The sequence below is a fragment of the Crotalus tigris genome, unplaced genomic scaffold, assembly GCF_016545835.1.
Source record: "Crotalus tigris isolate CLP2741 ecotype Arizona unplaced genomic scaffold, ASM1654583v1 scf7180000023637.1517150, whole genome shotgun sequence".
Lineage (NCBI taxonomy): Eukaryota > Metazoa > Chordata > Lepidosauria > Squamata > Viperidae > Crotalus > Crotalus tigris.
The window spans coordinates 457,475-709,543 of NW_024100094.1; the positions used below are offsets into that span (position 1 = coordinate 457,475).

At 40.9% G+C, this 252,069-nt stretch overlaps 6 protein-coding genes and 1 non-coding gene across 14 annotated transcripts; 5 read left to right on the plus strand and 2 right to left on the minus strand.

The window, feature by feature from the left end:
- The first annotated feature begins 6,649 nt into the window (after positions 1–6,649).
- LOC120297577 (nudix hydrolase 20, chloroplastic-like) lies at positions 6,650–13,772 on the plus strand. Of its 2 annotated transcripts, none has more exons than XM_039320359.1 (8): positions 6,650–6,732; positions 8,882–9,135; positions 9,530–9,593; positions 11,067–11,194; positions 12,017–12,135; positions 12,628–12,763; positions 13,164–13,260; positions 13,402–13,772. In XM_039320359.1, the coding sequence occupies exons 1-8, from the start codon at positions 6,663–6,665 to the stop codon at positions 13,446–13,448; spliced, it is 915 nt and encodes a 304-aa protein (XP_039176293.1). In that variant the 5' UTR covers positions 6,650–6,662; the 3' UTR covers positions 13,449–13,772. The 2 variants fall into 2 exon arrangements, with proteins under 2 accessions (XP_039176293.1, XP_039176294.1); XM_039320360.1 differs by having other exon boundaries at positions 6,653–6,906.
- Positions 13,721–39,076, minus strand: RBM10 (RNA binding motif protein 10). Its single transcript, XM_039320358.1, has 24 exons — positions 38,923–39,076; positions 34,466–34,584; positions 33,518–33,704; positions 30,922–31,113; positions 30,556–30,625; positions 28,300–28,373; positions 26,281–26,367; positions 25,320–25,380; positions 25,056–25,229; positions 21,344–21,504; positions 20,551–20,648; positions 20,339–20,426; positions 19,726–19,930; positions 19,467–19,624; positions 19,224–19,365; positions 18,984–19,075; positions 18,641–18,817; positions 18,006–18,155; positions 17,143–17,208; positions 16,634–16,819; positions 14,912–14,986; positions 14,706–14,809; positions 14,429–14,558; positions 13,721–13,974 (listed from the first exon to the last, which is right to left on the minus strand). Exons 2-24 carry the CDS (start codon positions 34,480–34,482, stop codon positions 13,849–13,851), a joined length of 2,820 nt encoding a protein of 939 aa, XP_039176292.1. The 5' UTR covers positions 34,483–34,584; positions 38,923–39,076; the 3' UTR covers positions 13,721–13,848.
- A 1,177-nt stretch (positions 39,077–40,253) lies between these two features.
- Positions 40,254–147,586, plus strand: LOC120297580 (caM kinase-like vesicle-associated protein). 3 transcript variants are annotated; one of them, XM_039320367.1, is made up of 12 exons: positions 40,254–40,476; positions 82,446–82,576; positions 130,632–130,727; positions 133,195–133,326; positions 138,752–138,826; positions 139,869–140,007; positions 140,197–140,317; positions 140,649–140,724; positions 143,207–143,343; positions 143,729–143,807; positions 145,596–145,683; positions 146,399–147,586. In XM_039320367.1, exons 1-12 carry the CDS (start codon positions 40,297–40,299, stop codon positions 146,600–146,602), a joined length of 1,458 nt encoding a protein of 485 aa, XP_039176301.1. In that variant the 5' UTR covers positions 40,254–40,296; the 3' UTR covers positions 146,603–147,586. The 3 variants fall into 3 exon arrangements, with proteins under 3 accessions (XP_039176301.1, XP_039176302.1, XP_039176303.1); XM_039320368.1 differs by lacking the exons at positions 40,254–40,476; positions 82,446–82,576 and adding an exon at positions 109,719–109,862; XM_039320369.1 differs by lacking the exons at positions 40,254–40,476; positions 82,446–82,576 and adding an exon at positions 117,760–117,936.
- Positions 147,587–149,283: 1,697 nt separating this feature from the next.
- Positions 149,284–195,457, plus strand: UBA1 (ubiquitin like modifier activating enzyme 1). 2 transcript variants are annotated; one of them, XM_039320444.1, is made up of 26 exons: positions 149,284–149,397; positions 181,203–181,319; positions 181,695–181,753; positions 181,961–182,129; positions 182,496–182,630; positions 183,531–183,637; positions 183,864–183,954; positions 184,069–184,201; positions 184,849–184,946; positions 185,167–185,313; positions 185,735–185,911; positions 186,115–186,222; positions 186,670–186,750; positions 186,833–186,988; positions 187,268–187,433; positions 187,752–187,948; positions 188,309–188,373; positions 188,605–188,800; positions 188,910–188,984; positions 191,557–191,746; positions 192,162–192,250; positions 192,491–192,583; positions 192,842–193,033; positions 193,609–193,710; positions 193,837–193,937; positions 194,033–195,457. In XM_039320444.1, the coding sequence occupies exons 2-26, from the start codon at positions 181,203–181,205 to the stop codon at positions 194,166–194,168; spliced, it is 3,180 nt and encodes a 1,059-aa protein (XP_039176378.1). In that variant the 5' UTR covers positions 149,284–149,397; the 3' UTR covers positions 194,169–195,457. The 2 variants fall into 2 exon arrangements, with proteins under 2 accessions (XP_039176378.1, XP_039176380.1); XM_039320446.1 differs by lacking the exon at positions 149,284–149,397 and adding an exon at positions 172,160–172,317 and having other exon boundaries at positions 194,033–194,176.
- A 2,188-nt stretch (positions 195,458–197,645) lies between these two features.
- Positions 197,646–218,076, plus strand: LOC120297613 (transforming protein RhoA-like). 4 transcript variants are annotated; one of them, XM_039320449.1, is made up of 5 exons: positions 197,646–197,900; positions 214,675–214,832; positions 215,366–215,486; positions 216,356–216,486; positions 216,738–218,076. In XM_039320449.1, the coding sequence occupies exons 2-5, from the start codon at positions 214,677–214,679 to the stop codon at positions 216,909–216,911; spliced, it is 582 nt and encodes a 193-aa protein (XP_039176383.1). In that variant the 5' UTR covers positions 197,646–197,900; positions 214,675–214,676; the 3' UTR covers positions 216,912–218,076. The 4 variants fall into 4 exon arrangements, with proteins under 4 accessions (XP_039176383.1, XP_039176381.1, XP_039176382.1 ...); XM_039320447.1 differs by having other exon boundaries at positions 197,649–197,900; positions 214,672–214,832; XM_039320448.1 differs by lacking the exon at positions 197,646–197,900 and adding an exon at positions 198,187–198,487 and having other exon boundaries at positions 214,672–214,832.
- Positions 218,077–219,372: 1,296 nt separating this feature from the next.
- On the minus strand, positions 219,373–250,399 carry LOC120297610. The gene is made up of 21 exons (XM_039320442.1): positions 250,338–250,399; positions 241,596–241,654; positions 240,601–240,693; positions 239,386–239,513; positions 238,537–238,683; positions 235,548–235,631; positions 235,263–235,430; positions 234,794–234,890; positions 234,435–234,658; positions 233,607–233,760; positions 231,559–231,770; positions 230,439–230,556; positions 229,656–229,861; positions 227,930–228,047; positions 226,019–226,188; positions 225,522–225,595; positions 224,965–225,092; positions 223,652–223,841; positions 222,993–223,131; positions 222,536–222,632; positions 219,373–221,049 (listed from the first exon to the last, which is right to left on the minus strand). Exons 1-21 carry the CDS (start codon positions 250,397–250,399, stop codon positions 220,967–220,969), a joined length of 2,751 nt encoding a protein of 916 aa, XP_039176376.1. The 3' UTR covers positions 219,373–220,966.
- On the plus strand, positions 243,361–243,432 carry TRNAE-UUC. Its single transcript has one exon. It is a non-coding gene; the product is annotated as a tRNA-Glu (tRNA).
- Positions 250,400–252,069: the final 1,670 nt, after the last annotated feature.

Consider the following 252,069-nt stretch of genomic DNA (forward strand, 5'->3'; position numbering starts at 1 on the left):
CACCCTGCCGTGCCTCACCCCCTCAGGACGAGCCTCCTTCCCACCACCCCACCTGCCAGAGACTCTCTGGATCTCCCCCAACCCTGCCCGGCCCCCACAGGCATTCCTCCCCACGAGCAACATCGAGGTGACCACGCCCACCTTGGCCACACCCACCCAGTCTGCCATGACCACTGCAACCACGCCCACCCAGTGGGCCACACCCACCTGGCACCCGGCGAATAAATAGGTGGGTTTTGGGTTGCCATTTGGGCACTCGGTCTCTAAAAGATTCGTCATCACTGTTCTAGTTCTTTCATGATACAGTGGAATTTATAGGGAAAAGAAATGGAGGAAGAAAAAAGAGTTCAGTTATAAAGACAATCATCTGGATTCTTTTGTGAATCATCTGGTTTGATTGATATATGAAAACGTGAGCGAGAGAAAAACCTGATATTTAAAACATGCCATTCATTGTGTTCTGAGTATACACCTGCAATATTCAATCCAGAAACTGGCAAGCTTTGAAGAAAAGGGGCAACCAGGCGTAGATACTTTTGCCTCTAGGCCAGACCCTTTTGTGGGGGTGGAAGCACTTTTATCATGGTACAATATTGAGAAGATGTATCACTTCTCTAGAAGTGATGGGACATGTTGGAAAGTGAGCCTGGAGACTATGCTTCCAAATGGAGAGCTAAGGGAGCAAGGAGATCACATAAGGAAAGGGTGCATGACTTTTGACCTACCAACCTAAAGCCATCATATTAGCAGGGTCTGGCAGCTTCCAAAAAGTTTTATCAAAATACCAATCCATACTTTTGTACAATCCAAACAGGCAGAAGAATCTTGGTATCTTCAGTGAATTGCTAAGCAACGCCAGTCAATTGGGTGTATATTGGAGACTGGGATAACAAGTAGAACAAACTAGATTTAACAGGATATACTACTGAGATGAAACAACCAAGACTGAGTGTCTTTTAAAATATTTTTCCCGCATCGCTTTTTTTGGGAAATGATTTTCTAAATCACTTGCTAGAGTATAAATTTCACAGAAAAAAACAATAATTTCCCTCAAATTCCTAGGTTTTATTCCCAACTGGAAAGATGAAGCAACAGTTCCAACTTCCCAGTTCCATTATACTCCCAAAGAGGTTTTGCTATTTGGTGGGTCATAACAGAAGCCAATCAAGTATAAATTAAAATTAAGCAGACTGGAGAAAACTTATTTACTACAAACCTCTATACAGGGTTTATGATTGAGCCTCGCATTCCCAATTGTTTAATTCAAAGCAGGGCACTTGCACAGCCATTGATGCTAATTGCTCTGTACATAATAAACTGTGAGTCCCTTTGTGATATGCTCTGAACCCATTGCTTCCTCACCCCCATACTGTAAAGTGTCTCCACTCTGCACTGTTCCACGATTCTCTTCTGATCTTTATGGGAAGCGCTAAAGAGCGCCTTTGTTTTTAAGAGTTTGGTTATTTTTCTACTGGCCATTGTGATAAAAAAATCTTAAAAGATCAGACACTTTAGGGAAAAAAATAGAAAGAAAAATGTAAAAATATTCAAAGCATAATATCAATAATTATAAAAATAAAGAAGATTGTTTCCCTAACTCAATATGACTTATGTTTGATTCTTTTGAACTGGAATTAAAATTGATGGCTGAATGAAGCCCGCCTTTATTGGAGCAGCACATTTCTGTTACTGGATTCTGAACTAAACAATAATGAAAACCTATTTTCACACATTGACTGTTTTCATACAATATGCTTCACCAAGTTTAGTAAGACATCATGTAGCTGCAAGCTTATTTTTAATCTTGGAGAAGGGCTTTTTTTCAAAATTTTCCTTGGCCTAATTAGTTGATTTCTGGTTTGAGGTACTGTAAAAACCGAAGACATGACTTCATCCAATATACAGTGGTATCTCGGCACTCATCATTAATTGGTTCCGGGAGGTGCAATGAGTACTAAAAACACTGAGTACCAAACAAATTTTTCCCACAAGGAATAATGTAGTGAGCCACATGGCAGCCGACACCAACAAGTTCTAGCTTGTGTATTGAGTACCAAACAATGAGAATTTTTGTGTCAAAATGTACTGGTAAGTTTCAAAGCAGGTGAGTACCAAGATACCACTATATAAGTTAAGTGTGTCCTACATACATAGTTTTGGGGAGCTTTTAGGAAGTATGTGTTTGGCCGGTGATGGAAAGAAAGTCCCAGTAAAAACTAGGTAATATTTCTGTTAAATTCAATAATTTATCAATGCAACAGACGGTCCCGAGATCAAATCTTGAGCAGGTTCTCAGGAGGCAAGAGGTTCTTTGGGTAACCTGGTCTTGCAAAGTTGAGTGCTTTAAAGTTCAAAGCCAGCACTACATAGAAGCCAAACAGAGGTAGCCAGTGTAATTAGAACAGAGTTGTTATTATCTGCTCTGCTTTCTCCATAATGCTCTAAGTAGCTAAAGTAAGCACTGTATGAATTATATCACTGCAGGCTAACAGCTACATTAGATTTAAATCAAGGACACAGCAAATGAGCTTTCACACCCTTGCACATTATTTTTGATAAAGGTAAAAGTTTCCCCTGTCCAGTCATGTCCAACTCTAGAGGATGGTGCTCATTACCGTTTCTTAGCCGAAGGAGCCAGCATTTCTGAAGGTATTTCCATCGTCAGGTGGCCAGCATGACTATACATCCAGGCACATGGAACACCGTTAGCTTCCCACCAAAGGTTATTTTTGATATTTTAATTAATTCTATTAGATATGAATCTGTTGTTATTTGGCATTATTTTCTTTTCTAAAGAAATACATTTCTACATCTTTTATATAAACATGTAAGTCATATCCCTAGACTGGCAGAAAGAGTTGGATCTATCTGGCCTCAATTTGGAAGTCAGGATAATAAATTTACCTGAATCAAATGGTGAAGTTTTTCCTGGCTGTGTCATTTACACACTGTACAGTTCGGTTGTAAGGTTCAGTGTTTCCCGAAAATTCAATTCTCTGACCAGAAAGAACAGAAACCGAACCATCCTTATAGTCATTCCTTTAGGCGTAGAAGGCTCATTAGAATTTTGGAAAGCACTTACAAAATCTTTGCTCTTTTTTCCAGACAGTGTGAGGTAGTGTTCATCCATCATTTTTATTTTCTACAAAATCAAATGCCTCTCTTGTAAATACAAAGTGGTTTGCTGATTTACTTATCACCTTTCCACGTAATTAAGTATTCAAAAATTAAAATGGGTTAAGGTAGGGAGTCTAATGGGTATGAGGGCAATGGCCATGTCAACAATATGCATATATGTATATATATTTCACACTTCTTTTTTAAAAAAAATATATTTTATTGGTTTTTTAATTTTAACAAAAAATACTTAAAACACACTGTGGTGTTTGGGTAAACAAACATTCCAAAATACAAGTATAAATAAACAGCTCAACTTAGTACATTCACTGTCATCTCTCTATCTCCTTCAAATAACATAGTACATTTCATATATTCCATTTCTAAATTAAATTTCTATTACTACTAAACCTGTTTTACAACTTTGTCAGTTTACAATTACCATAATCAGATATAGTTTTACATCAACAAATTGTCACTTCAAATATCTTTTCCAGATACATTCAAACTCTTAATCAACTTAGTTAAAAAAAATGTTAAACCTTAATTATCAATTCATTACACACACTTCAACCTTCATCCAATTAGTTATCATACCTTATCAAATCTATACTAATATAGAAGAAAAACAACTAATTAGTTTAAAAACTTCAAAGTCCCACTCTAAAAAAGAGAAAAGAAAAAAAAACTCAACATTTTTTCAATTCCAATACAGGATTTCCATCAAAGTCAATCTATTATTCCAAAAAATGCATTCTTAGTCTAATTAAACATATATGTCAGTTTAAAATTACCATAATCAAGTATAGTTTTACATCAACAAATTGTCACTTCGAATATCTTTTCCAGATACATTCAACCTCTTAATCAACTTGGTTAAAAAAAACAATGTTAAACCTTAATTATCAATTCATTACATCAACTTCCACCTTATCAAGTCTATACTCATATACAAAAAAATCATCTAATTAATTTAAACACTTCAAAATCCCACTCTAAAAATAAAAAACTCAACATTTTTTCGATTCCAGTACATGATTTCCATCAAAGTCAATTATTATTCCAAAAAATGCATTCTTAATCTAATTAAACATATATCGTTACTCTTCGATTTTTAACGTTATTATATATATATGTGTGTGTGTGTGCAACGTTTCGACGAAGTCCTATTCGTCATCTTCAGGCTGGTGTTTTCAGCTTCGTGTTTCGAGGAGCAATGTGTGGTCTTAGCTGTTTCTTCCTTTTAACTGCCAGTGGGGGTATGAACTGATTGGGTGGGAGCTTGGCTGTGTTGATTGGGTGGAGGTGTGTTCTGATTGGTTAGGGGCTTGGCTGTGCTCTGGATGGGGGGTTGGCTGTGCTCTGATTGGATGGGGGGTTGGCTGTGCTCTGATTGGATGGGGGAGTGTTCTGTTTGGGTGGGGGCTTTGTTGTGCTCAGATTAGTCTGAGTTGCATGGGAGTTTAAGATGGGGGGCTGCCTTGCTATTTTTTGGCTTCGCGTTCGTGGTCGTGCCTCATCTTCATGGTGGGTGTCCGTTTGCTTCATGTATGGATTGGAGGGGTTTAAAGTGGCTAATGATGCAGATGTGGTCTGGCTTCTGGTTTGTGGTCGTGCCTCATCATCGGTGTGGCTTTGGGTTTGCTTTTTGCGTGGATGTGTGGTGGTGACATCCTGTGTGGTTTTTGTGAGTGTGGGTCTGGTGTCATTCTTTGTGTTAGGGAGTCGTTTGTCAATAAGGGCGGATTTCCAAATGGCTGGTAGGTGGGAGGTATCATCTCGTTTGTTCATGCTGTGTGGGCGTTTTTCTATCTCGATGGCTTCTCTGATTATTCTGTTATTAAAATGTTCAGTTTTGGCGATAGTTCTGGTATTTTTAAAGTCAATTTCATGTCCTGTGGCTTTAAGGTGTTGGACCAGGGAAGATGTTGATTCCTCTTTTTTGATTGAGTTCTTATGTTCTTCAATGCGTGCACTTATTCTTCTGTTGGTTTGTCCGATGTATGTGTTGGGGGGGGCAACCAGGGAGATAGGGAGGTTGCCCCACCCATCCTAGAATCCAAGGAAAAGAAGGCAAATGAGGACATACATGTAGATAAGGGGTGCAGGAAGAAACGGATCACTGGAGTACAATCTATCCAATTAGGTCCGATAACGAGATCAAGGAGCCGGGCGCAGACTCTGGCTTGCTTATAAGAGACTCTCACACTCTCTGGCGTTTTAACGGCGAAAGCTTGGCGTTTTTAAATTAAACTTTTATAGTTTTAACTACCTTGGTGCTCATTTTATTTTAAACATGAATATACCCAGGGTTCATATTTTTAATATATATATATAATTGCATTTTTCTTATTTCTAACTCTGAATCGTGATCCTTAAAACAATCCATAAAAACCAACATTGCCTTTAAATCTATTACACAATTTTAAATTTCTTTTTGAATCTAATTCTGGCTTTTTTTCTATGCCAAACAGGTTTCCATAAAGATGCTTCACTTTCACAATTCTTAACCACCCATCTCCCTCACAATAGTATTGCTTTCAGCTAGATTTAATTATTTTTTCTTAGCTTATGATTTCAATTTTCTTTGCCAATAACAATAATATTGGAAGGGACGTTTGAGATCTTCTTTCTAATCCAACCCCATGCTCAGGCAAGAAACTCTATAACGTTTCAGAGAAATGATTGTCCAGTCTCTTCCAGTGTTGGAGCATTCACAACTTCTGGAGGCAAGTTGTTACACTGATTAATTGCTCTGTCAGGAAATTTCTCCTTAGCTCTAGATTGCTTCTCTCTTTGATTAGTTTTCATCCATTGCTTCTTGTCCTGCCCTCGGGTACTTTGGAGAATAGCTTGACTCCCTCTTCTTTGTGGCATCCCCTGAGATATTGGAACACTGCTATCATGCCCCCCTCATCCTTCTCTTCATTAAACTAGACATACCCAGTTCCAGCAACCGTTCTTTGTATGCTTTAGCCTCCAGTCCCCTCCAGTCTTCTATTTCTCTTTTGTCTACTTCGGATAAAGTGGCATTCTCTGAGAACAGTATGATGGGTACCTATGTCTGCATTATTAAACCACGAAGAGTTGGATACCCTTGCTATCTAGTGTATTGTATTACTATACTCCAGAGATCTTCCAGTGAATGCAGACCCACATCCTTATCACTCCCGATGTATTGCAATAGCTGGTCGCTTTCCAAGTTCTGTACTGGAAACTTTTCCAAAAATATCCTTTGATTCTTTTTTGGAACCGAGACATACCCTTCCCTTAAGCCATAATTCTCTCCCTGCAAGGGTTGTTGTTTTTTTAAATGTATTTCTCACTTCCAGACACCAACACTTGAAATCCTCGACCGTATTAGAGGCAAAGCGAAGCGCTATTAAGTTTTTTTTTCCTCTGAGCTCTCCGCCGGTTTCCGATGGAATTCGAAGGATGAAGGCGAATCAGGAATCAGAACGACTGGCCGAGCCAATGAGATGTATGCTTTAAATGGGTCCGGCGTGATGAGCAGGGGTGGGGGCGGGCTTTACACAAAAGGCACTATGGCAGCCGAAGGGTGGTCCGAGCGGGCGCGGAAGCTGCTGAAGCAGATGAATTCCTTTCACGGAGCAGGTACGACCGCGGGCTTTCCCTGTGAGCAGATTTCTACAGGATTTAGCCACCGGAGCGCATATAGACACGCCCAAGCAGATTTAAAACCAGCGTTTAGACTCCTTTCCGTCTTAAACGTCCCGGAACAGGATTGAAATTCAACCGCTAGAAACGCAGAAAGCTTCAGCCCAAAAGGTAAGCCTAGGCGAGCTTGCCCTCGTAAGGGCCATGTTTCATTATCTGCAGCTCTACTATGGGGAGAGACCCAAATAACGGGAACGTATAAAAAGGTAACTTCCACTTCCTTTAAAAGCGCGGAAGAAATCAATGAGAAACGGAGTTTATTCCTTTTTTTTTTTTTTTTGCTTAGCTTCACCTCGTTGTGCAAATCGCACCACAAATCGCACCACAAGCTGTTTGAAGGTGCTTCATGATTGGAGGTTTTTAAGAAGAGACTGGACAAGTCATTTGTCTGAAATGGTAGGGTCTCCTGCTTGGGCAGGAGGGGGTTGGACTAGAAGACCTCGAAGGGTCCTTCCAGCTCTATTCTGTTTGTATTGTATGGCTTGCGGCTGTCAGTTCTTCAAAGACCTCTATGCAAACAGCAAGAAAAATTAGCATTCTCTTATGATTTAATTATTTCCAGTACAGAAAGCCGAGAGTAGGAATAAATGGACAGTTTTTGCAAACATTGGGATTGATGCTTTTCAGCGCCTTCCTAAAAGATCTGGAATGAAGGCACACTCGGAAATGGATCCGTTTGCTGGTATCTTAAGATTGTTGTTGTTTTTTTAAGAAAATGACAATGAAAAGTTCTTTGCAAACAGGGAAACGGACATCAAATGGCAAACATGATTTAAGATAAGTCATGTAAAAGCAATGGGGCAAAAGGCTTAATTTTATGTGTTCTGATTGAAACTGAGATGATGTTCAGGAAAGAAAATGGGAATATAGTGAATTGGGTGGATGAAGATGCCAACTGAATTGTGGCAGTTGCTCTGAAAAGGCAAGTTCTATATAACTTGGATAAGTAGGAAATGAATTTAAAAAATCAGATACTGTAATGACTTTTCACAAATTTGTACAGTGATGTCGCATAATATCCTTATTCAGGTTTTGATCACTTCACCTTAACAAGTTGTAGGTTTTGGAAAAGTATAGAAAAGAAAATGAATTGCTTGAAAAATTGGATAAATCCATCAGTAAAGTTATCTGTGACAACTAATCGTGTAGGTACAGTGGGGCAAAAAAGTATTTAGTCAGCCACCAATTGTGCAAGTTCTCCCACTTAAAAAGATGAGAGAGGCCTGTAATTGTCATCATAGGTAGACCTCAACTATGAGAGACAAAATGAGAGAACAAATCCAGACAATCACATTGTTTGATTTGGAAAGAATTTATTTGCAAATTATGGTGGAAAATAAGTATGTGGTCACCTATAAACAAGCAAGATTTCTGGCTCTCACAGACCTGTAACTTCTTCTTTAAGAGGCTCCTCTGTCCTCCACTCATTACCTGTATTAATGGCACTTGTTTGAACTTGTTATCAGTATAAAAGACACCTGTCCACAACCTCAAACAGTCACACTCCAAACTCCACTTTGGTGAAGACCAAAGAGTTGTCGAAGGACACCAGAAACAAAATTGTAGACCTGCACCAGGCTGGGAAGATCTTTTTAAGTGGGAGAACTTGCACAATTGGTGGCTGAGTAAATACTTTTTTGCCCCACTGTAAATATTAATAATAAAGGGCTTTTCAGTACTGGTTGTTTGCATGCTGCTTGTGACCGTCACATGGTCACCTATTTACCTCTAAAAGAAGAAAACATTGGTCTGGGTTTTTTTCCCTCAGGCTGTATGACTCTTATTAATCCTTTCCTCATAACGATTTTGCTGTAAGTTTTGTTACAACAAAAGCTACTTTCTCTACAACATCTTTGGGTTTGTACAAGTAGTCCTTGGCTCACGAGCACAATTGAGTCCAAAATTTCTGTTGCTAAACAAGACATTTGTTAAAGTAATCTCTCCCCCATTTTATAATCTTTCTTGCCAGTGAATCACTGCAGTTGTTAGGTGATCGTTTTCCAAGGAAGCATTTTGGCAGATTTGACTTATTTGTAGAAACTAGTTCTTAACTGCAATAGATTGATTTGGGTTGATTTCTTTGCAGATTCTTCCAAGGTACTGTGTTTGCCATTTATGGTTGCTGGACAACAAGTAGGGTATGTCCCACCGGCTGTAGCCAAATGTCTCCATCAGCACCCAACTGTTTTCTCAGTATCTCAAGAAGATAAAGCCCCTCCACGAGTGGAACTTAACAAACAACTGACTTCTTGTGACCAGAGGACAGCTGCTGTACAAAGGGTGCTCAAGGAGCTGGAAGCACAGCAAACTTTCCCTTGTTTAAAAGGATGGAGAGATGAGGTAAGAGGATTTGGCACAACCAAGCAAAAGAAAGGGGACTCTCTTCCATTTCTGACTATAGAGGAGATGTGGGCAAGAAATATCCAGTTTTTCCCTTCTGAATAACAGCTTAGAACAGTGGTTCTCAACCTGTGGGTCGGGACCCCATTTGGGGTCGAACGACCATTTCACAGGGGTCGCCAAACAAGTCTGTCCACCATTTTCCCCTCCTTTTCTTTGACCATGCCCCTGGCACTCGGTGATGTATAAGTGGTTGGGGGTCACCACAACATGGGGAACTGTATTATGGGGTCGCTGCATTAGAAAGGTTGAGAACCACTGGCTTAGAAGGACAACGGTGCAGTGGGGTGCAAAACCAGAGCTATTCACTAATAAAAACATGCCTCTGTTTCAGATGTACAATGTAATGCCCTATTTTTGTGACACACCTTTCTTCAGCATGGAACGTGCTGCAACACGTGAGTTTGAAATTTAAAAATCTTGGCACTGCTTTGCTATATAGGCAAGACCTGACTTGTGCAAAAGCAAATAATAATGCCAATGAGTGTGATTTTTAAAATTATCTTAGAAAAGAGAGCCAGAGTGGTGTGTTAGTTAATGTGTTGTACTAGGGGCAGAGAGGCCAAGATTCTAGTTCACCCACAGTGATGGAAATTCATTAGGTAACTTTGGGCTAATCATTTTTTGTTTATCCTACCTTACTGGGCTGTTATTATGAGGAAAACTAGAATGGTGCACTACATATGCCGCTCTGAACTCCTGTACAAAATATGGGATTTAAATCTAGCAAAACTGTTTTAAGCTGCAGAGACATGGAATTAAGCCTCAGCCAAAGAACTTATGGCATTCCTGTATTTCAGTAAAGTAATTTAGATAATACCTTAGTGAAGAAACAGTGAGGAAATGTGGCTTCCTTGCTGATATTCTTTTAAATGTGCGCATTGACAGTTGTTTAAATACTGTAAATACTCCATTTGTTTCAGAAACCATTTCATTATTAAGGTGTCCCATGATCAGGTATATAAAATAAATCTCTTGAGTTTATTTATCACCAATTCTAAAGGAAAAATGATATTTTCTTCCTGTTTCCCAACCCCAAAATAGGAATGAACATTCTACGAATCCTGCAATTACATTTTGCTCCAATATTGCTTCCTGAATAACCAGTATATAATTTTATAGGCCTTTGAAGCCAAATTTTATAATTTTATTTTAAAACAGATGGCATAGTTTGGACATAAAGGGTAGATCAGTATCCCTTTAAATTGTTAGGATGGTTACAATAAAGCATGTCAAAATCACTGCACACCAAAAAAAAAAAAAAAAAAAAAAGACCTAAGCTGACACTAATTTTCCTTTTCTGTGAAAAATCAGATTTCTTCTTCACCAATAGTATGCTATGAAAAAAAACTGCTTGTGCCAAGCATTCCTCTTCCATAAAATGCAACAATTAAAAGTGTCAAGCTTCCATCAGTGTATAGGAAGCTAAACACAGGCAAATCACTTCAGAAGAGATTATAGTAATTCATTTTCTGCATTGGAGTTAACCACAATATAGTCTCTTCAATGCAAAATTCTGATTATTGAAAGTTTGGGACTGGTTTTAAGGTATTTTTAATGGACCGCCAATCCTGATCAACTTTAGCAGCTCTAGAGAAATAAATAAGAGTTTGAACGCGTAAGAATTCTTCAAATATTGCACTGTGAATCTTTACAGAATTGTGCTTATGAATCATCCTTGCTGTTCATTTAATATCCTATTTTCTTGTCAATATTCCCCAACGTATGGTATTTTAAAACAATAGTGTTATGAAGGCTTAAGCAGATGAAATTACCCAAAATCAGAACATGTGGTGCAAAGGTAGGTGTTTGGTTTAAGGCAGCAAGAAGTGTTGCCTAAATTCATTTCTGATTTATTTCTCTTGATCCAGCATTATTGGGAGTGAAGTGCTATGGTGCCCACCTGAATGGCTATACTTGGCGAAAAGGTGAAATGCACATGTGGCTGGCCCGTAGGGCCTTGAACAAACCCACATATCCTGGCTTATTGGATAATTTGGTAAGAGACAAAATAGGATGACAAATAGAATATCTCATCTGAAAGTAGGATTAGCTAACAGCTATCTAATACTCTTATCGGTCCAATACAATCAGAGAAATAACTTAATGAGCTTGGGCAGGCCACAGTATTGGGCTGAATGCCCAAAATACAAAAAAGTCTTTATTATTTATACAAAATTATAATTTCAGCGTGAACCATTTTTCTTAGCAATGTGAATAGGGAAATTCTTCTTGCCAACATTGTTACAGGTTAAAAGCATATGTGCTAGTCCTCGATCTACAATAAGGACCAGAATTCCCATTGCTAAGCAAGGCAATTAAGAGAGTTGCACCCAATTTTATGACCTTTTTTTGCCATGATAAGCCAACAACTGCAGTTAAATACACAGTAATTAAGGAAATCTGGATTCCCCCATTGACTTTGCTTGTCAGAAGCCAGTTGGGAAGGTCGCAAATGGTGATCACATGACCCCAGGACACTGCAACTGTTATAAATTCATGCCGATTATCAAGCACCCAACTTTAGATCATGTGACTTTGGGCATGCTGCAATAGTTATAAGTGAAAGGACCAATCATAAATCACTTTTTTCAGTGCCATTGTAACTTTGAATGGTTACTAAATAAATGGTTGTTAAGTCAGGAACTGTGTGTAAAAGCTCCAAAGAAGTCTTGAAGCCATCTAGTTTGCCAACTCCAAAATTATTCGTGTTTCATGGACAGAAAAGATCCTTCTTAAATACCCAAAATAGTTAATGTTGGCTGCTTCCCTTATGGTAAACCACAATTTAGGTTTTTGGGTTTTGTTGTTTTTTGGCTAGGCTGCAGGTGGCATTTCATCAGAGCTGGGTGTCAGAGAGACACTAATAAAAGAGTGCCAAGAAGAGGCTTGCATTCCTGCTTCACTTGCTACATTATCCAAATCCGTTGGAACTGTCAGGTAATGCAGAAAGTTCTAAAATCCAAGATACATTGTAGTGCAGCAGTATTTATGTTTATGTTGTGTGTATATTTACATATCTATGTCCCTTGAAGTTGACATCAAGGGAACACAACTGTATTTATAGCCAGTAATTTCTCGTTCTATATATATTTGATATATTCTATATCAATTTTCTTTCTTGCTATATATTCCAGCTGAATCGTGAAAACAAATATGTCAAATATGGAAGCAGTATTAATATGTAGAATTTCCAGACCAGATTGCCTTAATGTAGCACACAGCATTTATCTATTAAGCATATATGGACCTTTAAATGTGACTCCTAATTTCATAGGAATCCAGGAAGTAGTATATAAAGATGAGCTCTTCTGGAAGAGATCACTTCCTCTGTAACTCTAGTCAGTGTTACTCCACATGAGAACATACCCGAACATTCTCTACACAAGTCACTGGTGCTATTGAATTATTCTCCCTCTTCTCCTGTCCCAGCTACACATATGAAGGGTCAGATGGAGGCATCTATCCTGAATGCCAATTTGTATTTGACCTGGAGCTGCCTGAAGAATTTGTGCCCCAAGTGGGAGATGGAGAAGTGCAAGAATTCTATCTTTGGTCACTTGATAAGGTTCGTGGGTGCTACGTTGCTTACCAATAAAGGTTGCCCTTTTTGAACAATAAAAGATAGCACTGACGAGGCCCACCCCGCAAGCAATTTTCTTTGTTGTTCCCATTTGTAATGATGAGTCTCTCTCTCTCTCTTTGGAAAGCCCAATGAGAACTGATTACACATTACAGAGCCTATACCATTTGGTGGCATATTTCAAACCAGAGATGGTAGGGCTGCAGCTCTCCTGTGGTTTCCTAGCTTGTTATTATAGTGTTTAACTTTATTTGGAATGATAGAGGAAACGTTATTAGCACGCATTCTCATTAATTCTGTGCTATGGTAGTCCGTCTAGGCACGACATTAGGAATACTAACTGCCATTTCTACTTTATATGTTCCTTGTAAATCTTCTTATGCAGGTGAGAGAGGCCATTGGATCTTCAGATTTCAAGCCCAACTGTGCAATGGTAGCACTGGATTTTCTGATAAGACATAGTTACATTCAACCTGATCAAGGTAGGCGTCAGCAATGTAGAGTCAAAGTAAACAAATGAACTAGGGGGAGAAAATGACAAAGAGAGGCTTCTTTGTAGAAACACATTTGAAGGACAGTGAGTACCATGCATACAGAGTTTTCCTCTGCTTCTCTCTTTTCAGAACCCCATTATGTAGAATTGGTGGAAGGGCTTCACCAGAGCCTTTGAAAAGCCAAGGGCTGCCTGTTGAAATGATATAGGGGTTTTTCCTGTGTTTTCTTTTTGCTAAGCCAAGACCGGCACCTCAAATGGAAAGCTCAAGGACAGAGACTACAAGATCCTGGTCAGCGCTACAATTATTGCCTCTTTGTACCTATTTGTGGAAAGCTTGTAAACTCAAGGGTTTACTGTACCACATTTATGCATAATGAACGTTGGAAATGCTTAATGGTCACAAGAGCACCAAGTATATTATTCATTTTCCACATGCTTCAGCCGTGTAAAATCCTCTTTTGTCCATTTGAACGTTTAATAAAAAGTCAACCAAAAGAACATTCCGAAAGTTGGATGGCGGGGAGTAAGGGGAGACAGCAGCAAAATACTGTACAATAGGTGCTTCTTACAAAGTTCAGTCTGACTCATTGAAACGAGTGAGCATTGTTTTGTGCAATGTTTCCCGGTACGACTCTGAGGCTACAGCGCCGTAAGAGCTGCCACGCGCACCAAGGCCAGACCCTCGTACCCGAGTTGGGGCCTAAGAGAGAAGGAAAAATAAAATCACATTGAGCCACCCAAATAAGACAATGCATTGTAACAGAAGGGGGGAAAAAACTACATCACAAATCTACTCTTTGCCCTATTTTGTAAGATGCCATATTTTCTCTAGACCATCATCACAACCACACCATCAACTCCTTGTGGAAACAATTCAGTTCTTGCTCCCAATTTCTATTTTTTAACTATTACATTTCCCAGCTATAAACAGAAATTTTCTTTTTTACAGACAGTGTAATATATGGGACAGAAGAATCCCACGGCAATTATGCATATAAATTGATGTAACAAAACTCTAATGCTATGCAATAAAACTCAAGAGACTCCCTTTATGCAAAGCCAGTATATAATAAGAGAAAGTATCTGGAGAAGCTGAACGCCCTTCCAGAATACAAAATTTATTTTTTTACATATAGATCAATCTGAAAAATTACCTCAATAGGGGTTACAATACCCTGTTTCTTGCGACCCAAACCGCTGCCCTCTTTCCAACCCATGGCCTGTAGCATGCGGCTGCCAATGTTGTCGCTTCCGAGTCCGTCTCGTGTTGGTTGTTCAAAATCCCTGTTGCAAATGGGGGAGGGGAGGAAGTAAAGAATTAAGACAATCCTGCTCTCTTCTGCCAATCGAGACCAAAGAAAACAGCCCAAAGGACACTTTGTTAAGAAAAGCGGCTTCTTCTAAAAATGTAACACGTAGCGTAAAACTTACACTGTGGCTGGGGTCACAGCTGAATACTTTCTTTTCTTGGGTTCTGGTGGCTCAGGAACCCCATATTTTTCCCTTCGCTCAGCTGCACGATCTCGATACTTCATCTGGTAACAGTGATGAAGGGACAGTGTTAGCTGATGAGATGCTTCCTATATAACGTTCCCTTGTATTGCCCCCCCCCCAATTATCTGTTCCATCTGTTGTACCTCCATGTCATTCTTTTCAAGAGCCTCAAGCTCTTGCTCTGACAAATGTGCCCGTCGGTGAATCTCCAAATTTTGCTGCAGGAGAGAAAAAGAACAAGGATGAAGGGTTGAAAGTAGAATCGAAACATGCTCTGGAAAGCCATGTTGCTCCTAAGATATATAATCATTTCTGTGTCTGCAGTATTATGTTTATATTTCAGCTTAATACTTTATAACTGAAGCACCAAAGGCAATAAGCATCTTGCAAATTAATGACAGCAAATTAAAAATGTATAGATATAAAAAACTATATAGGTGAAACTGGAACAAACATTTTCAGATTGCATCTAAACCTTACTAAAGGAACCAAAAACTCAACAAAGAATGCTTTCTGGGCATCTTTGAAACTATTTCAGAATACGGTTAGAATTAGGCTGAATCTTTGGAGCTTAATTAAGATTCTGCTGCAAAATTCTGAAGCAAACCTTTTGGGAACTTTGTTGGCCAATCTCACCTTGTCTAGATAGATTTGTCTGTACTCTTAACAAGACAGAGTAACAATGATTTGACTTTTCTTGCTGCTTTTGGCCAGGATAAAACTGAAGCAGAGGATTTGGGGTTTAGATAGTCAACTTCAAACCAATGCTTCCCCTCTTTCCTACCTAAGATCTAGATTTTAGATCTTCTTCATTAGAGACTTTGGCACAAACCGAAATAATACCTACTGGGCCAACAATTGGCTAAGTAACTAGTTGAAAACAATAGTTGCCTTTATTCAGATATAAAGGTTGAATCTATATCACATGTTATTACAATTCCCTGTTATATAGCTAACAGGAATCAGAACTCCTATTTCCCATTGTCAGTAATTTCGCTTGCTCTTAACAATTACAAGATTATACCCAGTGCTTTTTTTGTAAGAAAAAAGGTGCCAGAACTCACATGTTGTTAATCTTTTATTTACCTTTCTCATGTAGTCAATCACTGTACACATACCCACATGTCAGTTGGGTAACAAAACATAACGGTCATCGCCCGCAGTTGGCACTCAGCGCATGACCACATGACCAATCACAAGCCGAGCAGTGCCCCAAGCCAAGGAGCCAGACAAAGTATGCATGCATTGGACTTGACACACAAGCAGCCCACATGCACCATTTTAATGATTTTGCCACCGACCTGCTACGCTCAACAGGGCGATTCAAGTCCATGTGGACCAAACATCAAATTTTCAAAAGTTACTTTTAAAATTTGGAAAATCTGTAAAAAAAAAAAAAAAAAGTGCCGGAACTCTATTCCGGTGAGTTCTATGACAAAAAAAAGCACTGATTATATCTCTCCTATGTGATCAATTCTCAGAAACATTTATGAAAATTGCAATATTCTTATTGATAGTCTCTTTCACAATATTAATTGTTCAGGTTTTTAATGTAATTATTATTATTATGTTTGCATTTGTTGCAATTTGCTTTTTAGAATTGGTCTTCGATGACAAATAATACAATTAAATAATTCAGAACAATAACAGTCTGTTCAACATGTTGACAAGAACAAAGTTGTTTTCTAACAATTGATAGTCTGGGAACAGTGAGGTTTTGGTGGAACCGGCATGGTCCAAGTATTAAAGCTCTGCCTACAAAGAACTAGAATCATCAAAAAATTCCATGGCCTCTAATCCAAATAGTCCAATTAGCTGCTATTGTCGATTGTACTGAAAATGATAGGCTGCTGTCAGCTGCATACCTTATGTAAGCCCGAGAGCTGCTGGTGACGAATAAGTGCCTCCTTGCTGGGAAACTGTCTGCGACAAAGCAGACAAGCCAGTTTGTGCCAATCAGTTAATTTCTCCTCCCGATCAGCTGCTTTCTCTTGCTCCTCTTCACTGTCGCTTTCACCACTGTATGCAGCCACTAAGCCTCGTGGTGGACTCTGCAAGGGGGAGGGGGGAAGGGTTACATGCCATACTCAGAACTATTACCATAATCCATTGCAACCTTTTTCAATGTAGTGTTCCCTGAGTGAGTTAATTCCCATAATCCCCACTGTTCTGGATCATCTCAGAAATAGCTTTTGACACTGAGAGTTCTTGTGTTCAAGACTTCCCGTGATACATACATAATAGTATTTCTTATACCTCAATGTATTAGACATCAGCAAGATTTATACGATCGCTACACTTTCATCCGTTCTGGTCGCTCAGAGCGCAACCCAGAAAGTTTAAATTTCAGAGAAAGTCGAGAGAAGAGGCTTACCAGCCTGTCATCGCCCGTAAGCTTGGACAAATCCATGGTAGTGTGTTGCCTCTCAGCCAGTGCTCCCTAAGAACACACAAAGGAAAGCAGGGAAGTATTTAATCATTTTTCTTAATGAAAATACATTTTTTTTCTACTCGGCAGTCAAAACGGTCTCTCATACTACACAAGGAAGTCATTCGGGATGTTGCAGAATGATGAACGTTAACTCAAGTATAACTCCTCCTCCTCCATCTCTGCACAATTGTATTTTTTTAAAAGCATACAAAATACCACATTGCAACAGCAATTGTATAATATATATTTACTTTAACGCTGAAATAATAACCAATATAGTTCTTTATTAGTTAACGAGGGCTGATGAATCTGTGTTCATACCTTTATTAACTACAGGTAGTCCTCGACTTACAAACAGTTCATTTAGTGACCATTCGAAATTACAATGGCATTGAAAAAAGTGACTTGTGATTGTTTTTCACAACCACTGCAGCATCCCCATGATCACGTGATCAACCTTCAGATGCTTGGCAACCGACTCAGATTTATGACGTTTGCCGTGTCCCTGGGTCATGCAACCACCTTTACGGCCTTCTGACAAGCGAGAGCAACGGGGAAGCCGGATTCACTTAACAACCATATTACTAACTTAATAACTGCAGTGATTTGCTTAACAAATTGTGCAAGAAAAGTCGTAAAAATGTGGCAAAACTCATTTAACGATGGTTTCGCTTAGCAACAATAATCTGGGGTTCAATTGTGGTTGTAAGTCGAGGACTATCTGTATCAGATTGTTTTGTTTAAATTGTCAAAAATGAGCTACAGGTATATTCCTGATTTAATGGTGCGCTCCCCACAAATTGTACCTTTTTCTCAAGAATAGCATAGCCAGCGTCAGCTGTGGCTGATTCCCGCCTTTCATCCTCTCGTATGGAGGAGATTGGCTGAAAGCTGTTTTTGAAGTTCTCCTTCTGTTTATTGAGGCTGCGGGCCCAGCGTTCCATGTCCTTTGCAATCTGGAGGACAGTCCATAAAAAGGAAGAAAAAGTATAGGGGGGAAAAGGAAAAAAAAACAAGGAGAAATGAGCTCTCGTTTCACACTGAGAAGATACACTGTCCTCGAAAGAGCAGGAACGTTAAGAAGACTGAAAAAGCAACGCTAAATTTCTGTCAAAAGGGCTCCAGAGAGAACTGCCTTTCCCCTCTCCCTCCCCATGGGAGGGAAATGCTCTTCCATTATGGGATGCCTTGCTGCTATTTCCAGTATTGTGGGATATATTTTCCTGCTTTGAAAAAAATTTAAAATTCTTCCCTGTGCAGCAGTTCCTCAGTCTGGAGAGAAATACCCTCTGAGGAAAGCAGAGCCCCCTAACTAGTCCCAGACAGAATTATAACTATGCCGGCTTGTCAGAACATTCTAAAGGGTCTTCAGAGGTGAAACACTTAGAATTCAAAGGCAGGGGAAGAGAGACAGCTTGAGGAAAAAGGGTGGTCAGCTCACCTGCTGGGCTGTTTTTGTCTTATGCTTCTCCTTTTTCTCTTTTCCCTCTTTGCCGCTGCCACCTCCTGAACCGCTACCATCCTTGTGGCTGTCAGCCGCTTGGTCTGAGGCTGGGATGTAAGTGCATCTCTCGCTTTCCCAGTACAGATACTGCTGCGTCTGAGCATTGTAGTAATACTGGCAAGAAACATTGACATAGCACATCTTTGGATAACTGCAGCACACTGTGCACTTGGAGAGCTATCGTAGTGCTACAAGATGAGTCAAACTGTCAGCTCATTGTTCTTATCTCTTTGCCCTATGCAGAAAGTAACAAAGTCTGCCCCAAAGACAGACAACTCACCTGGGAATTAGGATCATAGTAAAGCCCAGTGAGAGGATCGTAATAGTAGCCAGAACTTTCATCATACTGATACGTGGAGACATCTGGGACAGCTAGGGGCCAGAAAAAGAGAAAGCAATGAGGAAAAAGCAGCCACACAGCCTAAGAGTTGGCAATCTACTCTGTTCTCCACTCCTAATGGGCTCCCTGTTCCCAAGAAGATTGGAATGTATATCAATCCTCCCTCCCTCCATCACTCACGGTACTGTGTGTAAGGTTCCTGTCCAGCAGAGCCGGCTGACAAACTGGAAGTGCTGGTGGACATGCCAGGAGTTGTACTGGAGAGCTGGGCAGCATTAGGCACATCAGGCTTCAATACAGCTGGTGAGACTATAGTGTACGACTGAAAACGGGAGAGAGAGAGAGAGAGAGAGAGAGAAAATCAGTAGGTGTGTAGATTATGAAATCTTCTTTAATACATGCATTTAACCACTCCAATTATACCTGAGCAACAGCATTTCCTTGGGCTGGACTTGCCCCTTCAGAGCCCCCGCTGGCCTGGTACCCGGCTGGTCCAGCTGCGTTCTGGGTGGTACGAGGGAAAGTTGGTAGGGCAGGCATTGGATCAATACCTGGCACACCGGGTTCCTGTGATGCCTCAGCTATTTTGCAAGGAAAGAGGCAGGGAGGCAAAGTAGCCAGTCAGTCAGGAGGTACAAAGCATCCTACAGGTCAGAAAGGAGTATGAGGCAGAGGAGCTTACCTGCTACTGACCCCTCCCCCTGGGTCTTGTCTGCCTTCCCAGCAGCTGCTGTCCCAGAGGTGCCAGACTGGGATCCTTTCAGGTATCCCCCCTGGGAGTACGCTGTGCCTTCCTGAGCACCGTAAGGTTCGTCATGCTGGTAATAACCATAATCTACAGACTGCTCGTCCTGGGCAGCCCAGGAGGCCTCTCGGCCCTGCGATGCCTATTTGGAAGACCAATCAAGAGGAAATCTGTTACTAAGGCAGGGCAGTAATTATACTTCTTTCCCACACAGCAATAAAAAAAGAAAGATTCAAATTGTTAAACATTAAGAGGTTTTCTTCTTTTTAAAAGATAATTATTTTACAGACAGCGCTATGCTTTTAATGTAAAATTATATATTTTTAGCTTGTTCCCCCATAATTGGCGGCAGCAATTCACTGTGTATCACTGCATTTCTGCTGCTGTATGGGATATACCTATATGTTCCCCCTCTTGCCCAGAAGTGCTCTAAGAAGTCAGAATATTTTCCAGAGTATGTTTGAGAAGAGAAGAAAAAAAATCCCCCCCCCCTCCTCTGTGTCCAAAACCTGTTCAATCTTCTTTCCCTTCTCTTCCTTCAATCAGTTACCTGTGAGATAGCCCACTGCGCAGCTGCAATGGCAGTGCTGGCTACCGAAGCAGCGCTAATGCGGTTTCCATCTGATGAACTTAGGTCCCTGCAAAGGGATGAAGAATTTTTAAATGTTATTGTATTCAACTTGTACCCACCCAAACTCAATGACTCGAGCATTCCTGCACAAACAGAAGACTCAGTTCTTAGGCAAATGACTTTTTACAAACCGTTTGGAGCCTTTTGCAAATTCCACATTAATTGTCTTGCCATCAATGTTTAGTGGTGGATGGAGGGCCTGAAGGATCTGCAGCAACTGAGCTGCCTCCTGAGAGACAAAAGGAGAAGAAATTAAAAAAACCCTAAAAAATAAACATACAATTTGCTTAATATGATGTTAAATGTGCTATAGTGACGAATTGGGAATACGCAAATTCAACTTTCCACTCGACTACATAGTATCCCTGGGTATCTCTGATCCCTCGGTCTCAAGCCAACCTATTTTACAGCACTGTTTTCCATCTGCCTAAAGAAACATGAATCCTACTGGCATTTAGTCTTAGCAATTTCTTTAAGTGTCCTTGAGGCTGCAACTCAGAGGACAACAAAATGTTATTAATCCCGACCTCCATTCTCCATCCCGCACTACAGATAATTCTATAGCAAAAACAGTACTCAATGCACAAAAGATTTTGGATTGTGCTCCAAGGTTGTGTTTTGTTCTTCAATATTTAAGTATTAGTATGCTTACTTTTCCATAAACTGCAAAACCTGACACTGACATAATTTAGTCTATATTAGTTTTCTGTCTTTTTCTGTTTTTAACCCAGTAGAAGGGAGGGAAATAATGCCTTGAGCCCATAAGATCTTCCACATAGCTTCCCCTTGGCTTTCCTCAGACTAAAAGTTCAATTAAGCTCTGTTTTCTAAGATATTAGATTACTTTCTTAAAGCCCATCATTCTCATGATTTCAACCTCTAAAGCAAAACTGAATTGCTATGTGTGCTATTTGTTGCACTCACCACAATAGTAGAGAGCTGAATGAAAGCAAAACCACGATTGAGCTGTGTCTGCTTGTCTTTAATGACCCGGACATTTGATGAGGAGAGAACTGCATATGGCGCCAAGGCACTTAAGATGGAGTCCATTGTGCTATGTGGATTCAGGTTTCGCAAGATAATGGCTGGCAAATAAGACACAGCATGGTAGTTGGAAGTGTAAACTTGCGAGCACATGTGAATTTTCATCTGAAGGAATTTAAAACGCTGCACAAAAGCCAATTTTAAAATTTTGGCTTCCTTTTTTAATGATGATAATAAATAAAATATATATACTGCCCGACTTCTAGGACTCTGGCCCTCATGGCTATAAATGAAACTTTACTCTCATTTTATCTGTTAAAACTCAATATGAAGACAAAGCAAATCCAAATTTAAAAGCTTAAACAACACTCTCCTGGCTTTTGTTTACATGTGGCAGTGGCAGATTCACAGTTTAAATTCTGATATACGCTGCCATTGCTGTCTGGCTGTTTCGTTTTGATAACAGCTTCTGATGGACAACAAACAATTATTCAAGTCAGGAGGACACCTTTTTTCATTTCAGATACTTGACTATGACTGGTTCCCTTTCTCAGCAATAGCAATGAAACAGTAGCAGAGCAGAATAGTATTCAATTGTAGACAATTTTTCCCCCTTCTCAGTTTTTACTGCTATTGCAACTATCTTCTTTTTCTCTTGGAGGGAAAAAAAATCTCTCTTATCAAATAACAAGCTGTGGTATATTTTCCCTTAATAGAAGGAAAGGGGACTTCCGGTTTTGCATCGCAGTGAGATGGACGCAGGAAGGCAGAGCTCTGCCTTCCGTGCCCAATTTCGCCTTGCTGGGAGCCCTAAAAAGAGCCTAAAGTTGCCCTGAAGAGATGATGAAGAAGGAGGGGTGTCTCGTCGATCACAGAAAGATGGTAGGCTTTCCGTTCGATCTGAGAAAAACTCTCCAAACCAGCAGGGAAAAGACTGGCTACATTCCTATAGCCACCAATAGCTGCTGACAATCGAAGAAAAGCACCAATTAACACATCGTAAACAGCATGTATGGAACTGGATGAGAGTATTGATCCTTTCTTTACTATTTTACAACTGAATTTCTTGGGAAAGGCTCCCAAGAAGCTAAAAACCTCCGAATGTGAATGGAAACAGCATTTTAATTTCTATGGGGAACAGAAATACACAGTATTGAAGTAACATAAAGCTACAGTTTTGAAATTTGAGAACTGAGATAATTGTTAAGATTTTCTGTTTGGAAAAAACATTGAGGTGAAATATAAGAAATCAATCCTTTGTCTTAAGAGTAGAAAATGGATTTTGAATGTCATGTAGTGGTGGCTGGCTTTGAGTACAGCACTATAACTAGCTTCCTTGATGCTTGGTGACTCCTAGCTTAAGGGAGAACAGCTGGCAATAAAGGAAAATATTTTGGCATACTTATCACCCTGACCTTTTTGGACTATAAACACCTACTGAGCTTGGACTTTAAATCTCAAGAGCTAGTGGGAGAGAAAGAAAAATTTGACCTTTGATTACGTCTAGCTGGGAAGACTTTTGAGCTGTTTTCAGGGAGGTTGAATACTTTGAACATTTTGAACATTGTGGATTATAACCTTGCCTGACTGACAATTTTTGGATGCCTGAGATAAAGGTTCACTTTAAAATATTGCTTTTGGGACTGGACCTATATTCTGGAATTTATTGGATTATAAAGGCTACATATAAATCCAGAAAGCTAGAGGAAACTTTGTTCTACTCTTACTGAGACTGGTGAGATTAGAGGATCTCCAGGAATGATGCCTCAAGAAAAAACAAACTTTTCAGAAGGCCATATACTCTACACTACAACTAATTCACCAAGCAATTGTTGCATTCAAAGAGGACATTAAAAAAACTGTAATGAAGCTAAAAATAATTTAGATAATATAAATGAGCAAATCTCCAAATTGAATCTACAACTAGAAAGTTCCCAGACAACGACTACAAAGTATGAACAAATAAACCAGAAATCGGAAGATGAAGCAGAGGAAATGGATCTAGAAAAGATGAAAGAAGGGAAATATAAACTACCATACACAAATAAAACACTGCAAGATTTACCCATAACAATGAAAATGCAAAAGACTCTTTACCCTTTAAGTCTGCAAGATGCACTTGATGACAAGGAAGAAGATTTTGGTGAATGGAACACAGAGCTGTCAGGGGAAATGTTACAATTTGGGAGACAAAAAAATGAGGGAGAAGGAAAGTAAGAGTTGCTTAAGGAACATAAATGGGCGGAATTTTCCCCAAAAATACCCTACTTAAATTGTTTTTTTCATGCCAAGCAACTTTCATAAAAATAGAAAGAAAATTCCTGGGCAATCTGATTGTCTTGGCTTGGAAAACTACTTGGCAACGAAAGAAAGTGAGAGTTAGAGTTAAAAAAATAGAAGATTTGACCTATTAGAGGAGCATTATGTTTAAATAATTGTTTGAATAGGATTAAAAGAATGGATGACCCTTAGATAGAATTAGACTTTTATAATGAAAAATATGGTTTAGAATTAAAATAGTATTTTTTTCTTTTCTTTTGATATGGGAAATATGAAAATAAGAGGATTGGTATGAATAGAATTTTTAGCTATATAAATGTAATTAATATTGAGAAAATCATAACTGACAGAGATACTTTAAATATTGATGGGAAATCAAACTTTAACAAGAGCACGAAAAACAAGATACTGATTTATGAATTGATATTATTTGTATAATATTAATAAAATATGAAGATGTTTATATCTAACTTTGTATACATCAATAGTATCAAGTATTGTAATTGTATGAGGGGGAAGAAAGGAGGATCAGAGGGAAAATACTGGATTTTTATATTTTTATAAATCTATTTTTATAATAGATTTATATTGAAGAAATTAATGTTACATATGTGAATCCAGACATGTTGTTTACTAAGCTTTAAAGATTGTAATTCTTAAAAATTAATAAAACTTTTTTTAAAGAAAAAAAGAGAGAAGGAAAGAAGATAACAGTAATAAAATAGCTGACCAATAGCTATAGCATGTGCAGGTTTGTGTGTGTGTTTTCAGCTCCCTGCAGTAACATATTTCTCCATTATTTTCATAAACCATCTTCATTTTGCAAAGAATGTTTTTCTGTTTTTCTATATTTCCTGTTTCCACTTTATAAATTCTCAATTATCCATTTCAAATCAATGATAACACCATGTCCTGCTATCAGATTACTTTCAAAAAGAGTTGACATAATTCATTCCAACTGCAGGATCTACTTTTGCAGGGACTTTCTTTAGTATAAGATTTCAACACCTACTATAAAACATCTACACATTAGCACATTTCCCCCTATTTGCCAATCAAGCTTACCAATCTGGGCTCACTTTCTAGAGCTAGGAGTTACATTTAAAACTACACCAATTAAACCAGCCAATTTATATTTTATAGCCAAGCGGGGCCTGCCACCTGACTTCTAAGCCTGCCCACAAAAATTCAACTATGTAAAATGTTATGGAGCCTTCTTCAGAAGCTTTGATGTTTTTCAATCAATCAATCAGTGAGTAAACCTAATTAATAAATCTCAACCCTCTCATCTATAACAATTAACAGTTTCATGTGAGAACACCATCAAAATTGAATGACGTTATTGTTGTTATATATCAAATTCTATACTCACTGTCGTTAGCATTCTCTGTACATGGTTCAGACAGGGGGGCCACAGGCTGAGTGGAAAGAGTTGCTGACACCTGGTATGGCTGTGGGAGAGGCAGAAGGCCTTGGCTGAGTTCACGCCCTGATAATGCCACTAGTTGATCTAAGCGACCGCCAGGGGGTAGTTTCTGCTCAGCTTCTGTTGCAAAACGAAGGGTGATAAAATGGGGAATAAGAGTAGTTTTTACAAGCACAAACAGAGCTAAAAGAACTGAGTTATTAATCTTACCAGATCTGGGAATGCCACACTTGAAACACTTCTCTCTGCGCTTGAAATTCTGAACTCCACACTGTTGGGGGGGGGGGGAGATAAGACTTCATCTTTATTTTCAAATAAATGTCACCCACTGAACACTCTTCTATAAAAATGTTTTCCTATCAGGATATGTTCCTTATTGCAAAATCACAAATACAAGTGGCTCTCCTTATCCAAGGACTTGATATCTGTGGTTTCATATAATTACAGTTGGAAAATACACAACCTGACCTTGGTGTCCATAATGTTCTATCTCTCACATCCCAGTTTTTTTTTCCATGATTTTGTGTTATTTCATGCTTACAAAGACAAGTTTCTGCAAGTCTAAAGTAGTTCTTTGTTATCAACAGATAATCTATTGGAATGAAATCTCTGTGAATGAAAGCCACTGTACCTGCTAGTACTATCCCTTAATGTGTGATTTAATTTTTTGTCCTGGTGGTTGTGATGGAAAAGCTTTGAAAAATATTCAATATAACCTTGGAAAATAATCCCTTTGTCCTATTTATGCATCAGTCTTTGCTCATAAAGTCAAGATTCCTAAACTTCTCTGAACCTTTTATTTTCTTGTTGGTGGTGCAATCTTTGACAAAAACATTTGCAATCCTTCTTTTAGAAAAATATTGAGGAAAAAACACTTTAATCCTTATTTTAGAAGCAAAAACTATTCAAGATAAGCAAGAGGGCTGAACTTATCCTGAGCCTTCATTATAGAAACAGGGAGGTGTTGCTTCTGCCTTTGATTAATATTCAACATTTACCCCTTGCAACTGGAAAAAGTCATAGCCATTGTTCTAAGTACACCAGGCCACGGCTGAGCTCACCAGTCTTGTTCCTCTAGCAGGACCACATCCTTCACACGGCAGTCCTGACCCACCACTCTCAGTACCACATCACAGAATACTTCTACATACTGATTCAAAAAAGCAGATACCTTGCTGCAGAGCCAATCCTCGTTGATCTTGGGTTTAGGGTCACTGTAGTGCATGGAGACCTTCTGACCAAGGATGGTGAGTGAATGCTGCAGGGAGAGAAACACCCCAATGAGACTCTGAAGTGGAAGGAGGGAGAAGGTGCCCATCACTGCCGCAGCAGAAAGAAGGAGAGGTTCAAACCCTTCAGCTGAATGGATGAGGGTGAGGGAGGGAAGGGAGCATAGGCTGAGAGAGTTTTGGAACTTGTCTATTTGGCTAGTGCACACCTAATCTGGCCGACACCTGTTTCTACCCAAGGCACTGGGACGTCCGGTTGTTGTGATGGAGGGAGAGTGTGTTGGAGAGAGAAAGAGAGAAAGATGAAGAAAAGGAGAAACAGACAGGAGAAATGCAGCCGTGCTGTGAGATACCACTATACAACACCTCTAGACCACTAGAATAACCTTTGTTGACCTTCTGGCCCCCAGCTAGCAACATTTCCCTTTACTTCTCTTCTCCCAACCCAGTGCCATTACGCCCCCACAATGGGCATCTTTCCCTACCCGCTCCCTCATTCAGTATAAATCTCTGCTGCAGTAGTGTCACGTTCCAGTTTAAGGGCATGCTTGGAGGAAAACTCAATCTCCTTTGAAAATGAAAACTTTTGGGAGAGCTTAAATAAGATTTTAAATTATGCACACATCCCTAGATGTTCAATGCTAGACTTCTATTCTGCTCTACCGTACACCACACCCCAATTTCACTGTCTGCTGTCACTCTATATTTCCTAAACTCAACTTTTGGTGAAGTCGTCAAAACATTCTATGGGCATATAATCCAGGAGGACCAGAACGCTAAGCCAGACCACTTTCCAAAACCAACTTCTAAAAGGCCTAATTGACTAGAACCTCTTTCTGGTAAATGCAAGAACCTTGCCTATCTCTTGCCCACTGCCAACCTTCAGACAGAAACACTGCCACACACAGTTTACAGTCTGTGCTTAAAAGGAAACCCTCACGGTTGTCTCTCATCCCAATTTTTCCGCATCCCTCCCACATCCAGAGCAACATGTATCATCTCAGCCATGCTTGGGGCTACACATCAGCTCCCACTGGGGATGCACACATGTGGCCCAACTATATTGTCAACGCAAGAAAACAGGAAGAAAAGGAAATGGCAAAGGTTTCTACCATAGCTGCATAAACCCCGGGAAACCCAGTCAGGGCTAGGATTGCATTTTCATCCACATTATGGTCGCTTGGAAATAAGAGTAGTTTTAAACTAGTCAGAACAGACAGTTTGGGTCTTAAAAACCTGGCATGTCACATCATCTCTACTGTAAACCTACAGTGCTAAAGAGAACATAGGGTCTTAGACAGAGGGGCTGTCAAGAGACAGCTGCTGTGATAAAGAAGAAAAAAAAACCTTCCTAGGGAAGTTTCCATTTTAAACTTGCACTCCTATCATAATATCTGACAGATTATGGAGAAAAAGACATCCACTGACAGGTGGCCAGCTTCAATTATCTACTGTTCAGCTACAGCTATAAACTGCCAGAGTCACACTGAGCATGCATATTTCCAGAGCAGGAGAACACAGACAGGACTCATGATTTCCCAAGCCCCTATTTCTTACTGCTAGGAATTCCCACAATCCCCTTAATGTGGATCACCATCTAGGTTCCCCTGCTCAACCTGTCAGATCCCGCTGTCATCCCCATGGTGGAAATTAAATCCAGGTCTGACTTGCTGCCTGAATTTTTTTTAATGTCACTTCAAAACCCTGTTTTCTTGAACCCCCTTTTTTTTTCAGGTCACGAGTAGACCTCAGAAGTCAAACACCCAGTTCCCAATACTCTGTTTGATTCCTGGAATTGTAAACAAGGCAAGATAGCTGACTTTCAGTTCTAGCTGCTCTTCCTAATCCCAGTTCAGTGATTTCCTAAGGGGAAAGCATTTAGGATTTGTCACATGAACCAGGTGTTCAGATTGGTCATTAACAGTAGCAGTACTTGTGGGTTTCAAGTGCAGCAAAGCAACCTGATTGGCTTCCATCCATCGTGTAGCGTCCTGCAAGTGATTAAACTCGACGAAGGCGAAGCCCCGGCTCTGACCTGGAGGACAGCATTCAGATACAGACGCAGTGTGTTAGTCAACAGATCCAGCCAACATCACGCACCCCTGTTGCTGTACCAAATGGGGCAAGGGCAGGGCGCAGGGGAGAAAATAAGGTAGAGTGGGAAGGCACAGAAAAGGCACCCTAGTTGCAAAATGGAGTGCTGCAGACTCAAATGCTGGCCACCAGCATCTCATGATCATTCCAGTAAGGTATTTTTGATGGACAGATGCTATTCACTGCTACTCAAACCATAGAATTGTTTATTTTTCCCAGAACTGAGAAGAGAATTGTGATGTCCCACTTCCAGGTCAAGGCTTATCTAGCCTGTATTTCCAAAAGGATAAGGACAAGAGAGAGAATATTGTTGAAGAGATCTAGTTCTAGCACTAATAGAGTCAATTATCTAAAAGAATCTATGCAGGAGGATACATATGGCACTTGTCCTATTGACTTTGCTGTTTAGCTTTAGGAAATGTTTAAAAAAAAAACCCCACATAACAGGACAGGACCAAGATAAAATGCTGCAGTCTGCTGAACTTGGTTCTGAAAGAATTGATTTTAATTCCAGCTTAACATTCATTTGATGACTCTGTCAGTCACTCTTTCAATCTTATTGGTCCATCTGTCCAACAGAAACAAGAATAGTCCCTTTCTAGTGCAATAAAGAATGATAAATGTTGCTTGCATAAATGTAACAAATTCACGTGCCTACATTGAGAGAAGTTTATTAAAATTCCAAAGAGGCATCGTTTTCCACTTTTTTTCCTTAGCAGCACTAGAATTAAGATAAAACATTTAAAGGGAAACCAAACTGACATAGGTAAGACCAGTCGACTAAATGGGAACGTTCAAGAGACTACATTTTTTGCAGGGGGGGGGGGCGTTCTTTCTCAAAGTCTGCAATTCCAGTCTTTGTGAAAATGTAAAATTCATTTTGCATTGTAATTTTCTCCTCTTAGCCTCTAGTTGCCCATAGAAGCAGGGTGCCTTTCTGTACCCTCCGTCTTGCTGTATCTGCCAGTCCACTTCAGGCCTTGAACAATAAGGGCAGATATGGAGGGCTATAATCAAAAACATAAACCTTGCTTTAAAATAAAAGGGGGGGGGGTGAGAAAAGAAAGATACACAGCCCTATCTCAGGGCCTGCAACTGTGTGTGATAGGTAGGGAATAACCTTGGCAAGAAGAAGTGTACTTACCTGCTTGATTAAACAACTTACTTTATTCCCAGAACAGCCCTACATCATTTTGTTTTGGAGCAAACTAAAGAGATCTCTTTTTATACTTGCTTATACCGTACCCATCCAACTTGTGGGCAACCTGTCTTCCTTAATGTAGGCTGGTGCTATTTATGGTCTATTAAACTTAGCAAGTTCACTAATCAAGTACTGTATTCACACGGGTGCTTGACAATCTCCTATCCCATCACAAAAAAAGGCAGAAAAAAAGCCAGTTTTCTTACATCCTTGGTGAATCACAAGTGCCTGGAGAATTATAATTAACTTGGGGAGGGTCAAAAGTTGGAAACATGCCCAGGTATATGTTTCATCGGTATCAATCTTAAAATGAAGTCTAATTCAGGCTGCAGAGATCTAAAAAGGCACATCGACATATCTGACAAAATATGGTCAAATAGAAAGTGCAATATATAATCAAAAGTTTGTCTTCATCCCTTGCCATGTATTTGGGTCCCTTATCTCAAAGAAAGAGGCCAAGTAAGAAAGATAGAGGCCAAGTAAGAATTCATCTTAATACAAAAAGCAATACTGAACCACTAAACCTCCAAAGAGTCACACTTAATGCAGAGTATACAGTGAAACTTGGAAATGACAGGCCACATCTTCTGCTACTTTTTCAGGCCAATCTCACAGCAGAAGAACCACTGAGGCCCCCATTTGTAAGATTTTGATAACAGACAATAGCGCTTAAAGGACTTACTTCTGAATCAACTTGCTAACATCTGGAAGACTGGCTTATCCTTATCGCTGATCTGGCAGATTCTAAATACGCTACAGCAGAAGCTACAATTGAATACTTAATGCCACAGGGCAAAACTGCTCCACAAGCACACATGCATAGCATACCACACTCTTAGTTTGCCATGTGTCAAATGCTACTTGAATTCTTGCAACCGTATCAAAAGAAAGGAGTAGAAAAAAACTGTGAACAGAAGCTCACCTGAGGCTTTATTTCGCATCAGTCGCACCTCACGGGGCTGGAATCCGTGTGCCTGCAGCTGAGCCCGGATCTACAGATGCAAAGAATCTGTTAACGATGCCAGTAACAGGAGGCTTTAATATAGCAATCACTGAAAAAAGTAATGCAGGGCTGTTAAACTTTCGGCATGATGTATCCGGCCCGTGGAGCGCCGGATACATCATGCCGAAACCGCACCCACCTCAGCACCGGCAATGGGGAAAAAGTTGCGATATGTCGTGACACATCACGTCACGTGGTGAGTTTGACACCCTTGAAGTAGTGAGCGTTGGCCTCCAAGTAGTGGCCTCCAAGTAGTGAGCATTGGCCTCCAAGAAACCAACTTACATCACTCTCAGTGGCAGATTGAGGTAACATCCTCAGCATAATGATACTGCTAGCCTTTTGTTCTTCTTCTTCCTGTTCAGTCCGATAATCTTGGTCCCGGTAATCGCCATCACCGGGAAATCCCAAATGCTCATTTGGGCTATCTCGCTTTCTGTGTTGTGTCTCTGATCCAGAGGAGGCCTCATAAGAATCCTAAGAAACAACAGCACAGAAGACAACACTTTAGCAGAGTGGAAGGCCAAGACTGACCTAGACAAAGAAGCCCTTAGGCTTGCAGGCAAAGGCCTGGCATTGTACAACCATGCTGCCCTCCGAGCATTCTGCCAAACAGATACCATGTTTTATGAACAAACATCTGCAAACCCAGTTCCAGTATCTCAATTCTTTTGCATGTAGTCCTACACAATTTCTTCGTATAGCCAGCAGGAGGAAAACTAGGGATGAATCCAACCAGATATGACTTCTATCGGCTAAGGTCTACCTTGCAGTGATAAGGGAGGCAAAGCACTATTATTTCTCCACTCTTGTTGCATCTGCAGACTGTTGCTTGGCAGCCCTGTTCAGGATCACCCGGTCTCTCCTGGGACAGGAGAGCTCACGTGATCATCTCCAGGGCCATACAGGGGAATCTGTTGAAGTCATTTGGATTCACTCTCAGCTGGAACAAGGTGCCAGGTCCACAAGAAATGCCTGGGGAAAGATCTTAACCAATCCTGTGGGACCTGAGGAAATGGACAGGGTCCTTGATGCTCTCTGTACAGTGCAGTGATCCTGTCAATTAGATTTCTGTACCTCCTGTTTGGTGAAAGCCTCTAGGATGGTGACTGCCAGGTGGGTTCAGGCAGTGATAAATTCTTCATTGCAGTAGGGGACATTTCCAGGACTTTTTAAGGAGGCCCTAGTTCGCCCTCTCCTTAAAAAAAACCCATCTCTTGATCCCACTTGTCTGGACAATTTTCATCCAGTCTCCCACTTTCCCTTTATAGGGAAAATGGTAAAAAAAGTAGTGGCTTGACAGCTTCAGAGGATTATGAATAAAATGGATTATCTTGAACCCTTCCAATCAGGATTCAGGCTGTTTTGGGGACAGGAAAAGCACTGGTGGCACAGTAGTTAAAATGTAGTATTACAGGCAAACTCCTCCCACTATCTGGAGTTTAATCTTGATGGGGCTCAAGATTGACTCAGCCTTCCATCCTTCTGAGGTCAGTAAAGATGAGAACCCAGATTGTTGGGGGCAATATGCAAATAATGCTTACATTGTAAACCATCTGAAAAGAGTGCTGTAAAAGAGGCGGCATATACGCCTAAATGCTACTGGCATTGTGGACGATCTTTGGTCAGAGTGCTATAGGGTTAGTGCCTCCGTCCTTGCTCTCCTTGACCTCTCCGCGGTCTTTGATAGCATTAACCATGGTATCCTTTTGGACTGGTTGCAGGGCTCGGGGCTGGGTGGCACAGTCTTGCCCTGGTTTGTCTCCTTTCTCCAACACAGGTCCAAATTGGTGTTGACAGGGAATGAAAATTCCAGTTCATGGCTGTCCCTTTGTGGCGTGTGGCAAGGCTCAGTATTCTACTCCTTTTTGCATAAAGCCACTGGGTGACATCATCCGCCACCAGGGCATGAGGTACAATCAGTATGCTAATGATACTCAACATTACCTATCCATTCCCAGTGATCTAAGTGCTGCTGTCGCTGCTCTCTTGCAGTGCCTGGAGGCTGTGGAGATCTGGATGGGGGAATGACAGGTTTTGGCTGAACTCTGGTAAGACCAAATGGCTTTGGGTGCACAGAGCTTCAGGATCCAGAATTTTTAACATTTTTACTTCTGGAGGGCTTGTACTACCCCAGACAGATTTGGTGCACAACCTGGAGGTTCTCCTGGACTCATGACTCCTGCTTGAAGGGCAAGTGACAGTCATGGCTAGCAGATCCTTTGCACAACTTTGTGTTGTGTGCCAGTTGCCATGGCTCCTGCCCTTTGGAACATTGTGCCCCCCCCCCCAGGGAGATCAGCACCCACCCTTCTGGTCTTCTGAAAGGGCTTGGAGACCTGACTCTGCCAACTGGCCTGGGGCCCCAATGGGATAAGATCATTCTGGAAACGGTTAACAGACTAGATAAGTTTCCCCCCGTGCTTTTGCTTTCTTTCTTACTATCTTTACCAATTTCAAATTAATTTGAGGTTGCTATTTATTGTTTTAACATTTTTATTAGTTTTTAATTATTATTAAGCTGCGTAGAGCTGCCTCGAGGAGAGATGGGTGGCATATAAATTGAAGAAATAAATAGTAAATAAATTTGACCTCCCCAATCAGCTGCACTTCGAATGGTATGAAATTTCCTTAGGGATTCTAAAGTATGAAAGAAGTTCTGAAGCATAAGTCAAAGGAATCCTAACCTATGAGGTAGCAGTTATTCAAAGGCTCCAAGTTATTTAATTGCTCAGAAAAGCCATTACTTTATTGTTGCTGAGAAAAACTACATGAATGTGACCATTAAATAAATAGAAGACAAGATTTACTGGAAAGAGATTTTACCCTCCTTCCAGTAAATCTTGTCTCCTATTTATTTAATTTATTTATTTCAACTTACCTCCACACTATGTTCTTCGGAGGAATCATCGTAGTCATTAGCAGGTTCCTGGCTGTTGAAATCTCTCATGTAGGATCGATAATCCATATCTCTGTAATCATGGTCCCTCTGATTCCGGCCTTCTGAGTTTTCATCTTGAATCTGTTCAACAGCACCATATCGACCTGTCCGATCCCCACGGCCCCCTCTAAAATGTATAAAAAGAAGAAATGTTAAAAAAGAATTGTAAAGTGCCAGCACCACTACTGACAAAGAGGAGAGCATATGTTCTACTTAAACTTTCCATTACAGCTTCTTAATACCACAACTGAAACAGGAAAAAGTGATAAAATATTTAAAGAAGTCAGAGCTTCCAAGGAGTATTATTTCCCTTACACTTGTTTACAAGAAGTGTGTTTATATATTTATATTTATCCATGTATCCGCCCATTTCACAATCAAGTCATTCTGGGCAACAAACAACAAAACACTGTGTGTGTGTGTGTGTGTGTGTGTGTGTGTGTGTGTGGTGTGTGTGGTGTGTGTATGTGTATCAAAACAACATGTGCTGAGAGCTTGTGGCTTCTAGACAGTATTGAAGTTATGCCCTATCAAGATCATATCCTGGAAACTGACTAGCTTTCTTCTTCTTTAGCTTAAGTTGAAGTAGTTCATGGTTTGTTCCATAGTCAGCACCTGGTCATGCCTTTGATATTATAATTGACTTCCTCCTATTATTAGTAATAATATAGTTGTTATGATTTCTATATATTACATCTGGTCATGTCCATCTATAGAGGCACCATTTTGGTTGTATGAAGTTTTAACAGAGCAGATCCTAAAATTACTGATTTCTTTTCACAACTCCTTTGCTTAACAGCATTGCTTATCTAACCTTAGCAATCCTAAAGACAAAGAGAAACAATATATTTCTTCCTAGGTTGTAAAGTAATTGAAAGAATACTTTACCTTCTCTCATAGTCCATTGCTATCTGTGAAGTGCAAATGCCTCAGGAATCTCCCAACACGAACCCTTCAGTGGGTAACTGCCATCCCAGAAGGTCATAAGAAGTGGATTATAAAGATTTCTGTAGGGAAAATAGAACACCATGTGTTTATTCAAATGCTCATGCAGCTTAGAATCTCAGCAGCAGTAACTTCTAAAGCAATTTCTAAAATCAAAATGTTTCCGGCTTCATGTGTAAAGGCTGCATAATTTTTAAATTAATTGAATTTAATGTTTTGAAAGAAGATAAGTGAAAAGAATATAAGTAAGAAAATACAGAACATGTAAATCCAAGAAATAAGATAAAGATAATTATCCTGACTGAACTCTGAATTGAACATACTTGGTTAATGCAGTACTAATCACTGACAAAACTATGAACAGTAAGCAAGGCATTAGATCAATACTAAAATTTAAAGATCTGATTAAGATATAATTCTGTAAATAAGAAAAAGAAAATTCTGGATATGGCACAAATCCATGTATTACATTATAATACAAGAATGGTTACAGGTTCTCAGACCTGCAATTCCCCACAGTGGTAACCCAAAATTTCACAAAAACTCCAACTATTATCTTCAACTTTGCAAAAATATATGTTAACTTAAATATAAATCTAACATCTCATTGCTGGAATCAGCTATGTATGTAACTAAGGTCAAATCTGTATCACTGGTTATTATTAAATAATGTGGAGAGTTCTTCCATAAATTGTTCATAGGGAAAATGTTATGGTTTCAGAAAACATAGGCAGGTAAGGACAGATCACAACTTTTCCCACTATATACTTCAGATCCCTCCCCTTTTCCTGAACTCCAGAAAGAAGCTAAATTCTAATATGTCTTTCATGTATTCATACTAGTTAAAACTTTACAATGCAGTCTTAGCTTTTTAATCGACTGGCTATCTGACCTTGAGTATATAATTCCTGTGTTTTATCAGTCAGATAATCTTCTGCATTTTTGAAGTTCGAAACAGATTTAGAAAGATTTAGGAGTCTAAAGCACTTTGAGTCTCAGTAGACAAAGCTCCCTCTAACAACAAAAAAAAAAATCCTTTCAGAAACATTCTCTGTTATTCTCTTGTAGAATTCCGGAATTAATTATATTTCTTAGTGCAGTTGCTTATGAAAACTAAATTCCATAAATTTTCAACATGGAGAAGAACAAACACAGGCAAGACAACAGAAAATTGTGAATTCTTATGAGCTCCATAACAAATATACAGGTTATCCTCACATTACAATAGTAATTGAGATGGGAATTGCCATTGCTAATTGACACAGAAGTAAAATGCAACATCACTTAGCAACGTGTCACTTAACAACAATTCCAGTAATCCCAGGTGCCATCATTAAGCAGGGACCACATGTGACTAAGACTTCCAACCTCTCCATAGACTTTGCTTGTGGGAACCCAGGAAGAACATTGGAAATCACAGTCACATGACCAGGAGACACACTGTGATGGCTGGAACGCCAAGGGCCAGTTATAAACCCCCCTTGTTCGGTGGAATCACCGAGTCTGAATGGTTGCTGAATAGATGGCCATATCCCAAGGACCACTTGTACTTTGCTACCATTATTCATATACTCACTGTAATGGTTCCTATGAAAATCTGGAATTAATCTTTTAAGACATAAAGATTTTTTTATCCTTGCCAGGTTAAATCTAATGGTCTTTGTAGGATCTATGCTTGGCTTACTAGTTCCCATTCATCTAATATTAAACTAAAGGCAAGGTACAATTAAATCATCACAAAACTACAGCTTTTGTTGTAGTAGTGCAGTGGTTAGAATGCAGTATTGCAGGCTAACACTTCTGCCCACAGTCTGAAGTTCAATCCTGATGGGCTCAAGGTTGACTCTATCTTCCATCCTTACGAGAGTGGTAAAATGAGGACCCAGATTGTTGCTGACATTGCAAACCGCTCAGAGAGTGCTGTAAAGCACTATGGAGCAGTATATAAGTCTAAGTGCTATTGCTAATGGAATTTAAGACATACAAAGAATATAAATATCGCCAATTTCTTTGTGCATGCTGACTATTCTATGAACTATTTTCTTATTCACTCCAACAAGATACACTAATTTTTATCACCCTTCTTAGAGTTGAAATCCAACCCAAAATGTAATAACTAAACTTAATAACTTAATTAAAGCCTCTTACAAGTAACAAAAACTCTTCCCAGATATGATTCTAATTAAAACTGATCAAGAAAGACAAATTCCCAGTGGCCAAATCAGTCACGATATCACTTATATCCCATTAATACCTTCTCATCTGATGTTTAATTTAAATTTACTTAAAGTTAACCAATAATGCCATTCAGAAATGTGTCTCTAGTCAAAAATATTTTAACATTTAAACTCTGCCTTCCTTCCCAAGCAGGTCAGATGAAATATACATTTGTAGACGAGCGTGCGGAGATTCAGTGGCTGTGAATTTTTTATTTTTTTATGTTTGAAAATGCATGTTCAGCTTCATCAGTTTATCTCATAGGTTAAGCATAACACAGTTTGTCTCTTGCTTAGCAAGTTCTAAAATCTAATTCCAAAAATGTGATTTCAGAACCAAGATTTATATCTTATTGCTGAGATCAGCATCACCTTTCAGGTATCACTGCAGTGTATTAAATATGTCACATTTAAAAAAAAAACTCCAAAATCCCACATCTCTCAAGTTTTGCAAGATTTGTTCATTTTCCAAAATTTTGATTACTTTGTCTTCATTTTGATCTTCTGAACTTACTTTGATGAGAACAGCCACATTGTCAATTACTGGCTTGATATCTAATATAAAACAAGCATTTTTTTTAATAAAGCCATTCTGTCAACACTTCAAGTCTGGACCAAAATCAAAACCATGAATACCAATATACTCTTGTTGTAAAGCTAGTAACAGAATCTTGCAAATCTGAAAGCATTTCTCCACTGCCCTGCTTTTACTTTTCAGAAAATTAAGGGGGTGGGTGTCTTTTGAAACATTTTCCATGCCCCTATTATTTCCACAGACTGGGATATCTCTTGTCTAACTATTGTCTAAGCTGCAGCACTTCCTCTCGTCTCCCAAGATCATTCTCACAGCCCCATTATATATTCTATAGCACAATGTTTATTAAACAGTATTGTATAATGCACACATACAATATATAACCATATATGTACATCTGTGGATAAGACGACCCTCAAATTTTTAACCAAAATATCATGAAAAATGTGCCACTACCTGATAAGCCATACCTCAAAATTTTTGTATTTTTTAAAATTTTCACAATTGGCTTATCTGAAGGTGATACATATCATTTTGGTTAAAAATTCAAGGGGCTGCTTAGATGCAGATGTGCTTATCTATGAGTATGTACAGGATACAAGGGTTCTGAGGGGAAAACCTACTATATATATATAACCAATGTTTTGCAAAGTGCAGAAAAGGAGTAAAATAATAAGCCTAAGTAACAGAAGGCCACCTGAAGAGACTAGAAACACTTGAAATGTGGATTTACAGGCAGCTGTTACCTATAAACTGGGTTGACAAGATCAGAAATGAGGAGGTGATAAGCCGCCTGGGAAAACCAAGGGAAATCATCAAAACAATTAAAAAACGAAAATTAGAATATTCCAGACATGTGATGCGACACCCAGAAAAATACGGCATACTCCATTTAATCCTCCAGATAAAGATTAAAGGCAAACGAGGTCCAGGCAGAAGAAGAACATCGTGGCTTCAAAATCTAAGGGATTGGTTTGGATAAAACTCAGCAGCACTTTTTCGTGCGGCTGCTGATAAAAACAGGATCGCCAACATGATCGCCAACGTCCGATAATAGATATGGCACAAGAAGAAGTAATGAAGGCATCAGGTACAAAGAAAACAAAATATAGCTAAATCTAATTTATATCAAACCATTCACTACATCACTCCATATCCTTCAGAAGGTGTGGGCGATTCATCAGTGGAGGGAGGTCTTTAAGAAGGGACTGGTCTGGAACGGTATAGAATCTCCTGCTTAAGCAGGGGGCTGGACTAGAAAACCTCTAAGATCCCTTCCAGCTCTATTCTGATTGATTGATGTACACATAGGACCTAGGAGGCGAGCCCAAGGCTCTTTCAATAGGAGCTTTTCCCTCCCGCTTCCCCCACCCCCCTTCCACTACTGAGCAGGTTTCCCCTTCCTCTTTTGTGTTCGGATACGGGGGCGAAATGAGAGAGTATTTCAAGCGCGGAAAACACAAAAGCGGCCTTTGGATCAGTTTCCGCCAGGCTCCAAAGCTAGGCGGTTTTCTTCTCGACCAGGAGGGAGGAACGATGCTTTCTCCCGGATTGCCAAGGCCCCTGCCTGTCGCGCCTATACCGCCCCGTCCAGGACATCAAGCCCCACCTTCCTCGGCGCGCCCGGCCTCTCCCGCCGCCTTACTCACCTGGCGAACCCTTCCCAGGCTCCCGACCGCTGGAGAGACCACCGAGCCACCCGTCTCGCCTTGCAAAATGGCGGCGCTTCTCCAAGCCACCTTCCCCCCGCCTCTTCCCAAGACTCTCTTCGTCACGGTCGTCGTCGGTGACACCGGAGCGTCCGACCGCCTCCCTCATTTCCCCTTGCGCGCAAGAAAGCCCATCCGCGTGCACCTATTGGTTCGCACTGTGGTAGTGACCGCCCACTCTGGTTTACGATTGGTACAAGACTCCGTCGCTTCAGCTCTGGTTCGTCGTTCGCTATTCTCGCGCCAGCTCGCTGAGCTGGTCCTCCGAGCTACTCGGAGAGTTTGCTTTGATTTCGTTTTGTTTCTTTGTTGACAGATGCGAATATTTTTTGTTAGTTGGAGTCTAGAAAGATCGGCTCCTTGTTTGCAAAAGCCTCTGCAAAAGTAGGGATACCCAACCGTGCGCAACCTATAGTAACCATCAATTCATGTATTAATTGCCTGCGCATCATATTGAACAGTATATTTTGAACTCTTAACTGCACCAGCTAGGTTTACACTACTCACTTCAGTCCACTACGTTGTATAAACCTAAGCGTAAATGGAAATCTTTATTAATCGTTGCATCACTCCTTTTATGCTATACAACCTTCCAAAGAGGCTTAGAAGCAGGTAAATCATTGTACATTAAAATATTAAATAATATTTAGCGTCACTGGCCTTGAGGAAAGAATACAGCTGGAGCAGGCGTCAAGGTAATATTTTTACCTGTCGCTTCCTAAGTTGCTTTTTCTATTGTGAAGTCAGGAGGGTGTTGTACTTGAAAAAATCTTCCCCCCATGAATTCATGAGATGTTTTATACATAGTATAATAATAAAAAATAGGACAGCACTATTAACAGCTGCAATAAGGAAAACTGACAAACAATTGAGCTGAAGTATACTTTTAAAAATAAAGTTACGGGCAGAAACATTCTTTTTCAGAATAAAAGGTAGCTGGAGCTGATCTATTACTCACCTTGCAAGCCTGCTAGCTTTGCAATACAAAATACAGGCAATAGAGTAGGGACCATTTGAAGAGAAAATCCTAAGAGAGAGATTTATTTATACAAATAAGCAATCTTTGGAGTTCAATACCATTAACAATCAAAGTCATACACCGTCACAGAGGCTTTTTCAACTTCTCTATCGGGGTTTTTATTTAAAAGAAAAAGAAAAAAGGCATCTCTCTAGAATTCCGAAATATCGATCGGATCTTCTCCACCGTTACTATATCCAAACAAAACAAAACAAAAAGCGTGAAACTTTTGCTTCCCCTTCCCAGCGCAACTTCCGGAGATACTGGTTCCACTTCCGGTTAGATTGTTGTTGACCATGGCGGCGTTGCGGAGGTTGGCTGGCTCGCAGAGGTTGCTGGGGTTACCGATTCGTGCGGTCTCCTCCGGCCAAACAACGAATCCCACGGTTTCTACCCGGATCCCGCCGGCCTCTCGCCCTCTGGACGTGGTTGAATGGCACCCAGTGGAGACGAAAGAGAAGAGCATTTTCACCAAGGTGAGAACTATCAGGAGACAGCTAAGGGGGGCAGGGGATCATAGGGGCAAGCTGTGTAGGAGTTTTGTTCCATTTCTGTTGAAAAGGAAGTGCAGTTTATTTGGAAAGGTGCTTCATTTTCTCTAAGAACAGCTTTCTGTGATATGGTGCCCTCTGGATAGATCCGACTACAATTTATAGGATTCACAGCCAGAGACTTGTAGTAACGGAAAATTTGGACAACGATCTTGCCAGCACGAGTGGAGATTTCTGAAATGTAGTTGTCTGTCTTGGAATTATGAATATTTGATGGTCCCAGTTTGTAGCTGCAAAATAATATCTTTAATGCTAACCCTATGCCCCAAGAATGCAACTACAGATAGCCCTCGACTTACAACAGTTCATTTAGTGTCTGTTCAAAGTTACAATGGCACTAAAAAAAGTGACTTATGACCATTTTTCACCCTTATGACCATTGCAGCATCCCCATAGTTATATGATTTACATTTGGATGCTTGACAACTGACTTACATTTATGATGGTTGCAGTATCCCGGGGTCAAGTGAACCCCTTTTGAGACCTTATGACAAGCAAAATGAATGGGGAAACCAGATTCACTTAACAACCATATTACTAATTTAAGAACTGCAGTCACTCACTTAACAAATGTGGCAAGAAAAGTGGTAAAATGGGGCAAAACTCACTTAACAAATTTCTCACTTAGCAACTTAAATTTTGGGCTCAACTGTAATTGTAAGTTGAGGATTAGCTGTTCTGGAATAAGTATAGGGTAATAAGAGTGTTTGAAGGATTCTGCCCAAGAGTGGATCATTTATGCTTCTTTCACTCAGGATTTGTGTTGTATGGAGAGATGGGAAAACTAGTGTTGTATAAGTTTTCTTCACTTTGTTTAGTGAAAATGTTAGTATGTCCAATTTCAGCTTTTCAGAGTCCTGAATTACTGATAATGTTCACTAGAGAGAGTCATTGAGTTTAGGCTATAGTTTTGAAATAGTTCTTTCTTTTTTCTTTCTATTTTAGAGAGCCATTATGTCATAGAATTATCATTGGAAAGAATCTTGAATCTTGAAAATCATCTCCAAACCTTACTCAGTGCAGTATACAACCTCAACATCAGTGGGAGATAGAAGGCTCTTGATTTTTACAAATATTAATCAGATTGCTGTCACAACATAAAAGAATAATGAATGAAGACAAATGAGTCTGATTTTTCACTCTAGTGTATTGTTTAAATTGAAGCCTAAGATAGCACTGCAATATCTAATATCCACTTGCTGATTAGCCTTATGCCATGGTTTAATCGCTACATTAAACTGGGTCTCATAAATGCTGTAGCTGGTTGCAATTGATATAATAAGGCAAGAGAGAATTAAAATCAAGTACAAACGAAAATTCAGTATGTATAATAAATAATGGTTTGTTTAACTGTACACCTTGCATAACATACTAAATTATCTGATAAAGGTAGACATGAGGTTTGTGAGCACTGTATAAACATCTATTCATTAATCAGCTGATTAACACATTTCCTTTTCATAATCTTAATATGTAATTTAGTGATTGGCTTTTCATTTTACGCTAATTCTAATAGTTTGTTTAAAGTAACATGTTGTATGAGCATAGATAATTATACTTTATTCAAAAATTCTGTCATAAAACAAGCCAGTGTGAACCTGTCTATACGATTCTCTACTCAGAAATAAAACTTAGTTGAATGCGGCACATATTGGGAGCAGCCCAGAGTTGGTTGGAAGATGGGCAGCTATATAAATGTTTTAAAATCAATCAAAATTGAATAGCAGATGTTTTTACATGAATAAAATGTAAACTGATCTTTATATATATATTTTCTTTTCCCCCAAATCGAGCCAGAACTTCAAAAAGTATAACTTTTTATTAAAAGGGTGATTTTACCAAGTTTGTAAAATTTATTAAAATCGGCTGTTTTAAAGAAATTAAGAATTGTATTTTATATCTGTATGGATACCTTTTATCTGATTACAATTATTCAATTGTATGTTTTGAAATGAAAAATTCCAAAAGGAATTCACACAATAAAATATGAAGCAAGGAATTGTGAGCAATCCAACTTTTGGGCGGTTGTTATAAAGCCAACTACTATTATTGCTAGATTTTTCTCTTCTTGCTGGATCAATGCATATATTCCAAATCAGAACACCCACTCCACTCTTAAGTAATTATTAAGGTAATCTTCTCCAACCCCTTTTGTGGGAGAGAGAAAAAAAAATATTCAGACTTATTAGAATTAAGTAGATGATACATCATCATTATTTTAGCCATTGTCTATCCACTGTAGGATGAAGACCTCTCCCTCATGTTTCCAACCCATATGGTCTTGAGCTTTCTTTTGCCAATTGGGCCCACCGATGTTGCTGATCCATCTTGTTTTTGGTCTCTTTTGTGGACACTTTTTATCAAGTGGGATCCATTCTATGACTGCCTTGGTCCACCTGCCATCAGTTCTTCTTGCTAGGTGACCAGCCCATTTCCATTTTGATTCTTTTACTCCATGGCTATTTATGCCACTCGTAGTTTTTATATCGATTGTTAGTGTCCATGTTTCACCTGCATATGTTACACACTGATCAAAAACTTTTCAGGCACAGGGGGAGATTATTCTTGAAAATTATGCTTAGCTTGCCGAATGCCTGCCAACTACATATAACATGCTGTTCAATTTCCTTTATCCTATCACCTTCCACTGAGATCCTTTGGCCAGGGTATATGTGGTGTAGTACTATATCTAGTACTACTACTGGATGTAATACTACTACATCTAGTTCTTCTCCAGATATAATTTTTTTTCTTTCTTTGGTGAATTTATTAAACATAATCTGGCTCTTTTTTGGGTTTATTTTTAAGCCAAACAGTTCTCCTGGCTTTGTGCAGCTCTTATATGTCCCTTTGTAGCTCTTCTGGGTCTTGTGAGAAGAAAACAACATCATCTGCAAATCTGAAGTGATTTAAATAATGGTTAGTTAGTGATTAGATTAACCCATTATGTTAAGATGTAATTTGCTTTTATCACCATTTGTTGAAAAAAAGCCACAGTGGTTTAATGCGATGCATGAGCTCAGCCAGTATGGGGTTTCTTTTACTCTTCTGTAACATCGAATGTCTGTGCTGATTTTGGTTGTTCTTTATAGCTAACAACTGAGCCTCTCTACAGAGAAGCACCAGGACTTTTTTTCCTTGCAGAAAACAGAAACAAGGAATGTGGAAGCTTTACTGTCTACTCAGGCATGGAGTTCTGACACTGGTCACCAAGTTGTTGTGGTAGAACAGGGGTCTTCAAACTTGGCCCTTTTATGATTTGTGGACTTCAACTCCCGGAATTCCTCAGCCAGGCATACTAGCTGAGGAATTCTGGGAGTTGAAGTCCACAAGTCATAAAAGGGCCAAGTTTGAAGACTCCTGTGGTAGAATCATCCCTTTCAATTTTGTTCCCCTGTGGGAAATAATTTTTAGGCTTTAACCTCAACAAGAGTTTTTTCTTTCTTTTAGTGGAAGAAAAGGATAGGTGGTTTGTTTTCTGCCCTGCAGGCAGGGCCAGAAAGAGTCCTGTAGTCTTTCTCCATGCATTTGGAAGGCCCTGGGGTTAAAGAAAGCTGTTTTCAAAAAGATTCACAGAAAAATTAAAAATTCGGTTTTGCCCTTAGCACATTGACTTGATGTGTTTTGTTTGCGGATTTAAAGCTTTAAAGTTCTGTGTAGGTTTACTAACAACAATTAATGAATTTAATATAATCACTGTTAATATATTATGTGTATCCGCTTATGCTTTCTGATCAACAGAGATTAGATTTTTCCTAGTGGAAGCAATATCTTCCCATAAGACTATAACATTACTGGGAGTGACTTACTAAAAGAGAGTAATGGAAAATTATTGTGATGGGGAAAGCTGTACTTTTTGGTGGGGCTACTTTATTTTAGGGATAAAATATATTCCTGGATATTTGTAGTGATGGGAATAGCTGTTTTTATTCATCAAGTGTCTTGTGGTTTGATATTGTTCTTTTAGTTGATATTTTGCATTTTATATTTGAGTTTTAAAGCACTGTTTTCTAATGCCATAATAATTTATTGTTAAAAGTGGTTGTGTACGCCATCCTTTTATGAAGGACTATCAGTCTGCGTCCTCTCAGAACGGTACGGTTTCTTGTACAAGGCTGCCAATACTAATTTTACTTAATTCAGCCTTATGCTAGAGATAGAAAAAAAAAACCATCATTTAAAAATAAAGGTAAGAGTTACTGGACTAGAAAAGAGTAGCGTTTTCTCCTTTCAAAAAGGGAAGAGAAGCAAAGGATCTTTGCTTCTGGAAGTTTTTATTTCTGTAGAAATAAATAACAGATTTTAGCTAGGAATTTGTGTTAGGTTATTGATTTATGTTTCTCTCTAGTTCAAGTCTCATTGTGTCATATTCATAGTTCCTGAACTTAGAATATTGTGGTTTATATCATTCTTGAATCAGTACCATAATTTCTCTTTATAGTTCCCTTATGACCTATGATTTTATTTGGAATCCAACACATTTTTCTTTGGTTCCTGTGGTAGGAATCACCCCATTTGTAGCAGATCCATGCCATCTTATGGTCTGACTGAAACATTTCATTCCTTTTGTATTTTTCTTGTTTAATATTGAACACAGATTTCAGTATCCTTTGAATCTCGAGGTTATAGCTCCAAGAGTAAAAGAACTAGGAACTTTTTAAAGGGCTAAGTGGATACTGTATATTTAAATGAGTGCTATTAAAATAACCTTCAGATGTCATTGGGAGATTAAGTCTGCTTTCCAATGGCTAACACTCTTATATAACTTGTTACTACAGTCATATTCTTTCATAGTCCTTGGCCATTTCAGAGATGAGTGTTCTTGAGCCAGTATTTGTTTCCAGTTTTGTAGACTTTTAGGATAATAAATATTCATTGTTATAGGAGAATATCTATGGTTCAGGATTGAACTGTGGAGTCCTTGGTGCTCTCTGAACTTGGCTGTTTTCCTGTAGATGTTTCATTACCAAACTAGGTAACATGATCAGTGCCAGAAAGAAGTGGCGTTTCCTCTCTGTTTATATACAGATAGTCCTTGACTTACGACCACAGTTGAGCCCAAAATTTCTGTGGCTAAATAAGACTGTTGGTGAGTTTTGCCCCATTTTGCTATCTGTCTTGCCACCTTTGTTAAGTGAAACACTGCAGTTGTTAAGTTAGTAATACGGTTGTTAAGTGAATCTGGCTTCCCCGTTGACTTTGTCAGAAAGTCACAAAAGGGGATCAGAAGGGGACACTGCAACCTTCATAGATATGAGCCAATTGCCAAACGTCTGAATTTTGATTGTGTGACCGTGGGGATGCTGCAGTGGTGAAAAATGGCCATAAGTCACTTTTTTCAGTGCCATTGTAATTTTGAATGGTCACTAAATGAATGGTTTTAAATCGAGTAGCTTGCCCTGTCGTAGTTGGTGGCATACTGTTTTTTTCCTTTATAGTTCCTTGATTAGGCCGATTGATTAAGCAACAGCCTAACTTTGAATCACCTTGATTAAACAATCAAATGCCAATCATGGTATCCAGCAAATCAAAAACCTACCAAGGGGAAAACAAAACATCCATCCTGGATTTATTGCCCTGCAATAAACAGAAGATTTTCCTGCTTGTCAGTGCTAGGTAAGAGTTTCCAGGATTCTTTATAATGTTGAGTCTCTTTGTTAAATTTCATGACTTGAAGACCAACTGGAACTCTTGGCTTTTCAGCTACATCCACTGATCTTGGAATAGCCGTTACATCTGGCCTCATGGTGGTGCTGTGACTCCATATATGCCATTATAACTAGGGTTTAGTTTTGTTTTTTTAATTGCTATATGTGTGATTGTTGATCCTGATTGTTGATGTAGCTTTGGTGCCTCAAGGAGATTTTAAGCAGCAGGGCAAGAGAGCAAGCAGTTCATATTTACCATTACCTTTATTGAAATGTTCAATTCAGAGTCATTTCACTGTCTGGTTAAGTGAGACAAAAGCTAAAAGGATATCATAATATCCATTGTGTTTAGAGAGAATTGTGGCTTTTGCTACTAGACAGGAAAATGTATTATTGGAGGAGTTGGATGTTGCTTAGTTCAGAGGTCCCCAACCTTTTGGGCACCAAGGACTGGTTCTGTGGAGAGAGGTTTTTCCGCGGATCGGAGGGTGTGTGGTTTTGTGCGCTGCCTGCATCTTGTTTGTGTGGCCCAGTTGCTGGCATGCCGCGGCCTGGTACTGGTCCAGAGACCTGGGTTGGGGACCCCTGGCTTAGTTCTTTCTTATCCATATATGTTTTTTCCCATTGCTATAACTTCAGCATCTTCTCCCAGTTTCAGTTAATTCAAATAATTGTCTTTGTTCCTGTTTCTCTAATCTCTCTCTCTCTCTCTCTCTCTCTCTCTCTCTCTCTCTCTCTCTCTCTCTCTCTCCCTCTCTCTCTCTCTCTCTCTCTCTCTCTCTCTCTCTCTCTCTCTCTCTCTGGTATTGATTGTTATCTGAACTCTGATAAAAGGAAACTTTACAGGAAAGCATGATGGCTTACTTAGAGTAGGTGCTTGAGAGCCAATGAATACAGATTGTTACCTATTCAGGCATTTTAGTGGAATTTTCTCCCTAGTTTCTGTACTGAGAAGCTATGTCAACATTTGCAAAGAGCACATCTCTACTTGACAGGATGCAGGAAAATGAAAACCTCCAATGCATTAAAGATTTTGATGTCTAGCTGAGAGTGAGGTTGAAAAATCCATGTTTTGTCTCTTGAATGAACAGCTAAATATGTATGCTTTTCTCTTTTGATTCAGGGAGCTGGAAACCATCTGTGCTTGTTTCTTGATTTGCATGACCCAAAGCTACCGAGTACAGAATAACAGGGGTGGTAGAATTTAAGACTATGCTAGGGATCTTGGAATGTTCTTTGACTAGCAGTTATTTTTCTGTATCCTGCATCTTACAAGCAACAATATTTTTTTTAATGTACTGGTATCTCTAGGATACTGATACTCCTTTGTATGAGCTGAGTTTTCCATTCAATTGGAGCTGAATTCCAAACCGGCTACTGATGAAGTACAGATTCAGCAGCAGTTTCCTGTAAAATAAGTGACGTTATTTGCATTAGCCAATACACACTACTCACAGCTGCACAATTTTCTATTTATCATTCTATATATTTAAGCAAATATCATTTCTGCCATTTATAGAAGGGTAGGAGTACGCGGATTGGTGGGTTTTTTCCATTAGTAGTATGTACCCAATGCTATGAATGTTTCTGTTGAGTACTATATAATATCCTACTGTGAACATAAAATTGTGTTATGTAATTTCTCAAACAGTACATCTGGAAGTAGTTTTTCTGATTTTTGTCTTTGTGGGAATATATAAATTCAGCCGTAGTGATTTGTAAACCATAGCACTTAGTTTAACGCGTTTCTAACTATTTTAAAAGCCTTAGAGAATAAACATATCCTTTTCTACATCTGAAAACAATAATAAAGCAGGCATCAGACGTATTTGCTAAGAAAGGCATTCTGGAAATAGAAGGTCAGAGCTGAAAAGGAAGAATGTCATTTGAATTAACCTCCCCTACAATTTAGTCAGATGTTTCTTCCACAAAATATCGACACTGTTATGTGCACAAAGGTGGAAAGATTTGACTGTCCCCACAATGGAGGAATGGACAGTGCAGATGACAGAACCTCGTGAAATGTCCAACTTGACTGCTTTAATTAGAGAAAGGACATTGTGTAAATTTAATGGTTGGAAATCGCTTATTGATTTTTTGTGGGAAACAAAAGAAGGCATAATGTATGGTTTTGAGGATTAGATTAAAAAATCATAAATTATGGAGAAAATGTAAATGCTGTATTTATTTGTTTAAATTTAAATTTGCTTATCACTCGTCACACCACAAGTCAACTCTATAACCATAAAGGGATTGTTTTATATTTGTACTTATAACTGCTGCTAGAGAAAATTGGAAGTCACTTCTTTACAGGTCCTTTTCTTTTCTTTGACGGCTGCACCTTTGTCTTTGCTCTTTGGTTTTTTTTCTTCTGTGTTTTCTTTTTTTTCCATTTTAAATATTCTGATTCATTTTTATTCTGCTTTTAAAAAGAAGTTTCTTCCACAAAATGGTCCCCTTGTCTGTTATTCTTTTTTCTGAATAGGTTTTTGATTTCCTTTCTCGGTGGCTTTATTGTTATGATAACCACAGACCTTCCTATACCGTAGTACTGAAGTTGATGTCTAGTAGGTAGGCGAAGAGCATTTTCTCCAGTACTGGAGATGGAGAATCCACCAATGGGTTTTCTCTGTCTGCCTTCTCTTGAGACCAAGTAGCCAAAACTTGACACGTCCCCTCTTACAGAGGACCCATTCTTAACTTGGTCTCAGCTCTTGAAGACTCGTTTTGGCGTGGCTCTCAGCTTTTCAGGTTAGACAAAGCAACCCATTGGTGGATTCTTCTTAAATTATTGGCTATCCCCTTTTAAAGAATTTCACCCTTGCTTGCAAATTCCCCACAGGCTCTGAGATCATCCCTGATCTCACATTTAATAAGAGGTGGGGTGTGGGGGGGGGAATTTCCCTACAAATTCCCATCCTTTTCCCAGGGCTCTGGGTGGGGGGGAGGGGGGAAGAAGGCATCAGCAGAGACTACTTGCTGAGCCTTTCTCCCCAGCCTCCCAGGGGGTTTTTCCTCCCCAATTTGGAGGAAAATAACAAGCTCCAGACCGGATTCAAAACTTGAATCCGGATCGTCGGAGCTTGCCCCAGCAGCCCAGGGCAACTGCGGGCGCCATTTTAGTTGCCAGCATTTTCTTTTCCAAAGTTATGCAGTCAAGAATTATCTCCCTTGTGCTTCTGTGACCCTCTGTTTCCATCATTATGGTGACAGTGAAGCCATTATGATGCTGTGCTGTCCTGAGTTTAAAGGGGCAATGTCCTTGAAAATTAGGTTACTGCCACCGGAATAATCTATGAATTTGACCAAAGATGGGATGAAATTAGGGTCTTCCTATAGAGGGATGAAAAATAGTATCTTTACACATAGGTTTTCTTTTCCTGCTATTTCTCATAATGCCTCAGAGGTAATACTATTTCTGATGATGGCGGAGTTTAGGAAATTTCTAGAGAAATAATGTGACTTTTGAGTTCTTCAGAGAAAACTCATCTTTGTGCTGTTCTTGATTGAATTCGTTATCGAGGTAATAATCATGGTCCTTTAACGCCATCAATAGAGACTGACAAATAATTTTAAATTATGCTGAAAAGGGGAGCTTTTCTGTGTGGGCTGGAATGTTGATGCAGTTCTGTCATTGACTGCCCCCCATTAACAAATGGACTGTTGTATCATGTATTCATACCACTCTTGAACAACCATCAGGGCTGCTCTGTTCTTATCATAATAAACAAATGCTGGGTTTGTTAAAGATCATGCGAAACACTAAGTGATCATGTATTTTGTTTGATTTTGACTTGTTGCTCAAATGTAACTAATTGCAGTAAGTAAAAGTAATAGAAACCATGACTGCAGTCAAGCAAGAAAGAATGAGGATGAAAGAAAAAAAGGTTCAATTGCCATTATAATTTCAGGAAAGAGTGGAAAGTAAATTGCAGGAAAAGAAGATTATTTGTAATTGAGTTCTGAAATCCCATCTGCCCCCAATTCTTTTGGGAACAAGGTTTTCAAGATTAATTGAAACTGTACAGTGTTATCATTGTGTCTCCTGCTTCATTTATAATTACACTTCCTTTCCCATCCTTCATCCCTCAAATCTGGCACATACCAACTGCATCTTGACACCTTTGATCTAGTTTCCTTTTTCAGATCTCATTTCTAATCCTTGCATGGTATTATGTGGGTCAGAGGAAACATAGCAATGCAGGTATAAGATTTAGAGAATACACAAGGGAAACTTTTACTGTTAGCCGGAATTTGCAGCTTCTTGTTTCTCAGAAATGCTTGGTAGTTATATTGGGATAGAGAATTGTCCATATCTTAAGATGTCACAGAGGTTCTGTGCTTGCTATGTTTGCTGAAATGGGGACACTAATTTTCTCTACGAACCCTTTTTAATACTTTCCTACTTGGCCTATGGTTGTGGCTGGGATGATGAGAATCCCAGTTCCTAGTGTTAAGGAGCAGCCATGGCTTTACAGCATATGGCAATTCTTGGTGCTCTGATGGATTGGGTTCAGAGCCAGCATATCTACTGGATGGACATCTGGGATCCAGGCTTCTTGGAAGCACTGAACAGCTGGCTGATTGCTTCCGTTCAGGAGGGGCATTCCTACTGGAGCATCTGCCTACTTACTACACTTGTACTGCTTTTCCCTAGTAGCCACCGAAAGCAGCAGTATCCCTTTACTCTTCTTCTAGCTGTTCCATTTAAGTTCCATTGAAAGAAAAAGCTGGGTCAGATCCAGAGTAAAATTTTACAGCTAAGAGGACAAAATATAAATGGTGCTGTTCTCCCACCGATCGAAACAGGAGCGCCTGTTGTTGCACAGCTTTCATTCAGTCCCCTAGTACTTGCACAGGAGAATGGTGGAAACGTGAGCTTTGAATGGTGAAAATGTCATCTCCTAACACTGATCGCAAGAAGCGATGTCCTTAGAGGTGCTGACTGTGTGATTGCTTCTTGTTGAATGAACAAGGACATTTGGAGCAGCACGCTCCAGGGAACTACCTCACTAAGTGAGACAAGAGGAGTGGAGAAGCCCCTAAAGTAGTTTTCCTGTAAGTTGAGAGCTGGTATTTGGTTAATCTGACAGCCGACCAAGAGAGCAGGAAGCATTAAAAGTCTTTCTACTCGTTGTGCCCCAATAAGCAAAAATGAAGTTGAATGAGTAAAAGTCAACAACTGTGATTTGTGACCGGTTGCTTAGCGACCATTTTAAATTAAGACAGATCCAAAAACAGTTACTTGCAACCCAGTTCCAGTGGCCACATCCACATGCTCCCATTTTGGGCGCTCAGCAGTTGGCCTGCATTTTTGCAGCCGTTTGCAGCATCCCTCAGTCATGTGACTGTGATTTACATTGGCCAGCATGACTTAAGACCTTAATTCCAGGCTCAATGACTATTGTAAATTGAGGATCAACTATATACTAAATAAGCTGACATATGTGGTAAATGCTGGCTTGTACATTTCCTTGAAGAAATAGGCAAAGGATTAGAGCACTTTAGCAGTTGAGAAAAGATGGATTTATTCATTGTACAGGGAGACTATACAACAGAAGCTGATAGTAAAAGCAGTTTCAGTTCAGGAAGACAACCAAAATAGAGGATTAACACCAATAGCTGAGAGTAACAGTTAGAAAGATAAGAATTGGATGATATTCTGTACTGTGGGAACTGAGAAACCATTTTTAGAAATGAAACATGTTCTGAGCATTTAATAGGAAGGAAAAAAACATGATAGAAAATTTATAAAGGCCAGAGATGTACCCTGTAAGAAGGCTAAGAGAAAAGCAGTGACTGGCTACAGGAAGGAATCCAAACAAATAAAATGATAAAATAAAAAGTAGCAACAAAATGCTAAAAAGGAAACCAAAACAGAACACCTCCTCACCAGCAATCAACACCCAGATAAGCAGGGTGAACACCAGGAGAACAATCAAGCAGTAAATAATACCCTAATCAAGGAACTACCAACTCAAACACTCAAATAGTAAACAACAGCCTAATCAAGGAACTACCAAGGAGAAAACAAAACAACCCCATCAACACTGGCAAGGCAAGCTGCTGTATATAAACAGAGAGCAATTCCCCCCCCCCCACACACACACACACTTCGAGCACTGAAAATTGAATGGGTTGTACTTCCACTTTACGCCAATGAGCAATTGGGGGTCTTCTTGGAATCATAGCTCCTGCTTCAGGTGACAGCTATGGCTAAGAAGGCCCTTGCACAATTTTGTCTATTTTTCCCCTTTTTACTGTGTTGTTATAAATCTTGATACATTGCATTATTTCATGATGTTTATATAATTAAAGGTTATTGACATTCCATTATTATAGCTTATAGCTTAAAGAACTGAAAATAGAGAAAAGGAAAAAAAATATTCTACATATCACCCACAATTTCAGATATCAATGTCACAAACATAAAATAATTTGACTTTTTTATTCAAAATTGAATATTATATTGCAAAAAGAACTGCTGTGACTCACATCAGAGTTATGCGTTATGTGATAAAGATTTTAATCTTAAACAAATTGCTTAATATTAAATATTAATACTACTAAACTAAATATTAATTACATAATATTCAGTATTGTTGTAAATCATTCGGAGTTGTCATATATGAATTGCGTGGCCATATAAATGTGTTAAATAGATAAATAGTCTCAATTGTTTTGTTACTAGATGTGTGTTATGTGAGGGAGGGGTAGAGTGAGGGAGGGAGCGAAGAAAAAAGGAAATAAAAAAAACTATTAGAGTTTTGATTTCCTCCTTTTTATAGTTCTGCTAATTTGCAATAACTATAGGCATTTAGGCCCCATTAGAAGCTATATTATATTTGCCCTGCTGTGTAATGTCTTGAATGTATGATTTTTGGCTTAATTTTGGGCTTAAATTAAATATACACTTATATTATGTATACAGTATATACTATTAGTTTTGTCATTGCTGCATATCCCCCAAATTTTGTTTCAAATCAGATATTGTTGGAACTGTGTCATTTGTCCATGCTGAGCAAAATTTATTCTTGTTGCTATAAACATGCATCTCATTAAATTATGATGTTGATTTTCTGAGAGTATACCTAGTAAGAAAAGTTGTAGTTTCATTTCATATTTAAATTCCAAGAATTTCTTTATTATACAAGGTATGTTTTCCATATAGCAAAAGGTTCCTTTGGTTTCATGACATTTTCAACATTTATTACTGTATAATTAGTGCACCCATTGTGCCCATAGCTAGACTGGGAAGACAGTCACTTTATTCATCTTATATTTGGACTGTTGCAATGTGATCTATATGGGCCTGTCGATTAAATCCACTCAGAAGCTGCAGCTAATCCAGAACACAATGGCATAGGCAATTAAGAACATGCTATAGCATACCTTATAAGAACATTGTTTCATGAGCTTTATTGGTTACTAGTAGGTTTTCAGGAACAATTTAGGATGCTAGTTATCACATATAAAACCCTTCGGGGCATAAGGTCTAATCATTTATGGGACCAACTATATTCCATAGCTTCCATACATCCTATATAATCAATGTGTTTTGGCTCTCATTGATTAGACAGTGTAACTTGATGGAATCTAGGTAATGTGCCTTGTCTGTCACTCACAGCACCCCCCATCTGGAATGATCTCCCCCCAGAGATTGTATACCTCTCACCCTAACCCAATTTAAACAAAACCCTTAAAATCTGGTTCTTTCCCCAGGCCTCGAGTTAGTGGTTGGTGGATGTATTGGTGGTGTTTATTTTAATAGTGTTAGTGTGCTTTTTCTGGGTGTTTGTTTTGTAGAATATTTGTATTATTATGTTTGTCTTATCTTGTACTGCATGCTACTTTAGAATTGGAATAGAGTTGGAAAGCCCATATATTGAATAAATAAATAAATTTAATAAATAAGCAGTTATGTGATTTGTTGAAGAAAAGGTAAATGCACGGTTGATTTGTACCAAGAGAAGTATACTTTACATTTCAAACGATGGAAAGTATTGTGATGGTTCTACTTTATTCTGCTTTGGTCACACCCCACTTTGTCCTGTTTTGGGTATCTCACTGTAAGATGGATTCAGATTCAGAGAATGACAGTGACAATGATCAGGAGACTAGATATTCATCCATATGAAGAGAGACTGAAGGAGCTGACTATGTTTTGCCTGGAGAAAAGATGACTGAGTGGGGATAGGATACTATTCTTGAAATATCTGAAATGATATCACACAGAAGAAAGCAAAACCTGCGCCCTTGTATTTCAGTCTGCTGGATACGTAAGAATGGATTTAAGTTTTTGAAAGACATATTTTTCGTAACTGTTAGAAGAGGTATATTCAGGATATGGTTAAAGAAAAAAAAGTTAAGATGGTAGCCACAAGGGGGTGATTGAAGCTGTACCTGTTTTTTTTATTGGGTCATGTATACAATGCACATAAAAATACTTTTACAGCCACCATATTGACTTTTTTTTAAAACCATACTCTGTGGGAACTATCAGTAATATTTTCTGCCTTCCTCACCACTCTCTGCACCGCCTTCCTGTCCAAAGAAGTAATGCTTCCAAACCAGACAGTAATGTAATATGACAGGATGCTCTTGATTATCAATTGAGAGGGGACTCTGTCTCATGTAGAGGATCTAGATTGGTAGCAGCAATGAAGCCAATGCCATTTGTATTTAAATTGCATCCATACATTCCATTGTAGAATGAATTGAGTCAAGGTCGTTAGTACAACCTTGGAAATACAATTTTGTCACTATATCTTTACGTAGCATGGTGGCCATTCATAGTTTAATGTTTGCTTTGTGTACACTTAATAAAAGAAATAGCAAGAGGTATGCAGCTTAGGTAGCGGTAAAAGGAAAGAGACTGTAGAATGTCTATAATCTGATCTGGTTGGATTATTAATCCTGTTAACAGTATTTCCTGGGTTGCTTCCTTCCACATTTATCAGACTGCAGTTTCATCAATTCTCAGTCAATGATCATGGCCAGAAAAGATTATGATGTGCATGATCCGTGTCATTAGGAAGATAGCAAGATGGAGAAGCCTGAATTAGAGGATAGAGCTAAAATTATTAAGTACATTATTTGCTATCAAATGAGACAGTTTGGCATCTTCTATTCTGCCAATTGTATGCAATGTGTTCAAAGACCACATATTTTCAATTAAACTATGGTAAATTAAACTACAATCTGTTAAATGAGTCATAACTCACTACAATCGTTTCCTTCTGTGAGCTAAAATCTAACTAAGTACCTTAAGGTTATTATTTTGTGAACAATTATTATATTGTGAACTCAGCCATTGTCTTGTAGGCTGCATACACTTCTCAGCATTTCATTGGTATTACTAGTACTCGTCTCAAGTTACAGTGAATGTTAATAAGTTACTTTTCAATGCCACCTCTTTTGTCATAGGAAACAATACATAGACAGCTTCTCCAGCATGAGGATGGATAATCCACGGATTGGGTTTCCTGAAGTCCCTTCTACCCAATAAACTAAGTCTGAGAGTTAGCCATGTCTCCCGCTGGGCCATGCTGTCCCAGTTCCGACTTAGTCTTATACCCAGCAGGATGCGTTGGTTCCCTCTCAGATTGTATCAGGTTATATTTCTGTGTATTATCCTTCCTCCTTCTGTAGAATTTATAGTTTTGTCCTATTTCCTTTGCTTCCCCTTTGTCTTCTGGGCTATCTAAGCCCACGAGGCTTTCCTTTTCACACAGCCAGCCGAGCCACGGCTCCGCCGATCGCTCCATCTGATCAGTGGACCTTTTGCGGAGGCGCCAAGCAACCGCTGATCAGCTAGTCTTCGGCACGACAATCACCGGCCCGCCGCACAACCAGTGGCCGCCATTTTGGCGATCCACCTTAAGGCTGTTTTGAGCAAGGGGAATTCTCTCTATTTTGTAAACGACTTCTCCTGATCGCATTTCTCAGCAATTTGCAGGGCAATTTCACTTTCGGTTCCTAAATTGCCTACTAATCAGCGCGGCGTCAACCAGGAGATTAACGGGCTCCTGGCCAGTGACTGCCATTTTGAATGACCTAATGGCGGTTTAATCCTATAAAATCATCAACAATTCCTCCCCCAGGTTCCAATTACAGCAAATGGGGGGAGAGTAAGTGGGGGGATTTCAGTTATATCACTTGCTCATCATAAGACCTTATCAGAGAATTGCATTTCACGTGCCTTCAGACAGCCTTAAAATCGTCCTGCACGTGGACGGCCGCCATTTTGAGTAGCCCATTTTTTGTGGTTTTGGTGCCTTGTGGCCTTTGCAACACTACTCCTGGCACATCCACTTGACATTGCCTCTGGCAATATACTGTGGCACTTGGGAATTTCACACTACTCCTTCTTGGAATCCTTATCCTGTAATAGCTACTCCACCAATTGCTGGCCTCCCACAATATACTGTGACTACAGTGGTCTTATCAGGAGCTCACACTGGTTTTACCAGTTTTCATCAGTCATCGAATCAGGCCTCAGTTCCTATTCCCAGGAGCTCACACTGGTTTTACCAGTTTACATCAGTTATCACATCAGGCCTCAGTTCTTTTCCTCACTGAGACCCATTCTCAGCCTTATGCTGAAGGATCTCCAACATAATGGTGGAAGATAAACAGCCCCAGGTTGTACTGTCACCTACCAGCCCCCCAAGTAAAAGGAGGCACAAATCCTTCAAATTGGAGGCAGCAGGAAAGCTGAAAGCAAAAGCCAAGGCATTGTCTAACAAGGCTCCATCCAAAGTGGCCGAAAAGGAAGCCGCCAGGAGACATTTGGCTTTGGAGAGGCAGATTTCAAAGGACCAAAAGGTGATTCCGAGAGAGATTCCTCCAGCTTCCTCTATTACCTCTGAGGGCTACCTATTTGGGCCCCAATTAACAACAATGGCTCAGGTCCACAGAACGTTGTCCCCTGATATTGTGTCCCTGCAGAGGTCCATCAGCCCTATGGTTCCAGATCCAAATCTTAATTGGGTGGCCCCCCCCACCCAATCCTCAACTAGGACCCTCAGCCACGTTCACCCCAACTGCCGCTGGTCTCCGGCCGAGGTTCCTCAAGCAATTGGGCCAGAGCAGCTTCAATCTATGCTTACTCAGGTTTTGGAGAGTATTGCTTCATTACAGAGGCCCAAACCTTCGTCCTCTGCTCAGTTCCACTCTGAACCCTTGGAATATGCCTGCTCCATTGCCTCTGATCACTCATCTCATGACAGGAAGTCATATTCGGATGTTGAGGAAACGCTGGATTCGCCATTGTCAGAGGATGAGGAATCACATCAGGAACCCTCTCCCTTTGTGGGGTTGTTTGATCCCATGTTGTTCAGATCTATTCTGTCTAAGGCCACCGCTGCATCTAAGATTGCGCCTGAGCAAGAACCGCAACCCACCCCTTCCACCAGTCAAACACCAGACCCATTGTTCTCTGAACCCACCGTGACCCAAAAACACATACTGTGTTCTCCTTTCTTTATCAATACCCTAAAGAAACAATGGGCTAGTCTTAGCACTTCCCCTGCTCCTGGGGCCACTGATAAGAAGCTCTTTAATGTGGCTCCTTCCTTAACAAACCTACTAGAACTTCCGGCTGTAGACACATCCTTAACTCCCATTTTTTCCCCTTCCACCATTCCTGATGATATGGCGGAAGCCTTAAAGCCAGAGGAAAGAAATCAGAGTTTTTTATCCATAGGTCACATCAGGTATCTGGTTGGGCAGTGAAGGCTTCCACGTCAGCTTCCTTCTTTTCCAGATCTTCCATCATTTGGCTTCGGGAGCTTCAGGCCATGATTCCCCAGGACCAGGTACGTGCCCACCAGACCTTGGGTAAGTTGATGGCGATGACTGAATACACGGCTGATGCTACGCTCCACGCTGCCAGATTTTCAGCCAGGTCAATTGCCGCTAATGTTTCCACTCAATGGTTGCTCTGGCTGAAACAATGGCGAGCGGATTTAAAGTCCAAATGGCGTCTGGCTACCACTCCTTATTCCGGTGGTCAGTTGTTTGGGGAAGCCTTTGACCCCTACTTGGTGGAGAACAAGGATGATAAGAAGGTGTTAGTCCACCAGGCCAGGCGAGTGGACAGGAAAGCTTCCCCATTTTATCGTAAGCAATCCTTTCGTAACACTTCCGGACCGGAATGGACCCAACCAACTCATTCCTTCCCTCCCAGGACTGATTATCAATCGGACCGCTTTGGACCCAAACCCAGACAACAAGTACAGTCAAAACGGCCCTTTCGAGGCAAGGGGGGCCGTCACTTTAGGAGGAATAAGTGACTCCAGGGAGGGACCCCCAGAGGTGGCAGACTTTTCTCTATTCACCCACAGCTGGGAAAACACCACCACCGATGTTTGGGTTCTGTCCACCATAGAAAATGATCTGGCTCTGGAGTTTATCTCGAGACCACCGGATCGGTTCATCCCATGCCCAACCCTTCAAACCCATTCAAAAGAAACCTCATGAAAGAGGCTATACATCACCTTTTGGAGATAAGGGCCGTGGAACCAGTCCCAGCCGATCAGAGAGGGAAAGGCTTTTATTCCATACTCTTTGTAGTGCTGAAGGCCTTGGGAGGATGGAGGGCCATTCTTGATCTAAAAAGAATAAACACCTACCTGATTTACAAAAAATTCAAGATGCAGACTCTGCAATCCATTTTGGCCAGTATCAGGAGGAACGACTTCCTGATGTCAATCGACCTCATGGAGGCGTACCTACATATTCCAATCCTTCTCGAGCATCGCAAATTTCTCAGATTCTGCTACAAATCTTGTCATTATCAATACAGAGCTCTTCCATTTGGCCTGTCATCTGCCCCAAGGGTGTTGACAAAGATCCTGTCGGTCCTAGCCGCCCACCTAAGACTGGTCCTAATACGGGTCCGTGTCAGTTCAGACAGTGAGGTTGGACGTGGCCCTCACCATCGAGGTACTTCAGAACCACGGATTCTCTGTGAACTTCCTAAAGAGCCAGTTAGTTCCCTCTATGCGTCTTCTTCACTTAGGAGCAGTAATAGATACGGAATGGTGCATGGTCTACTTTTCACCAGACCGCCAAATCAGTATCCGGGCCCTGATACATCTAGTCCAACACACCCGTGTCATTCCTCTAATTACTCTCTCCCAACTCTTAGGGAAGATGATCTCGTGCATCTCCATAGTGCCTTGGGCCAGGTTGCACTCAAGAGTCCTGCAGTGGTTTCTCCTTTCCTTTCAAAGGTGGAAGCTTACTTCCTCCAACAGGTCAGTGAGAGTGACGCTTCTAGTGTTGAAGTCTCTCCGATGGTGGACCTCCCATACTGTAGCCAGGGGTTCCAACTTCAAGGAACCGTCACAAATTATTCTCACCACCGCCAGCCTGTTTGGCTGGGGAGCTCATCTCCAATCCCAGTTGGCTCAGGGTGGCTGGTCTCGACGGGACCTGGAGCACAATATAAACTGGCTGGAGCTCAGAGCCATACACCTGGCATTGCTACACTTCAAACACAAGGTGGGGGTCAGCACGTTCTTGTCCTCACGGACAACATAGCGGCCAAAGCTCACATGAACCGTCAGGGAGGCACCCGGTCCAAGTCACTCATGACTGAGGCCAGGCTACTATGCTCCTGGGCAGAGCACAACCTCTCCTCCATCAAGACGGACCATATTTCGGGGGTGACAAACAAACAGGCGGATGCACTGAGAAGGGCAACAGTAGACCACTTCGAGTGGCGTCTGAATCCAACACTGTTCGTGGAGATAGCAGGCAGGTTTGGGCAACCAGCACTGGATCTGTTTGCATCATCGGCAAATTTGCAGCTCCCGAGATTCTTCTCCCGTTTTCCATCTCCGGGGATGTAAGGAGTGGACGCTCTACGCAGTCCATGGCCCCGGGTCCTACTGTACACGTTTCTCCCTCTTCCTCTAATGCCTGCGGTTATTTGCAAGATCTTACGGGAAAGGGCAGAGGTCATTTTTGTTGCTCCACATTGGCCGAGACGTCCGTGGTTTGCCGACCTTGTGAGCCTTTCCATCTCTGCGCCATGGAGGATGCCTCCGGATCGCATAGCGCTCAGTCAGGGAGCACTTCAACACCCTGACCCACAATGGCTTCAGCTAACCGCCTGGCACATGAGCGGCAACGTCTGACTCAAGAGTCTTATCCAGTGAGGGTTATTAACATGATCCAGGCTTCAAGGCATCAGTCTACCAATAGAATTTATGACTCCACCTGGAAGGACTTCTTCAATTGGTATTCCAGGAATCAAATTGATATGTCATCATTTACTGTGCCTAGAATTTTAGAATATTTGATGGATGGGATCGACAAAGGCCTCTCTCCGTATACCATCAAAAGGCAGGTAGCGGCCCTAGCCACGGTGCTCTCATGCAACGATTCTTCTTCTCTGGCTCATCACCCAATGGTTCGTTCCTTCATTAAGGGGGTGATCAACACAAGACCACCCACAGTCCATAGGTATCCCTCTTGGGATCTTTCATGTGTACTACAAGCTCTTACCAGGTCACCATTCGAGCCACTTAAGTCTTGTGAATTGAGACTTTTGTCAATGAAAGTAGCCTTTCTGGTGACAGTGACTTCAGCCAGACGCATATCCGAGCTGGCAGCGCTCTCTATCAGGGAGATCTATGTGTCTATCATATGGATTGTGTGACCCTTTGACTGGATCCATCGTTTATTCCTAAGGTGAACACCTTATTCCATCGTTCACAGGAGCTCACTCTGCCGAGATTTTGTCCTCAGCCGTCTCACGATCTGGAATGCCAGTGGCATACCTTGGATGTTCGCAGAGCATTACGCCTTTACATAAAGCGGACTTCTGTCTTCTTTAAATCGGAAGCACTTTTCATTTCTTTCCAGCCTTCTTCCATGGGGCAGAAGGTCTCATCGTCCACCATTGGAAGGTGGATCAAAGCCTGTATCGCCAAGGCATACCAATCTCAGTCCTTATCCATCCCTAACCATATCACTGCTCATTCTACCCGTAGTGCTGCGACTTTAGCGGCCTGGGCAACTCAAGCGCCAATTGAGATTTGTCGAGCAGCGACCTGCGTCGCCCTCCCCGTTTATACGACATTACAAACTTGATAAATTGGCTTCTGCTGACGCTTCCTTTGGCCGCAGGGTGTTACAAAGAGTGGTGTCATCTGGAGGACCACATGCCCTGATTGTTTCCCCCCCATAGGGACAGGGCAGGCTTTGATATGTCCCAATCCATGGATTATCCATCCTCATGCTGGAGAAGGGGCGTTGTCTTACCTGAACGTCTTTTCTCAGCATGATGATGGATAATCCACTCCCGCCCTTTAGTGACTGTCAGGTCCTGGGTCAGGGGTCAGGGAACCAACGCGTCGGACTTAGTCTGCTGCTTCGCCTTCGTCGGAACTGGGACAGCACGGCCCAGCAGGAGGCATGGCTAACTCTCAGACTTAGTCTATTGGGTAGAAGGGACTTCAGGAAACCCAATCTGTGGATTATCCATCATTATGCTGAGAAAAGGCGTCAGGTAAGACAACGCCCCTTCTGTTTCAATGTTCTGCTTGACCTCTCAGATTTTCCTTAGTGTTGAGTGTTTCCTCCTTGATGATTGGGAAAACATTGCTCTTTATTGGCACTTTTCCTTACTACAAGCATTTTAGAGCATGTATAAATGCACAACTATATGTCAATAAATTTAGCAATATTTATAATCATGAAAAATGGAAGTATTCACGAAATAGATAGGTAAGGTAGAAAGATAAATCAAAAAGAAGCATACAGAGGAATTGTGGTTTCAAAAACCACTGATAGAAAGACTACTCTAAACATATTTGCAATATACGGTACCCATCTTCTCCAGTTCATTTACCATATTATAAAATAAAAGGTTTTTGATGGGGAAGTAACTTACTCCCTTTTTTTTTCAATGCCATATTTTTATCAGGCTTATAATGTATCCTTTCAAATTATTTTTTTCTTTCATTTCCTGATACCATATGTATCTATGAATATGCCTAAACCAGCTGCATTTATGATAGATGTTTTGTTATTATATATTTGGTTATCCACGTTAGACAGCGACCATCATAATATAATTTAGATTTAGGAAATGGAAGACCACCTCTTTCTTTTTAATCTTGCAAAATTCTAAATTTTTCTGTTGTTTTTCTCCACTCCATATAAATCTGTTTTACCATTCTTATCAAGCCTGTACTTTTGATTATCTGCTTGTAGGATGGTCTTATAGAAAACAGCTGGTCCATCTAACTCAGGGGTGTCAAACTGCCGGCTCATGGGCCGGTTGCATCATACGGAGGCCACACCCACCCCAGCTCTGGCAATGCAAAAAAAGTCATGATACGTCGCGACACATCACGTGACATGACGAGTTTGACACCTGTGATCTAACTCAATCTTGTCTACACTGATTGGTAGTAGCTTGCCAGGTTTTTAGTCAGCGGCTTTCTTAAAACTAGAGCAGAAGTTCCCAGGATTTGAACCTAAGATTTTATACTTGCAAAGCATCAGCCATGCAGCTGAGCGTCAGCCTTTCATATTACACTTTATGGAACCTCACATACATATAAGCAATTTACGTCCTGCCTTAAGGGATTTAAATAAAAGTTAGATGTTAATGTCACTATATGTCAAGAAAAGTTAGGAAAAAAATAATTAAAATTGAATCATTGCTAGTCCTTCCCATGTTAGGCCATAGCTGATCACTTAACCTCTGTATTGTGACATGTATCTGTTCGGTGAAATTATTAATCAAAGGTGATGGTATGCATTTGTAGTGAGATGCTGTGTGGTATTTTATAGGATGTAAGCATTTTTTAGTGACTTTGGGAATTAGCTTGCACAATCTGCAAATCCACTTTTAATTGTACTTTCCAGCTTGGCACTAAGTCTGGCCTTGGAGATGTATTTCTGTTCTTACAATTATGGTTCAGTACTAGGCAACTGATGTCTGCCTTGAAGAGGATTGTGGTGGCTAATTTTTTCTAAGTAGCATGATGTCTACTTTTTGCTAGGACAGCACCAGACTGTATCAGGAATATTAGAGTTTCAATCCACTTCAGTTCCCAATAAGTGAATAGTTAAGAAGCCCCTGCTGTAGAGAAATTAGATTTTCCCAGACTGGAATGCCGTTGTCATAAATCTCCTGCCAAGTTCATTTTAGCAGACCTTCTCTCTGCAAACCTCAAAACTGACATTACCCAGAAGCCAGAACGGACTTATACCTTTCATGCTGGATGGAAATGTAAGGAAACGTCTAAGCATCTTGGGAGCAATTTTGAACCTGGCTCCATAATTAGCCCTCAGTGCTGGGTGGGCTGGAAGAAGGAGGTAGGGGGACTGCCAAAGTCTATACATGATACATCGACTGCTGTATCTTTAGTAAGGAGTTGGTTTTGTAGCTTTAGGCAATGTTTTATATAGGATCCATGTATGTCAGTACTGCAAGGAAGAGGCAGCAACTATGGAGCCCTGGGGGTAGGCATTTATTAGGCCCAGGGGAAATTAATTGTAATGCCTGCTGTATTTCTGAAGGCTCAGGAGAGAAAGAGGAGAATAAATTTCTGCCTGAGAAATTTTCCACTAAGGAGAACGTGGCTCATGAAATACTAAAATGTCGCCATCCTTTCAATCGGTGAGTTGGGCTTTATGGTGAAGAACTATAAACTACCAAACCATATTCTGCAAGAGTGAACCCTGTATGTTATGTTATATTAAGTGCTGTCATTTTAGTCTGAGCAACTCACAGATATCACCCAGAGAAATAAATAAATCCTCAAAAAATGAATAAACTCATCTATAAAATATACCAAATATAGTATCAAAATTTTAAAATATAGAAAAATATGCATCCTCCAAATTAAATTTTTCAAACATAGCATGCCCTCCTCCTGTACAGGGTGGAATAACGGAGTCTTAACTGTTATCCTGAATTCCAGAAGGGAAAGAACAGGCTGAATCTCCATGGAGAAGGAATTCTAGAATATAAGAACAGCAATTAAAAATGTCTCTTCCAAGGCCTGATCAAATGATTTGTTCCTGAGCAAGACTGGAGGGAGTGAGCCCTATTCAACTTGATCAGATGGACAGATGAATATGGGAGAAGACAGTCCTCGGATAGCCCAGTTCTAGAGCAAGGATAGCCCAGTTCTAGAGCCAGTCAGTTTTTTTAAAAATTAAAAGTTTTAAAGATTTTATACAATATATATCCCAAATCCCTCCCCCTCTCCCCCCTCCCCAACTTCCCAGAGCTGATTACAGGGTTACAAATAAACAATCATAATCTAACTAACATTACCTAACTATACAAACAGTCAAATCCATAACATGCTTTAACTCCTTTTCAAAGTAAACATTAACAAGAGCCAGTCAATTTTGAGACAATCAATACCTTGAATTTCACCCAGAAGCAATTGACACCATGCAGCTCCCAAAATAGTGGATTCATCCTATCCAGGCTGCCATGTTTTGTACCAGATGCAATTTCTGAATATTTTCCAAGGGCAACTCCATGTAATATGGATTACAATAATCCAAGCAGGGGGTGATTATGAGCATGGCCTCCTGATCTAGGAATGGCCACAGTTGGCACATAATATTGTACAGAAGTCCTTCTGAGCACAGTTGCCACCTTCTAATTAAACAGAAGTTGTGAGACAGGAGGACCTCCAAATTGTGAATCATCTCTGTGATTGGAGGCATACAACTCTGTTAAAAGTTTGTAATTCTGTGGAATTGTTTGGTCCACTAACCCAAAGTCATTCTGTCTTAGAGGGATATGTTCTGAGACTATTTCTCCCCATCCAGACTCCAACAGCTTCCAGGTGCTAAATCAGCATTTCTGTTGTATTACCTGTTTGACCCAGGCTCAAGATGTATAACTAGATACTTGTAGAAGGCGGAGGGAATAACCTTGAGGAAGTGGAGGAAGAACTGCTGCCAAAACAGTGGTCACATTAAACAAAAAAAAACCAAAAAACATGGTCCAGAGCAGAACAGTAATGTACACAAACACCTCAACCAAGCCACATCCTAGTTTGCATGATGATAGAGAGAGAGGGAGGGGGAGTTGCATTTAGACTGGCAAGATTCTGCTGTTAAAACTTTACAGTGAAAACAATATTGGCTATATTACTTGGGTTTCCTAATCTAATCTGCTTTGAAAGGCTGACAATATAATCAGCATATATTGCTATCAGGCCATTTTATAGCATGTGACTTCTCCCAGCAGTTTTATGTAGATATTAAAAAGATGTGAAGGGAACAGGAAGGTCTGAGGCATTCCACAGAGTAGACATCCATGATCAGATATCTCCTACCCTCCTATCACTGACTGAAGCCATCATCCTCTTAGAAAGGAGAACCATGACAAAACAATGTCCTCACTCCAATCCATTTAGGCAGTCCAAAAGGACACTATGGCCAATGGAATGGAAAGCCACTGAGACATCAAGAAAGTCCAAAAAACCTGAAACGTGATTGCCCAGTGTCCAAATAATCCACTTGGCCTAGGGTGTTCTGAAGTTGTAGGGCCATCATTTTGTCTACAGTGTTCTCTGAAAAGGGAAGGTTGGAGACAAGTCCAGAGATGGGTGGCTATAGAAATCAAACAAACAAATAAACAACCAATAGTTATGCCAAACAAAGGCTTCTTCAGTGGGGGGGAATACTACAGCCCCTTTCAGCAGTTATGGGAGCAATCCTCCACACAAAGAAGTCTAGATTATCACTTGCATCCAACCTCCTGCCACCTCATAAGCAACCATGGTAACCAACGGAAAGATGGCAGAGTTGATATTTCAAGGTGCCCTATACACTTCCTATAAATATTTTAAAGTGTTAATTCAGTGTAAATTAATTCAAAATTTGGTTGTCCTGGCCCCGCCATTATTTTTATTTTGGGGGAATGCAGCCCCCTGCTTTCCATTCAGAGTCTATTAATTGAAAATTAGTTTGAGAGGGATGCAGAGGAGGATAGGCCTGATTGAAGGGAGGGTAAACGGAGGGGGGGTAGCAAAGACTAAAGTTCAGAAGATGACAGCCAATTTTCTGTCAGAGCTGGGTGGCTGCTGTCAAACTCTTCCATTCCTCTTCTGGCCCAGTAACCTCCTTCAAATTAAAAGGGTTAGCTCTGTATTTCTGTATGGAAAGTACTCTTGATTGTTTCATTGAAACCAGGGGACTCACTTCTTCTCGCCTGGTTATGAATTTTTTTCCGGGAAGGTTCAATTTCTGCATACGTTTTTCTTTTCCTCCACCAACGGTAGAAAGCTTAAACAAAAGATAACAAAACTGTAACAGTAGAATCAAACAGCAGAACGTAAACTAATAATACAAGATCAGCAGTAAAATTACTAAAATAAATCGAGAAGGACTTAAATTACAAGGAATATAACTTGAGATTATATAGAGGAGGAAGAGGCAGCAAATAATCAGGACCCAGAGTATGATAAAACAGAATATTTTTCAACCAGGTAATGAAATGCCAATGGAAGGATAAGTAAGCTTATTGGGAAAGGGAATTTCCCAGTCAGTTTATCATTGCAAATGTGTTGTCCTATACGTGTACTAGTTGTACTGCCAATGGTGCCGTGATAGGGAGCTTTCCCTCAAAGACCTAAGTAAGAAAGAAAAATCATGCTGAAGAAGGCCATGCTTTAAGTATCATTGTGCCAGTCATTTGGTCTAGTACAGGGGCAGGCAACCTTGGCTCTTTTATGACTCGTGGACTTCAACTCCCAGAATTCCTGAGCCAGCCATGCTGAGGGGAAAGGGAGAGTTTCCAAACTGAGCCATGCTGGCTCAGGAATTCTGGAAGTTGAAGTCCACGAGTCATAAAAGAGCCAAGGTTGCCTACCCCTGGTCTAGTGGTTAGGGCATCAACCATAGAAATTAAAGGGACTTTGAATTCTAGTCCCATCTTAAGCACAAAGCCAGCTAGAGAACCTTGGGCAGTCATTCTCTCTCAGCCCTAGGAACGAGGCAAGGGCAAACCACTTCCAAAATTTTGCCAAGAAAATCTGTAGGGATTAGGACAGGCAGTTTGCCCGGAGTCAACACTGATTCAAAGATGCATTTAAAAAAGTTATTTAAATTGCTTGACAACTAGTGGTATTGTATCTGTGTTTTTATATGCATGGACAAATTGTGTGGGCCAGATAAGACATTCTCCATGAAGTACAGTTTCTAAACACTTTACAAAGTCAAGCCCCATAAATGCAAAAATTTGTGTTTCCTTAATGTGTTGTGGGAACTGTAAAGCATACAGATTTGCATGTTTACAAACTGTAATTTATAAACAGATTGGAAAACATAATTATTTATTATTCTGTAGAACCCAATTACGAAATATATTGATACAAATATGTGACTAAGATGTATTACAGCGAGTTGATCTGCTGATTAAGCAGTTGTAAGAATAACTTTTTTAATCTTTATCTTTATCAGCCTTTAACATATCCACCCTGAGTTCAGCTGGACTGCTAAAGAAACACCTATAAACTTTGCAACTAAATAGCTGCTGCAGTGTTCATTCCAATAACCTGGGAATTTTTCATGCTACAGGTTAAGATATAAACAGAAGCTGCTTCCCAAGGCCATCAAAGAAGTAAAATAAATCAAAAGTATGCCACATTAGTAAGGCTTTCAATCAATTTAAAATAGAAATAATTGATTGACTGAAATTTTTTTAGACTGGTAGTTGTGAACGTATAATTATGGATATTTATAGAAGCACCTAAAATGTTCTAGACACACAATGAAAAATGAAGTATAGCAGAGCCCCTATCCTCATGCCAAAAAAAGGGGGGGGGGAACCAAGGAGAAAAACTGGCAAGTTCAGTTGTTTTTAAATTTATGACAAGTTATCTCATTATTCTTGGGATGAAAGCTGAGGAAGGTTTGGAGAGTGGAGGAGTAAATGACAGGCTGTCCTGGCCAAAACAAAGAGATAGTGCCACTCATCTCCCTCAAACATAGATCATGGGTGTTTGGCCTTAATTGGACTCTCTAGTGATTTCGTTGCATTACGTACAACATAGAATAGAATCTGCTTGTCATTGTTAATGATATGGTCTGTTTCAGATTTGTCCAAAACCAGTACTGAGTCAGTCTAATTTGGAAAGATTCAAAAGGTGTTTTAATTTAATTGCTTCTTTGAATTAGGCCAGTGGTGGCGAACCTATGACATGCGTGCCAGAAGCGGCACTCAGAGTTCTCTCTGTGGGCACACATGCCGTTGCCACAACAGAGTTCGCCAGAGCGGCGAGCACGTGGCGTTTGGAAGCAACAGGGCAGGAAGCGAGCGAGCAAGCAGCGTTAGCCCCCCGGGGATGCCCTGGAGATGGCAAGGGACTGGCCCCAGCCATGCTCACCCAGTCTGCCTTGACCACTGCAGCCATGCCCACCCAGTGGGCCACGCTCTCCTTACCACCACCACCCCGAGGGCACCGCAATGCTGATGCAGCCCTGGCACTTTGCGATAAATAAGTGGGTTTTGGGTTGCAGTTTGGGCACTCGGTCTCAAAAAGGTTCGCCATCACTGAATTAGACTCTTCTGATAATTCAGATGACATATAGGCATGCGGTCACTGATTTCACACAACCATAGCATAGCTTGGTTTGATTTACCATGTAATAAAAATCCTGCCGTGGTGCCTGGTAAATTGTAGCCTATAACTTAGCACGATGTGAGATCTCGGTAATATTGTGGATTATTCAACTAATTAATTAAACATCATAGCTTTAACACAATGTGTGAAGCAGGTCAGGGTGACTTTGAAAATGGATATATTTCTCCCCAAGGAAAAGAAATAGAAAAAGCCTATTGTGGGAATGGAGATAAGGACAGAGTTTTTTAAGTGATCTCTCTAACCTCTATCTGAGGAGCCATCTCTCCCCAATGAGACAAACCTGCCCCACTCATGCCAGCAGAAGAAGCCCGCTACGGATCCCATCTGCTAAGAAATTGAAGCAGGCAGGGTCAAGGAGAAGAGCCTTTTCTGCTGTGGCCCCTTCCCTGTGGAACACTATATCACTTGAGGTGAGAACTGCCCCCCCCTTTTGACTTCCCTGAAGGGCATCAAAACTTGGTTTTGCTGGCTGGCCTGGGGCTCCAAGGGAGGCGTTCACCCCTCAAGGTGGCTGAAGGGGTAAGAAGACCTCATTGCATCGCTATCCCATCTGTCTCTTAGCTCTCTTAATCTTTAATAATATTTTAATCTGTGTATTTCTAATGTTTTAATATTTTAATTATTTTTTGCTTGTTTTATAACTTGTAAGCCGCCCAGAGTCACCTTGTAGGGGAGATGGGTAGCATAAACATGTAATAAATGAGACAAATAAACTATTAATTGCAGTCTGTTGTTTTACCAGGTCTTTGTGGAAGTAAAATAATTTATTGTACTTCCAATATTTGGTATTCTTTTTAGTTCTGTCTGCCATGTATAATAATAATGTTACCAGTTTTGCTTTGTTTTTGAATCAGCAGGATGGTAGCATTGGGTGCTTAGACATTGGTTACAAATAGAAAAACTGTAATTATATTTTGTTTCTTAGGTATCATCTGGGATTATTATAATCTGTGGCATTTGTGGTTTTGTCTGAACTTTGGATTCAGACCTCAAATTGAATTGGGCAGCTTCTGAATAGGTCTGAGGCACATCAAGTTATTTTCTGAGTTGCTTTATCAGAATCTAAATGAAAGTTTGTGGTCAGTTGGTACAGATTATTAAGTGAAGTCCTGTATCAGCTCCATTAGGCAGACTGGAGCAGAAAATCCACTGAAAGGCTAAAACTACATTTCAGCTGTAATATCAGAATCTTGCAAGGCAAATTGTGTTGTAACCTTTCTTATACTCCAGTGGATTAGAGAGGCATTTACCTGAGCCACTTCCAGGTGTTATTTCATTCTTTAAAAATACATTTTGCCAATGGTTCCTGAATGTCTCCTTCAAAGCCATCTTCCTTACTCTTTATGCTTTGTACTAATTCTTCTCTTGTTTTTCTTTTTGAACATCTCATGTGAGCCAAAAGGCTAATAGATGTGTGAGAGAATCTGACAGAGACTCCACACACACAAGAGTGTGAATGATAAGGCTGTCCATGACAATTTTGGACAGCCAGCAATAAAAACAATATAAAAAACATAAACGAAGGGAGAAAAACACACGATGTCCAGAAGAACAAAATCATCCAGCTCAACATTTTTCACAATTCTCAATCTTAGTATTAAATTATCCCATTTCACTTAATGAGAGCGGGTTGTTAATATAGGTCTAAACTTGCAGCTTTTGCTTTTCACTACTTGATGAATACTAATTTAGCGTTGGCTGGTGATACATGAAAGAAGGAATTTTATGATTTTACTGTGCCACCTGTCTTTTGGTGAATCACTGCAAGATTGTTTGAGCATTCATAAAATTTGAGCATTCATAAAAATACAATTATGCCTGAGAATGTAAAGAGTGGGGAGAATAGAATAATATTCTTTACATTTGCGGTATTGCAGCATGGGTGCAACGGCTTTGAGGTCTCCTAGAACAGGGCTTTTCAACCTTTTCACCCATTGTACCACTTTTAGGATATGGCAACATCCGAGTGTCACCAGTCGCCTAGCAAGGTGTTAAAAACTTGATGACTAAAAAAAAAAAAAAAGGAAAAAAGTGATAAAGTACAGGTAGTCCTCGACTTACAACAGTTCGCTTAGTGACTGTTCAAAGTTACAATGGCACTGAAAAAAGTGCCCCCCAAGCCACAGCAGAGCAAGACACCTGCCTGCCTGCCTGGCGGCGCTCTTCCTCCTGTCCGAGGTTTTCATTGTTGTGAGCATTTCTGCTGAGGATTGGCAGCGGGGGTGGGGTGGGGGTGTTTGGTTTTTATTCCCCCCCCCCGTCTGCTGGGTGGTTGCAGCAGGTTTTGGTCACTTCACATGACCCTGGGACACTGTGACTGTCATAAATATGAATCAGTTGCCAAGCATCTGAATGTAAATCACAAGACCCTGGAGATGCTGCAACATTCCAACTGATCGGCACTTCTTCTGGGCTCAGCAGAAGCACCAGGATCAGCGCCAAACTCCAGCTGGAGCCTGGCACTGATCCTGGTGCTTCCGCTGAGCCCTGACAGCCCTGCAGCTCCACCCATCTCTCGCTCAGGTTTGTGCAGTGCTGCCACCGGTTCAGCTCATTCCCAACCCCTGCTATCACTTTTTTAGGATGGTCGCATACCACCTGCCAGGTGCCAATATACCACAGGTGGTACCCGTACCACTGGTTGAAAAGCCTTGTCCTAGAAGAAATCTATAGATTTCCTATCTTGGAATGCCAGTGATTGCCTATGAAAGAACACATCATAGTTTTGTCCTGCAACGGGAAGCCAAATTCTAAGCTGTCTCTTCCTTCTGCCTTCTCCAATAGCTGGAATTGACTTTCTTCTTTAAAGAAAAGGGCATGCTTGCTTCCACCTTCCTCTTCTCTATTTTGGTAGCCTCATACTTCAGATTGCCTTTGGGAGAGAGGAAAACCAGTCCCAAGAGGCTCTTCCATCTCTATTAAATAAATGAATTGGTGAATAAAGGATGGGAACTCTGGGGAAGTGCAGGTTTAAAAGTACAAATAAGTGTATTTGTACTTTTTTTTAATTAAGGTATATTTCATGAGCAAAACAGAGAACCAGGTTATCTGCCCTTTGTTACCAAAGGAAAAAAAGAAAGAAAGAATGGACTGATTCTACTCTTGAGAAAATTGAAACTACATATTTAAATGCTGCTGAAATTGAGAACCAAAGGAGTCCAGATACACTAGGTTTGGTTGATTCAAGTTACAGCAGGATGCTATTGCTGGGTGTTTCAACCTTCTTGAGAATAATGTACGTCACAATAAAGGGCTAAATGGAAACTGCTCCTCCTGCTCAAACTTCTGTCTGCAGGGTAAAAGGGGCTTACGCTCACTTTGCAAACTTAATAACAGCCTGGCTTTGCAGGGCCACAGTGGGAAACATTGATTGAGCCCACAGAAGCATCACTAATGTGACCGTTGCTGCATGTAAGTGCAATTATTGTCCAGTAAAATGATGATTTGTAGACAGGCATGCGAATGAGCAGTGAGGTATGTGCAATTTTGCGTGCTGCTTTGAGTTCTAAGAAACATGTTTTCCTTGCTTTTATGCGACTTACTTACTTTTTAGAAGGGACATTGAAAACTTGTCTTCTGGCACTTTGAGAGTTTAGGGAGTAACACTTCCTTGCTTGGGCAGGAATGACAACTACTTCTCCCTTGAGATCCGCTCCTCAGCCGTATTCTTCTACTTATATGTACCCCTTGCCTGTTTTTCGCATCTTTTGATTCTGCTACACTGTTCCACCCATATCTGTTCACGGCGCTGAATATGCACGATGCGTTTATATGGCATTTCATTGCAAGCCTGTTTGCATGTTTTGAGTTTTTCTTATTGTGGAAATATTTGGCGATGATAGACAGCTTTATACTTGAGATACCCCCCTCCTCCTCCTCCTCTCTCTATTGTCTGTTACGCTATAAATAAAAATATGAGGTATGGCGGTTTTAAAATTTGACCACTGATGTTGCAAAATGCATCAATTTCCAAGACAGACTGACTGAATAATTGCTATACAAAGATTGCCTGAAAAGGTGGAGGTCATGGAAGTATCCAAGAGATGTCTGTCTGCCTCACAGAGGCCCATGTAAAAGTATTGTGTTGTTTCCAGCAGAGTATTTGACAACAACCACAATACATAATTAGGTCTGGCAACCAGCAATGTTAATGGAAGGGAAACAGACATGAAGTTCAAGAGGTCTATATCAACATGGCAACTCTGACTTGTCATTCCAAATGACCTCTCCCCCACCCCATAAATAACTAAACCTCTTCTGATGCCTGGTATCAGAAGAGATTCCCTCAAAAATGGAAGAATTACATGTGATGCCCCAGGAATTAAGAGGAAGGGTAATGTAGGAGGAATTAGGACTGTCTACTTCGAGATGTTTAGTAAAGCAGCTGCTTCAATACAATCATTTCGATTTTATTAAAGATTTGTATTATTGAAACAGCAGTACTTTTCTGAGATATGTGAGAACTTAAAATATACTAAATATATTTTACTGTAGGCAACACGTCTTTGGGGGGCATTTTCTTTTCCATTTCGTATGAGCGCATCTCAAGTCAAAATAATTTCAAAAAAAATCTGGGGGGTGGGGGCTTCAGCTGTTACACTGAGGCCAAAAATTCCACTGAATTATTCCAGGGTGGACAGTAGGTAGAGTAGATGAGTATGGTGAATATTTTCTCTTTCTTTGGGTCTGATTGATACATATCATTGAGCCATAATGTGATTTGGTTTTTTGGCATAGCATGATATAGGAAAGTGATTTGTGCAATAACCTATAGCTAAATCATCCTGACTTAATCAAATCAAATCAAATCAACCTTTATTGTCAAAGTACAACATGTGTACAATGAAATTAGCTGAGCCTCCCTTCGTGCACCCCCCAACACAACTCACAGTGACAAGAAACACACAATCTTATTGCACCATGTGAACTTATTGCACAACACGTCGACCCCGCAAGTCTACCATACATGGAGTTATTTTCCATTCAGGAGTCTGACAGCCCATGGGTAGAAACTGTTCTTCAGTCGTTGGTGCGGCAGGGAGCCGGGTCGGTCTCCGCATGTCGGCCCGGCTCCTGGGAGTCAGCTGGGAGTCGGCCCAGCTCCCTGCCAGCAGCTGGGGGTCGGCATGGCCGCCGGACACCACGGGTGCCTCCCTCCGAGAAACCAGACGCCGGAAGCGTTCCCACTGCCGGCTGGACAAGCAAGTCGGACGAGGGGGGGGATTATCCCTCACCTTGGATTCCTCTCCCTCCCACGGGGCGCAGGGGGAAGGAGGCAGAGTGCTGCCTGGTTGCCTGAGAGAACAGCAGAGGCTACGTGGGTGTGTCTGGAGGGGGGGAATGCGGACATTGAACTGTGCCTTTTATCCATAGGGACCGGATGCTGGCTTGCTGATTAGGGTGGGGTTGGTGGGTGGGGCACGTCTATGTAAAGCACTGGGAGTTCACTCCCAGTGCTGACTTTTTCTTTGCATTAAAGTTTGCTGGTCACCTGTTCCTTCTGTGTTTGGAGTTTGTCGGCAGCTAGCAGAGGACACCTGACACTATGCTTCTATATCTCCTACCCGATGGTAGGAGAGTAAGGAAGTGCTGATCAGGGTGGGAGTCCTCCCTGAGGATTTTCCTCACTCTTCTAAGGCAGCAGGCCCTAGCAATGTCGTCTAGTGGTATCAGGGGACAGCCCACGATGTCTTGTGCTGTGCTTACCACCCTCTGTAGTGTCTTTCTATCCGCGGCGGTCAAGCCAGCATAACACACCATAATGCAATGTGAGAGGACGCTTTCTATGGTGGACTGGTAAAAGAAGGTCATCAGTCGTTGTTCCACTTGGTTCTTTCGCAAGACCCTAAGGAAGTGGAATCTCTGTTGGCCACCTCGGTTGTGTTGATTTTCCAGGTGAGATCTTCGCTGAGGTAGACTCCCAGGAATTTAAAGAAGGACACTCTCTCCACACAGCCCCCCCCCGATGTAAAGTGGGGCGGGTTCCTCTCTTTTCTTCCGGAAGTCTAACACCATCTCCTTTGTCTTGCCAATGTTCAGGTGCAAGTTGTTTTCTAGGCACCATGAGGATAGTTTTTGAACCTCCCCCCTGTAACGCTGTTTTGTCTCCACCTGTAATAAGACCCAATACGGTGGTATCATCTGCGAACTTAATGATCGCATTGGATGGGTCAGATGATACACAATCATGTGTGTACAGTAAATACAGGTAGGGACTGAGCACACAGCCCAGTGCAAAGCTTCAGGCAGGTGGATGTGACAGACCCGACCCTCACTATTTGTGGCCGGTTCCTCAGAAAGTCTTTGATCCAGTTGCAGATGGAGGGGGGGGGGAAATCCAAGTCAGTCAGCTTTTCAGTAAGGATGCTCGGCAGGATAGTATTGAAAGCTGAGCTATAGTCAATGAAAAGCATCCTGACATAGTTTCCGGGTTTCTCCAGTTATGGCTCGGTACAGAATGTAAGGCAGTAGCTATGGCATCGTCTGTCGACCTATTCCCCCTGTAGGCAAACTGATGTTTGTCAAAGTCCGGTGGGAGGCATGTCCTAAGGTGTTGGAGAACCAGTCTTTTGAAGCATTTCATTACTACAGACGTTAATGCGATAGGTCTGTAGTCATTTAGGCATTTAATTGCTGTTTTCTTCGGGACTGGGACAATAGTGGCTGCTTTCAAGCATGATGGAACACAGGCCGTTTGCAGGGAGATGTTAAAGATTCTTGTCAGGATCCCTGCTAATTGATCGGCACAATTCTTTACCATATCCCCAGCACCCCAACTGGGTCTGCAGCTTTGCTGGGATTCACAGCCTTCAATACAGCTTTCACTTGATGATCGTATAGGATGAATAGCTGGGAATCAGCAGTCTGGCAGGCAGAGGCTACGGAGTCTGGTCTTTTCAACTCGTAGCGAGCCAAGAAGATGTTCAACTCCTCTACCAACAAGGCATTGGCATTGACCGTGTTCCTCGTGTTGCCCTTATGGTTAGTTAGGTGCTGCAGTCCCTGCCACACTTGCTTCGGGGTTATTATCTGCTAGGTGGTTCTCCACCTTATGTTTGTATTGTTGTTTTGTCATCTTAATGCCTCTTCTAAGAATCCCGGGCTCTCAGACGTGTCCGTACCTCTGCAGTCATCCAGGGTTTACAATTCCCGTAGACTCTGATGCACTTTTCCGTTGTCACACAGTATGCACAAATGCAGTACTCTATATGTAGATGGATGAACAGGTAGGTTTTGCTCTGAAGTTTGTTACCCACCGGGAGCTTAGTCTACTGGCAGCTATTTCTTGGAGACGGGCCAACAAAAAATGAGTATGAATTGGAGGAAATCTCCAGCGTTATTGAACAATGCAGTTGGGATTCATTCAGCAGACTAATTACTATGTATTACATGCACTGAAAAATCACTTTGGTTTTTCTATTTGGTTAGACAGTGCCCGATTTCCTCCATTTTTAATATGATTAAAACTATCTTTCACAGACTGTCAAAGCTGCATTAAGAAGCATTCACAAGGCTGTCGGCTATGTCTGTTAATCTCGCCCATCTGCCTTGTCCCATCTAAAAAGACTTAAAATATGGTCAGATGAGAAGAGATGCAGACAGAGAATGTGAGACAGCTATTAGGACCTGAATAGTAGCCTTAGGGGGAAAAAATATACCTGACCGGGCTCTGTTGTAAAAGCCATGCTGACTACTCATTAGAAGCCTTGTTATACTCTAAAATACCCCTGTATATTTCCCAGCATTCCCTTGCAGCAATGAGTTTAGCACCGTGCTGTTTCTTTAAGCAACTGGAGCCTGGGTTTCTAGAGCTGAAGGGTGTGTTATTTATAAAAGGAAGTGGCTGTTGGGCAGCTTCAGCCTTTGATACCCCCACAGTAACACTCAACCTCCAGATAAAGTCAGTGTCTTATTAATACACTTGCACATATCACCCAAAAAGGAATGGATAGAATTTGAATAAAACCTGTTTCAGACAGTTCTAAGGCTGGGGCTTGTTACCGTTTGTTGTAAGACAGCTGCATCCTTTTTTCTTTCCACTGCAGTACTGTAGAGATTTCTTGGTTGTTGATTTTTCCTGGAGGATTGATTTCAACAACAACACATCTTCAAAGTATCTCAGGGCGGAAGCATTGAGCTGCTGGCCCAACTTGGACTTCAAGCGCCAAACATAGCGTTTTCTGTTGGGTGGTAGGTAGAACGTGCTTGCTCTGAGCGGGATGTAGGTGGGAAGGTCAGGTATCACAACAGACTTGCCAATAAAGAAATAATAAGATTTTACTGACAGTTTGTCACGGCAGACACCTCCACTTATGAATCTGCCAGGTTGATGCATGATACAAAGCTGGGCTTGGGAGGAGGGAAGCAAAATTCTGTAATTTTAAACCTCCCCCCCCCCCCAAAAAAAAATCTCAATTTCTGTGATACCAGAACTGATGCAAAAGAAACCCTAATGATTTGAGATAGATGGTGCTTATGTCTCTGGAGGTAGCATCCCAGGATAAGGATGTGGCATTAAAGAGCATTGGGAGCCTGGTGATACCAAGGGCTCTTTTAAAATGTAGTTACTTTTTCCACACAAGCACAAGTTAATGTCTGAATGTGGGTGTCTTAACAAATATGTAATGTTGATTTCCTTTAAAGAAGGCTCAAGCTGTTGCCAGGGGGAGGTGTGAAGCTAACTCTTTCGTATTCATGATTGGAGGGGGCAGAGTGGCATAAAAGAATGTTGCTATGTCATCATTGTGGAATTAAGACAATTATGGGCTGTTTAGAAAACGGAATATTGAACCAACCTTTATAATTAATCCACCTTTTTTTAAAAAAAAAGCACCTATGAAAAGCTGAACCCTAGTCAAACCATAGTTTAGGGTTTTGTTTTAGTTCTTGGGTTTGTATTTTGCCCATCCCGCAAAGGTTATGGCAAACACATGTATTATTTTGCGGGTTGCTTGTAAGCAACCCTGTATGAAAGGTTAAGTTGTGAGAAGTATTTCCCCTAGAATAAATGTGTGTGCATTCCCCAGGTAGTCTGTGCCAGGTCTACACAGCTTCGGCTTTACCATGTCAGGAACAGCATGCCAAGCCTGTCCTGTCCTTCTTTGCAAACCTAGGAAGAAAGCAGTTGTAGCAATTTAATGAGCCCTTGTCTTCCTTATATAGTAGTTGATGAACTGCCTTCATCAGCATACTTGATGAACTGCTCAGCATATCGCTATGGGGGTCTGGCTTAAGAGATGGTGGGGGATTTGGAAGTCAGTGGTCTCTATACCAATTTCAAAAGCATTATCCAGATGGAATTTTGTCTCTCCTGGTCAAAAGCTGTATGTAATTGAGCCAGAAGGGCTCTCTGATCTTTAGAGACCAGCGTTGTTGAAGCCTGTCTTGGGAGCCTGAAATGATCAAGAGGCAGAAGCTACGGCCAGAAAGAAAGAAAAAAAACATGTTTGTAGATCCCTCCTTCTCCCATCCTCTTACTTAGTCTTGGAGCATACATAGCACCTGCTAATTCTCTCTCTCTCTCTCTCTCTCTCTCTCTCTCTCTCTCTCTCTCTCTCTCTCTCTCTCTCTCTCTCTCTCTCTCTCTCTCTCTCTCTCTCTCTTTCTCTGTGTGTGTGTCTGTCTGTCTGTCTGCCTGCCTGCCTGCATGCATGCATACATGTCTGCGTACACATTCATGGAATTGCCTCTCCCCTTTGCAAACTCTCTTTAATTATTTAAGAGGTGGTAAAGCCGCCCGTGCTTTTTAAATAAATCATTAGGACCTAAAATTGCTGCCTTGCCTGAGGGAATGCTGCAAAGCAGCATGTATGAGGTTGAGATAAATAAGGAAGTGCAGGGGGAAAAAAGGCATTGGGTCAAGATTGGGAGGATCTCGTTGAAATAACCCTCTTATCCCCACTTGCTTTTCATTTGCTCTCTTACCTTTAAATCCAGCTAACTTATATCATTTAATGACCCATACTCTTTCGCTGTCTCCCCCGACCACCAAAAGGATATGGCTCCATCAACTACATTTCTATAACTTTTCAGTATTGAACTGTGGATCACTCCTTGGATACTATAATTAGATAAGGCATTGACTCTTTCTGTGTTACATTTGCTTTCTTCACCACTGAAGGAACAAGCTCACTGTAATCAGACTGGGTACCTGTGAGATTTGAGAGCATGGCTTCTGGGTACAACTTCTAGGTTTAAGCTCTTAAAGAATGAAATAATTCCTGTTGGCTGTGGCCTTGCCACGTATGTTGCCATATTTGAGGGTAGGAGAAGAAAACCAGAAGGTTTATGGGTCAGCTAAAAATGTATATGTGAAGCATTTTGATAAAAAAAAAACTTGTAATTGTGTCTTCCCAAAAGAAAATATTGGCTTTGTAATATTTCTTTCGGTCAGGGTGGCAACGTGTTTTGACGCAAAGCATCGGGGTCATATCCGAAAAAGGAAACTAAAAAAATATTACAGAACTTTATGTATTACTTTGGATGTGGGGCATAATGAGCAGAAAGCAATCTTCAGCACTTTTGTATCATAAGATTATAGTGCCCTTCTTTCTATTTATCGTAATTTACCATCAGAGTTGGGCAGAGGTTTCAGGGTTAGCGACTGCACTTTGACTAAGTGGTCAGGAACAAGCAGTTCTAAGCAGTTTTTATAAAATTGCCATGTCAGGTTTCTCTCCCTTCCCTTCCCCTCCCCTCCCCAAATTGAATTATCCCAGCTCAGCTAGGAAAAAGGGAGGAGGGGAAAGTCTATTCAAAGGGAAGTCTGTACTGGGAAGCTTGCTGTGACTCAGCCTCAACCAGTTAAGTAGGCGAAGGAATAAGGAATCCCTGCTGTGTGTGGCATAGCAGTGGGGGTGGAGAGTATGGGTGGTGGCACAGCCTAACTCCATAGTCAGGACTGGTTCTCTAACCAGCTAGTTATCTCATCCCCACCATGCCCAGACAGAATTCTTGAAGGTTAGTTCAGCATTCTCATGAATCTTGGCTTTTGTGCATACCTATTGGCTTCCGAAGGAATAAGGAATCCCTGCTGTGTGTGGCATAGCAGTGGGGGTGGAGAGTATGGGTGGTGGCACAGCCTAACTCCATAATCAGGACTGGCTCTCTAACCAGCTAGTTATCTCATCCCCACCATGCCTGGACAGAATTCTTGAAGGTTAGTTCAGTATTCTCACGAATCTTGGCTTTTGTGCATACCTATTGGCTTCCCTGTGATTCCAAGGCAGCAGAGAAAACAAAGAGTGTGTCCCAAGTGAAGGCAGGTGGGGCTGCTGCAAGAGAATTTTATTCATTTTCAAAGCTGCTGTTCTGCCCCTCCCAGCACCCAAACTCTTAGATTTGTCCTTCACAACCCTGGGCGCTTAGAACTGGGCAAAAGGGGGTATCCAAGCAACAGCTGAATGAGATTGCAGCTCTACAGGTTTTTTTTTTATTAGCCTTCTGAAATTCCTTTTATTTCCCCTTTTGGTGCTGTGTGATGGCCATAAGAGAAAATAAAACCCCAAATGTCGACGGGTAAATAGACAGTGGGCAGTAAACAGGCAGTGATAAACTCAGAAGTACAGGCTCCTGCTCCTGCGTTTGAGAAATGAGTGGACTGCCCACCTCAAAGGTGTCCTGGTTTCTGCAAGGTTGAATGCTAGGAGGTATATACCATCTTTCAATTTACCATCAGAGAAATAGGCTGCTTCTAGTTCAAAGCCCTCGTCTCATGCTTTCTTGCTTTAAATCTCCTCTCAGTCATGTAGCTCTGACTAGCCCATTTGTTCTTGCAGTGAGTAGATTATATTGCTGTGCTACAGTCACAGCAAAAATATATATGAAAATTTCTATAAATGAACGCATATATTTTATTTATTGCCTCATGTTACAGTGCTGCACTGAGAAAGGATATTTGGATGACTGAAGCAAAATTTGAAATACTAATAGCATTGCTTTGGCTCTAAAATCTTGCTTACATTTTAATAATCTAGGCTGCATGCTATATAATCTTTTACTGTTTTTCAAACTATAGCCCTTCGGGTCAGTACCATAGACTTTCAAGGAGTTGAGTATGATTCCCTTCCCCCTTTTGTTCCAGCTTACAATTCAAATTGTGCTAGTCACTACAAATGTTATTGTTATTTTCTACCTAGTTTGAGCTGGACTTCTTTTGCTTTAGCACCTGCAATTTCAAGGAAAAAGTGTTTCTCAGAGCATTTCTTTCCACAGTGTCCCTGCAGTTGGCTTCCTCGTACCTGTGGTTGCTCTGGGGGTGTGTTTCTTTAAGCCTTTGCATCTGCCTTTTTAAGAAAATAAAAATGAAACCCCAGAAGTGGCTGCTGATTTCCACAGTTGACAAACCGTGGTAGCTTGCATCATTGGCTATCCTCACCTTTTTGAATAGGGCATTGTGTTGCTTCATTCAGTATGTGTATATTTGTGTGTGTGTGTGTTTCTTTAGTGACCAGTCTGCCTCTGGGCAAAGATATAAGCTCTTTTTCTTTTGTTGCTGAAGCAACAGCTGGGGGGACATAAGGCATCTCCAAAAGCATCCTCTGTGCTTCTGTTCAAGTTCATGATGCCAGGGCAGAAGAGGTTCTTTTATGAAGAAAAGGGCAGGTTGGACACCAGCAGAGTCTGATACTTAGAACGGCTGTACACAATTCTAGGAAGACAAGGAGGACAAGAAGTTTGGAAGCAATTGTGTCATAAACATCATGTGCACTGATGTCCTTTTTCCTGGGACATTTTTATAAAAAAAGAATCTAGGTGCACACGAACGCACCTGTCTAGTCCAGAAAATGCTCGAAGTTCATAATTGACTCTCCCTCCCTACTTACAGTTGGTCTCCACTAGTGTATATTTTAGTCATTTTCACCTTTTCCTTTTTGCACAGCTGGGGTAAGATTTTTGGCAGCCTTCGTTTTGTTCCCCTTTTCCCCTTCTGGCTTCTACTCTTAGCAAAGTGGCTTCAGGTTTGTTGAATACTATATTAAGAAAAAAGTGATGCGTAATGGAACTGAGGTCTCTGCTGAGCCCGGAGGTCAGATCCATAGCCTTCTAGTTTAGAACTGTTATTTTTTTTCCCCAAAAACATTTCATTTTTGTGCCTTAGCAAAATGTTTAATGGAATCAGTTTGCAAAGTTATTGGTGTGAAATAGCACACATAAACATCACATACATACCACCTTAGTTGAATCTTTGTTGAAGTAAGCAGGTGAGAGAAAGATTTTGAAGACAGGTGATAACTGAGAAAATTATTTTCCGTGTCTCCCATTGCTTCACATGTGGATTTTGAATTTTTAAGACTGTTCTCTTTTTGAAATTCCTATCTTTATAAATGTGAGAAGATGACCCTCAACTTTTGTTGATGCAGATAGAACCTTACTTAAGGATAGAAACCTCCATGGCTTTGTCATTAGAATGGCTGCTAGCCCTAAAATAAAAGAAGATGCCATTTTCATTATTAGTGTTGGATTAGCAGTGCTATTTTACTTTTGATGGGGAGGTTTAGGGTATACATGAAAGTGAACTTTAAGGGAAAATATCAAAGGGGATATGTTGAATACACTTTGGGCAGCTGTAAACTAACTGCATTTTGTGTTTTTTACATTTCAGAATCCAGACTTTCATGGCTTCAGTGAAGATCCTGCTGTTGATGTGCTGAATATGCGTGCTGCCTTCTTCTTTGGAGTATCTATTTGCCTTGTACTGGGCACTACCTACCTGTATTATCTGCCTGATCATAAGTAAGATTCATAAGCTAAACTCTGTTTTCATTTGTGCATTGCCTTGTAGGGCTTTTGTATGTTTTGTCTTGATGTTTTCAAACCCCGAAACCAGTAGGTCTTCACTTCCAAGTTTTCCATCATTCCATTTATTTCTTGCTCCTTCTGTCTTCCCTATTAAGTGATGTATCCCTGCCTCCATGCTGGCAAAGGTCACTAGATTTTTAGTCCCATATTTGCCCTATATTATTCTTTCCTAGTAACACACTATCTTTAAAAAAAGCAGGGCCATTACAAAGAGGAATGGGATAAAAATAACCTTGTGAGAATCCTCTTTAAGGATCACCTAAGGATATCCCGGAACGTGAGATGAGAGGGTACCAGCATTCCAGGGACTAGGGAATAGTTCTGTTTTATCTTATGTCACCTGTATAAAAGGAAAGTCATCACAGATGCTTTTAAACCTACAGTATGCTACAATTTACCAAATGTACATTTTAGCTGTACTAGTGAGCTAAAATATAAATGCTGACCTTCTTCTCTTATAGGTGTAAACTCAATATTCTGAGAGGTGTATTAACTAGTGAATATATGAAAGTACTCTACCATCTAGCTTTACAGTGTAGATTCTTTTCATAAGCTTGGCACACCAGCAAAATATTAAACATGCACACACAGATGTACAATTTCAGTAGGTTAGTAGAGAAGTGCATAGCTTGAACCCTGAGAATTGCATGTGACTTCCCCCCCCGAAACTTTCAAAATTCTAGTCCTAATTTTCAATATGAGAAAGTGGAAAATTATTACCTAGAGGAATAATATGAGTTATATTTTAGGTACGTGTGTATCTAAATGTACTTGTAAATGAATTGAAATTGTGTTTACCTTTTGTCTGGTCCCTTCCATTAATTCTTGAATATATTCCAGCACAGCATTTAAAAGTACACTCCATGATCCATAAAATGTTATGTCCCTCTATGTTAGGAGTTTTCTAGCTCTTTATGAGAAATGTTGAATAGATAAGTGTTGTTATTGTTAGTTGCGCAGTCGTGTCCGACCCATTGCAACCCCATGGACAACATTCCTCCAGGCCTTCCAGTCCTCTACCATCTTAGATAAGTGTGTGAGTATCTATACTGTATGAAGGTTGTTATCTGCTTTTTTTAATCACTATTTTTCCAAAGCGACATTTGCATGAGTTTGAATGTGGGGAAGGTTGTATATATAAGAATAGTAACAGACTCTAGCAGCCTAACCCTTGCCCAGCTTGATACCTTCCAGATATGTAAGAACTGTGAGAATTTTTTTTCTCCCACCTCACAAACACCCATATGCGCGCACGCGCACACACACGTGCACACACACACCCAAAGATACATGCAGAGAAAGAGAGGGAGGGGGGGGAAGAGAGAGAGATTGATTTCCATCATGTTTGGAAGTTTTCACTGCCTTTTGTGTGTTTTTATGGCAAGATAGGGAACTTGTGTGGAGGAGATCAGAGAGAAAGATTTAGCAGAGATGGAGGTAAATTACAGAGAAAAAAAAATCAAAGGTCTTGAATCTGCAACTTGTGGTAGGTCTGAGTCTCCTTAGGGATATCAGTGGATTTGATGGACAGAAAGCTATCGAAGCAGATTCCCTCCCACTCCGCAAGAAGCAGACATCATACTTTGATTTGAAACTAAGACTGCTGCATTTGATACATGCATCCGATGTCAAAGAGGATTCTGTGTTCAGCGCTCTGCCTATAACTTTGCTGTTGTTCCACCCCTGACATGGCTCCAGGTGAACCCATCCCTGTGAAATATTGTGGCATGGAATTGTATCTTTCACAGGCAGGGCCTTAGTTTGGTGCCAGTTTTCACAGGTACTGAAGAAGACAATGGCTACCATAAGCTTTGAGGGCAACTGGGACATAATGACCTTTCTTGATCACGGTACCTTGTACATTTGCAAAGGCTTGATCAAGGCATTAGCAACATGAGGTCCCAGAGTTTTATATGGCCCACCCCAAATCCTTCTAGGCTGTTCCTAACACCCCCCCCCCTTTTACAATTGCCTAAAATGAATGAGATTGTTTCTCATTGTCTTGATTTGGCAGGCACTATCATTGCCTCACCCACTGCCATCCTGCCATCCTACTTTGGAAGTTGCTCTACCCTGGTTTAACCAATCAATATTCAAGCAATGTCTCAGTTAACTTCCCCAGTACAATTTCCATTTCTACCCTCAGCAGAATGAAAACAGGGAAGTTTTTATTTGTTTCTGTTCCATGCCACACAATGGTGACTTGTTCTTGGATAAGGAAAGCCAAAAAAAAAACCACCCATTAGGAATTGGGATACTTCCCTTATTAGTTTTGGTTTGGGGATGGCAAAAGTTTGGAACCATGGAAAGCTACATTTTGAACAGAATTTGGAAAATCCAGTTTGGAGGCATTCTTTTCTTTCCTCCAGAGACTTTGAGCAGAAAAAGAAAAGGAACAATGCGTCTTGGCAGATGGAAAGTACTAAAAACAAACAAGAATGTCTGTTAACAACAAATCATAGAGAAAATGATATGAATGATGTAGTTTGGACCAAACAGAAATAAAATGTGACAGATTATATTGCTTTTTCTACTTTTTACTTTTTTGAAATACACCGATTGCAAGAACCAAGATCCTTCCTTCCTTCCTTCCTTCCTTCCTTCCTTCCTTCCTTCCTTCCTTCCTTCCTTCCTTCCTTCCTTCCTTCCTTCCTTCCTTCCTTCCTTTTTGTCATTTACAATTAAATCAGTAAATCTAGGATTACTCACACAAAGACTAGAAACTGATGAACAGTACTTACAATTAAATTAGAAAATCTAGGATTACTCACACAAAGACTAGAAATTGGATAGATTAAGGTGAACAGTACCTCATTTGCATCATGAAGATTAACCATTCAAGTAAGATAAAACCTTTTCATCAATCAGACCAACTGCCTGGCTCTTTTGCCTATTGATTACAATCATGACTGGAAATTCTGGGACTTCTATTCCTAATGCATCTGAAAAGCAGCAAATTAAGGAAGGATGTTGTAGGTTTGTATTTTTAATTTACTTCCACCACTACCTTTTTCCAAGATCCAGAAGTCTTAAAAGAGACCATTGTAACCTGGAGCATGGACTATAGAAAAGAGAGGCATCCCTGTTAAATAGCTGCATGTTCTGAAGATACTAAAACAGAAACAGAGTCCCTGGCAGCAATTCTGTCCATGTCCATTTTTATGTAGAGGTAAACAAGATTCATGTGACCTTAGAATTAGCCCTCTGTGCCAAGGAGTAAGGATTGCTCTTGGTGTCTGAGATAAACTGGCACATCTGAATGTTATAGATGGATTGTAAAGAATTTTTATAGAAACCAGTCTGATAAGGAGGAAATATAAGAGTGTTAAATAGTAGGATTATCTTGCTATGGAAACTCATATAACAGAGGAGAATAAGCCATCATGAAAAACTGTATCCAGTGCAATAGAAGACAGAAAGCCTAATTCCATTAGAACCAAGAGGTAGAAAGCATCTATTGAATGCAAATGGGTTCAAGGCTAGGTTTAGTCCCTAGTAAGTTCTGGAAAGACCCTGCTTTGAAATATCAGTGCTGTCCTCCCAATCTGAGCTAACTTGCTCAAGGGCCTGAAATTTGTCCTTGTCTGACTTAGAGGAATCAATGGGAAAGGGGTATAGAAGCATCAGACGAAGATTGCACCCTGTCTCTAGGAAGCAACTCTTCTTGTATATTTAATCAAATAGCCATCATTTTTTTTATCCTACTTGTGAATCAAATAGGATTCAGCATCTGACAAGGGATAATTCACATAATACTTTGGAGCTAAAGTATTTCCCTTTGCAGAAAGAATTTCAATCTTTGGTGTTTTTTTCATTTAGTGAAAAGACAAGTCGAGAGGGATGTAATTGAGTTACGTGTAATTATGCGCAGCCTAATATGTCTTTCAGTCTTCTGAGAAAGGCTGAAAGGACAAGAAATCCATGGTGGCTTCTGATCTTTCAACCGCAGCTTAAGTGAATGAAAAGTAAGCTACAGGACTGAGCATTGCTCTCTTTGACGCAAGTTGTTCCTGGCCAACTAAACTGTAGTTAGACGGTATATGGTATTGTGGCATGATGTGTGAAGTCAATATTTTCTAGTCTTAATGCTATCCTGCATTATTTCTCAAACAAGATGACTGAGTGGGAAACTGGTTAAATGTGAAATTGGAATGGCTGTCATATCTATCTTTGGCAATAGAAAGAGAAAGTACACAGCCTTCCGGTCTTCTTCAATTTGCTTTAACATGGTTAAAACATTACAAGAGTTATGTCTCCCCCAGCTCTCCTTACCTGTCTAAATAAAACCGCATCTAGAAGACCTTGGCCCTCTTATAAGATGCTTAGAAACCTGTAATTTTTACCATTCTTCTGCCTCTTGTTCAACTCTTAAGAAAGGGAAGCCGTAGAATGGTATTCCTCAACCTTGACCATTTGAAGATGTGTGAACTTCAACTTCCAGAATTCCCAGCATGGCTGGCTGGAGAATTCTGGGAGCTGAAATCCACACATCTTCCACACATACATTGACATAGAAAGTGGGGTTCAAAGGTAGACTTGTGGAAGGCAGAAAGCAACCAACTCCACACACACACACACACACACACACACCTTAAAGCAAGGCTTTTCAACCAGTGGCACGGGTACCACCTGTAGTACATTGGCACCTGGCAGGTGGTATGCGACCATCCTAGAAAAGTGGGAGCAGGGGAGAGGAATGAGCTGAACCGGTGGCAGCACCGCACAAGCCTGAGCGAGAGACGGCTGGAACTGCAGGGCTGTCAGGGCTGAGCGGACAGGAGAAAGAGAACCGCCGGATGGGCAGGCAGGTGTCTTGCTCCGCTGTGGCTTGGGGGGCACTTTTTTCAGTGCCATTGTAACTTCAAACAGTCACTAAGCGAACTGTTGTAAGTTGAGGACTACCTGTACTTCATCACTTTTTTCCTTTTTTTTTTTGTCATCAAGTTTTTGACACCTTGCTAGGCGACTGGTGGTACTCGGATATTGCCATATCCTAAAAGTGTACAATGGGTGAAAAGGTTGAAAAGCCCGGACTTAAAGAACTGTCCATCCTTTACCAAACACTGCACACACAATCGCAAATTATTTTTCTACAACCCACGAAGGCTGTAAATTTGGAAATATGTACAGACAGGAACTAGAAGATGTACTTTGGCTTAGGGCATAACTTTGGGGTTCAGCATCAATGACCAGCCTCGCCCCTCCAGTCTCTGAAACCCATTGTGATGCTCTGTGTAAAAGCATCCCTCCCAAGCATATGTCAGTTCTTCCTTCCCACATCGGAATCTTTTCAGTGTCTTTTCCGGTTTTGTGTCCTGCCTAGCTGGATGAAAGAATTTGTTTTCAGGCAAGATAACCTATTTAGAAAGGGAGGTTGTGGCAATTCACTGGCACTCACAGGAGTTATTTTGGGGGTGCACCAGCTGGTGCTAGGTATATATAGCCTATGGGATATAGATAGGCCAGCACCCAGAACTGGGAAGTATGTTGTTTTGGCTGGCAGGGAGGGGCCGGCTATAGCCCAGCTTCATTGCTGACACACGCAGAACCTTCTGATCAGAAGCAGCTTGCATAGTTCCTGTTCCCATGCGATAGAGCCTGAAGAGGAACTTCATTAACAAGCTTTGCTCCCACCTTTTGCACTGAGGAAGGAATTCGGGAGCCTTGGTGGCTGTTTCTCCCATCTTCTTAGCGCGTGTTCCTTTGGGAGCAGTACAAAGCCCATTTACTCAATTCTCTCTTCCTTACCTCTTTTGCTTCCAAATCTTGTTCAGGGTTTAGGTTCAGCTTGAAAGGAAGGAGATGCAGATTATCAGAGAGTTCAGAGAGGTTAGGGTTGCAGCTTGCTATGTTGCAGGCAATATTCAAAGGTGCTTCCAGGTTTGGAGAAAGCGTCTCCCCTTTGTAATGAGGAAATTGGTGCTGATTAAGTCAACATAAGAGTTGTGCTTAATTTTGGTCTGGCGTGTTGTGTTTTTTCTGGCAGGCAATAGGTCTCAGTTAAACAAAACGTAATATCAGATCACAGGGTGCATTTGATTACTCCTTAGCTTCAGCTAAAAGGCACATATGCACAGCACCAGCTTTACAAATCAATCTTCTTCAGCTTTACTACTTCCAAATGTAATGCAAGTACACTATCCGTGATTCTCCCAGCCCGGCCTAAGCAGGTCTGCTTTGAAGAATTTGCAGTATCGATCCCATCTGAACACGCTCTATCTGCCATCTTGACGCAAAATTCCAGCTAAATATACTGTATATCAGAGAAGTGCATTTGGGTTTGCTTTTTTTTTTTAAAAAAAAAAACATTGGTACTAGGTGTGCAGTCTTATTCACACGGCTGTGACCTGTGCTGCGCTATTTTTCTGACTGCAGATACACAATGTTAAGCCAGCAGCAAAGGCTTCAGGGTTGATTCTTCTGAAGCTTTCATCTTCTCCAATTGATGGAGACTCTTTCTCTCTTCTTTTTCCACCATCATCCCCATTCCACCTTTTCATCTTTTCTTGCTGCCTCTCTGCAGCAAGCATATTTGTGCTTTTTTCTACATTTTTCATTGTTCTGGCTTTGGCTTTGCTTTCATAGGTTTGTTTTTCTCTTCTGCTGTTCTTTCCTGGACTGTTCCAGTTTTTTGCCTTCCCTCTTTTTTTCCTACTGCCATCCATTTCTCTGTGCTCTTATCCTTGTGGTTAATTCCTGGCCATTCCTGTTTCAAATCACTGCCTGCCTTCTTTGTACACCTTTTTAATCACTAAAGCAAATCATTAAGAGAAGCAAACTCTATTTCATACCCAGTTGTTTCCTGTAATTTATGCCTTATATCTTCATCATACATAGATACATACATATTTCCTCATCACCATCACCATCACCATCCAAATAACTTCTCCTAGCTGGGGATTAAGAGATGTGCTTATTAAACCAAGTTTTTTTTTTTTAAAAAAAAGCAGCTGACAGAGGGGTTAGTCAGTTCCAAAGGAATTGCCTTTATTCTCTTTTTCTGTGAACCATCATACAGTGCTCTGCCATCACTGCTAACCACGGAGAGTCGTATTCATCGGCTTGAAGTCAGAACTCCAAAAGCAATAATAAGGAATGGCAGAAGCTAGTAGATTCACCAAGCCTAGGCAACAGGTTTTTACGAATGCTGGGTAACGCTGAGCAAATTGCATGTGAGGTCATCAAATTTTGGCTCAGTGGTGCAGAGTGCTAGGTGTTCTGTTCTAATTGTGAAATGAATACAACAAAAGGAAAGACAAATGAGCTTTTGAGCAGACCGAGGGTCCCCAGGCCCAAATGAGTTTTAACGATTGCAAAGGAAAGTTGGGTGGTGAGCCAAACGCATTTGTGCTTCTGAGCGAAAATGCTACTCTATCTTTCCTGCACCAGAGAAGGCTAGGAACCCGATAGGGCAGTGGTGGCGAACCTATGGCACGCGTGCCAGAGGCGGCACTCAGAGCCCTCTCTGTGGGCACGCGTGCTGTGCCCCGGAGATAGTGAGGGACTGGCCCCCACCACCCTGGCCCCGCTCACCCAGTCTGCCATGACCACCGCAGCCACGCCCACCCGGCACCCGGTGATAAATAAGTGGGCTTTGGGTTGCAGTTTGGGAACTGGGTCTCTAAAAGGTTCGCCCTCACTGCAATAGGGAAACAATTCAGAGCCAGGGTTGCTTGGAAATGAGGTAGCCTAGAATATTTGCTGCAGTAACTTGCACTTGTTTTTACACATGAATAATCCTTCCCTGTGACTGCTGCTTGCTGTGAAAAAAAATACTAAAGGGCAGCAGGAAATCTTTTTTGCCTACTTATGGCAGCCACAGCTCTGCGACTCTGCTGTGTGTCTCTTCTTCAGGATCTCAGTCTCCCCCTCCTCCCCCCTCCCTGACAGGTAACCTTCTGAATTATGCAGGTGTCTGATTCAGATGATGAGAAGAATGCTGGGTCTGTAGTCTGACCTTTACCCCAACTGTCCCCTGATCCAGGCACACACATAAACGGGGAGGAAGCTTGGCAAAAGGCTGGAGGACATCTCTTTGTCTGGAGTGCTTTGGTTATCAGTGAGGAGGAAAGTTGGCTCCTTTCTGTATTCCAGGGAGGCATCTGATTGTGAGACGTAACTTATCTCTAATTGATGGGGGTCTCATTAGTGAGGCCCTTGGGGAGCCAGTAATGAACACCACCGCTGCAGTGAGCATCTTTGACTGCCTGGTTTTGGAGGTAGGGGAGAGGGACCACAGGGAATCGGGCTGCCAGCTTTTGGAGAGGATAGGTTAAGGAAGAAAAAGATACAGACAAACCCATGCTGGTATGAGAAGTTCTGCTCTTCTGATACAATTACCTGGAATCACAGGATCCTCCGAGTTAGCTTATGATGGGGGGGGGGAACTCTTCGTTTTACAGATGGCAAACTGAGTCACGAGGTCTTGATCGGATTCTGCTGCTGGCAGAGGGCCGCTGTGGCCCCTGGTCTTGCATGCCTTTGCCTATCAACCCCCCCAATCCTTGGGCCATGGTGGAGCTCTACTCCGTGTGTGCCGTGTCTCATTTTACTTCTGCACTTTCCGCATGCTTCCTGAGCGTGAGGTAACACGCTTCGTCAGTCCTTGGTACATATTTAATATGAGATTTCAGGGCTCGTAAGGGGCATCAAATATTGCACTGATTGGCAGGGGAGGGGAGTAAGTAATCTGATCTTTTTAGTCTGCCCTTTGGAACTTCCCCCTGGCTGGCTTCTGTTTTCCTTTCCTTTTGAAGGCTGTTGCTGATGAATGATGCTCTCCTCTCTACTTTCCTTCCTTCTTAACATCCTTCTTCCCATAGAAGTGTTTTCCCTGCCACAGAAATGTCTTTCTGCCACCGTTCCTGATTCAGCTGCTCATTGGTCCGGCACCTTTTTTATCTCTGGAATTACTGCAGTCCCATTTGTCTACTGGAGGGGCTCAGATAACAGCCCGCAACCCAGCCTTTAATATTTGGCTTAATGAGCTGACGAGGCAGATCTTCTGTCACTGCCGAATGAGGAATAATAATTAAAGTTGCTGGAGGCCAGGGTTTGACATTGCTGTTCTGGAGTGCAGAACATCAAGTCCTGTAATTGGAAGAGCAGACTCCCTGGCCTCTTACGCCTCTTTCCAGCAAATTCAGGTGGTAGAGCAGACTGATTTGTCCTGAGAAAGCGCGTATCCTTTAGAAGCAGTGCAGCATAGGTGGTAGTTACATATTAACCTATATTGTGTAACTCAGGGGTCCCCAATCCCCAGTCTGTGGACCAACACCAGTCCACGGCATGCCAGCAACCGGGCCGCGCAAACAATCAAAGCCCATCTGCGGGATGCGGGCAGTATGCAAAAGCACACCCCCTCTGGTCCACGGAAAACCCTTTCTCCACAGCATCGGTTCCTAGTGCCCCAAAATTTAGGGGCCTCTGGTGTCACCGATCAGCACAATGCAAAATGCTGGTGCTCTAATGATGCCCTTCTTTTGCATCTGTCTTCTACTGTAAAATACCCAAAATGTTTTCTACACTGCCCTCTGCTGGGAGTGGAGGGTTTATTCTTTCCCCACATTTGATCTGGGTTATGTCTGGCTGTCTATCCATCTTTCTCAACCCGGCAGCCTCCAGCCACGTTGGACCGCAAGTTCCCTGATTTTTGTATAATGGGGGGGTATAATGGGAGTTGAAATCAAACACATCTGGGGAAAACAGGTTGGGGAGGGCTGGTTTGCACTAGCTTTTGCTTGGAGGGAGAGAGTCCTGATTGCTTGAGGGCAGGAAGAAGGATATAAAAGTAACATGGTTTATAATTATGTTGTTGACTGAAATTCACATTTCAGTCCTACTATTCTGAGGTTTCAGTTTAAGGCGAAAAGTATTAGTAGAAACCAACTATCTAGTACTATTCAAGATTACAGTAAAAAACAGTTTAACCATAAACTTACCCATCCACCCCCAAAGTGGCAAGAAAATAGAAGAGGCTTCAAACAGGGCACCCCATGCTTAAGAAGTGGAGGAGGCTTTAGACCCATGGTGGCGAACTTATGGCACACGTGCTACAGGTGGCACACAGAGCCCTCTCTGTGGGCATGCACGCCATCGCCCCAGTCCTAGACCTTCAGCTGGGTTTTATAAAACCTTTTTGCTTTAGGCCTCCACTGCCCTGTGCAAAAAAAAAAAAAAAAAGGTTCAATCAATCAATTTCAGCTTCTCGCTGGGAAAAAAAAAGATCTCGCAAAGTTGGAATTGATTGATTGAACTTTTTAGTCCCACCCAGTCTGTTGTTACCACCGCAGCTACGCCCACTCAATTGGTCACACCCACACAATGGGCCACGCCCACCAGGCACCCAAGTCAGTTTTGGGTAGCAGTCTCTAAAAGGTTCGCCATCACTGGTTTAGACCTTCCTGTCTCTGAACTTCCCGATTGTTTTATTAAACAGAATAGAATTATTTATTGGCCAAGTGTGATTGGACACACAAGGAATTTGTTTCCGGTGCATAAGCTCTCAGTGTACATACAAGCCACAAGTGATAAATCGTGATCATAATCATCGTAAAATACATTCATCAGAAATCATAAGATACAAACACTTAGTGATTGTCAAAGGATACTGAATAAGCAATCAACATAAATTACACTAGAATTCTAAATAAAACAATTAATATAAATCATAAGATACAAGCAACAAAGTTATACCATAAGAGGGTAAGTAAATAGGTAATAGGAAAGAAAAGAAGTAGTTTGACGGTGTTGTGGGAATTAGTTGTTTAGCAGAGTGATGGCATGGGGGGGGGAACTGTTCTTGTGCCTGGTTGTTTTGGTATGCAATGCTCTATAGCGTGTCGTCATGAGGGAAGAGGTTTAAACAGTTTACGTCAAGGAGGTGACATAAACTGGCTTGTGCAGTATACAGGTCCTCAGTAGAAGGCAGGCTGGTAGCAATTGTTTTTTCTGCTAATTATCCATTGAAGTCTGTATCTGTCTTGTTTGGTTGCGTTGCCAAACCAGACAGTTATAGAGGTGCAAATGGCAGACTCAATAATTCCTTTGTAGAACTTTGTATGTTTTTTAATGCTCAAATTAAAAAAAAAAAAGTAGAAATGCCAATATTGGCAACATGGTGGTTGGTGAGTTAATTAGAAAAAAAATTAAGTATACTGTACCTCCTTTGGGGTAGGGAGTCAGGGGGCAGTGGGAAATGACTTTGAAGCAAATATTGAGAAATATTTTGTTATGTAAACGAAGAAGACTTCCTTAAGTCCTGGGAAGGGAGAGAATATTAAGAAGAGAGTCCAGTTGGCGCCTCCCTGACTCCCTGGAATGTAAGAGGGAGGGGAGAAAAAGCCCCCCCAGACTTGCAAAATTCTGTTATTATAGCCGACTTTAATAAAGTGGAGTTCTGGTCTTCCTGTGATGTGTGTTTCTGCCTTCGAAGGGTTAATATTTGATATTTGAAGATATTGCCCTTACGAAATCCCATGCAACTCCATGGAGATCCTTTCAAACACAGGGTCCTCAACTTACAACCACTCGTTTAGTGACCATTTGAAGTTATAACGGCACTAAAAAAAGTGACTCGTGGCCATTTCTCACATTTACGACCATAGCAGTGTCCCCATGGTCACGCGATCAGAATGTGGATGCTTAGCGACTGGTTCATATTTACGACGGTTGCAGTGTCCAGGGGGGTCACCTGATCACCTTTTGCGACCTTCTGACAAGCGAAATCAATGGGGGAAGCCAGCTTCATGTAGCATCCGTATTACTACCTTAATAACTGCAGCGATGCACTTAACAACTGTAGCAAGAACGGTTGTAAAATGGGACAAAACTCACTTAACAACAGAAATTTGGGTGTCACTTGTGGTCCTAAGTCAAGGACTATCTGAATTTCAGAGGTACGGCTGCTAAGGTAAATAATACAGTTATCTGTCATTTTAAAGCATATAACATAAAAATAGTAGTGCAGGCCCTTAAAGAAGCTTCAGGTAGTTAAAAAGGAGTAGCAACCACTCCTTCTCCAAAATGATTTTAAAATGAGCATTTCAGCCTATTTTGCATCATTGTCCCATCTATTGTTGCTTTTAAATGCCCTCCCCCCTCCATGTTAATTTCCTGCCACTAAAAGTTTGGTCATCCTTATGATTTGTCAGCAGATCAAGGTTAAAACATCCATGGTTTATTTTAATCTTGCTTTGTTGACAGATCATAACATTCTGGTAATGCTGAATTACAAAGTATGGTTTACAAGCCAGAGCACTTGAAAGCCGGCTGGGTAACTCTGGGCCAGTCGTTCTAAACAAGCCCAACCCATCTCACAAGATTGTGGTGAGAAAAATAGGGGGAGAAATAAATATTAGATATATTCGCCACCTTGAGCATTTGTAAAAAGAGAGAGGAGGGGGAGGTAAATAAATAAATAAATAGCCCACAAAACATGTTATCTACTCTTTTCATAATGACAACTGTTGCCCAATCCTTCCTGTTAAACTAGGGCTCTCAAAGGAACAATACTTTTCCAGCTTTATTGGCCACTGGGCATATTTAGCTTGCTGAGAGCAAGTTGGGGCAAGATACAAGATGGAAGAGAACAGAAGAACACAGTTGGAAGGGACCTTGGAGATCTTCTAGTCCAACCCCCCACTCAAGCAGTAAACCCTATACCGACCCTATACAGGTCGGCAACCTGCGGCTCCGGAACCGCATGCGGCTCTTTGAGCCTTCCCCTATGGCTCCCAGAGACAGAGAGAGGCAATTCCCTGCTTCTCTCTCTGTCTCTTTCTTTCTCTGTGTGTGTGTGTCTGTGTGTGTAAAAGAGAGTGCACTCACAGTGTTCTCCGAGGAGCTGAAAAGCTTATTGGGCGGAGCTCCTCCCTTTGCTGCGTCTGTGCAGGAAGCAGGAAGGGCAGGAGAGAGCTAGCTAGCCCAGCTATGCTGACTCAGGAATTCTGGGAGTTGAAGTCCATGAGTCATAAAAGAGCCGAGGTTGCCTACCCCTGAGCTTGTTGGAGAACAGCTTGAAGCCAGCTTGCCAGGTGAGCAGAAGATCAGAGAGAGGGAGAGGGGGGGAGAAAGAGAGAGAAAGAGAGAAAGAGGGAAGGAGAGAGAGAGAGAGAGAGAGAGAGAGAGAGAGAGAGAAAGAGAGTGGGGGAAGAGGACTGGCAGACCAAGGGCAGATAGAGAGAGAGAGGGAGGGAGGGAGGGGGAGAGAGAGAGAGAGAGAGACCCTTTTGACATCTAAAATGAAGATAATACTGCATATTTTTTTTTACCTGTGTATATACATACACACACAAATACAGACACACACACACACCTATAATAAAGGTAAAAAAGGATATATGCAGTGTTATCTTCATTTTAGATATCAAAAGGGTTTTGCAGCTCCCAGGGTTTTGTTTTTGGTGGAAAATGGGTCCAAGTGGCTCTTTGAGTGTTTTGGGTTGCCTACCCCTGCCCTATACATTCCAAAAAAGTGGCTGTCCAGTCCCTCCTTAAAGACCTCCACTGATGAATCGCCCACACCTTCTGAAGACAAGCTGTTCCACTGGTTAATTGTCCTCACTGTTAGGAAGTTTCTCCTTAATTCCAGGCTGCTTCTCTCCTTGATTAGTTTCCATCCATGGTTTCTTGACCTGCCCTCTGGTGCTTTGGAAAATAGGTTGATCCCCTCTTCTTTATGGCAGCCTCCCAAATATTGGAATGCTGCTATCATGTCCCCCTTGGTCCTTCTTTTTCACTCCCAACTACAACTTAAAAATTAAAACTTAAGTTCAACTTCTCTTCAAATGGGCCAACGTGCCTGTAGAGCAGTATGTTCTACACCAGTAAGAGATTTCTGCCAGCTGCTTAATATCTACGCTCAACTTGCTGGGGAACCCAAGCAGGTCAAGCTGGGGAATCCCCTGAAAAAAGCAATTTAGCAAAGTTGGGTAGGAAATGAAGCTCTAGGGCAGAAGAGGATTTTACTGCAGAAAGACGATGTGTTAAAGTTGGAGGGACAGACAGAGGTAGAAGGTAGAAAGGTAGCAGAAGCAGGTAGGGGTCCTTTGCCTTTATGACGTGAATCCCATTGTCTATTTGCTGGCTGCCTGAGAAGAAGGGGAGCCTGCAACGAGTGGAAATAGACATTTCTCCCATGACAGGGTTTAGAGTCATGTTCCAGTTGGACAAACCAGTTAATTCTTCGTAGACTGAATTAACTGTGAATTATGCGTAGGATGTGTGTATTTGCATGCTCAAGAAGAGTTCTTTATTGGGTTGGGGAGATGAAACGTGTTGAGAAGAAAAGTGGATAGACCCTGGCTTAGAGTTGGCTTTGTTGTACTAGAATAGCGTGATATCCAAGACGGAAGAATGTAAAGCATCCTCTCTCCTTCTCTCTGTTGGATTTGCTTGACTTCCTGCTTTTCCACTTGAAGGAGAGAAGGAAGCAGCAGGCGTTTATAAACTAGGCCAGGCCCCATTATTGCTTTCTAATTCATGAAAGCAGATGGCTGGCTCTTTAGATTTTAGATTTATGTAATATATACATACAAATCGTGTGGCTCAAATTAGCCACTTGGGCATCTCATGTCAGACTTGCTCTTTCTGGTTGAACTGATTAAGTTCAAGTAGAAAACTCAAGGACCAAGTAATCTGGAATGGTCCAAACATGGAGTAGAAAATGCTGGGACAGATGGAATTAAGGAAAAATCCAACCTGAGATCTCCCTTCCACTTGTTATTTTGATCTTTCTGTGGGTGGCACTTCCCCAAATCCCGTGAACTGGAACAGAACTGTGTAAAAAAAAAAAAGGAGATTGTGTCTTCGCTCCACCAGCTAAGCAGCAGGTTGATGCCTTCTTGACGAAGCACTAATTAAGGCAAGCAGCTTTGCGCTTCATCTCAGCACAGTGTAATTAATGCTATGGCTTTGATTGAGCTCATACTCTTAACTTCGTCTGCCGATGGCATGTCAAAGATGCTATGGACAAAACAGCTGGGAGTGCTGCTTAAAAGCACTGCTAGAGCCTGCTGTGTAAGAGAGAGCACTGAAGAAAACAGTCCTTGGTAAGTGGTGGGACTTGGATTGGTCAGTATGCATGCTACGTGGCCTTTCTGTTCCTTTTAAGAGTCTTTATATCTTTTTGATCCGAAGATATGAGCACACTTAGCTTCAGTCTAGTCAAGCTAAATTCTACGTCTCGGGCAATTTTAGTTGAATCAAATTTCTTCAAGTCCTCAGAGTCATAAAAAGTTTCCACTTTGAGGAATGGATTTTTGCCCGTGGCTTTCCAATTCCATTCTTTCTGGGAATTTCGAAGGTAGCTTATCCACTATTCCATTTTTTCCTTCTTCCAAAGAAACACAAATTCTGTCATTTCTTCTTGTCTTATCTATAGCAACAAAAACACTGATTCCAGTTAAAGCACACAGCTTGAACAAATGATGTAATAGGCACATTTGCATCAGTATGAAATAAAGAACATTTCTGTAATGCAGGATCTAATTTTTTTTTTTTTTAGAAATGTTCTAGCTTATTCCATGCGTATTACCCAATATACATCCTGTTTCTCTGCTCACCAAGGCAAATTAACACCTAGCAGTTCTTGTGGCCGTTTTTTCCCTGGAGCAGGATCAAAGGCCCACTTGAATGCAACATCTACATAACCGCTTCTGGATGGTGATACTTCTTCATAATTCACTCAGAACTTCTTTCTTTTTTCCCCTGTAGGCAGTATCTTTGGGCTCGCCAGGAAGCTGAACGAAGAATTAAGCAGCAAACTGAGCAAGGACTGCCCATCATTTCCTCTTATTACTATGACCCTAGCAAGATTGTGCTGCCTCCTGAGGAAGAGGAATGATCACTGTAACGATTACTTGTATATTGAGAATAAACCTCTAAGATATCTCTCCTGGCTGCCAAGCATTCTGTTATTTCTCTTCTCTGTGGAGATTGAGCGAAAGAGATTTAACTACTTGGTCTTCTTACTGTATGGAACAAGACAGGTGTTGCTTTGCCCACGTGTACCTACTTTTAGTACTAGGTATCAATATCCTACCTGCAGCGCTGGGGCAAGAACTGCATACATGAGGCCTTCCAGGGTGAGAAAAGAAATTGAGCTAGAAGGCAGAATATTTCCAACAGATTCCGGACCTGACAAAGGGTGTAAACATCAGAGTTGAGAATTCTAGCTATGTTTTCTTTGGGGAGAGAGGCATAATGGAGGGATTCTTGCCAGCCTTCTCCTTAAAGCTATTGAGAATCTAGTCGAATTTGGCTGCACCATCCAATCCCTGGCATAATTGTACCCTGAGCAGATGGCGCTGCCCGGTGCCTTGCAGTGGAGGGCTATATATCTATATCGCTGCCCATTTTTGCCGTAGCTCAACTTGCTCCTTCTGCCTACGGTGCTTACCTCGTAGCCAGACAATCCAGCATGATCATATTACTGGCAACAAGCCTGGAATCTAGTTCTCAGGAGTCCTGGCATTGTACCTTTTGCTGCACGTTGGAATTTGATAAATACTGCTTGTTGGCCACACAAAGATGTAGGTATTGTGTACAGTTATTAGTACTGCTATCAGATTAATCTTTCTGGCAGGGCTATTAGATTTTTAAGGAGCATGTTAAGCAGAAACCCAACAGCCATGCTGTTATATCACTTGCATTCTGTTGTTTCTGTTGGATTTTTGTCTGCTACACATGTTTTTGGAAACACAAGAGCCTGGTTATGGAAGGAGACGTGCAACCAAAAGAACAGCTCCTATTTAGGCACAGGCGAGCAAGAGATTTATGGGCCCTGTTTAGTCATTTCCCTTGAAAATGTTTGTGTCATATTTATGTTTTAAAAATCAAGGGTGTTGTCAATCTCTGCCCCACTTTGTTGTTGTGAGAGAGAATAAGAGTGTTGCACATGCCTCCTCAATTTCCTGACTGAAAGGTAGGATATAATTCCAATAAATAAAATGCAGATGAACAAGACACTTTTGAGGTGCAATTCTATTGCCCTGTTTGCCACTGCAGCCTTTTTGTGTTAGATTGTGTAGGAAAAACATCATTTTTGCCAGAGATGTGTGGTTATATAACTTTTATCATACTAGCTAAAAGGAAGAGAGGGTGCCTTATGTTATGCACTCTCTATCCTACCCCCCCCCTTCAGAGCGGGTTTGCAACTTGGGTGTCCTCCTTGATCCACAGCTGAAATTGGAACATCATTTGACGGCTGTGGCTGGGAGGACCTTTGCACAAGTTCGTCTGTTGCACCAGTTGCGACCCTACCTGGACCGGGAGGCTCTCCTTACAGTCACTCATGCCCTTGTCACCTCACATCTGGACTACTGCAACACGCTCTACATGGGGCTACCCTTGAAAAGTATTCGGAGACTACAGTTGGTCCAGAATGCAGTTGGTCCAGAATGCAGCCGTGCGAGTGATAGTGGGTGCTCCTCGGTACACCCACGTTACACCTATCCTCCGTGAGCTGCACTGGTTGCCTATTGGTCTCTGGGTCCAATTCAAGGTGTTTACCTTTAAAGCTCTATATGGCTCAGGGCCAGGCTATTTGCGAGACCGCCTACTACCTCATAGTTCCCTTCGTCCGGTTAGATCCCACAGGCTGGGCCTCCTTCAGGTCCCGTCGGCCAAGCAGTGCCATTTGGCGGGGCCTCGGGGGAGGGCTTTTTCTGTGATGGCGCCGTCTTGGAATCAGCTCCCCCGGAGATTAGGACCACTCCCACCCTGTTGGTTTTCCGCAAGCTGCTTAAGACCTGGCTTTTCCGGCAGGCCTGGGGTTTATAAAATCTGACCCCCGGATGAATGTTATTGTATTATTTGTTTGTCTAGTTATGTTGTGTTTTTATTGTAAACTGCCCAGAGTCCTGCGGGAGTGGGGCGGTCTATAAATTTTAATGAAATAAATAAATATTGAAGAGATGAAACAAAAGGAAACAGCAAGGCTTTTGTACCATTCATAGGATTGAAATAGGGGTAGTCCTAAACTTGTAACCATTTATTTAGCAATTATTCAAAGTTGTGACAGGACTGGAAAAAAAGTGACTTATGGCCTGTTGTCAACATCCAGATCAAGAATCCAAATAAAACTCGTTTCATTCCGTTTCCGAAAACTTTACTGTTGATTGAATACACTGCATGGTTATGTCAAAGTAAAACTAACTCTGAGGTTCCAACACCAATTCCTAGACTTAAACAATAATTTTCCCAGTCAAACCCCCAACATCTTACGTACCAACAAGTTCACTTTGTTATGGGAACCGTCTGCTTCAAATCCACACCTATTCTGGTGTCCTTGACAAGGCTTCAGGCTCCCACAGTCTTTTGCTCTCCTTACCCACTTGAAAGTAATACCTCCCCCCCCCTTAATCTAAAGGCAAGTTGAAAGGCAGAGGCATACAGCTGCCAAAGTTTCATCCTTGATACCTGTCCTTGTGTTTACTTCTATAAAGCACTTGGTAATTAGCATATATTTACAACTGTTGCATGTCCCAGGTTCATGTAATTTGTGACCTTCCCAGCTGGTTTCCAACAACCAAAATCAATGGGAAAAACCAGATTCACTTAACAACTGTGCAATTCATTTAACAGCTATGACAAAAAGGCTATAAAATCAGGCACGGCCTTCTCAATGACCACCTCAGTAATGGACGTTCCATTCCCAATTGTGATTATAAGTCTACCTGTAAATAACTGAAGTTGAAAAGGAGCACAATTATTTAATGGTTTAGATGGGCAGGGTGACCTCATCACTTTTATTCCTCCCTCTCACCCTATTGGAGAAAACTGAGGATGATACAGAAGGCTTGTTATCATATATTATCAGATAATGAGGACTCCAACACCCATCATTTCTGACCATTGGCCATACTAACTGGAGCTGATGGAAGTTACTATCGACTTCTTTGTCTATTCCTGTATTTCTTGTGTATTCTGCTTAAACCTCTTTTTTAAAATACAGACGAGGCCAATTTCAGACACTGGGGGCTGCTTCAGAAAAGAGTGTTGGAAATAAGGGGAAACACAACATATTGGATAATCTTCTGCCAGCTGGTTCTGGTGAGCCTACCCTCCAGCCAGCTGCTTTTCAAACAGAAAGGAGAAGAAACACCAACGTTTGCCCATTACTTATGGGGAAAAGTAGTTGCATCCAGTCATTCAGCTTTATAGGTAGTCCTCAACGTATGACCGCAATTGAGGCCAAAGTTTCTGTTGTTAAGTGAGACATTTGTTAAGTGAGTTTTGCCCCATGTTTTTTTGTTCAGTTTCAAGTTATTTATTTATTTTACCATATTACATTTACATATTTGAAAAGTAGCGTGGCGGCTGAGCACAGTAATTCCGTTTACATTTGAATATCATCAGTACAAATCTGAAATTATTACAACAAACTAATTCCCTCTCTTTCCCCCATGATATCTTCTGTCATGTTCAAACCAATACAGTTCTTATTATATTAATCAAACAAAAAATACCTTTCTAATATTCATTAATAATCTTCAGTTTATACATATCTTAATTAATTTGACATTCCACCTTTTAGACAATAACCTAGTAAGTTTTTCTTAACTTTAATTTGCCATTGATATTTAAATTTAATGTTTAATCTTTATCATTTCCAGGTTTTAAATGATCCCAATTTCTAAGTCTCCTATCTCACATTTGGAGCTAATAATTTTTTTTTTCTTTTCTTCCTTTCACTTCCTTCCTTTCTTCCTTTCCAGGAAGAGAAAAAAAATTAAAAATAAACCACCAGCATTTATACCACAAACCCATATACAAATTTAATTATTAGTACTTATACTTTTAAGTTTTACTTAACCTTTGTCTCAACTCATAACAATATCTTAAATTCAAATCTTAATTATTTGTAGACATTCAGATTACATTTAATATTTATTTTTTCCAAATTTTTAATTAAACACAAGTCCTTTATCCCAATTGCTCATACATTCTAATATTTAAAATACACACCTTATATAACTTCTACCATCTATCTTACCCATCTAATGACAATATAATATTCTTATTTCAACATATTTCTAGATTTTATATGACCAAAATTTTCTTTATCTCAAATCATTACAATGTCTTGTGTTCAGAATACATATTCTATCTATTTAGATATATTCTATTTTAGATCTCATATATAGATCAGAACCCCAGAATCTTTTTCAATCTTATTCTAGTTTTTTTTCGTATTTTTGCCTTTAAATCATAAAAAAATCTCCTTGTATTGTTGTGGCTATTGTTTGATGTTGATAAGAACGTCCAGTTGATGTTTTCTTAAGAGGACTAGTTGATTTAGCCGGTAGTCTCTTTATTTTTCCAGTTCGATGCAGTTGTCCCGAAATATTTATCTTCTCTTTCATCTGTTTTTCTTGTTTATCTTCAAATTCCTTCTGGTTTATAAGAAACGCCCTTTCTTTGTTCTCTATTATCAATTTCTTTTTTGTGTTTTCTATTGTCTGTATTTGTTGAGTATCTAAGTCTTCTGTCATAACATTTGGTTGTTTCACTTTCTCTATAGAATTCTGTATAGATAATTCTTTGATTGAAGTCATAGTTTGAGTTTGTATATCCAGAGCTTGCATACATAGAGTTTGGATTGTCACTTTTAACATACAAAGAATTTGTTCCTGTACTTCCTCTGTAGAAGAAATCCTTTCCTGTTCTCCTTCCATTGTAATATATTAAACTCAAGAGAAAGAAACTGACAATCAGAAAGTCCACCAAATGGGGAGCTGAGCTGAATTTTGCAGATGGTGTTTCAAGGTTATTTTATATCTTGTCTATTTTCAAAGCTGTCAACAAGTCTCTTAGAAAATAGCAGGTTACGTCTTAGAGTTAGTTGGATCTTTTTAGGGGGTTTTTTTCCGCTCTATTTTAAGGGGGAAAAAACCCCAAATCTTCAATAGTAATTAGAATAAAAATCAAGGAAGAAATATATATAGAAAGAGCAGAAAGTTGCAAATCTTATAATCCACCAATTTTAGGAAATAGGATTTCAATTAAGATCTCAGTATTTTTCCAACATTTTAAACTCCCAGGTGGTTGATAGCTGCTGTTTCTGGAGGGAGGGCTATAATCCCCCTTCCCTCACCACAGGGGGGAAAGTACTTTAGCAGCTTATGCAGGTAATTAAGTAGTTGGGATGTAAGAGAGGCAAACCTCACCCAGTCCTGTCCACGCTGCTTTGAAGTTGCCAGATGGTAGTGTGACTTCAGCTGTTTGCAGCCTAGAGACGAGCCATATTTCTATGGCCGTTTGGAGGAATCACCTGGTCTGACGGAAGAGTTGCTGCTCTCCCGGGATCCAGCGAAAGCCCCTCCTTGCTGGTCACCTCTACGGGGTGACTTTTGGCCCTTTTCAGGGCCCCCCAGTGATGCAAAACTGAACGGGGGAGAGAGAGCAAGTCTCCCAATCATCCATGGCAGCTGTGTGACGAACCGGAAGTCTGTTTTGCCCCATGTTACAACCTTTCTTGCCATGGTTGTTAAGTGAATCCCTGCAGGTAGTAACACAGTTGTTAAGTGAACTTGACTTCTCCATTGACTTTGCTTGTCAGAAAGTTACAAAAGGTGATTGTGTCCCAGGATGCTGTGACTGTCATAAATAGGAATCAGTTGCCAAGCGTCTGAATTTTGATCACTTGACCAAGGGCAACTGTGGTAAGTCTGAAAAATGGTCGTAAGTCATGTTTTTCACTGCCATTGTAATTTTGAATGGTCACTAAATGAACTGTTGTAAGTCAAGGGCTATCTGTAGTTGCACCCACAGATCCTGCTTTGATCCAGATTCAGTATTGCAGGGGTGTCAAACTGCCGGACCGCGGGCCGGATGCATCATGGCGAAACCGCGCGCAGCCCATCGCCGGCAATGGAGAAAAAAAGTTGCGATACGTTGCGACACATCACGTGACTTCCGAGTTTGACACCTTTGCAGTACTGGGTTCCTTTTGACTTGGCAGCTTGTGTGAGCAGTTCTTCCGTAAACTATGGAATCTGACTTATTTAAACCTAGCTCAATGAAATGTGTGAACCAGGCCCTCTGCTTGTTTCCCGTGCACACGCTCACAGCTTTCCTTTGGTATATTTTCTCCTCCCTAGCAGCCTGAGAAAGGGTTGCTCTGCAGATCATACCATGCCCAGAACCGTCTCCCTTGGGTTGTGCAATTCAGGTTTAGAGCAGGAGCAAGAAGCTGTTGGTCTGGTGGAGGGAGGAGAGAGAAAGTGCATCTCAAAAAGCAGCTATGACTCACATGTATGCTTGCACGCACGCACATACACACACACACACACACACACCCATGTGCGGGTTTCACAAGCAGGCAGCCGTGGGAGTGCAGCAGGCAGTGCTTTGGGACCTCATTGTCTTTGCCCCACCTCTTGGCTCCCTAAGAGGAGCAGAAAGGGTTCTCCCCATTCTTGCCCTGCCCTGTGCTTCAGTCCTCTTTTTCTCCCCCACTCAGCTGTGGCTGTTACCCAGACATCCTAACTCTTCACCTTCTTAGCTTTGTCACTGCTATTCTCTCTGGGAATAGCAGTTCCTAATTCAGGCACAGCTGTTCCCATTCAGCAAATGGTGTTAATCTCCATTCACAGGAAAGGCAGAGCTGTGATAACATCTTGCCAACATGTTGAAGCTTTATAGAAGGCTGCACTGCTAGGCCGGCCCCAAAGTGGCTGCGCTCTGATGTGTGGCAGACAGACATATGGAGGTTGTGAGTTAAATCTAGGGATGGTGAGGGGGAGGTGGAGGAAAGGGAGATAAAAGATAACACGGTCTGGGGTTCACAGAAATGATTGTGTTCCCTGTCAACATATCCTTCAGGGTTTCCCCGAAGAAGCAAGAGGGCTCAAAACTGTTGCTGATGGTGTAAATTAAAATAAGAAAGTTTAAAGCCGCTCATGACATTAGACCAATGTTTGGATTTTGAACAAATCATGATCTATAGTCCTGGGAGATTGGATCAATGTATTCACCATGCCAGGATTCTCAACATTTTGAGCCAGTGGGCACAACGTTTGAAGAATCTTCTGCAGATGCTATGGCTGCCGTGAATAAAGGTGCTTGCCAATTAGAAAAATGGCTGCTACAGTGGCATAGCCTGTCTCAAAACAAGAATGCTGGGAAGAGCTTGGAGGACTCAAAAAAGAGGCTCATGGGACATGGATGCCCTGTGAGCTTTGCTTTGGGACTCCTAGAAGCCTCCCCCTGCACCATCATCTCCCTTTCTTCAAGGTCTCTCTCCTCCCTATCCATGTTGTCCTTGCAATATTTTGATAGTCCAAAATGACAAGTTGCTGGGTTTCTATGACATTGTCCCACAACTGAAATGACATACATTGAGAAATCATGCATACTGCTTCAATGTCAAAAAAGGGAGAGAATGCAGAAAAATGAAGAATAAAGACTAGCATTAATGATGTTGGGTAATGAAACATCTGCAAGAAAATAACCAAGCTCGGAAAGCATCAAGGGTTCCCCATTTCAACCTTGAGCTACAAATATTCTCCTTCACTGGGACCCCTCAATAAAGAATATGATTGCAAAAGAAGTTTCCTTTGTCCTAGTCATCAATCAAGTTGACCAGAAAAATTTCCTGCCCTTAGGTTGCTAATAAACTTTTTCAATTACAGTTCTAGTGGCTGGATGAAAACTTAGTCATTCTGACCTCTTTTTTTTAAATGTCTCATTCTTTGAATCAGATCTTTGTGTTATTTTTGTTAATGTTCCAACCAAAATCTGGCAATTGCCAATATAATTACTCTAATAATCTTGTTTTAGAGAATCCAAACCATAAGGAGTTTGAGATATAGCTCGGGGAAGAAGCCTGCCCAAAACCCCGAAGTGCTTTGGCAGTCCTCTACATCTCAGTGAAGGAGATGCAGTGCAGATGTTTTGGATCACAATTCCCATCAAACATCTGGTATAATCCTACAAATGGTGCCATGTTTTGACCTACCATTGGCTAAACCTACATACACCTATATGGTTTACTTGGCTTTGTAATGTGAATTTCATCCACTACAGTTTGCACCATAAATCAGGACTAATCAGGTGGTAGGCCCATGTCTGAACTTGGAAGTGAGGCAGAGTTGGGCCAGGATACTACTTGACAAAAGACTGCTGGCTTGGAAAGTTGAAAGTCTCTCAGAAAAGATTTGAACCACATGCTGTTGAGTATGTAGAAGCTTGTGCTTCTACAACAGGGGTGTCAAACTCAATTTCATTGAGGGCCACATCAGCATTGTGGTTGCCCTCAGGGGGAGGCAGGGATATGTGGCAGGGTGATTGCGGCCTATTGGCATGGATGGAGTGGGTGTGGCCTACTGGGTGGGCGTGGCCAGCTCTACATCGTTCGCGTCAAGGGTGCCTGTGGGGGCCTGGGCAGGAATGGGACAGATCTGAGGGTCTCTGGCAGAAAGGGGTGGGACCAGGGCAAGTGCCAAGGCATGGTCCACTGGAGGAGCCTCACTGTTCCTCTCAGGCCATGGTGGGGGCTGGATGGTGGCGCGGGCTGCCCGGAGCCCTGGGCAGCAGAGATCAAACGCCCAGCCTGGCCTTCGAGCACCTGTGGCACCAAGCTGTTTCCAGACAGCCTTGTGGAGCTAAGACTGAATATGTTTAAGCACAGATGGCCACCACAAAATTGTACATTGGCTCCCGGCTGGCCTGGGCCAGGGCCAAGGCAGCGGGGGCCGTTCCCTCACTGTTTCCTGGATGGCTTCATGGGCCACATGAAACCACTGCGGGCCACATCTGGCCCCCGGGCCTTGTGTTTGACATGTCTGTTCTACAATCACACTCTATATGTGGGTAATGTGTACATTTAATGGGGTTTATATACAGTAAAGAATCAAAATGGGGGAGGAAAAATCTGAGAATGTTCAAATTGCAGAAGAAGCAATACCGCATATTCATTAGATGAAGAACATTTAGCAGTTTACTTTTCTGCTGGTGAGGAACAGATCTTCCTTTTCTTAATGGGCAGAGAAAGGTTCTTATTGTTCAGATGAGAGTGCGAATTGTGTAACTTCTCCATTCTTCCTGCCTCTTGGGCTGCAAGTCAATTCAAAACCTTTACCGCCTGATGTGACTGAATTTACAAAGTGGTGGTTCTTATTAACTGGAATGCCCTGTTGATCAGGAAAAAAAGAATCACTTTTGAAGTGGGAGCGCACACAAAGGGAGATTGTCTTCCTGTCTTCAATTGGAGCTTAAGCTTCAGTAATCAGCGGCTCTAGCTTTTCCTAATACAGAGATCAGCATCAGTCACTAATGGCTGCAAAGCTTGTATAGACAGAGGAGAAGGAGCTGCTCGAAGTTTAAGGTGTGATTCTATTTCCACCTGTCTGTGGTGAATAAAGACAGGCACCACTCCGGCTACTTATCCCCATTTTGTTTAGAAGCAGATAGGATGTAATAGAAATAGAAGGAAAACACAAGCTAAACCTTGGGGTTGGGGAGGGCTTTAAGATAAAACTGACCTGATCCTATGGGGGCTTATGGCTAATGGTGTCTGACTCCCCCCCCCACACCCCCCCACTGGAGGGATCTCTGCTCTCATTAGCACTCAGCTCAGCTACATACATATCCATGAATTCCCCATCCATGTTGCCCCTCCCCGCTCTACTCCTCTTTCTGAAGAAACTGGTGGATATGCACCAGAACACCATCAGGTGCACAGCTCTCCCCATTTATGCATAAGGTGACATAGGAGCACCTGACACAGTTGCGATAACAATTCAGGAGAGGTATATTCAGCTCCCTATGCGCCCAGAATTATATCTCCAAACAAATATTAAGCTTTTTAAAAATGCCCCGTTCTTGTTTACACAATGCCACGTGGGAGTAAATGCTTGGATGCACACAGCTAGGATGCGTATGATTGCTTATGCGCAGTTAGCTGATGGCAGCCGACCCTGTGGAAGCCAGATAGGGAATGTTTTAAAACCCTTTTTATTCTCCTGTTTCCTCCCCCCCCCCATTCCCTTTTTTTCTCATCTGGGCATCTCAAGTTTGTATTTCATTCCCCATCAACTATCCTTGCCATTCTATTGCTGGCTGTATCTGATTCTCCCTTTCTGGTTCCTGTGAAGAGGAGCTGGCTGAAGACTGAAATAAATGTCTGTTCTTTTTAGCCGGATTGTTGCTGAAGGGTTAACCCTCCTCGACCTTGTCTGTAATCTAACACGCGTCCCGCTCCACATGTACAGTACATCCAGGAAAAATGAACCCCCAATCCAAGGAGCCTGCCATCCTTTAAACAAATACATAGATGCATTTTGCCTGCGCACGCCACACCACAACTATAGCAGCTCCTTCTAATCTGTAGAAAAGCTGCTTTTGTTTCTCATATACAGGGATTAAACCCTGAACGGACTACAAATCTTGGGGTCGCCCCTTAAAAGAAGGCGTTAAAAGAAGGCTGAAGGGCCCCTTGGAACTCGTGTGATTATCACTACTTGTGGTAATCCTCATGTTCTGAAGTAAAAGGCAGAGCCTTCCCAAACCAGCCTGGGCAACAGGCCCCCGTGTGCGCGGGTGTTACGCGCGCGTGTACCCACGCCCCGTTTTCTTAGGGAAACCCACATGGCTGCCCGCAGCCCGGCTTCGCAACCGTCCGTCCCCCCTTCCCTCCCCAGGAGACCCCTGTGCCCATCGATCACCCTCGGCAAGGAGCAAACTGGCCCCCGCTCGCAAGCCTATGCTGCTCGGCGGGGAGTCTGTTCCCACGCACGCAACTCCTCACCGGCAAACTGCGGAGAGAAGCCGAGCGAAAGCGCGCCGCGCAGGTGAGGCTCCCGGGCGGCGCGTCTCGGGGCGCCCATCCAGGCGCCCGGGAATGGGAAGCCAGCCCTGCTTCCGAGAAAAGACCCGCTTGCCTTCTTTTGCCAGGATCTGCCCCCTACACGCCTCTTTCGACCTCCCCCCCCGCCCCGTCCCCAGTCCCGGCTCTCCTTCTCCGCGTGGCTCTGGGTTTCTCTCTCGCTCAGTCCCCCCCCCCCCCAGCTGCCGCTCCCTCCCGCTCCTGCCTTCCGCTACTTGGGCTCTTTGCCAGCCTCAGGCAGCGCTCAGACTCTGCCAGGAAGCGCAGAGGCGGGCAACTCCGTGCCATGGCTGAGCCATCCCGAACGGCCGATCCTGTGCCCCGCGGCCAGCAGTAACGTAGCCCGCCCGCCAGCCCCAGGTGGGGGAGGGACACCCAGCTCCACCCCAGGTAGGACAGGGAACCAAAGCAAGGCGGGAGGGAGGCGGCTGGATCTCTGGGCCGAGGCTGGGGTGTGGGATTCACAATCGGCTGGGCAGGCAGAAGATGGGGAATAAGGGGGGGGGGGCTTGCCAGAGCATCCAATGGAAGAAAGAAGTGGGGTGGGTGCTCATCTTGAAGAGGGAGGGCATGGGTTGCTTGATGGACAACGCCAGGAGTGCAATTATTTTCCTGACACTGGATGGTCAGAAAGTTTGGAAGCATCTTTAGGACAAGGGGGCAGAAGATGAGCATGTATGGGGAAAGGGGGGATGATCAAGACAGAGCAGCTGTGAGTATACGCCCCTGGTGTGTGTGTGTGTGTGTGTGTGTGTGTGTGTGTGTGTAAGTGAGCATTAAATAAACGCGGCCCCGGGCAGTATTCCACAGAAAGGAAATTTACTTTACACGCAGACACAGGCAGTGATACTTCCGTTTGGGCATTAGGTGCAACCAGAGGCTAAAGGGATTTGAACAAGCTTATAGCTGAGTGTGCACCTCATTTACCAGGGCAGAGACACTATGAAGGGACTATTCTGCTCCTATTCCCAGGAGTGGTGTAATGTGGACCATGTGCATATGTTGAAGCACACTCATAAGATCCTGAATGTTTTGTGCCTGTGAAAAAAGGCATCCATTTATTCATGGATGTCTGCAACAGTGCGTTCCTATGTGCTCATTCGTGCGTAATAGGCTCCTATTAGATTGCCCTGTGATTAGTTGGTGTCTTCGAATTTCAATGTGTGTGTTTTGTGCCTTCACAGCTATAGGGGCAACTTCCTTGAGATTCAGTCTGCAAGGAAAATCACTTTCTTTTCACCGCCAATTGCCAAATGACTGTCTCTGGAATAGGTTGTCTCTACGAGGGGTCCCCACAGAGCTACTGTCACAAAACTGAATTGTGGCTTCAGCCAGAGTTGGAACCTTTGGGGGGATATGGGCAATGGATTTGGCATACAAGAATAACTAATCTTCATGACTGTGGAAAATACGCTTGTAGGAGACTCCTAATTGATCTTTTTGGCACTCCTTGTCCATTCTTCTTGTCAAGAATCGTCTTTGTCTATCTTTCTCTGCAGCCCACGACTTTCTTTTGAGTTGCATTTTCACCTTCTCCTCTTCATTGTATTGTTTTACAATTCGGGCAAAAGATTTGATTGACTTAAGAATTTACGGAGAGTCCTTTCCCATTCAGTTGATACTCAGTTAATTTGTGTTGTACTTAAATAACATCTGACTGATTCATTCCAAGAGCATTTTGTGCATGTGTATATCACACAATTTACAAACTGGAGCTGGCAGAATATAAGGTTTGATGATGCCAGAGGCTAAAAGGTCTCATTCTCCTGTCCTTCTATTGTCTCCAAAATTCCCCACTGACTGAAATCTCTGTTGGAATTAAAGAGAAAACTTCCCTTGTAATCGCAATGATAAAGTATGCTGAAAAGTTATTGAAATATTATAAGACAATCCTTGTTGACAATGTGTCAGCAATGACGTTCAAACTCTGGGCATTTATGCAAGTATCTGAGCAAAAAAGCCTGCCCTGCTTCTGTGTGCTGCACAATTAGAAGTTATAAATTCACAGACTAAAATAACACAGCTTCAGAAAGAGACTGAAATGAAATGGTACTCTGGAATAGATAAGATTTCCCTGTTTTCCTCCTCAAATGAATGCATATATACTATGTCCCATGAGAGCAGATTTAATCCAATTGGCAACCAATTCAGAGTGGGAAAATAAACAGCATTGGTTTCCATTATTAAAGTATGGCATTTGCTTGCCATGGTTCCAGCTTGCATAGGAGGTCCCCCTCTGGCTATGGAACCTGCTGCCAGAGGCAACATACCACCGATTCCCAGGAGCTGGAAAACACCAGTGTGACTTTTTTTTCATGTCCTGCTTATAGCTTTCCCAGAAGCAGCTGAGTAGAGGACAGGATGCTGGTGCTAGCTGGAATGGGATGCTGGTCTGATGTCATTAGAAAGTGCTTTATATTCAGCCCTGTTCTTAGGTCCAGCAGGATTCATTTAAGAAAGTGTTAATCTCAGCCAAGGAAAGACCTCCTTCTTATGGGCATACAGTTTTGCAATCTGGGGATGGTTCCTTGGAGAGATTTCATTCTGGGGGCCTTCACTGTGTCTGCAAGGATTGGACCAGCCCCTGCAGATCGCTTCCTTGAAATTAAGGGTGGTCAAAAGAGGCGCCACTCATTTGGACAGGAGCAAACCATTAGCCTAGCCTCCAGCTCTGTTTGATCTTGGGCAAGTCCCTGGTCCTTCATACAGTGGATTGTGTTTGTTTGTTCTCTCTCTTTCTCTTGCAGAGAGTGCAATGGACTTAGACTTGGAGTTTAGTAAGTTGTGAGCTCATGAACACTCATGCCAGCTCGAGCTATGTTGTCATTCTAAATGAAAATACATTTCATTTTACTTCCTTTCCCTTCTCTCACCCCTTCCCAACCCTCTATAGTACAGTATATCTTGTTCCCTCTTCAGTGAGAATGAAAAGATCATGTTGGAGTCCTTGCATTATCCCCACCAGGTTTAATATTTTCCTAGTTGCATCCACATCTGTTCAGCTGAAACAAAGAGACATGTTTTATTCAAGGCGCAGCAGGCAGAACCAGAGGCCGGTGATCAGGAAAAATAGAAGGGATGATGGGAAGGTACAATGGCCAGGAAAACGGTCATGAGGTGGTTCATTTGGTTTTGATGTAGTATGCGGTCTGTATCCGCCACATATGGTTTAAAGAGATAATTAAAGCCAGACAACTGTAGTTTATGACATAAACGATGGCTAGGCTAGGCAAGCACAGCACAATTTGTAGGTGTGATACTTCCAGGGTTGTTCTCCCGCTTCCTACCCTCACCCCACCCCAGTTTGATCTCCTAATTAGTCAGAGGACTACTGGGATTCTCTGTGTCCAAAGGACCAACCTCTGTTATCTGCTGGGATGAGCTGCGAGGTGTTTCGCCTTGGCAAATTTCTGCTCAGCAGCAACTTGCACGTTTTGTATGCTGTGTTTGAATTTGCCCTTGTGTCAATCTTGTCCAGCTAGAAGCAGCACTTAGGCTGGCTGTTAACTGCCCTGGTAGAGCTGCATTCGCACTTAAGTGGTGAGTACATTTCTTTTTAAGTGAAAGGTCAATGGCGAGGCTGTGTCTGGGGTCCAAAATATGCACCCCACACAACGTTGCTAGATTCTGGTGTGAGATAAATAAATAAATGTGAGAATAAATAAAAAGTACAGTAAGCAGAATGTGAAACTCTTCCTTAAAGGGAGGGATTTTTGGGTTGCTAGCCAGAGTTGGGAGGGATGTTGAGTGAGAGAGAGTTATTAGACTTAGCCTTGGTGCAGATTGATTAATTGATTGATGAAATAGTTCTGTTTCTCAGTTCTCACATACATGAAGAAGGTAATCATCTACCTAGCCCCACCTGAGCATCCTTTTTTTAGCTGCTCCAAGGAAATGCTTTTCAACATATTCACACCTCTTGATGCCAAACAAGGGTAAAATAATAAATAGAGAGTGATTTGAATGTATGCGTGAATCAGGGAACTGGATGATGCAAGGGCATCCATGGACTCAGAAAAGCTACACACACACACACAAATTGTTTTGCATAAACGACTGCCTGCCACTCTGTATCACTCAGGGATCCTAGAATTCTTCCCGCATTTAGTTTATTTCTGGGACAGTTTTCTCCTATCACAACCTTTCCCTTGAATGCAGATGAGTTTAGCCAGCAGCACCTACCCATTTGAGCCAGCTTCCATGGGTTTTTTTTACTTCTTGCTTTCCCTTGTAATTTACCCTGAGTACCAAGTTAACAGGATTAACAAAGAACAGACAGGAAGGATTTCCAGGATTTTCATGGGATTCGCCTCTCTGCTGGACTGAAATTGCAAAGGCTAGTTGAAAATAACACAAAATCAGTTATAAGAAACGAGATGATAGTGGTTGTTAGCAGCAGTAGACATTAAAAATCATTTTGGAAAGTGAAAAGTGCCTTGCATATATTACCTTGGCAATTCTTATAATCAGTCTATGATTTTCCTGAAAGGAGAATAATTTTTGAAATATGAAGCAAAATACCATCTTGTTGTTTTTGTTGTTGTACTGTATTTCCCTTAAGTATCAAATAGAGATTGCCAGGTCTGATTGTGGGATGAACTGATTTGGCAGGTTTTTTTTATTGCCTGAAAAAAAGGGGGAGAAGCAGTGATGGGATTCAGCTGGTTTGCACCACTTCGGCAGAACCGGTGGCTAATTTTTTGTTGCCCAGGCCCAGAATGGACTTCCGGAAGTGGCATCCACACAGAGAACCAGTTGTTCACATATCTGAATCCCACCACTGGGGAGAAGCCTCTTTTCCCCTAGGTGTCATTGTGGAACAAATGAAAACCAGGGACACGTGCCATAGGAACGGAAACCTTTGCAAAGTTAAGTTTTAGTCATTTCAAAAACAATTATTTGCTTTCTATCTAAGATATGATGATTGGTAAAATGTTCTCTGGTGATCTTATGGCAAAGGAAAGACTTGAAACACAAGGTTGGCTAGCAGCAATTGCGAGTGAGAAAAAGAGAAAAGAAGCTGAAAGCAAGCTGCAGAAAAAGGGAAGAGTCCTGAGAAAGGAGCTTTGACTCTTAAAATGCCCATATACAGTTTTTTTTCATTCCAGTGTTCGCTGGGCTTCTCTGCTTAAAGATTATGCTAATACAAGAGTTTGAGCTAAATTCCTTCTATTGTCCCCTTGGAAGGGTATGATAATACTTCAAACTTTATTTCATTGATCATATGCCTAAAAAGTCCTGAATGTTTAGGATACAACATCTCATGATCCTCTAGTCTAGCTCAAATGGAAATCATCTGAAACTACTACCCACCTCCCGGGTATTTAGGTATGTATGAGCGCCAAATCAAAGGATTGCAATGTGAATCAAGGATTATTTGATTTGATCCTTGCTTATTTTTCTTCCAACTACAGCCTTCCAGAACTTGATGTCCTCCAGATTAGCTGGATCAATTCCCATAATTCCTTATCAGCAGAGATGCTGATGAAGGATGGCATCAGTGCAAACCCAACACACCAAGCTGGAGTTAGCTGCTGTAATTCCATGAGTTTGCTGGAAAGATTATCCTGTTATCAAAAATAAGCATATTTCACATGCTGAAATATTGAATAATCAAGTAAAAATCCCTGCATTGTCTCTCTGTTTAGCTGTGAATGTGTATGATCTTTGTGCCCAGTTTTAAAGCCCACACATCCAGGAAAACTATTACCCTCTTTTTATTCCAAATATATGTTTCTTCTGCAAGGAAGGAAATTTGGGGGGGGGGGCTTGAATTTTGCTTGCCTCAGACAAGTTGAGGCTGTTGTCTCAGATGGCTGATTTGCAATGTGGTTTTTAAAATATATATATTATTGTTATTGTTTTTATTATATTAATGTTTTGCTATTATTGTTATTATTGTTGTTTTTATTATATTGTTGTTTTGCTGTTATTGTTGTTGTTGTTGTTGTAAAGCAGTTACACTGCTTATGAGATTTAATATTTTAGAGGTTCAATGGAGCTCAACCTAGGGTCAGAGTGATAAACCATTTGCTAGTTTGCCTTAGGCAGCGTATGCTTACTTCAAAAGATCCTTAGATGGATTTTTTGAGAGCCCAAAGAGGAGTCTGAGCCGTTTTTTCTCCTCAAAGACTACCAAATGCCAAGGCAACCAGACTTGCAAGGACTACTTTTTAAAACTGTGTGGATTTTTAAAAACAGTAGGTCAGCAAGATTGGTTGCTCCAAAAGGAGGGCAAGAAGAATAAGTATTATTTAGTACTCTAAGCAGTTTGGAGATGAGGGTGAGTGGGGTGCTGGGTGGCTGGACCCCTATCAGGTATCAGATCTCTGAAATTCTTGAATGGTGCATCATCGTAGTTCAAAGAAACTATTTTGCCTTGCTTCCTTCATGCTTCATCAAAGGTAGCTATTTTTTTTCTATGATCTGAAGAAAGCTATCTTGGCTCCCTGGACAAATGCTGATGGGAGCACATGGTGTGGTGGGTAGGTGCAAGGAAAAAGCTGAGAATCCTAGGGGTAGAAAGGATTGATTGTACAGTATTGCCTTGACTCAACCTAATTTATGCTGCCAAATTTTGGAAGCTGCAATTAAGTATTTTTTCCATAGGTGTTTGGGCATGTTCAGCAAACCTTGTTTTCATGTAAGAAGCAGGTGAAGGTCATCTTTTGTTGGCAGTGATTGTGACTTCCCTAGAATGTTCCTGGTGATCATATTTTATTAAGGCTAGACGTATCTGCTATGTGTTTTGTCAGCTTTTAGTATTGCTTTACCATGTGTTTTCACAACGGCAAACCACTCAAGCGTCTGACAGGGGCTGCATCCAAATACTATAAGCTGAACAAAATAACTGTCTTTCTGGGGAATTCCCAAAATATAGCAAACTGTGAGGGTTCTGGGTGTACCTTTTGAGTAAGAGCCGGTTTAGGCAAGCCACACCATCTGCAGTGCATCATCTGAGATTCTGCAAAATGAGTGGGGCATTTCCATCACTGGGGATGGTGGCATACTTGCCGAGAGGTGCATGAGACAGCTGGCTTGTGCAGCTGAGTGCGGCTGTTTATGGCTTCAGGTCTTTGCCACTTCAAGGCCTACTGTGCATGTACTACCGGGCGTGATTTGGTGGTGTGTGTACATCTTGCCAGATTAGTGAAGATTATACACAGATATCTTGCACAGATATGTTGGGCACAACTGTGCACAGGCCAGCAGCCCTTTGACTGCGTCATTCAGCATCCTGATTGAGTTACCTACTGATAACTCAACCAGATTACAACAGAAATGGCTTGGTGCAGAGCTCCCAAGGGCTTACAGTCACGTTGTTGTGTGCTTGTGTATTTCCTATACTATCTCTGTCTATGTTGCAGGGTGTAGCTGGACTCCCCATCCATTGTGACCCATTAAGTTACCTGGCAGTGTTGCTAGCGAGTTGCTGGGTTGCTATGGAAACTCCCAGCTTTCTTGGGGTTAAAACACCAATAATAGGGTTAGGAGAATTTTCCCCAGGCATTCTCTGTCAGTAACAGGTTTGGAGACTGTAAGTTGAGACCAAAGACCAAGGAGGCCACTCCAGACCAGCCTGAAGGACTGTTGCCTTGGGGCAAGAGAACAGAAGGCCAGACCGGCCCTTTGGCAATGGAATCTATCCCAGCTATTGTGGGATGTACAGCTACTTCCATAGCATTTTGTGCACATCTAAGGAGGTAGCTGCACCAATGGACTGCAGCCCTGGCTTCCTGGATCTGATGTGGATCTTTCCACCAAAAGCCACTTTGATCTCCTCGCTGCCTTGGTGTTTTTCTTTTCCACCTGCCTTTCCACATTATTTCCCCAAATCCAATCCTGGCAGCTTTTTTTCAGGTTCCTTCAATCATGACCTTACCTTCTCTCTGGCTTCCCTTGTGAAGTGACAAAGTTGCCTGTCCCCTACACACACCCACAAGGGCACACTTTTTCATTCAGAGACAACAAATGGGGTTGCATCACAGCAGGTATGAGCCAATTGCCTGGCAGTGTGATGGCATCTCCCTGTGAATGCTATGGGATTGCACATATTTTTATATATAAACAGAATACCGTCCTATCGTTGTGGCACTGAAGCAAATGAAAACAGCTTTCTTCTAAAGATGGACATAAATAGTTCAGGTAGATTTCCAGTTAGAGAACACTGCACCAGATTTCTGGCAGAATGAAGGGAATGGTCAAATGTTTCTAATCTCAGTGTAATCTTTTAAGCCATTTCTATTCCTCACATTTCTAATTCTCTGGATGCTCCATGTTTCTGAGATTTCCCATACTGGAATACAGTGAAAATTATTGGATGCCCCTCAAACTTCACAGTGAAATACCTCCTGAATTCTGGCCAAATTTTCCCCAACCCTTTTCTGGCTGCCTGAGATATTTCAGCACTGGATATTGAAATGGTTTCTTTCACCTCCTTTAGAAATGAACAAGAGAGTTAAGGGTTAGTATGATTTTGGTTATTGTATAATTAATAAACTTAAGTAGATTATGTTTAATATGTTTGTATAACCCTGTACTTGGCTCTGGGAAGTGGGGGGGAGGGGGGAGGGGAGAGGGGGGTGGGGGGAGGATGGGTTGGAGGTTAAATAGGTCAGATAAGTAGAAATAGTTTTATTGTATATAATATTGATGTTTCAATTTGGAGAGAGGAATTGCTCGGGCATTTCTCCTGGACTGCATCCGGAGTGAGAAGATAAGAGGAAGGGGAGAAGTAAGTAGGAAGGTTGAGGAGAAGGAGGAGAGGGGGAGAGTGAGGAAGAAGAGGGAAAGAGGGAAGTGAGAGAAGAGGTTAGAGGGTGGATGCGGTTTTGGGGGAAATGGGTGAGCAATACCGAAAGTTGTGTGTATAAATTTATTTTATTCTTTATCTGACGTACTCTTTATGAATGTAATGAAAAATTGAAAATAAATTTTTTTTTACAAAAAAAAAAGAAAGAAATGAACAAGTGACAATTTACTGTCATAGGAGGATGCATAATAGAGATTCGAGGCTGTCATCTAAGCTTCCACATGGCATTTGAGTGCTGGAGGTGTATTACGTTTTGGAGATCCGTCTCTACCTAAGAAACTGTTTGTAGCTTTACAGAGGGCTGCTATTTTCATCTTTTTTTTTCTTTTTCTTTTCATCTCCACTTCTGTCTTCTCACTCAGTTGTTATTATTAGTCTGAAGTATCATCATAGTGTGTGTCTTTTCTGAATTCTCTAGGGAAAGCTACAGAGGGTAATTTTGCTTATTTTTCTTTGTCATTAAAGGAAAAAGAGAAGAAGATAAACAAATCATTCATTTTATATATTTTTAAAATGAAGTTTACAGTATGGGTGTAGTCTTTCCCCCAGAAGCCCTTTAGGGGCTAAATTCCTCTTGTTGTACAGCTGGTATGAGGGCAGAGGTTCTGCTGAAGCGGAGTAACAAGAGAGGGAAATTTACATCCATTCGAAGAATTTCTCTTTTAAATCTGCTTTGTTTTTGTTTTTGTCTGACTTTTGTTGGGTAGCGTAACTTGCCTAGAAAAATAAGATACAATGCAAAAGTTCAATGCCAGATCAATTTTATTTCCATTTCATTTTATATTATGTGTTATCTCTCCTACAATTTCTGCTAATCGAGGCCTTTCAGGGAGCTTGTGTCATATGTATTATTAACAACTTGGCAACAACAACTTTGTTGTTCATGAAAAAGAACAACGAAGTGATAAACCGTATGAATCTGTGTTGCAAAAGCAGAATGCAGTATCTACAACTAATTAGGATATTTCAACAGCCAAACACTGGAGAAGAATCTCATTCTACAGTATTCCAGTATTTGAGGGGCTGCCACAAAGAAGAGGAAGGTCACATTATTCACCAAAGCACCAGAGGGCAGGACAAGAAACAATGGTTGGAAACTGATCAAAGAGAGAAGCAACCCGGAATTAAGGAGAAACTTCCTGATAGTGAGGTCAATTAACCAGTGGAACAGCTTGCCCCCAGAAATCGTGGGTGCTCCATCACTGGATATTTTTAAGAAGAGGCAAGCTAGACAGTCACTGATCTGAGAGGGTGTAGGTTCTCCTGCTTGAGCAGGGGGCTGAACTAGAAGACCTCCAAGGTCCCTTCCATCTCTATTCTATTCTATTTTTACTGTGTTTCCAATGGAACTGGTTTTGTACACTTTCCCCTGGTTAGCGAAGAATCCTCCTAGTCAACCCTTTGCTTTTAGATAAAAATAAACAATTCCACAAGGTGAACTCAATTGCTGATGGTTATAGGGATTTGCAATCACATCTGTTTATTGGGAATAGTCCTTATTACTTGTTCCTGTAAAAAAATGCTTGTAAAATTTTTTATTAATGTGAAAGGCAAACATGATTTGTCAAGAGTTTTATTTCATGCTCAGGAACTTTAGAAATTCAATATTCTATATATCAGAGTTAGAGCAGCCAGCAGCTCTCTCAAATAAGATGATTCCACTTTCCAATTTTCCTAGATCATGATGGCTGGAGAAGCTGGAACAGTATCTAAAGAGTCTCAGATTCTTCTCTCCTGTATCTATACATTCATCTGAGAATAAATCCACTAAACCCAGTGGGGATTCTAAAGAGATTGTGCTCTGTACAAAGCTGGATGTCTTTAATTTGTAAATAGGCAGTTGCTGAAGTACATTCGGAATGGTTGCCAATAAAATGTGACCTTATTTTCTAGCATATACTTTATAGTACAGATAACAAATTGGAAGAGCCAGTTTTCTGGGCTAGAAACTGGGCGACCGTGAGTTCTACTCCCATCTTAGGCACAAAACCAACTGGGTGACCTTGAGCCAGTCACCTGGGAAGAAAATAAAGGCAAATCACTTCCAAAACATTGCCAAGAAAACTACAGGGACTAATCAGCAAGGATTCAAAGGCACACACGCACAAAACTCCCCCTAACAATTCCAAATTGGTTCTCTCTGTATGCAGAGAGAATCAATATAAAATGATTTACAGATGGCATTTAACACCGGCGAGATTGGCTAAAATGTATAAAAATATAGACCTGAAGTGTTGGAAATGTAAAATCAGAGAAGGAACATTTTACCACATGTGGTGGCTGTGCCCCAAAGCAAAAAATTATTGGGAACGAATAAGAGATTGGATACAGGAGATAACGGAGATACAAATGGATTTTAAACCAGAATTATTTCTTTTGGGCATAATAAATTTAAAGATGGAAAAACAACTCCAACATATCATTATACACATATTGACTGTAGCTCGTATAGCATATGCTCAATGTTGGAAGAGTGAAAATATTCCCACAAATGATATGATTATGTACAAAATCTTGGAATGGGCAGAAATGAATAAACTTAGGTTAGAATTAAAAGACAAGGAGGCGACAGAATTTTATGAAATTTGGAATAACTGTTATAATTGGCTAGAACAGAGAAAAGACATAATTATTGATGTACATAAAATGTAAATAAGATGTAAAGAATGCTTAAAATGTATAGTACTGTTCTGTTAAAAGAAAAGATTTATGTTTATGTATTTTAAGTTTGTTTGGGTGTATGGTGAAAAATAATTTAAAAAAAACTAAAAAAAAAACCAATTCCAAATTGGAAAAAGATAAATATTGCAGAGAGGACTAAATTAAAGGCACAGTAGAGCTCTTGGCAATGTGTTAACTATGAGTTGTTGTTATGCAGAGCAAAATGCTCAGGCACTGATTCTTGGTATAAAACATGGGAATGTTGCAACTGTGAATCTATTTCCATTTCCAAGCAGGAATATTCAATCCAATATCCAGTAATTCAATAATGCAGTCATTTTTGTGAATGGATTGATTTTGGCAGAACTTTTCATTGCAATCTTAAGATAGGTTTGCTTTACACATAAACATGACTCTGTGGAACCAGTGAAACAGCCAAATACAACAGATGAATCTACACTATTGATTTTGTCAATGCAATCCTCCAACACAGATCTTCTCCAAAGCGAATCCCAATGCATTCAATGAAATTTATTCTCTGAGGAACTGTATAGCCCCAACAATTTTCCCTGGAAAGCAATACCCAATTTGGTCAAACTTAGAGCTGTAAAGCAACCAGAGGGAATCTGATTAATTTTATTAAAAACCCAAGCTTCTCTTCCTTAACTTTGCTCTAAACAGTTTATTTTATAGCTCGATTATTGTGTTTGTTTGCTTCTTCTTTATTCCTGTCAACATGCTGATTACAAGCATAGCTCTAAGCTGTTTATATACTATTCCCAGGCTGAAAAATTAATGATGTGGCATGTGCAGACTACAATAATGTATTGCTGCAATTCAGTTGAAATGGAAAGCTTTTGCTTCAAAAACATATTGAGAAAACTACTACCAAATAAATCACTTTCTACCCCAAATCCTAATCATTTTATAATGTAGGCATTGATTAACTTTAGGACAATATTGGAAGAAGGAATCCTTGCCTATTTTACAAGAGTGGTTTTATAAAGTTTCGTATTTGGCAGAAATGGCAAAGATTTCGGCTTTTTTAAAGGAGCAATCTCAAGAGAAATTTTTTGCGGTATGGGAAAAATGGATAAATTTTATACAACATAATTTAGATATGGAAAAATATTATTTAGCCTTTTTATAACTTGTAATGATTGTTTTTTTTTCTTTCTTTCTTTCTTCTTCTGTATTATTATTAAATATATTATTATATATTTCTATATATGTTTTATTTTTCGCCTACCTCTTTCTTTTTTCTTTCTCTCTCTCTTTTCTTTTTTCCTTTTTTCTTCTTCCTTTTTTTACGTATATTATTATTATATATATTATTATTATGATTTTTATTATTATTATTAATTATCTTATAAATTGTATACGTTATTTTTTAAAATTTGTTAAATAATCCTATATTCAGTTCTGGGAAGTCGGGGGGGGGAGGGCGGGGTGGTTTGGGAGGGGGGGGTGGATGTTTATTTGTAAAATTTTTGAAAAAAATTCAATAAAAAAAAATAAATAATGTATTGCTGCAATTCAGTTGAAATGGAAAGCTTTTGCTTCAAAAACATATTGAGAAAACTACTACCAAATAAATCACTTTCTACCCCAAATCCTAATCATTTTATAATGTAGGCATTGATTAACTTTAGACTGCTCATTGCCATAGAATAGAACTAGAGAAGAAGTGACTGATTAGGGCTGAAAAGCAATAATCAAATTACCTTGCCCAATAGTAGTAACTGTGAGAGGGATCTGGAGTCCTAGTGGACAATCACTTAAATATGAGCCAGCAATGTGTTGCAGCTGCCAAAAAAGCCAACACAGTGCTGGGCTGCATTGAAAGGGATAGAATCAAGATCACGTGAAGTGTTAATACCACTTTATAATACCTTGGCAAGACCACACTTACCACGATGTAAAAAAAAAGATGTTGAGATTCTAGAAAGAGTACAGAGAAGAGCAACAAATTAGGAGACTGGAGGCTAAAACATATAAGGAACGGTTGCTGGAATTGGATATGTCTAGTTTAACGAAGAGAAGGACGAGGGGGGACATGATAGCAGTGTTCCAATATCTAAGGGGCTGCCACAAAGAAGAGGGAGTCAAGCTATTCTCCAAAACACCTGAAGGCAGGACAAGAAGCAATGGATGGAAACTAATCAAAGAGAGAAGCAACCTAGAACTAAGAAGAAATTTCCTGACAGTTATAACAATTAATCAGTAGAACAACCTGCCTCCAGAAGTTGTGAACGCTCCAATACTGGAAGTTTTTAAAAAGAGATTGGACAACCATTTATCTGAAATGGTATAGGGTTTCCTGCCTGAGCAGGGGATTGGACTAGAAGACCTCCAAGGTCCCTTTCAGTTCTATTATTATTATTGTTGTTGTTAAATCTTCAGCCAAAGACAGCTCTAAAACAGAAAGGGGCTTGGATTATTTCTGAGTCTTGAACTATGTTTGCAAGCACACAAAACTGGCGTGCTGTAAGTTGCTTTAAATTCCCATGCCATTTTCTCTCTCACACCTATTTCCTGACCTGTGGAGGCCTCTGGATTCCATATCCTCTTTCTGCCTCAGCTTTTCAGCCATACTAAGTCTCCTTTTAGTCTTCACCTTCTCTGCTTTCCTTTCACCTTTTTGTTGGTATGGTTTCTTCCCAATATGGTAACCATGTCAAGAATTGGGTTTTTAAACCTTCCTTCCCCTGGCTGTATTTTAAGTTGTATTTCCTTTTAGGGAATGGTTTGCATTTTAAATGTAAATAAGTTATTTAAACATAATCCATATACAAAATTTAATCTGATTTGGAAATCATTTTTGGATTATATTCTACTCATGGACTTGTCCCACATCCACATCCCTTAACTTAAAGCAGAGGTCCCCAATCTTTTGGGCACCAGAGACCAATTCCGTGGAGAGAGTTTTTCCCATGGACTGGAGGGTGCATGGTTTTGTGTGCTGCCTGCACCCCGTGGATGGGGCTTTCCTTGTTTGTGCAGACCAGTTGCTGGCATGCCACGGCCCGGGATAGGTCCACGTACTGGGGATTGGGGACTGCTGACTTAAAAAGGACAGGGTTTTTTCCCAACTGATAAGCCTAATTTTTCATTTTGATTTATAATTTATATTCTGCTTGTTACTGCTGTCGATACCTAATATTAACTAATAAAGATCTGCACATGAAGATACAATATTCAAATATGTACAACAAATGTTATTTTGAAAAAGTGCACTCAGTACAGTCAATGTTATGATCCTTGCAAATCTCTTCCCTGTTTATTTTGTACTCCTCTACCATTCCCCCCCCCCCGCTTTGGGTTCTTTTTGTTTGGTCTTTTTCCCCCCTTTTAAAATATTGAAGAAATTAAAAAAAATAATTGTGTGCTTCTTCGGCCATAATCTATGCACTGCCTTCCAGTGACTTATAGGTTGTTCAAATCTGTTCATGATTGCATTCTAATTGTCTTTCCTACTGTTATACAAAGTGAAGCTGTGGGAAGATGATGTAATGATATGTGAGAAAGACCTTGAGAAAGATTGGGGGGGGGGGAGAGAAAAGATACTGCCTAGGAAACCCTCAGATAAGAGAGGGCATAGCCTGCAACTACATAATGGGCAGAAAAAGAGGCACAGAAAGGACCTAATTTTTTGGGCCCTAAAGGAGATGGTGGGAGATTTGCACATTCAGATTTGCAAGATTCTGTTAATATAGCTATACAATAAAGTAAAATTAGCTTATCTGGTTTGATTTTCTGTCCGGTCTACCTGGGAAGGCTGACAGATGTCTCCCTATTCACAGCCCCGTTTACCTACTTAGTTAGAAGAGGGGCTCCATTATCTGAGCTGCAAAAAAATCCAAGCGAGCCATAGATGGCGGTAAAAGGATACAGAACATTCTTGCTGCTTGCTACCATAGATGGTAGCACAATGGCTCTCTTGATTCCTGCAACCCAAATGGGGGATGCCTGGGGAAAAATGGGGTTGGGTAATTTTAATTCAGATGTTGCAGGAATCCAGCCATTGCTTTTAAGAAATTGTGTAATCCTCATCCTCACATTAAGAAATAACACAGTTTATTCTTTGATATTCTGTGATGTAAATACTTTATAGCACTCGTGTTTCATTAGCCTAGACCCAGGGTTCAGTGTCGTGTCTTTTCAATCTTCGGGATGATCCTGTCTACTAGAGTCAACATTACAGGATTCAGGATGAGCTGACTGGTGATGAACTCGTTTAAAAGTGTCCCATGTGCAGCCAGTTGGGGAAAGCCTTTCTTCTTAGTTAATAGACAGGAAAAGCAGTCAACTTAGGCCTCACATATATATATGTGCCAGCTTTTCTCAGTCTCTAAGATGCAAATACTCCTGCACTGCTGCATTTCTGTAATTGCAGGGAATAGAGATTCATTTGGAAGGCCTGTTCAGTGTCTATGAAGATTCTCAGTCATCCAGATCAGGGTTGTCCCACAGGTGCTTTTTCTGGAGGCAACTGGACTTTTTTTTTTAATATGTTTTACTGATCTTTAACATACACCTTAATATTTGGTAAACAGCATGTTATCTGGGCTAGTGTTTAAAACACAATAACAATTAATTTCTCTAATTCTAAAGTCCATATAATAGCTTTACTTGATTTCCACTTTTTCCAATAATATTCTCTTTTGCCAACCTTAAATTAATACAGTTCTTATTTAAACAAATGACAATTAAATATAGATTTTTTTTCATGTTTCTGCCAATAATAGCCACATGAATATAAAGCTTTTTTTCATTGATCATCTTGATTGAGGAGGCAACTGGACTTTCTTGTGTTTCTTTTGAAGACTTTTCACTTCTCATCCGAGAAGCTTTTTCAGCTCTGACTGGTGGGGAATGGAAGGGTTTATATTCCTTGCAGACAGCTGGTCATTTGCATTCTTTTAGAGCAGTGGTTCTCAACCTTTCTAATGCCGTGACCCCATAATACAGTTCCCCATGTTGTGGTGACCCCAAGTGGGTGTGGCCACCAATAAGAGGGAGTAGGACAGCTAGGGAAAAGGGAACAAAATGGTGGACAGCATGGTTTGGCGACCCCCATGAAATGGTCGTTCGACCCCAAATGGGGTCCCGACCCACAGGTTGAGAACCACTGTTTTAGAGAGTCATTGAGGCCACTTGGAGGTTTATCTGTGTCCTTGGGGTCACCTGAGTGGTGCAAATGTGTGTGGAGCCTTCTTGGCTGCAGAATGTTTTCTGCCCTGTATCCCTTCACTACGCTTCAGTTTGAGATGCAGACAACACAGACTCATTCCCATCAGCCTGTTCAGTGAGCGCACTTAGGCTCTGGAATGCCATCCCGAGGGAGGCCCGTGTCACTTCCTCATTAGCAATCACCTTCCAGAAGATGGAGAATTAGGAGAGACTTGGGTGCATAATTCTCATGCCATTTTTAGTATTTGAAATGCTTGGCATTTCCCTACTATTTTGTGGTCTTCTGGATTGATTTTGATATGAGGGCTGGTGTTATGAACCACTAACTACTATATCAGATATATACAATTTAATATTTTGAGCAGGAGTGACCCAATATGACATTGATGCCATCTTTTGGCACTCTGCCCTTTCTCTGCCCAACCAATTTGTTTTTCTTAGTCCTTTTCCCCGAATCCTTGCAAATTTTGCAACCCAACATGCTTCCTAATTGCCATCCTTTCCCCATTCGGCTTGTTTCTGTCATTTAATTTCCAGGCCTTCAATCATCTTCTCTATGCTGTACTCTTGGTTTTATTCTCCTTAATTTTGTAGTTCATCTTCCTATCCTCTTTCTTATTTGCTGGGGTCATATATCACGCTCAGCTCTAATGTGGTTTGCTTAGGTTTGGTTTGTTATCATTACCATCACTATGAACCCAGGCACTGTGGCTTAAGAACTGATTAAAGATATGTGAAATTAAGATTATTGTTTTCCTCAGCATCTTGTCCTCAGGCCTTTGGGGGGGGGGCAAGTCTTCCCCACGAGTTTCTTTCTCCATCACTGCCTATTCTAGTTCTTCTTTTTACTGTATTACCTGTCCTTTGGGTTCCTGTATCTTAGCTTCCTTATTCGAGGTGCTCTTTTCTTATTTATCATCTGAACTCTCTGTCTTTCTGCATGCAGTTATTTTTTCTTCTTCATGATGTTTTTGCTGGGTACACATTACCATTTTACTTTCCACTTAGAAATGCGAGTGTTTGTGAGCATGCAGTTGCTAATTGTTTTTCCCTCTTCAGTTAAAATGCTTTTAAACATTCCACGGCACTATAGCCATTCAGCCAATGGATAGGACCTGGGAGACTAATCCACAGTGGGCAAACTCTAACACTGTCAGTGAAGATTCTCATAGAATGGATTTTCTATTCAGCCCCTTTCCCTCCCTCAGTGATGGATTTAAGCCACTGGATTCCATCTAACGGCCAGCTGTTAATTCTACTGTATATAATAGATTTTATCTCAAGAGAACATACAGATTTTGATCATTTCAAGCACTTCAATCACAGGAACTGCTCAGAAGTGAGTGACATTAAACTTAATAATTTCTCTCCTTCCAGGTTGCATATTTAAGAAAATGGAGCAAAACCTCCAGAGGTCTACATGCCCAGTATCCACCAGCTTCTAAAAAAACCTGCTAAAAATCTTCCTAATTCCAAGTTTCTGCATTTTGCAACTTTTTTTTTTTTTGCACCAATGAATATAAAGCACTGGTTAAGATATTTAGCAAGTTGCTTGTCAAAAAGATAGATTTAAAAAGTCAGAAAGGAATAAAGACCAAAGAGACAGAAATTGAGTGAAAATTCAAATCCAAACCATCCATTAAAGAAAATTGCAATATTTTACTTCTGGGCTCCATGCAGCTGGCTCCAGATATTATCTTCAGCTCTTTAAACGTGGAGCCAGAAATCTATGGATTTGTTGCTGAGATTCATGACGATGACTCACCCAGAATTGGCTGCATGAATATGGCCCCAGCTCTCAATGTTTCTTTGTGCAAGGAAGATCAAGTCTGCTATTGCTCTGTTTGAACAAGAAGGGGCATCTGTGTCTAATGATACCCCTTGGGGTGCGTTTAGAATGCACTGTGGAGCTAGATTTTGAGAATGGGCAGTTTGACCATCCTTTGAGAGAAAAAGCATTGGAAATTTCACATGGGTGCCACAGATCCTCTTGATACTGAGGAAAATGTCCTACTAGCACTATTACAGCAGATTTCACATGAACAAATTTTAAGCTGGCTTCTATAGTAGTTCTCAGATCTTTACCTAACAGAGACTACATTTGCAGGATAAACTGACACGTGCTTAACTTCCATAAATATATGGCAATTAACAGTTAACCATGGTTACAGTTAAGCAGCCAACACACCCCTCCCCCACCTCCCAATTACCAGATACATAACATCTTCATATCCTGCCTTTTCTTTTCTCCTGGAAAACCCCCAATTTGAAATGAATTGGCCGAGAGGAAATGACTGACCCAAAGTTACCCAGTGGCAGAGGAAAGCCTTGAGGCTCTCTAGTCTGGTGACCCCCAACCTTTCTGGCCCTGTGGACTGGCAGTGGCAAGGGGAAGGGGATGGTTTTGCACAAATGCCCAGCCCTTGCACAAAGGGAGCTTTGCCCACTTGCCCACCACTTATGCCACCCGGTTCCCAACGGGTCACGGACTGGTACTGATCCATGGACCCTGCTCTAGTCCATCCCAACATTGTAACCACTAGGTCATGCCAATGCAAATCAGAGCTAGTCATACATCATCCATTTTCTTCTTTTTGCAGGGATAGAATGCCAGTAATCAGCTGACAAACAGTTGACAAACAACAGAAAGCTCATGTACAGACATTACACAGGACACAGGGAATGTCTGATGCTTCCCACAACCTCCTCTTTTCCGTTAAGATAGCCCTTCAAAACTGCAAAGGATAAAAAACAAATATGAAACAGAAGAACAGATGTTCCTGCTATGTCTGACCTAGTTTTCTTAAAGGACTAATAGTTACCATTTACTTTGGACCATGCTACACATTACACCAAGGGCTCTACTTGACCAAGACAAACGTATTAGAATTACTTTACCTCTCAAGATGCATATTTCCATCAAAAGCATTACATCTGCACCATGTGCTATAATGTGTGATAATTTGGAGCAAAATTTAGGAATTAGAACTAGTGACCAATTTTCCCATTCTAAATGACTAGGTTCCTGAGCTAGTTGCAGTTTGTTATCCTCTATATATAGACTCTGAATGCCACTTGAGATCTTTGGAGAAAGATCAGACATAACTGCAGTCAATAAATGAAAGGAAGGAACATCATGATAGCTAGATGATGCTATAGCCTACTGTTAACCCTAAAATAGATTTGGACTTTGATGTGACGCAATGCACACATATTTATATGCCAAGTCTTAAAATGTTGGAGTTGGAGTTTTTGGAGCTGCCTGACAGGATTATGAAGGAGGTGAAAAACTGCAAAGATAGCCTGTGACATTATGAATCAAAATAGAATATTGTCTAAAAAGCCGTATCATTATACTTACTTTAAACTTTCAAACGTTGTAAAGTTTTCTTCTTCCCCTTTTGGGAACTCATTTTGTTATAAAAGGAGGACTGTTTGTATATGTAGAATTTCATTTGCAAAAATATCAGCAGCCTTTAGTAACCTGCAATCATTAACAATTTTTCATATGGATGCAAATCGAGCCACAACAGAATACTAAAGAAAGATTATGAACATTGTTGTCCAACATATCCGGAGGGCAGCAGGTTGGGGAAAAATGCTTAAATCCCATCAAAATCATTGGGACACATCAGTCACCATTTCATTTAATTAATTAAATTTTAACCTCTGAAACAAAAAATTTCAATGCACTTCTCCTTCTGTAAACTGAGATGCTCAGTAAACTTGGAGTTGAAAAGTTTTCTACTCATGAAATCAATGTGACCTCGGGTCATCATATAGATTCCACCTTATAGGAGAGATGGGGGGCATAAAAATTTAATAAAGAAGTAAACACACTATCATGCTTTCCTCCTTGATGATGTGACCTAAGATCCTTTACTGGCTCTTTGGCCATAGGAAAAATGGAGGACTTCTAGAGAATTGGAGCACATGTTGAAAGTGTGTTCTTCTGTGAGTGGAGAGAGAGGCAGAACTTATGGCTTTAGCCTCAGCCTCATTTTCCCACTCTGTGTGAAGTAAGAAGGTCATGCTAATGAAGCATGAAGGGAATTCTGACAGAAAAAAGGTGTCATAAATTCATAAATGCACAGACACTTCAAAGTATAGCCTGATCCCCTCTCTCCACTGAAGGACAATGCCTCTGATTAAGAGCTAGTTTGGAGTACACATGAAGCTTCCATGAGAGGATAGAAATAGGGGATTTGATTATAAAAGTTGGGAGGTATTCTGCAAAGAGAAAAATGAAGCTGTTGGTTCAGAACAAAACATGCCGATCCTTCTGATTTGTGCTTGAAATCTAGCAATCAAGGCTGTACTAAAAGTTGCATGGCTACTGCTTGCTTGAGTATTTCCTTTTAAAGCTGGCTGCTTGAAGTTCTACAGCAAAAGCCAGTCTCCATCTCTGACTTACAACCTGTACGGAACACAGGATAAACAGGCTTAGAGAAGTTATACCAAAACTTATAGTCAGCCCTTATATTTCCCCCCAGGATGCCGTTTGGCTGCATCGGACTGCGGGATGAAAAGAATTACAACAGCCTTTCTGACATCACCGACAAGTATGAGATTGGACAGCTGCTCCGAGCGTAAGTAGGGATCCTGCCTGAAACTACTCCCAGTTTGCTGGAGTCCTGAGGGCCACCTTAGAATGCAATGGATTTGCAACCAGCGTCCTAATAATTTGAGAGATGCATCATGAAGGAAGCCTCTTCCTTTTTCTCCACCTATTAGGACAGTGATGATGAACCTTTTAGAGACTGAGTGCCCAAACTGCAATCCAAAACCCACTTACGCATCGTCGAGTGCTGGGTGGGTGTGGTCATTGGCTGGGCGTGGCCCATTGGCTGAGCATGGCTGCAATGGTAACGGCAGACTGGGTGGGACTAAAAAGTTCAATCAATCAATTCCAACTTTGCAAGATCTTTTTTTTCCCCTGCGAGTTGAAATTGACTGATCGAACCTATTTTTATTTTTGCACACGGCGGAGGCCTAAAGCAAAAAGGTTTTATAAAACCCAGCTGAAGGCCTAGGACTAGGGTGACAGCATGCGTGTCTACAGAGAGGGCTCTGAGTGCCGCCCCTAACACCCGTGCCATAGGAGATACCCTGCAGTAACATTGCCACATCCAATACACTGTGGCATCTTCTCATAGTCAGCCTATAATGAAATAGGCATATGGATTTCAAATTGCAGAACAGGTACGCTATTTTCTCTGCTGTTACCAGGTACGTGCAAGGTTCTGGGTTTATACCTCCTGGCTGTGGATCTATGACCTTCTTTTCACAGTGGATTAATAGCCACCCTCTCTCTGCTTGTCTTGCTCTTTGTGCTGGGGTTCCTGAAATGCAGTCCATGATGCTCAGTGGATACGGAGATTCATCTCAGCCTGTACCTGGCCAGCTAATTTGCTGCAAGCAGCAAGAGGAAGCAACAGCAACATAGGTGCTGTGAAATAGCTTATCTGATTGCAGCTGCATTACTGGCTGCTGAGCGGGATGAGCAATAGCTACCGGTAGTAGATGGCTTCCCACTCTGACTGCCAAATAGACAATCTAGTCCATATGGTATTTATAATATAACACAACTCAATTTCAAACTTTTTCAACACAAAGATTACAATGCTCAGTGATGAATAGAGAGACAGTATCAATACATACAACAGTATTGCTAATACCAGACCACCAAAACTAATAATTATGTTAATAATAGAAGAGTTAAAAGGATTAGAAAACTATTCTAACAGAACAATTCCTCTATGTCATGGGTGTCAAACTCGCCACGTCATGTGATGTGCCGCAACGTATCGCGAACTCTTTTTGCATTGCTGGCAATGGGGTGGGCATGGCTTTGGTATGATGAAACTGGCCCGTGGGCTGGCAGTTTGACACCTGTGCTCTTTGTTCTCTACTGTGGCCCACACCCTCTAGAACAGGGGTCTTCAAACTTGGCCCTTTTATGACTTGTGGACTTCAGTTCACAAAAGGGCCACATTTGAAGACCCCTGCTCTAAAATAACATGCACCCAGAGCTATAGATGGCATTCACTCTCCTGGTATTCCAGGAAGCCCTTAAGATCTGGTTTGGTTTCCAGTTAATATGGTTGTTATTAACTGGTGGGGCCCCTGTGGCATTTTTGTATAGTTTGTATCATTGGTCGTGTAGTAGTTCTAGTCATGTGCCTGTTAGATGGATTTTAACAGCTTTGTGTGACAATTCTGACTCCATTATGGCCATAAGTCAAGAACTATGTATAGCTAAAAATTACTACTACAGTCCAATATTTTCCATATAGGATGTCCTACAGATTTAAGAGCATAAGCAAGAATCCCACTCTATGCTGGATTTCCTTGATGCCACTCAGCTTCTGTTAAACTGAGCCCAAAGAAGAGTTAAAATTTGAACTTACTCCAGTTAGCAATTAGATAAATGCCAGTGATAAGGCTGTAAGTGAGGCAGTCCAATTTTCTTTACAGATAATTCTGTGGTATGTCCTTGCTGAAGAAATTTATTCTATGGCCTAAAAAAGTTGTTTATGTAAGGCTTCCCAAAATGTAAATCAAACTTGGAAATAAAATAATCTTAATGACTTTTATCTTATCTTATACACAAAGGAATTTTGGATGTTTCTGCCCTGGTATTTTGCCTTTACCTATTAACTCTATTTATATTCTCTCTTTTCTCCTCTCCAAGAAGGTAAAACACTGTATAAGCTCTTCTGTCTCTTTGACACATACATTTTATTCCTACAATAAGCACATGAGGTAGGTGAGGCTGAAAAATTGGGACCATATTGGGCCTTAAAATCTCTCTAGTCTGTTTTGGTTTTTTTTGATCCTGGCCAGAGAAAGCATGTCAAATATAGTTCTGATAGCTAAAACAGTTTTAATTAGTTGATGCTGGGATAAACAACAATAGCCAAAATGGACATCTCTTTCCATTTTGGCTATATACCACCTAACAATATTTGGCTGGTAACTATAGAAAACAGAACATCAAGAACATCAATCTAGACATTTAAAAAAATGGGGTTCTTTCTGATCCCTATTCCACAGGAAGGAATTCTGTGAGATCTGTGTGGCCCGCGAACGACAAACAGAGAGGCTGTACATCTGCAAGAAATTTCTCAAGAAAGATGGGCGCAAAGTGCGAAGAGCAGCCAAGAATGAAATCTTCATCCTAAAAATGTAGGTTCCTGATGTGTATATGTGTGTGCACGCATGTACAAGAATTGACATTGTCCTTCTGCATCTTTGAGTAGCAAAAGGAATTTCAGTATGAGCCACCATCTATATTACTCTAAATAAAGATACTCCTTTCTTGTAGCAACTGCCAAATGAATTAGATATACCGTCCTAGCACATCTGGGTTGCATATATCCAAATGGCCACTAGATGGCCACTCTTTGCTGTCATCTAGGGTTTTCCAGATTTCTGCATCCTCAGTGATGGCTAAACTGAAGAGTGTCTATAATGAGTTAATGGTCACTCTAGCTAAGTTGTAGCATATATGTTCAATTATGACAACAGATGTACAGGGAAGGTACTTGAGCGCACCAGAATAATGAGAGAGGGAACAGAGAGACCAAAATATTGGGGAAAATTAAAACAACAGACAGCAGCAAACACACTGAGGTATTAAGGAGCCATCTGCTTCTTTGTTTTCCTGGCAAGGCTTCTGTGCCCTTTAACAACTGTATCACTACAGCTTTCCTCCTCACTATTTTTGAAGAGTGGAAAAATATTCTCTTAATGGAAACTGCATCTATGGAGAAAATATGATCAACATACGATCAAATAAGAGCTGTGCAAGATAGCCAAACTTTAGATCAAGGAGGGTTGGATGAGAATCCTCTGATTAGCTGGCTCGGGATAACTGCTAAAGCATCCGTTTCCAGACTTAATTGGAAACATTGCAATGCTGATCTTTCCCACCAGAAAGTGGGTCAACGCTGGCATGTAGGGGAGAGCAGAATGGCTTCTCTTTTCATATGATTTAGTGACATAGGACAAAGGACTACTGCATATGTTTACTCATTTAAAATCACACTTTTTGTCCACTGCACCAAACTGATGTAAATGTGGTTCCAAGGGAATCTTCTAGATCAGGGGCCTTCAAACTTAGCCCTTTTATGACTTGTAGACTTCAACTCCCAGAATTTCTCAGCCAGCTTGCCACAAGTCTTAAAAGGGCCAAGTTTGAAGACCCTTGTTCTAGATCAGCGGTTCTCAACCTATGGTCACGACCCCATTTGGGGTCGAACGACCATTTTACGGGGGTCGCCAAACAACGCGATCCGCCATTTTTCCCCCTCAGGGGGCGCCCCGCGCGCATGCACGGCACGACCGTGTGACCAGGGGTCGCCATATAAAAAGGTTGAGAACCACTGTTCTAGATAGTCACTGAGCCAGATTCAGCTCTATCCTGGGACCATTATAGCAAGTCTCTGGCTATCAAAATGATGAAAAGAACTAGGCTCAAGATCTGCAGAAACTTACCCAAGGGGGGGGGAAGGGCTTCCTGCCAATCAAAGCTCGATATATATCTTTGCAGCAGTAAAGTAAAAATGAAAACTCCTGGTTTCCCAGTATGTATGTTTCCCTGCAACCAACAGATACCTAGAAACAGGGTTCTACCCCACTAGACAGCACCCAAGGTGCAGACTGTGCAGAGAGACTTCAATCCAACACACATTTGCAGGAACAGTACACACTGAACAGCACAACCAAATAGCTGGCATTGTATACAGGAACATCTGCACAGTGTATGGGCTAAACCCTCCCAAGCCCAGATGGGAGGTTCCATAGGTCATGGAGAATAACAGAACTTGGATCATGTGTGATTTCCAGATTCAAGCAGACAGGCAGACAGGCATTGGCCAGTCAACCCACACATCATTGTAGTAGACGACAGCAGTTGTGATAAATGCAGCAGTACCAAGTGGCAGCAACTTCAAGGAGGAGTCCCAAAGATGCTCCCCCCCCCCCCAAAAGGCAAGTGGACTTGCTTGGATTTTTTTTTCCTTTGAAAATGTTTTACTTCTCATCTTTTTGTAGGAAAAAAACTAAGGAAATCCAGTTGCCTTTTTTGGGGGGCGGGGGAATCATTTTTGAGACAACCATGACCTGGATGATTGAGAATCTTCGTAGACATCAGGAAGGAGTATGAGAATTGGAGAAGTACCAGGGCCTGAAGGAGGAACTAGAGAGGATGTGGAAAGTAAAGGTCAAAGTGGTGGCAGGGACACACAGGGTTGTGACTTCTAAGTTAGAAGAGCTGGCTCCAATAGAGCCCAGGAACAATATCAGATCTCTCTGCCACAGAAGAGTGCAGTGCTAGGCCAGTTAAGATACTCTGCAGAGCCCACATCCCCCTATGCCTCTGGTAGAGGATCTGAGATTGAGGGAGAACACATAACACCCACAGCGGCAAGAAGGTTTTTTTTTTTTTAATATATATATAGAGGATACAAAAAGGCTACACACCCGCTAAAATGCCAGGTTTTGAGATGTAGAAAAATCAGACCATAATAAATCACTTCAGAATTTTTCCCACCTTTAATATAACATACAGTATAAAATGTATAATTCAATAGAGAAACAAACTGAAATATTTTAGGGGGGAAATAACAATAAAAAACATACAATAACATGGTTGCATAAGTGTGCATGCCCTTAAACTAATACCTTCTTAAAGCATTTTATGACAGCATTCAGTTTTTGGTGGTAGGAGCTCATCGGCATGGCATATCTTGCCCTGGGAATCTTTTGACCACTCTTCCTGACAAAAGCACTTCCAATCTGTCAGATGGTGAGGGTATCTCCTGTGCACAACCCTCTTCAGGTCACCCCACAGATTTTTCAGTTGGATTTGGGTCTGGGCTCTGGCCAGGCCATTCCAAAACTTCAATCTTCTTCTGATGAAGCCATTCTTTTATTGTTCTGGAGGTATGCTTTGGGTTGTTGTTGTGTTGAAAAGTGAAATTCCTCTTTGTGTTCAGTGTTTTAGCAAAGGCCTGAAGGTTTTGTGCCAAAATTGACAGATATTTCGAACTGTTCATAATTCCCCCCATCTTGACTAAAGCCCCAGTTCCAGTTGAAGAAAAGCAGCCACAAAGCATAATACTGCCACCACTAGGCTTCATTGTGGGTATGGTGTACTTTTGGTCATCCATTGTGTTTTTTCATTGTGGCCAAAAAATTCAGTTTTGGACTTATTAGACCAGCCAGCCAGCGTGCCTGGTTGAGGAATGCTGGGAGTTGAAGTCCACAAATCATAAAAAGGCCAAGTTTGAAGGCTCCTGCATTAGACCATAACACATTTTCTCACATGCTTTTGTCAGACTTGATGTATATTTTTGCAAAATGGAGCCAGGCTTGCATTTTTATTTTATTGTTTTGAAGAAAAGACTTCATCTTACTACTCTATCCCACAGCCTAGACATATGAGAAATATGGGAGATTGTTGTCACATGTAGTACACCATCAATATTTGCCAGGAATTCTTGCAGCTCGTTTAATGTTGATGTTGGCTTCTTGACAGCCTCTCAGACCAGTTTTCCTCTTGTTTTTTTTCATCAATTTTGGAAGGACATCCAGTTTTTGGTAATGTCACTGTTGTGCCATATTTCCTCCACTTGTTGAAGACTGTCTTCACTGTGTTCCATGGTATATTCAATGCCTTGGAAAAAAATTTTTGTACCCTTCTCCTGACTGATATCTTCCAACAATGAGATCACTTTGATGCTTTGTAAGGTCTTTGCAGAGACCATGGCTTTTGCGGAGTAAATGTTCCAAAAATCCTACTAGAACAGCCAAACTTTACATGGGGTTGATCAGAGTTAAACTTTAATTGATGGCAGGTATGTATTGACTACTACTTAACACCAGTGAATGTGATTGGTTAATTCTAAACATAGTCGCATCCCTAATTATAAGAGGAGTGCACATTTATGCAAACACGTTATTATACATTTTTCCAACGAGGGTCCAAATTATTTGTCTATTTTAATTCCAATAGGTTCAAAGACAGGTTCACACACAGACACAAATCAAAATAACTATTCCCTTTACCTGTTTTAAACTTCCCTACATCTACTTCTTAGTAAGCTTTTTGTTAAAAAAAATAAAATTTAAAAACTTTTTTTCCCTTGGTAATTCAGAAGGAATGTTGACTCACTAAGTGGAATTTTTTATCCTACTACTTAGAAAATCTCTGTTGCCTAGCCATGAGATGGGCGGAAAATAAATTTGATAGATAGACAGGAAGACAGGAAGACAGACATAAAATGTCTCTTTGGTAATAAATTAGTTACATTTGAAAGTGTTTAAGAAATGGAGTTGTACAAACCTTAGGTCCATATAGACTGTATTATGCATACGAGCTTCATTGAAATCCTTTAATTCCCGTTGCTCAACTCACAAGTTGAATGTAAATACCTGCATTCCTGCAGACTACTTATGAGGAGCAACTATCCAAAGTACAAGTGGGCAATCTCACAATCTCTCCTTTTTCTGGGGACATTGCATCAACCAGAATTTATTGTCTGGCCCCTGACTTCCATTGCAAAGCTTTCCCTGCTCCTTCAAGGACATCCAGTTCCTCATGGATCCTCATCAAAAACAGCTTTAGCAGCTCTTGATGCCCATTACTATGCATATAGTGGGACCCAGAGGCCTCAGAGCTGTCCACCAGGGCCTCTTAATACTAGGACTTATTATAAGGCTTGTTAGTTTTTCTTTTTCTTTTGTTCTTAAATAATGCCATCAGGTTTAATACATTTTTATGATAGTCCTAACAATAGCAAGGTTATTAACTGCCAAATTATTTGGGAAATATTCCTGTTCCTGTTCTTTTTTAATAGCACATAAGACAGCTGAGGCATAATTATAGCAAAACTCATAATTCAATTTGATTCGATTCCATTCCTTAACGATGCTAATTTTCTCCTCCAATTGTAAAATATTGGACAGTATGCAACAGCAAAACAAAAATCCAATAAAATCACAAATCAGATACCAAAGATAAATGTCCTCAGGTGTGTGTGTGTGTGTCTATGTTTGTTTTCAGAATGTTAAAAAGGTAGTATTTCCAGCAGTAAAAAACAGGTTAATTTTTTGCTTTAAATTCATCTTGAGTACTTTGAGTCAACAGCTGTTATGTAAGCAAGGAAAAAAAGTAAAGCAATGACAAGGAAGAAGGAGGTTCACATCCTCAGAAAAAGAATGAACATTCATTCCCTTTTCTGTCCCCATCATTCATTGTAATTAATGGTGTTGTTTGTTTTTTAAAAAATGCACCTTTTATTTCCTGACCTGCTGGCATCACAAGAACTGTTTTAAGTTTCTTTACTGTTTAAAGGCCAGACATGAATTATTGAGATAGCCCTAGGACAGGTTGAGATTTCTGCTGACTTGGTCTCTGTAGAAATGAACTCTGGGGGACAAACAACAGAGCCAGACCAGTAGGGGAACAGGCAACTCAAGAAAGTTCTCAGCAGGGGAGGAGATGGAAGATATCACAGGCCAGGCAAGTTGATGACAGGCAGAAAACATTTATGATTGGGCTAAGGGTAAGAGGGGAAACTGAGGTCTCTCTGCATTTTTCTTCCAGGGTGAATCACCCCAATATCTTACAACTGATTGACACATTTGAAACGAGGAAGGAATTCTACATTATCCAAGAATTGTAAGTTTGACTGAGAAGTGATGATAGATATAGATTAGATAGATAGATAGATAAATGAGATATGCAAAAAGAATACAGAACATTAATATTAATGTACTGAAGTTATTTCTTTTTTTTCCCCCCAGGCTGAAATGCCAGCTTTATTTGATTGTATTTATGTATACTTTCCAAGGAAATGAAAATAGCATATGCAGCTTTCATATACCCCCATTTTTTTCAACCCACCTATTCTATTAGATGGTTTAATCAAGAGAGACTATTGGCCCAAAGAATCCAGAGAGTTTTGTGGCTGATATGAATTGAGGCATTTCCACTCCTAGGTTAGGATTATTCAACACACCAAACCAAGGGTGCACAGGATCCCAAGCTGCTCTCAGAAGACTTGAGAGCAAACAGAAAACCTCCCCTAACATTATCACCAAATCATACCTTTTAATGCAACAAAAGGAAAGAATAATTCTACATATGAAAGGGAATATATACATAATTTAATTTTACATTTTTTAAATTGCAGCTGCCCACTTCTTTGCCCCAGCTGCATCCACAAATTTCTGGTCTGCAGTCGTTAACATGTCAAAGGAGTCGTCTTTGGGATGGAGAAGGTTGCCACTCCTGTCCCAAACTAAAATCAAACTATACTTTAGCACGATGGATAAACTGAACCAATGTATTGTGGTTTGTAAACATGTTTTATGGTTTATATAAATGCAGCCAAATATGTCTATAGCAGATGATAGTTAAGCAAGCCTTGGCTTAGTGGATATATAACCCAGCCCAAGTGTGATTCACCCCGCCTTCAGATTGCTTCTGTTTAGCATTCTGAACAGAGAAACTCTGCATATGTCAGGCTCTACCCTGGCATGATATGCATGGCGTCTTTGCCTAGTACTTACTCATACCATAGCTTTGCTGCAGAAGTCCAGGTGAACAGTAGATGGTAGCAAAGGAGGAGCCTTTCCTGTTATGTCTTTGTATGCCACTTTGTGGCCATCTGGGGTCTACTCAATTCCACTTGTCAAGCTGGCTGTGGTATTCCCTACAGGGCTACTGGCGGCGATGTTTTTGACTGGATTCTAGACCAGGGCTACTACACAGAAAAGGATGCCAGCAATGTTGTGCGGCAAGTGCTGGAGGCATTAGCTTATTTACATAATCTGCACATTGTTCACCGCAATCTAAAGGTAAAGAAACAGCATTGAAAGCTCAAGCCAAAATTTTCAGAGCAACTGTCCCCTCTAGTGGTTTTACCTGGGATAGCTGTCCTTTTAGCACTGGAAGACATTTTCATGAATGGGGGGCAACGCACCCTTTGCTCCCTGTTATGAAGGAGAGCGCAAGGAAGGTTGCTAATTTGGGGCTCTTTCTTTTAGCTGGAAAATCTTATGTACTATAACCAGAATAACCGCTCAAAAGTGGTTCTGCGGGATTTTTATCTCTCACGCTTTGAGAATGGTGCCATCACAGAACCATGTGGGACTCCTGAATATTTAGGTATGTACTTGCCTTCGGACAGAGAAGAAATATCCCAGATGTGAGATACTTTCTCCCTGCTACATTGCAATAACTGGGCCGAAAACTAGAAGCTCCATTACAGTTTGCAAACTGTCCTGAAAAAGAATTGCACAAGCAAATAGTCAACAAGTGGAGTTTTTCTCTCCATAAGACAGAAAAGCTCACCTCTTAAATTTTTGTTCTTTGTGCATCGACAGAGTTCTATTGGGAAATGTGAAGTAGCAAATCTAGCATCTGTCTCTTGCTGCACGGGATATGTCTTGCTCACATTTTCTATAGTTGTCTTTGATCCATTTGTCTGCCCTCCCAGCTCCTGAAGTGGTTGCTCGGCAACGCTACGGACGTCCTGTTGACTGCTGGGCTGTTGGAGTTATCATGTTTATTCTGTGAGTTCCATTTGTGTGTGTGTGTGTGTGTGTGTGTGTGTGTGTGTGTTTATGTGTGTGTGCCAGAGAGAGAAAGAGAGAGAGAGGAAGGGAGGGGAGGGGGGAGAGGGAGAGAGAGAAAGCGCTGGCATATCAGAATGTACAGAGAACGGGCAGGTCCATATTTTTGCAGTTGCTTTGCTAGGACTATCAGATCTGAGCTACACAACAGCAAACAGCTGCTAAATAGAAGTGATATGGAAAACATTAATTCTTTGCTGCCATCTAATGGTTACCAGGATTTCTGTAGCCTTGATATGCTATGCTAGGTGGATACAATAACCCTTCTAATCGAGCACATTTGAAGCATATCAATCCAAGGAGTGAGGTGAGAGCCAGCAGATCCCAGGCTACAGGGGGCTGTTATATAAACATTTTTCAGCTACTTCAGCAACCAAGCAACCCCCTCCCATGTATCCTTTGGAGAGATTGGGAGAAGGATTTCAGACATGTCAAACATGGCCCGGGGCTGGATGCGGCCTGCGAAGCCATCCTGGAAACAGTGAGGGAATGGCCCCCGCTGCCTTGGCCCCAGCCCAGGCCGCCCAGGAGCCAATGTACAATTTTGTAGTGGCCATCTATGCTAAAACGCATTCAGACTTAGCTCCACAAGGCTGTTTGGAAACAGCAAGGGACTGCCCCTGCTGCATTGGCCCCGCCCCCTGGGCACACGCTGGGGAGATGTCACCCTTTATGTGGAATGAAGAAATGCACCATCGCCTATAAGTGGCCAGCAAATGGCCCTTGCCTACTTCACATATCTGGCTTGATGGGCTCTGGGGGAGGGGTTTCAGAATGCAGTGGGGTGCTGTCCTCACAGCACCAAGAGTCTGAGCCAGGTGGCGCGAATCGAAAAAGAAGTGTGCTGCCGCTCAGCCCCCAGCCTGCTGATTTCAGCAGGCAGCAAGGTGCAAAGCTGGTGAGCCTCTCGGCACTATGAGGAGAGCGCCCCACTGCCTGCCGAAACCGGGCAGGCTGGGGGCTGGGTGGCATCACGCTTTTTGGATTCGCGCTGCCTGGCTCTGCCTCTCGGCACTGTGAGGAGAGCGCCTCGCTGCCTGCCGAAACCAGGCAGGCTGGGGGCTGGACGGCATTGCGCAGGTAACATTGACTCTCACATTGCTCATGGCATCCCCTCCCCCAAAGCCCACCAAGCCAGATATATGAAGTAGGCGAGGGCCATGTACTGGCCACTTCCAGGCAATGCTGCATTTCTTCATTCCTCACGAAGGGTGACACCTCCCCAGCTGCGTTTCTTGCCTGTTTTTCTCCCTCCCTCATCTCAAATATTTTCCCACCACTCTGTCCTTAGGAAGGAAGGAAGGAAGGAAGGAAGGAAGGAAGGAAGGAAGGAAGGAAGGAAGGAAGGAAGGAAGGAAGGAAGGAGAAGGAGGGTCTGAGGGAAGTCCTGCCTTAGTCCTGCCCAGCTGCTTTTTCACCATCCCCTTGCCCCCTCCTCCTGGCCTATCCTGGGGGTCTCCCATCCTATTGCTAAGGAAGCTTTGGATACAAAACGATATCTCCTCCCATGGAGATGGAATGGGCCACCCTCTGACTTTGCCCTAATACCCATCATGAGCAACCTGGCTAAGGAAAGCAAGCACAGCAGCAGCAGCCTTGAGGAGGAGATAAGTGCAGCTGGGCCCCCCCTTGGGATAGTGGGGCAGGGCTTGGTGCCGCGGGTGCTTGAGGGCCAGGCTGGGTGTTTGACCTCTGCTGCCCAGGGCTCCAGGAAGCCTGTGGCACCATTCAACCCCCCCCCCCCCGCATGGCCTGAGAGGAACAGTGAGGCTCTTCCAGTGGACTATGCCTTGGCACTTGCCCTGGTCCCACCCACTTCTGCCAAAGACCCACAGATCTGTCCCACTCCTGCCCAGGCCCCCACAGGCACTCTTGATGCGAACAATGTAGAGCTGGCCATGCCCACCCAATAGGCCATGCCCACCCAGGCCACACCTGCCCGGCCCCCCAAGGACAACCGCAATGCTGATGCGGCTCTCAATGAAATTGAGTTTGACACCCCTGATTTAGAAGGATTAGGGGAAAAGCTCAGCATTTTAATTCTGGAACATAGCCACACAGAAATCTCTTGACTTTCTTGCACTACAATAGGATGCCAACTGTTGTGTTTCAGGTTTCATTCTTATCTACAATAAGATTCTAAACTAGCTAAATTGTGTCTTCTGCCAAATCTAGTTTAGACTTGAATTAACATTCAGGGACTGGAGACCTTTGCTTTACTGCCAAACACGAGTGTGACAAGTTGGGACAAGTAACATAAGTTGAAAAATCACAACAAGCTGACCAGCATATTTGGCTATAAGTGTAAACACTACATTAAGAAAACGTGTGTCTTCTTCTTCTTCTCCTCCTCCTTCTCTTCCTCTTCCTCCTCCTTCCTTCCTTCCTTCCTTTTTTCTTCTTCCCTTGTTTACCATCACAGATTGTCTGGGAACCCCCCATTCTACGATGACACAGATGATGAAAATAGTGACAGTCACAATCGCCGCATCTTCCGCAAAATTCTGGCTGGGGAGTATGAATTTGACTCTCCATATTGGGATGATATCTCCGTCGCTGGTAAGCACCATCCAGTCTCATTAGCTTCTCTCTCATAGACATGGAATTGCTCTTATGTACCACACCAGGCCAGGAGGAAGTGGGATACCTCTGAAGACTGCAAGCTGGAGATGCCATTATGAAAAGAGAAATGCTTGCCAATTTTAAGAAAGCAAAAGCACAACGAGGAAGGAGATTGCAACTCTGCCCATTCTTTGCCATTCCAGTTTCCTGTCTGAAACAAGAATATTCAAAATTGCAATTCTCCATGCATTAATCTATTCTACTTTCTTAGAACAGTTCCTTTTCATTTCCTGCAATGTGGATCCAAAAATCTAGTCCTAAGAGTAATCATCTGACTCTCCTAAACATTGTCTAATTCCCTATCTTTTCTATTTTCCTGAAGCTAAAAAGTTGGTGTCAAGACTAATGGAAGTAGATCAGGACCAACGAATCACAGCCCAGGAAGCCTTGGGACATATCTGGTGAGTGGAACTCTTTCAGACAGGAGCAAATGCATCTCCTGTGCGCAGATATACATATACCTGACCTAAAATGGCTTACGTGTTACACTGCATCACCTACCTAATTGTGTATCATACATAATGGTATCAATACTAATGGGATGAGAATGAATACAAGATCACATGTAGTGTTAATACTTTATAATGCCTTGGTAAGGCACACTTGGAATATTGCATCCAGTTTGGGTCATCACGATGTAAAAAAGATGCTGAGACTCTAGAAAGAGTACAGAGAAGACTGGAGGCTAAAACATATAAGGAACGGTTGCTAGAATTGGGTATGTCTAGTTTAATGAAGAGAAGGACGAGGGGGGACATGATAGCAGTGTTCCATATCTCAGGGGCTGCCACAAAGAAGAGGGAGTCAAGCTATTTTCCAAAGCGCCTGAGGGCAGGACAAGAAGCAACGGATGGAAACTAATCAAGGAGAGAAGCAACCTAAGAGAAATTTCCTGATAGTTAGAACAATTAATCAGTGGAACAACCTGCCTCTAGAAGCTATGAACGCTCCAACACTGGAAGTTTTGAAGAAGAGATTGGACAACCATTTGTCTGAAATGGTATAGGGTTTCCTGCCTAAGCCGAGGGTTGGACTAGAAGACCTCCAAGGTCCCTTCCAACTCTGTTGTTCTGTTCTATTCTGTTCTATTCTATTTCTAAAGACACAGCCATTTTACTTCCCAACTCATTCCTTCTGTTCTCCCCCCCCATCCCCACCCTCAATATTCAGAACCTGTAAGTTTCTATCTCCCAACATAGTATTGCAGTCGAAAGACCACTGATCTAAATTCAAAGATGTGGTTTTCCATGAAGTCATTGAATGATTTGAGGCTAGTGATTATATCTGCATTATTCTATTTTGCAGAATTATTACAATGATAAAAGAAATGGGTGGAGCACAAGCAATGCCCTGAACAATTTGGAGGAGGAACATGTGAAACAAAACTATGTTTTCTACTTTTGTTCCTAATTTGTTAAAGCTTATGTCTATGTTCTTATTGGCCTGTTGCCACTACAGTTGACAGGAATGCAAAGAAAAGCAGTCAATGCCTAAGGCTGGCCCTATTTATCATATGGTAGTGAGCAACTCTAGCAAATGTTTACTGCATCTTTAATAAAAAGCATTACAAAGTGTTACCATATAGAGTCTGGTATAATTGCTGTTATGATAGGCACATTTTTCAGATAAATAGGGAGGTCCAAAGCCATTCCTGAATTAATGATAAACAGAAAATCAGTATCCCAATTCTGATGCTAAACCAATTTGCTAAGCATATATCTAAATTCTCAGTGTGCACATCTATTAAAAAATCTTAGTTTATCACATTTTAGGGATCATTTATTTCTACTATTTGGCTAAAATAATTTATGTTTGCTCTTAGCTCTTTCCTAATAGCTAAATTCCTAAATTCATCTGAATGGAAAATAAAACCTCTGATTAAAGAATTTTGGTACAGGAATAAAGAGCAGTCAGTCCTCTAAGGAGCTGCACAAAAACTAAGATTGCTCTACATAAAAAAACATTCCATATATTTAGGAATACCTCTTCTAAATGTGAGCTCCTTTAGGATAGATGAGTTACCTAACAAAGAGACAATTTGTAAAATTAGATACAGAACTCTTGAACTGTTCATAGATTTTGAAAATGTGCTTAAATTTTCCGTTTTAGATAATTCTTCACCCCTCACGTGTGTGTGTGTGTGTGCGTGCGCGCTAAGCCATAATTCTACCTTCTTTCTTTGTTCTCAGGATATCTGGAAACATTGCTTCCGAAAAGAACCTCAAAGAAGGGGTCTGTGCACAGTTTGAGAAAAATTTTGCCAAGGCCAAATGGAGGGTGAGTCATTGGAATAGATCAATTCTATATACCCTAGTTTACAAAAAACACTGATAAATTGGAGCAAATCTAGAGAAGGACTTGTAACTTCAAGGGGGTAGATACAAATTAGATATGAGGAAGAACTTCTTCACAGTAACAGCTGTCAATTAGTGGAAGAGGTTACCCTATGGAATGGTTTCTTCCCTTTACTGGAGGTTTTTAAACAGAGGCTGGATAGTAATCTAAAAGAGATAGTGAATCCTGCAGTTTGCAGGCTGGATTTGATGACCTTCCAACTCTATGATCTATAACAAAGGGAAATATGTCAAGTAATCAGAAAATAAAGTATTTTAAGGAAAAGGTAGGAGAAAAGTGTCTTCAATGGTGATGGGCCAGAAGGACAGATTCCTTTCAATCAAAGCTTATAGGTCATATAAATACAATCATGTTTTTCCTTCTTCTCTCCTATGAACCTTTAGAATCCAGTGTTTTAAGGAAAGCATTGATGCAAATATATTGCTGCTGTTGTAAGGCTACAAAAAAAGGAGAAAAGGAAACCATGTTCCTACTTCCCAACATTTTACTTCTTTACTTACAGCAGTTGCAAGTTGCAGATGCCTTAATCTGTACCAGTTCTTCATTCAAGAGCCAGTATCATTTGGTACTTGGGTGAAGAACCAGAAAGGGTAGCAGTTCAGATACTCATTTCTTGAAATTGCTTTTCTTATTCCAGAAAGCCATTCGAGTCACTACATTCATGCAACGTCTACGGGCCACAGATGTCAGTGGCCGCCTCCCTGTTACTCCTCGTACCTCTATGAGTGTGGCTCACGAGGTCACCATTGAAGCTCCCAGACTGGCTGAACATTTGGAGACTCCATGTTTGCTAGAGGAGCAACCGAGCAAGAAAGAAGTAGCTGCTGAGCAGAGAGAATAATTGCTCTTGCTTCCTGATGCTTTCTCTGCTGGATCAACACACTCTGCTCTTCAAAGGGGAGGGTTCTGTGGGATAGCAGCATGGAGGAGCTGCACACTGGTATTATCCCTTTCCCTATTCCTGCCTATCGGTCAGGAACTACTTGGTTTGATGGACAGGCAACTGGACATCAGGACCAATCAACCACATCAAGTTATGTATTGTATATAGGAAATAAAGATTGAGGATCAGAGGCATCATTAGCTAGATGATTTTCAGCTGTCATCAAACGCAGTCTACACCTCATACCTTTATGGGAGCATAGGCCTGCTTTTGAAGCCTTTCCCAGTAGCCAGTACAAGCCATGGCCCTTGTCCTCCAGCTTTACTTGTCCCCATGCAATGAACCCTTATGCCTTGCTGAGTGACAGTATCTCTCAGGTCCAAAGACCAAGGTCCCACAATATTTGCATCCCTGCCTCTGTGGTTTCACAGGGGCTTAGAAGACAGCACAGTTTGATCCACAGTTGCTTCCCTCAGGGTGGAAAGCCAAAAAAAGGAAAAGCTTCACCTCCTACTTGTAGATACTCTTAGGACCTAAGAACGCCTACACTGCTGGCAAAAATATATCCAAAGAGAATGGAAAAAAGGGTAATGCCAAGCTAGGGAAGCAAGAGTCAGAAGACAGTCCATTCCACATGTCAGAGGTCAATTTTCCAGCTTTTCCCCCATTCTGCAGTGCTGGTCTCACATGTAATTGTTAGCAACAACAGGGACAGCTTGGAAAGGGAGTAATGATGAAGTGTTACTCTGTTAACTCGAATCTCAACCTCAGCTGGACTGTGGAAGGAGGGAATGGAGTAAGTGGGATGCATGTCCAGGCCAGCTGCATGTTTTATGAAGATGTTATTTTAATATAGAAAATCCTAACTGCCTTCTCCTGGTGCTGTCTTTCCCTCCCCTGGGGCAGTTCTGGGAAAGAAAATAAACAGGGTCTTTCTCTGATTATTGTCTTTTTTAAAACATGTGTTTCTTGGGAATGAATTTATCATCCAGGTACCTCAAAAATCCCCAAACAGGTTTGGGAAGAGGAATAAGAATCTATTTTTAATTTTCCTGCTTTGAAAAATACAAGATTGTATTCTCAAAACACACTTATTCAGGCCACAGAATCCATTCATTCAAGCTAATTATTAAGACCAAGCAGTTGCGGTTGCACACAATGCTAAATCTGGATGTTAGTCTTGATTTGTCTGTTTGGCTAGTTCAGTCCAATGTACATAGCCTAGAAAATGGATTAACTAGATTATTTTAGTGACCAAATTAAAAGTGTTGGGTTATTGCAGCTTAAATACATTACAGTGCTTTCCAAATATGACTAATCAGTCATCTTATATTAAAGCTATCTTTCGATTCCCAGTAAGACAATATCTTGAAACTGAAGCTTGGAGAAACCTCAGAATAATCAACCTTTGATTGATAAAACAAATGAAGATCACATTATAAACATTTTTATCTTTGCCATCATATGCAACCTACTGTCCTCCAGACATGCTGAACTACAGATTCCAAAATTTTTGTTCAGCACGCCAGGAGGAAAACTGGGTTTGCCTCTCAGTTGAGAAGTGGAATTTTGCAAAATTACAATGTATATTATAGAATTTTTTTAAACAGTAAATCCTTTTGAATTCAAATGGAACATGAAATACTGTCACCTGTCAATCAAGACGACCCACCTTGAGATAGTTGTCACCAGAATCAGCAACCTTTTTATCCAGGATTATATATCTGACAGTTATCTACCCATCTTCCATACATCTCCAAATTAAAGCAAAGGATGTCAGAACAGTCCAACATGTTTGGATACTTTGTTTGGAAGCATTTCCTGGTTCCCAAATGGCAGAGATCAAACTATTGTGTGGAATAAATCTACATTAAAATGCGAACTTTGACACTGCATACAAGTTTCTAGTCATTTTTGGTTCCAATTAAGCTATATTTTCCTTTCCCCATCATATGCCTCCATGTGAAATGTGAATTTACCTGAAGAAAATATTTGGACCAAATGATGCCACTCCTTCAACCCTAAAGTGATGGTCCCAAGTAGTTGTGATTATTCAAAGGATAAAGAAACCATTCTATACAGCTTCAGAAGCATCCTCTATTTTCCTAAGGCCCTCAAAGAAGGATATGTTCCCATCATTATCTGATACAAATGAACCTGCCAAATTATCCCATCAATCCTCTTCTTCTCTTATCCTCCTCTGTCCAATGCTCCTTCATCTTAACGCTTCTCACGTAGATGTCTATTTCTGCATTTGATCTTATTCAGTTCTCCTGCTCGTTTCCTCCCGTTAATCCCTCTCGGCTTTCAGCTCTTTTTATCGACCATTCCTCTCTAGTGATCTACCCCCCAATTCACGCGACCTCAGAAGCCACGTGCTCGCATACCCATCCAGCCGATTATAAACTACATTTCCCAAGTAGTCTTGCGCTCCCTGAGCTCCACCATTCCGAACGTGGTGGAGGGAGAATCGCTGCTTTGATTCTCCTTCCTTCAATCCAGCAGTTCTTTTCACAAAAGGATCTCCACGGAAAAATAGTATTTCTTTATAATACTGTACAGGAATACTTATATGACCGACGAGGTAGCTGATGTTAGTGCTTAGGGAGGATTGGGATACCTTTCTCACCTGTACCCCTAAATGGACTAAACCGGACTCCTTCTTCATAGCAGGCGGCGGCGAGGGCCTGCAGGCATCGGTAGCGGCGGGAGCAGAAGCCGGAGTTGGAACTCAGACGGTCCAGAGTGGGGGGGTAAGATCCGAATCGGGGGAGGCGTGAAGAAGAGGGCAGGGAAGGGGCGAGAAGCGAAAGCAAGGATGAGCCTTCTCCTCTGGTGCGTGGGGGCATCGTTTAGCGGAGATGGTGATAAAATGATGGGCGGAAAGGGTGAGAGTGGAGAAGGAGAGCGGGGGGCGGAGGCGGTGCGTTGAAGCACAAGGTCATTTTGCTGATGGGGGGGGCATCAAGGTCTCTGAAAAAGGTATGGTCGGGGGAAAAAAGTTCATAGCCTGTCATGCAGTTTGCAGAGTGGTGGGGGTGGTGTTCACGTCCCCATCCCAGTATTTCCCAGCTTGGCATATTTTTCTTAACGGTGGGATCAAGCAATATGAATGAGTTTCCCGCAAGCATTTTTCCCAGCTCGGCCATCCCTGTGCTCCGTTGATGTCGAGTTTGAGTCCTGTCCGTTGGTAGATAAATAAACAGACACATGCATGCAGTACATGCATAAGATAGGGAGAAGGAGTAGTCACTCCCCTTTATCCAGCTCAGGACAATCCACAACGTTTCATATTCTTTATATGAGCCGCATCAGAGCTTCACTATCTCATAAGCAAAAAAAAAAAAAAAAAGGAACATCTCTCAAAACTCCCCAGAGACAGCCTAAGTTTGGATGTGAGAAAAACAGCCACAGCAAAGCAACCTGCTCTGGATCTCTATAGTGATCAGTGGGATCCCTTTCTTTATTTAGCATTACATTCGTGGCACATTGGCCTGTGAAGAGAATACTATCTTAAAAATAATTGCTTAATTAATCTGTGCTAGATATTTTCACTTCCAACCTTTACTGGATTGTGCTCATAAAGCAAACCCTGCCTTAGTGCTGCTATGAAGCCTTTTAACAGCATCCTGGATCTCAGGAGCTCTTTCTTTGTATTTAGAAGAGACAAAGGGTTGTAATCAGTTCTGTTGGAAGGCTTGTCAGGAAGAGAATGTGAATTTAAATGAGGCAGACTAACTGGGCTGCAGAAATTTGGACAGCCAGTAAATGACAGAAAAGACTTAGTGTTACTGCCATCTAGTAGTTGTCTGGAGCTTTGCAGTCCAGACTTGGTAGGAAATCTCTATGAGAATAACGCAAGAGGAATTTTCTTTATCAGTAAATAATGATAATGACAGTCTTTTTTTTTTTTTTGCATGTTTCAACTATACACCAACAAAAAGGATCTAATTTTAGGTAATTTGCAATAGATTTGCAAGCACCTGATTTTTAAATATAATGCCTCATTTTAAATTATGCTAATGAAATAGTGAAAATTGGATCACACTTGAAAAGGATGTTTGTGTGCAGGACTATAAGCTCTATTCAGTTGATGTATCTCCAGAGTTTAATAAAAAACAAAATTGATCCCATAAACCTGAAAACTGCCATTCTTGTTTAACTCGAATGTCCTTCCGATGTGTACAATAGGAGAGCTGGAACAACATAAGACGTCTCTGATCTCTCTCTTAATTAGACTATCTAGGTTGCCAGTTGTACTGTACATGGAGAAAAAATAATTTTAGACAGCCATATGCCTACTAAAATTAGCATTTATGCTTTTGAATACATGGCTCAAAACAAAAATTTATATTCAGGATCAAAACTTAGCTTGCAATTCTTTCTCACACACTACTTTCAGTGTGGCAGCCAATAAAGCACATTTATTATTGATAAACAGTTGTTTAAAAAAAGCCTATAAATATCCTATTGCTTGCACATCCACAAAGGAATGTATATACATGTCTGTGCTCAGTACTTGATGTATTCTGATTTATTAAACCAATTCATGAAATATATTAAAGGCAAGGATCTTGATTTAGCTCCTCCATTTTCAGACATGCCCTAAGCTCTGCTGAAGCATTGGCCTCATAGAAATTACTTTTCTGGAATTAGAAATTGGGCTGTTAGATTATCAAAAATAGCTTTCACAGTCAGCTTTTATTTTAGACATTGATACCTATTTCCACCTGTGGGAGAAAGGAATTTGCCTGCCTGCTGGTTTCTAACTTGTATAAGACTCTTTTTTTAAGACAGAAGCAGGAGAGAAATCTGATATTAAGGCCCTGTGAGTTTCTTGCTAGGGAATGGTGTGAAGTCACATTAGTACAATAGCCTTAAACACAAGGCTGCACAGTGAATATGGCACTGCTTGGGGCTTTCCTGGCATGCTGTCCTTGACTCCTATCTGTAAAAGACGTCATGGTTTATAAGCAGTTATTTCAGTTGGTTTATAGCTAAAGCACATCTTCTCAATTCAAGATACATGTGTTTGGCTGAATGTTATTGTGTATGCAACAGTATAAATGATACTGTTAACAGTAGTCAAAAAAACTTTGCAGACATGATCTCAGAGTTTGCAAAAGCCCTGTTACAAAGTTGAAGTTTCAGTTGAATTTTAAAAAATAAATCTTGATTTTACTAACTAAACTTTATAGTTGATTAATAAAGTCTTCAATCTTCATCAGTATATAGTGATTTTTTAATATTGTAAGGCTTAACAGAACCCTTACTGTGATTGAGTAAATCTGTAATGTTCAGGAAAAGAAGACTATGTATTGTATTTCAGTGAAGTCATAAAATGGTTTGAATAAATATCCCAAAATATAGAATTAATTCTGCCTAGTTCAGTCATTTTTATGCATCTTGTCCACCTCTTATAACTGATTCACTTAACCTGGTTAACATGGAGCAGAATAGCTCAATTAATAATAGCCATCTGTTAATGAACTGCTAAAATACTTCAGAATACAATTTGGGCTTTAAGTCAGAAGTGTTCCATAATGCCTCTCCAAAAGTTGTTACCAAACTTGTATTTTTAATGTGACACATAAAGAAATTAAATTAGGTGAGTAGAAATAATGCTTTCTCTATCTGATTAATCTAGAGTAGTTTTAAATAAAAGTCAGTTTAAATCAAATTTAGTTTTTGACCAAGCTCCATCAATTTTTGGAGGATAGTCTCTGGCATATCACCTCAAGAGGTGGAAAAAGATTTGCACTATTCTTTGTACTGTAAAAAAATATATGTCCCCTTAGGATAGAGGTTGGTAACTATCCATAGCCATGTTGACTGAGGTCCCCATGGGAATGTCAATGGGTTCTTCAGTTGCCAACCTAGACATTTAAAGAGGAAACATGCTGTCTAGCAAAACAAAACCTGAAGCAGACATATTGGAGCTCTTCACTGCTTGTTCACATCTTGAAATGTTTTTCTATAAAAACTAGATGTTATCTGAGCCCTTGTTTCCAGTGACGTTTATGGCTCATTGTGATATGCTAGTTTAGGAAAGATAGCTGCTCCTTAGTCAAAAATCTGTTACCATGCATCACAAGAAAAATTGTGTACAGTTCCTATATAGACTGATAACTTAGTGTAACTCCTTAATGCTAGCTCTGACAACATCCTGGCCCTGGTGCCTAGGGGAATAAACCATGTGCTTATCATTTTCCTCAAGGCCAATAAAGTTGGGGTCATTGGTATTTTTGGAGGGAGGGTTTTCCATAAGGCAGAAATCTTGACAGAGGAAGCATTTTTCTAAGACCCCACCAGGTAATATAATTTCACTACGAGGATCTGGATATCCATTCTACCAGATTAAGTGGGGCAGATAGAAACTACCAAGGATATCTAGTCCCACAAATTACCTGGCCTCATGTCATACTAAGTATCAAAAGTAACAACAAACCACTGGGATTCAGTGTAGCTCATATAGTAGCAGTGCTATATGGATGTACTGTATACTACTGATTGTTCCTCTGCATTCTGGACCAACTGAAGTTTCTGTATACTCTTCAAAAGAATTCCCATGTAGAGTACATTGCAATAGTGGAGGAATAATAGGAGATCCAACAATGGTAGATTAGTAAGGTATGAATCACTGCAAATAGTCCCTGTTTGAGCAGAAACTGTGAGTTGAGGAAGATCTTCAGATAGCCCACCAACTTTAATGGGGAATATAGACAATTAAAAAGAGTAAATCACTTGATATGGTGGGATATAAACTCCAGAGCTACTCAATCTATGAGGCTTGAGCCAAATCTGATTCTTCTCCATTTAGACCTGTACAGTTTGCAGGCACTGAGAAACACTCCACTACTTGGAGCAGAGATGTAGAACTGTATATCATCACCCTAGTGATGATACTTGACTCAATGCCAATGGGTGACTTCGCTCAGATGTTTCATATAAATGATAAAAAGGAGCAGGGAAAGAGTTTGGTCTAATGGTTAAGGCACCAGACTAGAAAATGTGAGTTCTAGTCTCGCTTTAGGCATGATAGCTGGTTGGGTGACTTTGGGCCAGTAACGTGTCTTTCAACCCAACCCACCTCACAGCGTTATTGTTGTAGGGAAAATAGGTGGAGGAAAGAGTATTAAGTATGTTCCTTTTCTTGAGTAATTAATAGAATAATAAAGGTTGGATAAAAATAAAATAAATAGAGCAAAGTCTACTTCCGGCAAAGGGCAGGTCTGTGGCTAAACCTTTTCCGTGAATCATCACCATTGGAGCTGGTCCTGGAAGAAGGATAAGAATTGCTGGAAAACTCTGCTATAACCAAAGTCTTTGAGGCAGGAGTACTCAATCTTTTGGTGACTTCATATATCTTTTTTTGAAAGTTTGGGATTACAAAATGGATGGGGCTGTCTGGGCTGGGTTTTGCAATAGGATTTGGATTTCCCCCCCTTGTTTTTATAGCTTATTATTCATTTAGCATATGGCATGCAATCACAGATAACACTAATTTAGTTTGGGATGATCTCATCACAGCCACACCATATATATAGTATGTGGACAATACAGTATAGGAGATAAAGTATTACATTAAGTTAAAACCACCATAAAATCATCATAATAGGGAATCATAGAATTGCAGTGGGATAGATGTTATAATTTGATATCTAAGGAAGCTAACTATCTATCTGCTTCTGGTGTGGCTGTGGAGAGATGATCCCAGATGTCTTGAAATTTCCTGAGGGGACATTCTTGAACTATATGTGTTATAGTTTGTTCTGCTGCCCCACAGTCACACTGCAGGCTCCCAGCCATTTCCCACTTGCTTTGCTTTAGTTGTAGCATGGCCTGTCCTGTGGGTTCATGGGAGTCATAATCACAGCACTAAAACATAATATACCTTGCAGGTACATTCCTTGTTGGAACTGCACCACAGAAAACTTATATGAAGAATACCAACGAACAGGTGCCCCTATCTGGGAGAAGAAATACAATGCTCTATTAACAATGAGAGAAAGAAAGATGGATAGAAATAACTAAAAGCCTAGACTTCATCTTTAGTGGTCAGAAAGTATGGTCCCTATAGCTGTGATGTACTTATACCACAGTGTTCGTATCTTTCCCATCTCAAAGTAGGGGCTTTCAGGGTCATGGAAAAGGGACTAGGTGGTTGCCAGTTGGCATCCCCTGGCTTAAAATACCAAAGGACTCTTGTTTTCCTAACAGTGAAATCATTTTATTCCTATTTAAATAGCCCCATTGTTCAAATAGATGAACAGAGAATAGAGAAACGAAAGTAGCCCAGAATAGACATGTTTTATGATATGCACACATCATTATTTATGAAAGAAGTGATAAACTTTTTGATTTAATAGCTAGTTGGGTTAAAGGTGGGTTATAAATCTAGGAAATAAAAATATATTTTTCATGCTTTATAAATCAGGTTCTTTACCATAGCAACAGATTATATATTTATTCCTGAAAATACTTGCCCAGATAAAAAGGATTTGCATTGCTTTCAGAAAGTTGCCAAATTGCATCCTCCTTAAGTCTTTCTGAGGTAGCAAGCAATTACTAACAAATCATTTTTCAATGTCCTTTTCCATATGGTTCCACCAGTTGAAACAAGGCAGGCACGACACAGTGCTGATTATGGGGCAGAAGAGAACAATTAGTGTTTTGCTGTAGCATGACTGACATAGGTAGTACTGTGGGGGAACTATTTTACACAATTGTTCAGTGCATTCAGTATGATGGTCAGTGGAATTTCCATGTTCAGTGCTCAAATACCTGTCATTGAGGGTAGACTATAGAAGAGAACTGATTTGTTTATGCTTTGTGAATGTGAGCTCGCTGATGCACTTGACCAGCTGGAAGGGAGAATCTTCTGTCCAAACCAGTGAATTCTTGTTCCATTCCTAAATAGTTTTATATGTGGACAAGAGATTCTCTGCTCAGAAAGCCAAATGTGCGGACACTGCAGTATTATCTATATAGGAAGAAAGTCAGTGTTGTTCAAATTTCCTGTATGAGACCTGCAGAGCGTGTACCTTGGAGAACCATCTGCAGGCTTCAGCGTGTTGGAAGCTACTGGCTGCTTGTGAGTCTTTGCAGGAGGAAGGCTGGGCCGACAGTGAACAGAGGGCCTGTAGGTAGTCTCTGCAGATGCTGGGCTTGCTTCCACCCCTTTCTCAAATCCGCAGCCCAGTTTTCCAAGAGTGCTTCCAACATGAGTTGCGGAATGTGCACTGTGCCTCTGAGAAGCCTGCTTCTTTCTGTTTCCTTCAGTTCTGCTACCACCCCCAAATGGTGCCTCCTGCAGAGCCTTTCCAACTTTGTCTGGGAGCTGCCAAATGCTGTCTTGCCTCACCCAGCAATGGAGAGCAGCACAGCTTGCCATTCCACTGCCTTCCCCCCCAACCAGGCCTGGCAACCCTGTTATACATAGTCCAGGGCCTGGGTGCTGGACCAGCATAGAACATAGAATAATAGAATTGGAAGGGACCTTGGAGGTCTTCTAGTCCAACCCCCTGCTCAAGCAAGAGAGACCATTTCAGATAAATGGTTGTCCAGTCTCTTTTTGAAAGCTTCCAGTGACGGAGCACCCACAACTTCTGAAATCAAGCTGTTCCCTGGCTGATTGCTCTCACCATTAGGAAATTTCTCCTTAGTTCTAGGTTGTGTCTCTCCTTAGTTTCTATTCATTGTTTCTCATCATTCCTTTTGGTGCTTTGGAAAATAGTTTGATTCCCTCATCTTTGTAGGAACCCCTCAAATATTGGAACATTATGTCTCCCCTAGTCCTTCTTTTCATTAGACTAGACCAGGGATAGGCAACTCCCAGAATTCCTGAAACTGCCAAACTGGCTCAGGAATTCTGGGAGTTGAAGTCCACGAGTCATAAAAGAGCCAAGGTTGCCTACCCCTGGACTAGACATAACCAATTCCTGTAACCATTCTTCTTTTAGCCTCCAGGCCCCTAATCATTCTTGCTCTTCTTTGCACTCTTTTTCAGAGTCTCAACATCTTTTTTATATTGTGGCGACCCAAACTGGATGCAGTATTCCAAGCATGATCTTACTAAGGCTTTGTAAAGCAGTACTAGAACTTCACGTGGTCTTGATCCCTCTATTAATGCAGCCTAGGATTGCATTGCGTTTTTTGGCTGCTGCTGCACACTGCTAGCTCATATTTAAGTGATTGTCCATTAGGACTCCAGGATCCCGCTTCCAGTTACTGGCATTAAGCCAAGTTTCACCGAGCTGTATCTATACAGTTGGTTTTTCTTGCCTACGTATAAATCCTTATTTTTATTTAGGTTAAATTTCATTTTGTTAGCTAGGCCCCACTGTTCAAGTCTGTCAAGATCTCTTTCGATCTTGAACTTGTCTTCTGGGGCGTTGGCTTCAGGGGGAAGAAGATGTCATAGGTCAGCTGCAGGCAGTGCGGGTGGCAAGGATAGGCAGCAGAGTGTTAGGCAACCAAAAGGGCACAGATGGTGGGTAGATAGGCAGGTTGGGGAAGCTGAAGCAAAGGCAAGCACAACAGGGAAGGAGAAGTGTGAGGTCCTTACCTAATGAAGGCACTGTCCTGGTCTAACAATTGGAACTGGGACTATTGGAACTGTGGTCACATGATATTTTACCTAACAACCAAATAACTCGGCAATGGAAATTCTGGTCCCAGAATATAACTAGGTATATTCATAGTCAGTGTGATATCTCTCCAATTTAATATTTCATCTTGATTGTCATGATGACAATCATGACAATCAAGTAGCAGACATCACTTTGTATTATTACTACAATTCCCATTTCTGGGAATTTTCAAACACAGGAAGAGCATCTCTTACCACTGCAACTACTGTATACATGTACTTGCATTGGGATGGCACTGCTTATTGACAAAATCTTAGTTTTTTTAAAAAAGAAAGCAGTAGACCGGCCTCTGCACTCTTCTTTCACCTTCAACAGAAGGTTCTTTAAGTTTTCCTCATTTCCAGCCATCAAAATTGTGTCATTCCAGCTACTGATGTTTTTCCAGAAATGTTAAGGCCAATTTCTATTTCTTCTAGTCCAGCATTTCTCATATATTGCAAGTACAGTAGTTTAAATAAAGAGATAATATAGAACCTTAGGGGCATGATGACTCAGCAGTTAAAGAAGCTGAGCTTGTCAACTGGAAAGCTGACAGCCCAGGTTCAAGACCCAAGTGGATGGGGTGAGCTCCCATTACATGCCCCAGCTCCTGCCCACCTAGCAGTTTGAAAGCATGCAATTGTGAGTAAATAAATAGGTACTTAGGTAGGAAGGTAACAGCATTCTGTGCGCCTTGGCATATAGTCATTCTGGCCACATGATCACGGAAGTGTGCTGGCTCCCTTTGCTAAGAAACAGAGATGAGCATCGCCCCCTAGAGTCGGACATGACTGGACAGGGGAAGCCTTTACCTTTTATATAGAACAGACATGTAAAACACAAGGCTCGGGGGCCAGATGCGGCCTGCGAAGTGGTTTCATGTGGCTCGTGAAGCCATCCTGGAAACAGTGAGGAAACGGCCCCCGCTGCCTTGGCCCTGGCCCAGGCCGGCTGGGAGCCAATGTACAATTTTGTGGTGGCCATCTATGTTGAAATGCATTCAGTCTTAACTCCACAAGGCCGTCTGGAAACAGTGAGGAACCAGCCCCTGCCACGTCGGCCCCGCCCCCTGGGTGCATGCTGGGGAAGTGTCACTGTTTGTGAGGAATGAAGAAATGTACCATCACCTGGAAGTGGTCAGCAAATGGCCCTGGCCTACTTCACATATCTGGTTTGATGGGCTCCGGGGGAAGGGTTTCGGCAGGCAGCAAGGCGCTCTCCTCATACCGCCGAGAGGCTGAGCTGGGTGGCACGAATCTGATGAGAAGTGCAATGCTGCCAAGTCCCCAGCCTGCTCAGTTTCAGCAGGCAGCAAGGTGCAAAGCTGGTGAGCTTCACATCGCCCATTCAACCTCTCGGCACTGTGAGGAGAATGTCCTGCTACCTGCCGAGACCAGGCAGGTTGGGCGCTGGGCAGCGTCGTGCTTCTTTTTGGATTCGCGCCTCCTGGCTCAGCCTCTCAACGCTGTGAGAAGAGCACCTTGCTACCTGCCGAAACCGGGCAGGCTGGGGGCTGGGCAGCATTGCGCAGGTAACGTTGACTCTCACGCTGCTCATGGCATCCCCTCCCTCAGAGCCACCAAGCCAGATATGTGAAGTAGGTGAGGGCATGTGCTGGCCACTTCCAGACGATGCTCCATTTCTTCATTCCTCACGAAGGGTGACACCTCCCCAGCTGTGTTTCTTGCCTGTTTTTCTCCCTCCTTCATCTCAAATATTTTTCCACCACTCTGTACTTAGGAAGGAAGGAAAGAAGGAAAGGAGAGGAAGGGTCTGAGGGAAGTCCTGCCCTGCTGCCCTTTCACCATCCCCTTGCCCCCTCCTTCTGGCTTATCCTGGGGGTCTCCCATCCTATTGCTAAGGAAGCTTTGGATACAAAACCGTATCTCCTCCCATGGAGATGGAATGGGCCACCCTCTGACTTTGCCCTAATACCCATCATGAGCAACCTGGCTAAGGAAAGCAAGCACAGCAGCAGCAGCCTTGAGGAGGAGATAAGTGCAGCTGGGCCCCCCCTTGGGGTAGTGGGGCAGGGCTTGGTGCCGCGGGTGCTTGAGGGCCAGGCTGGGTGTTTGACCTCTGCTGCCCAGGGCTCCGGGTAGCCCCCCCCACATGGCCTGAGAAGAACAGTGAGGCTCCTCCAGTGGACCATGCCTTGGCACTTGCCCTGGTCCCACCCCCTTATGCCAGAGACCCTCATATCTGTCCCACTCCTGCCCAGATCCCCACAGGCACCATTGACGCGAACGATGTAGAGCTGGCCACACCCACCCAGTAGGCCACACCCACTCCATCCACACCCACCCAGTAGGTCGCACCCACCATGGCCACACCCACCCAGCCCCCCAAGGGTAACCGCAATGCTGATGCGGCCCTCAATAAAATTGAGTTTGACACCTCTAATATAGAACCTTAGCATATCCTCTCCCAAATTTGGATCATTAATTATTCTGTATTGTGTTTTGTTTCTTTTTGGTCAATATATAAATTCTTCAGCGAGCATGTAAGATAGCCCGAATAAAACAGGGGTCCCCAACCCCTGGTCTGTGGACTGGTCCACATAAACAAGCAAAGCCCCATCCGTGGGATGCAAGCAACACATAAAACCATGTACTCTCTAGTCCGTGGAAAAACCTTTTTCCACAGAACTGGTCCCTGGTGCCCAAAAGGTGGGGACCTCTGTTTTAAAAGACCATCCATAGTTTGTTGTAGTCTATACAGTTAAGTATATAATTCGTAAAGTAAAAGTAGATATTTTTGTGTGGGAGTTCTGCATTTCTCATTATCCATTGAATGTTGGCAATATGTTCACAGGTACCTCATCTACTTCTGAATGTAGCTTGTACTTTTGGCTATTCTTATTCTGTGCATTGCTTAAATTTGGATCGCAAAATCATGAACAACATGTTAGTATTTGAAATACGTGCAATTATTGGACGGTTTGATCATTCTTTAGTACAGGTAGTCTTCAGGTTACGACCACAATTGAGGCCAAAATTTCAGTTGCTAAGGGAGACATTTGTTAAGTGAGTTTTCTGCCCATTTTATGACCTTTCTTGCCACAGTTGTTAAGTCAATTACTGCAGATGTTAAATTAGTAATATGGTTGATAAGCGAATCTGTCTTCCCCATTGATTTAATAATAATAATAACAACAACAACAACAACAACGATATCTGTAATACCATCAAACATCTACATCTGCCTATCCCAGGTCCTGGGTAAGGACTCGATAGGTAGACAAAATGCCAAATCCAGTCTGAACATCTGGCTGACTGTGCGATGATCCATATATAATAATAATAATAATAATAATAATAATAATAATAATAATAATAATAATAATAAATAAAAGAATTGAAACAAAGAATAACTGAGCATCTAGAACAGCACAAAAACAACAGAATAAGGCTACCTGCATTGAAGCTTGTTCCAAAGAAACAGCTAGCACAAGCATTAAAAGATGCAAATATTGCAATATCAAGTATAAGCACCAAATCATTGCAAGAAACAAACCAACTAATGTACAGCACAGCTGCAGTTATAACAGAATACCTGGGATGCAAAATCAACAAAGAAGAAAAACAAACAAACAGTGCACCAGAAAAATGGAAGGTTAGACTAGAAAATAAGATCAGCAAGTTAAGATCACATGCAAGCAAGCTAGAACAGATGAAAGAAAAGAAGCTGAAGAACAAGAAGACCAAAGAATACCTAATCAAGAAATACCACTTAGAAACAAGGAAGATCAAGGAAGCACTGGAAATAATAAAGCAACAAATAACAGCTATAGCCAGGAAAATCAGTAGATATGAAGCTCGAATTGCAAACTATAGGCAGAACCTCCAATTTCAATCCAATCAGAAACGTTTCTACCAATCCATCAATGGAGAAACTGCAAGGAATCAGTCAGTACCTGACAAGGAAGAAACAGTGCAGTTCTGGAAGCAGATATGGGATAACCCAAAGAAATACAACAAGGATGCGGCTTGGTTAAAAGAGGTGGATGCAAATAAAACAGAAGTTGAAATGAAAGAACTAGTAATAACAACAAAAATGGTAGAAAAAAGAGCAAAGAAAATCAAAAATTGGTCAGCACCAGGTGAAGATGAACTGCATGGGTTTTGGTTGAAACATCTAACTGTTATACACCCACTCATTGCCAAACAGTTCAACAATATACTACAAGGAGGAGAAATTGAAAAGTGGCTAACAACTGGGAAAACCTACCTAATAATGAAAAATCCAGCAAAAGGGGCAACACCAGGTAACTACAGGCCAATTACCTGCTTACCAACAACTTTCAAATTACTAACTGGTGTAGTAGCTGATGCAGTGCAACAGCATCTAGTTGAAAACAATCTCTTTCCACCTGAGCAGAAAGGAAACCGCCCCAATAGCAGAGGAACAAAAGATCAACTCCTAATAGACAAAATGATCTTGGAAAACTGCAAGAGAAGGAAGACCAACCTGAATGTGGCATGGATTGACTACAAAAAGGCATTTGACTCTCTGCCACATGATTGGATAATAAAGTGCCTAGAAATAACAGGAGTCAGTAGAAACATCAGAAAATTTGTGCAAAGATCGATGGCACAATGGAAGACACAGTTGCAGATCAATGGTGAGAGGCTGGGAGAGGTTAATATCAAGAGAGGAATATTTCAAGGAGATTCATTATCACCATTACTATTTGTTATTGCACTGTTTCCTCTGTCAACAATACTGAATAACTCAGGACATGGCTATCAAACATCAAAAACATCTGCCAGACTATCCCACCTCCTTTATATGGATGATCTGAAGCTGTATGGAAAAACATCATCTGAAATAGAATCGCTGCTCAACACTGTCCGTATATATAGCCAAGATATTGTAATGGAGTTTGGCTTGGACAAATGTGCCACACTTACTATCAAACAAGGAAAAATAATGAAAACTGAAGGAATCAAGATGCCCCACGAAAATAACATTAAGAGTCTGGATGAGGAAGAGTACTACAAATACTTGGGTATCCTTCAAGCTGACAACATCAAGCACACTGAAGTCAAGAAAAAGATTAGAGGTGAATACATCAAGAGAGTGAAGAAGATCTTAAAGTCCAAACTCAATGGAGGAAATACCATAAAGGCAATCAACACCTGGGCAATCCCAGTCATTAGGTACACAGCTGGAATAGTGGACTGGACTCAAGCAGAACTAAAAGCAATGGATAGGCAGACCAGAAAAATAATGACAATGAATCATGCCCTTCATCCACGCAGTGACATTGATAGACTTTATCTACCAAGGCAAATAGGTGGGCGTGGAATGCTACAAGTACATCAGATGGTTGAAGAAGAAAAAATGGCTTTGGAAGAATATCTGAAGAACAATGATGAAGATGCACTGAAATTAGTATATCAGGAAGGCTTACTAACTACTGGAGAGACCAAACTGGCCTACAAGAAAGACCAAATGAAGAACAGAATAGAGGCATGGGAAGACAAAGCACTACATGGCCAATACATGAAAAAAATAGCTGGGAAAGCAGATAATAATAAAACCTGGCAATGGCTAAGAGCAGGAAAATTGAAGAAAGAGACCGAGGGACTAATTCTGGCTGCACAAGACCAAGCCTTAAGGACAAATGCATACAAAGTCAAAATTGAGAAGACAGCAACAGACAGTAAGTGCCGCCTATGCAAAGAAGCTGAAGAAACAGTGGACCACTTGGTAAGCTGTTGCAAGAAGATTGCACAGACTGATTACAAGCAGCGGCATGACAAAGTAGCAACAATGGTGCATTGGAAGATCTGCAAAAAATATCATTTGCCTGTAAGCAAAAACTGGTGGGATCATAAAATAGAGAAAGTCATAGAAAATGATAAAATTAAACTGCTCTGGGACTTCAGAATTCAAACAGACAAGCACCTGCAACATAACACCCCAGACTTAACAATTGTCGATAAGAAAGACAAAAAAGTCTGGATAGTGGACGTGGCAGTGCCTGGAGACAGCAGAATAGAAGAGAAAGAACTGGAGAAGATAACAAAATACAAAGACCTACAAATAGAAATAGAAAGACTGTGGCAAAAGCAAGCAAGGGTAGTACCAATAGTCATAGGCTCCTTGGGTGCAATCCCAAAACAACTGGAGCACCACTTGAACACCATTGGCATTGACAAATTCGCTATTAGTCAATTGCAAAAGGCGGCCTTATTAGGAACTGCTTCCATCCTGCGACGATATCTGTAATACTATCAAACATCCACATCTGCCTATCCCAGGTCCTGGGTAAGGACTCGATAGGTAAACAAAATGCCAAATCCAGTCTGAACATCTGGCTGACTGTGCGATGATCGATAATAATAATAATAAAGTTGGAAGGGACCGTGGAGGTCATCGAGTCCAACCCCCTGCTCAGGCAGGAAACCCTACACCATTTCGGACAGATGGCTGTCCAGTCTCTTCTTAAAAACTTCCAGTGTTGGAGCATTCACCGCTCCCGGAGGCAGGCTGTTCCACTGATTAATTGTTATAACTGTCAGGAAATTTCTTCTTAGTTCTAGGTTGCTTCTCTCTTTGATTAGTTTCCATCCATTGCTTCTTGTCCTGCCTTCAGGTGTTTTGGAGAATAGCTTGACTCCCTCTTCTTTGTGGCAGCCCCTGAGATATTGGAACACTGCTATCATGTCCCCCCTCGTCCTTCTCTTCGTTAAACTAGAGATACCCAATTCCAGCAACTGTTCCTCATATGTTTTAGCCTCCAGTCCCCTAATCATCTTTGTTGCTCTTCTCTGTACTCTTTTTAGAATCTCAGCATCTTTTTTACATCGTGGTGACCAAAACTGGATGCAGTATTCCAAGTGTGGCCTTACCAAGGCATTATCAAGTGGTATTAATACTTCATGTGATCTTGATTCTATCCCTCTGTTAATGCAGTCCAGCACTGAGTTGGCTTTTTTGACAGCTGCAGCACACTGCTGGCTCATATTTAAGTGATTGTCCACTAGGACTCCAAGATCTCTCTCACAGTTACTACTATTGAGCAAGGTACCACCTACACTATACCTGTACATTTGGTTTTTCTTACCTAAATGTAGAACCTTACTTTTTTCACCATTGAATTTCATTTTGTTAGATAGCGCCCAGTGTTCAAGTCTGTCCAGGTCCTCCTGTATCTTAAGCCTGTCTTCTAGAGTATTGGCTATTCCTGCCAGCTTGGTGTCATCTGCAAATTTGATGAGTTCCCCATCTATCCTCTCGTCCAAATCGTTGATGAATATGTTGAAGAGCACTGGGCCTAGAACAGAGCCCTGGGGCACTCCACTACACACTTCCTTCCATGTAGATGCAGTTCCATTGAGGACCACACGCTGAGTACGGCTGGTCAGCCAGCTACGAATCCATCTGGTAGTGATGCTATCTAATCCACTTTTTTCTATCTTATCGAGTAGTAGGTTGTGATCTACTTTATCAAATGCCTTACTGAAGTCCAAGTAAATTATATCGACAGCATTCCTCTGATCCACTAATTTTGTCACTTGGTCAAAAATGCAATAAAGGTTGTCTGGCATGATCTGTTTTTGACAAACCCATGTTGGTTTTTAGTAGTGATTTTTTTTTTGCCTCTAGGTGTTCGTTGATTCCTTGTTTGATTATCTTTTCCAGAATCTTCCCAGGTATTGAGGTCAGGCTGATAGGTCTGTAATTTCCTTGATCCATTTTTTTTCCTTTTTTGAAGATGGGGACTACGTCGGCTCTTTTCCAGTCCTCTGGTAGTTCCCCAGTGCTCCAGGATCTTTCAAAAATATAGTTTGCTTGTCAGAAAGTCACAAAAGATGATCACATGACCCCAGGACATTGCAACCGTCATAAATATGAGTCAGTTACCAAGAGTCAGAATTTTGATCACATGATCCTAGAGATGCTGCAACAGTCGTAAATGTGAAAAACAGTTCTAAGTCACTTTTTTCAGTGCCAGGGTAATTTTGCACAGTCAGTAAATGAACTATTCTACATCATCCTGCTGAGAAAAGGCGTTCAGGTAAGACAACGCCCTTTCTATACCTGTGGTATTTTTTTATTTTTTATTTTTGCTTTTGGAATATAAATTGATATTTTCCAGTCCTTTGGCCGCTGCTCAGTTTTCCATACCTGTTTACAGACTACAAGTAGTGCTTAACTGCATCATCTTGTAAAATTGTAGCTTTTCTGATACTTCATCCAATTCTGCAGCTTTGTCATTAGCCAAATTTTCTAGGGCTCCTTTAAGATGACCTCCAAGGTCCCTTCCAGTCTTATGATTCTATGTTCTAACTTCAGCAAGCAGACCTTCGTAGGTATCAGTTTCGGAATTATTTTGGTGTAGTTCTTTCATATAACCGTATCACTTCTTCTTTATATCGTTTTTCTCTGCCTTCTTTGTCTTTAAGTGTGCTCATCTTTACATAAACAGTTCTCTTGATTTCTATTTTTAAAAGCCTATTATCCTTCCCATAGAATTGCGTCATTTTTTTAGATATAACTGATTGTCTCCTCTTTGCTGGAACTCAGCGTGCATTGAGGCACATTTTTCTGTGTAGCTTTTGGTTTTTGCCTTTTTTTTAGTTATTTTCAGTGTTCAGTGGACACTGATCTTTTTATGGTTTCTCATTTTGGGATATTTTTCTTTGCCTCGTCCTTAATGATGTCATAAATTTCAGTCCAGAGTTCTCAGTCTAGGGCAGGCTCTATATTGGTCAGATCTAATCAACTAAATCTCTTCTGTACCTCCCATGTATAATCAGGTGGCATATTGCTGAGGTCACTTCCTGTTGCTCTGATGATTATATTCATTTTCTTTAGGTTTAGTTGTAATTTTGCAAGGAGTTTGTGAGCTGAATATAATTTCTACATCTTTGCTACAGTTAGTGATTTGATTTTGAGGTTATTCATCTGATGATATACAGAATAATTGTTGACATTACTGAAATATTTGTTATAAACATTGAATCCCCTTGTCAGAATGTTAGTCTGTCTCCTATTTAATTTTGTATATAGAACCCAAATATTTGTTATAAACATTGAATCCCCTTGTCAAAATGTTAGTCTGTCTCCTATTTAATTTTATATATAGAGCCCAAATTCATTAGTCCAGATGCCATTTTACTTCCAGTGTTAGCATTGCAATCTCCTCTGATTAATATGAGGTCTTTTTTGTTTTTGTTTTCTTTTGTGTTACATCGACAAGGAGTTGCAAGTTGCCACAGAAATGTTCAAGCCCTGCATCTGTGTTTGGAGGATAGACTTGAATCACTGTGATACTGATTAGTTTAATTGTAGGGGGATGAACCAAAATATTTAACTCTTTACCCTTTTATTTTAAAATGATGGCTATTTCATTTCTGCAGTGGTTTTCTTCTCCATAGTAAATCTGATGTTCTTCTGAAGTGATCCATTCCAGCCCATTTTCTCTTCGGTAACTTCTAGAATGTCTGTCTACATTCTTGACATTTCTGTTCAGGGAGCATCAAATTTTTGCTCTGACATTCCACATGTCAGTGGTTTAGCTGTACATATCTTTGCAGCATTAAAATTTCCTTTTGGCTATGAACATATCAGCAGGTGGTCATCCTTTCAGCAGCCACATCATAAACATTAGTGCTTTTCTTGCTTACCCGCTGTTTGTTCTTTCTGAGTAACTTGATGGATACTTTCTAAATCTGGGGGGCTCAGCTTTCTGTATCATATTGTGCTGATATTGGCCTTGTGAATGTCCATTTGGCTTCTGTTCAGGACACTGAAATGAGTTGTCATTTCCTTCTCCAGTCTTCAAACAGTTTGAAATCTGCGGGAAACATATCCTTTATCCCTTGAACTTTCTGAGTTTTAAAAAGTCCATTTTGAAAGAAGAAATAATTGGACTTAGTTTGCATAACATATTAAGCCACGGTTTCCTAATCATATGGATAAATGGTAATGATCTTGCTTGTTCAGCAAGCTAAGCCATAAACCATTTAAAAATCACAGTGGCTAGATATGGACAATATGCTAACCTAAAGTCAAGCAGACCATATTTTGGCTTAGGATCATGTGTGGACCTAATTTTCATATCAAACCTTATATGGAAAAGCATTCATTTTTGCATACATATTCATAGTCAGAAATGAAATGGTATGGTATATGTTACATTCTGGGTATGTAATACATGTATTTATAAGTATACACATATACTAATTTTAGAAGTGACAAACCTTGTGAAAGGATCTCTGCTAAATTATCTCTAGAACTGTGCAGTCACAAAGCTCCACAAAAATGCTAAATTCCAGTATCACATTTTGCACATTAATATATCATGCAGCAAAGATTAAACAGTTAGAAAGATATATTTATATGTTGTTTTTGATTACCTTTTAAAAATTATACAATATCTATCCATTTATACAATATCTGTCCATTAAGAGCCCAAGAGCCCAACTTCAAGTTTAATCCCAGCCTGTTGTTCAAAGACGTCAAGTATTAGAAGTGCTTGGCAAGCAAACCAAACATAGGTTGAGATGTATGAATCCAGCTATTGCAGTTGGTAAAGAGTGGCTTATGACTTAGTATGTTGAGTGAACTCCACCTGGCAGGAGTGGTATCTTATGTGCCCTTTCTGCTAAAGAGCTCCATTTGATGAGACCCAGGAGATAAGCATTTTCAGCTGTGGCTCATGCTTTCTGAAACACCATCCTTCCCAAGGTGAGGTTAGCCCCATACCTACCAGCCTCTAAAACATTTTGTTTTTGCAGCATCTTTGGGGATTCCATGGGAATAAGAAGCCAACAAGATAGTTATATTATATTTAGGATGTTGTCCATTCTCCTGCAGTCTCTGTTTTTATTTATGTTTGTTTTTAATATTTGTTTTATGCCTAGAATCTCATTTATATATATTTGCTAAACAAATAATGTCTCCAGTGGTGTCCAGAGGTACAGTAATCTAGAGCTAGTGTAGCACTTTCTACATATAAATCTGCTAGGCTTAAAAGCCTGGCAAAGAAATGCATTGGATTTTCTAGGCGATTTATGAATTCATCCAATACTCCCTTTAGGAGTGCTCTGCCTTCTATTATAATGAAACAGCGACACACAAAGGGTTTTTTTAAGTAATGATTTTTGTGCTATATTTCTTGATATCTATTCATCGCAAAGTAGTTGGGACAATATGTACAGTGTGTAAGATCCATCTTATTTTCATAATACCTTTGGATGAGTTGGTTTAAGCTGAAAGATAGTGTCTGGCCCAGGTAAGTAAGATGTCTTGAGCCCTAATCCATTAAGCAGGGACCTTTGTCACTGCTGATTGCTGATTGTGCCTAGAGTTATAGCAGACTGTCATGAGAGAACCTTTGCTGTGTTCCCAGGTTGCTTCTTACTGTTACATATTGCTATTTTGGTGGTGGGCTTTTTAATTATGTTTATTTATTAGATTTATTAATTCAGCATACAGGTAGTCCTTGACTTATGACCATTCAATCAGCAACCATTTGAAGTTGCAACGATAGAGCTGAAAAAAAGCACTTATGACCTCTGCCCAAAGTTAGAGCGGTCATCACAATACCCTTGTGATCATGTAATCAAAATTCTTGGCAGTCCATTCACACACACCAGTGTGTGTGTGTGTTTCCAGTCCTCACACCTTCCTATCTTGCTCTCCTATCTATGCCCTTTTGGCCATCTGCATCCTGCTTTGTAGGATGTTAAGTTGCCCCGGAACTGTGTGTCTCTGAGGCTATTTGCCATGCCCCAGAAAGAGTCAGTCATCCTAACCTATCCCAGCAAGCAGCAGCAAGCATTCACCCATCTGCCTTCTCTCCCAGTTTCCTGCGCTGACCTTTTGCCTTTGGCATCCAGCCACTGTGGCCAAAGGAGAAGTGCCTCCATGCCTTTGCTGTCTCCTTTTCAGACCTGCAGTTACTATGCTATTCCAGACACGCCTCCTTTTCTGGCTTCCTGCATATGACTCCCCCAGCCTGCTGCAGCAGTCTAGTGCCAAGCTGCAGTGCCCATGAAGCCTCTGCAAGCATCTGCCTGACCAACTGCCTTCTCTCCCAAGTCCCCATACTGGCCTTTTGCACCCACCTTATTACCTTTGCTGTCTCAATTCCCCAGTGAACATTCCTTACAAGTGGCTCGTTGTGCTTTCGAAATTGCAAGCCTTCGGGAACAACAGCTGGGCGCAAAAGGCAACAGGTCATTGCGGGGAATTGGGAGAGAAAGCAGATGGGCAAATAAATGTTCGGTGGGACTTGTTGGGGGTTTCATGGGTGCTGTAGCTTGGCACTATGCTGCTGGGGTGGGCTGGAGAGCCACATATAGAAGTGTTCACTGGAGAAGCAGGAGTGCCTAATGTAGCATGGTGGCTATGAGTTCAAAAAGGAGACAGCGAGGCACTTCTGCTTTGGCTATGGCTGACAGTTGGTCATGTAATAGAATGTGTGGATGACCTTGGGGGACTGAGGGAAAGAGATTCTGCCTAGGAAACAATCAGATAAGAGAAAGGAGGGGGCCTCCAAGGGCTTAATAGAGGAATAAACTTAGGAAGGACCCGGTCTGATTGATGAGATGGTTAAAACTGGCAGTAGGAAATTTGTATCTTCAGACTTGTAAGATTCTGTTAAAAAGGACTTACAATAAAGTAGAATTATTACATCAAGTCATATTTCCTTTCTGGCTTACCTGAGAGGGCTGATAGATTGTGCGGGGAACTGGGAGAGAAGGCATATAGGCAAACAAATGCTTGCTGGAGTTTGTCGATGTAACTGAGGCTTCCTGAGGCTTGGCCAGCAGCCCCAAAGCCTGCAGATGTGGGGCTGTTTTCCACCCTGCAATTATATGGAGCTGCTTTCCATCCTGCAAGGCAAAGTGCCAGGCAGTGAAAGGGCAGAAATGGGAGGGTGACAGGTGTATGTGTGTGTGTGTGGGGGGGGAGAGTTGGAGGTACTCTTATCTTAGTGAGGCTTAGGCTTGGGAGAGACAAGCCCAGAATGTCTTGGATTGGGATGGGTGCTGGTTTAATTTATTTTTGTCATTATAATATCTCTGTAAGGTGTGATCAGTTGAGATATGATTATTTCAAAAGTCATCTGTAGCATCTTTTACAACTTACAAAATATATAAATCATAAGCCTCAGTTCACTTAATCACATACAATAGAGTGGCTAGAGCAGCGGTTCTCAACCTGTGGGTCGCGACCCCATTTGGGGTCGAACGACCATTTCACGGGGGTCGCCAAACAATGCTATCCGCCATTTTTTTTCTCAGCCGGTGCAGGGGGTGCCGCCGCGCATGCGCGCCGTGCAGGGGGCGGCGCATGGGGGCGGTGCCATGCATGCGCACCACGCAGGGGGTGCCACGCATGCGCACCACGCAGGGGCAGTGCCGCGCATGCGCGCCACGCAGGGGGCGCCGCCGCGCATGCGCGCCACCTGCTTATGACCGGGGTCGCCGGTCTAAAAAGATTGAGAACCACTGGGCTAGAGTGATATAGGATTTAGATGGGATGAGATGGGGAGGGAAAGATAGAAGACAAGTAGTTATTCAGATGCAGCTTATATATGAGAGAGGCTAAAGGGAGCTTGTCAATTAACAATTGTAAGGTGTTTGTTGAACCCTTCAGACTGGTATAGGTTACAGTAGCTGAAAACATGTTGAGAACAGATCTTTTCATTTTTGTTGTCCTTATTTGGTCTTTGTGATATGTGAAAGGACAGAACAATATTTTGTAAATGCGTTGAGGTGGGATGAATGTGATTTGATATTTTTGAATCAGTTTTCAGTAGGCATAAAAGTTCAGATGATTGGGATCCTTGATATCCTATAACTGTGTCAAAGCAAATAGCCATGGTGAATGCTGACCCACAAGTACGCAGCAGAAATTATTACACTTGTTCTGTGCAGATTTGTGCAGTCCGACTTCATGTTGACAGCTTGACCCCCCCCCTTTTTTTTTTACTGTTGAAGATTTGTACTGTAGTTTCATCTTACTCATGCATGATTTGAGCATAAGGCTTACGATACTTGTTAAACCTTTAGCACTGGGTGTTGATTTTGCCAGTATGAAAGAACACAAATAGTTGCTGGATTGTGCAAGAACAAAGAACATACTGCCTCTTATTATGTGTTTGAGCTGGACATACATGTTTTGGTAAAAACAAGTGGAGATATCTGATTGAAACTACCACAACTTATTTGGAGCAACTCATTTTTCCATTATTATTTATACTGTGCTGTTTTATACAGTTAGAATAGAGCTGGAAGGGACCTTGGAGGCCTTCTAGTCCAGCCCCCTGCTCAAGCAGGAGAACCTAGGGTTTTATAAAGCAATACTAATATAAGTTGTTGTAAGGATAAGTGAGATTATATAAGAGAAGTACTTTTAACACTCCAAAACTCTTGATAGGCAAAGTATATTGTAGGCTTTTATGCTTGCTTACTAGCAAAGGCAATTTTTATAAGTATAGGGTTTTTTTTCCTACACTGGTGAAACATTTCTCCTGTCGAAACACCTCTCTTACTTGCAGTTCCTGTAAATAAGGGATTGTATTTATCTTTCTCTCTTAACTCAGGAGTTAGATACACATTTCTATTCTTTAAGCAGGCGTTGCTGAGCTCGTTCATTTCCTCCGTCTTTGCGTGAAGTTTCGAAGGGGCAGGGCCTGATACTGCAAGGACCGCCTCTTTACCTCAGGGCTGAGGCCGGGCGGGGAGGGGCTTCCCCGCATCAGTTTTTTCATCATAAAAGGAGGCAGATTCCCCAGGTCAGTGGGCGTGGCCTCTCGCTACGTTTCTCCTTTAACCTATCAGGACGAGCCTCTGTGTGACGGACGCTGGCTGAATCCAATGGAGTCGCGCCGAGGAAGGGTTGGAGCTTAGTCGCAGTTTAGATAGGAGCGGTGCGACACTGCGGGAGGTTTTTGTTCCGGGCCCTGCCGCGGCCATCTTATGTCAGTGCAGGCCGGAGGAGGAAACGGCAGCAGCGCAGAGCGGTGACTCGGCAGCAGCGGCGGCCGCGGCGGGGCCTGACACAGCCTCATTGGTAACCTTTGGGGCCTTTTTCCCCCTCCCCCTCCCGTCGCCTATTTCCCTAGAAACAGACATTCCAAAGGAATCCGGTCTCCATAGAAACACCTTCCCTCTTTTGTGTAGGGTTCCTTCTCCCAAGCCGGCAAGGCCTAGCGCGTCTCGCCGGCAAGTAGCGTTGCGGCCAACTGCTGCTCATCTGCCTCCCCGCTTCCGTTCCTTACCTTAGCTGCCTCGGGATTTCCAGCTTTCCTTCCCTCTCAACGCCCTTTTCTGAGGCAGTCTGGTGCCAAGCTGCCCTCTAGCAGGAACAACTCTTCCTTCTTTCTTTCCTTCCATGTTAGCCTTTTGCGCTGCGTTTTCAGCCCATTCAGAAAAATCCCCCCCTTTTCTTGTTCTTTGGTTCCGCCGCCGAAACTCCCTTCCAAATCTTCTATGAAGAGACTGAATGGAATAACTCGCCTTTCCTGGCAAAGGATTGTGATGCTTGGTCTGCCCTTTCCTGAAGGATTGGGAAGGGGGGAGGGAAGTGAAGAGAGGGTGCGGGTTTCAAAAGAGCCCGAATAAAAAGTCCCGGGGAGGTGAGGGCGGGTTCAGTCAACTGGGCTCAAATGTTGAGTTAAGAGTGGGAAGCATTTTGAATTGGGTGGGATCTTAGCGTCTATCCTAACGGTATGTGTGGAGAGGCCATATCGGCTCACTTGTGCTTCGTTTTACAGTATTCTTTGGCTTACTGTGGAGTTACAAAGGAAATAAAACAGAATCTCAGTCATTGCCGGTAGATGGCAAGCAGATATTTGAAGGATTTTTTTCTCTCTCTCTCTCTCTAGGGGGTCTCTAGGGGATTAAGATTCTTCAGTGGTCTTTGATAGGAGTATAATCCAGTTGACTTTTAACACTGTGCTTTCTGCATCATTGGTTGCAGTTGTTATCTCAGTATCTATTCCTAAACCCCCCCCCCCTTTAATTTTCCACTGACTTTCTCTACAACTGAGATTTGTTTTCCAGGAATTTCAAGATTTGCTCTCTGGGTTTTTAAACTTGGAGAATCCATTTTTGGAGTGGGCTCTGTATTATTGAAAGAGGGAAGGCAGAGGACAGGTGCTGTAGTTTGCATCTTACCACCGGTTCATATATTATGAGGGATATGTTAGGAATTTTGAGGCAATCAGAGCAGTTGCCCTTTTAGTATTTCTAGGTGTGTCATAAAATATTCATCTTTGTCAATCCCACTTAGCTGTAATGTAGCCCATATTTGTACTTACCTGCCTGTGCATGTGTGTCATGGGGCAGCTTGAGTGTGATTCTGGTAAGTCTGCCTGAACTGATTTGTGACTTTATTGTCTTGCACAAGAAGCAATTAAAAGATTGCCCTGTTTAATTTTTATCCTTTATTGGTAGTCCTTTCTTGGAATGTATACTGCAATTGATTGGCTATATCTTGTAGGTCCAATAAGAATTGATAATTAATATGCCAGGTCAAGTTTCCATGGCAATTATTTTTATTTGTAACTGTTTCTTCAGATATCATAATTTTAACCTTATGAGATAGCTGTAAAGAGGAAGAAAGGATGTATTGTATTTTCATTCATGACTTCTGAGTTTTATAGTAGAAAAAGCTCAGAACTTAGATCAGAATTATCTGTGTTTTAACTTTCCTTCCTGTAGGTCAAAACTATTTAGAACGTATTATCTCCAATTCTGTTTTATGCTTTCTTTTATAGAGGTCAAGACGTTTGGGAACTGAATTCCAGATAGAAAGCATAGGATTATGAATCTAATTTTGGCATTTATATAAGATCTCAGAACATTGCCTTTGTTTTCCTTTTTTTCTTTTCCTTACCTCAGGATTAATTTAAAAAATTAATAGTCTTTGTAGCATATGCCTTTTAACAAACATACAAAACCTGAAGTGTTAAGCATTTTAAGGAATCTGTTCTGATGAATTACAAGGCTTGTTATAGGATTTGTGGCAGTTAAGTTTAGACAGTCCATTAAACTCACATGCTTTCTCATAAAATTTGTGCCCATTATTATGCTTTTACAAGTTCTTCCCAAATCCCTAGCAAGAAGGTTAACATGTTATAGAAGGTTATAAAAACCTATATTTAATCTTTATATGTAAAAGATCAAATAGCGGTTTCTATGTACAAACTCGCCCTAATTTTGTCCTAATGTTGTGAAATTTTACAGACTTTTATCTTCAGCATCCATAATAATTTTTATTTTATTTCTAATCTGGCTTTTGTCTCATCTCTTGATTGGCAATTTTATTTTTGGAATCAATTTTATCTAGCATTTGGTATATGCACCAATTTGCAAAATTGACAATCATGGGACATTTTGAGCCAATGAAAATGGACATTTTGTTAGATGGAAAATCCTTAGCTGGACTACATTTCACCTTGACTCTATAGCAGATATTATTGTATTTGTGCTAAGTCTTTTTAACTCCATTTTTTCTGAAGCATATCTGATAATGTTGGTTGATCATTACATAAAATATTCCTGCTTATTGCTTTACTGAACTATAACAAGAGAGATTATGCTTTATATTTCCTGAAACCTACCTTGTGTATTTTTTTTGGTTTTTTTTTTGCTTTTGCTGGGCTTAAAATTCAAAATATGGATATTGGAGTTAAGATACTCTGTATGTAATATAGATTGGGGTTTTCCGATCATTTAAAAAACAGCACCAATGAGTCTAGAATGGGAAGCTGTAGACCACAGAGTTGATACAACATAGTGACTTGTAGCTTAAAAACATACCTGATTACATACATACAAAATTTGTTGTCAGCGTCGGAATAAAATTTAGTGTAATTTCACATAAAACCTATTCCTGGCTTAACTCCAAACTTTGAGCCACCTGTTGATATGAAAACTTGCTGTATTGTTAAACAATTGGGTATCTGAAATTCCTGTTTTACAGCAAATCATTCATGCCAGAATATCCAGTTCTATTTTCTGCCTGTCTTTAGTCTATGACAGACATGTCAAACTCGCGACGTTACGTGACGTTGTGCGACATATCGGAACTTTTTCTCCATTGCGGGTGACGCATCTGGCCCGCAGGCCGGCAGGTTGACACCTCTGGTCTATTACAAAGATTCCCTTTAGAACTCAACTTGTAGTGACTGCATGGGCACCTTTCTGTTTTTTTCTTGTTTGCTCTAAGTCACAGCTATTTATTTCACCATTGTAGTGTTTGTCTCATATGGTTGCACAGTCCTCTTGTTTTGCACTGTGCCCACTTCAGTTCACATATAAAGTTATCAATACATAAAATTACCAGGGCTTTTGTTTTTTAGCCAGCTTGTCACAGAACCTGATTTCTATATTTAAGGAAGGATTAGAACATGTGTTCTTCCCATTCCTAGTCCAGCATCATAACTTCGACATTACATTGGCTGTTACAGTTTATTCTACAGTTATTTATATTTAATGTTATTCTTGTGTTACTGCTTTTTCCTCTCCCAGTTCAAATAAGAGTTAAATGCTTTTAAGGGAAAGTACCATATAATGTATTACATGTATTTTCATCAAGATGTATTAGGATTAATATCAATATATTCATTAAAATGACTTACTATTACAAAATGTTTGAAATTATTACTCATTGGTTGTTCCTATTGCTCTTCAGGCTTACAAAGAAAAAAAGTTTTATATTTTGATTCTGTTTCAATTAACTCAGGCAGAAAATTATTTTATTATAGTGTATGTGTATTTTCGGTAAGTTTGGGCTCTTTAAACACCCATTAAAATGAATACATTTGTTAATATGTATGCTTGTCCCAAAACTATATGCTACAGACTATAGCTTCATAAATCAGTATGCTGGGAATAGCAAAAACTGTTTCTTTGTTTTTATTTGAATTTGTATGACAATGTCCAGGTCACCCCTGTAGATTTCTTTAAAAAAAAGTAATAATGGCTGATATTTAATCTATGAGTTAAACTGGAAATTCTTCCAAAATTCTTTGGATAATTTTTGAATTAAATTATTCTTCATTCAAAATAATTCCCTTTGCCTTTTTCTGCTTAATTTATTCTACTTCAGTCATTTCTGCTAGAAAATTACTACAAATATAACTTTGGAGAGGTGAGTATAGTAAAAATTATCTTTTAGGACTATCAGTACCGTTTGATAGCCTTTTAGTTCAGTGAATGTACTGGCTAAATAAACATTGTCATTCTTATTAGAGATATACGACTTAAACAACACACCAAAACAATTGCTGAACCCAGTGCTCACTTGGTTTTATTAATCAAAAAGCTGACAGCTGTGGTTTCCTCAATGGTCCTTGCATAAAGGATGGATTAACTTAAGTAATGGAAGCTGTCTTTGCCTGGAATTTCATGGTTATAATGCTGAGCATGTTAGGTCCAGTTGTATGCCTCACTCAGCAGTAGCAGTGTCTTTTTATAATATAGGACATTTTTTTTTCTCTCCCCCCTTCCCCAGATAGCCTCAAAACCCACTTCAGAGAGGTACAAATTTGTATGTAATTATAGAAATATAACAACCAGCAGATCAATTGTCAGAATCAGAAACATAGCAATTGAACACATAGTCTCAAAAAAATTCTTGTCTGATAATACAGCCATAACTCAGATGTAACAGGAATGTTCTTTTTTCAAAAGCTGAGCGAAAGAACTGTTTGTAACTAAATTTATTTTTATATGATCCTTTTGTTACTGATTACTGCATTTGTTACCATAAATCAGTAATGTGATTTAACTCAGTAAAAGTCTTCCTTTTATTTATTTATTTTTTTCATTTTTACTTCAGTCTTTTTATATTTTTACTCTACATTGCCTGAGGCTTTTTATTTTTCCATTATTTTTGTTTTGAAGCAGGAAAAACCTAATTGACCTTGTATATATTCTTCCACACATTGAGAAAAGAAAATATGCTCCCTAATTTTGTTAGCCTGATTTTGATTTGAAATCTGTTGTACTTCCTACTGTGTTATGCCTATTGGTGCTCTTTTCCAAACTGCTTCTCTTCAATCTGGAAACTAACTTGCTGTTGACATTTCCTTGCTGGATGATTGAATATGGTACATTCTTTTTCAAAAACCAGAAGGAATTGTATTTAATCAGAAAGTAAAATGTTACAGTGGTGTGAAACACGAATAACTGCAGTCATTTTACAGTTATAAAGGAACAAGAAATCCTTCCTTTTCTTTGTGATTTATTTTTACAAGCAGATAGAAAAGATTACAGGTAGTCCTCGACTTTCAGCCAAAACTGAGCCCAGGATTTTTGTTGCTAAGCGAAACATTTGTTAAGTGAATTTTGCTCCATTTTATGGCCTCTCTTGCCACAATTGTTAAGTGAATCACTGCAGTTGTTAAGTTAGTAACACAGTTGTTAAGTGAATCTGGCTTTCCCATTAACTGACTCAAGGACACTGCCACTGTCGTATATATGAGTCAGTTGCCAAGAATCTAAATTTTGATTACGTGACTGTGAGGAATGCTGCAACAGTCCTAAGTGTGAAAAAATGGCCATAACTCATTTTTTCCAGTTCTGTTGTAACTTTGAACGGACAGTAAATGAACGATTGTAAGTCAAGGACTACATGTACTTATATAACGCTAAAATCATAGATACAATTGGGAGGAAAGGTGGTAAATAAGTATTAGCTTTGCAGAAACTGACTGAATTACATACATTAAAACTTTCAAGTGTTGTTAGCTTACCTTGCAGCTAGCATGATAGTTTCTTTGGTTTGAGAATCATTTCAGCCATTGTTGCTGAACCTATGTTGCTTTCCCTTTCATGCTGTAATTTCTTAAGACACATCCAGAATAATACTACTTTGCTGCTAGAACAAAAGTATCAGCACTTCCAAGATAGCATCTGGCTAACATGTATTTTTGACTAGGATTTTCTTTTGACTGAGGAAGTTCAGTCATTTGTGTCTGGCATCATGATAATATAGCACCGTTGAGCTGGCTGTATGGCGTACGTATGGCAAAAGAACTGGATGCTCTTTTGAATGGATGCTCATTTATTGAGCTCATGATACAGGGGTTGCAATAATAATAGGGTTGTAAGCAACTATTTTTCTAGGAGGATGAATAGAGCTGATAATGAGAACTGAAACCCAGACTGAAATCATACACAAAAATAAATGTAATACCACTGGATGGATTTAAGTAGGCTATAGGTAAAAAGAGTAGGATTCAATCAAAGAATCTCGTTCTTACCTGTTTAAGTAAGCATATCCTTAGGAAGAAATAAGGAAATGCTTTCTACCAATGCATTTGTAGTACAGATAGATCTCGACTGTATGATCATAACTGAGTGCAGCTTTATGGTCATAAATTATTATAAACCAAGGCATCATGTGACCAGATTGGTTTTCTTAATCTTTTTTTGCAGCAGTTGTTAAGTCAGTCAATTTTCCCCAATGGGCATTTCTTGCCAGATATGAAGTAAATGTCAGAACTTGACAAACAAGGTTGCAAATTGTGGTCACTTAACTCAGTAGTTCTTAACCTGGGCGATATTGCCCCCCAGGGGGCGATTTCATTTTTCAGGGGGGCGATGGAACAAAAAGGGGTGTCATGGGGGTGAAGGAACGAAAAGGGGGTGATGGAGCAAGAAGTTTTGGGGACACTTTTGAGACTTTTTCGTACAGTGAATCGCTGTATATCTGTCGTACAAAAACATCAGATCGCTCGCTATTAGTGGATTGAATTGTGTTTTCAAAGGTTCCTCCAGCTAGCTTCAGTACAGAACACCGTACATATGTGAATATGCATCGCTTATCTTCATGCACGTTGTGCTGGAGCAGCCTCTACCCATACAGTGGTGCGCCATTGGCCAGAATATGGGAGATATGGGAAAAAGACTGGAAATAAATTATTTGCATCGATACGTCCTGATGACAATTTTAAAGAAAACAAAAAAAAAGTGTTTGCATAAATTGAAGAATTGTTTCCTATGTTGTGATTGAGAGGTTATGTTGGGGGAGGGGGGCGATGACAACTTCCTCATTGGCTCAAGGGGCGATTTGTTCAAAAAGGTTAAGAACCTCTGACTTAACTGCAGGGTGCTGCAAATGATCATAATGGATGCAGCAAACAATGGCCAGTTGCCCAAAATGCAATCATATGACTGTGGGGTATGTGTGTAAATAGCCTTTGTAACTTCAAAAAGGGTTGTTAGTAGCTTTTGGGTGGTCCATTGTAATTTTGAATGGTCATTAACTGGTCATACATTGAGGGCTACCTGTACTTGATAGTGAACATTTCTTCGTGCCTTTTCCTACCTGCATTTACCACTCTAAATGGTAATACGTTGTAAAATTGGAATTTGTTAGGACAGGGGTAAGCAACCTTGGCTCTTTTATGACTTGTGGACTTCAACTCCCAGAATTCCTGAGCCAGCATGGCTGGCTCAGGAATTCTGGGAGTTGAAGTCCACGAGTCATAAAAGAGCCAAGGTTGCCTACCCCTGTGTTAGGATAATTGCAAAAAAGAGCTGGACTAATGTTCTGATTATTGGGATTATTCCTATTATAAATATTTGTATTTACTCAGAATTAGTAACTTAATTTATAAATATTAATAGGCAGATATAGGAATAAAATAATAAATGGATGGATAAAATAAAAAATAACTCATTCTGGATTAATGCTTTTTATTCTTAGGATCAACAATGTGTGAATTTTTCCAAGTGAATAGATGAATACACATAGGTATTGGACTATCAGTTTAAGTTTTTGCAGTTTAGAGTTCGCTTTCTAGAGAAATACCTAAAGATTTCAGTGGGGCTTCAAAGTTGATAGGTATGAAGCTATATATCTAGAAGCAATAGAACTGAATCTTCTTAGCACTAAAAAGTATTTACTAGATTCACAAACTGGCAGAGTGATAATGGGTGTTGCACGAATCCAACCACTATAAATTAGGGTTTTTGGCTTAGCCTGATATGTAAAACTAGCTGTTGTTTGATCAAGTCCACCTTTATATTTTCTTTTGGAGTGTTTTTATCAATTTCTACAGAAGTCTTCTTACTGTAAGCTGTTGGAACGCTTCTTAGAAGTATAAAAACATTTTAATAATATTACATTCTAATGCTCTGTAAGCTGGAAACTCATGGAAATTGTTAATAATATCATTTTTGCCAGCTAAGAGTGATTCACCTGCTCTTTTTTGCCAAAAAACTGATTCATTAGTAGCCCCTCCTTAGCCTGTTCATTACTTAAGTTCTTTCTGTGGCAATCCATTTGCCATGAAAGAACAGCCTAAACTGATGTCATCTGGTTCAGATTTCTGTGATAATAGATATAGCATTGAAAAATAACTAGCTTTATATAGTAGATTAAAAACGAACTACATACTTTAAAACAGTTAAAACAGCACACCGTATTGTTTTGACACACTGGAAATACTTGTTTTTTTCTGATGAGAAAACTGCTAAGAAAAATGGTGCCCTTTTCAATTGATCCAATATAAGGTACTTTTTTTTAGACAGAACGTAAAGGTGCTTCCTCAAAGGTTGTTTTCCATTGTGCTGCTTGCTATACTTGATTAACTGGTATGATTTAGTTGGTTGATGCTGCAATTAGCACTCCAATGGGACCTAGGGAACAATCCCTTCTGGTGTCCTGAGAGACCAATGGTAGCAACATGTTCTTCATCTGGAGCAAATCTTTTGATCCCTCAGGCAGTAAAGATTGTGGACTAGTATTAGGAGGAAATTGCTAATTGCTCCTGCTTCATTTCAATAGCCACTATTTTTGTATTTCTCTCCTATTCCCATAAGGGCTTTTCCTATTACATAGGATATTTTTGTTTGGGGCAGATTCATCATCCTGCTGCAAAATGAGTAGATTATCAAACATTGTATTCTTATATCTGTATTTTCTGTTGTGGCATTTAGATGTCCAGCTCGCCGTTGTCCAAGAAGCGTCGCTTGGGTGAATCAGAGTCAAAGACGGGTTCAAATTGCTCCTCTGGAAAATCCATACAGACTGATTTGCGTGAAGCGCCTGCCAACGTAAGGTTTCTGAGTTGTGTATACTTTTACTAATGTGCAGATATATGTGTCATTGTATCCATTGTTACTATCTCTTATATCTAGCTTTTTGTACTGTAATGAATGCTGTAATGCCTATTTCCTTTTGTATTTGTTCTTATTTCTTGGAATGCAGTTGTGGTTTTGTGAAGTATATTCCCTGAGTTGCCATTCAATTAACCAGGTCTCTTGACTTCTTTTTGTACTTCTTCCTTGGTAAATAATTAATATTTGAAATGCATTGAGAATGATAAAATATAGAAATCAAATAGCAGCTGTTCTTTGTGTTCCTTTATCACATTATTTTAATGATCAAAAGGCAGCAAAGGACTAAGTGATTATATTTGTCCTTTCCAGGGTATGGCCAAGAATGGAAGTGAAACAGACATTGATGAGGGTCTATACTCAAGGCAGCTGTAAGTATCAAAAGGAGAGTGGGAGGCCTCCTGTTTTGAAAAGTAGAGTGTTAGTACCAGTCTGATATGTGAATAATAAGTTTTGACAGGTTGTGGAGCTGTTGAACAGATGCTGAAAGGAAACTAACTGTATATAGGATGTTCTGTTTTCAAGCTGGACCAACAGGGTACTGAAAATTTAAACTTTTTCCAATTTGTCTTGAATAGATATGTATTGGGCCATGAGGCAATGAAACGAATGCAGAATGCCAACATCCTGGTATCCGGTTTGCGAGGATTAGGTGTGGAGATAGCAAAAAACATCATCTTGGGCGGAGTTAAATCAGTCACAATCCATGATCAAGGCATAGCTGAATGGTCTGATCTTTCTTCCCAGGTAGGATCTTCATCCATTCACTTCAGTGTGGTTTGTTTATTTATTTATTTATTTATTTATTTATGAGACTTATATACCGCTTTAAGTGCAAGCACTCTCTAAGCGGTGTACACCAGTAAGCAATGTATATATATATATATTTACATTGCCCCCAACAATCTGGGTCCTCATTTTACCTACCCCGGAAGGATGGAAGGCTGAGTCAACCTTGAGCCGGTGAGATTTGAACCTCTGACCTGCTGAACACAGTCAGCTAAAGTGGCCTGCAGTACTGCACTCTAACTGCTGCGCCACCTCGGCTCTGTTTGTGATTCCCTATATTGTGACATATATGTACTACTAAAACATCCCCCTCCTTCCCCCCAGTTCTACCTTCGTGAGGAAGATCTTGGAAAGAACCGTGCTGAAGTATCTCAACCACGGCTAGCTGAGCTCAACTCCTATGTACCTGTTACTGCTTACACTGGGCCCCTCAGTGAGGACTTTCTTAATAACTTCCAGGTACTTTATTTTCTTAATTTCTCCAGCACTGGAGATGGAGAATCCACCAATGGGTTTAGACTGTATTCCTGCCCAATCTGATCAAGTCAGCCAAAGTTGCCACGCCCGTCCTGGACCATAGAGATCCCAGTCTTGACTTGATCTTGCCCACGAGAGACGTGCAGATTTGGCTCTTAGGCAGGTACAGTCTCCATTGGTGGATTTTCTTTCCCCAGTTTGCTGTTAGTCTGAGAGAACTAATTGGATTCAACTTCCTTCTCAATTGATTATTAGTACCAAATTTCCAATCCTTTCCCATAGGAATTTGAAATTATTTCCTCAATTACCCCATCAGGGCTATTCAAGCCCTTGCTAAGGAAGGGGCGCCTTCCTCCTGCCCCCCCTCCCCTCCCTTCTTTCCCTCAGCCAAATTAGAGAAAAAAAGGGTCTTCTACTCACCGGATGGCTCGGGACTAAGGGCTGTTAGCCCCAACCAGCTGAGGAGCTCAATTTCCCTATCGGAGCTTGCAGCTGCAGCTCCGTTCATAGATACAGGCCGAAGGCAACCCCGAGACTCTCCCAGCTCATTTGGGAGCAGAGGGTTACTAAATACTTGATATCAAGAATTACTTTCCTGGTTCAGTAAACAATCTAGTTATATGTTTGCCCTGTGTTTTCTATATACACAAAAAATCTAATGTTCTTGAGAGTTTCTTGTGCAGTACAAAATAAAATGAAAAATAATAGGATGGGAGAGAAGACATGGTTGGGAATATTACTTACCGTAGCCCAGGAAGCCTGAACGATGAGCTGATACTGGAGAGCTTCGGATTTCTGTGTGATTTATTTCAAATGCTTTTTCTTTCATTTGTTCGTCCCTCCAATTTCATAACCGCCCATCTGCCTATCTACTTTTTGCAGGTAGTTGTGCTCACCAATTGTCCCTTGGAGGAACAGTTACGTATTAGTGATTTCTGTCACAGCCAAAATATCAAACTTGTAGTGGCAGATACAAAGGGACTTTTTGGGTAAGACAGCACCTTGTTTCTATACCTGTTTCTGTGTTATAGCCTCCTTTCAGTAGGGTTCTTCTTTCATTTGGGATGAGCTATTTGGGATTCCCAAACACCATATGTGGGTGCGCCACACTGCCCAGCTGTGGGCTACCAATCCTGGCTTTTAAGGCCACCTGTCACAGTGCTTGAAGGTGCTTCAGAGCGCCTAATAACTTCCTCCATTTTCTCTCTCTTGCAGCCAGCTGTTCTGTGACTTTGGTGAGAACATGGTTGTGACAGATACCAATGGAGAGCAACCACTTAGTGCTATGGTCTCAATGGTTACTAAGGTAATTACTTCTTGAGACTGGCAGTTGGGGCTCTCTTTTTGAGGTGGATTTATTCTTACCGAGACCCACAGTAGATGATCAGAACTTTGTTCAGTTTTCTTTTTTCCTGTGCAGGGGTGCCCTGGAGAGGTAACCTGTCTAGATGAGGCTCGGCATGGTTTTGAAAGCGGAGACTTTGTTTCTTTCTTGGAAGTTGAAGGCATGAAAGAGCTTAACAGCTGTGAACCGATGGAAATCAAAGTATTGGGTGAGGCATGGTGTTGCTCTGACTTGCACAAAATTTAGATGTCCCTAGAATTAAGTGTCTGCCAAAGGGGTTTTTTTGTTGTTGTTTTGTTTGTTTGACAAAATTACCTTTTGGTATATTGGGAATCATGTAGAGTGTCTAATAAGTAATATTAACTTGGGATTTTAGCCTGAATTACTCAGTTTAGCGTAGTGGTTAAAAATACCAGGCTAGTATTTCTAGGGCTATCTTTAGGTACGAAGCCAATCTCTTGTACAAAACATTTTATTAATTTTTTTAAATTTCCTGAACATTCTCCAGTTCTTTATTCAGAATATAATTCCTCTGGCACAGAATAACAAAAACATTTTCCACAGTCTGCCTCCTCTCTTTGCTGCTTATTTATTGCACCATGGGGGCACATTTCTTTTCTTCCACAGTTACTTGCAATTTAATCCTATTGTGGAAGTATTAGAAAAATCTTCTCTTACTTCTTCCTCATGTCTATTAAGAAAGTTCTCTAAGACTAGTAATTTGACATGATTGTTGCGGACTCTTGGTCCAAGTTAATATGGCAATTCTGTGCTGCTGTTTTTTTTTTTTTTTTTTTTTCAGTGTGGTGCTTTGCCTATGACATCTGTAAGGGTGTACTTCTTATTCTTTTCTAGGCCCCTACACATTTAGTATTGGTGACACCTCCAGCTTTTCAGACTATGTACGTGGCGGCATTGTTACCCAGGTCAAAATGCCAAAGAAGATTAGCTTTGTAAGTGTCTTTTCTGACAGGTTCTGCCTTTTTTTTTTTTTTTGCTGGACAAATTCCCATGGTTCTAATGTTCTGCCATTAGAACAGTCTGGCACCCTTTGATCTGCCTACGCTTGTTCTTGGGTGGCATGGAAGCAGCGGCTTGGAGGTTGCCTGCAGAAAAGGGTAGCTATGATGGCATCACTGCCTATTTTCGATTTCTCCATTATTTTTCTTTCAGAAATCTCTGCGCGCCTCTCTGCCAGAGCCAGAGTTGGTCATCACTGACTTTGGCAAGTTTGATCGGCCAGGCCAGCTGCATTTGGGATTTCAGGCTTTGCATGAGTTTCACAAGAAGCATGGCCATTTCCCCAGGCCTCGTAATCAGGTAGGCTATTCCGGTTCCCCCTTTCTTTTTCTAGTCTGCATGTTGAGATTTTTTTTCTCCAGGAACAGTACTTCATATCAATCACAGAATATACAGATACTATTGTGAACAAAATCACTAATCAAAGAATAATGCTTGGAATACTGGTGTAAATCTTGTACAGAGTCGCTCAATTTCCTTTTCTTCGTCTGTTTGAATATGTTACATTAAGCACAGTGCATTTTTATTCAGGGACAATTGGTTGTGGAGTGTGATAATTTTATGTAACTTTTATGCATAGGCATTTTTAGTGATAGCCCATTATTTCACACAGATTGCATTTAGCACAGGTTATGTTTATGATGTAAATGAAAAATGGCTCCTCACAGCTGCTGTGAGACTTTTCCTTAGCCTTTATCTGACTTCTTCCATCCTTCCTCAGGCAGACGCTACTGAGGTGCTATCTTTAGTGAAGGATCTCAACGAGCAAGCAATGCCCCCACTTAAGCAAGAACAGTTGAACGAGGATATCATCAAGGAAATGGCTTTCCAAGCCTCTGGAGATCTGGCACCTGTCAATGCCTTCATTGGAGGCCTAGCTGCACAAGAGGTTATGAAGGTACAATATTTGAAAAACTGGTAATAATAAAGCATTCTGCTTAGTCCATGTTTCCCTTAACTAGCAGCTTTGGATTTGGTAAACAAATCCTCTCTAATAGTGTGATGGTGTATGATGCCAGTTTATTCCTGAAGTTGGCTTTTTCAGGCAGAACCAAACTGTGTGGTATCAAAGAGATGTTCTTTTCTATTTCTCTGTTTCAGGCCTGTTCTGGCAAATTCATGCCTGTCATCCAGTGGCTGTATTTTGATGCACTGGAGTGCTTGCCTGAAGAAAATAAGGATACCTTGACTGAGGAAAATTGCAGTCCTGTGAGTAATTAGTATAAGCATAAGATTTATGCTGGGAATAACACAAAAAGTACCCTTCAAGATGGCTGGGAAAATAATTTATAGGCTAGGAGGTTTATGTATTAAGGTCAGGGCCAAAAAATTGAGTAGTTTTAATTGCTTATACTAAATTAGATGGTGGAGTGTATTACCGTATAATATAGCTTTTCCTGTAATATATTTTTGGTATGCAATTGAAATAGCATGTAAGACCAGGAACAGGCTCATGATGAAGCTATTGTACCGTTTAGATGAAAACAGCAGCGTTGGGAATTTGAAACTTTTGAAATAGCCCATAAATAAAATGCAGTGTTCTGTATTTATAATAATAAAGAAATTATGATTATGATTTTGAGCAGGATTAGGGAAATTCCATACTTTGGAGAACAGGTACAAACTGGTTGTCTCTTTTCCCCCTTGTCTTGATAGAAACATTGCCGATACGATGGACAGATTGCTGTGTTTGGCAATGAATTACAGATTAAACTGAGCCAGCAAAAATACTTTCTGGTGAGTCTTGGCATGATTTTTCAGTTTCTTGGTACTTCCATCCAAGCAACCTGCTGACATTTCCCCCCCCCCTCTCTCTTAGGTTGGTGCTGGTGCCATTGGCTGTGAATTGCTGAAGAACTTTGCTATGATTGGTCTAGGATGCGGGCAAGGGGGAGACGTGGCAGTGACTGACATGGACACCATTGAGAAGTCCAATCTCAACCGGCAGTTCCTCTTCCGACCTTGGGATGTTACGGTCAGTTCCATTAGTATCTGGAGTGTGATTTCTGGGGTTAATAGAAAGTCAGCCATAGGACTTTCTGTGAAAAATTGTCATGATTTACCTTGGAAGTTTGGAGGAGGTTTAACAGTTGATTTTTGGCAAAATTAAGGGCCAGAAACTTGTCATTTTGTGATCCATTGTGATACTGTGTTTGCTTTTTATTTTTTAGTTTTTTTTAATAGTGATCATTCTGGAAGCTATAATGTGAAGTTTCTATACCCAGAGTAAGACTTAATGTTTCAATCTATCTAGAAAATGAAATCTGATACAGCAGCAGCTGCTGTGAAAGAGATGAACCCAAGCATTCACATCACAAGCCACCAAGATCGTGTAGGCCCAGACACTGAACGTATTTATGATGACGACTTCTTTGAGAATCTTGATGGGGTGGCAAATGCACTGGACAATGTAGATGCAAGTAGGTATCTGCACGTAGTTTTTGTACAAATCTGGATGTTAGAAAGATATCCAGGATAGAAGGATAACAGATTAGTGTCATTATCTCCATTTTTTAAACTTAAAAAAAGAATTGGTTTTAAGTGACTGAAGATTAGATTTGTTTGCCCCTCTAGATCATAAGTGCCCTCACAGCAAGTACAATAGTTATAGAAATGAAATGTTAAGAGTGCTCTTGCTTCAAGCACTGAAAATATAACTTATCCAACTTGATGCTTTTAATCTCCAGTGCTATCCTGACTGGCAATCATTCACTATTTTCTTGTGTAATTGTCTTTAGGGATGTACATGGATCGTCGCTGTGTCTACTACCGCAAGCCCCTGCTGGAATCAGGGACACTGGGGACCAAAGGGAATATCCAGGTGGTGATCCCATTCCTAACAGAATCATATAGTTCTAGCCAAGATCCACCTGAAAAATCTATCCCTATCTGTACACTGAAGAACTTTCCTAACGCTATCGAGCATACTCTACAGGTGAGATTCCAGTGATGTAAACATTTAATAGCAACAGTAATGGGTTTTCTTTGTAGTTGGAAGGTGATAATTGGAGTGTGATCCTTTTGAATGATCTTGCTGTTGACATGATCAAGGAGTTGCTTTTCAGTATGTTGCTTGTAGTTCTTGTTTCCTCTATAAGGAGCAAACTGAGTATCCTCTTCACCTTGTTAGCAGGTCCTGCTGACCTTTATGTGTATCAACTATTGTGTGATACTTTATTTTGCATAGTTGTGTTCAACACAAGACAAACAAATTACTGTTATAAACATCAGCATTTGGTATGAATTGGTTTAACTCCTGTGTCAAGGTTGGAACTCTTGTTGTTTTATTTTCCAGTGGGCCCGTGATGAATTTGAAGGTCTTTTCAAGCAGCCTGCAGAAAATGTCAACCAGTATATCACGTAAGTGCTGTATTGTTTTGAGGGCCCAAAATCAGCTAAAGGTGGTTAAATTTTCATTATAAATATTCAAGTATAGCTCCGTGCATCAGTAGATTTGACACTATTCAATAATGTGTAATGCTTTCTGATAATTTCTAATGATTCAGAATGGTGAAAAAATGCATCTTCGTGGTATGGCTATTTCTATTAGCCTCAGGGAGAATCATAGAACCAGTTCTCATTTCTCTCCAGAGACGCCAAATTCATGGAACGGACCCAAAAGCTGCCTGGCACTCAACCTTTAGAAGTTTTGGAAGCTGTATACAAAAGCTTAGTGACAGACCGTCCTAAATCCTGGGCAGACTGTGTGGCCTGGGCATGTAATCATTGGCATACCCAGTATAGCAACAATATTCGTCAATTGCTGCACAACTTTCCCCCAAATCAGGTGAGTTGGTAAGGATTCCTGCGTCATGGCCTCGGTCTGTCTTTATAACGGCAAAATGGTGTGTTTTGCTCTGTTGTCCTTTTAATGCTATTTCCATTTTCCTTTTCAGAAAACTAATTCAGGAACCCTCTTTTGGTCAGGTCCAAAGCGATGTCCTCATCCACTTACTTTTGATGTCAAAAATGTAAGCATTGTGATCTGCTTGAAAATTGAAAAAAAAAATACTAATTAATTGGTAGGTGGTAGAAGAAAGATCCCTACTTCTATCTGCTACCCTTACAAAATACAATATTGGCATTACGCAGGTAGTTCTCGAATTAATGAACATTGTTCAGCACCCATTTGAAATTACAGTGGCAAGGGATTTTTTAAGACACATGAGTATTCCCTGAAGGTTACATGAGCAAAATTTGGGCACCCACAGAGGCACATCAACTCCCCCCCCCCTCAATGCCTTTTGGGCCCCCTTGCACTCCATGGCCCCTGCTGCCCTAGCTGACCTTTACCATCTTTTTGCTCCTACTGCTGATCAAGCATGCCTGGTCTGGCCCTTTGCAAGGCACATGCTGGCCACATGAGACTTTCTTCCCCAGCTCACACATGGCAGTTTCCTCACAAGACCTGGGGAAGATGGCCTCGTGTGGCCTCACAGAAGGTCGGAGCAGGTATGCGTCGTCGTCATCCATCAGGAGCAAAGAGATGGCAAAAGTCACCTGGGGTGGTGGAGTTCTTGGAGTGCAGGGCAGCAAAGGTGGCTAGATTGAGGCAGCTGGGGCTTCCTGGATAATAGTTTCACACAGTGGTATTGGGCCAGGCTGGGCTTTGCACTGCAAAGGGCTTTGCATTGCACTGGAGCTCAAGGCTTCTTACAGCTCCAGAGCTTCAGCATGGCAAGCAGCCCCAGAGCTGTGTGGTTCAGGGTTTATTTGCCGTGCCACAAAGCAAAGATGTACAGTGGCCAAAAAGGTACAGATGAATAGGATAATATAGATATGGTAATTTATGAGAGAGGTGCTCCTTGGGCATTTCCCCTATGTATTGCTGTATTCCTGTATTCGAGAGGGATGAGAGGGGAGGAAGGTGAAGGGAGGAAGTAGGATGGTAAGAGGAGAAGGGGAGGGGAAGAGTAATGAGGGGAGGAAAGAAAGAGGAGGGAAGTAAGGAAGGTATTAGGGAGGGTGGATACAGCTTGGGGGGAAGGAGCAAGCAGCACCTATGGTTATGGTTATGATTATGAATTTATTTTATTTTGTAAAGTGAATTTTGTTGTATAACTATGTTGGATAAATGGAAAATGAAAAAAATTTTATTAAAAAAAAAGCACAGATGAGGAGAAGATAGGTAGGTGGGGAGAGTTCAGGAGGAAGCAGTCCTTTACCTTACCAAGGTTCAGGGCCAGAAGTGGTCAGGCCCACAATGGCTTGGCTTGGGATGAGTACTCACTTTTAAAGATTCACAATTCTCAATTAACAACTGAAATGGGAAGTGCCGAGATTGCTGTCACTAAGCAGTTATTGCAGTCACATTGTCAGCTGCCGCCTTTTCTTGCTTATGCTTTGCTGCTATGCCAAGACCTGTGGGGAGGGGCATGAGGGGGGACTGCTTTGTGAAATGAAAGTAAGCGTTGTATCTCCTATGTCGAGACTCTGCCTTAAGGTCACCCAGCTGGAAGAAGGAAGGGGCCGCATACCAAACATTAGGAAAACATCTTTCCTGAACCGAATTGGTTACAAGGGGGTGGGGGGAGATGAGAGTCAATTAAAGGAGGGAAAAGTAGAACTTAGGGATTTTGGCAGGCAATTTTCAATTCTGGCTTTGCAATTACTACAATTCACTTGATCTCTAATAAACTATACCTTTCTCAACAAGTGGAGCCAGGGATCCTTTCTAGTTAGAGGTTTAAGTTGTGGCAGGCTTTATGACTGCATTGCTTAGTGACAGAAATTCTGGTCCTAAATATGGTTTTAAGTTGAAGATTACTTATATTTAAATATAGATTTTTTAAAAAAATAAAGCTATAAAAATAGAAGCATGGGTAGAAGGAGGAAATAGGGCTTACCATTTATCCATTTTGAAAAAGGTGTAGACTGTTAGCGGATGAACTAGTGCAATTTTCAGTGAAAAACAAAGATAGTTTTGCTAAATACTGAGATACAGAAGTCTAAAATTACCTATCAGACAGCTTGTGATCACTCCCAGAGAGATCTAGGGGATAAAAGAAAAGTTGTTCAAAATAATTTATGAATGGTTCTGCTCAAGATTTGATTATCATAGTTAGGGATGAGAATAATTCCTCGTGGCCTGTTTTGGCTAAAGGCACTATGACAGACCAGCAGCATTTAATTTGGACCTTTTGCTTCATCTGTTTTGTTATTGCAGCTTCAAAGGAATAGATTGTTAATAGAAAAAAGCTTAAAGGCACTTTAAGTAATATTACAGCATAAGCTGTGGAGCACAATCTATTAGATGTATGGAATATAATCCTCAGGAGGAAAAAAATATGCATATAGGATGTAGCATATAAGGCAGTTTGTTAGAAGACAATGGGTGAAACTAGGGATGATGTAATTAAGCTGGAGTAGATAATCTTCAGTTTTCTTGTATGTAAACTCTATACATATACCTATGGATACATTTTAGGTAGTTCAGATAGAAGCTGAAGTAGAACTTTTATCTAGTCATGTGTAGAACGTTTAGTTAAAAAGGCTGAATTCAGAAAAATTGCCAGTCTGACTCAACTAATGTTATCTCCACAGCCTTTGCACATGGATTATGTAGTGGCAGCTGCAAACTTGTTTGCCCAAACATATGGCATCACTGGCACTAGAGACAGAGAAGCTATTGTGGAACTGCTGTGCCAGGTGCAAGTTCCTGAATTCACTCCCAAGTCTGGTGTCCGCATCCATATCTCTGATCAGGAGCTACAGAATGCCAATGCTTCAGTTGGTAAGAACTGGGAACGAGATGAGTCTGCCAAAGGCAAGATTTTAACCAAAGCAAAGCCAAGAATGCCAGGCTTTGAGTGAGAATAATTCTTCTCTCTGAGTAATTTTGATTCTATTGAACGGAAGGCCGAGTTTCTTCTTTTTGCTATCTCTCACAATTTCACAATGCATATGTTGTTTCATTTTGGGGGCAATACTTGTGCAGCTTGCAGAAGTACTACGAGGTTGTAATAGTTTTTTCGAAATGCTGTTTATGGATTTATGGCAGAGTCTTGACTGCTAAACAAGTTTAGGGCTTTGAAATTGCAATGCACTGTATCAGTTTAGATCAGAAAAGGTTTTAGGTTGCTGAGAAAGAGATGGCATGTATTGTAGCAATTTTTTTCTGAAATTTATACATTTATACATTTTTTAAGATGATAGCCGATTAGAAGAGCTAAAAACTTCACTGCCGAGTCCTCAGCAACTTCATGACTTCAGGATGTTTCCAGTTGATTTTGAAAAAGTAAGACAAACTGACATTTTTAAATGAATAAATTGTCATTTAACTATAATCTGACCTGCAAATGATACCAGAAGTGATCCCTGCTGTTCAGTTTTGAAGCCAGGGGCAAGCTTCTGGTTTGGCTAGCAAGCCGCTCCAGACTTTTTCTGGCATTCACTGTGCCAGTCCCAAAGCCAAAAGCATGTTGAGGATCGCGACATTGCCGGTTGTAATTGTCATCTTATTTGTACTAAATTTCAGGATGATGACACAAATTTCCATATGGATTTTATTGTTGCTGCTTCTAATTTAAGAGCCGAAAATTATGATATTCCTCCTGCTGACCGGCATAAGGTAAGCTTACTCTGATGGATAAAAATTATGTACAGTAGAATGTATTAGGGATGTGAGGGAGACAGTGCAGACTTTTTCAATACCCCAGCCACAGCCGTGGAAGCTGACTGGATGATTTTGAGCCAATCACTCTTTTTTATCTTGACCTACCTCACCTGGCTGAAAAATTGGGGGGGAAGAAATGCTACGGACACTGCATTGAACTTCTAAATGTGGTCTAAAGTAAAAAATTAAAAAGCTCCTGTCTTCTCTTTTCAGAGCAAGCTGATTGCAGGGAAAATTATACCTGCAATTGCCACGACGACTGCAGCTGTAGTAGGCTTGGTTTGTTTAGAACTATACAAAATAATACAGGGCCACAAGCGACTTGAATCTTACAAGAATGGTTTCCTTAACCTGGCATTGCCTTTCTTTGGCTTCTCTGAGCCTATTTCTTGCCCAAAGAACAAGGTGAGTGGGGTGGCTTTTTTCACATATATTCATCTTTTCCTTACACAAGTGGCCTCTGGTACTAAATGGAAAAAATAATATCTTCAGCTTGCATTTGATAGTCCCTTCTTTGAATACCATGTGAAGAATATTACCTAAGGCTTGTCAAAAAATTTTCCTTTATTTTTTGGTAAGTTTTGCAACTTAAGGTAGAGAAGGGAAAGAGAGCCAGGCATGCTAAAGCCTCTTGGAAGTTTGTGTAAATCAACCTTTCTAAGAGCGTTTATTTAATTAGATATTTCCTGCAACTGCCTCTTCCATTTCTTTTATTTGTGTACTTGTTGCTTTGTTTTCACAGTCTGTTAGGGGAGAACACTTCTGCCCCTTTTCTCTGTTTGTTATTTGGATAGAGATATAGAAATCAAGAGAGTGCCTCTAAGATCTTTCCCATGTCCTCACATATTAGAAATTATGAATAACTATGGTGCCTTCTTACATGGAGTAAAATGGCCATGGATTATGCTTCTGTCTTGGTTGCATTTTTTACTGAGCATTAACTGTAGTAACTAACACTTATATTACATTTTTTTCTTCAGTACTATAATACTGAGTGGACTTTATGGGACCGCTTTGAGGTGCAGGGTATCCAGCCTGATGGACAGGAGATGACACTGCGTGAGTTCCTGGCCTATTTCAAGGTAAGCATTGAGAGTTTCCCAGTCGCCATTTGCCACAATATGTTAATGGCTGCAGAAGAGGCTTGCGAATGGAGATGAAAAACTTTTCAGTAAAGAACCATTTTTTTCTTTCCTTCCCACATACAGAAAGAATACAAGCTGGAGATAACAATGCTATCCCAAGGAGTCTCTATGCTTTACTCATTTTTTATGCAGCCAGCTAAGCTGAAGGAGCGCCACGATCAGCCGTATGTATTGTTTTAAGAATGTAAGCAAGGGCAGTGGCTACCTCAATTGAATCTGCATCTGCCTGACAGCTATCCTTTTCCTCTCCCCCACCCAGGATGACGGAGATCGTCACTAGAGTTTCCAAGAAGAAGATTGGGCGCCATGTGAAAGCCCTAGTCTTTGAATTGTGCTGCAATGATGACAGTGGCGAAGACACAGAAGTGCCATATGTGCGCTACACCATCCGCTAGCAGTCCCCTTGCTAGCATTGCCCACTTGCCTGCCACGGACTGTTAGTGTGGAGGAGGATCTGCCTCCCTCCCTCACCTGTCACGGTTAAAGTGACTCAAAACATGAAATAACTTTTGTAATCTTTTAGGATTTTTTTTCCTTTTTTGTGTCCATCAGGGCCTGGGAAATTTTCCACTCCTGCGGCTGCTCCCTCTTATCCTTAGCCCGTGCAGTTATGTCATGTTATTGAGGCGCCTTAACATCCACTTCCCATTCTGTCCTTTCCTGTTAATGTTAGTCGTGTTGTGTTTTGACTCCTTGACCACCACCTCTCCTTCATCCCTATTACTAGTAAGGGAAGCTGCCTCCTCTCTCATCCTGAGGAAGCAGCTAGTAACAGGAAATGCCTCTTTGTTGTATTCTGAGAACTTGCCCGGGCTGGCTTTGCGGGGGAGAGGGAGAGGATATGAATGGGTAGAAAGTGTAGGTCAGAACTGATAAGAGAAGTAAATGAGTCAATAAACATTTGCAAAAGCCAGTAGTCCTTTATTGTTCAAGTGGAATGGGGAGAGTTGCTATGTACGTAACATAAAACCTCATCCCAGTTCAAATGCTTGGCATTCCTAGTATGCTAGCAAATTCTTAATTTATCTTGATTTATAGCATAATTTCTCATTTTTTGAAAGCAATTTGTTTCCATGATAATCAGGTGTTTAATGCTATTGTCTGAAAACTTTCCTCTAATCCTCTGCTGTGAAATTTTTGTATCTTGCTGCTTGCTTGTTTGTGACATCTGGAATAATACAGTGACAACCATACTGTCTATCCTTGAACTCCTAATGAAATTAGGTGCATGTGTACAGACTAGCCTGGAAGCAGCTTCACTCCTCTATGTCCATACACTGGTTCTATATATTGGCTAAGATCCTAATCTAGTCAATCATCATTTATCAGTTCTTTGTTATATGGCTAATATGAAGAAGCTGTTCCATTATGTTTCTAACTTTTCTTAGATTGCCATCCATTGAAAGATAGGACTCTAGAGGGATGAATGATTATAAAGCTCCTTGTTTACAAAGAAATATTCTCTCGACTACTTCAGTGATAATAGTTTACAAACTTCTGTGAGCTTTATAGCATACCTTTAGTCTAGATTTTGAATCCATGAGTTTTGGATGGGTCGTAAATAAGGATTCTCCATTTTCAGAAACTGGGCAGCATTTTTATTTCTACTTTTCTATAATATATAAACATACCTGTACTTACGTAGTTTGATTGGCTGCTATTGTCTTTTAAAGATATTCCTCCATATGAGCTTGAAAGCAATTTTTTCGGGATATATTTAAGCTTAATATGCATCAAGCATGCAATTCTTGTTTAGAGTTACAGCTCTAGTTAGTAAATTGGAATGTGAAATCTGTATAGCTTTGTTACTACAGTCAGGTGAAATCATTGTGACATTGTCTTTGAAAGTTGTAGAAGTCTCATGGATAATTGATATTTGTATTTATTCACCTATTTTCATAACTTTATAATTAAATGAGATATTCTGCCCTTTCATTGGCACAACTGATGAGTTTGCAACATGCTAAGCCAGCTTGGTTAACTATAGTTTATTGAACCACAGATGGCTGTCTTCATATAACACATTTGTAATATTATAGTTTACAAGCTGGATTCACATGCATGCCAAAACCAAACAGTTCACAGGAACTGTTCATAAGGAATTTCAATTACATGCTTTAGCAAATGCATTTTGAAAAAAACATCATTTTGTTTCCCAAATGGATTTTTACAGAATCTTCTGAAGGGTTGGTTATTATGGAAGGATTTTAACAGTGATGAAGTCATTTTCCAACTACTAAATTGTCTTTCTCATCCCAGAAAGAATTATAGAATTGGCCAATTTGATCAAATGACACTGACTTCAAAGCTGGTGTGCCGGTAGTTAGTGCCATTCAGTGATGAGAAAGGAATTGCACTTCAGTTTATAGAACGTCCTATGTTACTGCAAAGAATATCATCCTGATAGTTTTTATAAAACCTTCATAGTACTTTCCCAAAATCCATTGGGGCTTAATTTTTGAAATAAGGTTCAAGGTATCCATTTTTCCAATCTTTGTGCGGAGACAAATATTTTAAAAAAATTGCTATGAGGAAAAGTTCAAATGCATGTGTTGCCATAAAAATGTGCAATGAGTTCACTATAAGTTTTGTAAAATAATGTAGGGGAAAATAGCCTAGCTTTTTTCTGGTGTTCGATTGCAAATCTAGCATGTTAGCTAGGATTGATGGACATGAAGAGTACCAATATCCAAATGTGGATTAAAAAAATAAGATTAAATTGCTTCTGTACACAAGATGTAATTCTTTTTAATTTTAGGCTCCTTCTAGCTATAGTGTTTATTTCTTTTGCCCATATATTCCTATGGGATATTGGCTGCCAGAAATTCCTAGCTTTTAACTTTTAGCATCTGCAAGTCTAAGTCCTAATGAATTCTTACATCTTTAGTGTGAGGTATACACATAATTGGGCCTGAATAAGTTCTCTGCAGTTCCCCCTTGTAGCTGGGAAGCCACAACTGTTCCCTGTGTTGGAGTTACAATTTCAAAGCATAAGAACTGCAATTCAGTTTCGACTTATGGCATGTTTTGGTAAGGATGCCAACACTGGCTTCTTGTTGCAGCCTGTAAAGCATAGAGTATGCCTATCCTACCGGCTGGAGACAGGTCTAAGAAAGTAAAAACGCTCAGATACGTCTGTTTCACCTCATCCTTCTACCACCACAAATCACAACACACTGGTTCTAATTCAATTTTGATCCATGGTCTGGCTACTTATGAAATCAGTTTGGATGTTCCTCGAAAGTGAACCTTCCACCTGCCCCATTGCGTCTTCACTTTTAAGATAGCCCTTGAATCGGGGCTGTAGAGGAGCATCTAATTCCTCAAAGGACTTCACATAACTAACTGCCACAGACGTCAAGCAAAATCTGCACTTTTTCGCGTGGGAAGGCGGAGGAAGGGAGGAAACGTGTCCATTGGCCTCTGGGGGCGCAAGTGAGAAACTTCCAAAATGGCTGCCATAGAAAATTACTTTGTCTTGGGAAGCGATAACGGCGGGAAGTAAGCTCCAAGTGATGGATGGGGGAGTCTAGTAGCAAGGGTTAAGGGGGTGGAGTTTGCCGGGAGAACCCGATTGGTTTGCCCTGATCGTATATTGGTGGGTGGGCGTGGCCTTCAACAAGCCCGCCCTTGCCGGGAAATGACTAGAGTACTTTCTTCATGCGTCCTTATTGGTCGCGATACGACCAATAACAACTAAGTGTAGGGAAAGGATGGCCCGCCTTCCGTGTGTAGTTGGACACATTTTTACTTGATCCAGGTACGATTGGTCTGTCTAAATTGCCTATCAGATTGTTCTGGAGGTTGGCTGCCGATTGGTCGTCGGGTTCCATCATTCCGGAATCGGACAGCGCCCGATGACACGATCAAACAGAAGTTGGAGAGCATGGTGCTTTCCCATTGCTTGTCCTCTATTGTCAATCTGATAGTGGGGCGGACTCGGCCCGCTTTTATATGACGGCAGCGCTCCAAGAAGTTTGCATAGGGTTATGCAATAGGGTGGGAGTTTTTGTCAATCACGAAGTGGGAGGGGTTTGTAAGGGGCAGCTGTGGAGAGTCCGGGCGGCGGCGGCGGCGGCGGCGGTCAAGGAGCCGGGCGGAGCCGGCAGTCGGGTGAAACCAAACCGGTAAGATGGCAGTTCGTGGGAGATAGGATTTTTTAAAAAAAGACTGGAACACTTTTTTTCCCGAGGGTACGAACATTTTAGAAGTTTTGGGGTTTTTTCCCCCAAAGTTAAAAGGCTTCAGCTTTTTTTAAAAAAACAAAAAACTGTTGAGGTAAAGTTGGATGGGGGGGAGGAATCGGAGAAGTGCCTGGGACGCATGCGCGAAGTGAGAAGACAGTTGGCGGTGGGGCGGCTCGTGCCTCCCTCCCAAAGGGGAGGGGGAGGTGAAGGGATTTTGATTGGGTGGGGAGGGTCTCAGTTACGAAATTGGGGGTGAAGATACGGGGTCCCTCGCGCTCGTGCAGCTTAGTTTTGTAGCTTGTGAAAGGGGGTAGCTTGTGAAAAAGTCAATTAACAAGCCCGCTGGTTTCCGGCTCGATTCGGAAATCTCCATTTTACACGATAAAAAGTGGTAAAGGCGCTCTGGAAATTCCCTTCGAGAGGAGCAAGGAAGCCGCCTGTTTTTCCGTCGCGGCCTCTGCGTTTCCCTCCTCGGCTGTTTTCACAATGAAGTTGAAGTGAGTTCGGATGACGGACGCAACTACTTTGTACGTAATATTTGGTTAGTCTCTGGCATTGTTTCTTGGCGGTAACAGATTTGCATGATGTAGGGCAGTAGTGAAAATTTGACGTGATAAAAGTAGGTTTTAATTGCTCTCTCTTAATTTTATCCTGATCACAAGGGGATATAGAAGCTTGTACCTCAGAGTTTTACTGGTGATAGGAAGCTTGGGAACTCTTGAAGCTTTGCAAAACACATTTTCCCTTTCTTTTTAAAATAAAACCTCCTAAAATATATACAGTATTTTCTTTTCTTATTCTAAGAATACTGAAAAATATATGTTTTTATCCCTGTTTGGACAATAACAATAGTAAACATAAAACTTTACCTCTTTCACCAGAATACATTATCTTTGTTTTGGCTAGTTAAAATCAGAGAAGAGCTAAGACCACAAATTTTGTGGTAAATTAAAAAAATGTAATTCATTCTAATCTGTTGGCTAACTTTTTTCATCTGCAAATAGGAAAGATAGTGTATGACAACACACACATTATCACAGTATGTTTATATTGTAAAGTAAGTTTCAGTCATATACTGTAGAAGTGCTGTCTTCTGTGCCGATTTGGGAATCAAATTTAATTTTGTTAAATTGAATTTTGTGAAATATGTTTCTGTAGAAATTTGGAAATGTGCTACATATATTGCAGTACATCATTTCTCTAATAGGTTTTCATTGAGCATAATATAAATTGAAAGTTTTCAGGAATTAAGATTTGGCAGCTGTTTTGTAAGTTTGGGTGTTGAATATATTTGCAGATACCTGCATCATGTATACAGATAAGGATACTGTTGGTAGATTTTTTTATGTTTGTGCTTAATGTTTCTTGTATATGGATCTTGTCTTTTATGGCAACCCTATAACAGTTACACTTAAGCAATACCTGAAGTTTTGGTAAAAGAAAATTCAGTGCAAGGTTCTGTTTTCCCAAACTTCCGCTTTTCCCACTGAAAAAAATGGTGACACATCCACATAGGAGAAGTGCAAAATGTTCCAACTGCTCTTTTTATCCCCCCTTATCTAACTTTGTTTTCTTTAAGTCAGAGATGGTAACTTTCTGGAAGATTTGTGGCACAGTAGATCAGCAAAGATCGATTGAATTGTTTAAACATTCCAGAAAAACTGCCTGTTGTAAATTGCATTAGGAATAGTTTAATTTTGAAAGGAAATTAAAATAGATTAACACATTTAAAAACTTGGGTGCAAACTTTATTTTACTCATAAGTTTGTTTCCAAAAGTTCTGAGATCCAACAATTTCAGTTTCAATTTATTTATTTAGTACATCAAAAGTAATGAACTAAATAGATCCTATCAAGATGAAAGGAGGCATTATGTGATACTTTTCTCCTGGTGTTTATGGTCAAGTTAATGTTCTTTACTAAACTTTCACCTAGGTATTCTTTATTCATATAATATAAGGACAATAACTGGATTGCACAATGAATATAACACATCTCAATCTTATCTCCAGATTGTTCTTCAAATGTGGAAATAAATGTATAAATGTACAAATGTATAAAAATCTTATTTTAAAAAAAATTAAAATGAACAATTTTCTTACATCGGAAACCATGTTTTATCGAGTATGAATAATATTGTTTTTGATATATGTGAATAGAAACAAAATGCTGTCAAATCCCCAATACCAAATTGCTACAGTTCTTTAATGTGAGCTATCTAAAACTTTTTTTGCAGGTAGATTGTTACTGTGAGGTGAACTCTTGAATGGTTTGTTGAAGAATATTTAAACTTCCTTAGATCACTGGGATTATGCTCATTTCATTGTAGGTTCCAAAGTTGCTTTTCAAAAGGCAACTGGACTTTCTTGATTTTTTTTCCTTGAAAATGTTTTATTTCTCATCCAAGAAACTTACTCAGTTCTGGATGAGAAGCAAAAATTTTCAGGGAAAATTCAAGAAAATCCAGTTGCCTTTTTAAAAACAACTTTGGGACAACCATGACCTGGATGATTGAGAATCTCCATAGACATTTCATTGTAGGGTAAATGGGCGCTATCTTTGGCTCTTTTTTTTAAAAAAAAAAATAATAATCTAAGGAGATTCCATTATAGTGAAAGAATAGAGAGGCAGCTGATTTGAGTATGTAAATAGAATTATTCTTGGGAAGCCAGCCTGAATTCTGTATAGTAGAATTTTGAGGCTGGTTTTGGTGACTAAAAATGGGAAATATTTGTAGTGCTCTCACCCGGTGCTTAATTAAATCATAATAAAATTGTTTGCCAATTTGCTGAGTCACTTGAGGATGTTGACTCTAATCATATACTAGATGAGAACAACATAGCTTAATTTTAGTGTTTGTTAATTGGAACTGTGATGATTGCAATCTAGCACCAAGGAGAGGTTAACACTGATTGCTCTTATGGAGGATTCTCTATCAATATGAACTCTCTTTGCAGAATTCATGTGGAATTGAATTTGATCAGTTAGTTCTGGCCTTAAAATCTTTTAACAAGCAGATTATATTCTCTTCCCATCTGTGTATATGATAAAAGGTTGTTTAGAACGCCAGATATTGGTGTAACTTTACTAGCTTTAAATATTTTTATCCTGACATCCAAAGCATTTACTCACTGCTCAGTTCCTCTCTTACTAACCTTGAGTTATGTTATAAAAAGATTCTCATCTTTATAAACAGAATAAGTTTCCAACAACATTAGATTTGGCAGTGTCAGATTTCAGAAGTGGGCAATGAGAAATTTTCTTGCAAAAAGAAAAGCTACTGTTCTGGATCTAATGAGTCTAACTGTAGAAAATATTAATTAACTCATTCAATCCTTTTTCATAAGTATTGTTATGACATTTACTAATGCGTATTACATTAATTTACATTTTAATGCAAATTAAATTTTAAATACACTTTTTAAAAATAAAAGAATAATGGCTATTTTAGTCTTATAGTAAATCAAGGTTTAGCCTTCTGGTTATTGCTGAGTTGTAGTTGATATCAGTCGCCCGCCAGCATGACCAATACTTATATAGGTAGTCCTTGACTTACGATCACAATTGGGACAAGAATTTCCATTGCTAAGCAAGACGGGTGTTAAATGAATCATGGCCAATTTCAGAACTTTTTTGCCATGATTATTAAATGAGTCACTGCAGTTAAGTGAATCACATGGTCGTTAGAGTGAATCCAGCTTCCCCCATGATTTTGCTGTCAGAAGACTGTTGGGAAGATCGTAAATGTTGATCACATGAGCACAGGATGCTGCAACTGTTGTAAATACATGTTGGTTGCCAAGCACCAAAATTTTGATCACTTGACCATGGGGATGCTGTGATAGCATTAAGGGCAAGGACCAATTCTAAGTCATTTTTTTATTGCTATTTTAACTTCAGACGGTTACTGAATGAATGGTATTACCTGTATCTGATTGGATTTGTACAATATCTAATGTTTTATAGTTGTGCTTGTGATATATGCTGATCACATATACACAGATACACAAAACCACATTTCCCCACGCACCAAGGAGAGATTGTTTTTTATATTAAAGTAGCAATAATTAAATTAAGTGAAAGCAGATGCACAGTTTGAGCACATATAATTGCTAACCTGCTTCACCCATCTTACTAAACTGTGGTTTGTTTAATAATGTTTTTAAATAAGTCACTACTGGCTGAGTTTGCATAATATATGCTAGAAAACTTTGTACATAAATTTTGTGGTAAAAGTCCTGCCAGCCTCTGAACATAAACATCATTATGACATTGATTGCTAGTCAGCTTCCAAGCCCAATTCTGATACCTGGTTATTATATTTGTTGGTTTCGTATGGCGGCCTAATTATTATGCTTTCTTGGGATTTAGCAGTCAGTGCCTTTGTAAACTAAATCTGCCTGTCTAGTCCAATCCTTTAGAGGAAGCCAGTTGACAGTACCTGCCCAAAGAAGAAATGTATGGGAGTGGCTTAGGCAGCAAGTCTTCTCTGTAATAAGCATTACCCTTTGGAACTCTCCTCCTGAAGCCTTCCAAAGTAACTTAAAGCTATTTCATTTCAGTGTATATATACTTGGAATTTTATTTCCATATTGTAAGTTAGGTTACATATTTATATGTTGCCCAGAATCCTTAACGATAGGGATGGATTCTAAAAATTTATAAGCAAATTTATAAAGATATGTTCAAAGCATGCATTTCAGATGCCATGTGATTTCACCAACATCAAAAATAAAATGGGCTAAAATATGGGGTTTTGACCATTTTGAAAAATACAAGTATCCTTGCTTATTGATAGTAATTGAGATTGAAACTCGATTGCTAACCAGTGTGGTCATAAAGCATGATGTCACATGACCATACCAACTTCCAAAAGCAGTTCCAGCAGTCCTAATTGTTGTTAGGCAAATCCTGAACAGTTGCAGCATCCTGCATTCATATGTTTGTCATTTTCAACCTCCTACCAGCTTTCCCATTGATTTTGCTAGTTGGAAACCAGCATTGAAAGTTACAAATAGTGATCCTATGACTATGGGACATTACAATGTCATAACAGCAATCCAGTTAGCAAGCATATGGATCGTGATTGGGTGACTGTAGCAACACTGCAATGGCTGTAAATACTAGGGACGATCTTAATTTCCCTCCTTCACTGCCATTGTAACTTGGAATGGTCGCTGAACGAATGGTCATTAAATTAGGAATGCCCAATAGTAGGAGAAGCAGAATGAAATAAGCTGCATAACTGTTACTCATATCCTGATGACCTCCCACTTAGACTATTGCCATGTACTTTACATGAGGCTGCTCTTGAGCATTCAGAAGCTTCAGTTGGTGCAGAATGTGGCAGCACAGATAGTAAATGGTGCCGGTTATTTGGCACGTGTAACACCACTATTCCATAAGCTGCCTTGATTGTCAGAATGCTTCCTGATGCCATTCAAGGTGCTTTTGTCACCTTTAGAGTCCTTCTTAAGTTTGGATCAGGTTATTTGAGGCACTGTCCCTTCTCAGTTTTTTCAGGTCAAAGGATGGGCGTGCTTTGGAGCCCATCAGATAAGGAGTGCTGGTTAGTGGAGCCTGCAAGATGTACTGTACCTTTTCTGCCACAGCGCCAACCCTATGGGACATTTCTCTTCTGGAGATCAGGATGGCCCCAATTCTGCTGGCCTTTCACAAGTCATTAATGATCTGGCTCTGAGCCCGGGACCTTGGGCATATTCAAGGATCTAATCTCTTGGTTATATTAGTGATTATTATAAGGTATATTCTCAGCTGCTATGCATTTTATTTTTTGGGTTATTTTAATAGTTTTTACTTGGTTCACTGCTCAGTCACTTGTTGAATTGGGCAGCCATACAAATTGAACGAATTAATTAATAAATAATGGCTTATTGCAATAATATTTTATTAAATCATATTACAAGTAGTCCTCTGCTTACAACCACATTTGAGTCCAACATTTCTGTTGCTGAGCGAGACAGTTGTTAAGTGAATTTTGCCCCATGTTATGATCTTTCTTGCCACAGTTACGTGAATCACTGCTGATGTTAAATTAGTAACTGGTTGTCAAGTAAACCTGGCTTCCCCATTGACTTTGCTTGTCAGGAGGTCACAAAAGAGGATCACAGGACCCTGGAACACTGCAATTCTCATAAATATGAACCAATTGCCAAACATCTGAATTTTGATCATATGACTATGGGGATGCTGCAGCAGTTGAGTGAAATATGGTCATAAGTCATAAGTGCCATTGTAATTTTGAACAGTCACTAAACAAACTGTTATAAGTCAAAGACCACCTGTGCCTATAATGAAATGTAACTGATAGATGTGTAATTTGTTAAATTACCTTTATTTATTTTAGCTACTTTTAGGACAAGTGCTTATTTGAACATATATTGCATAGAATATTGTCATTATGTACACAATGTAGCTTTTATTTGCAATGCTACTAACATAAGAAGTTCCAGCAGTCAAGCACAACATCTACCTTCTTCCATCTCAGAAATATATCTCTTGTCAATCTCAGGCCCAAATCTCTGGAATGTCCTCCCTGTTGAATTGAGAATAACTTCCTTTTTGATGTTTAAAAATGCCTGACACCACATTTTTTAAAACAGACTTTTAATAATAGTTAAAATGAAATTTGAACTATTAATGTTTTAGATTATTATATATTTAGTATAAATTCTCATAAGGCTTTGGTTGCCAATAGTGCAGAAGGAAACTGTGAGGTTTAATTTTTTTTATTGTGCTTGTTTAAATGACACAATTTAATATTTCAACTGAGGGCCATTTTTTTAAAAAAAATTGATTTTATTTATATTTATTTATAAGTGATTCTGGCTCAGTGTATTCCTTAACTAGCCTGTTCTATGTATTTTTAAAAAAATTAAGATTGTATCTCCCTATTTGTTTTTAAATAAGATATCCAGGCACTAGTTTAGCATCTCAAGGATGACTGCCTGCTTTCTTCATCAACATTTGTAGAAATTCTCCTTCTCCAGTACAGGAGATGGATAATCCACGGATGGGTTTTCTCTGTCTGCCTGCTCTTGAGACCAAGTAGCCAAAGCTTGACACGCCCCCACTTCCTGTGGAGCCCATTCTTAACTTGGTCTCTGCTCGGAGAAGACTCGTTTTGGCGTGGCTCTCAGCTTATCAGGTTAGACAAGAAATCCATTGATTGATTATCCCTTGATAATTGGCTTCCCCTTCCAAAAAAATTGCCACCTATAGGAATTTAACCACAAAATTTTCTGGGGATCAGTCCTGATCTCAAACCTAAAATTAAAAAGGGGATTGGTGGGGAGGGAAATTTCCCCACAGATATCAGCCAGCCCCAGGGCTCTGGGGGGTGAAAAGGGGGGGAAGAAGGCATCAGCAGAGACTACTTGCTGAACCTTTTCCCCAACCACTAAGTTTTCCTTGGGATCATCCCTGATCCTATATTAAAATTGAAAAAGGGGGTGTGGGGGGGGAAAACTCCCCACGGATCCCAGTCAGCCCCAGGGCTCTGGAGGTGGAAAAGGGCGGGGGGGGGGAAGGCATCAACAGAGACCACTTGCTGAGCTTGTCTCCCCAACCTTCCAAGGGATTTTTTCCTCAAATTGGGGGAAAAAATAACAATCTCCAGGTCCGGATTCAAACTTGAATTCGGATCATCGGAGATTCCCTAGCAGCCCAGGGCAACCGCGGGCGCCATTTTAGTTGCCGTTTTCAGACAACAAAGGCAATCCCTGACTGGGATTCCCTTAAAACGTCACCAGCGCGCCAAATTTAAATCCCCGGGCACAAGCAGCTTCTGGGAGGCTGCGGAGCTTATTTTCAGAGGGAAACGAAGCACAGGAAGGGAGTAAGCCCCAACCAAGAAACGGAGGCTAGAGAACCCTCCTGGGATCCGCAAAGCCCTTTTTCAGGGAGAAACGAGCTGTGGCTGCCATCTCTTGCCAGAGAAAGGCAAACCGAGCTTAAGGAAGCTCTACATCATATCTGGAATCACTGATAGAGGCGGAATAGGAGCACACAACCAGCGCTCCACCCCCGATACACACATATAATAATAGGACAAAATATAATAATAATAAAAATAGATACATAAATTTTAAAAATAATAATAATAATAATAATAATTAAAAAAAATTTTTTTAAGCTAAAAATTAAGCGACTGCAGGGCCAACAGGCCTAAAGACAGAACACACAATATTATCATCATCACCATTATTGTTGTTGTTGTTATTATTATTATTATTTTACTATTATTGTTGTTCCTATTATTAGTATAATAGTAATAGTATTAATAAGAATAAATTCCGCTCTAGGTGACCGCCATTTGATACCTGCTGTGTATTAAGTCAGGCCTACAGACTCTTTTGAGGTCGCCACTGATATTTTTTGCCTCCCTTTTCCTTTTTCTACTGGTGCACGTTGCCTGGTCACCTAAGGCCTCCGGGCGGAACCCAAAGAGTGGTTCCAAACGTGCCTTTGGTACCTCCCTCAGCTACCGTGACCTTAGCCCAGAGAGAATATTTTTGTTGTGGTCGGGTGATCAGGGGAACAGTCCTGGTACTTGTTCCAATTTCGCTCCCGCCAATACTTGCCTGCCTGAGCGTCTTCTCAGTTTTTCTGGGACTGCTCAAGCGGAATGGAGGGACCCTCGTTGCCTCAATCCATGAGCACGACCCCTCCACCTCCCAATTACGGCTGCAACACACCTTCTGACCAGAAGGCGGCAGGCAAGTGCAAAGCGAAGACAAAACACTCGCTCAAGAGGCCCTCCAAGTTGGCGGAAAAGCAAGCCAGCCGTAGGCACCAGGCCCTGGAGAAGGAGTTCTCCAGAGCGCAGAGGCAGGCCCAATTGGAATTGGTTCAAATAGCGGCCACCGAGATGGAATTACCATTGGGTCCATCCACATCAACCCAGAGCGCGTGGTCCATTCCAGGAACACCGCAACCACTGGATCCGCCATCTACATCAGTCCCAACAAACAACCACGGCGGCAGGCACAACCACTGAGTCCAACTCTCCACCTGCGGTCACCACACCCAAAGGTAATGACATAGGGGACATCTGGGCAGATGGACGGCTAGAGGCCCTATTAACCAAAGTGGTGGACCGAGCCCTAGCACAGCGCTCCGCCCACCACGACCAGGGGCCCTCCATCTCAGCCATGCCACACTCGGAACTCCCCTCAGAGTCCTCAGGCATTCAGGAACCCGTCTCCCCGGCCCAGTCCTCCATGAGTGGTTATTCTTCACCACAAGAGGAGGATCAACCTGGGATCTCTATGTCAGAGGATGAGGAACTTCCCCCTGAGCCCCCCTCAGGGGGATTATTTAATCCCAACCGCTTCCTCACGATACTACGCAAGGCCACAGCCATTGCAGACATGGGGACGGATCAGTTTTCTCAGCCGCAAGCAACACCGGCCACCACATCCAGACCCGTATTCGTAGAAAAGGTGACAACGCAACACCATATACCTTGCCCCGCCATTTTCCTGAAAGGGATCAAGAAGCCATGGGACTCTCCCGCTTCCTTCCCATCAGTGAGTGGTACGGACAAAAAATTATACAGCACTGCCACAGACCTCAATGAGGCCTTAGAAATTCCTAAAGTAGATGAAGCCTGGACCCCCTTGGTCTCCCAAGTGGAGGCCCTTAAGGCAGATGACAAAAATGACAAAATGACAGATGACAAAAAGTGGGAACAAGCCTTTCGCAAAACCCACCAGACAGCGGCATGGGCCATCAAAGCAGCCACCTCGGCCTCCTTTTTTGTCCGGGCCACCCTCATCTGGTTGCAACAACTACAAACCATAGTTCCTATGGAGGACATACGAACACACCAGGACCTGGCTAAGATGGTAGCAGCCACGGAATACGCTGCAGACGCAACGTTCCAATCGGCCATTTTTTCATCCAGATCCATAGCATCCAACATAATTGCCAGGAGAATGCTATGGCTAAAACACTGGCAAGCTGACACCAAGGCTAAGTGGCGGCTAGCGACCGCCCCTTACTCAAGCAACGGTCTGTTTGGGGAGGCCTTGGACCCCTATCTTGTAGAGAACAAAGACAAGCGGAAGGTCATGGCACACTTGAACAAAAGGTCAGACAAACGTACCACACCTTACTTTCGTAGGCAGTCCTTTCGCCAACCGACAACCACGCCTATCAGTCAGGCACCCAAGCCATTCACTCCCAGGCAGAACAAACCGTACGGCCGCCCCTACGACAGACCGGGGTTCCAGCCCAGACAACAAAACCAGTCGAGACGACCCTTTCGTGGAACGGGTCGTCCGTACCGGAAGACAAAATGACTCCTACATAGACCTACCCATTGGAGGAAGACTAGCTCACTTCTTCCACCAGTGGGAGCAGACCTCCACGGACAACTGGGTACTACAAACCATCCAGTCCGGGCTGTCCCTGGAGTTCCTGGTCACACCCCCAGACCGACTCATCAACTGCTCGGTCTCCAGGAACCCCACCAAACGCAAACTCATGCAGGAGGCCATCCAACACCTGTTGGACATTCAAGCAATAGAACCGGTCCCAGCGGAATACAGAGGCAGAGGATTTTACTCCATCCTCTTCGTGGTTCCAAAGACTTCAGGAGGATGGAGGGCAATCCTGGACCTAAAAAACCTCAACCGCTACATCACATACAAAAAATTCAAGATGCAATCCCTTCAGTCCATCCTGGGAAGCATCAGAGAAGGAGACTTCCTGGCATCGATAGACCTCACGGAAGCCTACCTTCACATCCCCATCCACCCAAACCACCGCCGGTTCCTACGTTTCTGTTACGGGGGAAAACACTTCCAATACAGAGCTCTCCCCTTCGGTCTATCTTCGGCACCCAGGGTATTTACCAAGATACTAGCAGCGGTAGCCGCCAAACTGAGAAAAATCCCAATACGCGTCCAATGTTACCTAGACGACATACTAATCCAAGCAACATCCCTACAGACAGCTCAGGCGGACGTAAGGACCGTCATTCGCGTCCTCCAATTACACGGATTCTCAGTAAACTTTCAGAAGAGCCAGACAGTTCCCTCGTCCAGGCTGCTGCATCTGGGGGCCATGATAGACACAACCAACTGTATGGTCTATCTCTCCCAAGACCGGGTGGCCGGCATCAGGGAACTGGCTCGCTGGGTTCACAGGCAACGTTCAGTTCCGATACTAACACTTTCCCAATTATTGGGCAAGATGGTATCGGCCATAGCCATTGTACCCTGGGCCAGGCTCCACCTACGGGAACTACAGTGGTTTCTGCTCCCGTACCAACGGCAGAACACCAGCGCATCCAACCACCTAGTCAGGGTCACGGCACAAATCCGCAGGGCGCTACGCTGGTGGTGCTCTCGGGCCGTGACCAAGGGGTCACCCTTCAAGGAACCAGTCAGAGTTACCATCACTACAGACGCCAGTCTGTATGGTTGGGGAGCCCATCTGGACTCCCAGTTTGTACAGGGACGTTGGTCCGCCACGGATCTGAGAAACAACATCAACTGGCTAGAACTCAGGGCTATCCACCTAGCCTTGCAACAATTCAAAGACAGAATCAGAGGCCACCACGTTCTAGTCCTAACAGACAACGTAGCAGCCAAGGCGCACATCAATCGGCAGGGGGGGACCAGATCAAAAACCCTGATGACAGAGTCACGACTCCTATTCAGCTGGGTAGAGCCCAATCTGAAGTCACTAAAAGCGGAACACATATCGGGGGTCAACAACCAGCAAGCGGACTTCCTAAGCCGCACCACAGTGGACCCTTCGGAGTGGGGGCTACACCCGAACTTGTTCCTAGACATCTCCCGCAAGTTCGGGTACCCGATCCTCGATCTGTTCGCATCATCAGACAATGCCCAGCTCCCCAGATTTTACTCTCGTTACTTCAACCCGCGAGCAGAGGGGACGGACGCTCTGAGAACTCAGTGGCCTCAGGGTCTGCTTTATGCCTTTCCCCCACTACCACTCATACCGGCGGTCATCCGAAAGCTGATTCAGGAGCGGGCAGAAGTGATCCTAGTAGCACCATATTGGCCACAGAGACCGTGGTTCGCCGACCTGATGAACCTGTCTCAGTCGCCCCCATGGAACATTCCCCCTCATCAAGTGTCCCTACACCAGGGAACCATCAGTCACCCGGAACCCCAATGGTTACAACTGACCGCCTGGCACTTGAGCGCCAGATAATGGCACAGGAACTATTCTCTCCCGGGGCCATTACCATAATTCAAGCTTCACGCCGTCCGGCAACAAACCGCATTTATGACTCCACTTGGAAAAATTTTTGCCTTTGGTGCAGGGAACGGCAGTTTGACTTACACAAACTCTACATCCCTCAGATAGTAGATTACCTCTTGGAGGGACTAGACAGAGGCCTCGCCCCCGCGACCATCCGCAGGCAAGTGGCGGCCTTGTCCACCCTCCTCACCTGCACGGATTCGGTTCCCTTAGCTCACCACCCCAGGATCCGCGCCTTTATCAAGGGCGCCTATAACACCAGACCTCCAGTAATTCACAGGTACCCGTCCTGGGAACTACCGCGAGTCCTTCACGCACTCACTCGGTCACCATTTGAACCATTGGCGACCGTTTCCTTGCGACACCTGTCGCTAAAGGTGGCGTTCCTGATTGCCATCACATCGGCCAGACGAATTTCGGAACTGGCCGCACTGTCAGTCAGAAACGACCTATGCATTTTCCACAAGGACAGGGTGGTCCTTAGGTTAGATCCTGCCTTCATACCGAAGGTGAATTCACTCTTTCACAGGACACAGGAAGTAATTCTCCCAAACTTCTGTCCAAATCCAACACATGACCGGGAGCGGCAGTGGCATACATTGGACGTCCGCAGAGCCTTGCGGCGTTATATAAAGCGTACAGAACCCTTCCGCAAATCGGAGGCCCTATTTGTGTCCTTCCAAGCGGGCACCTTGGGGCGGAAAGTTTCCGCGGGCACCATTGGAAGGTGGATCCGAAGCTGTATCGCAGAAGCTTACAATGTATCATCCCTGCCGCCCCCAAGTCATCTCACAGCCCATTCCACCCGAAGCGCTGCAACTTCGGCGGCATGGGCTACCCAGGCGTCAATCGAGGAAGTTTGCAGGGCCGCGACATGGTCCTCGCCTTCCCCGTTTATACGACACTACAAGATAGACCGCTTTGCATCGGCGGACGCCTCCTTTGGTAGGAGGGTCCTCCAGCAAGTTGTCTCAGAGATCAATCTACCGGCCTTATCTGTTTCCCACCCCTTGGGACAGTGAGGCTTTGGTACGTCCCATCCGTGGATTATCCATCTCCTGTACTGGAGAAGGGGCGTTGGTCTTACCTGAACGCCTTTTCTCAGTACGGAGATGGATAATCCACACCCACCCCAAGGCCAGCAGGCCGCTAGTAGGGAGCTGAGAGCCAATACCTCGTCAATCATCAGCCAATTCGCCCTCGTTAAGAATGGACTCCACAGGAAGTGGGGGCGTGTCAAGCTTTGGCTACTTGGTCTCAAGAGCAGGCAGACAGAGAAAACCCATCCGTGGATTATCCATCTCCGTACTGAGAAAAGGCGTTCAGGTAAGACCAACGCCCCTTCTACACCACTTTTTGTCACAGTAATGACATTTAGCAAAATAAACTTTGGGCTCAATTGTGGTGGTAAGCTGAGGACTACCTGTAGTTTTAATTTCACATTGCTACTTTCTTTAACTTTTGCCCTGCCATTTTGGAAATTCTTGGATGAAGGATTCATGTTAGAGTTCTTATTTGGTATATACTTTTGTCAAATATTTTTTTTTCAATTTTGCTGATCTTTCAGTCTTCAGACAGTCTTAAATCTTATACCATATCTCTTGAAAATATATTATCAACCATAGTTCTTTTTTTTTTAATTGAAAATTTTTAAAATTTTACAAAATAAGAAAAAACAACCCTCCCCTCCCCAACCCACCCCAACCCTCCCACTCCCTCCCTCAACTTTCCCAGAGCTGAATATAGGCTTAATTAAATTTTTTTGAATTCTTAAAAAAAATGTATATAAACCATAGATAAGTCTAAATACATTACTTAAACTACTAATAGAATAATTAACAATAATATATATATATATAAAAAAAGACATAAATATTAAAGAAAAAAAAATACTTAAAAAAAAGAAGAATAAAGAGAAAGAAAGAAGAAAAGAAATATAAGAAAGTAAAATAATAATAAAACATATAAAGAGAAAAAGAAATAATACAATCTATAAAATATTAAAATTTGTATATAAATTATTGATAAACTAAGTAATATTTTTTATATCCAACTTATGTTGTATAAAATCTATCCATTTTGATACTTTAAAAAAGCCGAAATTTTTGCCGTTTCCGCCAGATAGGATACTTTAAAAAACCACTCTTGCAAAGTAGGCAAAGATTCCTTCTTCCAGTATTGCCCTACTAACAACCAACCATAGTTCTTGAAACATGTGGCAGTTTACTTGGCAGTTCATGTTCTGGTTCCACAAGTACCCAGGTAACACTTCTTATTAAAAAAGTGCATTAAGGGCCATGCAATCAGTTACTGAAGAATATTCTTCTTTTAGTAGAGATGGCTGCCATACGCAAGAAACTTGTCATTATGGGAGATGGAGCTTCATTTAAAATTGAAAAGGGTACAAGACAGGGATGTCCTTTATCCCCATTGTTATTTGTTTTAACCATGGAGATTTTACTTATTAAAATTCGGGAGTCACCTAGAATAAAGGGAATAAAAATAAATAAGAATGATTATAGGTTGAGAGCTTTTGCCGATGACTTGGTTGTGACATTATCTCAACCGACAGATTCAGTTAGGGATTTGGTTGAAATTTTACGTCAGTATGGGAAGGTTTCTGGGTTTAAGGTAAATAATAATAAGACTAAAATATTATCGAAAAATATGTCTATGAAGGAAAAGGATATTATAGTTAAATTAACAGGTTTTGAAATAGTGAGAAAGGTCAGATATTTAGGAATTTATTTAACGTCCTCTAATATTAAATTGTATAAAAATAATTATGAGATATTATGGGTAAAAGTGCAAAAGGATTTAAATGATTGGAAAAAATTACAATTATCTTTGTTGGGGAGAATTTCGGCAATTAAAATGAATATACTTCCAAAGTTTCTTTTTTTATTTCAGATGATACCTATTTTGAAAAAAGATGCCAATTTGGAAGAATGGCAGAAGGAGATTAATAAATTTATTTGGGCAGGGAAAAAGCCGAGAGTTAAATTTAAAATTATGCAGGATACACGGGAAAGAGGAGGATTAAAGGCACCGAATTTAAAATTGTATTATGATGCGGTGGCTTTATCACTTGATTAGTGATTGGCTCAACTTAACAAATAAGAATATCCTATCTCTTGAGGGATGGGATTTATTATATGGATGGCACGCATATTTAATTTATGATAAAAAAGTGGATCAGGTTTTTAAAACCCATATTTTGAGAAGTGCCTTGCTGCGTGTCTGGAAAAAGTATTACTATAGGTTAAATTATAAAATCCCAATTTGGGGTGTTCCAGGACACGTGATAGAGGGAGTATCTGGGGGAGTAAATTTGGATAAGATTTCTTAGAAGGAATTACTTAGTTTGGTTGGGCAGCATTGGCAATAAAAGCCTTTAACTGAGTTGAAGCAAGAAAATATTGTATATTCTTGGTTTCATTATAATCAATTGTTATTGAGGTGGAATATAGATAAAAAGGTTGGTATTATTTTAGAGGATGTGAATTTGGTAAAACAGATTAAAGATCAAAGTCAATTTCATATAAAAAGAATTTATAATGCTTTAATAGAATTGGACTCTGAAACGGAGTTAGTTAAAGATTGTATGATTAAATGGGCGCAAAATATCCAAGAGCCAATTTTATTGGATACATGGGAGACAATTTGGGTTAGAAATGTAAAATTTACTCGAGCACAAAATTTAAGAGAAAATTTTTATAAAATGTTTTATAGATGGCATTTGGATCCCCAAAAGTTGTCCCGCATGTATCCAAAAAGATGTGGAAATTTAGATGCAACTTATTTTCATATTTGGTGGACTTGTAAAGATATTAAAGCTTTTTGGATTAAGATTTGGTGGAATATTCAAAAGATTTTTATGAAAAAGATAAAGTTTACTCCGCAATTATTTTTGTTGGGTATTATTGTAGATTTGGATGTTAAAGAAACTAATTTGATGTTGAACTTCATAACTGCTGCAAGATTATTGGTGGGGCAATATTGGAAGAAAAACTTATTGCCTACTTTGGAAGAATGGATACTAATTTAGCAGAAATGACGAAAATCTCCGCCTATTTGAAGGATCATTCACAAGAAAGATATATTATGGTTTGGAGAAGATGGATTGATTATATTCAGAAGAAGTATGAAACTGAAAAGTATTATCTTGCTTTTGAATAGATTTTAGATAATTATTAATAGTATTAATGGTATTATTTTTGTCTTAATTTGTTAATATTTGTTTTGAGAAGGAGTTATGTGTATTATGGTTTTGATTGATAGTTTAGTTGGTTTATGTTAGCTAGAGTATGTTTATGTTAGCTAAAGTATGTTTGTTTATTTGTTACCCTGTAATCAGCTCTGGGAAGTGGGGAAGGGGGGGAGGTGATGGGTGAGTTTATATTGTAATTTGTAAAACTTTTAATAAAAAAAAAAGAATATTCTTCTTTTAGTAGAGATGGCTGCCATACGCAAGAAACTTGTCATTGTGGGAGATGGAGCTTGTGGAAAGACCTGCCTCCTTATTGTCTTCAGCAAGGACCAATTCCCAGAAGTCTATGTCCCCACTGTGTTTGAGAACTATGTGGCTGACATTGAAGTGGATGGAAAACAGGTAATTTGCTGATTTTCAGGAATCATTTAATTCTATAGGAGTATGAAATTCAAAATGCAGCTGATGGAAAAGGATGATAGTAAGATACATTTGTATTCTGCATATATGCAGAAGCAAAAATAAATTATTTAATTATGTCGGGTGTGCTTTGGAATGCATAAAATGACTGCTGCAATGTGCCATAAGTTATAAATCCACCTTTTACCTATTGCTTTGGGCACAGGACCATGCAAGTATGGACATCTGATATTAAATATATTCCTCTGTTCTGATTGGTCTATGCAGTGTGGTTACCTTATCCAGTTTGTTGTATCTCCTTAAGTATAGGAATTAAAATTAGTGCAAAAGAATTGAACTATGGTAAAAAATAAAATACAGCTACATTTTTTTTCCTGGTTGAATTCAGTTAATACTGAATTCTGAGCTGTTTCAGTGAACCATTCTAAGGATGTAATGATGTAAGTAATTAGATTATTTCAGAATGCACTCTTTAAGACCATGTCTGTACAATTTGCCAACTTGTACTTGTACAGGTAGAACTTGCCCTGTGGGATACAGCTGGACAAGAAGATTATGACCGTCTGAGACCTCTGTCTTATCCAGATACAGATGTTATCCTCATGTGCTTCTCCATTGACAGCCCTGACAGTTTAGGTGAGTCTTTAATCTCCCATTTTGTATAGAATAAGAATATTTAAATTGGGAGGTAGGGCCAAGAATCCTATTCTCCTTCTAAAAAGTGTGTTGAGATCCACACTCCAAAATTTGGAGTCACAGAAAATGGTAGGTTGGACCAGGAAACTTCCTTCCTTTTTTATTTAATTAAAAATTGAGTACAGTTAATTTGATGGCCCCCTGTGTATATAATACTTCATTTGTTGGTTACATTAAATATTGCTTTATTTATCAAATCTTTATATTTCAAAGCTGGAAACTGCATTCAGGTTTTTAATGGATTGTTTGTTGCCCCAAATCCTCAGATTGTTTATTCCTGGTACAGGGAAGAAAGTGGAGTCCACAGATTTACTCATTTTTTCCTTTTCCTTTATATTAATGTTATATTAGTGTTCAGAAACACTAGTATATTTATGGTGTCTATTGAGCAAAATTGTCAATATAGTAGGATATGATTTTGCTGTTTACTATATTTCTCCATAGCCATACTGTTACTTAAGCTGTAATTTCCTCCTTTTCTGAGGATTTCAGTAATCTTCCAAGAAGAGGAAAGATCTTGAAATTTCTTTGAAGCAATAGTTAAATGGCAAATGCTTCTCAGAAATTGATAACTTTGGAGTAAAAATACTTTTCCATGTGTTGTTAGCATAACAAGATGTCTTTATATATTAATAGGAATAAGATACTTTGATCTTATTAAAGTCGCAATACTGCAGGATTACAGATTGTTGTAAATGGTTCACAAATTTTCTGTCGCAATTGTAATATAGTCTTATAACCAAGCTGCTTGGTGAATTGGAGCCTTTCATGAAAAGGTGTTAGTTGATTTATGTTCTTTTCCTACACAGAGAACATCCCTGAGAAGTGGACTCCAGAGGTCAAGCACTTCTGTCCCAATGTGCCTATCATCCTGGTAGGAAACAAGAAGGATTTGCGTAATGATGAACATACACGTCGGGAGTTAGCCAAAATGAAGCAGGTGAAGTCAATAATTTAACATCCCTTTCTGGACCTACTCTGTTATCATTGGAATGGGAAAGCTTTGGATTCTGTTAGAGAAAACTCAAATAGTTATTCATTTAAATTGCTAGAGATCCTTATCTAAGGTGAAAGTTATTTCTAGAAGCCCATAATTCTTATTGCTGGATTTTTGCTGTGAGTGCTACTTACTTCTTATTTCCTTCCTTGATAGGAAGTCCAGGAGACCTCACTGTCTTTTTTCTCATTTAGGAACCGGTGAAGCCAGAGGAGGGCAGGGATATGGCCAACAGGATTAGTGCTTTTGGCTACCTGGAATGTTCTGCCAAAACAAAGGATGGAGTCCGGGAAGTGTTTGAGATGGCAACCCGAGCTGCCCTACAAGCCAAACGTGGGCGCAAGAAGACCTCATGCCAATTGCTCTAAAGCCTCCCCAGCCTGCCTTCCCCGCCTGCCAGCCAAGTCACTGAGCTGTTAGCTTCCAGGCTTTCCTCCCTTCTGATACTGTGCTGAAGGCAGGACTGGCATTGTCTCTTCAGAGGGGAATCCTGCTAGAGCTGGGCAGGGGTTCTTCTGGAGCATGGCAACTAACTATGGCGATGGGTTTCTCAATCTGTCCCAGGCTATTTCCATCACTGTGCAGGGGTGGCATTTTCCCCTTCCATTACCAAAGTCTGGCCCTTCTGACAGAAGGTCAGAAGGGGTTGGTCTTTGATGGGTCAGTCGGAGAGCTCCTTGTCCTTCTATGCCTGCTTGCTCACAGCAGTCTTGCCTCTTTTGTTAGTAGTTCATGGCACTACATTGTTCCTGGCAATTCTTTTAAGGAAGACTTCCTGCAAAGTGTGAAAGCTTACTTTAGTAATCTGAACATCTAGTTCCAGAGAGTTTCCCCTAGTTCAGAAGGGATTATTGATTTGTGAAACAAGTCAGTCACTTTGGGAGGTAGGGAATGCGTCCAGCACAGCAGTCAACAATTCACTTAGCACCTCCTACTTTGGTAGACACATTGATTCCTTCGTTGCCTTTTCTGCTGTTCAGGGTGTAGCAGACTTACTTTGGACCATGTCCCTTTCCTCAAGGAAAACACAGACCAATCAAAAAGCCATCTAATTTAAGATTTTATTTTGAGGGGTATCTTATTAAAATGACACAGGCTCCTCTATCTTTTTTTTCTACCCTGTATTCTGAATATTTTTGAATAAAATAATTTCCTGATAGCGGAGTAGGGAGCTCTTTCTTTCAGTCTGCTCAGGAGATTGGGTCTTACAGATTGGCCCCTTCTTAGCAACGTATCTACATTTGTAAGCAGAGGTGCTATGGGCCAGCTTTCTGGATCTCCTGTGGCTGAAATAGTCACTGCCACAGCTCCAAAGTGCAAAGAACCTTACTCTGTTGCTTCTGTCTCTTTGCTCTCATTCACTCCTGCTGCTGCCTCCTCTCTTCCCTCCCCAGCCCCACTCACTGCGTTGCCACCGGGATGTATGATTTTTGTGTTTAATTTGTATTCACATGTTTAAAAAGTGGTTGTTAACTTTTCAAAATGTACTTGAAAGACAAATCTGTAATAAATTTGTAGCAATGTTTAGTATAAGTGAGGTTCTGCTTCTTGCCTCTTTACACATTTGCTGTTGAAAGGGAGCCATTTGCTTGTAGCCAAGAAAGATGAAAGTTGCCAGGACAGGGTCACAAGATAGTTCTCACTAGAGGGTACATTTCAAGAAAATCAAGTGAATGGTATGTTACTCTTGGAGTTATTTATAGCCACCATGAAGACAAAGAGCATTTCTTATCCCTACTGTTAGAAATAGGGTAAATACTCTAAAAATGACATATTTGGAACACAACGGAAAGAAGAAAATCCAATGGGAAGCATAATTTGTCTTGGATTCTGGCTACAAGCAATCCTGATAACCTCACCTTTTCCTGAATCCATATAGTTTCAGTAATACACATAAAAGCACCTGTTCCACTTTAAGCGGATATGAGTGAAGAGTGGCAGTCTAAACAAAAGGTTTTTTTCATGATCTGATTTTAAATGGTTGAATTCGCAGTATTCCTATCTGTGATTTGGAACATCTTATTTGCTAGAAACCACTAGTTCGTTATAAAGGAAATAATGATTGAAATGGTTAACAGCATTATGTGTCAAGCAATTGGAACGTTCTGGGTTTGAGCCATTTGTTCTCAATCTACATATACCTTCCTCAACTACTGCCCTTGTTAAAGAGAAATTGGTTCAGGGGAACACGGATATACAGTATGTGCTATATGACTTACTTGTAAATGAGTGCTGCATCTTTATCAGTCCAACAGAGCAACAATATGATGTTGGCAATTCCCCAGCATCTTACCGCCATTGTTGCTATTTGACACAAGCAATCTATAATATGGATCATTTTTTTCAAATAAATATCAGGCAATGTAGCAAAAATTCTCTTTCATTGGTTGAGGAGTACTGAGAAATCCTGCTTCGTTAAAAGTTGGAAATCATTTTTGATTTCTCCCACATTAAGCATACTTGTTTTATAACTGGAAAGCCTGGATTACGTCTTCAATTGACATAACACCCAGACAAGACAGTCAAAACCTATAATAGCTGGATCATTCTGAAAGATAAAGTGTGGCCCATTTGTAGAACAGCAAGCTGGTGAATGGTTCATGTAGAAGCTTATTTATGAAACAATTTAAGGGCCTGAATACAATTGAAGTGACTAGTATTTAGATAACCCAGGCATAAACAATAGCAATAGTATTTAGACTTACTATACATACTGCTTTACAGTTCTTTACAGCCCTATCTAATCAGTTTACAGAGTCAGCCTATTGCCCCCAATAATCTGGGTCCTCAGTTTACAAACCTCAGAAGGATGGAAGGCTGACGCAACTAGGAGCCGGTCAGGATCGAACTGCTGGCAATTGGCAGTCAGGATTAGCCTGCAATACTGCATTCTAACCACTGCCCTCTATATGAGGCATAGGAGCCTTTATCATACTTAGTTGGGATTAATAGGGTTATAAAACCTCTAAAGGCTACTTGAGCATTGTGTAGGATGCACATTCCATTTTCTACCCAAGCACCAGTCTTGCATGTCAAGAGAACAGTGGCAAGATAAAATTAAATTGATCAGGTCAGAATGCTAGGTGTTTTTAATAATTCTAAAAAGTTTTCTTTAATTGGGAAATTTGTAAAAACACTCATGCATCTTTTAGCAGGCACAGAGTTTTTCTAAAATGATCACTATAACAAAGCAGAAATGTGCTATGCAATGACTAATAAAAATGAAACATGTAGATCTAAAACATGATAGCACTATAGTATTGCTTTTAAAAGTCAGTTGGAACATTTCTTGATGAAATATTGCTTCTATTGTCAACTAGCAACTCTTTCAGAGCATATTGATTTTTTTTTTTACGTTCTTAGGTTTGAGCCACATTCCAATTTCCTCTCTATGGTACAGTTGTAAAGATTACTTCAGCTAGATAATAAGCCTGCCAGGTAATTGTGCTATTTTTTCTTCTCTTCAAAATTTGGTTCCCTTGCCACTTAACAACTTTCCTACCAAAGTATCTTGCTAGTCTTTGTGAATATTTGATTCCTTTGTCTATATTTTTCAGTGGTCAATTTAAAATGCTTTCCTAGTCATTTGTTCCAAATATACATAATATATACTGTATATGATAATAAGGTAAGGGCACTTTTATATCCTTCAGAGGTTCTTCAATTTACAGGTACAATTTATAAGGAACCAAAGGCAGGGCTAGATTATGGCTGAATCCAGATTCTAGAACATTGAAAATAACTTTTATTTAATATGTAAGGCACATTTATACTGCAGAACTACTGAAGGCTCAACCTTCTGTTTATGATCTACAGTAAATGAAGCTGACTGCAGTGTCATGATTAGTTTACCATATGTAGAGCAACATTAAGCGCTGTTGAATAATCTAGGCATTTGTTAACACTTAAAAAATACTAACTTGAAGCAGACTAGAAATGATTTATTTATGAAGTGTTACATGTGCACACCCTGTGTAGCAAACAATAATTTCTGTTGCTGGGCCTACATCACTTAGGATGGGTTTTCTCAGTTAAGTGAGCATGTTTGACAGATACTTCATTTCATGGAAACCAAGAAGCATTAAAGCAAAGGAGTTTTTGGAATGTACTCAAGATCAGATCCTCACCTCTATGATGGATTCAGATTTTGTAACCTCTCTAGTTTGCCTTTCCGTAAAATGAGCATTTTGTGACTAAGCGTTACAAAAGTATTTTCGCGACCAATATTCTATGACCTCAGAACCCTAAAAGTTCCAAGTATGCCCACTATCCCTAAAAGTTTGAATAAAACTGCTCTAGAAATTTACACAAAGATACCCAAATAGACCCATTGTAGGCTTTTTATTACAGAATACACAGCTGCAACTCTTAGAAATAAATACTTCAGCAACGACATCTTGCCACCAGTCTTTTTATAAGATGTTTAGGAATCATTCCTCCTTCCCATCACAATGGCTCCAGATGAAACGTATCCCTGGATATCATTCGAGGAATCAGTGCTCCGGCCTAGGAAGAATTTTAAAACGTTAGCCTTTTCATCTTCAGAGCCATATGTTTCTAATCAGAAACATGTTATCATACTTATGCTAGTTGTATAATTCAGAACATATTGCAACTGATTTTACATCATTAGCTACACTGAAATGTATCTTTTTACATGATCAGATTGAAGGAGGGAAAGGCAATGGGGGGGGGGAAGGGGTCAAAATGGGAAGCCTGCGCGGAGTCTCTGGCAGCTTAAAAAACCAAACCTGTGAAGCGCTCAGAAAGCAGTCTCTTTCCCAGCTCACTCCTTCCTTCCTCCCCTGCTTCTCTTCCTCCGCGCTCAGGAAGGGATGACGGGAGGGGGAGAGATTGCCAGCGCTGCCGGTGGACATGCTGCCGCCGGCCATAGCCGTCCCATGCAGGGAGGGGCGGTCCCGATGAAAGGGAAAGCCTGGTGACTTTGAGGCGGTCAGCGAGCAGGCGTGGCGCTGATCTACCGGTGGGGACCATCAAAGCTGGAATGCGCTCAGCCTTAGATCCACAGGGAGCTCTGGAGCCAGCGAGCCATCCTCCCCTCTCTGCCCCACCCCTGGGGGTGCACAGAGAAAGCAAGCGCGTGACTGCTGGTGTCCCGGGGGGGGGAAGGGAAGTGCTTCTACCTTTTTCCGTTATCAGTGCTCAGCAGGGATGGTCAGCAGGGATGCTGGGTGCTTGCCGCCGCTTCATGTGCCCGGGGGATGGGGCGGGGCAGCCCCTCACTGGCCCTTTCCCGCTAAAACCACCTCCTTTTATATCCTCCTTTCCCAGAAGCGCCGATCAGCTGGGGCCCAGCGCTGATCCTGGCACCTCTGTAGAGCCCCAACAGCCCTGTAGCTCCAGCTGTTTCTCCCTTGGGCTTGTGCAGCACTGCTGCCACTTCAACTCATTCCTGTCCACCCCGCTACCACTTCGCATACCACCTGCCAGGTGGTAAAGTACTATTGGTGGTATGTGTACCACCGGTTGAAAAGCCCTGACATAAAACATTAGGGTTTTTTTAACTATAAGAACTGTCTCTCTAGGTGCTGCCTAATGTGTGCATTTTTATTTTCCACAAACCAGATTTCAAACTAATCACCTTTCTCTGACCATCGCACAGGCTGGCCTCTGACATTACAGGGAAGCAATGAACAGAGTAGGCTCAAGAAGACATTAACTTACATGACAAAAGATGCAACTGTGCACATTTTGAGAGTGAGCGTTTGCTTCAGAACATAGTTTCTGATAGCCAATTCTTTAAAAAAAATGGAAAGTTTATAGACAAAAGCATTGGACACAAGGAAAACCATTCTCAACGAAAATGCTTCCAATCAGGCTACTGAAGCAGCATGCCAATGAACTCAGTGACTACATCAGTTGTCCAACTCATCTAGGAGGTAAGAAGTTAGGTAAGGTTGTAGTAGAGAACAGAGTGTTTTGCAATCCAAAGCGCACAGCAATCCAAGTCATTTGTATTCTAATCCCTTACCTGCTCTTTGCCTTCTGGGAATGCAAAGCCTGGTGCAAAGGGCATCAGAAGATGGCTGGGTGGAATCACAGATTACTGCACTACAGTGGATGTAGATCTGAACAACAGACAAAAATCATCAGGCATCACAAGATAGTTTGAAAGCATGTTACTAAAGGAGATAGCAACATACATAAAAGACTTATCCCTTGGGAACAACTGAATTCAACTGATTTTAAAATAAAACTGAAGTATTCCACCATTAACACACTATTGCAGCAATATTCTTGTAAAAGTTCATGACTTAGAAAAACTATATTGCTGATATACAATATCTTTGATAGGGAAATAAAGACAACAATGCTATCAAGGCGGAATGTTGTAGAAGAACCTTATCCAGGGTAGGACCACCTTATCAAATGTAAGATCATGAAATACGTCAAAAATTACCTAAATTGACCCATAAAGGCAACCTTACCTCTCCTTGAACAGCTTGACTATTCACCACAAATGTAAACATTTTCACTTCAAACCTCTTCAGGTGTGTAGGGAATGGGACAGAAGTGCTGGGGACATCATGGAATATGGTCTGATGTGAATCTGCTGTATTCTCACAACTAGCATATAAAATAAAAATAAATTATATATATCTACAAAAGTATAGCTATGAGATTCAGACTGTGCCAAGTTGCCATCAAAGATCAGAAAGGTCCACTTAACTAGATTATGCTATGAAATTACATTAGGGCAACCATTATCAGTACGTCAACCTCAAAGAAAGCCCTTGCATCTGATTGATAAATTAGAGATGCTAGATGATACAATATTAAGGCTCTAGAAAATAACCATCAAGCTCTGTCTTTACTTTTGAGCTTATAGCAAGAATTGCCAATGAGTCTTTCAGTTTTTAGATGATTGAATCACTGAACATAAGATAGAAATTTCTGCAGCTGGTACAAAGTGTTATGGTTTATTCTGTCTTGGAAAGTTTGTATTCATTCTCTTTCATTCCCTAGCATAACCAAGTCACTTTCTATGCAGGCCTTGTCAAACTGCCTTCTGCAACAACTTTACTCATAGTGTTCAACTTTTCATATAAGTGGCAAACAACCTCCAATCCACATTTAAAATTGGTACCTGTCAACCACTATGTGCCACTGTGGAAAACTGGTCCTGTCAGATTTTGCAGTAGCCCAGCAGTCCTCCAGAAACAACTCAAGCTGTGGATCTTCACTGTGAAGGAGCTCTACCTGGAAAAACAGGGGCTCTCGCAGGTAACGACTTACTGGATATTCGGACTGATGATAGAAATCTCTGTAGGACTGATCTACAGAAAAGTGAGATGGGCAAAAGAAGACATTATTAGGAGCCTAGGATCCAAAAATAATTTATTCAATTTAAGAATCAGTCTTCATCACCAGTCTAAACCAGGATTATGTATGCTATTCTGATCTGCTTATTAGCCTAAGAACTGTATTAGCACAATGCAAGAGGACACTGACATTTTAAACCCAGATCAGACAACTGGAGTGGAGGCAAAGGCATCTCTGGAGTCAAAGCTATTGCTATCATTACTGAGAAAACTGGGATCGGAATGATTTCATCATTGATTAAATTGTTTAAGTTGAATTTTTAAAAAATATAAATATATATAATTTGTTTTTATAAAAATTGCTAACAGTCTATTAATATAATTAAACAGTAGGAGTTGCAAAAATGTGTATTATCAGGCTGGTTACTCCGTCTCCCATTAAAGATTTTGTGACAAGACTAAAAGATGTTCTTCTACAACTCATGCCATGCTAGTGATGCCAATTAGATCAAAACTAATTGTTTATTGTTAACCTAAAATACAGCCAAGAGATGTTCTTGGCTGCTGCCACATGCTTAGATTGGGAGGAGGAGGAACAGAAAAATAAAACAATAAAACTGAACCCTGTTCTGGATGACCTGGTATGCTCCCTCAACTGACAAACGTGACATGCAAAGTTAATTCAAGTCTAAACAGCCCAAGTTTCAGGACTCAAATTCACAGTTTCCTAATGACATAAAAATTCCCAGCAAAGCCAAGATAGTAGTGGAAATTGATGAATGCTCACATAGAGAGTTGAGGTTAAAACCCACATAAAATGAGAAACCCTGTAGGACCCAGTTTATTATAAAGCTTACAATATTTAAAAATGGTTTGATGAGATATTCCATTCTTTTTAAAGTTGGATTTTTAAAAGGTAAATACAAATGTTTGTTCAAAAATACAAATAACTGTTGCCTTCTTTAGTTGCATTCTTCCTCCATCCAGCAGGAAAACCTCTAAGACTATCCCTGTCTTCAAATTAGTGCAAAATCTAAGTTAGAAACTGTGTTTCTCATGCTGACAGGATAAAATAAGAGTACCATATTTTTATTGATTACGGTCATAGATATGCCATACCCCTCTGCTTTGAAATTACCTCTGGCCAGTTTAAGGGCAAGTTCCAGTTGCCCAGTCCCAGGCAGTATGCTTGGCGATGGTGCTTGTGCAGGGCTATACTGGAGCAGCAGCGCATTTCCAATGAAGTACTGGCAAGCACATTTCAACCTTGAAAAGACAGAATTTGCCAACAAAAGTGTCTTCTTTTATTCACCCAAGTTCACTAAGAGCTCCAAAGTTTAGCTTCTCTCATTTCACACTTTTGGGGAAGAAGTTGATGCGCATATGAAATTCAGAGAAGCTTTAGTTGGCTTTGTTGGAGACCCATGTCTGCAGAGTCTCTCCAGATGGGCTCCAAATCGCCCCATACTATTGTACCCCATTTTTAATCTCTGGGCATTTTAGAATAGTGGGTGTCAAAAAAATTCTTCCTGAAGCATGATTGGCAAAGGATTCCTCCTCACACAGTGCTTTAACTCAAGCTCTCCCCAACCTAGGAATTCTGAGAACTGCCACCTCAGCACACTTGGAAACCACACAAGGCAGGGCCAAGTTGGCTTTACGTTTGTCCTTCATTCTCAAGTCACAAATACTCACTGGTAAACAGGTGTTGCTTGGCCTGGGAGGAAATACAGGACCTCATTTTCATAAGTCATGATGGTGTTTTCAAACTGTAAAGAAGAATGGAATGAAACATTCCAAAGCTTGGCCAATTTTAGAAATTGGATCCCTGCCTTTTCTTCAAGTTGGTCAAAGACCCAGGTTGGACCCTTCCCTCTTCCCCTTTATCACCCCACGTGACGTAGGAAAGATCCAGTACCATAGTAGAAATATAGTTCCTAGCTTTTCCTCTAGCTGTCATTTATAAAGCAGTTTATTAAGAGCACAAAAGTTGATGCTTGTCCTATTGGGTGGATGTAAACCTGTTTTCCCAACCTGGCTTTCCCATTGGGAATGATTGGGAAAATCAACCCAACACAGTCAGAATATAGGCAGACTGGGAGAAGGTTAGTAGATATATCCTATTCTACTTTACAGCATCTTTTCCAGACCCTCCTGAAGAGGGGGGACACCTTCCCCCAGTAATCTCTCACCTTGCGTGTTGTGCCACAAGAGTTTACACTGAAGAGGAAGACTGCTTCTGCTTTTGTCACAGAAGCTGGTTTACAGCGTTTATCTCTCAGCACTAAATTGGAGAGGTCCAAGACTGGCATGCCAACCAACGTCCGAGCAGAGACTACAATTGTGCCATTAGGCTGACAGTCTGCAAGAGACACATTTTATTCCAGGAAGTTCAGGAGGTAAAGATTCCTTCCTTGCTAATCCCAGTATCCCAACTGTCAACCCTTGCCTCGAGCAGAGCCGCATCATTGATGCCACCATAGATGCCTCCAGACAATCAGCTCTTAGTGTTGGTCATAGTTTTTTCACAGCCAGCCACAAGCAAACATTGCAGCTCTCATTCCATGTTAACTGGCACTCTTGTGTGCCCATTCACTCCAACACCTTCATACCAGCCTTCCATTCCCAAAGAAATATATTTTCACATTTTGATTGTTGAAGATAATTTACAGCATAGGTCACCCCCTCCCTCGGTAGTGGGCATCATTTTTACCCTTTTCTCTCTCCCTCATTTATTTATTAACCTCCCATCTTTCATACAGGAGGTCAATGCCTTTCTTTTAAAAAAAAGCAAAAAAAAAGAAGTATAAAAAGTGTAACAAAGCTACACAATTGAAGAGCAAGGAAGCAGAGCTACCACAATCACTTTCCCTATAATTCCCGCATAGTCCACATTAAAGCCACACCGAGGGGGGGGGGGCAAGGGAGAAAGAGAAAGAGAGAGAGGGAAGGAAATTACAACAAGAAGAAGAATGGAGTGCATTGCAACCCTCTCTGGAGGCTGCATTAACATTGATCCTTTTCATAAAAAGATGAAGATGCTATCGAAGATTGTGGAATAGAACTGTGACTGTATCCCCATCTAAATTTCCATTGGGCACAATCATTCAACAACATTCTCCCCCAAGTCACTGCCTTCATCCCCAGTGCATGAGGGGAAAAGCCTTGCTGTCTATCAGCATTAATATTTCCCCCTTATTCTCCCATGGGGGTCACTATCAGAGATGATCTCTGTTTCAAATGTGCTTTTATTTTTATCTGTAATGTGAAAGGGAGGGAGGGAGGGAAGAAGGAAAGGTCAGTTTGATGTAATGGTTAAGGTGCTGGCCTTAGAAATCAAGTAACTGAATTTTTAAGCATGAAAGCTGACTGGATGACTTTGGGCTGTTCACTCTCAACCCAATTCACCTCATAGGGTTTTTGTTGTGGGGAAAATAGGACAAATATTAACTATGTTCGCTGTCTTGAGTTACTTATAAAATAATAACGGTGGATAAAAATCTAAGGAAGGAAAGAAGTTTTGGAGAGAAGCTGAGTGGCTGCAGACACTTAAAACAGAGATGAGAGACAGGATACAGGTCACTAATGGGGAAAGTCAAATTCATGACAGTCGTTTCCCGTAAACCCTAAGGATAGGTGCAGAGCACTAACTCAGATAGGGGAGACCTCTGTGTGTTGCTAATGAAATATCAGTAAAACAATGGTGATTCCAACACCAATGTTTAGTTGCAAGCCACTTTAATTTTTAAACTGGTAGAAAGCCAAAATATTTTCTTAGCACCTTAGAATATCTTCTCTGTGTTATATAAAGTTCTATACAATATAGTTTTCCTAGAATGTATTTGAGACAAAGGAGCCAAGAATCTATGAGAAATAAAGCTCCTTCAACCCAAATATATAGTTTTTTTGAGGAAAGAGACATGAATGATATGCCACTAAATATGTGAGTGCCTTTACAGTGAATTTATTAATCTAGATTAAATAGATTGAAAGTGACATTTTGAAATCTGGTTGACTACTTCCCAAATGGATTTAATGTTATCTGGAAGGATATCAGGATCAACATCCCTCAGACATCTAACCAACCCAGGAATGTCATTTACCAATTAGATCTTTTGGAGAAAAGCTGCAGGATATGGTAAATTCAATCATTTCAGTTTGACTGAGATGGTCCTTAAATTGCAACTGGAAGGTGGTCACAATCCCAAAGGAGTTTATTTCCTAGGATACAAAGAGAGTAGATTAGTGACACGAAGGCTTCCTTTGTTAGCCAGTGCTGATGGGCCTCAACTTCAGTCCCAACCAAAGATCCCACAATCATTATTTGTTTTCTAGGTACCTTCATTTTTACCTCAGTCTTTCTGAAGAAATAGGGAAATAGACATTAAACCCTTGAAACATGTTACAGAGGGAGAGAGAGAGATTAATATACCCCATTGAACAGCTGGAAGATACGCTGATCTATACAGCAAGCTTACTCAACAGCATGGTGGATACACTTATCAGAAGCAAAAACATGACTGAGGGTTTGAGTGATGAAAATGACAGCTGAGTGGAGGCACCCTAAGATTCTAAGCCATAGATTGAGAACATCATAGACTTGCTGGGGTTAAACCAAAAAAATCTATCTAGGAGCCAGTCAACGGAGCTCAAGAATTACAAGTACTGCCTCCTTCTACTGATGCTGCTTATAGCTGGTAAGTAGGCCTGAGATCAGAGGTGATGCTCAGGACATCTTATGCTACTCCTGGCACTCTGAAACTGGTTAGCAAATTGTAGATTTTCAAATCATAGAAAGGGGATTATATCACAAAGTACAATTTAAAGTTAGATTTTCAGGGTATTTTATTTTAGGTTTTCTCCTGGCTCCTGGCTTGCTGTTCAGAGATCAAATGCAGCTCTTACTTAACCCCAGCAATTTATGAACCTTTGCGTCTGAGATGGCTCCCGGGAAAATTCTTTTTTCCCCATTCATTATACAGAAAGCAAGGACTGCTTTTGAAATAGCATGAAGATTAGAGTAGATCATGGTGGAAGAGAAGGAATAGAACCTGCTGCTGAAGCAAAGAGGGTTTTGATGTTGGCTTCTAAATAAGCAAGCCGGCCGCTTACTCACAGAAGCAAAGGAAGTCAACTACAGGCTTGTTTCCAGGAAGCAAGAATTCATGGTAACAGATTGCCACCCCCCCAAAGCATAAGTAATGTTCTCTACCCCCAAAGCAAGACTCTTAGATATGGCAAAGAATCCTCCTATTTCCTGCCATTCAGTGGTTCCCTGGAGTTTCTGCAGTCCAGATTACGGTGTGGTTATTTTTTCTCCTTGTGTTCCTTACAGACAGGTAGGAGGAGGGAGAAGAGGAAGTGAATGAGCAGCATTGATTGTGGGGAAGCCATGAACAATTTCCAAGGTTAGCCACCACAATATCATGCTCTTACTGATGAGGCAATCGCTGACTCAGGAACATCAGGAGAAAAGGTAATAGCAGCCACAGTGGCAAGTGGGTGATCCCTTCACTTGCTCACTCTTCTATTTTATTCTGGGCTAGTCTTCCATCATGGCTCATGCTTGGGCTGGAGAAATCCAGATGATCACAAGATGGCAGTGCAGAGACATTGAAAACTAACTCTTTGCTGCCTTCTAGTGTCACCCAGATGTTTGTCACCCAGAGTGTTGAAGCTGAAGGCAGCAAGGGGGAGTCCAACGCATACCTGTGCCTGCAGGCTCTGGGAGGCTTTTTCACAATATTTACTCACAGTCCCCACTACATCCCAAAAGGCACCCCTTTACATTCTGACATAGAAGGCTGCCCAGATCAAGGTTTGTCATACTTCAAGGAACACATGAGTGGCAAGCTTCGGCACTCTCAGGGCCAAATGAGTTTGATTGTCCTGCAATCCATATTCAAGGGTCCGTGCCATCTCTTGGGTTAAGGGTGTGTTTCCCACAAAGGGCATCCAATTCTGGTCCACGTTGCCACGTTTCACCACTAAATAGAGGGCTTCGTTATCACAGAATCCTTCTGCTTGGGGCAGCACTGGAGAGAAGAGGAAACAAGATGGGTGCCTGTCCTTTTATTTTCCCACTCACAATCCACAAGCATTTCCCATTAACATTTCTGACTGCTTCGTTTCACAGCATGGCATGAGCACCTACTTGATAGTTCATTATATAAATTATACCAGCTACATCATGGTGCCTCTGTTTAACTGCCCTATTAAAAAGCATTAAGATATCAATAATTGTTTCTAACAACTTTACAGTACCGTATATGCCGGCGTATTAGGCGACCCGGCGTATAAGACGACCCCCGTCTTTGTCGCCGAGCCACATTCCTAGAACGTCGTCTTATACGCCGGAAACTACCAGTATTTCCGGCATATAAGACGACTCGGCGTATAAGACGACCCCCGTCTTTGGTGCCGAGTTTAGCGCTTGCGGAAGTCGTCTTATACGCCGGCATATACGGTAACATCTTCTGGATCCATAGCCTACCTTCTCAATTGCAGTGGAAATGTCTACTACCTGAGGATGTATCTTCTAGCTTCTACCCATTTTTTTCCCTGATATCCATAATGGAAAGAGGCAGAAAATATTAGCTCCAATCAACTCACCTGCATCGCTCACCAAGGCAGACAGAGGGATTGGGACTTCAAAGATTTCTGCCTGAGGAATCACACTGAATTGCAATACAGGGTTGGTAGTATAATTTCGAAAGTGTTCTGGCACATACTGAGAAAAGTTAAAAAGGAAGGTATTAATTTCTACATTGTCACTAACAGTGTAATTATTAAAAGGAAATCTGGGCTTAGTATTGGTTACATTCAGTCTATTTAGATGGGTGAATTTTACGGATTACAAAATACATTTTTTTGTAATTCTCAGTTAAAATCTACACAATATCTAACAATTTACATAGATAAATGGACTGCATACAGATGGTTGCAAACTGTTTAGAGCAGCCTTATCCAGCCAAGCAATCTCTAGATATGTGGACTTCAGCTCTTACAATTTTTCAGTCAGCATGGCCATTATTAAGAATTCTGGGAGCAGAAGACCACATATTTGGAGAAAACCAAGATCACGGAAGACTGATTTTGACTCCATCTTGGAAAACTTAAATTGCAAAACTTGTTTACATGTGTAGCACATTGAAACACTGTCGTAACCCTACCCCAGATACCCTACAGCTTGAATCTTGGCTCCCTCTTTTATACAACATGATAAAAGTGTGTTCTAAACCTACCTCACCAATTATTTCTCTGCAAATACAGTCATCTAACTTTTACCCAGCCTTTGACCAACCATGTTCGTTTTGCACTAGGAAGGGAAGAGAAAGACATTCAAATCGCCTAAAATTCTCCTGAAAACTAAGGGAGGATCACCCATCTCCAGATTAAAAATTCCCAGGAATTCTCAGGAATAGATGATCCAAATATCTATTGATACTCAACAAAGAACGTAATTTCATGGAGTTAGTGACATCCCTCCAATATAGAAGGGAGAATCTGAAGTAGTGCATGTGTGCTAATTATAGGCACACAAAATGAAACACAGTTATCTGGAAAAATAAAAAGTTCCAAGCCACTCCACATAATAATTCAGCTTTGGTTGAGTTATTACATTGGGATTAAAAGGATCATCAGCAGTTGCGTTGTCAGTGCTCTGCTGCTAATGATAAGCTATTCCACTGTAACACCTGCAGAAAAGGCTTAAATTGATATCGGTTCATACCTCCTTCTCAACTCCAGGACTATCAAAAGAAATCTGCACAAGATAATCTTTGCTGCCGTTGGGGTATTTGATTTCAATGACCTTACAGCCCCATTTCTCAGCCTCAGGCAATGGCAAGGGCCCCAAATGACCCACTGTCACACCAATCAGGTCTACATCTGGCAAGAAGGAGCCAACTGTTGCATTGAAGAGCTTGAGATTGATCTTTGTATCTGCAGGGGGAAGAAAACCATTTTAAGGAGAAGTCTGCTTTTGGGCTTGAAGTTCCCTCTCGTCTTTTCCTCCAGCTGCTCTGTGAATAAGCCCCTTTTGCTGATTCTAAGATTTGAATAGCCAGTATGCTGCCCATGGGCACCAGTGCACTCAGTGAGATACCTCTTGATGTCCATCAGACTCCCCTACCCTATTTAATGTGGATAGCACTGGATAAGCTTTCAAATAAATCAGTTGGAAAGTTGGCATGATGCGAAGCAAAGCATCACCAGCCAGTGTGGTCCTTATCAGTAGTGAGCAGGAAATAGGATTGGGATCCACTGGAAAGATCTTCCAATGTTTAGGAGTGTCCCTTGTCCAGCAGCAGTAATTGGTTACATTTCTGTTAAGATTTTTTTTTTTAAAAAAAAAGCTAAGATAATAGGAATGAAGTAGTGTACATTAGGAATGAACAATTCACAGGCCACTTCCCAATACCCATTTTCCAGGCCCCGGGGCAACCCTGTCAAAAGTGGTCTTTTTCTCTTCCTTTGCCATCTGCTCTTCAAAAGGCTGCAAATAGACATGCTAAGCCCCAGTGAAGTCGAATTTTTGAGTTCAGATTTTCTCTCTCTCTACACATACATACATACATACATACATACATACATACATACATACATACATATATATATATATATATTATTAAGAATACTAAAAACAAAAAGGTGATTCCTGGGTAAATTCATGTTGACTAGCATAAAATGCATGAATACCAGGAAATTTATAAAACTATAAAAATTTTAATAAGATAAAATACCAAGCTTTCGCTGGCTACTGTCAGCATCGTCAGGGTAACTTCCAGTCGATGGAAGTTACCCTGATGATGCTGGCAGTAGCCAGTGAAAGCTTGGTATTTTATCTTATTAAAACTTTTATAGTTTTATAAATTTTATAGTTTTATAAATTTTCTGGTGTTCGTGCATTTTATGCTAGTCAACATGTATGTGTGTGTGTATATATATATATATATATATACACACACACACACACACACACACACATACAAACACTATATTGCACATTCCTTTCTCTCTATATATATACACAAACAACACATCAAGAATGGTGCAACCAGGTTTGTTGGGGGACCCTGGACACAATGTCCTGGATTCCACCCCTGCCTCTAAGAAGTTAATCTCTTTGCAAGTTAATCAAAAGACCCTTGTTTTCTGTCCCATTTCTCTGCCCCTTGTTACTGAAGCATAAGATGGCAGCATTTGTCACAACATGTTTTTGTAAATGTCTAACTGAGCTCCGGCACTTAAGGAAATGAAGCTGGTGGTGTGGTTGCCTAAAGCTGTGCTCTGCAGTAATATAAAATCCCCTTGAAGCAACTCCCAATGACTTCACAGACACACCCATGCAGGTTTTCTTGGCAACACTACATTAAAGAAGTTGTTTGCCACTGCCTTCTTCAGATATATATTTTACAGCAGCGTTTATATTTTTTGAACCTATCCCTCTGAGTAAACAGCTTGTGGTAAACTAAAGAATCTATAGGTGAAACAATATTAGGGGTGATAGACAACAGGTCCTGCTTAAATGACCATCTAAATGTTAGATCATTAATCTACTAAAGTATTTTTAAAAGTCAAATAGATCCTCCGTAACTTAAGTGTGCCCACATATCTAGGTAGCTTGCCAACCACTAGGGGGCAATAGAGAACATTCCACCAATAGAAGCCTTTATACAATGTTATCTGAAGAAGATAAAATCTTCTACAGAAGGCTATAAAAAAGGCATCTTTCTACTGTCCTTTGCCAATTTCTTATTTAAAAAAAATCCAACTCACAGTCTGTAATCCTGATGGGTGCATGCTGCAAAGGTGTGCTGATCTTCTTCAATATGAGATGCTTCGTAATACCTCTCTTGTCATCTTCCCACAAATGTTCCACAAAGGCATTGATTCTGTAGGTGATCATCAATTTTCTATCAACCACGTGGCTCTGGAAGGCAAGATCAGCTAGTAATCATTGCTTTAGTGGTCATACATCAAGACAAGACAAATTGTGTGTTAAAATGGGGAGCCCCTTTTAAATCCAGTTTGTTCTCTTCCTGATGTTGCCCTCAGTCTGACATTTCATGCAGCCTACCATTCAAAAGTAGAAGCTGAACTGCGGTCAACCATTTATTTTTCTTCTCTCCACTTCAAATAATATATCAGAAATGGGCAAAATGCGGCCTTTCAAATTTTGTTAAAACTACACCCTCCATCACCTCTCAGCATTGACCCTGATGTCTAAGGCTTGTGAGAGTAGGAGTTCGCCAGCCTCTCTCTGAGGGAGATGGGCAATTCACAATTTGAAAAATAAACAAACACTTGGAACATGCCCTTCTTTATGCTGGACTAGAGATGATCAGCTTGCATCCTTAAGAAACTGATATGGCACCCAAAGATTTTTCACAGCCTCTTTAAAAAAAAAAGTGCTTTTCCCCATTATTGTGGATCAGGAAACCGATGAGAACTGTATTGTATCATAATGGGCTTAATAAAAATGAAGAGAAAATTTAAAAACTCGCACCAGAACACCTGACTCATCAGTACATACAACCCCTTCCCCACTGTAACATACCATCATCTACGGTAGCTTTTAATATCCAAAAGGTTTCCCATCCCTACCTTGAAGTTACCACCCAGTGCACCAATGGGTATCTTTATTATAATGGCTTCCTTGTTACTGGCCAGCATGTAACCTCGGCTCTTTATATCCTGGGTTGACAGTTTGTATAGGTCAACACCCATCTCTATGTGCAATTCTTTGAATGTACCAGCTCCAATTAGAAGAGGAGAAACCTGCTTTGGGATTGCCCAAGTGATTGTTTCTTCGGTGTAGGTTACACCATCTAGGTAGGGAGTAATAGGGTAGAAGAGAAAAAGATAGTACAGGTTAAGGCTTAACGCTATAAGGAGGGAAACCTAAGCCTTCAGAGATTAGGCCAGGGATCCATAGCCTGGAGATCATTACTCTGTTTACTCACCTATAGGGCAGGCTACAGCAGTGTCAACAATGTAGAGCATCCAGCGCTGCTTGTAGTAGGTACTGGATCTCACAGAAGAAAAAGGGATCCCACTGATCTGAAATAGTAGCAAGAAGTCTCCAACTTTTTATTTTGCCCAAGTGTGAAATTGCCAGATCTTCAGGACATGAAATAAACTATATCTCTGTATATGAATCATATTGGATGAAATTACATTTTTTTAAAAAGAGCACATATTCCTGGGGTATAGACAGATAGGTGGGTAGAGGATCAGAGATGTCCCTAAGTTCTCTAGATTGAAGGCACCAATCCCATGTGCCTACCCGTACTAATGGAGAAGGGCAGAAATGAGCACCTCTTCCCATAAGCTATGGTTATTTTAGCTAAACGACATTACTGAATGCATGGATTCTTGGCATTGCCTTCTCCCCTGCATCTTCCAATGTTCTGAAAATTAAAGTGAGCTCACTTCCACTTTCTGAGCTTGAGATGCATTGTAGGGTGCTCTCAACACAATCCTGGTGTCTGTCGTGTTAATCCCGTAACCTGCAGCTTGAGCTTCTTCAACCAGCATCGACCTCTCCTCAGAGCCTATGTGAAAGACTATTTGCCATGTGGAGGGAGTTCCAGTTTTGACCTAAAACGTGGGAGCAGAAAGCAAGAAAAACGAAGCATTTTAGAGTTATATAACTGTCCACATGGAAATTATGCTACCTATTGCTCTGTTTTGATCAGGGAGAAGCCTGAGAAATACCTCTGAGAAAGCAGATGCCCAGTCTTCAGGTTGATCTTGAAGAAAGCCATCTGAGATTGATGGAACATTTCTTCTCACTGAGACCTTGAAGGGAAAACAAGAGACAGTATAGTTGGGAGATACTTCAAAGGCATTTAAGAGGTTTGAGAGCACAAATGTCTATCATTCCAGCCCATTGCTTCCAGTTCTTAATTCAGCTGGATGTTTTTGTAGTCATTAAGGCAGAGGTGGGGAACTATGGCCCCTTCATGACTTGTGGATTTCAACTCCCAGAACTGGCTGGCGTAGGAATTCTGGGAGTTGAAGTCCACAAGTCATAAAAGGGCCATAGTTCTCCGTCCCTGCATTAAGGTACAACCCTATCAATAACTACAACCTATTTCTTGCTTTTATGCTGGTCAAGAAGGGCCATGCATTGACCTGCAGCTTTACCATCTTCAGGACTCCCTATCCTGGCTTGATTTGTGATGGAAAACAGCACAGTGCAAGCATGCATGAAATGTAAGCCACTTTCCTTAATCAGGAGGACCAAGAATGGGTAATAAATGTTCTATTTGCCCAGGCTAAGGTAGTCGAATACCTCCTGCTTCTGCAGCTTGCCTTCTAGTGAGGCAGGAGCGCCAACTATCCGCTGAGCTAGGAAGATCAGAGTTTAGAAATGGATTAATCTAGTTCACCAGCCACACTGGCAGCTCACCACAACTTCTTGCATAAAACACCCCTTGCAGACTGATTTCTGCAAGTGTTGTATTATCAGAAGCTTAGCAGGTCATATAAAGCAAATGGGTTGCACTAAATTGGGAAAGCCCCATGGTGACGTGCAGGCTTGTTTCAGCGCAGTCTGGCCAGTTGCTACACCGATACCACGCAATTGGGAGATGAGAACTCAGGTTGGTGAGAGGCCACCTTCCTTATATTTGTAATCTGGAGGCCAGGAGGGCAGTTGATATCTTTGGAATGCTGATCCGTGCTTCCTGGATCATGCTTTGCAGAAGAGGCATGACGGACAGCCTTATTTTAAGTCCATGCTGTCAGTTAAGAGTTCTTACTTCTGCTCTTTTCAAAGAGACATGTCTGTTCTAATGTATAGATGCTGCCCTGACTTCAGTTTTCCATCATGGATTAGTGACAAGTTGAGATTGTTGTCCCTAAATAATTCTACTGCTTAAATTCTCAGACTGATGGGTGTGGCATGTTTATTTATTTAGAGCATGCACATCATTCATGGACTAGCAATATATTAACATTTCACCTAGATTAGTAAAACACAGTAAAATATAAATGTTAAAAAGATCTATGTTCAAATACCAATGTCTAGGCCAGGGGTAGGCAACCTTGGCTCTTTTATGATTCATAGACTTCAACTCCCAGAATTCCTGAGCCAGCATGGCTGGCTCAGGAATTCTGGGAGTTGAAGTCCACAAGTCATAAAAGAGCCAAGGTTGCCTATCCCTAGTCTAGGCTATCTAACCACTGAAGCACAGCATTGTTTATGTAAAAACAAATCAGATACTGGATCGGTGAAATATGTATGTGTGGTATAATATGGCTTTTTATATGTTTTACTTCAGTTATTCAATTTCAAACTTATTTCCAGGCACATTCAAGGTTATCTGAAAACAAAACCAGCCTTACTATGTAAAAAACAAAACAAAACAAAACAGGAACTTCCTTGTACAGTAAATGTTGGGACCAGCTCTGCGTTATTCTTCCTCCAGTGCCTAGACTGGACCGACCCATTGCCCTGAAGTTAGGCAGTTGGTCCTTTCTGCAGCAGGAGAAACCCAGCTGCAGAAACCTCCAGCATCGCCCCTGTAACCAGATTCAGCTGCCACTCGAGCTGGATCCAATGACTGGCATGATCATGCAACAGGCTAATGTTCACTTAAATAGACTATCCCAATAGCAAAAATATTCCATGGCCCCACAGGAATCCAGCCACTGCCTTAATCTATCAGCCCACTGAACTACTCATCAATCTCATCTTGGTGAGTCAAATACAGTGGCTATGCAGGTGGTCCTCGACTTATGACCACAATTGAGCCCAAACTTTCTGTTGCTAAGTGAGACATTTGTTAAGTGAGTTTTGCCTAATTTTGCAACCTTTCTTACCGCATTTGTTAAGCGAGTTACTGCAGTTCTTAAGTTAGTAACACAGTTATTAAAGTGAACCTGGCTTCCCTATTGACTCTGCTTGTCAGAAGGCCTCAAAAGGGGATCACATGACACCTGAGGCACTGCAACCGTCCTGAGTCGGTTGCCAAGCATCTGAATTTTGAACACGGGACCATGGGGATGATGCAACGGTTGTGTGAAAATGTTACTTTTTCAGGGCCGTTGTAACTTCAAACGGTCATTCAATGAAATATTGTAAGTCCAGGACGACCTGTAGTGGAAAGCTGGGTGTGCTTGTGTTGTCTCAGACAACTGAACAGAAGAGCACACTGCCCTAATTGTGGGTATCAGTAGTACTTATCAAAATGCTAGAATGAATGAAAGACAGGCAAGATTTTTCACGCCCTCATCCTTCCCAAACTGCCACAATTCTACATCTAGCCTGAGCACAGAATTATACTTGCAAAATGTGGCTTTTTCTGGCAGAGGATTAGGACTTTTTGGATACAGATTCTGAAGTTGGTGTCCATAAAAGAGAATATACAGTTCTAGCATTAATCCCTTTTCACGTTATTTGCCTATAGGCTTTAACCTGGCGATACTAAAAAATGCTAAAGGAAAAAAAAAATCAAAGGGAGAATCTAAAAGTCCATACAAGGTTAAAGTGCCAACTGCATTATACTTCCATTTTTTCTAAGTAACGTACACCGAACCAGGGCTATTCAAGTGCAGTTCAACCATTCCATCAGTCCACTGTCATGATGTACCTGAGACCTCCTAGCAACACATTTATAGGAAAATTGTACAACCATCACAATTTTGATTGTGCCGCACTATCAGTGCTGAGGATTACTCGACTGTTCTCCAAACTTACCTCCATATAGTTTGTCTCACAGACAATTTCCCTGGGCTGCCATGGGCCGTACGAGCAACTCACAGGGACATTAAGCAAAGCTGCATTGTGCATCTCTGGGTTTGTTGCTGCCTGGATTTGTATGGTTAGCGTGAACTGCTGATCATCCTGAATAAAAGGTTGCAGAAAGAAAAAACAATTAATAGAATCTGCATTTAGAAATGAAGCCTCCAGCCTATTAAGTTGTGGTGGTTGAAGTACTTAAGGCACAACATTGCTAGTGTAGTATACTGTTCAGTGTAGGAAAATGACCTCTTCAGAACAGCTGGAACAGGATTACAATTTTCGCATCAACATCACAAGCAGACGTTAACAGTGTTGCAGAACAAATTAGAAAGTTGGTAGGGACAGGGATCCTGTGCCATTCCAGAAGAGGGTGAATTACAATTGTATAGCAGGACTGCATGTACCATAGGAAGATGGGCAGTGATTAGTATCATACTTTATTTACCCCTAGACTAGAGTTTATCTGTACATCCTCCAACCTGGGAACAACATTCTGCATTTTTTTTCAGTGTCCCTCAGATTTTTATAGATTCTTAACATCTTAACCATGAGTATAATGAGGAAAATGTTTGAGCATCTTACAGATTTGGCTTATGACAACATAAAAACACAGCCTGTTTTTTTGCTTTGACCACACCCATTTCTTTTCTTGCTCCATCCTTATAGTGCCCTCAATGCTCTACAGAACATCTACCTGCAACCTTTGCCCAAAAGAAGATGGATATCCCATGAACACTTTCAGAATTGAGACATTAGTATAGAATTCCAGAGCCTGGTTTACAGTCAGTCCATCATCATCCCTACCACTATCTGAGTGTAGCAGCCAATCAGGGAGGCCCGGAACTCAATGTTCCCCCAAGCATCCTGGAAGATGGTATAGCCACATTTCGTAGCCTGGACCTCATCAATCGACCAAGCTCTGCCAAACCGATCTGAAAGAATAAATATTTTGGTTATTTAGAAACAAGAAATCTTCCTTTCTAAACATAGTTATCACCATCATATTGTTGACAAGCACGACCTTGCCTAAACGATAGTGGCACAGGCCTTCTTTCCACTTCAGCCAGATCCAGATTTGAAAATATTTGGGAAAAGTGGTTTTTCTTCCCTTGTGATGCAGCATAAAAGATGGAGAGCTTGAGCAGAGGAAAATATGCATCATAATTATAGAAGCATGCCATCATCGGCAAGGAAGAGAACATACTACAGAACATACAATATTAAACAGCTGCTAAGATAGATTTTGCCTCAGAAAATTCAATTGATATTAATAGTCCTAGCGTACCAGGGTTTTTTTAAAAAAAATCTGATGGTAGTGGGGAGATGTAGACAAATTACAACATACAGAAATGATTATTAAGAATACTCCTTCAATATGCAAGTGGAGAACATAGGTGGGATTTTTCAGACAGCCTCCCATCCAGGCAGTAAACAAACCCAAACATGTGCTTTCCAAATTGAATGAAGTGAGGTTAACTTAGGCCAGAGGTAGGCAACCTTGGCTCTTTTATGACTCGTGGACTTCAACTCCCAGAATTCCTGAAACTGCCATGCTGGCTCAGGAATTCTGGGAGTTGAAGTCCACGAGTCATAAAAGAGCCAAGGTTGCCTACCCCTGACTTAGGCAGACAAGCTGAAGCTTATTGTCACTAGCCTAGAATCTAGAGAGTTAACCACTCAGATAGAAAGCCACACAGCTCTTTGGATTCACTTCCTGAAAGATGCTGCAGAGAGTGAACATTGCATCTGTTTGCAGCACTTTAAAGGCAGCTGCCAGACAATCCTGGGAACAGACCCGGCTCTTTTTAAGATGCTGCAGACAGATGTTCCATGTATGCTCCTGTGGTGCCATTTTAAAACATTCTGTGGAGAGTGACTCTGAAGCACTGCACCGCTCTACCAAGTAGCATTACTTCATCCTTGCATCATCAGATGGAATACCATATTTTTTAAAAAACAAGGATCAGATTGAAGATTTCCTAATGATTCACAATAAAAGACAGGAGGATCAAGACTCACCAAGGGCAGCAAAACCGACATACTTGTTCTGGAAATAACTTGGATTCAACTTGAGTTTTGCAAGGCTACCTAGACATTCCACTTCCACCCGATCTGAACCGCAAAGAGGAAGAATATTTTATTAGATTTTAATCTCATCTTTCATTCGGGAACACAAGGTGGTGTACCTAGTGCTTCCTTTGCCTATTTCTCCCAACAATCGCCCTGTGAGGGATGTGCAAGCTGACTGGATCGTTTTAGCATCCTTGAATCAGCGTGGGAGCAAAGTTTCCAAAAGGATCAGGCGATGATCCCTCCACCAGGCTAGGCAACTGCTCAGAATATCTGAAATTCCTGACATGATCTAGACGATAACTAAAAATGCCTGTACCAATTCATTGTCATCCAGGCATATTACATTCCAATTCCTTTCTTCCCAGCCAGAGACTGGGAAGACCAAAAAGATAATTCAAATACCTAAAGCATGTTAAGTTGGGGAAGGCTGCGATAAACACCAAACCAACTTACTCGGTTTGTGCAGAACCTGTATGAATCATGGATGTAGCCTGGAAGAGCTTGGAAGAATTTAACGATAATGCTTTGTCCAAGACTGGGTCCCAATATGCCTTTCCAATCTACCAATAGCCAGAAGTATAATATCTGTTGCTATCTCTAGCTGGGCCTACAGATCTGATCTTCCTTGTTTATTAACCATTTCTAATAAGGAATAATTTAAGAAATGACTGGTCAAAGTACCTAGAAGGTACACATTTCTTTCCTTAGTATGTTGTATCTTGGGAAAGGGCAAGACACAGTCCCTGCCCAATTTGTGTGTTTAATCAAGGTGAGGACTAGGCCACCTTCTATTTCTTCAAAAGAAGGAAGAAAAGTGGGGGAAGGACACATATGACTCTTCCCACACCACTGAAACGTCCTTCCTTCTCTAGAGGCATTCAAAGCCATACAAAAATCTAACAAACCCAGTTTGTTTTGCATTTGCTCAGCCTCCTGCTTACCTACTAGAGAAACAAACTGGAGCCATGTTCTGGGGACCAGAACAACGAGGAGAAAGAGTCTGAAAGAGAAATTATAGTACAGGTCACATTTTATACATGCAACTCAATCACTGGGGGGGGGAGAAGGTTTGCACCTTCCTCATTCTTCCCAGGCTGGTTAATATGCTTGATAAGATGCTGGTTAGCTATAGCAGAAGCCAAGATTTCAGGAGCCAGCTCAGATGAAAACCAAAACCCACTTCAAGGTCTTCCCAGCAGGACAAGCACCTGCTCAATAGCTTTTATTCAGTTCTATTCTGGACTAGAAGACCTCCAAGGTCCCTTCCAACATCTACTCTACTCTCTACTCTCACTGAGAATCCATTGCCAGAATAAGTTAACACCTAGACTCAATCTTCGTGTTAAGCCCAAACCCATAAGGCGCAGCAGAGGGGATGGGCTCATGTACTATTTTGACAAAAATGAAATAAATCACATCTTGGTTTTGACTGGCAGACCCAGAGAGAGCATAATACAGCCAGTCTGAGTTCACATCTTAGAATACACCATAGTTTAGTCATATGGTGCCACTGGCTGGATTCACAAAGGGCTTGGTTTACAAACCACAATGGATAGATTGACCCATCATATCAAGCCAAAACAAATCACAGGATGCAATAAATTACCCCAAACATGCTCACAAATTTTGGGTTAGAGACAGACTCAGGTATAACTGTAGTTTAATATTATTTAACTATACACACTAAGCTATCTGCTATGGTTTACAAGCAATGGACAACTAAGCCAAAATAAAAACAAACCACATGATTTAGCCTAAGAAGTTAGGTGGTTTTTAGAATATTGTGATAAAACTATTAGGATACAATCTAGGGGAAGCTAACCCTCTATTGTGCCAAATACCTGGGTTTACATATCACATTAAGCTACTATTGATAGTTTTACAAGCTATGTGAACCCAACCAGTTGTTGCTTATCTAATAAACCAGAGTTAAGTAAAATGCAGCTTAATATCCCAAATAGTAAGGCTATTTTAAGTAAGGCAAAAACCACATAATTTTTGTCTAAGTCCAGGCCAACTTTTTCACCATCCCCCTATGCTCACCTTACTGCAAGATATGAAACCATTCTGCTGGGACATGAGACTACAAAAGTACGAAGCTAAAAGTTCTCTTCCGAAGGATCACTCAGATTCTCCCCATCAGTACAAAAGCAATTTCAGAAGAGAACATTGGGGAGGAGAGCTTGCAGCTGCCTTTTAACCAGCTCGGTCCCAGGCTAGCCCAGGTGTCTGCAATTACCTCCAGCCAATTACCTCTTTTCCTTACTCCTTAACTGGTGGATTCATCGGAGGAAGATGCTGCAGGGAATCGAAACAGAATCCTCTCCTTCTTTGCTGCCCTCTGGTGGGTTTTCGGAATTCTGCAGTCTCGATCAGGCGATCAACATCTCAGTCGGAACGGACCTGGAGCTACCATCCTAAACGCGCCTTCCTGGAAGTAAACTTCATCAGACTCCATAGAATTTACTGTCAGGTTAACGTAGGGAGGCTCCAACGGACCACAGAGGGCATTCTTCCATTTAAGATACTACTGTAGTAGCCTTATTGCTGCATAGGGCTGACAATGCAAAGGATAATGGCTCAGAAAAACGACTGCTTTGAATTATAGCACTTTGCTGTTCCTCCAAAAGAGGGCAGGCACGAACTGGCTTGACTTGGCTTTCTTCAGCCTTGACCCGAGCTGACGAAACGCTATCAACATGTCCTTCCCATGTGGTCTAGCGGTTAGGATTCCTGGTTTTCACCCAGGCGGCCCGGGTTCGACTCCCGGTATGGGAAAGGTTAATTTTTGGCACAATAATTTTTCTTTTTGCTAAATTGGAGAATGTTAATTTTAAATTAGCTTACATGAAAAAAATTTGGTTAGGTGCTGTACTTTTGCAAAATCCTGACCTAGATATTTGGAAAACATTGCCACAATGCTATTAATCTATAAATTCCATTTTCTGCGTACTTTATATATTTTTACACACCATCCCCTTCCATTCAAGGATCTTTTACAATATTTAAGGCAATAATAAGGCAATAATAGGCAATAAATAAAAAAATAAAAATAAAAAGGCAATAATACTGTAATAATAATACAATAATACAGTGATACTGCATAAGAAAATAACATTTAATGCAACTTTCATAAAATATAGCCAACCTGGAATAAGATTTGCATTACTTGACACTTTGAAGAATGCAGAATTACGGAAAGAAAGATGAGCATATGCTATGCCTTATGTAAAGCCCATTTTGAACGAAGGAACTATGCCTCCCAACATCCCTTGCTGTTATCCATTTTAAGGAAAGTTCTAGGGAGATACACTGTAGCCCACTTCAATTCCAGATGTTTTGATTCACCTCCAGGTGTTTAGATATTTACTTTTCATTTCCAGTGATCAAAAATTATTATGGTTGGGTGCACAGCCAGATGATTTAGCATTTATTCCATTTATTGAGTCCTCCTCAAGAATCTGAGATGGGCAGATGTTGCTTGATGAAAGGAATTGTCACAGGATGTCAGCCGTTCCACATGAAGCTCTCTTTTGCAGTTGACTGATGTGAGTTTTGTCATCATCATGATTGCCAGTCAGATGTTTAGACTGGATTTGGCATTTTTGTCCACCTATGAACTCTTTCCCAAAGCCCTGAGATAGGCAGATGCTGTTGTTGAATACTATTAAAGGTACTGTTGCAAGATACCTGGCTTCTACCTCTGCCAAGTAAAGCTGCCTTTTACAATTGACTGACTGTCAATGCCAATGGTTGTCCCAGATGTTATTTATTTACAAAATGTATTTATAATACATTTTGTATTATATATTTATTTATATATCATATATACATCATTATATATGCCTTTGAGTCAGTCCTGATTCCTGTTGACCACCTGGACTAATCCCTTGCCTGCTTTCTATGGCTGAGAAAGAGAAACTGGCCAAAAGTCACCCACTCAGAGTCTCCTGAGTTTTAGGTTGATGCCTGACCACCACAACAACTAGCTCTCAAAGATTATGGTAAAAGATTATGGGAACAGTAATCCAAACAGGAACATACCTTCTTGTGGGAAAGCTGTCTTTCGGGAGGGAGCATACTTCGTATATGATCTGGACACACTTCCTTGATATCTTTCTTTACATAGTAAAGAGCCAAATCCTAATCAGATTGTGATGTGTTTGCACAGTGTTAATTTTCTGAATTTGCTTGACACGTTTGGGAAAAGAGCAGTATGGATTATGGAGAAATGGCAGCTAAAGGGAACACTCAATGGCATCTGTCACACGAGTCTTAATTTCATCTGTTTTTTAGCTTGCAATCTTTTATTTAGGAACTTTGGACAATCAGGGCATTATACATACCTATTATTTTTCTTTTTTTTTTTAATCTGCTGTTGACAGAGCTGTTACTTTCTGCAGTTTTTTCTTTGGCCTTCCAAATACACACACACACACACACACACACACACACACACACACACACATATTGTCTAGAACGCCATTTAGTTTAGAGATATTCCCGTGGCATGATTTGTTTTATGATCGCTTGTTATGTCTCTCTTTTTAAAAAAAGAAAAGCTCCTGGCTATGTCTTGTGCCTTTTGCAAGCAAAAATCCATCAGAGGCCTCCCAAAATAAAAAGATTCCCCTCTCAAATAGCCTGGTTTTAAAGGAACAGGCACTTCTTTCCCAGAAGGAAAGAAACAGTGGGCAAATCTATTGGGAAATGCAAGAACACGGGCATGAAGTATAAAAGATGAAATCAAAAGAACAACTGGTTGCAGAGGATATAGTTTTTGTATAGGCAGTTAAAAAGAAAGATGTAAAGCAGATAAAAGGGCATTTGGAATTGAGCAGCAGAAGACAGAATTTGGAGCTGATTATGTAATTGATTAAAATGTACATATTTTACTGAAATTTGAAACAAAAAACAAATGAAGGCTGGCAAGATAAAATGGGCTAAGAACCTTTGTGATAACATAATGTTGAGATGATGGGAAAACATATGGTTAAAAGGACTGAAATTCATACTGTTATAATTTAAAAGAGAATGTTTATAAAATAATGTACTGTTAGTATATAGCTCCAGAAAAATTATTGAGAATGTATAAAAGATATTTCAAATTTATATTGGAAATGTGGACAACATGGTCATTTTATCATGCCTGGTAGACTTGTAAAAGAAGCAGAAAATGTTGGGTTCAACACAGTACAAAGAATTTAGTAATGTATATTGGAAGTGGTGACCCTTTGAGAGCTGTGTGCAATGAAATTTCATTTTAATGTATGCTGATTAGTGTAGATTCAAAGTGACAATAAAGTTATTTTTCTATTCTATTCTATTCTTCTATTCTATTTAAAGATTAATATTCAGCTGAAACCAGAACTTTTTTGGCTGGAGCTAATGGACAATTAGAAAAGTGCCATGGAAGATTATTTTTATGTATGATCACTGCTGCAAGATGTGTAATACGTACAAAAATAGAAAGACTCTGAAATATCCACAACAGAGGAATGGTTAATGAAGATGATGGAACTAGCAGAGATGGCAAAATTGTTTGCTTAGATCAGGCATGTCAAACTGTTGGTCCACAGGCCAGATACCTCACGCTGAAACCGTGCCCACCTCATTGCCAGCAATGGGGAAAAAGTCGCGATATGTCACACAATGTCACGTGACATCGCGAGTTTGACATGCCTGGCTTAGATGAACAATTACAATTGTTAATGACTGGAAACCCCTTATAAACTTAACAATTGTTTAATAATGGTACAAAGTTATGATAGCCTTGGAAAAAATGACCTACAACTGTACAGGTAGTCCTCAAGTTACGACCACAACTGAGTCCAAAATTTATAGTGAACTTTGCCCCATTTTCTGACTTTTCTTGCCGCTGTTGTTAAGTGAATCATTGCATTTGTTAAGTTAGTAACACGGTTGTTAAATAAATCTGGCTTCCCCATTGACTTTGCTTGTCAGAAGTCACAAAAAGTGATCACAAGACCCTGGACACTGCAACCATCATAAATATGAGTCCGTTGTCAACCATCTGAATCTTGATCATGTGATCATGGGGATGCTGCAACAGTCGTAAGTGTGAAAAACAATCATAAGTCACTTTTTTCAGTGCCGTGGTAACTTTGAAAGGTCACTAAATGAGCTCTTGTAAGTCAAGGACTACCTGAATTCACAACCACCACCACCCATGGCACACGATCACAACTGTGGCTGTTGGCAACCAGCTCACTTTTACGACCAGTTGCAGTGTTCCTTTATCATATGATACCAATTTCTGACCTTGTTTGTTGATTTCCAACAAAAAAATGGGGAAGCTGGATTTGCTTCACAACCACCATACAAATTGTAAAATTGGGTCTAACTGGATTTATGACTGCAACAATTTACATCAGAAATTCCAATCCCAATTGTTGTCATAAATTGAGGATTGATTACCTGTACGGTAACTGCTTTTAAGAAGTTTGAAGTTTGTTTAACTGTTTTTCTTTTTTTGTGTTTTTCCTTTCTTTTCTATCTTTTTCAAATTCTTATTACCTTTACCCTTTTTCCTCTTCAATTCTTAATTTGCATTGTTTTTATTCTGTTGAAAACTTTCTTAATAAAAACTGCACTGAACATAAAACAGGCTCAAGGATTAAATCAAAAGCCTGGTGAGTTAAATCCTTTGATTCCATTCATGTTTTTCTCATGAGTAATCTGATTCTTCCTCTGGAACACAGCGTACAATGCCATTTTTATGCCTGCAGCTCTCTGATGGCTTCATTAATAATGTAGATGTGTCTGATTCCTTCTTAAAACTGTTTAAATAGGCTGCCATATCTTTTTTGAATCATCTGACTATTTTGCCAGGGTTTTACAAGCCAGCCAGAGTCTTTATGGTTTAGTGTAAACCACAATTAACTGAGTATGCATAGAATGAACTGTGATTTATAAACCACAATATTTGTGTTTCCCCCCCCCTCCCCAAAACAAGACAAACAGGGTGGAATTGCAAGCTGTATCACAGTCCCATGCTTCTTGTAGTCCATTTGGCCAAGGTCCACTACTATATCCAAGAAACACAAGTAATGTTCTCTGTGAGGACTATTTCCACAGGGAGAATTCCTTTTTATATACCTGCCCAACTGCTTGTTGCTTAATTCTAAGCCTGGGATATGAAGCAGAAAGGCTCCAGGTCCACACAAGTGGAAAATAGAAAATCCTGTGACTTTAAGAGCTGCTTTATCTGCAGATTTATCTTGCTGTGAAAAGCAGGGAGAGGTTAGTAAAGGTGCTAGAACAAGCTATATTTGGCTTCACATCCCCAAGCCTCCAAAAATAATGTATCTTTCTCTAGGCTGGTGAGATCCTGGGAAGAGTGTACATGCCACCCACACTGTTGCCCACCCTTTTTTTTTCTTCCAGATGTAGTACCTACCAGGCAACGTGATAGGCAAACTCTGGTGGGTGTCCTCTTGAGTTAAATTGGCTTTGTTTGATAGGGACTGCCCAGCCTGCTGTTTGGATCAAGTTAATTAAGCATGGGCAAGCATGTAATCAAACACAGCTAATGAGTTCAAAATCAGGCAACTACATTTTGGCCTTGTGTCCAGGCGGTTTTTGACTTACAACAATTCATTTAGTGATCGTTCAACGTTATAATGGCACTGAAAAAAGTGACTTATGACTGTTTTTCACACTTACAACTGTTGCAGCATCCCCACAGTTACATGATCAAAATTCAGACACTTGACAACTGACTTATATTTATGATGGTTGCAGTGTCCCGGGATCACACGGTCTCTTTTTGAGATCTTCTGATAAGCAAAGTCAATGGGGAAGCCAGGTTCACTTAATGAGCATGTTACTAACAACTGCAGTGATTCACTTAACAACTGTTACAAGAAAGATCATAAAACAGGACAAAACTCACTGACAACTGTGTCACTTAGCAACAGAAATTTTGGGCTCAATTGTGGTCCTAAGTTGAGGATTACTTGTGTAACATAGCTAATATATAAAATTGTTATGTCAGGTAAAGCAGGTTTCAGTCTTCATTTATTTTATGTGGTTTTGAAAAAAGAGAAGAGAAAAAGCAGTCTACTCTACCAGATCTAGAGCTAATAGTGATATGTTTGCTGCTATCCCTGTCTGATACAAGTTGGGTTTACTCAACATTCTTAAGCTGGTGCTTCCCAAACCAGGTTAAGTTGCCCAAATTGGGTAAAAGTGGTTTTTCTTTGGGTAATGACACATGAACCCATTACTCAATCAGAACGGGAAGATTTAATTTGATTTAGAGGGGTTTACCTACATTGGGTAAAATGGATTTTCTGATAAATGGAGTTGGGTAAAATTTGGGAAGCACAGTTCTAAACTATAATAAGAGATAATAGGTCTTATTCAGCAAACCATGGTTATAGCTAAGCAATCTCATATTCTCCAGATATTTTGGAATTCAGGACCCATAAACCCTAATAATGGGCCTTTATAGAACTTAGTGATTTTATTTTGTTCTTTACTTTAAATCCTATGCAATCTTGATAGCCAATGACTGAAAGAAATGAGCAGATAATATGTGACGGTTCCTGGTAAGAGTATGAAATTTAGACTGCAAACATCTGAACAGCCACTGGATGACAGCGAAGAGGTCAGGATGTGCTAACTTCTTGCTGCTATTTGGATTTCTGCAGCCTGAATCTGGTATCTCTAGTTCCAGGGCTTTTGAAAATTTGTTACTAAACCATATCTCTGATCCTTATCTATGAAACAAAAGCAGCTTTTTCACTGTGCCTTTGGCACCAAACTCCCAAATGAAAATTCACAACAATATGAACATGCATGTGAGAAAGCATGGAATCCAGATGCCATCAGAACTCTTTTTATATACCACCATCATTGAAATATTTTACAGCTGACAATCTTAGCAGAAGATTGATCGCAGCAAGCTTGCTACCAGGAGGCAGAAAAATGGTTTTCTCCATCTGTTCCCTTTTCACCCCTCTTCTGATTTATTTAGTCCTTAGGCAGGTAGGATTCCAAAATGAATTAGGATCCTTTCACTCCTGCTTTATGGGAAAGCTGGCATTGGTCAGGTCAAAATGGCAGCAATGAAACATCTGCATCAATTGACAGATTTAGTTTTTAATGTATTAAAAGAATAATAAAGAGTAGAGAAGAAAGCCTTATCGATTCATATGTTATTTATTTCGCCCTTTCTGACTTACCTAAAATGAGAATTTAATTTAAAATTGTTTATAGCAATAACAAATATAATAAAACAGCCATAAACACTAAAGCACTAGAGAAAACAGAATTGAAAAAATACAGGCCTTCATCAAGAACTGCATACTAATGGCTAGGAATTCTGGAAGTTATAATTTAGCCCATCTGGAACATAGTAAGCTGAAAGAGGCTGACATATAGAACAATAGCCAAGGTTTGAACAAGAATTCCTCTTGGTTCATCATGCAAAAAAGAACTTGGCCAGCATAACAATGCATTACAATTCTATCCTTGTCTAAGCAATTTAAATAATTTCCAGTAAAATTAACAGGCCTAAAGCCAGTTTGAGAAGGATCACAATCAACATTTAAAATAAATAAATAAATCTAGAGTTGAGGCTACACTGTATGCCTGGTGGCTTTGTTTAAAAATTGAATGACTGAAAATCTACTACACAGCCTTCCATTATTGCTTACTTTACACCCCACTTTTCCAGGCAAACAATCTTCTCCAGAGTAAGGAGTTCGTCACAGTCCATAGTAGTAGAATCACAGTTGTTTTGTCTTCTTTGAATACAAGGATATAATAGCTTCACCAAATATACCAGCCAAATGGTTTTCATGTTATTAGTAAAACAGTATTTGAAGGTCTTTGTAGGGCTAGATCTAAAACTCCATAACTGTGACATTACTGCAGTGGGCTAAAATAACAGAAATAACCAGACAGCCCATGAATGTTTCATGCTTCCAGAGAGATTTCCTTACCAGATTTCTCACTGCCACCAACTATGACAGAATTTCCAATGTATTGTCTTCACTGGAAAAGTTGGAATACGTTCAGAGACGTATTGGCGTTGAATATAGCCCATGTTGAACTATACATCGCTGTCAAACATCAGCACAGGAAATATTTTGTGACATTTTAATTTTTATGTCATAAAATGTTTTAGTTGCCAAAGGAGTTATAGTTCCCAGATTTTGGACACCTTCTATAAGTTAGCCCATTTGAGGTACCTTGGTTCAAAAATTGTTGCCCTGTGATGCACCGTTTCATCCAATTAAAGGTTACGGGAACCAGAATTTTATTAATATAGAGATTTTAATATAGTATATACTGTAGAATGAGAAAACAAATGTACAAGGATAGACTGGGGGAGTATTTGGTTAAGCCCGCTTGGGAAAATTATAGAATAGAGCTGGAAGGGACCTTAGAGGTCTTTTAGTCCAGCCCCCCGCTCAAGCAGGAGAACCTATATACCAGTGGTGGCGAACCTATGGCACATGTGCCAGAGGCAGCACTCAGAGCCCTCTCTGTTGGCACATGCACCACTGCCACCAGCAGCAGGTCCATCAGACCACCACCGTCGCCTGGAGCAGGAGCCCCACCCAGCAAAAAGGAGGCGAAGCGGCTGACTAGCATTTTACGCGCGTCCATGCGCACATGGGGCCACGAGCACGCACGTACTGCAAATGGGGCAGGGCTAGTGCCTGTGTGATACTCACTAGCCCTGCCCCGTTCTTGTGTGGTGCAGCGCCTTCTATCTGCACCCTGCGGTGTGGCGGCAGCCATTTTTGTGCCTTGCAGCATGGTGGTCCATTTTTGCGCCCCCGGTTTTTGCATGCCAGAGGCAGTACTCAGAGGCACCTCCCTGCCCCCCCCCCCCGAGGGCACCACAATGCTGATGCGGCCCTGGCACTTTGCAATAAATAAGTGGGTTTTGGGTTGTGGTTTGGGCACTTGGTCTCTAAAAGGTTCGCCATCACTGCTATATACCATCTCATACAAGTGACTGTCCAGTCTCTTCTTAAAAACCTCCACAGATGGAGCACCCACGATTTCTGAAGGCAAGCTGTTCCACTGGTTAATTGACCTCACTGTTAGGAAGTTGCTCCTTAATTCCAGGTTGCCTCTCTCTTTGGTCAGTTTCCAACCATTTTTTTTTTTTGTCCTGCCCTCTGGTGCTTTGGAGAATAATTTGACCCCCTCTTCTTTGTGGCAGCCCCTTAAATACTGGAATACTGCTATCATGTTGCTCCGTTTCTTCTTTTCTTTAGACTAGCCAAATCCAAGTCCTGCAGCCGTTCTTCATATGTTTTAGTCTCCAGGCCTTGGATCATCTTAGTTGCTCTTCTCTGAACTTTTTCCAAGGTCTCAACATCTTTTTTGTAGTATGGTGACCAACATTGGTTGCAGTATTCCAGGTGTGGT

Bases quoted from the DNA above. Each gene is read 5' to 3' on its own strand.
- LOC120297577 (XM_039320359.1), top strand. From the start codon at position 6,663: ATGGCAGCCGAAGGGTGGTCCGAGCGGGCGCGGAAGCTGCTGAAGCAG. The intron at 9,136-9,529 runs GTAAGAGGATTT...CCTCTGTTTCAG, and splicing joins TAAAAGGATGGAGAGATGAG to ATGTACAATGTAATGCCCTA. The intron at 9,594-11,066 runs GTGAGTTTGAAA...CTCTTGATCCAG, and splicing joins CATGGAACGTGCTGCAACAC to CATTATTGGGAGTGAAGTGC.
- LOC120297613 (XM_039320449.1), top strand. From the start codon at position 214,677: ATGGCTGCCATACGCAAGAAACTTGTCATTGTGGGAGATGGAGCTTGT. The intron at 214,833-215,365 runs GTAATTTGCTGA...GTACTTGTACAG, and splicing joins TTGAAGTGGATGGAAAACAG to GTAGAACTTGCCCTGTGGGA. The intron at 215,487-216,355 runs GTGAGTCTTTAA...TTTCCTACACAG, and splicing joins TGACAGCCCTGACAGTTTAG to AGAACATCCCTGAGAAGTGG.
- LOC120297580 (XM_039320367.1), top strand. From the start codon at position 40,297: ATGGCGGCGTTGCGGAGGTTGGCTGGCTCGCAGAGGTTGCTGGGGTTA. The intron at 140,318-140,648 runs GTATGTACTTGC...CTGCCCTCCCAG, and splicing joins TGGGACTCCTGAATATTTAG to CTCCTGAAGTGGTTGCTCGG. The intron at 143,344-143,728 runs GTAAGCACCATC...ATTTTCCTGAAG, and splicing joins GGATGATATCTCCGTCGCTG to CTAAAAAGTTGGTGTCAAGA.
- RBM10 (XM_039320358.1), bottom strand. The intron at 31,114-33,517 runs GTAAGTTGAAAT...GTTGTTTCTTAG, and splicing joins CCGAAGAACATAGTGTGGAG to GATTCTTATGAGGCCTCCTC. The intron at 13,975-14,428 runs GTAATTTTTCAG...CTTCTCTCTTAG, and splicing joins GTATTGTAACCCCTATTGAG to GCCCCAACTCGGGTACGAGG.
- UBA1 (XM_039320444.1), top strand. From the start codon at position 181,203: ATGTCCAGCTCGCCGTTGTCCAAGAAGCGTCGCTTGGGTGAATCAGAG. The intron at 181,754-181,960 runs GTAAGTATCAAA...TGTCTTGAATAG, and splicing joins GGTCTATACTCAAGGCAGCT to ATATGTATTGGGCCATGAGG. The intron at 187,434-187,751 runs GTAGGTATCTGC...AATTGTCTTTAG, and splicing joins ACTGGACAATGTAGATGCAA to GGATGTACATGGATCGTCGC.
- LOC120297610 (XM_039320442.1), bottom strand. From the start codon at position 250,399: ATGGACTGTGACGAACTCCTTACTCTGGAGAAGATTGTTTGCCTGGAA. The intron at 235,431-235,547 runs GTATTTCTCAGG...CCCACGTTTTAG, and splicing joins GGGCATCTGCTTTCTCAGAG to GTCAAAACTGGAACTCCCTC. The intron at 228,048-229,655 runs GTATGACAAACC...TTTGTATCCTAG, and splicing joins CCACTCATGTGTTCCTTGAA to GAAATAAACTCCTTTGGGAT.